General features: G+C 35.5%; 18 protein-coding genes, 12 long non-coding RNA genes, 1 other non-coding gene and 1 pseudogene across 47 annotated transcripts; 23 read left to right on the top strand and 9 right to left on the bottom strand.

Annotated features, from left to right (window-relative positions):
* Window positions 1-8,376: 8,376 nt before the first annotated feature.
* LOC138138185 (uncharacterized) lies at window positions 8,377-15,519 on the top strand. The gene is made up of 3 exons (XM_069057976.1): window positions 8,377-8,554; window positions 11,452-11,613; window positions 14,914-15,519. The coding sequence occupies exons 1-3, from the start codon at window positions 8,503-8,505 to the stop codon at window positions 15,132-15,134; spliced, it is 435 nt and encodes a 144-aa protein (XP_068914077.1). The 5' UTR covers window positions 8,377-8,502; the 3' UTR covers window positions 15,135-15,519.
* LOC138138186 (uncharacterized) lies at window positions 8,570-11,397 on the top strand. Its single transcript, XR_011161976.1, has 2 exons — window positions 8,570-9,053; window positions 9,128-11,397. It is a non-coding gene; the product is annotated as an uncharacterized lncRNA (long non-coding RNA).
* A 2,825-nt stretch (window positions 15,520-18,344) lies between the features above and the next one.
* LOC138139547 (5S ribosomal RNA) lies at window positions 18,345-18,463 on the bottom strand (annotated as a pseudogene).
* A 1,614-nt stretch (window positions 18,464-20,077) lies between these two features.
* Window positions 20,078-22,966, top strand: LOC138138597 (uncharacterized). Its single transcript, XR_011162055.1, has 3 exons — window positions 20,078-20,390; window positions 22,424-22,612; window positions 22,668-22,966. It is a non-coding gene; the product is annotated as an uncharacterized lncRNA (long non-coding RNA).
* Window positions 22,967-26,466: 3,500 nt separating this feature from the next.
* LOC138138596 (uncharacterized) lies at window positions 26,467-27,587 on the top strand. Its single transcript, XM_069058584.1, has 3 exons — window positions 26,467-26,968; window positions 27,019-27,189; window positions 27,241-27,587. Exons 1-3 carry the CDS (start codon window positions 26,917-26,919, stop codon window positions 27,465-27,467), a joined length of 450 nt encoding a protein of 149 aa, XP_068914685.1. The 5' UTR covers window positions 26,467-26,916; the 3' UTR covers window positions 27,468-27,587.
* Window positions 27,588-36,393: 8,806 nt separating this feature from the next.
* Window positions 36,394-37,808, top strand: LOC138138484 (uncharacterized). The gene is made up of 3 exons (XM_069058453.1): window positions 36,394-36,537; window positions 36,585-36,758; window positions 36,810-37,808. Exons 1-3 carry the CDS (start codon window positions 36,489-36,491, stop codon window positions 37,004-37,006), a joined length of 420 nt encoding a protein of 139 aa, XP_068914554.1. The 5' UTR covers window positions 36,394-36,488; the 3' UTR covers window positions 37,007-37,808.
* A 1,552-nt stretch (window positions 37,809-39,360) lies between these two features.
* Window positions 39,361-40,303, top strand: LOC138138737 (uncharacterized). The gene is made up of 3 exons (XR_011162089.1): window positions 39,361-39,655; window positions 39,705-39,893; window positions 39,950-40,303. It is a non-coding gene; the product is annotated as an uncharacterized lncRNA (long non-coding RNA).
* A 4,059-nt stretch (window positions 40,304-44,362) lies between these two features.
* LOC138139122 (uncharacterized) lies at window positions 44,363-45,776 on the top strand. Its single transcript, XM_069059293.1, has 3 exons — window positions 44,363-44,818; window positions 44,866-45,042; window positions 45,097-45,776. Exons 1-3 carry the CDS (start codon window positions 44,740-44,742, stop codon window positions 45,291-45,293), a joined length of 453 nt encoding a protein of 150 aa, XP_068915394.1. The 5' UTR covers window positions 44,363-44,739; the 3' UTR covers window positions 45,294-45,776.
* Window positions 45,777-49,676: 3,900 nt separating this feature from the next.
* Window positions 49,677-51,327, top strand: LOC138138660 (uncharacterized). The gene is made up of 3 exons (XM_069058661.1): window positions 49,677-49,862; window positions 49,940-50,068; window positions 50,130-51,327. Exons 1-3 carry the CDS (start codon window positions 49,811-49,813, stop codon window positions 50,357-50,359), a joined length of 411 nt encoding a protein of 136 aa, XP_068914762.1. The 5' UTR covers window positions 49,677-49,810; the 3' UTR covers window positions 50,360-51,327.
* A 3,781-nt stretch (window positions 51,328-55,108) lies between these two features.
* LOC138138505 (uncharacterized) lies at window positions 55,109-55,853 on the top strand. Its single transcript, XM_069058483.1, has 3 exons — window positions 55,109-55,324; window positions 55,429-55,554; window positions 55,609-55,853. The coding sequence occupies exons 1-3, from the start codon at window positions 55,273-55,275 to the stop codon at window positions 55,791-55,793; spliced, it is 363 nt and encodes a 120-aa protein (XP_068914584.1). The 5' UTR covers window positions 55,109-55,272; the 3' UTR covers window positions 55,794-55,853.
* Window positions 55,854-61,174: 5,321 nt separating this feature from the next.
* LOC138138679 (uncharacterized) lies at window positions 61,175-62,538 on the top strand. Its single transcript, XR_011162071.1, has 3 exons — window positions 61,175-61,327; window positions 61,383-61,568; window positions 61,626-62,538. It is a non-coding gene; the product is annotated as an uncharacterized lncRNA (long non-coding RNA).
* A 2,433-nt stretch (window positions 62,539-64,971) lies between these two features.
* LOC138138681 (uncharacterized) lies at window positions 64,972-66,055 on the top strand. Its single transcript, XR_011162072.1, has 3 exons — window positions 64,972-65,111; window positions 65,166-65,351; window positions 65,409-66,055. It is a non-coding gene; the product is annotated as an uncharacterized lncRNA (long non-coding RNA).
* Window positions 66,056-67,120: 1,065 nt separating this feature from the next.
* On the top strand, window positions 67,121-74,223 carry LOC138138142 (uncharacterized). Of its 3 annotated transcripts, none has more exons than XM_069057906.1 (6): window positions 67,121-67,319; window positions 67,369-67,533; window positions 67,583-67,874; window positions 67,925-68,052; window positions 68,103-68,341; window positions 72,330-72,355. In XM_069057906.1, the coding sequence occupies exons 1-5, from the start codon at window positions 67,268-67,270 to the stop codon at window positions 68,330-68,332; spliced, it is 867 nt and encodes a 288-aa protein (XP_068914007.1). In that variant the 5' UTR covers window positions 67,121-67,267; the 3' UTR covers window positions 68,333-68,341; window positions 72,330-72,355. The 3 variants fall into 3 exon arrangements, with proteins under 3 accessions (XP_068914007.1, XP_068914008.1, XP_068914009.1); XM_069057907.1 differs by having other exon boundaries at window positions 67,142-67,319; window positions 67,583-67,852; window positions 67,939-68,052; XM_069057908.1 differs by lacking the exons at window positions 67,121-67,319; window positions 67,369-67,533; window positions 67,583-67,874; window positions 67,925-68,052; window positions 68,103-68,341 and adding exons at window positions 72,135-72,287; window positions 72,579-72,770; window positions 73,770-73,895; window positions 73,952-74,223 and having other exon boundaries at window positions 72,330-72,518.
* LOC138138144 (uncharacterized) lies at window positions 74,221-78,003 on the bottom strand. Of its 3 annotated transcripts, none has more exons than XR_011161973.1 (3): window positions 77,167-78,003; window positions 76,498-77,112; window positions 74,221-76,434 (listed from the first exon to the last, which is right to left on the bottom strand). It is a non-coding gene; the product is annotated as an uncharacterized lncRNA (long non-coding RNA). The 3 variants fall into 3 exon arrangements; XR_011161972.1 differs by having other exon boundaries at window positions 74,221-76,898; window positions 76,953-77,112; XR_011161971.1 differs by having other exon boundaries at window positions 74,221-76,728; window positions 76,953-77,112.
* Window positions 78,004-78,141: 138 nt separating this feature from the next.
* On the top strand, window positions 78,142-78,999 carry LOC138138143 (uncharacterized). The gene is made up of 3 exons (XM_069057909.1): window positions 78,142-78,299; window positions 78,555-78,680; window positions 78,733-78,999. Exons 1-3 carry the CDS (start codon window positions 78,245-78,247, stop codon window positions 78,924-78,926), a joined length of 375 nt encoding a protein of 124 aa, XP_068914010.1. The 5' UTR covers window positions 78,142-78,244; the 3' UTR covers window positions 78,927-78,999.
* Window positions 79,000-80,483: 1,484 nt separating this feature from the next.
* On the top strand, window positions 80,484-84,747 carry LOC138137877 (uncharacterized). 3 transcript variants are annotated; one of them, XR_011161904.1, is made up of 4 exons: window positions 80,484-81,096; window positions 81,845-82,826; window positions 83,582-83,698; window positions 83,754-84,747. It is a non-coding gene; the product is annotated as an uncharacterized lncRNA (long non-coding RNA). The 3 variants fall into 3 exon arrangements; XR_011161905.1 differs by having other exon boundaries at window positions 80,808-80,822; window positions 82,325-82,826; XR_011161906.1 differs by lacking the exon at window positions 80,484-81,096 and having other exon boundaries at window positions 82,675-82,826; window positions 83,754-84,135; window positions 84,590-84,747.
* On the bottom strand, window positions 81,751-82,607 carry LOC138137878 (uncharacterized). The gene is made up of 2 exons (XR_011161907.1): window positions 82,477-82,607; window positions 81,751-82,006 (listed from the first exon to the last, which is right to left on the bottom strand). It is a non-coding gene; the product is annotated as an uncharacterized lncRNA (long non-coding RNA).
* Window positions 84,748-90,876: 6,129 nt separating the features above from the next.
* On the top strand, window positions 90,877-92,187 carry LOC138137875 (uncharacterized). Its single transcript, XM_069057454.1, has 2 exons — window positions 90,877-91,048; window positions 91,766-92,187. Exons 1-2 carry the CDS (start codon window positions 91,000-91,002, stop codon window positions 92,101-92,103), a joined length of 387 nt encoding a protein of 128 aa, XP_068913555.1. The 5' UTR covers window positions 90,877-90,999; the 3' UTR covers window positions 92,104-92,187.
* A 2,875-nt stretch (window positions 92,188-95,062) lies between these two features.
* On the top strand, window positions 95,063-95,853 carry LOC138137876 (uncharacterized). The gene is made up of 3 exons (XM_069057455.1): window positions 95,063-95,219; window positions 95,300-95,413; window positions 95,469-95,853. Exons 1-3 carry the CDS (start codon window positions 95,174-95,176, stop codon window positions 95,675-95,677), a joined length of 369 nt encoding a protein of 122 aa, XP_068913556.1. The 5' UTR covers window positions 95,063-95,173; the 3' UTR covers window positions 95,678-95,853.
* Window positions 95,854-104,010: 8,157 nt separating this feature from the next.
* On the top strand, window positions 104,011-105,310 carry LOC138138653 (UPAR/Ly6 domain-containing protein crok-like). The gene is made up of 3 exons (XM_069058654.1): window positions 104,011-104,171; window positions 104,620-104,838; window positions 104,889-105,310. The coding sequence occupies exons 1-3, from the start codon at window positions 104,120-104,122 to the stop codon at window positions 105,092-105,094; spliced, it is 477 nt and encodes a 158-aa protein (XP_068914755.1). The 5' UTR covers window positions 104,011-104,119; the 3' UTR covers window positions 105,095-105,310.
* An 8,027-nt stretch (window positions 105,311-113,337) lies between these two features.
* Window positions 113,338-114,828, top strand: crok (crooked). The gene is made up of 3 exons (XM_069059824.1): window positions 113,338-113,507; window positions 113,710-113,868; window positions 113,917-114,828. The coding sequence occupies exons 1-3, from the start codon at window positions 113,441-113,443 to the stop codon at window positions 114,141-114,143; spliced, it is 453 nt and encodes a 150-aa protein (XP_068915925.1). The 5' UTR covers window positions 113,338-113,440; the 3' UTR covers window positions 114,144-114,828.
* On the bottom strand, window positions 114,468-115,372 carry LOC138139520 (UPAR/Ly6 domain-containing protein crok). The gene is made up of 3 exons (XM_069059823.1): window positions 115,205-115,372; window positions 114,877-115,059; window positions 114,468-114,828 (listed from the first exon to the last, which is right to left on the bottom strand). Exons 1-3 carry the CDS (start codon window positions 115,272-115,274, stop codon window positions 114,611-114,613), a joined length of 471 nt encoding a protein of 156 aa, XP_068915924.1. The 5' UTR covers window positions 115,275-115,372; the 3' UTR covers window positions 114,468-114,610.
* A 59-nt stretch (window positions 115,373-115,431) lies between these two features.
* Window positions 115,432-175,970, bottom strand: LOC138139517 (probable G-protein coupled receptor CG31760). Of its 2 annotated transcripts, none has more exons than XM_069059819.1 (10): window positions 175,813-175,970; window positions 148,860-148,962; window positions 148,377-148,487; window positions 147,496-147,682; window positions 123,294-123,657; window positions 117,805-117,937; window positions 117,234-117,751; window positions 116,969-117,183; window positions 116,779-116,917; window positions 115,432-116,730 (listed from the first exon to the last, which is right to left on the bottom strand). In XM_069059819.1, the coding sequence occupies exons 3-10, from the start codon at window positions 148,467-148,469 to the stop codon at window positions 116,298-116,300; spliced, it is 2,082 nt and encodes a 693-aa protein (XP_068915920.1). In that variant the 5' UTR covers window positions 148,470-148,487; window positions 148,860-148,962; window positions 175,813-175,970; the 3' UTR covers window positions 115,432-116,297. The 2 variants fall into 2 exon arrangements, with proteins under 2 accessions (XP_068915920.1, XP_068915921.1); XM_069059820.1 differs by lacking the exon at window positions 175,813-175,970 and adding an exon at window positions 164,999-165,108.
* Window positions 121,862-123,273, top strand: LOC138139522 (uncharacterized). Its single transcript, XR_011162320.1, has 2 exons — window positions 121,862-122,112; window positions 122,158-123,273. It is a non-coding gene; the product is annotated as an uncharacterized lncRNA (long non-coding RNA).
* On the top strand, window positions 128,512-131,421 carry LOC138139519 (uncharacterized). Of its 2 annotated transcripts, none has more exons than XM_069059821.1 (3): window positions 128,512-128,671; window positions 129,279-129,624; window positions 129,674-131,421. In XM_069059821.1, exons 2-3 carry the CDS (start codon window positions 129,282-129,284, stop codon window positions 130,864-130,866), a joined length of 1,536 nt encoding a protein of 511 aa, XP_068915922.1. In that variant the 5' UTR covers window positions 128,512-128,671; window positions 129,279-129,281; the 3' UTR covers window positions 130,867-131,421. The 2 variants fall into 2 exon arrangements, with proteins under 2 accessions (XP_068915922.1, XP_068915923.1); XM_069059822.1 differs by lacking the exon at window positions 128,512-128,671 and adding an exon at window positions 128,798-129,078.
* LOC138139523 (uncharacterized) lies at window positions 131,912-132,708 on the top strand. Its single transcript, XR_011162321.1, has 2 exons — window positions 131,912-132,094; window positions 132,301-132,708. It is a non-coding gene; the product is annotated as an uncharacterized lncRNA (long non-coding RNA).
* A 3,559-nt stretch (window positions 175,971-179,529) lies between the features above and the next one.
* Window positions 179,530-181,559, bottom strand: LOC138138416 (trichohyalin-like). Its single transcript, XM_069058340.1, has 2 exons — window positions 181,419-181,559; window positions 179,530-181,345 (listed from the first exon to the last, which is right to left on the bottom strand). The coding sequence occupies exons 1-2, from the start codon at window positions 181,477-181,479 to the stop codon at window positions 179,610-179,612; spliced, it is 1,797 nt and encodes a 598-aa protein (XP_068914441.1). The 5' UTR covers window positions 181,480-181,559; the 3' UTR covers window positions 179,530-179,609.
* Window positions 181,560-183,199: 1,640 nt separating this feature from the next.
* LOC138139545 (5S ribosomal RNA) lies at window positions 183,200-183,318 on the bottom strand. Its single transcript, XR_011162329.1, has one exon. It is a non-coding gene; the product is annotated as a 5S ribosomal RNA (ribosomal RNA).
* A 1,033-nt stretch (window positions 183,319-184,351) lies between these two features.
* LOC138139217 (uncharacterized) lies at window positions 184,352-185,475 on the top strand. 2 transcript variants are annotated; one of them, XR_011162238.1, is made up of 5 exons: window positions 184,362-184,376; window positions 184,420-184,489; window positions 184,547-184,660; window positions 184,723-184,974; window positions 185,037-185,475. It is a non-coding gene; the product is annotated as an uncharacterized lncRNA (long non-coding RNA). The 2 variants fall into 2 exon arrangements; XR_011162237.1 differs by having other exon boundaries at window positions 184,352-184,489.
* A 1,157-nt stretch (window positions 185,476-186,632) lies between these two features.
* Window positions 186,633-281,546, bottom strand: Pde11 (Phosphodiesterase 11). 7 transcript variants are annotated; one of them, XM_069059395.1, is made up of 14 exons: window positions 281,395-281,546; window positions 257,359-257,439; window positions 217,338-217,539; window positions 212,058-212,388; window positions 208,816-209,130; window positions 200,835-200,942; window positions 199,143-199,391; window positions 196,165-196,326; window positions 195,776-196,111; window positions 195,636-195,722; window positions 195,411-195,578; window positions 190,542-191,144; window positions 187,776-187,859; window positions 186,633-187,721 (listed from the first exon to the last, which is right to left on the bottom strand). In XM_069059395.1, the coding sequence occupies exons 3-14, from the start codon at window positions 217,502-217,504 to the stop codon at window positions 187,533-187,535; spliced, it is 2,799 nt and encodes a 932-aa protein (XP_068915496.1). In that variant the 5' UTR covers window positions 217,505-217,539; window positions 257,359-257,439; window positions 281,395-281,546; the 3' UTR covers window positions 186,633-187,532. The 7 variants fall into 7 exon arrangements, with proteins under 7 accessions (XP_068915496.1, XP_068915492.1, XP_068915495.1 ...); XM_069059391.1 differs by lacking the exon at window positions 281,395-281,546 and adding an exon at window positions 268,786-268,910; XM_069059394.1 differs by lacking the exon at window positions 281,395-281,546 and adding an exon at window positions 268,786-268,906 and having other exon boundaries at window positions 190,542-191,054.
* On the top strand, window positions 266,244-268,792 carry LOC138139202 (uncharacterized). 2 transcript variants are annotated; one of them, XR_011162233.1, is made up of 3 exons: window positions 266,244-266,434; window positions 267,160-267,313; window positions 267,389-268,792. It is a non-coding gene; the product is annotated as an uncharacterized lncRNA (long non-coding RNA). The 2 variants fall into 2 exon arrangements; XR_011162234.1 differs by having other exon boundaries at window positions 266,246-266,434; window positions 267,197-267,313.
* A 116-nt stretch (window positions 281,547-281,662) lies between the features above and the next one.
* LOC138139201 (H/ACA ribonucleoprotein complex non-core subunit NAF1) lies at window positions 281,663-283,999 on the bottom strand. Its single transcript, XM_069059398.1, has 4 exons — window positions 283,463-283,999; window positions 282,948-283,409; window positions 282,495-282,738; window positions 281,663-282,441 (listed from the first exon to the last, which is right to left on the bottom strand). The coding sequence occupies exons 1-4, from the start codon at window positions 283,560-283,562 to the stop codon at window positions 281,889-281,891; spliced, it is 1,359 nt and encodes a 452-aa protein (XP_068915499.1). The 5' UTR covers window positions 283,563-283,999; the 3' UTR covers window positions 281,663-281,888.
* Window positions 284,000-288,358: the final 4,359 nt, after the last annotated feature.

The following is a 288,358-nucleotide window of genomic DNA, read 5'->3' as shown; positions in this document are numbered from 1 at the left end:
CATTGAACCCATTTTTTGCTGTGGGAGCCAAAAATATGAATTTTTTGGTTTTTTGCGTTTTTCTCTAAAATGAAAAAGTTAAGGTAATTTTTTTTCGACTCAGAAGAAGCGCCTGGACAAGGGCAATCCAACGGTGCAAAATTCATTGCCATATGTTGCTTAATAAGGGAGCTATGGGCGTTTAAATGATTTTCCGAAGTGAAAATTATATAGAAGGGGGGAGTACATGGTTTTTTTCGAAAAATTTGTTGGCGCCGATTCGAACCAAATTGCTGTCAGTTATAGTATAGGGACAGTTCAATTCAGGTATAGTAAAAGTTCCGGCCATTGAACCCATTTTTTGCTGTGGGAGCCAAAAATATGAATTTTTTGGTTTTTTGCGTTTTTCTCTAAAATGAAAAAAATCAGGTAATTTTTTTTCGACTCAGAAGAAGCGCCTTGACAAGGGCAATCCAACGGTGCAAAATTCATTGCCATATGTTGCTTAATAAGGGAGCTATGGGCGTTTAAATGATTTTCCGAAGTGAAAATTATATAGAAGGGGGGAGTACATGGTTTTTTTCGAAAAATTTGTTGTCGCCGATTCGAACCAAATTGCTGTCAGTTGTTGTATAGGGTCAGTTGAATTCAGGTATAGTAAAAGTTCCGGCCATTGAACCCATTTTTTGCTGTGGGAGCCAAAAATATGAATTTTTTAGTTTTTTGCGTTTTTCTCTAAAATGAAAAAAATCAGGTAATTTTTTTTCGACTCAGAAGAAGCGCCTTGACAAGGGCAATCCAACGGTGCAAAATTCATTGCCATATGTTGCTTAATAAGGGAGCTATGGGCGTTTAAATGATTTTCCGAAGTGAAAATTATATAGAAGGGGGGAGTACATGGTTTTTTTCGAAAAATTTGTTGTCGCCGATTCGAACCAAATTGCTGTCAGTTGTTGTATAGGGTCAGTTCAATTCAGGTATAGTAAAAGTTCCGGCCAATGAACCCATTTTTTGCTGTGGGAGCCAAAAATATGAATTTTTTAGTTTTTTGCGTTTTTCTCTAAAGTGAAAAAAATCAGGTAATTTTTTTTCGACTCAGAAGAAGCGCCTTGTCAAGGGCAATCCAACGGTGCAAAATTCATTGCCATATGTTGCTTAATAAGGGAGCTATGGGCGTTTAAATGATTTTCCGAAGTGAAAATTATATAGAAGGGGGGAGTACCTGGTTTTTTTCGAAAAATTTGTTGTCGCCGATTCGAACCAAATTGCTGTCAGTTGTTGTATAGGGTCAGTTGAATTCAGGTATAGTAAAAGTTTCGGCCATTGAACCTATTTTTTGCTGTGGGAGCCAAAAATATGGATTTTTTGGTTTTTTGCGATTTTCTCTAAAATGAAAAAATCCAGGTAATTTTTTTTCGACTCAGAAGAAGCGCCTTGACAAGGGCAATCCAACGGTGCAAAATTCATTGCCATATGTTGCTTAATAAGGGAGCTATGGGCGTTTAAATGATTTTCCGAAGTGAAAATTATATAGAAGGGTGGAGTACATGGTTTTTTTCGAAAAATTTGTTGTCGCCGATTCGAACCAAATTGCTGTCAGTTATAGTATAGGGACAGTTTAATTCAGGTATAGTAAAAGTTCGAGCCATTGAACCCATTTTTTGCTGTGGGAGCCAAAAATATGAATTTTTTGGTTTTTTGCGATTTTCTCTAAAATGAAAAAATTCAGGTAATTTTTTTTCGACTCAGAAGAAGCGCCTTGACAAGGGCAATCCAACGGTGCAAAATTCATTGCCATAGGTTGCTTAATAAGGGAGCTATGGGCGTTTAAATGATTTTCCGAAGTGAAAATTATATAGAAGGGGGGAGTACATGGTTTTTTTCGAAAAATTTGTTGTCGCCGATTCGAACCAAATTGCTGTCAGTTGTTGTATAGGGTCAGTTGAATTCAGGTATAGTAAAAGTTCCGGCCTTTGAACCCATTTTTTGCTGTGGGAGCCAAAAATATGAATTTTTTAGTTTTTTGCGTTTTTCTCTAAAATGAAAAACATCAGGTAATTTTTTTTCGACACAGAAGAAGCGCCTTGACAAGGGCAATCCAACGGTGCAAAATTCATTGCCATATGTTGCTTAATAAGGGAGCTATGGGCGTTTAAATGATTTTCCGAAGTGAAAATTATATAGAAAGGGGGAGTACATGGTTTTTTTCGAAAAATTTGTTGTCGCCGATTCGAACCAAAGTGCTGTCAGTTGTTGTATAGGGTCAGTTCAATTCAGGTATAGTAAAAGTTCCGGCCATTGAACCCATTTTTTGCTGTGGGAGCCAAAAATATGAATTTTTTGGTTTTTTGCGTTTTTCTCTAAAATGAAAAAGTTAAGGTAATTTTTTTTCGACTCAGAAGAAGCGCCTTGACAAGGGCAATCCAACGGTGCAAAATTCATTGCCATATGTTGCTTAATAAGGGAGCTATGGGCGTTTAAATGATTTTCCGAAGTGAAAATTATATAGAAGGGGGGAGTACATGGTTTTTTTCGAAAAATTTGTTGTCGCCGATTCGAACCAAATTGCTGTCAGTTATAGTATAGGGACAGTTCAATTCAGGTATAGTAAAAGTTCCGGCCATTGAACCCATTTTTTGCTGTGGGAGCCAAAAATATGAATTTTTTGGTTTTTTGCGTTTTTCTCTAAAATGAAAAAAATCAGGTAATTTTTTTTCGACTCAGAAGAAGCGCCTTGACAAGGGCAATCCAACGGTGCAAAATTCATTGCCATATGTTGCTTAATAAGGGAGCTATGGGCGTTTAAATGATTTTCCGAAGTGAAAATTATATAGAAAGGGGGAGTACATGGTTTTTTTCGAAAAATTTGTTGTCGCCGATTCGAACCAAATTGCTGTCAGTTGTTGTATAGGGTCAGTTGAATTCAGGTATAGTAAAAGTTCCGGCCATTGAACCCATTTTTTGCTGTGGGAGCCAAAAATATGAATTTTTTAGTTTTTTGCGTTTTTCTCTAAAATGAAAAACATCAGGTAATTTTTTTTCGACTCAGAAGAAGCGCCTTGACAAGGGCAATCCAACGGTGCAAAATTCATTGCCATATGTTGCTTAATAAGGGAGCTATGGGCGTTTAAATGATTTTCCGAAGTGAAAATTATATAGAAAGGGGGAGTACATGGTTTTTTTCGAAAAATTTGTTGTCGCCGATTCGAACCAAAGTGCTGTCAGTTGTTGTATAGGGTCAGTTCAATTCAGGTATAGTAAAAGTTCCGGCCATTGAACCCATTTTTTGCTGTGGGAGCCAAAAATATGAATTTTTTGGTTTTTTGCGTTTTTCTCTAAAATGAAAAAGTTAAGGTAATTTTTTTTCGACTCAGAAGAAGCGCCTTGACAAGGGCAATCCAACGGTGCAAAATTCATTGCCATATGTTGCTTAATAAGGGAGCTATGGGCGTTTAAATGATTTTCCGAAGTGAAAATTATATAGAAGGGGGGAGTACATGGTTTTTTTCGAAAAATTTGTTGTCGCCGATTCGAACCAAATTGCTGTCAGTTATAGTATAGGGACAGTTCAATTCAGGTATAGTAAAAGTTCCGGCCATTGAACCCATTTTTTGCTGTGGGAGCCAAAAATATGAATTTTTTGGTTTTTTGCGTTTTTCTCTAAAATGAAAAAAATCAGGTAATTTTTTTTCGACTCAGAAGAAGCGCCTTGACAAGGGCAATCCAACGGTGCAAAATTCATTGCCATATGTTGCTTAATAAGGGAGCTATGGGCGTTTAAATTATTTTCCGAAGTGAAAATTATATAGAAGGGGGGAGTACATGGTTTTTTTCGAAAAATTTGTTGTCGCCGATTCGAACCAAATTGCTGTCAGTTGTTGTATAGGGTCAGTTGAATTCAGGTATAGTAAAAGTTCCGGCCATTGAACCCATTTTTTGCTGTGGGAGCCAAAAATATGAATTTTTTAGTTTTTTGCGTTTTTCTCTAAAATGAAAAAAATCAGGTAATTTTTTTTCGACTCAGAAGAAGCGCCTTGACAAGGGCAATCCAACGGTGCAAAATTCATTGCCATATGTTGCTTAATAAGGGAGCTATGGGCGTTTAAATGATTTTCCGAAGTGAAAATTATATAGAAGGGGGGAGTACATGGTTTTTTTCGAAAAATTTGTTGTCGCCGATTCGAACCAAATTGCTGTCAGTTGTTGTATAGGGTCAGTTGAATTCAGGTATAGTAAAAGTTCCGGCCTTTGAACCCATTTTTTGCTGTGGGAGCCAAAAATATGAATTTTTTAGTTTTTTGCGTTTTTCTCTAAAATGAAAAACATCAGGTAATTTTTTTTCGACTCAGAAGAAGCGCCTTGACAAGGGCAATCCAACGGTGCAAAATTCATTGCCATATGTTGCTTAATAAGGGAGCTATGGGCGTTTAAATGATTTTCCGAAGTGAAAATTATATAGAAAGGGGGAGTACATGGTTTTTTTCGAAAAATTTGTTGTCGCCGATTCGAACCAAAGTGCTGTCAGTTGTTGTATAGGGTCAGTTCAATTCAGGTATAGTAAAAGTTCCGGCCATTGAACCCATTTTTTGCTGTGGGAGCCAAAAATATGAATTTTTTGGTTTTTTGCGTTTTTCTCTAAAATGAAAAAGTTAAGGTAATTTTTTTTCGACTCAGAAGAAGCGCCTTGACAAGGGCAATCCAACGGTGCAAAATTCATTGCCATATGTTGCTTAATAAGGGAGCTATGGGCGTTTAAATGATTTTCCGAAGTGAAAATTATATAGAAGGGGGGAGTACATGGTTTTTTTCGAAAAATTTGTTGTCGCCGATTCGAACCAAATTGCTGTCAGTTATAGTATAGGGACAGTTCAATTCAGGTATAGTAAAAGTTCCGGCCATTGAACCCATTTTTTGCTGTGGGAGCCAAAAATATGAATTTTTTGGTTTTTTGCGTTTTTCTCTAAAATGAAAAAAATCAGGTAATTTTTTTTCGACTCAGAAGAAGCGCCTTGACAAGGGCAATCCAACGGTGCAAAATTCATTGCCATATGTTGCTTAATAAGGGAGCTATGGGCGTTTAAATGATTTTCCGAAGTGAAAATTATATAGAAGGGGGGAGTACATGGTTTTTTTCGAAAAATTTGTTGTCGCCGATTCGAACCAAATTGCTGTCAGTTGTTGTATAGGGTCAGTTGAATTCAGGTATAGTAAAGGTTCCGGCCATTGAACCCATTTTTTGCTGTGGGAGCCAAAAATATGAATTTTTTAGTTTTTTGCGTTTTTCTCTAAAATGAAAAAAATCAGGTACTTTTTTTTCGACTCAGAAGAAGCGCCTTGACAAGGGCAATCCAACGGTGCAAAATTCATTGCCATATGTTGCTTAATAAGGGAGCTATGGGCGTTTAAATGATTTTCCGAAGTGAAAATTATATAGAAGGGGGGAGTACATGGTTTTTTTCGAAAAATTTGTTGTCGCCGATTCGAACCAAATTGCTGTCAGTTGTTGTATAGGGTCAGTTGAATTCAGGTATAGTAAAAGTTCCGGCCTTTGAACCCATTTTTTGCTGTGGGAGCCAAAAATATGAATTTTTTAGTTTTTTGCGTTTTTCTCTAAAATGAAAAACATCAGGTAATTTTTTTTCGACTCAGAAGAAGCGCCTTGACAAGGGCAATCCAACGGTGCAAAATTCATTGCCATATGTTGCTTAATAAGGGAGCTATGGGCGTTTAAATGATTTTCCGAAGTGAAAATTATATAGAAAGGGGGAGTACATGGTTTTTTTCGAAAAATTTGTTGTCGCCGATTCGAACCAAATTGCTGTCAGTTGTTGTATAGGGTCAGTTGAATTCAGGTATAGTAAAAGTTCCGGCCATTGAACCCATTTTTTGCTGTGGGAGCCAAAAATATGAATTTTTTGGTTTTTTGCGTTTTTCTCTAAAATGAAAAAGTTAAGGTAATTTTTTTTCGACTCAGAAGAAGCGCCTTGACAAGGGCAATCCAACGGTGCAAAATTCATTGCCATATGTTGCTTAATAAGGGAGCTCTGGGCGTTTAAATGATTTTCCGAAGTGAAAATTATATAGAAGGGGGGAACATGGTTTTTTTCGAAAAATTTGTTGTCGCCGATTCGAACCAAATTGCTGTCAGTTGTTGTATAGGGTCAGTTGAATTCAGGTATAGTAAAAGTTCCGGCCATTGAACCCATTTTTTGCTGTGGGAGCCAAAAATATGAATTTTTTAGTTTTTTGCGTTTTTCTCTAAAATGAAAAAAATCAGGTAATTTTTTTTCGACTCAGAAGAAGCGCCTTGACAAGGGCAATCCAACGGTGCAAAATTCATTGCCATATGTTGCTTAATAAGGGAGCTATGGGCGTTTAAATGATTTTCCGAAGTGAAAATTATATAGAAGGGGGGAGTGCATGGTTTTTTTCGAAAAATTTGTTGTCGCCGATTCGAACCAAATTGCTGTCAGTTGTTGTATAGGGTCAGTTGAATTCAGGTATAGTAAAAGTTCCGGCCATTGAACCCATTTTTTGCTGTGGGAGCCAAAAATATGAATTTTTTAGTTTTTTGCGTTTTTCTCTAAAGTGAAAAAAATCAGGTAATTTTTTTTCGACTCAGAAGAAGCGCCTTGACAAGGGCAATCCAACGGTGCAAAATTCATTGCCATATGTTACTTAATAAGGGAGCTATGGGCGTTTAAATGATTTTCCGAAGTGAAAATTATATAGAAGGGGGGAGTACATGGTTTTTTTCGAAAAATTTGTTGTCGCCGATTCGAACCAAATTGCTGTCAGTTATAGTATAGGGTCAGAAAAAGAACAAGTTTCCCTCAAAGGAAATGAGTGTTTTACAGATTATGTATCTGAAAAAATTGTAAAAGTTGACAAGTATGTTTTTTAGGTATAAATTTTTTTTCAAAATTTTAAAGTGTCAAATTAAAATCGTGACAACCACCCGGTAAATGATCTACAAGTTTGGAAATTTAAAATATACAGGGCTATTCACATAAGAGTTCGAGCTGTACTGGCCTAAAATGCAACCCAAATTACATTTACATTAGAAAAACTATAGTGTCGGTAGTGTAATGTGGGTTGCATGCATGTTAGGCTCGTACTCTTATATGTGAATAATCACTGTACCTATGTGTAGTTTATTTAATGAAATTAATTAACATTATTTAATTTCGAAATTATTGAAATAGAACAAATTTCTTCATTTAAATATTATTTATTAATTTTTTTTTAAATCAGCTCTCAAAGTGTCAAATTGGAATGAGGAATTGAAAGTACGGTGCGATCAATTAAAAAATAAATCGAGTTGGCGTTGGCAACCCATGCTATAGCATAGGCTCCAAAGCAAACTCGATTTTTTTTTTAAATGATCGCTCGGTAGCAAATTGTGCATTTCACAATGAAGGTTGGCAGCGTCGAGCCGTCAAGGTAATCGGCGCTGTCATTGCGCATAACTGTTTGCGTTGAAAAATTAACCCACAAAATTTGAAATGATGCCTTCGCGAAAAAAGGTGGGGGGCAGTCCCTCCCAAAGCGTGAAAATATGGCCCGGATTCGGTACTACGAAGAATTGAATTGAGTAAGAAACCACGTTGGGCATCTCAATTACGTTAGACAGACATAACCTCAATTTTGATATGGGGAAACTGTAATACAGTTGGTCGGTAAGTACAGGTTTTAGGGTAACACAATCTGTTTTTTTATAAAGTTTTGACACTGGCAGCTAATTTAAAAAAAAAGACAGTAGGTACAGTTGGATTATAAAAAAAAACGGGACATGAATCTTTTCCTAATGTAAATTTGGTTTTGTCCGTTTGTCTAGTAATTGTCTACTTGACAATACCTGTCAAATCATTTTTAAAAATGTCATTGAATTTTCTAACTCATCAGAAATACCCAGTTAACCATTTATTTGTCCAACGAGTGTTGATTATTTGTTATTTTTCCTCTTTATCTTTATACCTCGTCGCAATAACATAATCTCAGTTCCTCAGTAGACAAACAGCAACCGGTAAAACCCAAAATTCATTGTTTCAAATCTTCTTTCAAAATCTAATAAATAGCGGTCCACCTTGAAAATTTCCAAGAAACTCCACGACCCGTGAAGGTTGTTCAACCCCAACCCCGAGATGCTGCGCTATCGATCCCTGAATCGTAGAGATGTCCTTGACACTCCCTCCGTTATCCTGTCCGGCAGTTAAGCGCCAAAAAAACAACAAACCGTAGTGTCCTACGACTACTACGACCAAAAAATAACTCACCCCCCACTCACTCAGCATCCGCCCTTCTTGCGAGGCGTAAAAGCCCGCAAACGATACCGACAAGGATGGAAATATATTCTTGATTCAATTATGTACTACTCTCGCTCTCTTCTTGGTGGGGTGCAGTTGGCGGTTGGCTCGTTCGTTCTTCATTGTGAATTCGCTGGTCGAAAGTACTAGAGTTACACAGTGCAGTTGGTAGTTGTTTGGTCGATAATTCGGGTGGTGTTCCTCAATCTCATAAAAAATGTCCCCGAAAACGGTACAAATCCTTGCATCCTTGATGACCATTAGCACAGGTGAGACAGATCATTTGTCTTCGTCGTGTTCAAATGCGATTTGTAGCAACTTGCATTAACGATTTTTCCGACGGTACAATTTTCAAGAGCAAATTTTGGCAGATTAGTAATTAATTGTGACGTCATACTCGAATATTTCGTGACCCAAGAATCATCTTTCTTTGTTCTTTACTATTTAGGGTAAATCGGCGTCTTTTGACCCGCCATTCACATCACAAACATTTGCTCTACAATAAATGCTTTAATTTGTTAGCATTTTCTTGTTTCGAAATGTTTGCGATGCATACGCAATGTATTCAAATCAGGTTCATCCCGTGGTTCGCTGGTGCAAGTGTGGGGAAATTATTGCAATGTGTTATGTAGGATAAATAGGCTGGCGAGAAAATGTCTCTATTGTCATAAACAAATTAACTGAGGTTCATTAAAGTGCTGAAAACAATAAAAACATCTGCAAAATTCACTTTCGGAAGTGAAATTTTTTGTTCGCTTGGATGCAGAGGTAATTGTGTTTCTGACCCCATTTATATTCTCAATTTAAAAAAATACATTTTCACTATGTTTTATTTCTATTAGGTACGATAAAACTTATTCAAAAGTGATTGTAAAAAGGATGTAGGAGAAGATAAGTGTGTGACTCAATAATGTTATTTGCATGACAGCCGGACAAAAATAGAGGTGATGTAGTTTTCAACAAATAGAGTAAAACATTCAAATTTTCTTTTAAGCAAAATTGATACATTTTTGGGAGTAACTAATAATTCCATATTTTAATAAGTGCAAATGCTAGTTTGTGTTATAAATTTGTGCTAATTCGTCTATAAGTCCTGGAATGAATATGTCAAAGTGTTGGATTTTAGTGTTAACTCTTACAACGTCACTTAAAAATAATAAATCCTCTAATATTTGCGCTTACAATTTGAGGAAGATACAAAAGTGAAAAAAAGCATAACAGATATTTGCCTCAGGCGAGCACAGTATGGTGCTTAAATCTGTAGTTGATTCGTAATGTGCCATGATTAAAAATAATTTGCAATAAATAAAAAATCACCGGGAATAAAAATTACTGGAACAATTCTATTGGGTTTTCATTTAATTTCTCCTCAAAGTTGGCGTTGAAGAGTCGATTGTGAACGCACCACTCGTCAGTCTGCAGAGTAAAAAGACAAACAAAGCAAAAGTGAGGTTAGATTTAAACAGCTGATCCGTGGTGCGTTCACAATCGACTCTCAACGCCTACTTTGAAGATAAATTTAAATGAACACCCGATATTTGTAATACCAACATAATATATATTGAGAAGAATAATTTTTTTTTAGTTTGCCAAAACGAGATTGTACAGGATTCTGTTACGGCACATCAAAAGCAAATCTAAATTTTCCGAAATTTCTTCACATCTATTTTTTAAAGGAGAAAGAGTTGGAAACCTCGTTGTTAAAATAAATGAGAAATTTAAAACCCTAACTTGGTTGACAATTTATCGACGAAACTCTTTTTCACCAAGTGACAAACCACTACTTATGGATATTTAAAAGGATGCATCTAAGAGGTTGATTCCGTTTTCGCAGAACGTAATATCCTGCTTTCCTCACACCCCACGCATTCGGCATATCGATTTTAGGTCTTATCCCAACTGGGACATTCGAAAAGAACTAAATATAAAGCGAAATCTTACACCAATGTGGAAATCGCAAATCTCTGGATTTGGAAAAATAAGGAATAAGTTTGTTTCAAATTTATAAAGAGAAAGTTCCTGATTGTGTTCTGCATTTTGTTTCATCAGGGGTCTGCACAGTATTGATAAATCTGTATAATGCGGTGTAGTGAGCTCGCCTTGCGTCTTTCGTCAATTTTAAACTGGCGTGCGGTCATTGTATCTCAGGTCTTGCCTTTTTTACGTTACAATCCTAAATGTCGGAACTAAATTTAAGTTTCATTCTTTCTTCAGTGTCTGATTTTTAAAATTTACAATAGATAGTCATTTTTCGTTTTGAAACTCAAATAAAAATCCGGCATTATCATATTTCTTAATATAGACGAGTAAAATCAGACAAAAGCCCTGACATTACTGTTTTTCCCCGATGAAGGCATAAAATGCCCTTTGTAAATTGAAATTTAATTGAGGGAAATATTTACGGGATAAGTCAAAAGAAAAATAACTTTTAAAACAACGGATTGTAAAAGAAAGAATACTAAGACCGTTAGTTTGTCTCGTTAGGGAATTTGAAGGGATTTTTCCTTATTGCACAGTGCACAAATACTGAAAAGTACTCCGTTATCACATGGCAACAGTAAAAAATATGATTTTTTTATTGCTGCTCTAAAGGAGAACTCTCTGTCTTGATAAACATAGTAAATAGTCTAAATCCATTCTAAACAAACTTATCCAAATATTTGACAAAAGCTAGGAAAAAATTGGAAGTACCGAAATAAAATCATGTATTTACCTCAACGGAATTCAAGATTTTCCTCTTTTTTGGTGCTTCGAGAACAATTTGCAACGTTGCAAATGCATCATTTTTGAACACCTCTTTTATAGTTACGACTCCCATAAAGACGTTGTTTACAGGCGATACCCACTAAGTGCGATAAAAATTCCAGCCAGGTCAGATTGAGGTCAGATTTGCATTATTTTGTTTAACACTATCCCTGAGTCAGTTTTTTTCGTTACTCCATGATTAAAGCGTCAAGACCGCGATAAGGTTGCGGCACACTTTCGCTTCTAAAATTAATCATCGATCCTCACGTCAATCATCAAAAAACCACAAAACCCCGATTTATCGGGAGTTCAATCACCCATCGAATCGATACACCAATTTGACAAAAGTCGAATGAACCCATCGTGGGTATTTTGTTTGGTCTGAGTGATTTCCAATTTCAAGGTTCTATTTTTCTTGCAGCATTCGCATTGACGTGCTACAAGTGCGACTCCAGCCAAAGTAAATTGTGCAATTATGGAATCGGCAGCTTCACTTACGATACTGTCAACTGCGACGAAGAAGCAGGAGGTGGAGTGCTGACCAATTGGATTCCGAAGCAGTGCGTCAAGCTTGTTGCAAAAGGTGCGAAAAGGAGATTTGGTTTGTGGGGTTAAAAGGGGATTGTGCAAAAATGCAGATGCAGTGGACATACTGTTGTGCAGAAAATTGCTGTGCAATTCCCAAAACAAAATTAACAAATCGGCAAAAGAAAAAAACTAGAGTTAACGCATTAGTTTTAGTTTAAAACAAGTGCAAGATTTGTCAGATGAAATAGTTCTGGTTCCAACTCGAACAATGTTTTCCGTGTTTTATTTCTTATTAGAAACAGTTAAAAATATTTTCCAGGAAACTCAGAATGGTTTTCAACAAAGTAGATAACAGTTGTCGTGTAGATAAAATTTCATTCAAATTATTTCCAAGGTTGATAAATTAGGAACCTATTTTATTATTTATTTTTTTATTTATTATTTAAACTATCGCCCTTTCAAATGAAATCCTGGGCTGGGAAGGCGTTGGAAACCGTCAATTGTTGTGCTTTTTTAAAGCGTAGATTAATTGGAGTATGTTGACAGCTAACCTAAAATTTAAAGCCAAAAAAATCTTTCTTTTTTCTCTTTACAACGTTTTGCATTAAAAATAGAATAACTTAACGATTCCTATTCTCGAAGCAAATATCTAAGGGCACCCTTTGCTGAAAACAAACATATGTTCAATTATGTCCCGATTAAACATAAACAAATGTCTTTCGTATCAAACGGCGGGAAATTCAAACTTTACACTGTTCTGAACGGTTTAATTTTTCCAACGCCTACTCAGCCCAGGATTTCATTTGAACGCCCGATACATACCTGATTATTATTTGTTATTTATATTTTTATTATAAAGGGAAGTTATTTGTTCAAGTTCCTGTTAATAAGAATAACAATTAGGATTATTCTCCAAACCTGTTTTACTTCAGGTAAAAAGTGTAACGTGGTGATTCACGAGTTGGAAACTTTTTGCTCACCGTCACCCTGACATGATGAGGTAATGCTATTGAATTGCTACGTAGGAGAAGGGAGCAAGTTGTTACATTTCCCCATTTACATTTTTTTAATTGGTCTATGAGCAATGTAATTTATTACACCAAGCAGTAAATATAAAAGGATGATTTCTTAGTTTAATAATAATACCTAATTAAATATTAAAAATACCCACGAATGTCTAAATATAAACTGATCCAAATTGGAATAACTTGCTCAACTTACAATAGCATATTATTCAATGAGCGGATAATGATGACTATGGTTTTGTGTCACGAGCCGCAGGCGAGTGGCGATTGCATCCGAGCATGCAACAGCCATTATGCGCGAGTACAATACCATACTTTTTCTACGACTACGAAGACAAATTGATAAATAAGTTTCATTATTAGACAAACTGAAACTGACGTTTTAAAATTATTACTTTGCACACTTGATACCATTGGACTTCATAAACTAGTTGCTATGATATTAGCAGTGAGTTTTGAAATTATTATTCAACGGGCCGTGGCTAATGAATCCTGTTATCCCATGAAAAACACTTTAATAATTATAGTATTATCCAATAGGAGTAGAAAAATGAGTTTTTTTCACACCCCTTAAAAAGTAAATTAATCAATATTATGTGACGTTTCTTCGCAGTATACAATGAAACAGTTACAGTTCGGTATTTAGTGCACTTGCACTTTATGGAATTTTGCATAATTTGCTACAAAATTCTAGAAAAAAAAAAACTGTTGGTATACCTGATAATGCTTCACCATACTCGCTCATGTTACGGAAATAATCGCAAAAGAACTCTAATTGCGCAAACTTCAACACGGTGTCAGTTGTTTACTTTTAGCAGTTACCTAAGTTACACAATGACAATAGAAAATTAATGCTACCTGATTCATGGTTTGAAGTTTTCTTAAATTATTTTTTCGATTTTTTTCGTACAATCATCTTGCAAAAATTATGTATGCTACTTGTGCGGAATTTTTGCACGTTACTATAATAGTCATTGCGTTCGTGTGTGGAGACTTCCCACGTGTAGAAAGAAACTCGTGATTTATGTAAATGTTGAAAGAACTTCAAAAATGTGGTTTCTTTTTTTGTTGCTTCTAGCTAGTCTTTGTCGGTGTTCGAGGAATTACTTGACAACAAAGCATCGGTAGTCCTAAAATGCGGTGGCCCATCAATTAGCAAGTTACGACCAAGCTTTATTACCTTTGCTCTAAATTTTCAATTGGCAGTGAATTCGTTTCTAATGATGTTAACATCATTAACATCATATGTTGGCAATTCGAATTGACTTAATATCATATTCTGTGCAAATTATTTAGTTCAAGATAAATGAAGACATCCTACAGAAGAGACAAGGTTGAAACTATATTTATAGATATGAAAGCGTTTAGATAATAGCGTATCAGACATAACACGACTGAGGGACCAACTACATATGAGTAATCGACCAAGTGAATCACATTTTTTATGACCTGCTGATAAGTGTACTAAATTATAACTGGTGGGTGAAAAACGGGAACTGTCAGAATAAAATTGACACATTTTTACAATTTTTTCATAGAGTGAAACCGTCTTACGAGAGATAGGTTAGAATTAACGTCAAAATTCAATGACAAGTTTTTTTTATTATTTCGTAGGTATTGTCAAATTGACAAATGGACAAAATCAAATTTACATTAGGAAAATTTTCGTTTCCCGTTTTTTTTTTTGCAACCAACTGTACAAGAGAGTTTGTTTCCAGCCATTGAATCAGTGAAATGATTTTTGTCTTAGTTTATTTGCATTTTGCATTTAATAAATGTGGCACAAAATTTCTTAGTATGCGCTTTATTTACATAAGTAATTTGCCGTCTAGCTTACAGATTGATTCGTCATGAATCATCACTTCAGTTTATTTCACCCTTCTTGGACTAAACAATCAGTTAATTTTGCGAGAGTACTAATTTCAAGGTCAATATTTTTGACAACATGTATAAACATTAACAGTAGAATGAAATTTATTTTGAGAAAATGATTCATAATGTCTTTCATGTGATTTTAGAAACAATAAAAGGAAATAGTAGTTTATTTAACGAGTTCGTGTTTAAATTGGCCTTTTTTTGTCATGAGTGGGCCAATTTACACAAGAACGCGTTGAATACAACGTTTTTTTGTTCGACGAGCCCCTTAAAGCTCTAAATCGCTTAAAATATTTAAAATTAGCTTGACGTTTCGTTTTGACAAGTTGTCAAATTTATCAAAATCCGTTCACACAGGAGAAAATTCTCAAATTCTGACAGTGTCGAACAAAAAACATTTTTTTTCCACACACTACGTACTTTTTTTGCTCATCTAATTTTGGGTCTTTTTGCAGACAAGGACGGCAAGGAATACATAGCTCGAGGATGCATGCCAAGTGTGGGTTCGGCTTGCAGAGGCATCGCCAAAACGCTCAGCTTCTTCAGCAGTTTGGAAGGAGAAATCGAAGACATGGATTGTTTCCCTTGTGACGGCGACAAGTGCAACTCGGCGACCAAGTTTTCAGGATACACACTTCTAGGGGTGGTCCTTGCAGCCATCGCCTTCTTGTTTTAAAATATTTATGCATTCGTGATTCGTGTGATATAGGAATTAAAGTTTAGTTACCAACTTTCAAAACTTAAAATTTGTTGCTGTGTACTCATGCCTTTGAAATCGTTTATTTTTATGTTTTTCTGATAATAATAAACTATTTTTCTATGGAAATTGACAACTATTTACAATTCATATGTCACGTTGATTTTTGACGTTGTACACTACGTATGTAATTCGTAGAAGACGCTTTATGTGTGATGCGCCAATTCAAGACTATGCGCAGCAACGCTAAATTTTTGTTTAACTTATCTACATATTTTCAGCTGTTAGATATAGATTGTAGAATTTGTAGAGTTTTTCATTGTTTTCGAAATAAATTTTGATATTGTATATCATATTTTTGAAACAGGTGTTTATTTACATTTATCAAAACCAAGTAACATATTGTATACCCAGAGAAACGAAGAAAAAAATTGACGTTTTCAAATTGATGAATATTGATTTGTTAATGCGTCGGAGGTGTTATTTGGGAGGAATCTTTACATTGAAGCTAAACACAAAAACAACGAATAAGGAAAAAATTCACGAATTTAATTTCAAAGCAGCAAAAAATGGAGTTTTTTGACTTCAAATTCAAAATGTCATTTGAACAAGAAATATTCTTGGTGACAAAAACTTAAGATGAATAATATCCCCAAAAGACACTAACGCTCTGCGAGGATCACTCAAACTACAGTTTTGACAGAACGGTTGTCAATATTTGACTATTTAGCTGTTTGCAAGAAGAAATCTGTAATCTGTGAAAGCATTAGAACTGTGTAATAAACTGTAATGAGTGTTGCCTATCTTGTATTTTATACACAAAAATGAAAATATTCTCGTAACAAATATTTGTGATGTGAGGAATTTAATAACAGAGTTTAGGAAAGATATCGAGAAAATTTTCATCAGAACTGAAAACTGAATTTGTTTTGGAAAGAATCTGTATCATGATAAAATTAAATAACAATGTAATATACAGCTGAAATTTTCAAAAAGTACCAATGTCAAAGTTAAAAAAGTTGTTTAGCAAAATAAAAAAAAAGAGAAAACTGATGTGCATAGTGCAAGAAAATACATAAATATAAAAGTACCTACACAAGAAGTGAAAAAATTGAAAGATTGACAAGCAAGTTCGTTAAAATGCATCGTTTTTAACACAAGGAAATACATAATAGTTAATTAAATTTCTTGTTGAACTAATTGCAGGAACCAGCTTTGTTAGTCATCACTTGTATTTAATTTATATTTTTAAAAGTAAGTTTTTTTTCGATTTTAAGTTTTACATTCGGATTTTATTGAAAACTAATAATGGAAAAGTTAGGGGATTGTACAGTACAACTAAAAGACAGCGAAAAGATGCCAAGGCAAAAATTTTCGTTTTAGACGCTCCATAAGAATGAACAAGCAAAAAAATAAAATATACATACATTTTTGTCACAACCTCAAACCAAAGTAAGTTCTCCTTCCTTTATTTTAAAAGTAAAGTAAAATAATAGGACAATAGGAGAAACTCCCTAGGGCCCTAGGGAGTAAAAGTAAAGACGTCAGGTTGACATTTCTCCCAAATCTGTTGAAAAAAAGACAACATTCTCAGTAGGTAATAGCTATTTTCAATACAAGTGTGCAAAGTAGTGCATTTAATCACGAGGACGGCGAGGGTCCCTTCCTGACAACATTTGCTCATGCCTGTTGAATCTGAATTTTAGCCGAAGCTATTTCACGTTTTTTCGTCAATTGAAATCTAAATAACAGGCTAAAAATTTAAATAAGTCAAAAATAAGACAAGCTTTAGTTATTAATATTGAGAAAGTATTTTAAAAACAGATTAAAAAAACTTTCAGTACAACATATGTATTTGGCGCCCTCTATCAACAAACTCGCAAAACATTCACTTTGCTCAGTAATGAGAAAATATTTTTTCCTCACTAGTTATTTAATTACCATCACAATCATCAAAAAATGTTACTTGAATAAATCGTACAGAATTGTTAAAATTGATTCTAGATTCTTTCAATTACGGAATACAACCAGCAAGGACAAAATGAATTGTTTATAAAACGCAACCTTGACAATGGTAAATGTGCTTACTTAGATTATCTAATTTTGGGAAACTTTAATTTATATTTTAAGTGTTTTTTTTAATGAATGGAAAGAAAGAAGTGGGAAAATTTCTATGTTTATCTCTGATGTAAGTGTCATTTCCTCTGCGGGACGAAATGATACGACTGATATGAGCACACTATCTTTTGTCACGCACCACCGTTTGTTTTCTTTGTAAGTTTATTTTTCAAACAAATAATACTCGCTATTTGTTTGCTTTATGCAGTTTTGAAGTAATTTTTTTTATGTAAACAAACAAGACGCTAATGGTACCAAAGGCACATTATTGTTTTGAAAAGAAATTATGAACTTATATTTTTTATTTCTACATCTTTAGTTTTCAAGATATAGGTTCCAATGTTGTGCTTATGTTACATAATTCCCTCTTGAGGATGAATTATCCTGTCAAGTACAATTCTGACTGCTACTGAATTAAGTTTCATCTAATTTTGAACAGAACTGAACTAGAATACTAGAAATAATACCAGGAATAAAATAAAAATTTGTTACTATTTTCGATAGGTCGGTAATATGAGTATGTACTTTTGAAATATTGGTTTGGCAAAGCGGGTGTATAAATCAAAACACAAAATAATAAACGTATCTAAAAATGGTTTTTACTGTTGATCACAACATATTTGCTATAATGGTTTATTTCCGAAGCGATTTAATTAATGAAAACTATTATTGGAAATATTTAGGACAATGGAAATATCATCAGTTTCTTATTTTGTAACCAGAAGGAGAGATAGGTATGGAAGACATATATAATTTTTTTTTCTGATCAAGCTTGGTTTCACCTTTCTGGTTTTGTCAACTCTCAAAATTATAGAACTTGGTCAACATGTAATCTCCACAAGGTTATTGCGATCTGAGGTGCCACTCCAACCAATTAAAGTTAATGATTGCCCAATCTTCTTTAATTAACGGTCAAAGTTCCCAAGGACTCCTTGAACCAACGTTTTTAATAATTTTTAAAAATAAAAGTTCTTTTGTTTCTTTAGTAGTAACTGTCTAATCTCCTCTAATTGTTGTTAATAGTAAAATGTATTTGGAATTTAAATCAACGCAAACACACATTAAAAAAAAAAACAACAGCACGCGATGTTCCCATGTGGTTACCCATCATAGTACTGGTCGCGCCCAACATTGCTTGACTTCAGTGATCAAACGGGAACTGGTAGAACCAATGTGGTGTGGCTGTTGCGTGCAACAATAACATGTATCATGGATAATAAATAAAGTAACATAAGTAACATAATTTTCAAAGGTGTGAATAGAATTAATTACGAAAGTTTAAAACTAAAGGAAACACATTTTATTGAGAGGATATTTTGACATCGCCTAAACAAAATGTAACGAAAAAAAAAAAGAACCAACAAATTGAAACAACAAACAAGTGCAAAAATAGGATTATCTAGGAAATATTTATTTCACATCTAAAATGCATTCACGTTGTTTTGGCATAATGGGAGGTGATGGAAATTTTGGTTATGTTATTCTAAGTTTGAGGTTATAAATAGCGTCAATGTCTAGTGCGTTGTTGTCAGTTTTACTACTTTGCAATAGAAGAATACTCAGACATGGCGGGAAATTCAGCAACATGTTATGTTCATTGTGATAGGTCAGGTATTTTAGTGACGGAAATCAAACAGTGTGTCCAACGTTACAAAATAAATCATGGCCTCCCTTTATGCCAAAACAACGTGAACGAATTTGGACAAATAATTTTCGTTTGCTTGTTTATTTTATAAGCATAACATTTGCACAATCACTGACTAATTTATCAATGGCAATATTTAATCGCACCAGATACATATTTGGACAACAAAAGTTAATCAGAACGATTTTCAGAAATCACATTGATTCTATTTCTTAATCTAAATCCACACTTTGCTCAATAAGATTAATTAAATTGACACTTGAACAGAAATGTTCTACTCAAAATCTTTTTAATTAAGTTTATTGATCTACAAAATCACACAAATATTTTGTTGTTTCTTGATAAGTGTGTGTACTTGAGCTTGGAGCATAACATTGTTGCGATAAATAAACACAGTTGTCTTTTTGTCCGTACCGACATCGATTTTCCGTAGCAGAGCCGCCATGTTGCCAATATGGCGACACACCAATTATAAACACCAGACATTTTAATGGAATCGGCGTACACGGGTTAATTGTTCTAAATGACAAAATAACGAGGGAATAAAAAAGTTATTGCAAGTTTTGCACAGACAGCAATTTTTAATTGTTACCAATAAAATAATGGTTTGTGTGCTTTAGGCTCTAACAACAAATATCATAAATATTTCTTAATAAACATTATTGGAAATTGAACAAAATATGCACACTAAGCTTATAAATATAATTGATAACCTAGTTTATTTAAACAAACAAAAAATCCACACGTATTGTCAATCAATCAAATTTATCAGGAGAGTGATAGTAATATATTCAACGTATTTATCATATAATTAAAGCGAACATGTGTTCAAATCTTTTAATTGAGACCTGATAAGAGATAATTCAAGTAGGGTATTAATAATAACAAAATTTAGTAACAAAGCGCCGAATAATAATTAATCATGGAACTGTCAACCGACTAAATGGTCCAGATAAGTGACTTGCAACACAATATAGCACTTGTTGCGGCCGAACCGCACCAGGTGTGAACTCCTGAATTTCTTTTTACTTTGGTTAATTGATATTTTATTAACGTAAATTACCTACAATGTTTATTTTACTTTCTATTAATATACTTCACATAATTCCCCAGTGGATAATATTTTTCCCCCAACGCTGCTAGTCTCCTGAAAAGCTTAATGTGAGGAAGACAATATTCTGTAAAAATTTCAGAGCTGGCTTAGCTTTGAAGTGACTGAACACACCGCAATCAAATCAAATCATTTCGCATAGATTATTTTGTTTTATCGTTTACGAGCGGCGACAATCTGCGATTATTTTTATTAAATATGAAGAGCGCTTGAAAACAAACTTGCCATATGTACCTGATGGGTGTGTGTAATGACAAAATATTCAATCTAATCTCAGCTGTGCACAATCGTGGAGGCTAGGCAGTGAGGATGTCAAAGTGGGTGATCGTGGGCATCTTGTGCATCGCTTTTGGCGACAGTGGTAATTTTTTTCAACATTATTGGCTTTCAATGTTCTAATGTGTTTGTTTTGGTCGAACACCAGAAATAAAAATTCATGGGTTTATAATGGAACTGATGTAGTTATTCGGTTGGGTAATTTAGTGGCTAATGAATTTTTTAAGCTCTAAACAAGACATTTTTAAATTTGCAACAAGTGTTTTCTTTTTGCTAAGGGTAAAGCAATGGGAGGTATCAGACCAGATTGTTCCCGTTTGATTTTTTTGATTGTTTATTTGTACTGATTTTTAAACAATTTTTTTGGCAGAAAACGTTGCTGTGAAACTGATTTTTAATTTTTAAATTTATTCAAGAGAGGAAAATAAAAATGACGGAAATAGAGGAAAATACATCTTTCAAATCTTAGAAACTTTCTATAAATAAAGTGGAATTGAGGTCAAATTTATCTATAATTTTCTTTTACTTTGTAAAATGGTTTCCACAGCCATTTCACAAGTCTCTTATAAAATTCTCCATTTTTGGACCTCTTCCTAAGGTATTGCTAAATAGTAAAATTGTGTTTCTAAGCTAGTTTTTTAATAATTTGGATCCAATTTTACTCCGCCCTGTTCTTCGTCATCGAACTCTTCAAGTCTTTCCAGTCTAGACTAGCTTCAAACTCCTGTTTAAAACCAATCGTTGGTAGAAGTGTTGGATTCTCTCATGGGCTGTGACCTTGGAAATATCTGCACGAAGGCGGAGCGATAAACCAGTGAAAAAGACAAAGAGAGAAACGAAACTAAGGCAACGAGTGACGATGTTTTCCGGTCGGTTTGTAGCGCCTACGCAATAATAATAATAATAATATTCGTCGTTTGCGCAGATGACTCACAGCCCATGAGAAAATCCAACACCTCTACATATTTCATTGCTTTCGTTAATTGTTGGAAAATACATTTCTCTACTTCGAAAATTTGTTTTTCCTAATAAATATGGGAAACCCATCAATTTCAATTTTATCTAAATTAGGTAATGTTGTATATTTTTAAGCGATTCAGCTGTATCTGTTTCATATATTTTGAAGCGTTTATCTTTTATTAATTGGAAATACTGGCGAAAAAGCATTATTTTCTAAGTTATAAATAAAACCCAGAAGGTCAAGCATTAAAAATGCTTTTAATAGAAAAGCATTCAAACAATGAAAATGCCTACACCACCTAAATTATTTATTTTTCTAGTTACTAAAGTCGTATCTACGCAGGTGAACAGAAATAACTCTGACCAGTCATATTTGTTGCATTTTAATTTTCCATAAAGCATATTAAAAACATTTGACAAGACTGAATAATTATTATCAGAGTTATTCCCTGAACAAAATGACAGAAAATCGCCATTTTATCTTTTTGGCGTGTTTGCCATAGAAATTTGGCAATAAAGAATTAATTGTCCAGCAAGATTCTATTCCAATTCAAGATTAGATTCGTATAGAAATCATTTTCATAAATTGACCGGCCTCCATCTTTTCCTGATCTCAACCCGATAGATTCCATTGATCCTGGAGAGTTCAGAATGGCATATCGAAAGAAAAGTTGTTGTTGAACCGCTAACTACTAACATCTGACGGTTTTAAAATATTTTTAGTTAGTTTGTGCAACAATTGACGAACATACAGGGTGTTTTTTAAATGCTAGTAAAAAAAAGCCTGGTAATAGGTGAGGATGAGTAGAACTCACACACAAAAAAAATATCTAATAAGTCTTTTCGTTTTCGAGATAAAAATAAATTTTGGTTAAAATTGTCAGTACGCTACTGAGTTAAAAGTAATAAAGACGTAATTGGGGTTGTCAAGCAACAATAATAATTTTGTTGTATTTTTGTTCATGGCATTGTCGGGTTGCTACGGTTTAACTTATTGTTTACTATTGTTGTGTCTGTGGCGTAGAATATGCCTGGACAGGGTTAGTTTTACATTTAAAAAAATACTTTTCTGGACTCTTTGGAATCTCCAAATGACCCAGTTTTTTTTTACTAGCATTTAAAAAAACACCCTGTATAAAACATTGTTCACTGTTTCAGTTCTCTGTTTGACGTGCTACTCCACAGACATTGCAAGTTTAAGAAGAGGCGTCCCACAAAACTTCGAACATGACCTGCAAGATTGCTACGATTACATCTACTCAATAAGAGACGCGCTAAAGTTTCCAAAAAGTAAAATTCCACCAGATATGCCAATGCGATGTTTCAGTGTGTTCAATGAAGCAGATGGTAGGTATAACTCCACGTTGAATTTTCTTATAATTTTATTTGTGCTGATCGACAGATTCGCATAGCATCGTGATCAAAGGATGTTGGCCGCCCAAGGGCTGCACAGTATTGAAACGGATATTTGAAACAATCTTTCCAAAAAACGAAACTGTTAAATGTGTGGAGTGCGAGGGTGAAGCGTGCAATTCCAGATCAAGCACCAACACTGTCAGTATAGTTGGGTTTCTATTTGTTGTAATTTTCTTGAGATTTTGAGCCAAAGTACTGATTTATTGGTAGTATTGAGACAAGAGATTTTGCTTTATTTAAGTATTATTTTGGATTATTTTCAAAAATATAAAAACAGTTTTTGAATCAGTATTGATTATTTTCCTAAATCGTGTAAGAGTATATTATTATACGTCTTGTAAGACGCATTTTATAGCACCACGGGTTTAGGGCACGACGAGCTTGCGAGGAGGAATTTTATGGTGGCACAAATGTTACAGTGAAACATTTGAAAGTTCAATTTTAAGTTATTATTATATTGTTTATTTAGCGTGATTTAGCGTTTGACATTGAAAATTACCAACCTTGAAAATGTAAATTGTACTGGTCTATTACAGCACTCAAATCACCTATTAACGCACTCTTTTCAGTGCTGTAATAGCTTTGTTACAAACGCAAAATAGAAAATATATGTTTTCTTAGTTTTTAACAAGCAAAATCTAATGTGAGCGATGTTTATTTTAAAGTATAAAGTGTAATCCGAATTATTTTCTATTATAATACCATATGCCAGGTGTTAAAAAATTAGCAAAACAATTAAAATTAACGACTTGTTAGTTATGTCGAACAAAAAAAAAAGATCACTAAATCAAAATTGTTTTACAAATGGTTTCAAACAGTCTTTCATCGAATGATATCAACTTGAAATATGTATAAAAAATAGGTTTATACGAAGATGGTCCATCATTAATCTCTGACGTAGAAGATTTTGATTCACGACAAATAAAAAACGGTTTATTAATGAAAAAAAGACTTGTTTTTTAAAAAGGACTTTGTGCAAAAAGTCCATTAAGATATGATGTGCAAAGTCTAGAGAATTCAATTTCGACAGAAAATTTAGTAAATTTGAATGTCAAGACCCCTCTAAGAATTTTTTTTTGTCACCTACGTATCTAGGTCCAGTTTAACCTCAAATTTTGTATTTGCGTCAGTGTCATAGTTTTTCACTTTCTTCCTAAACTAAAATGGTTTACTCAACTGAGCACAAAACAGTTATGATACAAAGTTATTTTCAGCTTCAGCTTCCACAAGTTGTTGATTGCAAACAGTTTTAGGAGTGTTTAGATCATCATATGAAATTGTTACGGCAGAGTGGGAGCATAACAAAACAAGAAAAAAGGTAGCGAAAGGCGCACCAAACATATCCAAACGTGATTGATGCATCTGAAAAAATTATAAATATTAAAAAAGATTGACATTTTTATTACTTCTGTTTCCGAACTGCTGCTGATTTGGCACAAGAGCTTCAGTTTTGTGCTGCAACCCTAAATAAACCTTTTTTACTGATGAAGCTTGGTTGTATGAGACAAGATAGGTGAATGCAGAAAGCCTACACTAGGACGGTGAGAACTTTTTACTCCCGGAAAAACTTGGTGTGTGAGTAATAATCCACGTTGCAAGAAAACGAAATTAAGATGATGATTTTAGGTAACAACCGCCGCCGGAGAAAAGCATACAACCATTTTTTGAGGAATTGCTCGATGATGAGCTGTAAGAAGGATATTTTCAGCAAGATGGAGCAACACCTCATTGTACTCGAGACAGTTTGGATGCACTAAAACAATTTTTTGATGATCAATTAATCAATCGAGATAGATCAAACCCCCGCGTTCATGTGACTTAACTCATCATGATTTCTATCTCTGGCTTTACCTAAATAATACGCTTTAGTCTAGGTTGATTGATAATTTGGATGATTTAACACAACTGATAATATAAATGTCAGCAAGTTAATAACACTCATATACTGACTTTACATAATGTCATACATTAGTTTTTGTAAAATCATTTAAATCCACCTTACAGCTTTGAAAAATTAAATGACATGATTCGTTCTCAAAAATCAAGAGTTATATTGTTGGTTGCCAATGTGATGCAACAAATAAATTAGCTATTAAAACTAATTGTTGTTCTTTTAGGCCTTAGGGCGCAAAAGGCATTATTAACGCACGCAAATTACTGTATAAATGACTTCATTTTGATACGATTTTACAAAAACAACATTTTTTGCTTTAGTGTTCCAATTAAAAAAAAATCAAACAATTTTATTTTTAAAATGTTCTGAAAGGAATTATTTTCTTGCGATAAAACATCAATTAGAGCTTGCTGATTAAAATATAAATAGAAATCGGCATAAATATGTGCAAATCAAAACCACAACAGTGAGATAATCATTGGCAGACTAAAATAACTTTCGTTGTTTATGAAAGTATAGTCTGTTTCAATTCAAAATTTACACCACCTGTTGACGAAATAATAATATTTCTAAATTGGGGATTGTTATAAGCAAAGTTGGCAATACAATTATTTTATAAACATGATTCGCAAACAATGTAATTTACTTGAAAAATCCTCATTAAACAAGGTTTTCGTTCTTTTCTTTTCTTCTAACCTCACAAATATAACCTGACGCATTTTTCACCAAACAGTGTTGCCGGTTGTATTTCTAACGTGGAATGCAATGTTGGTGGAAAATTGAAAATTAATTCATGAAAAAATAATTATTATTGCATCTTTTACCATGTAAACTGTTTTCAAAATCACTTTTAAAATGAGGTTTACATCTGCTACATCCACAAATAAAGCTTAATTGGACACGACCTTGCCAATTGCCAGATCAATATCTTTGTTCGACTAGAATTATATGATGTTTGCGATTCATCCAACTTAAACAAAATAGTATTTCACTCATGTAGAACCACATTTACATTAGCTAACATTGAAAAATCGCATTAACATAAAAAACAAATCGTGTCTGAAATAAAGTTTTTTTTTAAACTGCTAGTAAAATATTTTTTCCATGATCATTCAGTTTCAGTAGTCTTTGCTCACTGAAAACAGTAAGCAAAGATGGCAATTGAATCACTAGTGAGGAAAAAATATTTTCTCACTAGTGAGCAAAATGTAATGTTTTGCGAGTTTGTCGATAGAGGGCGCTAAATATGTTGTACTGAAAGTTTTTTTTTCTCTTTTTAAAATACTTTCTGAATATTAAATAATTAAATTTTTAATTTGACTTATTTAAATTTTTAACCTGTTACATATTTCGATAACACATAACCTCTTTTGTTTGGAATTTTGTTGATCCACGTTTTGTTGTGAATTCCCTGTTGGGCTAATTTTAGATAATGATAGGATAGACATGTACAGTTTACGTTAATATAACCTCATTTTTACTCTTATCATGTTTTTGTCATTTTGATTTATTTACATTAAAAAATAGTGATTTGCGGCATAATATGGGGTAGGTAGCAGGTGAAAGCGATGATTTAATTACACTCACTGCAATTAACTCAAAATTCAAAAAGTGACCAAAAAATGGTGCCCGAAATTTCGATTCCGCGACTGTAATTTATGATCACGGAAGAAATCAGATTCAACACGCATGAGCAAATGTGCATTTGATCACTTGTCCGGTTGGGACCCTCGCCTACGGCTCGGACGCCCAACTTCCGTCCTCGTGATTAAATGCACTACTTTGCTCACTTGTATTGAAAATAGCTATTTTACATCTAAAACATTTTTACTATAGCTCATATTTCCAACAAATTGTATATTTACGTCTATTACTTGCTTTAAGAATTATAAAATTGTTGCTCTGTGAGAGGCCACATTGGAGACTTGTTTGAAAAAAGCAGAAAGAATTACCAAAGAGTCAAGGTTTTTGAAATAATGCACCCCTAATTACAAAATGACTATTTCTTTGTTATTAGAGACTTTTAAAGAATGGTCTCCATTGTGAAAACCAGCAACGTATTTTTCATCCCATTTTAAAACAAACGCGGTATAGATAGATTTTCCATTACGCATTCAGATCAACCATACCACATATCCACTACAAACAAGGTGTAATTGCACAAGCCTATCCCATCGCAGCGATCAATACCCATTATAGGCGAAAATGAATGACATTCGCAACTAATTAACCTTAACTTAAGCAACGCTGACCACATGCAATGCGTGCCACAAGTGTAAGATGAAAATTTTCCATTATTAACTTAGTAGTGCGCAGACTTCCCAGCTTGCAGCCCGCGAAAATGTGGAAACACCTATTTTTGTTGGTTCTGGTCGCTGTCACCATCCCACATGGTAAATCTCGCATCCGCACCGACGAAAACAATTTTCTTTGTCGTTTTTAGCCCTCGCCTCGTCCTGCTACGTCTCCGAAATCGGAGAAAGCCCTCGGAGCGGCCTGCTCAACAAGACCCACAAGGTGAAGAACTGCAACGACCAATTTACAAATACACTGCTCGTGCCGATTTCGTTACCAGAAGAGGGGCCGATCAGCTGCTTCAAAATAACGGGGACAGGTATATAGTTAAACAGTCTGTGTAAGCTCATTTTGACTCTCTGATCACAAGATCCCAAAGGCAACAGGCTCGAACTGAAAGGCTGCATCCCGGTGGGTTACTGCGAGGTGCTAAACAACGCTGTCAGAAATAGAACTAGATTGGGCGAGAGCGGAGGGTATCTGTTCGAGGATACGAAGTGTTACGAGTGCGAGGGGGATAACTGCAATTCGACAGGACGAGTCGACGTCAGAGCTTTGGGTGTTGTTGCCTTGGTCCTTGTTAGTATGCGAGCTTAGGCAGTTTTCACGGTCATTTGTGTCAAATCAACCACCATCATCACTGCAAGAAAAATCACAACAATTGTACTCTGTATTGTAATTTATTTTTGTTAATAAAGATTTTTTTAGAAAACCTGAGATTGGGTGGATTAAAATTTTAAACTTAGATTTGGAGTGAAGATGGACGGGAAGTGTTGAAAAGGATGATCGAGAAGAAGCAGATGAATGAAAAAAAAGAATATACAGGGTGTTTCTGAAATAGGTGCATTAATTTTAACTGGTAATAGAACTCGTCAAAAGGAACAACTTTTCTATCTACCATTTTGCCGAAAAACGATGTTTAATTCCAAAAAAAAATTGGAGAGATTTTTCACTAAAATAGCCCTACGCCACTAAATACTGCAATGGCTAATTGAGATCAGCGCTAATATGAAAAAAACATCCATTTTCATCCAGAAAACATGTTTTAACGTCGAAATCGAAATTCAAATAAATCTGCCGGTATAGCAAAAAATCCACTTCGTAAGAATCTGGTTGTTTCACGTTTTTAGGTAGCTTAGTTTTGGAGATATGAACGGTTTTAGGAAAATCTTTCCTAGTTTTTTAAGCCATTACGCAACGTTTTTCGCAAAAATGGCAAAGAGAAAAGTTGTTCCTTTTGATGAGTTCTATTACCAGTTAAAATTAATGCACCTATTTCAGAAACACCCTGTATTTAACTCATGTTTCATTCAGAAAATTAGGACAAATCTAACCAACGAAAGACATAAATATAAAAATGATTGCCATACCACTAATTCACGATTCGTTTCGATATTAAATTACATGTCTTTTTTTTTACTCGGGGAATTTGTGCACTCGCTTCACTCGTGCGGCAAATTTTCCTTCTCGTAAAAAAAGATTTACTTTACTAACTTGTTACATAAATAACTATTACATTGAGCAAAATATATTTTCATAATTAAATTTATTATCAGTTATTTTTATCTTATCCCTACACTAGTATACTCTACTTTGCTTTATTAAAAAAAGTGGGTTGTAATTTTATTCAAAATATGTACCTATTCAAGATTGCCTCGCCTTCCACACAAATTATATTGTTTCCCAAGTTAATGTTAATTTTATAACTTTCACTAATTTAATAGATACTCCTATTTATTTTATGTTTTTGCATCGTATAGATTTGAAATTTTAAAAGCTGTTTAAAAACAAGCATTTTGAGGTTCTGAAATAATTAATTATTCTCTAATTTATACACGAAAATGTAAATATATTTAAAACAATAGGTACTAAATGTAAAAAAAAGTTATTGTTATTCAACTGTGTTTTTAGTATTGGGGGTTCAAATGAAATCCTGGGCTGGGAAGGCGTTGGAAACCGTCAATTGTAAATTGACAGATGCAATTATAGCAGGTTGACAGCTAACCTAAAATTTATGAACAAAAAATCTTTCCGTTTTTTCTTTCTTTGCAATGTTTTACATTAAAAACAGAATAACTAGCGATTCCTATTCTCGAAGCAGATATCTAAGGACACCCTTTGTTAAAAACAAACATGTCATTAATATCATTCGTGTCAAACGGTGAGAAAGGCGGGAAATTCAAACTTTACACTGTTCCAAATGGTTTATTTTTTTCAACGCCCACTCAGCCCAGGTTTTCATTTGAACGCATAATACCTAGTATTTTATATAAAAAAATATATAAAATCAATAATACCTGTTTACATGTTATGTAGGTGTGTATGTGTGTATGTTAATTATTATTTCTTTCCAAAAATTAAAAACATGTTATACAAATTGTATTAATAAACTTTTAAAGTAATTTCTGAATCTTGTTATTGGAGCTTGACGAGTTTTAGGAGCAGTGGATAGGATTTGTTATTGGGATCGTAAAAGGGTGCGGTCATTTCCATAACGAAAATGACCTGCCAAGCCCAATTTGGGAGGTTCTAACTAATTAGGATTTCGTAAATTTTTAAAATTAGTGTTTGTGGTTAATGAATATGCAAATTTGGAACAAGCAAAGCTCGAGGATGTAAAAATGCTTGAAAAATTATTTTATAAAATGTATTTAGTGAGTATTGATTTTCCATCGAGTAAAGGTCCCCAGGTAGGTTAAGTATCACGTACTAAAGAGCAATATAATCAGATGTTTCAAACTAAGGGGAGGAAGGTATGCACTAAACTAATAAAACAATTCACATAATGACCAACGAATGTGCATTTAAACACGCATCCGGTGCTAAGGGTCAGGTGTCAAATGAGCTTCTCTTCATGTGCTTCTTTGAGAACATATTTTATCGTGGACTATGCAGCCACAACGGTTTTGCTATGTCACGCTATGAACAATGTCATATTTTATGTTTTTTTTTTAATCAAAGAACCACGATCTGTTGATTTAAATTTGCAATAATAAAATCTTACTAAATTTAGGGAATTTAATTATATCTATTGGCTACACCTGCCGACGCCTGTCATTTTTAATATCATTTATTAAACTCTCAAATTATATGCCATTCACGATGTTTTGGCATAAGGGGAGGCCATGGAAAAAGTGCATTTAAGTTGGCAGTAAAGCTGTCTGTTGAATTAGGTTATGTTTTTCTAAGTTTGAGGTTATAAACTGCGTCATTGTCTAGTGCATTGTTGTCAGTTTTACTAGTTTGCAATAGAACAATACTCACATATTTTTAATCCAATTTAACAAAACAGGAAACTGACTTGAACAGACTACAGAATAGAGGGACCGGGACCGGAACACGAAGTGGCTCCTGTTAATTTATGCACCACTTAGATAACCCACCTATACAGTGTCTTAACCAACCAGTTAGTAACTTCTCAATGTATTTTTCATTTTAACCAAAACATTCCTAGAACTAGATTGTATAAAATCTTGTACCTACTTATTAAGCTTTACTTTATTCGAATATTTCTGCAACATATTTACACAACCATCGTCCATGACAAGAAAGAACAAAACTATTCAACTTCCATAATTTCATTAGAAAATTCTGAATCATCATTACCTTCTCTTAATGAAATTATTAAAGGAAGAACGTTTTCAAATGAAAGATTTTCCATTAATTTTGCCCAATCTTCCGAAATAAATTTCAAATTTCAGGAGTACATTTCAAAATAGACTCAAGCCATAAATTCACAACTCTATCGCAAAGTAATAATAGGTCTTACAAAACCCCTGTGCCATTTCAATTGGGTCGTTGTTTCTTCCTTCACTATCCGTGCTACATATTTATCTTGTACTCACCTACGATTCAGTTTATACACAAAAAGAACTTGACTTCATTGTAACTTACTGAAAATATGTTCTGCAGTCTAATACAAACACCATCAATACGTTTTAAAGTCGCTTAATTATGATTACGGTAAATTCGGCAACATGTTACGTTCATTTTGATAGGTCCGCATGTCAGGCACTTTAGTGACAGCAGAGATGACAGAAATCAAACATGTATCCAACGTTAAAAAATGAAATCATAGCCTCCCCTTATGCCAAAACATCGTGAATGGTATATAGTTGTTATTAGTTGTTGTTAACATTATTAAAATGCTACGCTACTAATATCTCTACATAACCTCAATTTTTATGTTATGACAAGTGTACAATGTTGCCAGCTCTATTTTGAGTGTAAATTGCGGTATTGGTGTTTCTTCGATTAAAAAAAAATAACAGAAGCTTCTAGCTTCCTAAATTTTTGCGGTGTTGGTGGTTCTTCGATTAAAAAAAAACAACAGAAGCTTCTAGCTCCCTAAATTTATAAAAAGTAATACTTAAATCACCTATTGCTGGCCCTTGTTGTCTGTCATGTTAGTTTTCACATTTAGATTAACTTTTGTTCATAACCTCAGTAAAGAGAAAGTGTCATGATTAATCTTATTCGCCAAGCTACTTGGATTGCTAACTTATTTCGAATTAAACAAAATATCAAGTTCTAGGGGTTTCTTGTATTTTGGGTTGCATATAACGAAATTTTCATCGGAAGTCTCTCGTGAATAACCCGGTATAGAAACTGTTTAAATTTAGTCAAGTATATTAGTTCGTAAATGTAAGGTCAGAATCATCATTAATTTCATTTTAAAACAACATTATGTTTCACCGCCACATTCTACTGGTATAAATACCCACCTCATTCATTCCAGAAGCACAATTAGTAGAAACAATTGATGTATAAACAGTCAATAGCTAATAATCACCCACGTACTAGTGCTTAATAAACAATCAAACATCTAAACTCCCCGTGAAAAGAAGAAGAAGAACCTAACGAAGCAACGAACGAAACAAAACCCACCGACTGCAAACCAAACCCGAAGTACGAGTAGCAGAGATCCCAGATCATCTCTAACAGTTTTTTTTTCTTTGGTTCAAGTGAGTGAGTCGAGAGATTATTATTTTTCTCCACAAACCTAACTAACAAAATGCCTTCTTCATGTTTCATTAAAAAAACAGTTTTCCTTCTTTTACCAGGCTTTCTAAACGGTCGTTTTATTTAATTTTTTAAATTTACATTTGGCAACATCGCTTTACCTTACAATTTGCAGTGTATAGATCGTTACAGTACAACAAAATGGTTGCTCTGAGTGCTGCTGCTTATTATTATCAATTATCATCTTCTGTATAGAATGTTGCCACTTTTACAATAATCTAAACCCCTGCAAAACGATACAGACCCATAAAAAAGAAAGTTTGATTACGATTTCGGGTTAATATTGATATGGGAAATTGCTGTGTAACATTTTGTACTTTTGTATGTACAAAATATTGACTTCGTATCTTAGAAAAATGTTTTATTCTCAGATAATAATTAATGAGGAAAAAATTGTATCAAGGATCACTCCATAATATTGGAGCAGGATAGAAGGAACAAACATAATATTTACACAGCCTGCAAGAACGCATACGATTCAGTATCACATTCGTGGCTCATTAAAATATTGGAAATTCATAAAATTCATCCCATATGAATAATATTTTTAGAATATAGAATGAAAAGAAGACAAAATGTTTTCAATGTAAATGTTGAAAATAAAAATATGAAATCAAACCCAATTCCAAAAACAAGAGGGAATTTTCAAGGTGACTCTCTAAATTCTTTCTACGTAGTTTGTTTTGGCCATTAATCCATTATCAGATATACTTAATAGTTCTATGGATTATTGGATTTAACATTAAAATTTAAAAAAAAATCAAATTATCCCATTTAAAACTCAATCAACAACTCGTTATATTCAATTACAGTCAAATCATACATAATTGTTGCTTACAATTATTGTAAACGTCTGTAAATTTTCCCGAAATCGAAAAGTTGTTTTTTAGGTTAACACAGCGCACCATTGCTTTAAAATTGACGTTTCTTTGACATTTCAGGAAAAATCTGCTTACCAGTGGCGTCGAGTTTAGCAATAAACCTGATAAATCACACATTCTTACGAATGTAAAATGTCGCTCTTATTTATTTTATCCAAAGCGGCGTTTGAGACCACAAATTGTGTACGCCCATGCATTCAACACTGATTTGCATAGAATTCCTTTACGACGTGACCGATAATTTGCAACGCCTGCTCTGATTTGTTTTCTTTTTGATCACCTTGTAACAAAACCAAGCAAGAAAAAATTGCACAACTATAGGACTTTACCCAGGAAGTACTTTCTTGTACTTGAACAACTTGATTAACTGCACACGTTTGGCTCAAAAAGCAAATATACAGGTGTCCCACAGTTACGAAAAAGCTCCATAACTTGTTTGTTATTAAAGATATCAACTTTTACTTTTTTCTAGATGATAGCGACTCTTCTACTGCACATTCGGAAAATATTGCGGTATATATACAGCGTGTCTCAATATTTTAAAAACACTAAAGTTATGTTTTTTTAAGCGGAACCTACCCAGTTTGATTTTATTTTTGAATTCTATGCTAAATTATGTATCAAATTTATACAGGTCGTTTTTACGTATCTGCCATCGTTTTTGATCAGTGGCGCTTTTTTTTACCAGAATTTCGAATTGCAAGGGTCCCTTCGAAAATTCGTACCTTCCAAATCGTTCCACATAAATTAAAATGATTGTCGTTGTTTGATTTCTGAATGTTTGCAGCATCTGCTGAGTGTTTACTCAATAACCTGCTCAACCGCATATGCCTACTGCGATTTTTTAAACATCACGAACTAAAAATGTCAAAAACTCATTTTTTTTCAAATCGCACACCGTATTTATTATTGCACTGGTCGAAAGCTTTTTTGACAAGCTTTTGAAGAATATAAGTTTTGTATAGTCGAATCTGAAAATCTAGGGTGCTATTCTAAAATCCCTAAATTTGGTGCAATTTTTCTGTTAAAAAGACAATACAAAAATCTAGTAGGCCTAACAAAAGATAATCACACAATATGGTCACTCCATAAAGATGAATCAACCAACAAAACAGTGTTTAACAATTAAACATTTAATTATTTTAGTGACTTTTAGTGATATTAAGATAGCACCCTAGATTTTCATATTTGACTATACAAGCCCTACACCGTTGGAAAGCTTGTCAAAAAAGCTTTCGATCAGTGCAATAATAAATGCGGGGTACCATTTGAAAAAAATGAGTTTTTGACATTTTTAGTTTGTTATATTTAAAAAATCGCAGTAGGCATATGCGACTGAGCACGTTATTAAGTAAACATTTAACAGATGCGGCAAACATTCTGGAATCAAACAGCATCAATTATTTTAATTTATGTGCAACTATTTGGAAAGTACGAATTTTCGAAGGGATCCCTGCAATTCGGAATTCTGGTAAAAAAAGCGCCACTGATCAAAAACGACCTGTGTAGATTTGATTCACAATTTAGCATTGAATCCAAAAATGAAATCAAACTGGGTAGGTTCTATTTAATAAAACATAACTTTAGGTTTTTTAAAATATTGGGACTATACAGGGTGATTTACGAGGAATAATGAGCCCGATGGAATAGAAAATGCAACCCACAATACATTGGAACAAAAAGCCGGACATCGAAGCGGTAAATGTCCGGCTTTTTCTCCTGATGAATTGCGGGTTGCATTTTCTATTCAATCGGGCTCATTATTCCTCGTAAATCACCCTGTATACAGGGTGCGTCCTAAAAACCGCCGCAAGCCATATCTCCGTTATTTATGGCTCGATTTAAATAAAAACAAAAACTGGAATAAATCATTTTAAAAACACTATAGGCACGATGTAGATAATTTTTTTTTTCAAAAAGTCATTCAAGGTCAGATAATAGTCAACTTTGTTTTTTCAAAAAGCTTGGTATATTTTTTTATTCTGCTTTTGGAAGAGATTATTTTTCTGAATCCAACAATATGCCACATGTTAGAATAAATAAACAAATAAAATAGCATTATTGGAAATTTTTTGTTCGAAAAAAATCACGTATACTATGGAAAACAATCCTAAACGCAATACTTATTACATGTTCTGTCATATTATTATTTTTTTTTATCTTCAGAAAGTATTGTTATTGCATTTAGGATTGTTTTCCATAGTATATCTGATTTTTTTCGAAGAAAAAATTTCCAATAATGCTATTTTATTTATTTATTTTCGCGGTTACTGTTAAATGCATTCTAACATGTGGCATATCGTTGGATTCAGAAAAACAAACTCTTTCAAAATCGAAATAAAAAAATACAGAGTGATTCAAAACGAACGCACCAACTACTAGCAGTTGTACAGAATAGAGTGGATAGAACATAAAAAAATTTAAAACAATTTTTTAACAGCTTAATTTTCTTGGAAAAAATTCTTTTTTTGTTCCAATTATTTTAAACATAGTATTCATTCAATTGTTATAACATTCACTAATTAAATTATTTTTCTTTTAGTCCATTTGATTTTTTTAAATGCGAAATTTTAAATTTTTGTTACACAATTTTTGATTAAGTCTTAGTCAATTAATCATGTATGTACTTTAAATGTCAACAAAAGAAATCAAAACCTGGAAAAATAAGAAAAAACAAAAACGCATCAGGAAATTTTTTTTATTATTTTTTTCACGTTCCTCTAACTCTACTTTATACGGTTACAAGAAATTGGTGCGGTCGTTTTGATACACCCTGTATACTAAGCTATTTGAAAAAAAAAGTTGACATTCATCTTACCTTTAATGACTTTTTGAAAAAAAAAGAGTCTATATTGTGCTTATAGTGTTTTAAAATTAATTTATTACAGTTTTTGTTTTATTTAAATCGAGCCATAAATAACGGAGATATGGCTTGCGGCGTTTTTTAGGACGCACCCTGTATAAACCACAATATTTTCTGAATATGCAGTACTCGTAGAAGTGTAGTTATCATATAGAAGAAGTTGATATCTTTAATAACAAACAAGTTATGAAGCTTTTTTGCAACTCTGAGACACCTGTACATCCTAAAACTTGATAAATTAATCCGACCTGAATGCCGTGTCACCGGATGCGTCGTGGGTCGCAAGATAATAATTACTTGGTAGCAAAACCCATAATACCGAAGTTCAATGGATAATAATAATAAGTAAAGTAAAAAATAAAATAAACGCTATGAATTCTTTCCTATAAAATAAAGAGGACGCTGCTAAAAATTACTAAAACATCTGCCAGCAAAGATTTCACTGACCTATTTTTATCACCGTGTCTGGTCTTCCCGCCACATAATTTATTTAAAATTATTAATGGTAGTTTCCCAGACAAATAATCCTTAAGTGGCCCTCGTTACCGTCTTCGCAAAACAGCGATACAATTAATAATTTTTGAAGAAACCACCTAATTAATACGTAGGTGTCCACCTCTAAGGTTTTTATTGTCCATCACATCTGAGATGCGTATTACGTAACTCGTCGTCGTCATTGTCCACTTTTTGCAGACTAAACATGAAATTTTCGAAGAATTTTGCCTTGACTCGATCTGGGATTAACATATTATGGTCTGCGCACCGAAAACCACGATCCTGTTGATTTATGTTTTTGCGATTCTAGTCTTCACTTTTAGTTGCGCGACAGCTGTCGTCCCCACAAGCAGCAAAATGAGACACCTCGTCGTGGTCCTCCTCTGCCTCGTCTGCATCGAAAACGGTAAACCAACCCCCAATCGGGAAACTCCCCTCACTTCCTCTTTTCAGCCGTGGGGCTGCGATGCCATGCCACCGACATCAAGGCCATGCAGTCCGGCCACCTCGTCACCAACGTCGAGGAGTGCTCCACCAACATTCGAAACGTTATGGAGATGAACTCGCTCCCCAACCGGGTCTCCGGGGTTCCCAACTACCGCTGCTACAAAGTGGTCGCCACTGAAGGTACCCTCCCGCCGGTCTCTTTTCCCTTAATTCTATTGTTGTGACGGGCAGGTGACATGACGTCGGCGGTCAAGGGGTGCATCCCGGAGGGCGGCTGCGGCATTTTGAAGTCGCTTTTCAACGAGCTTCTCAAGAGCACGAAGACCGAGTGCTACGAATGCATGGATGATAAATGCAACTCGGCGCAGGGACTTAGCGTCTTCGGGGTGGTGGTGGGCGCTCTGGCAGGACTAGTCCTGCTGTTGTAATCTTCCCCAAAGGTTTGTCGACAATCACCCCGTTTGTCCATAAAAAAATGGACGACCATGGAATCTCCAATTAATTTTAACTGTCCTCCAAAGTATCAATTTAGACATGACACATCCTTAATTGAAGCGTAGTGGTATAGTGACCTCCAAATGGGCAAAGGCCGTGACATTATTACAGTTCCAGAGGCGGATCCAGTGGTGAGGTGTGAGCTTTAGTAGAGTAAAATCACTGTCGGAGTAGTGCTTTTTTGTTGAAGGTTTATTTTTGTGCCACAACGTACACTTTTTTCTCAATGCTAGTGGGTGTTTTAGGCTTTTATAAATAACTATCCTTGTAAAATTCTCACGTCCAAGAGGCCAGTTCTAAACTGGCTTACACTAATTTCAAAACAGGAGCAGGAATTGTAAAGTGCCTTTTATCGAGAATTAACTCGATGATCCTTGGAATTTATCTGCTTTTTGTGAACATTTTTACACCTGCTTAGATTTTTTACTTGAAGTTTATTTTGTTCAATTAAATAGCGATAAGTCCTAGTTTGCGTGACGAGCACAATTTTTTTCTTTTTCAAGATTGTAAAAAACACTAAACTCTCCCGTTTATTTTATGAAGTCTTTATGATTTGTTGTATTTATAGATTCTGTAAACTATACTAACGCCATGACGTAACACGTCGCATTATACATTGCGGACTGATCGCTTAAAATAATATTAGTCGGCAAAGTACAAATGTCTAGTTTCATAATTTAAATGTTACACTTGTCAATTGAATTTATTTTAAATAAAGTTGCTGTTAGATTCTAATATTTTTTTATTTATTGGGGTATTTTGTCTTACAATGTTTCCTTCCGAATAAAACTGCAAACAGACAACTGCATAATCTTTCATTGCGATAGTTCTGTATAAGTATACAGGGTGTTAGGTAAATGTCCTGCCAAACTTTAACCGCGAGCTACTGGCTTCATGTAGAACTCGGAAAAAATATTTAAAAAATTCTATGTCAAAAAATAAATTGACATTTAATTTTTGAGGTAAAATTTTTTTTAACTGCTTTTAGTCTTCTACGTTGTCCCACAACCTCGTAGGTAAAGTTTCGGCAAATTTTAAAAATACACCCTGTATATCATGTTTTATAAAATGTACGCCAATGCGAAGTAACCTCTAGGAAATATGCTTTAAAACAACAAAACCGCATTGGTGTACGTTTTATAAAATATGATATACAGGGTGTATTTTTAAAATGTGCCGAAATTTTACCTACGAAGTTGTGGGACAACGTAGAAGACTAAAAGTAATTAAAAAATTTTTTTACCTCAATTTGCTCCTAGTATTATTATGTTATTAGGAGCAAAAATGAAGTTTTATGTGCTGAGGCTGGTAGTTTGATTTACCTAGTTTACTTTATCTGCCGCTCGTCAGCGGAGATATAGTGGAACCAGAAATATAGTGTTTTTATGGACTCTTGTCGATAATTTCTTTTACAATTTTGGGGTCACTTTTATTACCAACTTGAAGAGAGTTATAAATCTTCTATGACAGATGTTTTTGAGCCGTCTGAAAATGGACCATCGGAGACAAGGGTAGGTAGAGCCCAGTCGCGCGACGAGTGCCAGAAGATTACTGCCCTGCCATAACTGACTCTCTCAAGTTAATGTACTCCATCCCTCATAAAAACACTATATTTCTGGTTCCACTATACATAATAACTTTAGATGCCGTGGCAATGAAGTGACACTTTAGTATTATCAATCCTGCAGTGTAATGTCATATTTTACTGACATCTGAAAAAAAACGATATTTGTCAGCAGGCATGTGATTTTTAATGTAAAACCTAAAGATTCACGCTATACAGGGTGTTATGGAAGTCCACGTAATAAATTTAATCGAAGATAAAATAACAAGACCTAATTTTTTTTTCGGATCAGTTTTTCAATTTTACGAAAACTTTTTGCTTTGACAATTTTACTTGCTGAATTTGGGCATTTTTATTATGGTTAGGCCCGAGAGCTTTAGCTCGAGGGTTTAACCTTTGAAGTTTATCAGATATAAAAAATTAGGTCGTATAATTTTTTGCAAGATTAATTTCAGAATACAAACTTTAATTATTTATTTATTAAAAACAGAATTATTAAAAACAATTTGAGAATCTGACCAGAGTAGCATGCGATTTTAATCACTTTTGACAGATGGCAGAGTAGTAGGATGTTTTTATAGCGATAAACATTTTTGATGGAATGAAACCACGCACTCTGATTGGCTGAACACGCACGTTTGATGTCCGTGGAAATTAATCACCAATAGAACTATACTGATATTTTTTGATCGAATATTTTTTGAATGAAGTACACGGCGATGAAGTCCAGCAAGGCTATTTCCAGCCAGATGGTGCAACTCCACATCGCAGAGAATAATTACATATCAATATGGCAAAACAGATTTCAGATAAATTCAAATTTTCACCTCTTACGTTTCAAAATTTACCCCGACGAGGGGGTATGAATCATCGACCCCACCTCCTCTTGCGCAGAAAGCTCGATCAGATGTTTTCAAATACTATCCTATCCTAGAATTAGTCGTTCTGCAGCTACCCTCAACGAAAATGTTTTACTACCCCACTTTGATGTTTTTGGGCCTCGCAACCCTCAAGAACGGTACAGACACCTCCAGTTAAAAGCAAGAATTTTCGAAAGCGTGTTTCAGTTGTCAGCTTGAATTGTTACACCACCAACCTGGCGAGTGTTGAAGAGGGTGACTTGAAAAATCTGAAACACAAGGTGGAAGATTGCACCCATTATATGAGCGAAATGACTAAACTTCGGAGTCATTCTGTGGATATTTCTTCACTGTCACATATAGAGACACATTGCTTTACCGTGTCAATACATGCAAGTAAGATTTTGGTAATGTTGATTTTGTTTGATTTGTTCTGAGTTGTTTTTTGGTAGATGCCACCGATGTTAAGATCAAGGGGTGTACGCCTAAGGGTGGGTGCGTTTTAATGAAAGAAGTTTTCAAAAGTATTGTACACAAGAGCCATAATAAGACGTTAGGGGTTTTGAAACATATAAAATGTGATGAATGCGGTGAAGATCGATGCAATTCGGCGCCGAGGTCCACTGTCGCCAGTTTGACGGTCTTTTTGTTGGTGTTTACTTCGTTTATGTAAGCTTCTAAAATCCAGTAAATACCACCGCATAGATTATAAATGTTTAATCTGTTAATAAAGTGATATCAATGTTTGGTACTTTTTATTTGTGGAAGAATAAAGCTGCGTGATCCACTGATGGTTTTTTAATCATCCAAACATAAACAGAGATTCTGCGAAACACCTCATAAAAATATGTTTATGTTTTAACAAAATAAATATCAAATAGGTAAACGTTTTTTGGTATTTTTCTGATGAGAGTTTACAACAAATGAATTCGGAAATTGTTTCTCTCAAGAATAAATGGAAACGTAAATGAAATTATTTTCTTTAAACAACGTAAACTTTTTAAAAAGATGTGCCAAACTTAGGACCCAAACGAAATTTACAACTTCTTTTTCCACTTACTTCAGTTTCTTATTCAATTCCCTCCTCAATTTTGTTTGAGGCAAAGTACGCGATATGGTCTGTAAGCATCACTTTTCAGCTGTTGGCATCTGCCACATAATTAGTAACCAAAAACAAAAACCCACCAGCATTTAGTAGATTTTCCAGTGAAATTATATTCAAATAATTCTCTTTTTCTAACACTAATATCTTATACTGTTTCCATGGTGCATTTGAGCTCACACCTTATGTTTCCCATAAAATACGCTTCTCTCTATAAGACACGTCGTCAATAGCAACGTATCTTATAGAGTCATAAAATACGCTCACACACATCATTCAAGTAACATTTTATTCATCATTTTTACAGTAATTATCACAAAATTGAAAAGTACAATTATTGAATTGGAACTGCCACATTAGCTTCGTGCTCTTGTTCCTAACATCTTCTTCTTTAACTTCTGCTGTTTCATCCAATGCACGTGCCCGGCCATCGAAAACTGGCAATCTTTACATTTTCTTCAAATGATTCTTGCCGTAGTGTGAATTAACTTTTAATGAAGTTCTACACGCTTACCCCATATCAAGAAAAGCCAAAATGACATCTTCCGTTACCTCCGTGATGCTTTTTTTATTGTTCCGGCCTTGAAACGAAACGTACACCTTTTCGTATGCACTTTTAGACTTCATTGGTAACAAATTGCCCCTTTTTTCTTACTTCTTCTGGAACGTTTTGGCACATTTCAACGACGAAAATTGTTTTTTTCCAAATTTGTTGATGTTATTACCATAGTACCCACGGCAACCTCCGCATTTTGTGTATTGTGACGCGCCTCGAATAATTTTTGAATTTATTAAAATTTCTGATAAGATGTTAGTGTTAGAAAAAATCTTGAAGACAACGCGTGTTTTATAGTTTAAAAATCTCGATCTATTAAATCCTCGCTCCCTGCGGTCGCTCTGATTTAAACTACGATCTCGATTTTTAAATCGTCTATAAAACCCTTGTTGTCTTAATAGCTATTTCGACAATCAATTCTCTTACAATTTTTGTAAACCACTCAAACACGACCTGGGCAATCGTCAGATCTTTGATAACTTCCAGTTCAATAAGATAATATATTACACGTGAAGTTTATTGCCAGAGGGCTGGTAGAGCCCAAGAGCCAATAATCACGTAAGGGATAAAATATCACTTTAGTCCAGAGGCATAGGTATACGCTATTTTTTGCACTTTCCACTAATATAAATTTAAATAATAATTATTTTGATGAGTTTGTTATATGAACATGGTGTTATTTGGATTACGCAGTAGGTAGCGTCATAGCAACGGTGTCAACAAAATTTTCAACCTACTGCCATTTTAAGTGTTGAAACGAATCGTCACTTCATAAAGTTTTATCGATAAGAAAATGTGTGAATCTACAAGTTTTGATATAGATAAGGCCGCTGCCATGATTACGGAAGAATTAATACCCAAAAAAATCCAGAAAAATTTACGAAAAGCAATATGAAAGTTTTGTGAATCTACAAGTTTTGATATAGATAAGGCCGCTGCCATGATTACGGAAGAATTAATACCCAAAAAAATCCAGAAAAATTTACGAAAAGCAATATGAAAGTTTTGTTAAGTGGTGTATGGAATGGAAAACTACAGTGAAAACGCTTTATTGGATTATTTTAACGAAACATCAAAAAAGTTTTGTGCTTCCACACTTTGGTCGTACTACTCAATGTTGAGAGCAATAATAATAATTAATATCAAGCACAACATAGACATCAGTAAATTTTCTAAACTTATATTTGAAATGTCACTATGTCTCTAGGGACTAAAAGAGACACTTTAGTCCTTGTTATAAGGGACTAAAGTTAGTACCGTAAGTGCAAAAAATTTCTTAAATGTCTTATTCTATGTTCTGTTTATTGGTGCAATGCACTTCTTTCTTTGAGAAAATTAAGACACTTAAAATATTAAGGCACTACATTTAATTCCTAATAGGTATTTGGATGTGGATATGGGGAAAGGGTGTCTGCAAGCTGGATGCCAAACACTCTGTCCTTTTTCTTAAAATAATTGGTCATGGTTAGTAAAACATAGATTGATTCTTATTCTCTAGAATTCAAAGAAGGATCGAAATAGAGGAACCGTGGAAAAAGGTAGAAGTATTATTAAGAGAAGAGTCAAAACATCAATTTTCTGCGACTCTTTGAATATTTCTCAAAGAATTTAGGTATTAGCTTTTAGACCTATTGGATGAGATGTACGATAAAGACCCAAAATGCTTGAGAAAAAAAGTTTTCCAAAAAGTGTTTCTACAAGTTCGTTCCACGTTTTGTCAGCTTTTCCTTGATGCATGTAATCAGTGAAAATGACCCCATCTTTATCCCAGGAAATGGAGGAAGAACTCTTCTGGTACACCTTCTACTCGCGAAACATTTTGGGTCGAGAATCAGCATGTTTCCATACTTTTGACATTTCTTTGGTCACTGAGCCATCACGATGAACTCAAGTTTCATCCGTTTCATCAAATTGACTGCAAATCTTTCAAAATGTTGTTACCCTCATTCGCAGTTGACCAGTATTCAGGCATTTGGGTATTCCTTTTGCTGATAATTTTCTCATGCACGAATCACTGTTAATGATGTGAACAACGAGTTCATATGAGATGTTCAAAGCCACAGATATTCGTTTCAAAACTATTCATCGACCCTCCAAAATCATATCATGAACAACATCGACATGTTCTGTTGTCGACGCAGAAATTGGTCTTCCAGCTCTTTCCTCGTCTTTAATTTTTTTTTTCGCGCCGTAACCCAATTTTTTTATCGTAAAACTAATGTTGTCAACATTTCTTTACAAGATAACCCCTTCAGCTCACTGAGTGGTACTCGATTTTGTCAAAATTCAAATTTCTATCCGACATTACTTTTACAGAAAAATTATAAATCAAAAAATATCCTTTTAACATCAAACTTTGCGCATGTTTATGCTTAATTTCCATGGTAATCATTTGATTTTGTTTATTAAAAATGACTAAGACTAACTTTTTTATCAAAACCCCCTCGTACTGTAAACATATGTTTCCCGCACTAAAATAGTGAAATATAGTACAGTTTCTTTAACAGCCCGTAAAAAAGGTCTTTTACGCAATTACGAAACAGTCATTACTGAAGAAACCAGACATCAAATTACATATTTTCTTACTAACTGCTTTATTAAAACCGTCTAGAACCTGGGTGGCGTGGGGACTCACCCTATTTCACCAGCGATCGTTGTCAAAAGGAGAAATTAAATGTCAGAAGGCGAGGCGACTACGTACACAACCTTAAGGCAAGCGCTCACTAACTTACATTGTACGCATCCTTGCAAAAACACATTTGAAACAATTTTTATGTCGTAAATTGGTTCGTCGTTCCTGAATTTAAAATCAACACAATTCGTACAAGCTCCTTTGTAAACTTTACTTCAGGGTTTTAGTATAATTAGGTTCAAAAATAAATCATACTTGTCATTAGAAAGAAATAAAGGCAAATTCAAATCAGTTTGTTTTAGCAACAGCTCCACAAAAACCAAAATTTAATTTTTTGACTTTGTTTTGACCAACCTGTCCCGTTCGGTGCGTACAAGTCCAACTAGTGAACGCCTACCCTTAGAGTCTACGTCACTAAAGTATAGTTAGAAGAATGTAAAACCCTAACTGCGCAATAAAAAAATTTGAAACTAAACTTGATTCCAGCGAAGTGTTTTTACGTCGTAGAGGTGTTGGATTTTCTCATGGGCTGTGACCTTGGAAATATCTGAGAGAAGGCAAATAGACGAGAGAGAGATGACACTAACGTAACAAATGACGATGTTTTCCAGTCGGTTTGTAGCGCCCACTTGAGACCGATATCTGTCGTTTGCGCAGATATGACTCATAGCCCATGAGAAAATCCAAGACCTCTGCCTACTTTGTATTTGTACAAATTGACATTTCAGCTTCGCATGAGTGTTTGCTGGTTCAAGCATCTTCGTAACACGTTCTACAGGTGATGCTGGGGCTTAAGACCTCTTCAGCAATCGATCGCCTCGCCCTGCGGCTCCGCTCTTCTGTTTAGTTGCGCAGAAGCTGTCGTCCCAGCAAGCCGCAGACATGAGATATCAGGCCGTGCATCCTTCAGCAATCGATCGCTGCTGCCCGTTCTTCACAGTCAGTTGCGCAGATGCTTTCATTCCTGCGAGTCGCAGGCATGAAATATCTGACTTTGTTTCTCACCATTTCTCTCCTCACCGTCGACCATGGTAAAACATTTCTATCAACAAACAATCTCCTCACGTCTTGTTTCCAGGTGACAGTTTGCACTGCTACGCAACCGACATCCAACAGATGCTCACCGGCCAGTTCTTCACCACCTTGGAGGATTGCGCAGCTGACATTCAAAATATCATGCGCTTGCAGACGGTACAACTGACGCAAGTGCCTAAAATCAGCGACTATCGGTGCTACAAGGTGATCGCCAGAAAAGGTAAGATTTCAAATTATTTTCTTCATTTGATTTATAGTTAGCGCGGTCTGACAGGTGACACTACTGTGTCGGTCAACGGATGCATCCCTCCAGGTGGATGCAGTGACATGAGGACCTTGCTCAACGAGCTTCTGCACACCGTAGACACCGAATGCTACGAATGCACCGAAGAAGGATGCAACTCCGCCCAGAAATTCGCCAGCTTTGGTTTCCTTGTTGGAGCTTTGGCGGCGCTTCTCTTCGTCTGTTAATATCATCCCCAGGAAAAGGCAAATGACATTATCACTGTTCCCGAATTTAGAGATGAGGTGTCACATCTCATTTTGTTAAAACCGTTGCTTTTATAAAGCTCACAGACTGTTTTTCTTTTATTCTGAATCAGAAATGTCAAATTATTTATCTACGATTTGTTGGTTAAATCGGTCTAGCTCCTTTGTTTTTGCTAAGATTTTTGCGACTTGATACCTTTAATGACCAAAGAACTGTTTATTATCATACTCTTTGATGTGATCGAAATTCCCTGATATGTGGTTACATTTAAAAAAATATAATACTATGTCGTTGTATGTGGATGTTGTCAACTATACCAACCCCATTACGTACAATGACGTTACGGAATAGTCGTTTAAAACAAGATGGAAGTATAATATATCTAAATGTCTAATTTTTATATAAATGTTGAATTTACTATGTAAATGTACAACTACCTCTAATAAAGTTGTGATTTATTCTTATTCGTTAGTCTGTTAGATCATCTAAATTTTTCCTCCAGAACTGAAACCCTTCAAATATCATCTTCACTTATTTTCACAAATTTATATGAAACAAACGGTTCAAGAAACATTTTTTAACACAGTGCGGTAAAATGTCAAATTACCGTACTAGTGTGGTAACGTATGTCATTACGACATTCAAGTCTCAATTTTACATTGTGTAACTATTGAAAATATTTATGTTGTATTTTGCAAGTTCTTTTAATAGAAGAGCTTATAATGTTAGCGATGTTGACATAAAGAGTGTCGAGAAAGATTTGAAAGGATATTCACTCTGAGATATTCGCTACATAAATAATTATGTATGTATTATTAAACTGTTGATTTATTTATTAGCTTCAAGGCAAAGGAGATGTTATGACAGAGTTGTATACTATCACAGATAATTAATTATTTAATCGGTTTAGATTAAACAAAGCTAAGTTAATTTTTAATAATGTTTACGTCATGTTCTTACCTTCAGAAAGCTTTTTTATGCACTTAATGTTGTCTACATGGCCTGAAATTTTAATTAAAGTCTAATCAGAGTTGGTCTTGAGGTTTGATGAGACCAAAATGCCTATGTTTACAAAGTAATTAACTTTAAAGCAAATCAGGTGACCTTGTAAAATTAAACATGGACTTTCCCCAAAAAAAAAAAGTTCTAATTGAAGCGTGAAATAGAAGAGTTCGCAACTGCATAAATTAAATTTAAGACGATTTGACTTCAAGGTGATTCTTAAAACTCAATTAACGTCGAACAAGTTGTTAAAAGTGAAGTTTGCTAAATTACTGCCGAAAAGTAACAACGTCAAAGTGTAATTTCTTCGATATACACTTTATACTGCTGAAACTTTCGCTTTCAGAAGTCTATAAATTAAAATGTTACATAATTTTTATGTAAAACTGAAAAGTAAACACCTCTGAAAAACCGATGATGAACCACAGGCACTATAGCCCTTGAAAAAACTGCAAAAGTGATTGAAACTGCATAATCAACTGTGTGGAGGGTTATCAAATCTGGACCGCAGTAAGAAATGCTTAAATAGGGCCCATTTCCGAACCTTCAATAATTTGGGTCATTTATGTCGCCCAACAGCAATGGGTTGTCCCAACCGTTCCAACCCTCATAAACGTAGTAGTATGTTCTACGCAGCTGGAAAAGCCTAAGCTGCACGGTCTCCTCTTGGACAGCATCCAACAGCAACAACACTCAATTGGGCTAGAGATAAATGTCTCAAATTAAAGGAATTGATGGGACCTAAGAGGATTCAATGGAAAAAAATATACAAAAGAAAAAAGAGAAATGAGAAAAAAATTACATACATGGTGATTCACGCAGCCCGTTCGTTAGAAACTTTCTGATTTTCCAAAATCGTATTAATATGAAAATTCGTAACCGACTATAATACACTGCTCCAAGTTGAAATAAAATATTTTTAAAATGGTGACGGAAATACCGGAAATCGACGCCATCTTTGTTTTTTAAACGGAAAGGCCCCATTTTGATTTCAAATTTCGATTCTACGTTAAATTCTGAGTTTAGAACGCCCTTTAGCCAACACTTATCTGTCATCGTTTTTGACCTGTCATCTTTTTCGCAAAAAAGCGGGGTTGCAGGGCTTCATTAAACACTTTATAACTCTTGAACCATTGGAAATAAATAATTGATTTTTTTTTATTAAATTCCTAAAAGTTTGGCCGATCTTTTGTGCCACTAGTGATATTTTTTTTTTTTAATGGCAACTACCATTTCTAACACTAGATATAAATGTAAAATTTAATTTTAAGGCCACTTTTGTTTACATAATGTATGCCCATTTTCAGCTGTTTTGGCGTGATTTCTATTTTTTGAATAATTTTTTTATCAAGCAATTGTTTTGTTTGAATTTTTATTCAAAAATCGCTTGCTAACTCAATATTTACCCCATTTGTTCCAGAGTGAAGAAATCGAAATTACCTCTGCTATTAAAATATGTACAGTCGGGGGACAAATAAAACTGGGACAAAAATATCAATCACATAAGTCAAAATTTACAAATTTGCATCGTTTAATTACGGCTTTGTCACAAATATGTTAACTTTGGTATGACATATTATATAGACACTGACAAATATATTGACAATTGAATGGTCTGATTTACACAGATTAAATTTTAAATGTCCCAGTTTTATTTGTCCACCGACCGTACATAAATTCCCATTGTAATAATAAAAAAAAATGTATTCATTTTGATTGTGACCACTCCCTAGTAACTTTTCAGTTGCTAGGTTATTGATAGGGAATTTTAGATAACACTAAATCCAGTCGCAGTTGGCAACGTTCGAAGGCGCCATTTTGACAGAAACGTCACGCTCACAGAAGACCACAGAACGGAGAACGACTTGCGCAAACGTTTTTCGACGTACATTGTGCGCATATCTATAAAATTGAGTTTTGGTACAAAATTTTACAATTCAAAAAGAAAATGCCACGTCGTCTTCTCAAAGTTGGGACCAAAAGGTTAATATTGACTTGTTTCGAGACATTTATTGAAGCCAACGGGAAAACAATTCACAAAGACGAACATCACCAATAAAGTTAACTCTATTTGTGCTTTTTTGTTGTACATTTTGTCTAGTAAGTGTTGTAGTTTGATACCTTCTGCCTTTTCATCCCCTGTAAATCATTTTTTTAAACTTTCTGTCTGATTAGTTTTTATCTGAAAATATTTGTATCAATCAATGCTAATTGAAATTTCTGATTACCTAACTTTAGTAATCCCAAGGCATTTTTCGCGTTTGTCTTACTGCCAAATGACCATTTCCTTCGTTCTTCATTAATATCGAGAATTGAATGAGGTGATTTCGAAGGTTTTACGTTAAATAATCTGTACCTGGATATAACCTCACTTTTCAACAGACGTGATCACAGAATCAGACAGATGTTTTTAGTTTCTCCTACTTCAAATATTGATTTCCATTATTAATATCGATAAATACATTAAAATCATTGCTTTACTACCATGGTCAAGTTTTGACAATTCTGACATTTTCACATCATGTTCACACCACACAAATATTTAGTGTAAAACAAAACGTATGCAGCACACAGCTAAACAGCGCCTACTATGTTTTTCGTGTGGTCACAATCAAAGTGAATAGATATTACAATATAAATTATTTGCTAGAAACTGGTTAGATCACTGATCACTTTATATACTGTCGCGAGCAAAAAATTCTGGTCAACATCATTTCAAAATTTGGTTAAATTGTCACAAATTAAAAAAATGTCCCTGCCTGATTATACCCATGTCAACAAAATGTCAAAAAATTGAGAAAAGTATGACAATTAGTGTCATACAACATGATGATAGGGTATGATATTTACGACCGTTTTACAATGGAGCATTTTCCATTGCGTCAAAGTATGATTTTGACGACCAGTTTTTTTTTGCTCCCGACAGTACCTTAGAGAGTTATGCTGAAGAAAGCTTAACGCGATTGGTTAATTTCAATCGTCTCTCATTTAAATACCTTACGACCCTTGACATTTTTTCTTTCAAATGTAGTTTTAATTTGCACTCCAGAATACGCTATTAAAAAATCATATGCCAGTTCTGGTACACCCTGTATAAAAAAATCCTGGAAATTAGAACTTACTCTAATAATATTTTTGTATAATTTTGTATTATTATTGTGATTTTGTGTTTATTAAATTTTTTTTTTTGAACTGCGACTGCAAGTAATGAAAACCAGTGTTTTTAGAGCACTTTCATTGGTTTTAATTGTTTAATATGTGACTGAAATCGAAGCGAATGATCCGGAAAGCATATTGCAAAATACCAACCCCATCCTATTTATTTTTACTCTGTAGCGACGTCATCCAGGAGAAGAATCGACCCTACGATCACATGACCTTCAGGCACTCCTACCATCGCCACAGCAAGATAATTTGTCGGATGATACCTTACTTGTTAAAAATACATCAAAGCGTGTAGTGTGAAAAGGCTCTGACAGAAATTCCCCGATCCAGGATGAGAAACTTCCTAATTCTAACCTTGATCAGTGTCCTGGTTGTGGAGAGAGGTGAGTAATTTTTTTTATTTGCTCAAACAAATTGGTCCTGTGCGATCGATCATTCCTAACACCGTGTTCAACCACAGTGACAGCAAACGACACATTGAAGTGCTACCAGTGCAACGTAGTGACCCAAGAATGCGACAAGAGCAAGATGCAAGGGATAATTTGTGGTAAAGTGGGCACGAGCAAATGCAGCAGACAAGTGAAGAAAGGTGTGTACAGTGAGATATTTGCATTTCCTGTTTCACCCCCGTTTTGGTTTGGACTTTGCAGACGCCGCCGATAAATCCAAGGCCATCCGGAAGTGTGTCATTCCGGATAATTCCGGAAACGTCCCGTGTCCAGCCGGATACGACTGCTTCGTTTGCGACACGGAGCTATGCAATGGGGACCCCATCCCATCGACTACTTCGACCACGACCACTTCGCCGAATTCGTCAACGATTTCGAAATTCGCTTGGTCTAGTTTAGTCGTCGTTATTTTCGTCGCTGTATATTTATAAAGCGATTGTGATTTATTTTTAATTTTGTTTCAAAGTCATATGTTAAAAAGCTGGATTTCCGCACAAACAGTCGGATTGCTTCTGTTGATCTGAACAAAATTTTACAAGAAGACAACATAACTTAGTAAAAAAACAACAACTGACAGGTTCTCATTTTTACTAGACGAAATTAGCAGGCGCCTATGATATTCGATACGTCAATTTATTACGGCTGGGTAACAATTTAATGATGATGTAAGTAATAAAAATTGAACGTTTTTAACTGTGGGAAAAATTGAAAGACCTGAAGCAAAGATTCTTCCAAAACTAGTTACGTTCATTTTTAAAAACTTTAATAGAAATGTCCACTTTCTGGATTATTTTTTATATAGAAGTGTAACTGAAGTGTAACACTATAATGATAAATGTTGCATTGTTTTTGTTCTTCTGTGTAAAATATTTTCCAAAAAATGTAAATCATGCTTAATACTCAGTCTGTCAAACGTCAGTCTTTTAAAAACTTTTGTGCTACTTGCAGTAACTATAATGTGTCAAATATTCTCTAATTAATTCAATTTTTTTGTTTTTTTTTTCGTTTTCATTCCATAGCATTATGTGCCCCTTGTGAAATTAATTTTTGCCAAATTTTTGAAAATATGACAGCACATTTTACATATCTATGTATTTCAAATATTTGTGAAGTTCTTGTTAAAAAAATTTAAATCCATTGCACAAAATTGTACCGTTTATCACTTACATTTTTTTCACAAAATGTCCGTTTTTAGTGCTTTTTGTACCAAGTGGTCACCGTAGCCATATTTAGTTGATTCAGAACCAGTAGTTTAGTGATATGCATCGTTCCTTATACGGTGCAGACATTTTAGAAAATACTCTAAATGTTACTATGTTTAAGCCAAAGTTTATTAGACGTTAAGATGCTTAAGATTAATTTATTTTATAAAAATCACATTAAAATGTAATAAAGAGATGCTTAGATATTTTACTGCCACTGTTATGTGGGCATGCCATAAAATTCTTCCGCAACGACCATGACATAATCCTATCTATTAATTTCATGGGTAACAAAAAAAAGTTAGAAGTGACTCAATACAAAGCATAATCTTAATTTATTCCATTTTATTCCTAATGGGATTATTAATTTACGTTATACCGTGAGATCGAGAAAAAGAATTAGAGTTGGCTGATTAAAAATTTCAGTTGGCAATTCGTTAAAACGTTGAAATCTTGATTTTCATAAAGGGGTGCATTATGTGTGACCTGTCGATTGTAAAAGAATCATGAGGAGCTCCAGTCGTATTTACGAAGTAGAGTAAATGTTCGAAATGTCTGCCTTCAGCTTCCAAACATAATGCTACTCCCTTCGCTTCATGTTTTCAAATGACCTTCGCAAAGTCGGGACATCAATTAAATTGCAGTTATCACTAATTACTTGCATTGATTCGGGAATTGTGCCAGGCCTGTTTTTGAACATGTTGTTTTTCAGGTATGGAAAAACAAAATAATCAAGGCAAGTTGTTGATAAGTGCCTTGAAAGTCCGGAATGACACTTACTATTGTAATTAATGACATCTGAATTAAATTCTTACGTGCTGCCAACTGAAGTGTATTAATCATGGCCATTTCGATTTTTTTTATTTTCAATCGCACGGTATTATACTGTGAAATCATTTAAAAAATTTGGGGAATTTCAAATTTATAACATTAAAGACACCAAACACCAAAAATAAACTCATTTGAAACACCCTGTAGATGTAATATACCAGGTCACGTCAAGTTATTACAGTAGTAGTAGTACAGTTTAGCCTTGAACCCTTTTGGGGCTATACTTGATTTTATTAACCCATTTTTGTAGCCTATTCACAACCATTTAATTTGGTGTATAGATAATTAAAATCCTCCGATAAAAGAGGGAGTTATGAGTTATGGATTCTATTGAGAAAATTAAAAAGCAAAGCACTCTTTTGTGCTTAAGCCCGATGAAACAGATGTTTGACAAAAAACAAAGAAGTTGAAACAAATTAACACATTATACATATGAGTTATACAGGGTGTCTCAGTTAAGACTTTCGAGCCTAATACATATCTCGGTTATTTTCCAACGGATTTTTGTGAAATTTAAAATGCAGATATTTTAGACGGTGAAGAATAAAATCCCATTAATGCAATCACCCAAGTCTTAAAAACGTAATTTTTACATGCCTTTTTAAAATGTTGAATCAATTAAAATTTACATAAAAAATTGATCGTCAATAAAAAATGCTGTAGGGAAAAACTCGTCCTTGAAAGACGTCTGGTTTGCAAGAAAAAAGCAAAAACTGTGTTAAACGTGGCTGCAAATGCAAAAACGTAGACGCGTATGAAACAAACGCGCAATTTTGCAGAATTTTGGTCATCCCTTTTCGCAGAAGCGCAGGTGACATATTTGACGTTTATCTTGCTAACCTTACAAACACTTACAAAGTTAAAGACAATATTTGGACGTAATTTATTATACTGGATGCTTTAATTCTTCCCTAAAGGACTAAAACATGATCGGGATATTTTAGCAAGGTAATTAAGTTCACGTAGGTACGCTTCCTGTGTCTTCAAATAAATTGACGACTCTCCTAACCTTACATTTTGTAAAGCCTACATTTGGAGAGTGTTCCACGAGAAAACGAACTGTGTCATTGAAGTTCTTACGACACTCTCCATAGGCAATTTTTTTTCCTTTTTCAACAATATTGAAATTTCTGCCGCTGTAGTCTATTTTTAGAGTATTTTCAATAAATTTTCACAATTTGACGTTTCTTATAAAGCGCGCCCAATTTTGACAGACTTTAAAGGGTGTACAAAATGTTGCTTGGCAATTAACCATCAATTGTTTCAAAAGGTAACTGCTCAAATACTTTCAAATTTTACATTAAATTTTTAACGACAAAATCTAATCTTTTCGTTGAATCAGACAAGAAATTTAGTTAATTGTTTGTGTAGACCCCTATTTTTTAATGTTTAACAATATAATAATAATCGCGCATAATTTTCGATAAAGGAAACATGTGTTAAAATTACATTTTTTAACTTGAGATAATTTTATTATTACTAATTGAACCTTCACGGTCTAAAATATCTGCATTTTAAATTTCATAAAAATTCGTTGGCAAATAACCGAGATATTAGGCGCGAAATTCTTAGCTGAGACACCCTGTATAATGAATTATGTATAACGAAAAAGTAAACATAAATATGCAGTAATTTTTAATACTTGCAAATGTACAGCGGTTTAATTTTTATAGAGAAATAAGTAGAAATATTTCAACAAAATTGCACATTGCATATAATAAAATTTAATTCCGATTTTATTGGAAACTACATAAACAAAGCTGTCGTCGCCAAACAATTTTAAACATATACTTAATGTGTGTTTATTATCGCTCCAAAGCGTAATATAATGAATAATCGCGCCTTTGTGTACCTCCATAGAAACGGTTAGTAGCATTTTTTTCCGAGCGGAGTAGAAGTAAGTACTTCAAGTCCTAGGAGTAGAGGTGTCCACAGGCGTCTCGACCGAGTCAAATGTAAGGTCATTTGAAGCATTTGCCATGATTTATTTACCAACTACACGAAATACTTAATAATTAAATTATCCCTATTAAAGAAAAGCCTCTAAAAAAGCGAAATAACGAATTTATTACCCAATATTTAACCGGTTCCACTATGGTCTATCACGAGTCGCCCGTTGTGGGCGTGTCCAAGGCATGGATATCGATGTCAGATGTCAAAATCAAAAATAACGCAAGATTACCGTTCAGTGTTAAAAAGTAAACAGTTGTAAGCTGTAATCGTTAGCTATTTACGTTTTAATATTTAGCGAATGTCTGATGCCATTGAAAACGAAATGCATACCACCAGAATTGACGCAGATCGCAGCAAACTGTCCCGAAAAGTGTATGATTGCTACATACTGCTCATGATGAAAAGTAGAGTTCCCTAGAGGAAGAATTATAAATTATTATTGTAGGTTATGTCTGACCGGCGCTCGTGAAGCGATGAATTCACCAATTTGACAATGAGAGATATCGAAGATTTGCTATCTTACAAGGGGAAAGGAAACGCTCGAATGTTCTTAAATTTCCGAGAAAAAAAATGGGCCAATAAAAATAAAATTTTTGAAAGTTTAATTTAATTTACAAAGTTTGCCTCCTGCAATTGATGAAGCTTTTCTTCAGCCATAGATCTTTGATGTTTTAGAACCCCCAAACACTCTGGTGATACCTTCAAAGGAGAAGTTCACTCACCCTGTATAGACATAGGTCAAATATGTAAAATATGACTAGAAAGAAGTCACTGATAACTCTAGTCAGTAATATTTTTAATCTTCAACCAAGCAGCGACGCCTGCCATAGCACCATTGCTAAATCCATGAATAAAAAATGTTGCCATACCGTGCAGTCTTGCTGAACATACTCCACATACTCTTATTTTGTTCACCACTCCCGCGTATTGCTGGTTGCGTTCTCCGACCCACCTACATTTCTTCAAAGTAATAATTTTGATCGCCTACATTACATCAACTTTGCTCTAAAAATAAGGACATGACATCATCGACAAATACACTTTACAGAACCGGACTCGGGAATCTTCCGATCACGCCTCGCCCAAATTAAAATCATGCCCTTCCCTTCGCGCTGCATTCCAAAGACACGATCTCGGTACGGCTCTGTAACGTTATAAATGTAAATAAACCGACGAGAGTTTCCGTTTTGTAAGCGGGCCAGTTGAAAGAAATAGACCCGACCATATGGTCACATGACCTTCTGGCACTAAGACTCCTACCATTATTATAGAACGAAGTAAACATTTCGGTCGCACAACAGCGCAGTTAAGAGTGCTAGACAGAAGGTTCTTGTGGGCGCTCGACTGACACGACAAAAATGAAGTTGGTTCTAATTTTGGCAGTAATCTGTCTGGCAATCAGCCAAACCTGTGAGTACAATCTTCCATATATTTCCAAACTGGACGGCCTAGTTTCTAGTTTCCTGACCCACATCCCAAAATAGCACTTTCAAGCAATTCTTCCGTTTTTGTAGTGGCCGACGACCAACTGGACTGCTACACCTGCAAGACTGTAACCACCGAATGTGAAGTCGACGATGCCACCCTCATCAAGTGCGGCAACCCCACAACCTCGCGGTGCAGCCGCCAGATCAAGAAAGGTACCACCCCCGGGCACCAGTACTTTCTCCTGGATTAATTTTTCTACTCTTTAGGGGCATCCGACACGACCAAAGCCATCAGAAAGTGTGTCATTCCCGACAAGAACGGACAAGTACCTTGCCCCACGGACTATGACTGTCAGATCTGCGATTCCGACGGATGCAACGCCGGCACGAGCGTGAAGTTCACCTGGTTCAGCCTTGTAGGAGTTTTCGTCGCCGTCCTCTTGATGAAGTGATGTGTTTTAATTTATTTTGTTGTTGAATCATTTCCTATAGAATAAAGTTTGTCTAAGTAAGTTTTTTCGTGTGCTGCAAGTGGAATTAATGTTAATTTTATAGATTACGGCAACCTTCGAGGTATGACTCATTCTGATTACCTAAATAACTAGTCAACATTGTGTCACTAGGTGATTATTAGTTGTTTTGTGTTAATTCGGTTGTGTTAATACAGAATATAATTTGTTGTTGCAAAACATGTTAAAAACAAAAATAAACATTATTAAAACTTGGGAAGAAAATGGAAATATTTTTGCTAGAGAGAATGTTTAAAAACCATAAAGTTAATAAGTGTTGTATTATTATTATAAATTAATAAGTGCGATGTAAAAATACTTGAGGCAATAAAAGCTATTTGTTGTCTTCAAAGGTTTTATCATTTTCTCGACGAAAAGCGGACGTTTTTAGAGTAACAACAAATGATCAAAAAATCAAATAATCCTCGATGCTCGATGCAGTCGATGTAGCTGTAAATCTAGGTGACCTTGACTTTGTAACACTTAAATAGAAGATCTTCATTGGTAACTTTAACAGTTACGAAAGTCTAAACTACCAAGAATAATCAAATTGTTTCTAATGAAGATGAAAGAAGAAATAAGATATATATCTTAAAGCAAAACAAAAATTCAAAAACAACATTGTAACAGTGTACTATTGAAAAGTTAAGTTCCTTTCTCTTATAAATTTTAATACACGACAATGTCATCATGTCTATTTTAGTGTGCAATGAATATAAATATCACCATGACCAGTATATCTAAAAAAATTAGGTTTACTATATTTAGAAAATCTGGTTTATTACTAAGTTGGAATAACATTTTTATTCTTATTGTTATATTTTTTGTATTCCTGGTCAGCACAATACTACTGGGAGCACGGAATTTCGGGCAGACTTGAAATTTGACTGATATAAAATGTGAAATAGGCTTTAGGTGCTAGACGTATTAATAACCTCATTTTAATATCTACTATTGCCTCATATCATTTTGCAAATTTCCTTCGTCAATTCTGAAAAACTGCAAGTGCTTAGATGTGATTTTCTGAAAACTAAACCGTCTTTTTTATTAAACTTTGGAAATCAATAACTAAAATGTAAAATAATTGTGCATAATTGTGACAGTTTATTTTGAAGTTCCCTCAAAATTAACTATTATGACATTTGTGACAATAAAGCTTAGACTACATTGGGTTTTTTTAATGACATGTAGGTAAATTGCTGCCCGAAATTCCATGCTCGCAATAGTACCTAATTATTTTGCACAATTAGTCGTTTCTGTGACAATAAAAAGATTATTAATTTAATTTATTGTTTTCAACTGTCATAAATTCTCATTTTCTCCTTTGTAAACTGCCTCTTAACTGCCCTAAAGCAAAATCAGCAGATAACGAACCGTTGCCCTAGACAACACATTCAACGTCACATTTCTGACAGGTCTTGAAAAATTTGTCAAAACTGTCAAAAGCAAATGCGAAACCATTTTAAAAAGATTTGGAAGTTTCAGAGACGTCGTTTCAAAGAATAAAATTTTGTATGCAACTCGTTTCTGGGAAAATGGGGCTTTTCTAATTGTCCCTCGGGCAATTAGAAAAGCCCAATTTACACAGAAACTCGTTGCATAAATAATTATTGAAAGCATTACAATTTAATTCGCTACGCTTGTGGTTTTTTAAGACTGTTTTTTGAGATCCGAGCAGTAAAACGAGTTTACCACTGGAAGAAATTGTCAAGGACAGGAATGAAATTGAACGAATCGGGTTACAACAAATCCAGGGAAATTGAGAGAGATTTTTTCCTTTTCTGTTATTACGCAGGTTTCAGGATACTGAACTCCTCGTATTTCTTAGGTCTACTTTTTTCGCACAGTTAGTAAAGCACCCTCGTGATGCTCATTTTGCGGACTACGAAGAAATGGTAAAGGAGATAACAAAAATAATTTTGTAAGAGCATCAAAACACTGCTTTGTTGCAGCAAATGTAATAATGCCTTAGGTGGCCGTGTTGACAAATAGGTTTCTTTGTCTCTTTAATTTACGCCGGAAATAGTAATGGATAGACCATCCTCGTATCTTCTGTACAAGGTATCGGGTGTTCATTTAAATGTATCCTCAAAGTTGGCGTTGAAGAAATGCAGAGTCGATTGTGAATGCACCACGGATTACAGATCACGGATCAGCTGTTTAAATCTAACCTCACTTTTTGCGTTGTTTTTACTCTGCATACTGACGAGTGGTGCGTTCACAATCGGCTCTTCAAGGCCAATATTGAGGATAAATTTAAATGAACACCCGATATGAGGATAAACTATGACTATATTGAATAACTAATAATATATCCTGATACACCTTATTATTATCAAAACTTTGACTAAACTAAACCTTTTAGAGGCACATGTGAGAAGAATACATTAAATTTTATCGTCAGACTGTACAATATATTGTGAAAATTACCGGAAAAGTATGATCTTAAACACTTTTATTGCGGATATAAATACCAAATGATGTAATATACGAAGTGAAGTACAACTTAAAAGAACAGTTGAAACGTTAATAAATTCATGGAATTAAAGTCACTCCATTGTTTAGATATGAGTGTGAAAAAATGTTTACTGGATTCTATCGAGAAACTTGAAGACAGAGAGAGGACAAACAGAGAATGTTTTAGTTTAGAGCAAGTCCCGAAAGACGAATGAAGATCATTTCGTTCGTTGTTGGTTCTAAGCTTATGATTTTTTATCCTATTCTTCATTTATTTATCATTAATTAACTCATTAATTGATGTTAATTTAGTAGATGATATTCTCGCAAGAATATTTGTTTTTTGAACTCAATAATCTCAAAATAACATTTTGCAAACGCAACAGTTAACCGCGAACGTAGATTTCGCGCACTAGTGCGTCAAAATCATCCAAAAAGCATTGACCTTTTTGAACATTCTGAAAATAATTTGACTTGATAATAATAAAATCTGGTTTACAAAACGTCATTTCTCCAATTTGGATGTTGCAAATTTCGAAAGAATGAAAATAAATCGCTATTAATTCGATTGACACTTGGGCAAGCGCCATCTATTCACTAAATTGGGAACTATTGTAAAAATGCTAATGTTCGTTTAAAAAAAAATGTACAACGAAGACGTTTCGGCACAAATGTAGCACTCGCTCCTTCGTCGCTTGTGCCTCAAATGCGCTCATGTGCGAAAAATGTCTTCTCGCACTCGGTTCGTAAATAACTATTTCTTCTTCTGTCAAAAAACTGTACTATATTTCACTATTTTTCCTACGCAAAACATCTGTTTTTGGTAATAGAGAAATAATTAGAAAGCATGGAAGAAGTACTGTAGCTTGTCACTTGTAATTATTTCACTCTGGCAATACATAGCAAATATGTAGATGCACCCAAATAGCCGAATCATAAGAGTACATTGAAAACAATCGAAGTTATCTTGGCTTTAGAGACGTCAAATTTTAGAATTGTGTTTTGATATTGATTGTCCTTCTAATTGCAAGGAGTCGTAGAAAAAATTGTATGGAGCTCATGCATAAAGGTTTTTTTTACGCACTCGTGCAGTTAAACTTCTCAATACTGAAAATAAGTACTACTTTATGAACTTGTCCCATAAATTACTGTTTTAATTGTTTTTAAAGTATCTAACATCTCTGTACCTAATATACGTATTGGTACTTCTTAAAAAAAAAACTTGAGAATCTTACTAGGTTTCGGTTTTCTTGTCAATTTTATAAGAAAACATCAGAGAAATATTCCTGTGCCCATTAAGAACACGGTGTTATTCAAGAGTCATGAAATGACTATTCGTCGTAACGTAATACATTTAGAATTTTGATTTTGAACAATGTACCCATTTCAAAAAAATGTAGACACCGCTTTAGTGTCACAAATCTATTACACATTAAATTGTTGTTTTGCGATTAACACCTAAAATAAATAACATCCACACTTATCTCATTCTCGTATGTTGCGTTACAATTTTTTCTGGACATAATTTCAAATTTGGATATAGGTTTTGGTAGATTTGATTTTTTTACTCTCATAATCGCTGCCCATTTTGACCCATTATCTGTTTCCCCGATTATTAGTCCAATAAAATCTGTTTTTCTTCAACAAATATTTTGAAGATAACCTTTTCCCACTTGGACCAAAACATATATAAACTCGCTGACCGTCTAGTATTTTTTGGTACACGAATAAAAATGTCGCGATACTTTGCTTTGCTCTTCCTGGGACTGTGTTCGATCAAATGCGGTAAAAACATGACTATTAGTAGAAATTATTTTTTTATTACATTTTCTCTTGCAGCGCTCGCAATAAACTGTTATGCATCAGACATTACCGCTTTACGAGCAGGTAATATCCAACAACTGAGACACGAATTGAAAGATTGCAACGTGTATATGAGCAACTTTCTGGACGCAGGATTTGGTAAAAGAACTTTATCAGAAGATTTTCGTTGTTATACTGTTGTTGTTGACACTGGTAGGTAGTGAAAAGAACGATGAATTTTTTAAACAAATAGCTTTTGGGACTTTACAGACAGATCTGATATAGTACTCAAAGGGTGCATTCCACCGGGTGGTTGTGGTGTAATGAAGGACGCTTTCAAAGATATGGTACAAAGCTCCCAAGGGTCAGATTCTTTTTCAATTCAAGGAGTCAAGTGCAAGGAGTGTGATAGAAGCGGATGTAACTCGGCAAATTCCTTGTAAACCTTTTCTTCTTCGAAAGGACAAAGAGAGGACAATTAGAAATTGTTTTAGTTCAGAGCAAATCTCGACAGGCGAATGAAAATCATTTCGTTCCAATTCTGAACGGTTACTATTGTTGGTTCTAAGCTTTTATCATTTTTACCGTATTCTTCATTTCCTTATTATTCACTCATTAATTAATGTTAATTTAATACAATATCGTTCACCTCAAAAAACGAAAAAAATTACAATTTTAATTCTTGCAAGAATATTATTAAACAATGCAGCTTACTGGCTTATGGAGACTCGTTTCTTACGTCACTCGTCCCGCAAGTGCCGCGCGCCCGTAAAGATTAATTTACTAAGCGCGTCACATAAATAACTATTAAGTTGTTGTTTTGTGATTATCACATAATTTGCTATACACTTTGTACCAAAATAAATAAATAACATCCATACTTGTCTCATTCTCATCTGTTGTGTTACAATTTTTTATACACTTAATTCTAATTTGGATGCAGAGCAAGTACAATTTGGTTTTTCCACTGTCATAATCACTGACCACTTTGACCCATTATCCGTTTCCCCAAATATTACCACTTTTTCGGGCTAATACAATCGCTTATTCCCACTAATCTTCAACAAACATTTTGAAGATAACCTTTTCCCACTTGGACCAAAACATATATAAACTCGCTGACCGTTTATTTGCAAGTCTTATATTTTTTGACACACGAACAAAAATGTCGCGATACTTTGCTTTGCTCTTCCTGGGACTGTGTTCGATCAAATGCGGTAAAAACATTAGTGTTGGAAGAAATAGAAATTTTTGTTACATTTTCTCTTGCAGCTCTCGCAATTAACTGCCATGCAACAAACCTTACCGCTTTACGAGCAGCTAATATGGAAGAACTGACACATGAATTGGAAGATTGCAATGTGTACATGACCAACATGTTGCGAGCCCAAGGATATGGCAACAGAAAGGTACCAACAAACATGGATCTTCGTTGTTATACTGTTGTTGTTGGCACTGGTAGGTAGTGGAAAAAACGATACATTTTTCAAATAAGTAACTTTTGGGATTTTGCAGGCAAATCTCATAATATAGTGATCAAGGGGTGCATTCCACCGGGTGGTTGTGGTTTAATGAAGGAAACTTTCAAATTTATGGCACAAAGATATCAAGGGGCACCTGCTAATTCGATTCAAGGAGTCGAGTGCAAGGAGTGTGGTAGTAGCGGATGTAACTCGGCAAATTCCCTATAAACTTTTTCTTCTCCGAAAGAGAGTCAAGGACGAATTACGTTTTTTGACCCCTTGATAATGAAGGTGATAACCTTTTGTAGAAATTAATCAGGTCTGTAACGTTGTGGTCTGCAACTGGACAAATACAGAATCAATTTAGCAATAAGTCAACTGTAATTAGACTAAAAAGTGCAATTTATAATGTGTTTTATTTTAAAAAACCAGTTATAATCTGTTTTTTCACGATCGGGAGTAGAAATCAACTTTTCGGATGTCAACATCGTGACTGAAGTAGAGCATTTTCTCCCTAGGGAGCAAATATTTGCAAATATTTGCTCCCTACGGAGTTTTCATTTTTTTGACAGTTGTGACAAAAATCTAATGGGAGTTTTCAATTTTTTTGACTGTTGTGACAAAAATCTAATTGTGTTGTCAAGGCAACTACTAATTCCATTAAATTCATCGAAAGATGACAACTCATTTGTCATCATTTTTTTATTCTTAAAATTTGAGATTTTTGTGCTGTTTGTACTCCCTACCGTGAAAAAAATAGTATATATACTTCTGGAGAGAATGCTCATTTTTCCCTCGGTGCTTTGTACAAACTGCACCTTAGGAAAAATCATGCATTTCTCTCCCTCAATATAACGGGTGACTATTAAAATTTTCACTTAGGGTTGGCTATGGATCATTTTTTGTTTTCCGATGCACCTTAGACACTGACAAGTTTGACATCTCAATAAATGTTTTTCTCTTAATTTGGTTATGTTTCAATTGTACTGACTGACATTTGAGGGATGTATGTTACTATCGATTTGCAATTTGCCAACAAACAAACGGTGGCCATTTTGAAAATTTTTTGCATTAAATAATGTTAAACTTATAAAATTGGTTTTTATTTTTTAGCACGTAGGCTTTGAAAATATCTAGGAAACAAATAGTGCGTTGTATTCCTTACAAATTGGCGGTTGTACACTTTCCAAAAAAAAAAACACAATAAACAAGTTATCCAAATTTGTGGATAAACTATTTATTTTAGATGCCAAACACCTTATATCTTTTGAACGCTCATTGAAAGAGCTATCCAACGATATATAGAAATACAGGGTGTTCCATTTAAAAAAATTGACTAAATAAAGAGTTTGCGTTTGAAGCGCCCTCTACGTAATTAAGTAAAAATATTAATGTTTTTCAACAAGGCAATAAAATTGACGATATTTACAATGTTTTAAAAAACCTAACCTAAATAATTATCATCTGTTATAATTTTTTACAAATTTTTAAAATTTGGTTTGTCCGGACACAAAAGAGCGAATAGTTTACTAACAGCAGAAGTTAGACCCATCAAATGTGGTATCTTCCTCTTTGTTTTGACGAGAGCTTTCCAAAAACGCAAAAAAATACTGGGTGTTCCATTTAAAAAAATATAAGTTTGTGTTGCCACCGATACACCAAACACCCTGTATAATCTAAAATATTTTTAAACCGTGCTCATAACTTGTATGTATAACAAGGAATAATAACATTTTTCAAAGAACTTATATTAACTTAGTAAATCTACTTTGCCAAACCGTTGGGACACACGGTATATAGAAAGGTTGTACTCGTAACTACCATATCGTACCTTTTGAGCGAAATAATAAAATGAAAATAAAAAAAACACGATGAACTACCACCAAAATGACGGTCAACAGTTTTCTTTTATAACCCCACTTTTTTCTGACACTTGTTCTGACACTTACAGACACACTAAAAACAAAACTTGGTGACGTTGTCGGTTGTATTTTCGAGGTAAAATGCATTGTTTGTGGATTTTTGATTTAGAAACAGATTATAAATATTTTAGCAGTGTTCTTTCTGAAGTAGGAGTGAAACAGTCACAAAAACTAAATCATTAATAAGCACAACAAAGGACTTGATCAATTCTTTACAAAAAAAAAAAATCTGAAGATAAAGAAGAAACACAAGCAGCAATAATTCACATTATTATTTCCTCTTGCTTCTTTCATCCGTTGAAGTTGATTTTTGACACTTTCTACTAAAAGAGTTGACACAAAAAAGCAAATAATTTGTGACCTTCCCTACAACCCCGACTTAGCTTCAAGTGATTTCGTTTGGAAAATAATCAGAAAGCGATCTCGGCAGTTTTGGACCTTTTTAAAAATAGAAATTCAAAATATGTTTAGTGAAGTTGCAGAATTAATTCTTCGGTATAAAAATGTGTTTAAATAAAGGGTGACAATATTTTTTAAATGATTTCAAGAAAATGTTAATAATTATGTAAAGACAGTTATTATAAATGTTTCTAAAATTATACTGTCGCAAACCTCCTTGTTCTTAGGCAACCAAGCAAACGCACAAGTTTATCTTTAGTACAGTAAGCTATAAACTATAGGCGGCAAATTTCAGAGCCATTATGTAAAAAACATTTATAAAAACTTCCGTTTTTTGAAATCTAAGAATAATAGCAAATAGCTTAGAAAATAAAAATAAAAATATATCTATTGTCAGTCAACATTTAAATTTATTATTTTTTGAGTTGATAAAAATTGCACCAAAATATTTTTTAACAGGTATTTAAACCCCATTAACATCCAAAAATTTTTTTTTCACTTTTAGTTTAAAATGTTCATAAATAAAAATAGTGTCCTCATATGAGGACGCTGAGAACATAATAAATATGGGATCAATTGTAACAAAATTGAAAGTAATTGAACAACGGAAACTTGGCAGAGAAATGTACCTATTGTTCAATGTAACCAATACAAAAAGAATGTAAAAAGAAACAATATAATATAAAGAGAAACAACATAATATAAAAATAAAAATTATGTCTAACGTGAAACTAGGGAAAACAGTCCGTTGACAATGTCTTAATTTCAAATAAGGAACGGTTAGTTGTCTCCTAAAATCTTTGATGGACATGACGTTTGGACCATGTATTTGTCTCTACAATACAATAGCGTTTACGATGGGCATATCAGTCATACGCGTCGCTAAACAGCAATACTAATTTCCCCTTAGAATGTTTTTCTAAGAGCCAGTCATGATGGCCCACGCCTCCCATGTATGTATGATAATTTTGTATTCATTTGCTTTTTCCAGTCATTTTGACCCGTTTCCCCGATTTTTACCACTTTTCAAGCTAACAAAATCACTTATTCTCACTAATCTTCAACAAACATTTTGAAGATAACCTTTTCCCTCTTAGACCAAAACATATATAAACTCGCTGACCGTTTATTTGCAAGTCTTATATTTTTTGATGCACCAACGAAAATGTCGCGGTACTTTGCTTTGCTGTTCCTGGGATTGTGCTCAATCAAATGCGGTAAAAACATTGGTACTGGAAGAAATTTAATCTTTGTTACATTTTCTCTTGCAGCTCTTGCAATAAACTGTCATGCAACAAACATTACTGCTTTACTAGCAGGTAATATCCAACAATCAAGACATGACTTGGTAGACTGCAATGTGTACATGACCAACATGATGGGAGCGCAAGGATCTGGCAATAAAAATGTATCAACAAACTTGGATTTTCGTTGTTATACTGTTGTTGTTGACACAGGTAGGTAGTGAAGATTACGATGAATTATTTAAACAAATAGCTTTTGGGATTTTACAGACACATCTGATGTAGTGGTCAAGGGGTGCATTCTAGGTGGTTGTGGTTTCATGAAGGAAGCTTTGAAATATATGGTACGAAGCTTTCAAGGGTCAAGGTCTAATTCGATTCAAGGAGTCGAGTGCAAGTTGTGTAATAGTAGCGGATGTAACTCGGCAAATTCCATATAAATCTTTTTTTCTTCGAAAAACAATCAAGAACAAATTGCATTTTTTGACCTCTTGATAATAATACAAGTGATAACCCCTGGATAGTCTTCTTTCTGAAGTAGCGATGAAACTTGCAGTCACAAAAAGTAAATTATTAATAAGCATCACAAAGGAATTTAATTAATTCTTTCCAAAAAAAAAAATCTGAGGAGCACAAGCAATCATTCAAGTGGTGATTTCCTTTTGCTTCTTTCATTCATTGAAAAAGTGTTGAATTACAGCACAAGCAAGTGTTACAAGACAGAAGGAAGCACGCATATAAGTTGCGAGCCTCCATACAACCCTGACTTAGCTCCAAGCGATTTCGTTTGGAAAATAATGATACAGCAGTATCAGCAGAGTTGAACCATTTTAAAAATAAAAAATCAAAATATGTTTAATGAAATTGCAGAATTAATTCTTCGTGTGTTTAAATAAAGGGTAGAATATTTTTTTAAATGCTTTCAAGAAAATCTTAATTATTATAAATATTTCTAAAATTATACTGTCGCAAACGTAGAGGGTCGCAAACCTCCTTGTTCTGAAGCAACCAAGCAATCACACAAGTTTACCTTTAGTGCATATAGTATACTTAGTACAGTACGCTATAAATTATAGGCGGCAAATTTCACAGTCACCATGTAAGAAATATTTATATTATAAATTTTATTGAAATTTAACAATAACAACAATCGCACTGGAAAATAAAAATAAAAACACACTGTTAGTCAACATTTTAAATTAATTATTTTTTGAGTTGATGAAAATTGCACCAAAACATTTTTTAAGATAACCTTTTCCCACTTGGACCAAAACATACACATATAACCTCGCTGACCGTTTATTTGCAAGTCTTATCCCTCGGGCAATTAGAAAAGCCCAATTTACACAGAAACTCGTTGCATAAATAACTATTATTCCACTTGTGCATTTTCCCAAAAACCAAAGAAGGTACAAAAATAGAACGGAAACTAAACTAAAGATAGTGAGGGGTCAACTAATTTTTCAAACATTTGCAGGACTTGACCTTCAATTCAACTTTTCTATCTTCAAAATATTTAGTTTAAAGCTTTGTTTATTTTTTTTACATAAATTTTATTACAGTAAAATATTGGCAAGATAGTAAAGTAAGCAAGAAGAAAAGTTATTGTTTTGTTATTGTTTTTTTCCAATAATGAACATATAAGGCGACCTGATATTCTTTTGTAAATATAAAACATTATCATTATTGTTTATAATTTATTATTCTCTTGCTATTTGATTCCTTATCAATAAATAAACAAATGGATCATTATTACCATTATAAAGGATATGGCAGGAAGTTGTATAAAACTATTGAATAATATGCACTAAAAGCAACAATTTTAGAATATCATTAAAACATGAAATAACAGGACTCACCAACTGGTTTTCAGTTATGATTTTGAAGGAACTTATTTATTTCTCTTTTACGTAAATAGATATAAACAAATAGGACAAGGTATGGTCATCATTTTATTACACAGCAGATTGTTTCACTCTACGAAGAAGCAAACCTCCAAGCATGTATTTAAAATATGTTAATATAAATAAGCTGAGCCGCATGTGCGCTACATAAGTGTGCAAGATCTGAAAAAAAATGGTGATTTTAGCTCAGTTTTCCAGAGAAGACGAACCCCAACGTTCGCAAAAATGTCAAAATGTATAGTTCTGTTGTATTTGTTTGTTTGTTTTGTCGAAAAAAGTAAAGAACACAAACACAACAACACAGATCTGATTGGTGTTGTTTGCAGCTTACAGCCTGATGTGTTACACGAGCGACGTCAACAGTTACTTGTCGAGCAACAACACGGAACATTTGAAACACAAATTGCAAAAGTGTAGTGATTACGTAATGGCCATGCACAGCAGCAAGACCCCGATGGATTCGGAACTGCACTGTTACACCATCAGCACAGGTAAAATGTTGTGAGGGAAATTTCAAGATTGATTCTTTGTTGTTGGTAGATTATCCAGAGATTGCGCTGAAAGGGTGCTTTCCGAAAGGCATTTGTGACAAGCTCAAGAAAACCTTTAAAGACATCATCGGAACAAAGAATATTGTCACGTTTGATATCGTCGGAGGTATTGAATGTAACGAGTGTGACAAGGACCAGTGTAATTGGGGAAGTGGGTTTATCCCTTCTTACAATTCCACAGCGAATTCAGCACTTCCTACCATTTTGGAAACGTTGTCAACAGCAGCCTCTGCTACTATCAACAGTACCCGCGATGACGGTATTGTAAAATTAAACAACTAGTAAATATTTATATGTGTCTGTTTTGACGTGAAACAATTTTTTCTCAAAGTAATCTCCTTCCAGATCCGACTTTGCTCAAATGCTACTTCTGTTCTGAACCCTGCGACACGTCGACAGCACTCAAAAGCTCGTGCGAACTGTCCGTCGAAGGCGTTTGTACCGTTGAAGTCCCCAAGGGTAGCAGTTGACCTATGTTTTCTCTTGAAACTTTCTTCTTGGAATTTCAGATAGCAAGATCTCGTCTTTGGCTCGACGGGGGTGTCAGATTGTTCCCGAAGGTGTGGAACCCTCTTGCATGCAAGGTTCGCGGTGCACGTTTTGTAGAAGTGACTTTTGCAATGCTTCTCCATCTAGTGGACTTAACAAAACGACTTCTTCGTCCAAAATTCCTTTACTAGATTCTATGGCCATTGGAATTTTTACTGCTCATTTCAGTATAAAAATTTTATTTCACTAAACAATCTAGGTAAGATAGTTTTCTCTTAAATAAATGATTTTGATTTGTGTCTTTTAACCCTAACATTTTCCTTTAAACTTTTCTCTGAAATCTTTCATCCAGAGATAAATTACAAAATATTTTTTTTATTTGGTTATAGGTTATGAGTATGACACTACCATCTGAAATATGCAATGCAATTGTCTTTCAAACAGTTGTAATAACTCATTTAACATGTTTTTATTTAACTTGGGATAAAATTGCAAGACTCCAGTAAATGTTTGTGAAAATTTTAACAGACTTACAGATTCCTTTTGTAAAATGTAGGCTCTAAAACAGAAGGTTACAGAACACTTGACCAAAACGAGACTCACTAAAATGTGACTGAGGAAACAGAATAGAAATATCACTAAAAGTATGAAAGTCAAGCTAGTCTAGCTTTTCAGGCAAAAATAAAACTAGCTAAATAACGTATGACGAAAATATCAAAATTATTTTATATCCCGCGTTCAAATGAAATCTTGGGCTAGGAAGGCGTCAATTGTTGCGCTTTTTTAAAGCGTAAATAAATTGGAGCATGTTGACAGCTAACCTAAAATTTAGAATCAAAATAATCTTTCTTTTTTTTTCCTTGCAATGTTTTACATTAAAAATAAAATAACTAACGATTCCTATTCTATCTAATATCTAAGAACACCCTTGCTGAAAACAAATATGTGCCGCTTAAACATAAACAAATGTCATTCGTGTCAAACGGCGGGAAATTCAAACGTTACACTGTTCTGAAGGGTTTACTTTTTCCAACGTCTACTCAGCCCTGCATTTCATTTGAACGCACGATAGTATAGTCCAATTTTTACCCTTTTGCGATGACGTCATTATCTAGTAACTTTACGTATGTTTGAGCTAGGATCAGAAACAAATTTGAATTGATCATAAATAACTACAAATGTGTCAAATTTGTTGACAATTCCTTCAAAAGGTTATGTTTGTAATCATATATAATATACCAAGGGACAGATATATTGCCGGAAATTTTTTCGAGCAGTCCTGACAGACGAGTGTTTGTCGCAAGAAAATTACACGAGGGCGTCAGCCCGAGGGTAATTTTGAGCGACAAACACGAGTGTTGGACTGCAAGAAAAAATTTCTGGCGATATATATCTGTCCCGAGGTATATTCGGAAGAGAATCGCCCGAAAATTTTTTCCCTAGGTCAATTATATCGGAAATTTTCCCTAGGGAAAATTTCCGCTTAATTAAATTGTGATTGGTTGCTATTCAAATAATTCGGAGTTGTGATTTGTCAATATAAATCATGTGACATTTGAGGACGATTCTCAATGTAATAATTGAAAGAAATGAAAAATTGTCAAATTGACAGGAGCATAAAATAACCTCAAAGTGACCATCAATAAATAAACGTGCCTTTTTTTTGTTTTCTTATGTTTCTGTCGTTTCAATAAAGAGAAAGCGAGGAAGGAAATCGTGACGTCACCTCAAAAGGGTAAAAATTGGAGTATAGTGATGGAAGATTGAAGAAGAAAGGAAATTACAAACCCTGTTTAATTGATACGACGCCTTCTGAAGCAATTTTTACCAATTTTTTCATATTAAAAAAATTACACAAGAGACCAAATGCAGTTTCAAAAAACAAAGAAAAAAGATATAGACGAGGTTAGGTTCTGTGTTCAAAATAGTGTAAAAGCAAGGACTAAGAAATATTTTTTATCAAAACTAGCAAATGTAATACATACTACAGTTTCTTCACTGACGAAAAAAAAATTCATTTTGTCAAGTTTTCAATTGATTGAAGATATACTCTTTCAAGCCGGAAATGTGTAAAGCTGCTATAAGAAAATTATTACTGCTGGAGAAATTGAAATTGAAGAAACATTTTTTTAAGTCTAGATGGGCTATACTTGTTCTGGCAACGAGGAAGAGTAAACGCCTAGTAATTAGACACTGGTTATATGCATTTCTGTGGCCCAGAGCGTTTCAACTAGCACCAATTGTAGACATGTTAAAAAAACCTGTGATGCACATACTTACCTAAGACTACTTTGAAGATCAAAATTTGGATTTTTATTAAAAAAAGGAGAAGGTAATCTCATCTGTTGATCATAATAGATCAAAATCTTGATCTCGATCTATCTTAATCCTGCTCTATTTCAGATATTCATTCAGTTCTATCTTGACCTTGATCTATTTCCGTCTATAGTTGGCGCGGCGAACCAGTGGAGTAGCCACGCCCACGAGGTGTCCACATGATAGTTCGTAGCGACGAATTGATTTGAGTTTTGTGCGGGAAATTTAAATCTTACTGCTTTAAGAATGAATGGAAATTTTGACTGCGTCTATTGAGCTACACTATACTTCTTAACGCGCTCTCTTTGACCAATAGGAAACCATTTCCCGAAAATCACGCCAGTTTATTACTCCATTAAGTCGCCGCGCCGACTGTAGATCTCGATCTTCGACAGTTCATAGCGCAAAACATAAAAAACTTCCAGATACTTAATGTTTTTAATACTTTTTATTGGAGTAAGATAGCGTATAAAGAAAGCAAAATAAGGCACAATTTGATTCAAGAGCAGTTGTTGTCGTTTCACTTGACTGAAAATAAAAAATTGAAACTTGTTCAAGAAGTTCATTCCACTGTGGGTTGAGGTTAAACAGATATTGCACATTTTTGTGGTTAATGTGGTTATTGTGGTAACAGTGGAGGTTCCAGTCCACCTTATATCAAAAGCGAGACCACAGTTAATATACACTCTGTCTCTGGACCTTTTCCCATGAGGTTAGGTAAAAGAAAAGTGTATAAAAGTCTTGGATTTTCTCATGGGCTATGACTCATATCTGCGCAAGCGTTGCGTTAGTGTCATCTCTCTCTCCCCCATTTATATTTGAATTTGAAAGTAGTCGACGTTTTCAGTTTTCGTTTACAGATTTTTCGCTGCCTTATCGCTCCGCCCTATCGCAGATATTTCCAAGGTCATAGCCTATGAGAGAATCCAACACCTCGAACTAATGCATTTTCGTATTGATCAATTACTACAAAAATAGTTATTTGTACAACTAGTTATGAAAGTCATACTTTTTTTCACGAATTTGCAGATTGATTAACGAGGGCGTAGCCCGAGTTAATCAAGCAAATAAGTGATTTATGATAAATTACAAAAAAAATTTGGTATGCTTTGACAATCATCTCCAAGGAGATGGAATAAAATGAGGCAAAAAAAGTACTACTTTCACTACGATTTTTCGTGTAAAAAAGTGCTACTTCACTACGATTTTGCGTGTAAAAAAGTGCCACTTTTCTAAGCGTTTCATATACGAGTTACGTAACGTTACAAAATAGATTCTCTGCTCTTGGCAAATAAAATTAAAGTATGTGAGAAAAGTAAAACATGTATACAATGATACATTTTAAAAATACTGTAAAACAAATTAGAACAAATCTGATCGAGATATCAAGGAGAATTATGCCAAAATTTGAACAAGACCTGTGTGCTATTTTTAGGCATTTTATTTAAGTTTTTAGGTTACATTGTTTAGTTTTTTTCCAGAATTGTTGGACTAAAAGGTTATAAAAAGCACGACCGTAAAATGCGGTTTGATTGCACCTTTCTTGAATTTTAATGGTTAATTTGCGGTATTCTTAGAAGTAGCACCAGTCCTAACAACAATCACAACTAGCTCAAGTCAAATAAAGTGTAGCCAATTGTAAAATCACAAAAAGTGTGACCTAAAAAAATAACGCAACAAAATAAACACTGCAAAAACAAAACAAACTATTATTAATAATCCAAGTATCATAAGGCGAGTATTTAAAGAAAGTCCGACACACATGCGTTAAGTGCGCGCCAAAATTTTGCCCAACCTAAATTTAGTGATCCAGAAACTTGTCTACCAATCGTCCACCAAGATGTGGACCCATCTCATGTTTTCACTTTTGTTGTGTCAATTTAGGAACGGTAAAACATATCAATTTGTATAAAACTTATCTTTGTTTTTAGTTCACAGCTTGATTTGTTACACGACCGATTTTGAAAAGGTGCTAGAAGGAAATGTGACTAGGTTGTCCAACAAATTACAAGACTGTGCTGGTTACAATGACAAAGTGAGACAAATCGATCCGGAGCTCCAAATACCCACAGATTTTACCTTGCACTCCATTCATTGTTACACTTTTGAGGTTGGTAGAGGTAATGATGCTTGAATAATCTATTGTTATTTACATGATGTCGTTTTGTAATGCTCAACAGATGTGGTTATCAAAGGGTGTGTTCGAAGCGGCGGCTGCGATGTTATAATGGATGTGTTGAAGAACACGGTGCAAAAAATTCAAACATTTGATGCTGGAAAGGTGGAATGTACAGAATGCAACCATGACAAGTGTAACATTGGCTATGATATCATTGAACCCACCGCTCCTGCTTCTCTGACAGCACCAAGAGGTGATTATTTGGTGTGGGCCACCCTAAACAAAAACAAGGTCTTGGATTTTCTCATGGGCTATGAGTCATATAAACCAACCGGAAAGTATCGTCATTCGTTACGTTAGTTTCGTCTCTCTCTCTCTCGTCTATCGCGTAGATATTTCCAAGGTCACAGCCCATGAGAGAATCCAACACCTCTAACGAGTTTACTCGAATTCAAACAATTTAATTTGTAAAAGTATTAACAATTTTTTAAATACTAATTGAACTTTAAACAGAAATTTCGATTTCTTTCTTGTTATTCACAAGCCAAAGATCGCAAAAACAAAATTATTTCAAAACTTTTTAAACCATATTTTTCATCCTGTCCTAATAGATCGTGTCAGCAAGATATTGCTGAATCTCATAGTGTCATAGTAAACAGTACTTAATTTTTTTTTGGTAAAAATACTTTGAAAAAACATTTTAAAGGTCTCTCAGAGTAGAGAACAACACTAACGTTGAAATTAATTCCAATTTTGTATTTTTTTCAATGAATTTGTTGCATTTTCAGAATGAATATTTTATTCCTCTCGCCAGCGATAAAATTTTTACTGCCTTGCATATTTGTGGAAACTATAATATTTACAGAATTTTTAATTTCATTAATTTTTTTTTCACAAACATTTCGCAATAAGTAAATATGTAGGTGTAGGATTATTTTAACAGCAGGTGAAATAATTAATCTTAATTAAAGAGCACATTTTAATGAAAATGTATACTTATGTAAAGATGAAACAAACCAAGAACAAAAATAAAACATGTTTACCTCAGTAAAGTTTTATTTTAAATTTGATTTACATTTAAAAAAATGTTTTCCATAAATCCTTTTTTTGTTCAATTCGTTAATAACAAAACTTTTACGGAAAATTCCAGAATTTTTATTCACCCAACTCGCCATTACCGTGGGTGATAATGAAACAAATACACAATACAGAGTGAGTCACGTTATGTTAATAAGTTTCGCGTATATTTCAGGTGAAACCTCCTTGAAATGTTATCACTGTGCGGAACCTTGTGAAATAGCAAAATCGCGCGAAAGGATCTGCGGAGGAAACATCGGAAAATCGTACGAAGCAGTGTGCACCACCGAAATACCAGAAAGTATTATAACACTAGTTGCATAATGAGAAACGTAATGCAATTCTGGAACGTTTCAGGTATCGAAACTTCAAATTTGGCCATTAGAAAGTGTCAAATCGTCCAAAAGGGGCAAGAACCTTCGTGTTCACTGAATTCGATCTGCACGTCCTGCAAAAGTGACTTGTGCAATACAATAGTTATTTCTGATGTAAGCGACGTGACCTCTGCAACTACCAGGGCCACGACTATTATCACACTTTGGGTCTGGCTGACAACATTTTTATTTTTGTAATCATGTGTGTTGATTAGTACGATATTAAGTATATTTAATAAAAGTTCCAGACGTTTGGTTCAGTCTTTCATTCGTTATAAAAGTTTTACCCTAGATTCTGTGTTAGCTACCTTGTAGTGTGGTATCTACGAAAAGAAATTTGCAAGTGAAATGTTGTCACGTTTGAACACTTAAAATAGAACTTTACCATTGCAAAAATATTTTACATACTTAATCCACCCAAAAAGAGACACATTTGAATCTAAAAATCCTCTCTTGAAAATTAAATCTTAAAACAATCTGCATTATCATCAGGTAAATTCTTTTAAAACAAGAACTTAACTCCGAGCCAAAAACGTGAAGCAAAAAACGTATTATGTACAATCATGAAGACGTGATTGGTCCTTGAGATTTATTGGTGCAAACCACGCCCAAAAGAAAACATTTCTTATAAAATAAAGAAAAACGTTGTCTTTAGTTCCGACGAATGAAATTGGCAAATACACAAAATTAGATTTTACTCACTACCACCAATGATTCATGCATTTCACTGACATGATTTCAATCATGATTGAATCACTCATTCACTCAGTCACCACTCGGAACGAATTTTCTAGAAAAAAATTTTAATTAGGAAAATAATTACGAAACAATTTCCAATAAACAACTTTCACCACACTGATAATAATTATTAATAATTCCACTTCACAAAATCTGACTCTTTTTTAAAATAACAATTACGGGATTAATCTCTACAGAGAATGCATGGGCAATGGTTTAGATGTAGCAGTAGGTTAAAAACGAAAATATATACAGTCGCGGACAGGAAAAAGTAGGACAATGTTTTTTCGCTAATGTAAGTCTGCATGCCCTTTCTATGGTTACTATGAAAATATTTATTTATTTATTACAGTAACCCCGGTTTACTCAACTCAATTTTGGTTAAATTTCTGAATAAGACATGCTACTTTTTTCTGTCCGCGACTGTATGTATTTCCGAAAGCATAGTTGAAACTTGCACATGCCACGCGCTCCATCATTCGATGTTTTATTTTTATTGTGAGTCAGCATGAAAACAGTGTTTTAATGCTAAACAAGCAGTGGCATAATTATTCTCTTAATGTTTTCTAAAAATACTCGTACCTTTACGTTGGCGTTTCTTCATTTACTGCCCCTGGTATGAAAACAAGAGACAAAAAAAAATTCTGAAAGTACTTACTAAGCACTAACACCCAATAGTACATTATTAAACGCATGTAAGATGCTATTTTTTACAATTTGCACCTTCTGACCCGTCAAAAGTAGTAATTTTTAAATTCTGGGGAATTTTATGGTGGTTGGCAAAAAACCCTTGAAACTTCGATATTCGCGCGTATTGGCTGACGCTGCCAGACGCCTCTAGACTTTAGAGAATTCTGGCAGGGGAGTCTGGCAGTACCAACATGATAACCGTAAATTATACTATCGCTGTTACAGAACCGCTTTCAGCCATTGTGAGCGCAAATTGTAAAAATCCTATTATTTGCAACTCGAATCATCGGGAAAATAGCTACCACATGATTGTCCTCTTTTAATTATGAAAGTAAAAAATAATCAGTGGGGAGAAGATCTGGCAAGGGAGTTCTATCACTATATTTTAGCCCAGTATCCAGTATTCCAGTATTCAAAAATGGAGCAATGAATATGTTGGTAGAAGCAACAAGAAAATATAATTTCTGCGAAGTTAAAAAAGCCAAATGTTGGGCAATTATCATGTTTATGATAATGACTTGATAAAAACTATACTGTATATCTTAGCTCTTAGATATACTGTAGAAAATTATTGTACAAATGTAAATTAACTTGACAAATTTCCTCCTTTTAATTAAAAAAAAAAAATCCCAAGAGTTTTTGAGCTGATGCTGAAGCACAGATACGAATCGAGTAAAAACGATGGAGAGTAACGTTTAAATCCTTTTGTCACCTCTTGAAGTGGGAGACTTCTCAGTCGGCAAACAATTCTTCAGTAACTTCAATAACTTCTTCATTTAAAACATTTCTTTGTAATTTTTGGTGAAAAAAGAAGCATGTCTGGGAAATGGATTGCTGGTGGTGACACTTCGTAGCAAAAATTTTGCCTAAGCAACTACTTTTTCTGACCTGACCTGACCTGACCATTTCTGTTCTTTCTTGACCAAAGACTTGAGCGATTTGACGTAGAACCTTCATTCGTATAGTTTTCTCGGTGACATATCATCAATCCTTATTATTCCTTTGAAATTCCAAAATACTTACTTAAACCCTATAACCCTTCCAAGAATAGAACTGTTTTAGCATGTTTTTCATTGGTGTAAAGCAATGATTTCACCTTACCCAGTGGTGATAAATCTTCTTAAAAATCTGTGATAATCTTCTTGAATGATAAAATTTGATACATCCTCAGGGTTAAGATCAGTATAATTGAAATAATTGTAACTCGACGTAAGTTATTTCCAGTGTTATTTTTAGTTTTTATTCTTCCTCCTAAATTGAATTTTGAAGAGAAATAAACTAAATTTTGATAACGTTGTAAGAAATAACAAGCAGGATAAACCATCCTTGTATCTAAAAAGTAGAATACACTAAAGAAACGACTCGAGCAAAAAACCAATATCCCTGGGTCATTGACAATCAAGTGCTGAATGATTTGATAACTCAAACTCTTTAATTGTCTATTATGAATAATGCGATGAAAAACATGCAGCCAATAATAATATGAACCAGCTGTCATTGCGCTTTAAGTGAAAGTTCTTTTTAGAATTATTTTTATCGAAAAATGTTCTACTTACAAATAATTACTTTGTGTAATGTTTGTTGTCACTTAAAAACTTCAATATACATTCTAAGTGACCACAATGCTTCTATTTCACTTTAACTATCCTGTCCCGAATTTAACAAAGTGTCTAAATTGTGGCACCCTGCCAAAAATTCTTCATTCAACGAAGCGAGCTGCAAACAGTTTCACTATTTGCATTCCTAGCAATTTATCACTGTATTCCTTACCAGGCTCTTTTTATAACAATTTCAAATCGCCAACAACAATTACATCCAAATTTAGTGATCATAAAAATTCTTTGCACCAAAGATGGTAGCTCTCAACTAAACAATTTACTCTGCATGCACTACATCATTCACTGTCTTAAATCCATTAAACTTTTGCGACCTCTCTTATCTAATACTCTCGGATGAACGATTTCCTTGTCTTGTCAGTCATAATGGACGATATCTCTTAATTTATTTGTATTTACAAACAAAAAACTTTCAGTAAATACGGATCCACGCTAGTTTCAAAATTATATGGTGTGATCAAAAAAATTTGACGTCGAGGCAACCTTGAAAGTGAAACCCTTCGACCTCAATCTGAGGGATCTGAGGGATTCAATACAGTTAATTTTGGTTGTAAAAAGTTCTGGAGAAATAGAAATCATCATCATCAGTCATGTTTTGATGTTAATTTAACTTGTTTGTCAGATTTTCTTCACTTGAACCACTCCTGTTGAAACGTCAACAAACCAGATCCTAACCTCACTTTCTCAGTTTCTCGCATTCGTCTTTTCTAGCGATGCAGTCAAACTTTGACCTATTTCTGGCATTCCTGCTTATTTATTATCCGCCAACGCTAGCCTTGCTCCTTGTCTCCCCCACCCAACTTTTTTTCTTGTGGTGTTGTCGCACAACGGCACAACAGTTGGAGCTCTCGGCTTTATCTCGTAATCAAAAAGCTCTTTGTGACACAAAAGCGGTACCCCATAAAACACAAACATTGATTAAAAACAGATCGTACAAACACGAGCTGTCATCTCTTTCCTCCAACAGAAAAACAGACTCCAGCTGTCATTACTTCATTAGGAGTGCAAGGGACACCTTTTGACAAATTGGACCGACACCGCAACGGCGTTATTTCAAATCCTGTGATAAAGATAAAGAGTGGAATTAAAATTAAGTACCAACATCGATATCCCTCCTTTTCCCCCCCGTTCGCTTTGGTAAACGTTCCGTTGGAGCGCTCGAATTTTATTTCAGTCGCGGATTATCTTGTGCGAAAGAAGTGTCCGCCGGAAAAATCAGCGAGTGTCAAAACATGGCCAAGATTCTGTTGTTGTCGTTCGTCGCCGTCGTCTTCCTCCTCCAGCACTGTGAGTACCGCGTTTAATTTGTTTGTTTTTGATATTTTAATGTGCAGTACACTTTTTACTGTTGTGTTTATTGGCGTTTTTACAATGTGTAAAGGCGACACACCCAGCCGGCGAAGAATCGCACTGGCTGTTGGACCTCTTCGCATTTGTGTCACATTCGGTCATCGCTGAAAAATTCCGTTACGTCAGGCGTACGATTTCATAATGGGACACCATTTGCAGCGCGAATTATTTTCAATGTTGATGCAATTACAGGTGAGGCCTCGCTCAAGTGCTACTATTGCTTGGAGGCCTGCGAGGTGTCCAAAGCGCAGGAGAAGGTGTGCGGACAGAACATTGGGGCTTCCCAGGAGGCGGTCTGCACGACGGATGTCGCCAAAGGTACGAACCGACTTGGGAAAGACAGGAAGTGACTGGTTTTTTGAAATTGCAGATTCGAAATCGACCAGTATGGCCGTCAGGAAGTGCCAGATTGTCACCAAGGACGGAAAGGCACCGTGTTCAGATCAATCAACTTGTACACAATGTAAGACCGAATTGTGTAACGCCGCCACCTCCGTCGCTCCCAATATGGCGGTAGTTGGCGCCGTCGCGGCCTACTTGGCGGCGAAGTTCTTGTTACACTAGATCACCAGCAATTTGTTTATTATACGTTTATGTAATAAGTTAATAGAATAAATTAACACACTGTGGAAGAGTTGATCGCCTTGTCCATCCGCCTCCGCGCTTCCTTCGACGGGTTCAAGGTGTGGGCGCCAGGTGGCGCAGGCGCGATAATAATAAGTACTACTAATTTGAAGTAATGGATGCGTAATCGTCATGTTTTTCACACCAACCATTTAATGTAAAAAGAAAACATTTCAGTTACACCGGTCGCAGTAACGTACACGTTAATCAATTGCTTTTTTCACAATAATAAAAAACTTAATAAATTACAGTACTAAGTTTGTAGTGTGCTTATTATAAGCAAATAATGACACTTTCGCTCCTCTTGATAAATATTTACATTTAACGGATCTATTTAAAGTCCAGATCCATTAAAAAAGGTGAATTATACAAATTGGCAGCATTTTTTATACAGAATGATTATCTTTAGAGTTTAGATAACCGTTGAAATAAAAATAGTGGGAATAAATGTTGTTAAATTTTTGTAACAAATACAAAAAACAAATAGATTTTGTATATTTTATAAGGAATAAAAAACTAGAATAGTAGTTTATTTAACGAGTTCGTGTGTAAATTGGGCCAAGAAGGCCCAATTAACACAAGAACGAGTTGAATACAAGGTTTTTTTGTTCGACGAGCCCCTTAAAATTAGCTTGACGTTTTGTTTTGACAAGTTGTAACATTTATCAAAACCCGCTCACACAGGCGAAATTCTCAAATTCTGACAGTGTTGAACAAAAAAAGAGATTTTTTTAATATTTGAATGTCTAAAAATATTGGGCCGTATGATTTCCTCTTCATTAAGACTTAAAGACGGTCGGTAAGGACTTTAATTTTTCCCTTTAATTAAGTTTTTAACGATTGTCCTTAGTGGTTATTTTTGAATAAAATGTTAAACAACGGCAAGTGATGTTTAATATTTCCATTAACTTGACAGTGTTTCCTTAAAAAGACAAACAAATGTCTTAAATAGAGGAAATCACAACCCTTTATTTAAATCATTTTTTAAAGAGTTGTTGACAGCTTGACCGACAGCCATCGCCACCTATAGGACAGTAGCTTAATTGATTACTCTTGTCCTCTGTGGTTAGTCTAGTCTCACACTCTGTTAATTGAGTGGTTCAAAAATTGTGGCGGTTGTTCACAAGAAATCGCATAATAATTTTGCATTCACTTATTAATATTTATAAATGAAATATTGTTCTATGGGCATCAAATCCAAATTAGCAGGGTACTAATTTTCGATATTTCAAATCAAATTTTTCCCACAACGAATGCATTAATTTCTTGAACATAATAGATTAGGCCTCGATTATATAAATGCGATAAGTAAATACAAGTGGATTGGTAATTCAAGTCAACCTACGCATATCGAGCCCCGATCTTTGATTGGTCAACATGTTTTGACTTTTCAGTACACCAATTACGCCAAGCTAATGAACATTGCTATTGACCAATAGAAATTTGGGGGTAAAGATTATGCAGCTTACAATGCACCAGTGAGAATGAAATAACAAAGCGATCAGTGTCAGTGTCACTTGTTTTTTATAACGTATGTCTGCAAACATTCTTACCAAAATCAATTTTGATACATTTTATATTCGTAAAAGTAGTACGTGGTAACTAGAATTTGTGTCTTATGAATTTTGAGGTTAACTTATTATTAATAATCCATGTTATTACTTATTACTCATAGGTCATAGATAAAATAAAATACTTGTTCTATGTTATTTCTCGAACGAGCGCTCCCTCTACGCGATTTTATAAGTACTACATACAAATGTGTCTGGGTGACGATGGCGGTTCTTTTGATATAAACATGATATTTGGCAGTTCGGGGCATGAAAAAACTAGATGGTGAGAATCTCACGAATATTGGAACAAAATGACTAACAGAAAGGGTGGAAACTCCAATAATATTGATATAATAAGTTCTTTTAAAAATCTTCCAACAGGTGGCGTTGTTAACTTGTCAAATGTTTGGCAGTTCATTGCTATTTTCGCAACTACAAAAGTAACAAATATCATTAACAATTAATTCATTTTTTTAAAACTTTGGAAGTTGTGTAGCACATTAGTTTAAGTTACTGCGGTTAGTTAAAGTTAGTGAGAATCTGAATACTCTAAAAAGGTATCGACTAGAATGAAACCAATGGCGGCTCGTGAAGTTTTCTCTAAGACCAACGCATCAACCTTATGTAAAGTCCATTCATTTTGTATTGAACTTTTCAAGGTCAAATAATTTATTTTTTGGCTCTATAATTATGTTTTGTAAATAGTGACATGCAGGTAAACACCGTTCACGTTGGCTTGAGCATTGCTAAATCGCATTATGTTGGTTAGCTGCATGTCACTATTTACAAAACATAATTACAGACCAAAAAATAAAATTATTTGACCTTGAAAAGTTCAATACAAAATGAATAGACTTTATACGAAAATTATGTTATTGCTTACATTTAATTTGAGAGCAGAAACTTACTACTGTATGGCAGTATCAATGGCGCACAGTTGATTGCAAAAAAAAACGGGAAATGAAAATGTTTCTAATGTCATTTGTCAATTAATTGTCTACGTGACAATATCTATCAATTATATATTTTTTTTAATTGTCTATGGAAGAATTGTAAAAATGTGTCAGTTTTATTCTGACAGTTGCCTTTTTTTTGTAACCGACTGTAGGTAAATATATGAAAGAAAATGAAAACATGTTTCATTTCGGGAGTTAATTTAGTTTTCCCACCAATCAAACACAATTAGCGATAAAAGACAAAACTGCTTCGTAGATTGAATCGTATCATTGTTTAATTGTTAAATTAAAATACATAATTACTCCTTAATGTGAGAAATTGACATTTTGTTTCTCGTTTTTAATTTAGCATTTTGGAGATTAGGAGATTGTTTTATTTGAAGACGGTTTCGTGGCTGCTTCTGGTTGGTTGATTTGTGATGAACGCCTGCGATCCATTATCGTTAATTGGTGCAGACAGTAGGCGTGGTTTTGCAAGGTGGGATTAACTCCAAGTATGTCACTAGGTTACCTATAATAATTGAGTGAAATGGGAGTGGACTAGAAGTTTCATACATCGAATTAAATGCAGTTTTCTGCTTACTAAACAACGATTTAATTATTATTAACATTATCTGATATTATTTTCTTCTTTGTTTATAAACCACAATTTGTCAGGTTGCAACATTGGTTTTAATTTTTTTTATAAGGAACGGTTTTAGATTTTTTTTAATGTTTGTTATAGGTATTTAGAATGAGATATAAAAAAGTCAAAGCCGATTGTGCATCACTGGGGATTGACACGTCTTTTTCTAAATTTAATTTTGTTATCTATTATGAAGAATTTCAGGAACATAATTGTAAGGAAAACTGTTGAATATTTAGAGAAAACGGAAGTGTTGAAAAAAAAACCGGTAGCGGAAAATTAAACAAAAGAACAGCCGAACAGTAGATAATGCCAAGGAAATTATGAAAGCAACTGTCAGACAAATAAAGATTTACCTAATTTAAAACATCTCTCCAGTCATTAGGTATTTTGTTTTCAGGATTTTTTCCCAAGAAGTTAAGTTTTCTGTCAAAATAGAAACAATCATTCATAACATTGGCACTCTCCCACACCATTGAAACGCCGCTGAACTCAATTAGTTTCTCTAAAATGGCCGTCGGGAAGAATTCCATAGAAATCTTATGTCCTTTTCTAATTCGATGGAAAAGATATATTCTGTCTCTGTTGTGTAGGTGAAAACTTGGTGTGGCACGTTTGACCGTTACAAATAACTCCCACATTTGATTCATTTTAAAGATGGAAAAGGTTGCACTAATTCTCCTACTTTGTACCGTCATTGGTACAGGTAAGTATTCTCTAGCTGGAGTAGTAACGTTAGCATTTCCTCTACCTCAGCCCTCATTCTATGGGAACTGTATTTGTAGAATCTGGATAACGTCTATCAAATAATTGCAGTGACTTCAAGAAAAAAAGAGATAGGTTTAAATTAAACAAATGAGTGTAAAGGAGAAAAAATTCGACCAGTAGAGCTTGCACCCAGTGACTATAAAAGGTTGTGACATTTTTTAATACGTTGGCATTGGAAATTGTTATCATTCCTTGTTTGACAATAAACAGAGGCGTACGCGCTTAGAAGGGGGGCGTGAAAAACGCGAACTCATTGAGTAGGTAATTGAAAAAAGAAAAATACCCTATGATTTAACAAACAAAAATGTATTTGTAGAAAATGTTATGTCCACCTTGCTGCAAACAAGATTGAATTCTTCTATTTGGAAACGTCATATCCCATTCCTATTTACCAAAGGAAAGCAATATTTCAAAAGTATTACCAACCTACGAAAAGTAGTTACAACCTGTTTGTGGGGTGTTTGATGCAGTAGTAAAACTGACAACAATGCACTAGAACTAGACATTGACGCTATTTGTAACCTCAAACTTAGAAAAACATAACCTAATTCAACAGACAGCTACTTGGATAGGATTTTTGATGACACTTAATCTACCAAACAAAAACCTCCTTATTCCTATTTTCTTGTATCACATCTTACCCAGCGGATAACATGTTACTTGGTGGTTGTATTAATTTTGTTCGTTTTCTAGGTCTGGCCTTGAAGTGCAAGAAATGTAAGGACCTCACGTGCGACACTTTGGAGGAAGAAACTTGTGCGGTGGATGCAGGCACTAAGGAAGCTGCCTGTCTGACCCACATCTATCAGGGTGTCGCTAATGAATCTCTTACTCGAAATTTGGACTGACCAGGGATTTTTTTCAGACTCTAGCAACGACAAAAAAGTTGTAAAGAAATGTGTCAGCTCTGAAAGGAATGTCCCATTTGTATGCAATAAAACGGCAGTGAAAGAAATTACTTGCGATACCTGCAAAGAAAATTTCTGTAACTCAGAAAGACAGATTGATGCCAACGTTCTACTCGTTTTTGCTGTCCTTCCGCTCATTTTAAAGCTTATACAGTAAAGGAATTGCAGTGGTCACATCTCTTTATTCAACATCACTGCTAATGCCCCCCAGTTAATTCGTGTCCTAAATGTGTTGTCTAAACATTTTAACTCCGTTACTTCGTTTCGTTGGTGATAATTCAGTAACAGCACGTCAAGAACTAATTTTGGTATAAAGTGAAAAATAAACGACCAATCCAGGTACAGAAGAAATTATCTTGATTTAATTGCCAAATGGCGTTGTTGTCTAAACTGATTTACACGAGATTCAGTGATTTCTGTTCAAAAACAAATTTGGAATTGAGGTTTATTCTTAGTTCTTGTAAGAAAAAGTTATGTCGGCGTGATACAACTTTTCAGGGCATTTGACATATTTCTGTGCATTCAGAAATTCAGAGATGTGTTGGTGAGAAATTGTTTACGTTGGTAGGTGTCGGGGAGAGGCAGAAGAGAAAGAAGTTACTTCAGAATCTAGAATATGAGAAAACGTAAAACAAAAAGAACGTACTGAACCTCGTGGTCTGCTAAGTTGCATGCTAGTCAAGAATAACAGCAGAACTGCAACAGCTGAATGGATGTTCTGTACAGCAATGTTTCAAAGATTAATTGTGATAGATGTAAAACCGACCTTCTTAATCGTGCATTTTTGTTTCAGAATTTAGCAGACTTCTGCCAGGACTGCACTCTTTGTTAAATTAGCTTTAATTGAATCCTGTTAATTTTGAAATATTCACTTATTGAATGTTACGATTTTATCGACTACAAATATGACAGCGCTTACATCTATTATTAAAAACCTGTTGTACTACTTCAGAGTGATATATCATTAATTTTTTTATTGTTATGAAATTTCTTTTAAAGCAGCTAAAGATTTCATTGGGAGTGGGAGTCCTATCACGGTACTTACATGTCACCAATAAATTTTGACATTTACCTACGTTATAGTTATTTAATAAACTAGTTTGTTAATGAAGGCGATTAATAATCGAAACTGTTTAAAGCACGAACGAGTGTAGCGAGTGAGTGTCTTTAATAGTTGAGATTATTAATCACCCATTAACAAAAGAGTTGATTACAAAATTTTTTCGTTGACCGCAAACTTTTTTTTTTGGTGACAAATTTTGAAATTAAAGCCAAATCAAAACCAATTTCATCTTTTTCCATAAAGATGAGACCTTATAAATACCTTCATTCTTTTTTTGTCCTCAGGGTAGGCCATTTTTAAATTTTTCAACACTTTCTATTCACTTTTCCACAAAGAGTGTCAGAAGACGTCAACTCCATTCACATTCAATTTCACGTAAAAATCACGATTGCTACGGAAACCTAGTTACCTTTGAAAAATATGACATGCGAATTATAACCAAAAGCAAATCCTTAGTTCTTTATGCACCTATTTTTTTTTTTCAAAACTTAATTATGATAGATGAAATTAGGTTAGAATTAGCTTTAAATATGTGTAGTTGTAATATGTAATAAGTTATTGCAGTTATATTTCATATATGCTATAATTTGATTTCACTAATCCAGAAATAATATAAAATAGGGAAACAAAATTCGTTTTTCGTTTCGGTCTGTTTCCGACCAACATGTTCACCAAAGCAGAACGATTGTAACAGTTGTTGGCGAACAACGGCATTTCCGTTTTTTTTTTTCACCAACAAAATAAATTTAGACAAGTTGTGAAAAAAAGTTTGCTTTTCAAGCTTCAAAGGGTAAAATCTATGACAAAGGAATTTATTTTTGAGAGAAAAACGTTACTAAAGCTGCATTATGCAACCAGCTGTGCTTGGATACATGAAGCTCTCGAGAGACTGGGAATCTACACGCACAACACCAGTTTTATACTGCTGTGGTGACTAACTCTGTGGTCCTGTGATCTTTTTAGGTCCAAAAACACTTAGGTACATTCCGATGAGCAACGGTTGGAGAAAGCAGCTCCACGCTTTATCTTTCTACTAATTCTACTTCAAATTGCTGAATACCTATTGTCGCGAGCAAAAAAACTGGTAGTTAAAATCATGCTTTGAGACAATAATTTTTTTGACACTTTGTTGACGTGGCCATAATCAAGCAGGGATTTTTTTTTATTTTTAACAACCTAACCTAATTTTGAAATGACATTGACGACCAGAATTTTTTGCTCACGACAATACTTCAGTAAACTTGTACTCTTGTACTCCACTTTGAAGTACATATAAGTTACAGATAAGAAAATAACTTAGAATGACATCATTTTCAACTAACAATAGTAAACTCGTCTCGTTACTTTTTTCTTTAATTGACAAAACAACAGTGTAAATAAGTATTTGATATAGTTTGTCCAGTTTGGTTGACATAAAAATCATTAAATTCTACGTAGAGAAGGCATTACAATATATCTTTCAAGCAGTAACATGTTTGCCCTGAAATTATGCTCTAATTAATGTATTGTAGTGCATTTTGTAGTGTTGGGTTAATTTAATACAATTTAAAATCTCCCTATCTTTCGCTGGACGAAGTTTAAAAATTTCTGGAACAAATTATTATCGGTCTAGTTCAAGATTTTCCTCGAGAGGAAAAGTTAAATTAAAAACGAGAATGTAAAGAAATGTATAAAGAGACGGTTTTCATTTTATTGTTTTTGTAATCTCTTCTGCGTAACTTGGGTCTTGGGTGGTGTTGTCTAATTTAAAACTTGTTTTTTGTAGTCAACAGATGTTAAACATCTTCACACAATCTGTCTGGTTATAGCAGTTACTTATATTACTCATATTAAAATGAAAATGTGACGGTTAAAATAAAAATTTAGTCATGCAAAAATGACTTAATTCGTGATACAAAACCGATATTGTTATCAGTAGGGAAAACCACATGTTAGGATATAGGTTTCACGACCGATAGTATGAGATATCACTAGTATTATTATAGTAAACATAACTATGTACAGTGCATTCACTTTTGTTTTAGACCAGAGTATGCTATGGAAATTTGGCGAATTGTATGGTAGGACTGTGGCTGAATGACAATATACGTCATGTATAATATTTGAGGTTACACTTTCTTGTCAAAATTTATTATCATTATCATTTTCCAATTAACTACATAGTTTCGAGGACTCAATAATGTGTGTATTTAGTGATAAATGTAAATATTGCACAAATTTAAAACTAATTTACCTTAAAACTTAATAATAATGTCAAATTTGACACTGGCAGTTCGAACAATTTTGATTTTGTTATTTGACATAACCCCGATACCAACATTTAAAAAAATTAAAATAGCCTACTCTGGTCTAAAACAAAAATGAATGAATTATATATAGATATTTCTTGTTCTCACAACCTGAAAGGGTAATAAACAATAAACTGACATATGTGAATACAGAAATACGTAATGACTAACTGTCATAACCAAATATTTTAACAACATTTAATATTCTTTACATAATATTAGTGAGAACACAGAATGAATAACTACATGTACATGTTTATGTAGGCAACGCTTTCATCGTATTTTTGTCATTCAATGAACCCACCTAACGCCCCCTCCTAAAGTTACCAGTTCCAACGAGCAGGGGGCCTCTTGGTGTTTTAGGTGGGATAAAATTAGAAAGAGAATCGTCAGGTTCACACCCAGATTGTTTATTTGAATCGCGTAATTTAAGAAAAAAGGAATTGTACATACATTTTTAATAGTTCAATGAGAAATGCAAAAAGAGGAAAATACAAAAATGGGAACAAACATATTACGGAATTGCTGAAAAGGATAATAAAAGGTACACAACGCTGAGTGGTCCACTAGAAATAATGTATTCAGATCAAGTGCTGCAGGGTCATGACTTTTAATAGTAGGTACAGTTGCGGACAATAAAAAATAGTACAACTCTTGCTCAAAATTCGCCAAATATTTAGCTGCTTAAATGAGGCTCTATTTTGTCAACTAATGCCATCATTAATCATTAGTGTCATTCGTCTATCAACTAACCTATTTCTAGACGTAAAATAAGTGTACGGTTTTTTATTGTCCGCAACTGTACATACATGTTTTGGTATCACTGGCTCCTCAAAAAAAAAAGGAGAAAAGGTCTTCCACCTTGCCAAATCACATGTTTAAGTGTTTTTGCAAATTTGCAATTTGTGGGTTTGAGTTTTTTGTATTCTTTTTTTATAAATGTACAGTCGATTGCAAAAAAGTCAACAATCAAGATCACTGAATTTTCCTATTTTTAAAACATGTAAACCAGTCTTTTCTGACTGTTAATGGCATGCTTTTTCAAATAGGTTAGGATTCTAACACAAGAAACGTCATTATGTCTGACGTAAGAAATGAAAAGTTTTGACATTTTGTTTGTCTCGGTAACATCAAAATTGACAACAAGAAGGATGAATTAAACTATAGAAAATTTGATGTAATCGATTTTTTTGCAATCGACTGTAGAAAAATCTAGAATAATTAGGTTAATCAAAGTTGGTATATTTATTGTAAATCCGATAAAGTTGGCAGTGCTGCTTTCTCTGCACACGGAACATTTCTTACAACATAAAAACCGCGGTAAATTTAAAATTTGCAGAAGGAAAACGCAACATAAAATTTATTTCTAAGTTTTTGGTGCCTGTTTGGATAGAAATTAATCCAAACTTGTCATATAACGTAACAATTATTTTTTTGGGTGAATAAATGTTTTAAATTTTATTACTCTAGAGATAAAAATAAATAACAAGATTTTACCAGGCACCAACTCAGTTAAAAATAAGTTAAAACATATTAAATATTTCAAAGTACAAAAGAACTATCTCACTGACATTTTTAAAACGAGATGTGAATTTGGCACAACATTTTGAATCAATAGTTGAGTCCTTAACATCACAAAACGAGCAAACATGTTGGCACCATCGGGTCTAGTCCAAGGAAAATGATCAATATAGCTTGGCGCCTACTTTTAGTGTAGAAAATATAATCAGATAATCTAAGATGTCTCTTGCTTTTTTTTAAACAACATACTTTATTTTTTACTTTGTTAATTCAGTTAATATCAGAATCATTTCTGGAACGTTAGCTTTACATTTTCATTATGTAAATGTACTGATAACAATCGATTCCAAAGGGTGGAGTTGCTAAACACGCAGACCCACCCAGTTAAAATTTATTATCTACTCTAGCGCATCAATTAATTATACATTTTCAAATTAATATTGTTCTAAAAGAATAACCGCAAATGTTCAAGAGTGGAATCACGTCTAACGTCAATGAGAAAACATTAGAAAGAATTCATTAATCAACAGAATTATGAATAAGAGTATGAATCAATTTGCGACTCGACATTTGTTTTGCAATGCAAGTTGGCAAATAAGTAAATACGAAATAACAGGATATCACGTATCTTATAAGTGTAGGTACATCCTGTATAACATTCAGTTGCCAGTTTTAATCCTTGTTAAGAATGATAACTGTTAAGACGAATATTACATAACTGTTAAACGCAGAAATACTTTTTAAAAAAGTGTCAAGGATTGTAGTCCTGTTAACCGACATTTTTCAAACTGCGTAGACATTTTTTATTGACATTTAAATTCTATTTCTCTTCGTGTGCGTGAACCTAGGCCTTATGCACCCAATAAATTAAGGTTAGCGACAGTAATGGTTACGCGCGATAAACCGCGCAAATTTAAATTTAAAAACCTTGAGATATGAGGTGTGACACTTGTTATCAATACCAGACTATTTCAATGCTTTTTGATAATAATTTTGTTGTTGTTTGTGCGTATTACAATAGAAGCGTCAGTCATTTGAGGGAAAGAAAATAATAGTACATACATACATAAATATTAATGTTTTGATTGTTCTTAGAAATTATCAAAAACTTCAAAATGTTACTGTCGTACAGCGAAATTGAATAATTTTTAGATGAATGATAAAATAAAAGTATAAGTAGGAATAGTGCATTGAAACATTGCGGGATATTAATGACAATAAGATTTTCAAGGACAACAAAATTAGCTTCAATATAGAGTAATTATTAGTGTACATTAGATATCTATAAAAAGTAGTTACAAAATGCTTACTGTGACACCGAAGTAGAAAAAAAATAATGATTATTAAATACATATGGGAAAAATTATTATTGTAACAACATTTGGGCGACAATTTTTTAATTTTTAATGACATGACATTGGTTCATCAATACCAACCCAATTCAATTAAAATAAAAGTCACTAGATAATAATTTTATATTTAAAAAAATCAAGGACAGTAAAATCCAGAGAACATTGTATGCCATAAAACATTTACTGTGAAATTGTTTATAACAAGTTATTTATATAAAAATCTTCAACAATAAAATAAAGAAAATATTTTCAAAAATTATTGTCTTTTTTCGATACCACTTTCCATTTCATCGGTTGAAAGACAAAAAATATTACAATTTAAAAAAATTGAGACACCAGGAGCCATTTCAAAATTTACTAAAAAATGGAAATTAAAATTGTATGTTTTACGGCGCGTTAAAAATTGAATAAAATGATTCTAATTGGCATTGAAATTTTCTTTACAGTATCTTTACAGAATCTGTAAGTCACGCGAAACGGGGAGATTTCGGGGTGTGCTTTTGAAGCTTTCTCAGCTACAATATAAAAAAAAAGAGATACGGGGCAGCTATTGAGAAGTAGGAAATTTTGTGCCCTACAAAAGAAATCAATACAAGCAAAGTTTTAATTTGACTAGACTTTTAGTTCTCAGGGGAAGTAAAAAACGTAAAATACTGGTTCTAGAAGATCGGCCATTCAAACCGTTATTCGCAACAAGCGGCGCTAGCAAAATTCGAGCTTATCTGTCTACAGCAGCCTGCAAAAATGCCGCTTTGTTGCTTTTGTGAATATTATAATTTTATAACTCGAACCCTCAGAGTCAGACGAAAGCACTATAGGTTGAAAACTCGCAGCTCACAGTTCGAAAGTACATGAATCAACCAATGGTGGCGCCACTGCATTCTTCCGTTTTACTGTTCTAGTTTTAAAAGTTGTTCGCTCGCGAACGGTGCAAGATCTCAATTGGTAAATGTTAACATCAGCAATCAAGTGAACAGAAATGGCACGATTAGTTGGAATTTTTTTAGTTTTGGCTCTTATTCAAGCAAGTAAGTAATTTTTTAAATCATATTTAAAAAAAAGTAATAACAAAAACGGCGAATAGTGTAAAAAACACAAGTTTAATACTATTTTATTGAATCGACGCAACTCTCATAATTAAGTAGGAGCGAAGGTCATAAGAGGCCAAGTCATCATTCATTCTTGTAATATTAATATGTTTTTTACTTCGTACAAATCCACTGAGACCATGACTTTTTTCAATAATCATACAATTTCATTGTTTTTTAAATCTCATCTTCTTCATTTTTAACAAGTTTTTTCCCACATGAAAAACGCAACAGAATTCTTCGTTCAACTCGACACCTTTTTTCCCTCCGCTTGTTGCCAACAGGCCAACACCCAAAGCCATATTTACGCCGCACGTTCATCTACATCAGTCTAAATCTATTTTAATAAAAATACATCGATGTGAGCGAGTCTGTGCCACTTTTGATTCCCTATCACCTAGCTCCTATCTTCCACCGCTGACTCCCAAATCAAAAATCTTTATCATCGACATATTTTTGAAGCATGTAGATTCAGAAAAAAAAATAGCTTTGCTTGTAAAGTGTTGGGCGATGGCAATAAAACATGCTACGTTGAAATTGCTTTGCACGATTTCCTATTAAGGCAACTAAAACAAATCACGAAGTCATCCGGGAAATTCCAAACCAACCCAAAAGATAAGTAACTGTATAAGATTACCGCTTGTTTTGTTCTTTCAGGTCTGGCCTTGAAATGCAAACGTTGCAAAGATGCCGACTGCACCAGTTTAGAAGACGAGACGTGCATATCGAGCCCTGCAGGTAAAGAAGCCGCGTGCTTAACCCACATCTTCGAAGACGGCGGCACCAAGAAGAAGATGACCGAGAAAAAGTGCGTGAATCGAGGCAAAGATGGGAAATACGATTGTATTAAAATGCAAACAGGTGAAGTTGAACTGACGTGTAAAACTTGCGCTGAAGATTTCTGCAACGAAAAGAGTGCCGCGTCGAGGATCAGTTGGAGTTCGTTGAGCGTCCTCAGCGTCGTCGTTGCGCTTCTCACTAGAAAGTTAATGTGAATGTAAATTGTAACACCGAGATATTTGTGATTTCACTGTAATATTAAGTTGTAATATATGTTATGTAATATAATATTATGTGGTCGTGGTGTATTACCCCATTGTATGTGAAGTCTTATAGTTTTTTTAGTAGGTAGGCAGTGGCAGCTGCTCTCCAGCTGGAGCTCCGTTTAGACCAGTGGTTCCCAATTGGCGGGCCGCACACCCTCCTGGGTTCGTAGTACCATTCAAATAAAATCTTTTCTTCTTCTGGAGTCTCCTGATAAAAAAAAACCACAAATATTTCCTGATTATCAGGGTGGAAAAGCTTTGAAATATGTAATTCTGTTTTATGCGCACCTCTGTGAAATTTTTTCGACAATTTGTTTGGGTTTACTGTTGTTACGTCAAAACTTCTAATTGAAGTTAGTAAAATAAAATATGTCATTTTGGTACGGTTTGGTTTGCAGACCTTGGCAAAGTGGGAACCACTGGGCTAGGCAGTAAATGTTGCAAAGTTTCTAAAATTGTAGAAGGTTATCAAAGTCCATAATGTTAATTAATAAGTAGCACCTGGAGGAGGTATTAACGTAACAAGCTTTAAAGCATTTGAAATATTTACTTACTCAAAATATTTGCACTTACAGAAAGATATGTTATTATATAATTATTAACCATTCAGCAGATGTACATTTTTTGTGGGTGGAGAATTAAATTTTTTAATGTCAAACAAACAATTATTATTACAGTTCCAAAGAAAGCCCTATAAAAACGATATTGTGTAACGTTTGATTGAATCAAAACTTCCCAGAAATATAATAAAGAATTGTAGAAACAACTTTGACAAATGCATCATAGATGAAACACGAAAAAATCCGTTTTAGTCAACAAAATACTAATTTTTCAAGCAGCAGCGACTGATTTAACGAATGAGCCAATCAAATATGTATTGATATTTTTCGAGAAAACGGAGCTAAAAGTTTTTCAAAAAAAGTTTGGTAGCCACTGAATTTTATGAAAAGATGGGTCAAAAAAAAAAATCATAGTAAACTTTTTGTTGTCATTTGGCCGCTAACGAGAAGATTGCATTTTAGATGCCACGAACAAGTACTCGGCGTCTTGCAACTCGCCCCTCAGAAAATTCGTCAAAACAGAGGCATCTGAATCGAATTCGGCTTTCTTGAGCACGTGGTGCTGAAGCTTGCATTGCAAACTTCTCTGATTTTATATTTTTGTTCACAATTACAATCCTTTTACTTTGTTGTTTTCTGAATAAGTTGCAGGCACTATTTTACAAATTTTATCAAAATTTCACGATGAAGCTCAAAAAACTTTAACGATAAAAACCAAACATAACATCGAATGACAGAAAAAATTACATTTTAGGTTGGTCGTACGTCAAAACTGCCCGCCAAACTTGAAATTTTTCAGCGTGTCCCAAACAAAGTGATTCCTTTGATTTTCTTGTAAACCATTAACATTTGTATAAGGCAAGTTGGGCTATTTTACCTTCTTTTAACACGTACTACATCGGGTTAAAATATCTGCACAACTTTCAAAGTCACACTGTATATGCGAATTTTCTAGGGAACTTTTATCATCATATTAGCGTTAATTAACGAAATTTGAAAAATAATTCTGGGTATTCTGTTTACTACAACAACAATAATTAATCTGCAATGTTATCTTATGTTGTGATATTGAAGCTGGTACAGTTTTGCTCCATTTATGTTGCAACAATTATTGCCAACTAGTGTGACTCAAAGCGGTTTGATGGTTTTCCAAAAACAAATCAATAAATTTGGATTTTTTAATACACGGTTACTGGAGGAACCATAATTTTACAAATGTACCCACAATTAACCCAAAATTAAAATTTCCAAAAATTGAACGTCATATTTTTTAAATCTGGAAGTTACGTGAAAATTAATGAAAAAATTATCTTACCGTTTATTTATTTGGGATCATATCGATTTAAACTTATTACAAATAGTCGGGAGTCGTTGCCGCTCAGATTCTAACCTCAATCGGTTGTCACGTGGAAGTTTGGCAACATCGCTTTCAAAGTCTAGACTAGATGCACGAAAATATTTTCTTTTTTTCTTTAATTAATTTATGTTGACATTCCATTCCATTTCTACAGTTTTTTGTTTTGCAAATCTGCTATCATTGCTCCACACATCTTTATTAACATTTTACGATTTGACACCAAATGCCAACTACGGCGTTTATTCGCTGTCATGCAATGCTGCAATATCTACTTCGTGTAAATGTCAACTCTCAAATTTTCAATAATTTAAATATTTAGACATCCACCCATGCATACCTGTTGCAATTAAATAAAAATAAGTCAAGTCCACTTGATTAATATCCATCTACTAGATAAAGTATAAGGTCTCTCTCAAATGATCTTTTGGATATTTGACACTTTGACATATTTCGCCTAAACCATAGAGTTTTGCAAAATATTCGCTATGGAGTAATGCCCTAGATATGGATCTACATTAATTACTTACTATGGTACAGTTGTTTGAATTTTTCAAGATTTTTATTTTTGTCTGGAACAATAAATGGAGAAACACCCTCGTATTTTTTGAGTTAAATCACATTTATTTTTAGTCAACGATAAAATAAATATTGAGTTGAAGAAAATTTGTGTATACAGAGTTTAAACCAAATATTATTATTATGACAGATGAGTCAGTGACTTACTGTCAATAAAACATTTTTTTCCCAGAACAGATTATTTTTGGAAATGTATTTGTCCAAATGTCCATGAATTTTATTGGCAGTATAAAAAATATTATTGTTACCATTTTAGTGTGAAACAACAAATGCAATAGGAACTCAATGTCTACATTTTTGCTGTTGATGCAATATAAAAGCAATGCTCAGGTAAAATTCCTTTCTGTAACCTTTTATGCAACTGCGTCAAATAAAAGTGGGAAAATCCCATGACTCACAAATGCAGCCACGTATTTGCTTGTTCTCTTATTCAGACACGAAGCCGGTCCTGCATGATTTATTTTTGTAAATAATCGTGGGTCGTCAATGGGTCGTTCAGTTAGCAACCGCCAACAATCAATACAAGATGTTTCTGACGAAAGCAATCTTCTTAATCGTTATTCTGGGAACAAGTGAGTCAATAGTTCCGAGAACAACACCCCGATCGATGTTCGGGGTGGGTTTGAGGGGTGCTAACATCGATTGTTTCCAGGCTTGGGACTCGTCTGTAAAGAGTGTAACATAGACTGTGACGAACCGATAGATGAGACTTGTCCCGAACCGGGGAAAAGTCAACAGGTGTCCTGTTTGACGGAGACTTTCAAAGGTTTGATTGTATTTTGGAAAAACCACGACATTGTGAATAATCTTTTTCCTTCTAGACAAGCACAACAGTACTTTGTACCAGAGAAAATGTGTGCTTTACGAAGAAGACACGAAATTTGAATGTGCAGATTACCCAGGGTACACGTCGATTTCGTGCGATACCTGTAATGCCGACCGATGTAACGCTGCGCCGACGGCGATCTCTGTTGGTGGTGCTGGAGGGAGGACCGCTGTGAATGGGAGCTCTACCAACTCCACCTCTTGAGGATCCAGAGACATTTCACTTAATAATGATTTGTGATGCATTCAGGCTCATTTAATTGGCATTTATGCACATTTACGATGCTGACTATACTAATGATTTGACTTCGCTGATTATAAATGACTTTTGACTAAACAATAGATTAAAAAATAAGAATAAATATCTTCTGTCGCTGGCTAGACTATTGTGCTTTCAGTGTTCTGAATGGTCTTTATCAAACTTGAAGGATGTAGTGTCGTCAGTTGTGCAAGATGCGTCTGTGTTTGAATAATAACAAACATTATCACTGACCTGAATGACTGCATGTTCGTCAAAAACGATAAAGAGACAGACTCCTTTGTTAAATATAAAGCAGATACTTTATGCTTATCTGGGAGAAAATGAGAAGCAACATTCCGACTCAAAAGAGTTTTTATTATTTTAAATCTCTCCTACTACATATAATAATATTTTTTTATAACAACAAATTCAAGAAATATTATTAATTATTCACTGATTGTGGAATGACCAACTAGTTGACAGTATGTAGGCAACACATTATACAATTAATATTTGCGATCTCCATTATATAGCCCAATTTTTACCCTTTTGAGGTGACGTCACGATTTTCTTCCTTGCTTTCTCTTTAGTGAAACGACAGAAACAGAAAAAAACAAAAAAAATAGGCACGTTTATTTATTGATGGTCACTTTGAGGTTATTTTATGCTCCTGTCAATTTGACAATTTTTAATTTCTTTCACTTATTACATTGATTACAAACATAACCTTTCGAAGCAATTGTCAACAAATTTGACACATTTATAGTTATTTATGATCAATTCAAATTTGTTTCTGATCCTAGCTCAAACATACGTAAAGTTACTAGAAAATGACGTCATCGCAAAAGGGTAAAAATTGGACTATACCCTTGAAAAATTTAAACTGCTGTCATTTAATTCAATAGAACATCACTTCAAGTGTTTCTTTTGAAAAGTGACAAAAATCTTGTTGTTTCAAAGAGAGTTAAGACAAAGAAATGATTCGTTTGAAAAATGATAGAATATAAACTATTTGATACTACACACCAAGGGCGGAAATGTTTGATTCCATTAAATAACACATTTGATGAGTTGCAGAAAAGTATAAAAATACGAATGATCTATGAGAAGATAATGATCACCTATAGCGTTGCTCTCATGAGGCCGCCCCGTTCTGAAAACGGCAGCCCCCCACGAGGGGCCCCTTACTGTGCCCCCATCTCTCACAACTGCCCCCGCGTCGACAACCTAACCTCCCTCACACGTTGGTTGAGGACTCTACGACCGAGGTTACCGTCATGAGGCCGCCTCATTCAAAATTAAAGTATCTAGAGTATGCAACCAACTTTGCAGAATCTTATTTATGCGACAAGAGAAATTAGAGAAAACCGAGGAATGTTATGGAAAATTCAGCAATTCGCCGCACGTCGTGCACGAAAATGAATTAGAAAAGGATGTGTTCACATTGAGCATTTAATATCTATGAAATTTCGTAATAAATACTTGTCCTTTCTATATTAAAATAAATTTTGGCATAAATTTTAGGTAGCATTTTTTGTTCTAGATTCAGGCAGCTGAATTCCTAATTTGATACGCTAAAACTACAGTGGATCGATTTTAACTTTTACTTTTTGTTGTACTTTTTGTTAGTTTGCTTTTAAGGTCAAAGGCATTATTAGATTGTAGCCGTTTTTTTTAACTTGTAAACGCTCAAGCGATCAAATTAATGAGTCAATACAACACATCTACGCCATGAAAATTCTGTAAAAAAATTTATAAAAATTTTCTGGCCGCTTATCACGTTCGAGTCACTGATTTTGAGGTATTTGAATTTTGGAAAAGGCGCCGACAGATGCACCACAAAATAAACGACGCAAAAGCATCACCTGGTCGCTTCAAGGTGAACAACACCACCAACATCAAAACATAAATGTTATCTTTGCCATTTTTAAAATGCAAAATGGCGCCCCCTTCCTGCGACACCTCATTTCCTCATGAGCGAACAGGTGTCCACCCAAGTGGTACGTCGCGGGTCACTTCACATAACAAACCACAGAAAACAGTACCAACGCCAAATCGCCAGGTGAACGACTCGTTCAGCCTCTGAAAAAGTGGTACCCGAGATCCACCGGAACGCACGATTCAGCTGGTACCTACAGCTGAAAGCGTGTGTTTGTGACGCTCCATCACCGTACCATGTGACCTTGTACCCGCGTTCGAAGTAGTACTCCCGCGAGGTACTCTCGAGAACCAGGAAGCGCCGCGCAGTCTTTGTCCGTTTTCCCGCAAGAAAACCGCCGAACAATGAAAATCCTCCTTTTCGTCGCGTGTCTTTCCGTCCTGCACCTAGGTACGTAGATGTGTTGTTGCTTAAGACTAACCGCATTGTTATGTAACGAAACTAGTTCCTTGACTTCCTTGTTGACATAACGAGTCGGCACCATTTTTAAATCGCCATTTTGTCCGTCAATTTGTCTCATAAATTTGCACACATTTCAAGGACACTCGCTGAAATGTTACAAATGTAACGGCTGCGAAACCACCTCCGCTGTGACGGAAACCTGCCAAAACGTCAATCCAGAGTTGCAGATCAGCGCCTGCTTGACACAAAAAGTTGACGGTGAGTACTAAGTACTATCTGCAAATCGACACAAGAGATTTGTTGTTTATTTTTCAGACAGAGACAACAGCCAAAGCATAACCATCAAAAAGTGCGTTACCTATGGTAAAAACGAACCGTTCAAATGCTTGGAATTGCCTAATTCCAACACGATCTTTTGTCACAAATGTCAAGGTGATTTCTGTAACACCCAAACAAGAATAACGACGAATTTTTATCTTAGTCTAGCGAGCTGTTCGCTCATTTTCTTGTCCAAATTGCTCTACTAAGTACTAGAAAGAGTGTTGGAGTGTTAGCGAAATAGAATAGCAACTAGGGATGTTTTTATATTATTTTGTAAATAAAGGTTGTTGCACAATGCGATAATTTGTTTATCCCAGCTAAACGGAGTGATTCATCCGGGCGATTAAATGATGAAGGGTCGCTGGTTTAATTGTTGTTAGGTCATGGATTGATTAACACCACACCACTCGGTGTCATTACGGAAGATGAAATCAGAGAGGTGGGAGAAAATTAGGCAGACATGCGTTGTGTTTCTTTCATTGTACACCGAAAATAAACGTAAGAAGGCTATGTAAAGGAAAAACGTTCGCTATTTCTTCAGACTCCGGAAATGAAGTGCCGGAGAATAGAGGTCTTCTCCCACTTAGGTTGGGAGTTTTGTCTTCCTCATCGCAGAGTCTACAAGAGGGATTGTCTGTCACGCCATGCAGAATTTCTTCCGTTTTCTTCTTAGACAAGTTTTCAATTAATTGGATAAGTGATAGATCTGTTCGGAGAATGTTGAAACAAGACTTAGAACTGAAACGACGGAATGTGGTTAGCAGATCCTTCAAAACCTTCTGTTATTGCTAACTTACGAAAAATCCTCAGTCTTTTATAATATGAGGTGGAATGTATGCAACAAGCAGAACGCCATTGATTTTCACCGAAAAGGAGTCCAGATCAATAATAGTTTTTACCTGCAGAATATTTTGGAGGTATTGCTCCCTTCAGATTGGGATTAGGAAGGTGGATATTTAAGTTTTCGATCGATAGATATATTTTTCTGATTGTATCAATGCAGCAAAATAGCCTGCACACTCACCAGATCTGAACCCAACAGACGATAGCATAAAGTCAATTTTGGAGAGCAGAGCGCAATTAGAAACACCAAAAAAACAAAACAAAATAGTTTTCAGTTTGTTCAAGGACATTGTAGAAGAGATTGCTTGAAGTAAAACATTGTTTAAAAGCCAAAAATAGGTTGAGAGAAAATATTTTCGCCAGCCTTGCATTCGTACAATTTTAAACTGGAGACTTGAGGAATAGAAGAGAATATTATTTGGCGATGAGACTCGTTACAAAATCTTTAATTGTGATGTAATGAGGCGTGTGAGGAAGCCAATCAACACAAGATTAAATTCTAGGTACGTCACACCTACACTAATACATCGTGTTTGTGTAGGTTGTCTCTTATGGAGTAGTGAGGCTCTTTATACTCCATTGATGGCACCTATGAATGACCTAAAATTTTCTTGCGTTAAAATGCTCCATTGTAAAACAGTCGTAAATATCATAACCATGTTGTATGACATTAACTGTCATTTTTTTTCTCATTTTTTTGACACTTTGTTGACATGGGCATAATCAGGCAGGGAATTTTTGTTAATTTGTGACAATCTAACCAAATTTTGAAATGACATTGACGACCAAAATTTATTGCTCGCGACAGTATATATTTTGCAGATTTTAATAAAATAAGAAATAACAAACGTCAAATTATTTGACGTTTGACACGTAATTTCTATGAAGGCTTTGTAGATGCAAACTTTTACACTACAGGGTGTTTTCGAAGTTGAGGTGTTCCTTGTAACAGGAGGTACCATACATTATTCTTAAGAATTTCAGCCTAAATCGTCTTAGTAAAATGTTTGTATTAACGGAGATAATTGATTGCATATTTTTATAGTTTTCTAAAATTTTGAGTCCGGTCATGTCTATTTCTCCGCTGTACTAGACTAATAAACTGACGTGGCCCAGGATGGAATCTTTCCGAAAATCGCTTTGCGTACTCTCTGGACGCCGCAGCTATATTCTGATAGCATTGCCCATACTTTAGCAACATATCTGTGAGCTCGTTATTTTCGTAATGATAACCCATTCCGACTAATTAGATGACAATTCTGACAGCATTTTTGATTAACGTCCATGCTCATTTGATTTTTTTTTGTCAATTTTAGTTGCTAACAAATCAGCTCAAAATTAAACAGGACCGGTTTCAAAAATTTCAAAAGAATTAACTTATTGTATCTGCATTGCCGTACACATTTTACTAAGGTGATTTTGGCTAAAACTCTTTAGAACAACGTATACTATCACATGTTAAAAGAAACGCCTCAACTTCGAAAACACCCTGTATAGAAACGTTCAAGCATGGTGAGCTTGCTCTTCACTTCCTTTACCTATTTTTGGAAAAAAAATCTTTGGTAGGTGATATTTGAAAGTTAATTACTTGCAGATCCGCATCTTTGGATTCAGCACCGAAAAATGTGCTGGATCCAGCTGGATTGTTGGATGAGGGATGCAGCAGTTGCAATCCCTAAGGGTATTTCATGATAATGAGTCCGATGGAATTGAAAATGCAGCCACAATACCCTTGCAAAGTTAATGTGGATATTTGATTGATTTTGATAAAAAAAATAAAACATAGTTAGCTGTGGAGTTTCATAAATTTTGACATAAACGTCATTCACTTGGTCAAATGAAATTGTGAAAAAACGAAGAGTTTTTGGGAAAATGTTTATTGTCTGCATAAACGCTCAACGGCAGAAGCATTTGTATCGCATTCGTCATCAATCAGGATCATGTCTGTTTTCTCACATTTTAATCGTCGTATTTTTCGTAAATGTCAGTTGTGACAAATAAAATTATGGGAAGCAAAGCCATCATGGATTCATCATTTCATTTTATAACAATACGATATTTACAACAGCCACGTTAATTTTGTAAGTGTATTGCGGGTTGCATTTTCAATTCCGTCGGGCTCTTTGTCGTGAAATACCCTGTATAAAAAATATTCTATTAATTAGAAACATAATACTCGATGTAATTATAATTTTTAAATGTTTCTTCTTTTGTTTCTTGTGTTACGTAAAATAAAATCATTTTTTACGAAAGTATTGCTTTACTTTTGTGGCACAGATTTTCGCTTTGTCCTGTCAATGTCAAATTGTTTTGAAATAAATTTGCATAAAAAGAATTAACATTTTGAGATATATTACTGAAATTGGGAGGACAGTATTGAGTATTCCACTGTTCAGCTAACTATAACATCTTCTAAACGTCCAATGAGTAAATCGATTTTGACATATCGGCAACCAACATCACTGAGAAATATACGCTCGTGCTCGTCGAACATTATTACTCTTAGCAGCAGTGTTCATTGCTGACTGAGATGACCTTTATTTCTAATTTAATTAGAAAGTTTTTACAAGAGTTGTAAAATGGGAGGAATAAACAAACGTAAAATGAGAACTTGCTCTTTCCTAAAGTACTTTTTTTTTTAATATCGAAACGTCAAGACAGGAAACTCCTCAGGAAAAACTACTGAGTTTCTACAAGAAACGAATGTGAATACATATTATAAAAATAACAACATACAAAAAATAGAAAACCCAAAGCTTTATTGTTACTAATTCGAGCATATTTCTGAAACAAATTTCCCTTTTGCAAAAGGTTTTGGAATACATAGTCTCAAAATCGAAAATTTGTAGAGAAATTGTACAATTGTAATTAACATCCAATAGAAGGCTTACATTTCCGGAAATTTTGGACCGTTTCAAAAAAATAATAAATGGAAGTGTTTTTCGTACTGACCAAAACTTTTTTTTTGTTGCCACAAAACCTCAAACAATGCAGACTTGACATTTAAAATAAATACATCTCAAGTAATTATTGTAAAAACGTTTTAGATGTGGATTGTCCAACTCAAGGTCGTTTAAAACTTATGATACGTTGGTGAGAAATCTGTCATAAATTCTAAATACCCTATAAGCGCGCCTACTGTCGAAACGTTAAAGATGTGAATTGGGGACTTGTCATTAGGTTGGCACTACCAGCAAAACTAACTAGGCGCGCCAATAAGGTATTTGGAATTTATGACAGATCTCACTGGAGCACAATTCATTTGCCTGTGATTTAGTTTCCATGTTTTTCTTCACTTTTCACTCATGATTTTGTTGTTGTTGACCACAAAGGCACCGTCTCCATTTCCATTCCTGAGCCCGGAAAAATTATCACGTGGGAAGATATAACAGAAAACCGAAATATTTATTTTTGAGAGTTAGTCTTGTCTCTCACATGCTTGAATTCTCAGTGGGAACAATTTACTAAAAAAATTGCATAATAGAATAGAAATAATAATAAACATAATAAAATTCTAGAGCAATTCAGAATTTCGTACTCTCTGGATTGTGACTCATCCTTTACAAAGAAAGTCATTTACTTAAAAAAATTATTACTAATTGTCTTACGCAAGCATTTTTTATCAAGTTAATTGATGATAATTCAAATTCCGGATGTGGTTATTCGTCGACCGAATTTTCGTTAAAATCATTTAAACGCTTTTTAAATACAAAACATGTCAGGAAATGCTTAAGTACTAACACAAAATTACATAAACTAATGGTTTATTAGCCTTTGGTACACGAATAAGTTGACTGAATTCAACAAAACTTGAAGCTCCATAAAAGACGATAAGAAAATATTATTGACGGATATTTACCAACGTCACAAATTCTCACGCAAATTTTTACGTCCCTTTATTTATTCTTTACAGTTCTGTCAGTGTCCAGGTGTTTTCATGACGACACATCTATTTATAAAAAGTAACACTTTAGAAAGTGGATAATGTAGGAACAAATTCGGATTTAAAGATCACGCATTACCTGGACCTTGAAACAGTTACATCCCATCAAATAATTCCAAGTTGTCTCTGAAGAACCAGACGGTAGACGTAGTTAACTAAAGGTCAATTATTTAATCAGCAATTAGGGGGAGTAAGTTAACCGAATTAACCCACGAATTACACAGAGCGCAGTAATTAACATAATTTAATTAATGTGGAAAGTGTGAAAAGAAATCTGGAACCGGTCTAGACAAGAAATCAATAGGATTTAATGGACCCTCATCTCTACAATGGAATTAATTGACCCAAAAAGACGTATTTTTTATTATTACAAAGGACAGTGTGATTTATGCTACACGTGTTTTGAGTTATTGTATTGCGTTACTACGTGTTGACATTGTTCTATATTTGCTAAAGGAAAAAATGGAAACCGCAAACAAACGCGGCCACACACAAAAATGTGCGAAAGAATAGATTCAAAAAAACCAAAATGGAATAATTTCGAAGGTTACAAATCCACATACGTCGAACAAACAATAAATTAATATGTACATTAAGTATATTCATCATTAGACCAAGACACATGCGATGTAACAATGACATTGTAGAAAGCTCCTCGCGCTCGGAGCTCGTTTCCGTCATTTATTACAAATAATGAAATCATTTCCATGTCGGTTTATGACTTTTAACAAAATTCTCCCACGTCCTTTTCGAATTTTCATCACCGTCGACACGAACCGTCACGTCCTACCAGCATAATAATAGTCCGACTCTGGACTCAGGTCTGGGGGGGACATTAATCCGGGGGGGCGCCTTAAAACCCGCCATCCTGCGCCTTTCGAATATTTGTCGGCCGCGTTCTGAACCGTACGCAACTCCCAAAAATCCGTCCCATCGCGTGTGCTTGTTCAGTGCTACCATGGCCCATTTGGGACTCTTTTTGACCATCCTGCTGGCCTACGTCCAGAACGGTGAGTGCGCCGCAAGGGTCCGTCTCGCGACCCACGCTTCTCCCCATAATATTGTCATTCGATTGTGCCGATTACTCTCATTAAACCAATCACGCGGTATTTGTGCGCCATTAGGAATCCCAAGGATGCGGCTCGTTAGATGTGCAGTGTTCGCGAAAAAGCCACTCGACGACCCAGATTTGGGACCGGTTGAAGGAGCGTGGATTGGGTTTAGAGCGCGTACGCACCTACAACCGTAAAACAGGATGTCTTGAAAACGTGAGAGCTGTTGGTCATGTTTATAAACAACAAGTTACGTAACACGTTAAAATACCCGTGTAAAAGGACGAGACAGGAGACTGTTGGTCTCTCTCTTGTTGTATAATTTGTAGGTGTGGACCGGTAAACAATCCTGCGTCTCTCTCGCTCTCTCTTCATTCTAGAAGCTTCCTAATTGGGACATTTTCAGGATGGGCTTTGCGATGCTGGTCCTGCTCTTCGGATCTGGACCCATCCTGCATGGACCCTTTCAACGCGACCCAAATGTTGCAGTACCGCAACCGGTACCAACAGGTCAACCCCAACAACCAGTACAGCCGCAACGACATGCCCGTTCTTAGGGACTGCATCAACAATCTAGGCGACATCTACAACCAGAAGCAAGTGTGCGTCAAGAGGATCCTGAATGGTGAGTGAGAGCCGAAAGCGCGAACCCTGGTCATCTTTGTTGATCTGTAGTACCCTACGGGAAGAAGATCGTCTCCAGAGAGTGCAAAGGAGTGTCTGCCAATCAGGCCGCCGGGACTTGTCCAGATAGAAGCAGCAACGTGGAGTTCTGCGAGTACTGTGATTACGACGGCTGCAACGGCGCCACCGGATTGAAAGGAAGTCTTCTGGCGGCGATGGCAGTACCGTGCGTGTTGTTCTTTTCTCTTCGCAGATAATTGTGTGCTTAATACTTAGATGTAGAAGTAATGTACAAAATAGTTTTTGTTACGTGAAGAGAAACCGCGGTCCACCTAGAGGTACCACCTATCCACCTTTTTTGTTAAGTAAATAGTCTAGTAAGGTCACGTGTGTAATAAGGAGGTAACATGTCAATACTTCTGTTATTAGCAGCATTAATCTAGGTTTAACAATAAAAAATACTTGTTTTTTAAGTGTGTTTTTGTTTTTTTTCGCACGAATTAAGGTCGGTTCGCACCGGAGTGCTTCAAGGTTATGGCAATTAAGGCGGTAGAGTCACCGGAGTTGTTGTCGTGAAACCGTAATTAAAAGTGGAATTACTTAAGAGTGAGAAAGCACATGCCCACAGATGATATCATTGGTGGACAGGTGTGGTAAGAGAGCACCTGGACTGTGAAACTATTTAAATTGTACCAAGCACCGGTACTTATTATGTTAAAAAGGACAAATAGAAATTTTTTCAGCAGAAAATTGAACATCGAGGTATTATAAAGAGGAGAGTTTAAAATTTGCAATTGCAAAGATATCTTATTTGCATTATTATTAGTTTTGATTTTAAAAACAATTCAGTCTTGGAGCGACATTTTGCAATGTGGGTCAGGCTTTAAGTTCAAGCCATCTGATACCTTAATGATTGCTATTACGAACCCAGCATGTGTTCTCTTTAATACCCATAAATGTGCTAACTAGAACAAAGAATTATGATTTGCAAAAATATTCAGGTTAGAGGAGTCGCCTTTAGCTAAGATACTTTTTCATTAAAGTAATAAGTACCAAATTTTTAATCGTTCTTAATTTCTTTTCTAATTAAATTAGAGACGTGAAAAGTTTTCTGAGTCATTTCTCGTTTGATGAAAGAACGTGCTTGATTCATATTCTACTCAAATAATCAACATTAAGCAAATATGAAATAAAAACCGTAAAATATTTAGCTTGACAACTACAAATTGAAATGCATCCTTTCAGAGGTGTTCTCTGCGCGAAATCGTTAACCTCGTGGAGAGCCTTACTAGGAGATGTTAATTTTATAGTAGAGCCAGATAATAGTATATTATGATACGAGTTTTATAAGAAGCACTTTGTAGTACGCACGGGTTTAGGGCACGGCGAGCTTGCGAGGAGTACCATGAAGAAGCAAGTGCTACAAGATGTCTTACAAACGACATACATTATTTTTTCTACTTTGCACCTTGTAAGTGAAAATTAACAATTTTCAAATTTGGGGAATTTTGTCGTGGTTGGCAACAGATGTCATATTGTTTGGAGCGAAGACAATTTTGTATGTTTTAATGTTTACAACAATTGTATATTCCCCGGAAATAACAAATTAAAATTCGTTTTGTTTTGGTGTTTATTTTGACATTTCATTTTTCTCATCTCAGGGTCAGGAATGTCAACCTTGAAGAAGTAAATTGCACTAGTTTGTTTCCAAACGGGAATTTCTATTACAGCACCTACTTTTGATTTTTGCAGCTGTCAAAATAAAAGGAGAATCTCAAAACACGTAGAACAGTTTCAAAAATTAAAAAAAAAAAATTGGTCAGGGTATTTGATTCGACTCTTGTTACTAAAAGTGTAATTTCCCCAATTATGCTTTTTCAGATCAAAGTTGGAAACTTTTTGAACATTTTGTTCGCAGTCGCATCAACTTTGATCTCTTGCGCATAGACTTGCCAGCTCTCCCAAAATTCAGGAATTCTCGTGGAATTTGTAACGTTTTTTCAGATAATTCTTCTTTTTTCTATAAAATATATGCTTGGTTTTCTAATTTCCAATAGTATATTATATGACACAGGGCTAAAGTGCATCTTCTCATCTCGCCTGTAAGTTTATTCCACGAACGCAGCGAGAGCAATAATTACAGGAGGGACGAAAAGAGTCTTTAATCCCGTGATGTAGATGTTATTTTTGACCTTGAAATTGAAATTGTGAAACACGGTAAAATAACTGGAAATAATGCTATCATAAATCGAAGTACAATGCAGCGATTATGATTTATAAATTATTGCCTATGCACTTATCAAAGCAATTGTTACCAACATATTTTTATGAAAAGAAATAGCTTCAGTATCGACCAAAAATTGTGAATGTTTACTTTTGCATGATATTTCGCACGCATTTTAATGATGATTAATTCCCACGTACAGTTGCGGACATGGAATTTTAGATGTCAAATTTATGTCAATTCAATTGTCATTATGATTGACGTTTGAAACTATTTGACATTTGAAAGTTTATTTTTGGCATGTCAGTATGATAAAAATTACAATAATCGAAAATGCGGTTAGTTGCACCTAAAGCCAGTTTTACATTTTTATGTCAATCGAATGACAAATCGGCCAAGATTCCGTGTCCGGAATAGTACATCAAACGTGGGCGTTCAGCCAATCAGAGCGCTTGTTTTTATCCAATCAAAAATGTTTATCGCAATAAAAATGTCCTACTACTCTGTCATCTGTCAAAAGTGATTAAAATTGCATGCTACCTACTCCTGTCAGATTCTCAAATTGTTTTTAATAATTGTGTTTTTAATAGCTGTGTTATAAATAAATAATTACCTAACGTATGTATTCTGGAGTTAATCTTGCCAAAAATAACATGACCTAATTTTTAATATCTGATAAATTTCCCAATTTTCACTTAAATATTTTTGCTTTAGACAATTTTACTCGTTGATATTTGGGCATTTTTATTCAAAGATCAAACCCTCGAGCTAAAGCTCTCGGGCCTAACCAGAATAAAAATGCCCAAATTCAACTCGTAAAATTGTCAAAGCAAAAAGTTTTCGTAAAATTGAAAAATTTATCCGATTATCTTGTGATTTTACCGATTAAAAAACAAGGTCTTGTTATACAAATTATTATCGATTAATGATTTAGTGAATGAAGACAACACCACAGTATCTAGAAGAATTTTTAGACAGTAATTGGTTGTTTTTTAATTTTGTAAAAAAAGTAAAGGCCGTCAACTCTACCAAAAAAAAAATAACACTCAATTTCCCATTCAGATCTTCTAAATTCTGAGAAAAAGATTCATCTTTGGATCTACACATTATTATTTGGTGATTATTTATCAAATTAAAACAAGAAATAAAAATGACCAGATCACTGTCGTTTCATCAAAAATAGGTGAGTATGCGTTGGACTACAACACTCGCTGCACTTATGTATGTAAACTTCCCACTTGTAAAAAAGAAGTGCTTTTTGCACATGTTCGATGAATACTATTTTCTAATTATGTACAAAATTTTGTTTATGATTAGTTAAGTTCTGGTTATGTGATATTTCTTCGACAACTTACCACATGTTATCGCATTTTTTTAAATAAGCAGGTTGTTCGATAATTAGTCTGGGAATGTATTATAATTAAAATTTCCTCCACAGAAACCTTGTTCACGCTGGTGGGTACTGTATTGTTTGCAAATCAAAAAGTTTCTAAAGTTTTGTACAAAGATTATTTTCAAAAAGTTGTTTACTGCAAGGCATCGACTTAAACACTGCAAATATTTTTCAAGAAACATTTAAAAAAAAGTATAACATTCATCCCGAATTAAGATGAGATCAGCAGTCATATTTTTTTTTCTAATACAAAGTATTATTTTTTCGAATACTCTACTTTCTACAAAAATGTTGTGAACTTCGAAAAAGATTACAATAACTGGTGTAATATCAAGAAAATGATGGTGATGAGGTATGACCTCTCTAGTGCAAAACAATGTCATTACAAAGTGGGGTGACACCTGTTTCCTATTGAGTCATTTTTAACCTTTTTATAATAACTAATACGTACGAGTATGTGTTCAGTGCGTTTCAGATAATTAAGAAAACTTGAAAACTCAAGAAGATTCTTGTTATGAAGCCAACATTTGCATCATTTTTGAAATTTTTTTGACACGTTTTAATCATTGTCATTCAAAAAGTCCTCTTTTATACTGAATCACCTTGATACAAACCTTATATAATTTATTCCATCTTTGTCAATATACGGAGTAAAGTCCCAAAGTTTCTGACCCGATCATCATCGAAGTCCTTGCTTGAATTACCTTGAGGTAGTGCTTACATAATTTATTATGCCATAATTGTCATTGCTCAGTTGGCAGCGCTAATTATTTGCATTTGACAAACGTCAAGAGCACTATTAGAGGTTAGGGGATTAGGTTAGGGGATTTAAATATTTCAACTAGGGTTGCCAACTGAACCATGGTAGTGAAAAACTGATCGCTTACTTGATTTTTGACCACACAGTATCTCTGGCAATATACGCAGTACTGTCTAAAAGTTTCATCAAAAACTTGAAAATTTTGAAAATGTGCTTTTGAGTTTCATTTTGTCAATCAATACGTATTGCTTTATAATTGTTTGGTTCCTAATTTGTAATAGTTATTTTGATCCATCGGTGAAAATATTTGCTACCTCTGTTCAAAAATAACTTTGCCGTAATTTTCATCCGAATCTAAAACATCCAGGAATTTCTTGTGTTATGGTCTGTTGTTTGTGCATCTGTTTTTCACGACGTGTTTAAGTTATTCAAAACTTACACCTCATTCATTACAAAACTTGGATCACATTTCATAACACCATTCTTGTAATATGTACCTACAGTTAATTTGCATGCGCCGACAGACCGGATAATGCGGTTTTTTCAATAATTATCTACCTTGTTAAAAATAATCATAACAATTAAGAGAGTCGTTATAAAATAAGCAAACAATATTAATTTAATTAGCGCCGTTAAAAACCCAAGGAGAATTGGAACAAATAGTATAACAATTTTAGGGGAAATCTATTTTTACACGTTCCCAGCGATGTATCATCGATTTAATTGAACAACAGCGTTAAAAATAGTGTGTTTATGAGTTTTAAAATTTTTGTTTAGTTTAAGGGAGTGTCCACCTAGGAGCTCGTTACAAGAGGTGGGACAGATCGACCGGAAAGTTACAGTAAAGTAATGAGGTCGCCATTTTCCGCGGGCCTGGCTTTTCTCGTTAAAAGACTCTTTGAAAGTTCTAAAAAAAGATGAGATTAAGTTAGCTAAGATCCAATCTCAGTTGGGACAACGAATCGCCAAACATATTTTATTTTTTTGAAGATTATATTTAGCAATAGTTGTCTTCATCTTCACCATTTATCAGTGGGTGTTACTATTTGTCTTGCACGTTTTCAAATTTTCCCAAACTAAATGTTTTGAAAGTTGTTTTCAAACAGCTAAACTACGAAGTAATTTCTTGATCTGAAAAAAAATCTGGATATAAATAAATAAAAAAAAATCATATTGTTAATCTAATTACTTTTCAAGCGAATTAATAAAAACTGAACCGCGTTGTTTTGTTTGGTGTTCATATTAATAATAAATAAATAATGCGGCAGAAAAAGACGTAAACGTATGAAATAATCGGCGTCACCTTGAAACCGATTTGTCTGAACGACAAAGAAGAAAATAATTACCGCACGTATTTTACATTATCTCCTAATCACTTCTCTCTGCATAAGATCAATTTAATTAAATCTGATTAGTTTGCATTGACTTACAAGCGTGGGTAAATAAACAATGGTGACCTTAAAATGTTTGGTGGTTTTATGATTCACTTATTCAGATGTTTTGGACATAGATAAGATTGACTGTCTTGTCGAACGTCTTTTCTAGTGTTGTTGCCGCAAGTGGAGACACTGGCTTTGTGAAGTATTTAACTAAATAAAAAATAAGTGGGTTATGGTCTCAAGAAGCAAAAAGTACAATTTCTACTGCAACTGTGAAATGTGACCTAGAAATGGAAAAGTTGATTCAGTAAACACAAACTTTTAGAGATTAGAAAATGACTGAATGTACGGAGGTTCAAGGTTTTGCGATCCAATGAAATAAATTTGTTACAAAATATTTTTATTTATTTATTCCGAAACACGAAAGTGCTAACTTAGAACGTCTCTTAAAACACACTCAATTTGTTTTCCTCTACACCCTTTTTTGGATCAAGGAGCCCGGAAAGACTCAAAGCTTCAACAGTGGCACCACTTCACCTAGTTTAGCAACATAATCTTAAGTGAATAAATGTATTTCATTCACTCAATTTTACGAGTTCAATTTGGGCATTTTTATTGTGGTTAGGCCCGAGAGCTTTAGCTCGAGGGTTTAACCTTAGAATAAAAAGACCCAAATATTGACGCGTAAAATTGTCTAAAGCAAAAATGTTTAAGTGAAAATTGGAAAATTTATTTGATATAAAAAATTAGGTTGTGTTATTTTTGGCAAGATTAATTCCAGAATACAAACTTTTAACGTTAATTGTTTATTTATAATACCTAGAGTTATTAAAAACACAATTATTAAAAATAATTTGAGAATCTGACAGGAGTAGCATGCAATTTTTATTACTTTTGACAGATGACAGTGTAGTAGGATGTTTTTACCGCGATAAACAATTTTCATTGGATGGACGCAAGCGCTCTGATTGGATGAACACGCACGTTTGATGTACGTGTAAACTAATCAAAGTAATTATTGGTAAAATGTTAAAAACTGTTACTTTATTCAAAATCTTTCGTAGAAAATTTCTATAGTGGATTTTTTTTGCAATGACTGCTAAAGGGAAGGTCATATTGTGAAATACCAATAACTATGATTGTGTCTTGATTAGTACCCCCCTATAAAAATGTTCAGCTTCACTAGTCTCATACATTAATTTTTTATGGGTTGATAAAAATACAAAGAAACCAATAAAGAACCTGATTGCAGCAGGTTATGAATTTTTTTCCGCATCAAATACATGTGTAAAAAAATTGTCAGTTCGATGAAATTCTTCAAAGTTGTTAGAATTGTATTTCTTCAATACTGATTGGCACCGCCTCGGCATCAACTTTTATTTTCCAAAGGAAGGATTTGTCTTCAGACGGTAACATTTTCGAGTAAGTAAACTGTAGAACTGGCAATTTGTCAAATATTTTTCAATCAAGGACATGCGACCAAAAGTTCATAGGCTACTGCGATCAGGTTCTTCATAGATCTTTACAATGTTTAAAATAGCCAGTTCACAATGTTTCTTCTAGAATGCAATAAACGTAAATTGTTGACTGGAATTAAGATAATAGTTATTTTTGTGTGATTGTTGATTGTAACATTATATGAAAACGTACCTGAACTGCAACGTTTATCATTACGGATGTTATTATTAAAGTACCTATGGTAAATTTTACAGTTATGCAACCACATTTGCAAGGTCATCAGGTTCATTATTATGTAAACATCATGATTTTTTATAATGACATTTTTTAACTGAACATTTGACAAGATAGCTATTCATTGGTGCAAAATCTATACAACTGACAAGACTAAAGATAAACATGAGTGCTGAAGCACAGGTCATAAGAGGGCTACATCCAAAAGTCATTTTTATGGCTTTTCTAATAATAATTCTGAACTACGAAAACAGCATTCCTTTGTTGGATCTGTGTCTGCAAAATGTGTTAGCAGAAAGATCTTATTTCAAGGTGCTGATCACCATTTTAGGTGTCAAATTCATCATTTACTCTACCATTTACATATTTGTAATTATCAATCAACAATGATGTTGATTTAAAAACCTGTGAGTAATTCATCACTCAACATCTATCGACAAGTTTTCCACCATGACTTAATTATGTGTTGATAATTTATGAAAACAAATTATAACTTTATGTAGGTCATAAAGTATATAGAGAAATAATTATTATGTCTTAAATATACGAGGATCCAGCTAAATCATCCTTGCTCATGTCGTAGACACAAATTTAGTGGTAGGACAGTATCAAAAGAGAGAAAAAATGTTTCAAAGTTTGATTTCTCGTTTAAAAATATTTATTGTTTTCAACTGTCTGTCATAAATTCTCATTTTTCTCCTTTGTAAACTGCCTCTTAACTGCCCTAAAGCAAAATGAGCAAATAACGAACCGTTGCCCTAGACAACACATTCAACGTTAGGTACATTTCTGACAGGTCTTCAAAAATTTGTCAAAACTGTCAAAAACAAATGTTCATACTTAATTGCCATGGAATCGGCATTATTTGCCTTTGTCTTGGATACCAGAAATGGCCAATTTTTTATCAATGTTCCCTCGTAAATTGCTCCTATTTACTTTTTCTTCAGTAATCTTATACTATCCAATATTTTGCTATTGTTTAAAACAGTCTTCCAGTCTTCCATTTTGTTCAATTTTAAACGTGCCGTTTATAAATGCCCCTAGAGGGCGCTTCAACATTTTAAATTCCTGGTGATGTCACAAACATAAACACACCTGTAGCTCAACAAACGTTGAATAAAAAATCCGTTAAATAGGCCGAAATACCCAAACAATATGAAATTAGCAATACAAGTCCCGTGCCTTTTTTTCGCCTTAATTTTATTCATATCCGTACACCAAGGTAAGTTTTCGTTTAATTAAGTTGTTTACATTTGAAGAACCTCGCCCTTTTTTCTTATTCACCCCCAACGATTCCATCTTGACCCCTGTTGACACGATAATCAACTCACTAAATGCGACATCAACAAGAACGAACAGTTTTTTGTGGATTTGGACTCCAAGTCGACAATTTTAAATGGAATTTTGAGGTTATGTTGTTGTAGGGTGGGCCATCAAGTGCTGGGACTGCCGTTCGGATGCCGACCCCAAATGCGCCGATCCTTTCGACAATACCACATTCGCAATAACCGATTGCAAACAGCAACATTTGGAATTCCTGCCGGGAGTTAAATCGACGATGTGCAGAAAAATTCGGCAAAAATGTAAGACCACTCGATCCTTGTAAAATTGATAAAAACACGTGATTACAGTACATGGGGTCTGGAAGTACATAAGGAGCTGTGCTTATCTTGGAGAGCCAGGGATTCAGGGGGATGAAAGGTTCTGCTTGTTGCGAACAGGAACATACAACATTTTCATGGAATATTGCACTTGCAACACTAAAGATGGATGCAATGGTGGTAGCAAAGTGTCGCTGTCGCCGTTTCTTATTCTTTCCACGGTTGCGACACTTGTTATGTTGAAAATTATGCGATAGAGGCATTGATGGGTTTTCATCAAGTGTTCATTATTTTTTAAGATCTGATTTTTGTAAATATCACGTCGTTTTTATGATGCATTTTTGCATAGTACAATTATGTAGGGTCACGCTTTTTGCGCGGTTTGAGTCTTGACTCAAAACCGGCAAATGTGCAACAGTGTTGCCAACATGACATTATTTCCAGGTGTAATACTGACTTAAAATTGAGATTAATAGTCCGTCCTTTTATGCCTTTTAATATTTTTGTAATTATTTTTATGATTGTTTTAATAAATATCTTATTTTACAGTTCTTATAGCGTCCCACTCTATTAAAAGTCGATTTCGTGTTTTTATTTTTATTATCCAAATTTTTTGTATAATATAACATTCCAAAATTGTTTTGGGAAGGTCATAATAAAATAAAAAAATATAAAAAACAAATTGTACATTATGGACGGCTGAGAGTCTTATGCAAGGCAGATCTTAGTAGAAAAACATCTTAACGCTAAAAATAACAAATGCAACTGATATCAGTCCTAAAGGACCTTTAAGTCTGGTGGAACTGTTGCACTCATCGCCTGAACAGTAACACTCCTCCCAATAGACCCCATTTTCATATACCCCCCAATTGCAGACCCCTGTCACTCCTGTATCAGCAACTGAAGCACACCTCCTGATGACCTGCCTCCACCGCCCATCCCCTGCAACGCCACATTAATAAAAAAAATAACTTCAAGATCAACACATACAAATAAATCCTTTGGGGCTCTGTTGGGTCAGTTTCATACAGAAAGAGCCCGGCATGTGACTCTCTTCACTATTGCATTCGATTGCAATGTGATGGGTCTTGTCAAAAGTTCTGTAGGCCCCACAATTATCCTCACCCTTGGGGTCAGCATCCGAACTACATTGGTAACACCGGACGGCCCCAACTACAAATTGAGATTTAATCGACACACCCATGGAATAGTCGACCTGTTGAGTGGTCATTACGTGGTCAAGGCGTGCACGGTTGACAAACGTCTTGGCCGACTGTTATTTAACCTATTTATCAAAACAAAGGAGCGTTTGACGTACCTGTTACGAGATTTGTTGCAAGAATTAGGCAGATTACCGCCTGGATTGTATTTCGATTAATCGTTGTCATGTTTCTGTGAAGGCACTATAGATTTAATTTAAAATATCAACAAAACAATAATATGACTCAATCTGTCATTTTGATTGGTTGAAGCGCCACCTAGAGGCGAAGACGCGACGGTAACGGGTGTGTTTGACGTGGGGCGGTAAATTTGAAAGTTGCAGCGTTTTATAAACACATTTATTGTTTTAATACAAATATATAGTACATTTGAGAGTAAATCAACAATTTTCTGAATGAAACAACGCCAATACCTCATCCTATCGCAGAATTCGCCAACAGTTCCATTTTAAATATTTCGAAGTCGTGCTAAATAGTGGCCAGTCTGCAGTACAAAAATTTTACGTGAAATTTATAAATTCCTTATAAATTTCGTAAGTGAGGGCTCATTTTGTTGACGATTTTTGTACCACAGACATTCAACATTAATGAACATCAATTTTAAACATCAAGTTACAACGAATACTACCTCTTATGACAAATATTTAAATTTGAATTATTGGCGCAAATTTTGATTCTCTTTTTCAAACTTGATCAAGTATTAGCATTAATTGTTCAAGTTGAGTAATTGATATAATTGTATTGTCGTTCACCGACTACATATCTATCACAAATAATTTCCGGTTTTTGTCTTTTTTTGATTTTTTAAACAACCCTAAACATCTAAAAATTAATTAACAAAAATGTCACGTTACAATTTTCAACATTGATTTAAATTCTTGACATATATCAACATTAATTCACATCAAACATGTTTTTGTTGTTGTAGTAAATACTCTTCTACGAACCTACTTCAGCGCCTAACGTCTTTTTCCTATGTATCACACAAGAGAAGCGTCTCTATATCTATTATCAAAATCAGTCATCGTTCAGCAATTTTGTAATAAGAAGTATTCGAAACCAAGAAAGTTTTCAGGAATCTAATTTTGAGTAATTGAGCACCGGAAGGAGCGAAATCAAAGCTGGAAGACCCTTCTTCCTAGAACCTGTTCATACAAAGACCGGCCAATCCCCACAACTCCCTCTCGTAGGTCACAGCTCCTCTGGGGGCCTACTCAGCAAGCACCCCTGTCTCGACAGAGGACTGTGCACCACGGTCGGGGCGTTCAGAGTTGTAAAATACCCCCCACTCTTCGGCTTGACATGTCTGTTGTTGATTTCCATGTGGACAATCTTCATGAACTCGATCTGCGCGGCCAACTTCTGGATTTCTTCTTTGAGTTCTTCGTTCTCTTGGTACAGATCGGGGGCCTCCTCTGGTACCAATCCAATCCCGTTCAGGGAAAACGACGCTGTCACGCCCCTCGATCTGGCGCGGTTGTCCCATTGGTCGCCTTGACCCCGAAGTACTCGGATTATTTTGGGCCCAAATACCAAAGCTACAGTTACACTGGTCGAAAGTTGGGTTCTGATGAAGCCCAACAAGTATTTGATATCAGGACCGGCTCGTGGGAAGATGAACAAGCTGAAATTTGAACCTCAAGCGAGAAGGTTTACGCGTGATGGTACTCACTGGAAAGCGATCATCAAGATGTTTACTATGGCGATGTTGTAGATGGCGTAACTGATTAGTCTCGCCTCGTTGAAGAGAGACTCGGCGTTTCGAACGTTGTAGCAAACGCGGATCCCCCAAGCCAAGAACAGAACTTCTCCTGAGAGAAGATAGAAGAAGTTGAGGGTTTTTGGGAAGGAATGAGATTTACCGATTGCTAGACTGTGGTCCCACCAGTTGTAGACGCACTGTTTGAATCTTAGATCTTCATTGTCGACTATTTCTTCGGCAGTGGGAGTATCCGAAAGGGTCCAGGTCCCCAAGTAGATTAGCATGACCAAGAGGATAGGTACCATCCATTGCAGGAGTTGCTTGTCAGTGAGTTTTACTTTGTGAGCAGATTTGACTCGATAAGTCAAGGAAACTCTGGAAGAGAAGTTTCGATGTTTGTTCTTTTTCTTGGGTTCAGAGCTTACCTCCAGGTCTTCATGAGCAAGGCTGTGTAGGTGACACAAAAGCCAAGATGTCGGGACCATTTGGTCGCAATGCAGGAGTACCTATCCAAAACCGGGAAAATCGCCGCCATCTCCAAATACATGGTAGCACAGCCAAACAGAGTAATACTGAGGAAAATCGGACTAGCCACTTTGAATACTTTCAGCTTCCGGTGTTTGAACATGTAGGCGTTGATGATCATGGTGCAAAGGGCACAACTAATACTGAAAACGAGCAGAGTGATCCTGAAGGGCCAGTGATATGTGGCCAGACAGGGCGAAGGGTCCGTGCAGAAGTGGCACCCAGGTGCGCACTGCTTGCACTGGAACACCGTCCTCCAGGTGTCCGTGTTGTTCTCCTCCTGGTCCTGCCAAGAGACCTCGACCAGAGTCCCGTTGAAGACGCCGTCGTAGTGGGGGGAGTAAAATCCCGGCCTGCACAAGCACTGGTACTTCCCCCTGGACCAATTAGAGGATGTCGCTTGCGCTCGATACAAGCACTGGAATTGAAAAGGACTAATTAAAGCGGCGACGAATCGAGCCGGCGGCGCACCTGAGAGGTGGTGTTGTGGCATTTGTGCGTGCCGTGGAAGATTGATATTTCGTTGGCGGCGGGGGCGGCCGGCTCGCACTGGTTCACCTCGAGGTGCGACACGTCCACGTCCAAACTCAGGAACCCCTTCAGTCTGTAATTGAGAATGATGGATGAAAGTCCGGAATCAACAGGAATCGAAAGTTTGCCGGGTTTATTAAGAATCGATAGGGGCGGCATCGGCTCGAGTAATCTCTATTTTCTCCGTTCCGCGGGAGTTGTGATTTCGATTCCGAATAAATATTTCAGGATTTGCTTGTGCGATTTTTATGGTACCTTGTTCAAGTTTCCAGCTTTCGGGGCGCCGCGAAAACAACATTTTTTCCTGTTTGCTGTTCCGCCAGATTCATAAATTATTTTGTGGCGGCTCTCGCTTCTATTAACAATTCCTTTGTTTTTATTCGGTGGGAAACTGCGATCATCGCGCCATTGTTGGCCGACGTGATCTACGAACCAGACCCTGCCCCAGGAAACGAAACTATGCGCATTTACAACTTTATTCTAGTTCGACGAGCCGAGCTCTGACAGGAATTCACGCTCAAACCGCAGCCGAAATTTGCAAATTTGTCGGGGCAGTGTAAAGCAGGCTTTTCACGAACTATCACGTGAACACCTCGTGACTACTCCACTGGTTCGCCGCTCCAACTATAGATACTTGAGAGTTACCACGAATCGCAGCCCAAGCAACTCTGAAAGTTGCTCGTCGTACGAATCAAAGTCGTCTAACCTCGAAAATCGACAAAATAGAGGAGGATGACAAGGCAAAAGATGTATTTTCTGTGAGGCTAACGGAGAAAAATGGCACAGAATTCGTAACAAAGTAAGCGGATAGATGAGGAAATTGGAATGAAGTATTACAGGACGAAATACAAGAGAGTTAGTTGATTTGATCTTACGAGGGTTGTCCTGCATTTTCCAACTTACATTACGTTCTCAATTCGCTCCTATTTTAGCAACAAATATATCGCCAAATTTTAATTTGTTCAACTGTTATCATTATCTGGCATAACTCCACTTGTATAAATTTCAAGTGCTACATTATTGCAATACGTAAATCTCTGACAATGCTGAAATAAAAATGTCGTTTTATGATAGATTAACAATAGGTAAATATGAGGAACATACAAATCCCCACACAATGCTATAAATCTCCTGTTCTAATAATACATAGGTAGGTACAATTATTGTATTAGTTCCAGAGGAGGGAGTTTACATTTACAAATAGGTTTTTATGGAGTGAAAGACATAATAATTTCTTTAAGTATTGTTTCATTTAAGTCACAATAACTCACAAAAGATTTAAGTACTCAAGATGCTCAAATGATTCAACTTCCTTGGTCATAACCACATAATTATTGTCACTAAATCATTAACAGCTCTATCAAATCACTTTTAATTCTTTATTTATCATCCTTTTGTATAATCTCTTTTTTATCAAAGAACCACCAACACCGCAATTTATACCCAAAATTGGGTGAAAAGTGTCATAATATAAAAATTGAGGTTATGGAGAAATATTAGTAGCGCAGCATGAATAACAACTAATAACAACAAATTTGAGGGTTTAATAAATGTCTCACTTTGCGAAGCATTTTTAATAACACGTTCAAATTTTAAATGCGAGTTTGCGTACTTTCAAGGACATTCAAAATGACAGGTGTTGGCAGGTGCAGCCAATAGATATCATTAAATTCCCTAAGTTTAGTAAAATTTTATTATTCCAAACCTAAATTAACAGGTCGTGGTAATTTTTTGTCAACTTTCAACTTACTAATAACCTTTCATGTGGACATCTTCAGGATCAGTTTATTCAGAAAAATACTCGGAATCAAAATTTTACACTAAGTGAGAGCTTGAAGAAATACGTAAGGAACGTAAGAACCTGTTGCTTGAGAAAGAAAATTGAAGAGAAGATGTGACTCTTGTTCAAAGACAATAAATACAACGATAAGACATCCTTCTTAATTGCAAGAAACGTATTTGAAATATTTCAGTTATTCACAATTGTAGCAAAATATGGATTATAAAGAAATCGTGATTTGTGATTTAAATTGAGGTTAAGATTCAAGTTCTTGTCAAAGTGACATAATTTTGAATTAAATAACAACAAAAAAACTCCATTTCAATTGAATTGGCATAGTCTGAGTCTGTTACCAATGAAACAATTGAAAAATATTGGTGTTTTTTTGTCTCGGATGTTTTTACTTGATATGACATCAAAAAATATAGGTTATGTCGATTATGTTTATGCTATTATAAAAATGAAAATGTGATGGAAAATATCAAATTTGCCTGATGACATTTGTTTAAATTGCGTTTAAATAATGCGTGATCAATAATGACTGAGTCTGTTGCCAATGAAACAATTGAAAAATATTGGTGTTTTTTTGTCTCGGATGTTTTTATTTGGTACGACATAAAAAAATATAGGTTATGTTGGTTATGTTTATGGTACACGTGATCAAGAATGACTGAATCTGTTGGTAATAATGAAAATTTGAATGATTTTGGTACCACTGTAATGTAAACGCATTTCCGGTTGTCAACTTTGACGTTTACCATCAAAAGATCATTTTTGTAATAGCTTAAACATACCCGACATAACCTAATTTTTTTTAATGTCGTATCAAGTTAAAACATCCGGTCAGTGCCAATTACGAAACAGAAAAACACCAATATTTTTCAATTGTGTCATTGCCAACAGACTCAGTCATTGTTGATCACGCTGTATTACAAAAATGAAAATTTGATGGAAAATTTAAAATTTGCCTGTCAACACTGTCAAAGCTGACAACCGGAATGCGTTTAGTGATACCAAAATCATTAACATTTTCATTATTACCAAGAGATTCAGTCATTCTTGATCACCCGGTATGTGTAATTTACAAGTTTGATTCTTAACCTCACTATTTGTCAGTAAAATATGGTGACAAATCTAGTTACTTTTTTGTGTAAAGTACATTTTACATCTAAAGCGCTGTTTACATGGTCATGGCTTACTCTTATGCCAATTTCATTGAAGAGGGGTTTACTATGATTTTTTTTTTGACCCATTTTTTCATCAAATGCAGTGGCTCCCAAACTTTTTGTGAAAAACCTTCAGCCCCTTTTCTGGAAAAATATCAACATTATTGGCTCAATCATTACCTACTGTGGAGTTCTATCACTGGTTAAAATTTCTGCACAACTTTCAAAGCTTTCCAAGATTATATGACATTATGAGTTAAAGTCGGGAAATGTCAAGTGTTATGGCAATAAGTGTTAAGTTACTAAAGGGGTAATTTTTGTAATAAGCAGCTGTAAGATTTTATCACCTGATAACCCTCATTAAGTTATGCAATCATGGAACAGATAATTGTAATAGGATGAAGCAATTACATCATTAAATGCAGCAAAAGAGCATAACAAGTTGACGATCTCCCATAGAGATTAGGTTTTATTGTTGTGTGACAAACATTCGAAAGCGTTGTCTTCGATATGCATTTGGTGCAATATGCAGCGAAAGAAAGCGAGACCCTTCGCATGGTCGGGATCGTCAGAAACGACGTCATCATCGAGTGCATCTCTGGAACCCTTGTAGAGCTGGTAAATGAAGAGAACGGATTCGAAACCCTCACCAGGTCATCGAATAATAAGAAATGTTTTTAAACGAGTTATCCTGTGTAATTAAAAGCTATAATATTTTATCAGTTGATAATAAATATTTACTGAGTTGTATAATCATGATGTACTGTAGTTTCAATTTGGTTGTAGGTCGTAAAATTTTATTGGATATTATGAGCGATTAACGGGCACAATGGCTGGGTTTGAAAAGGTTGGGAAGCGGCGCGTGCCGTTTGCCGTACAATGCAAATATACCAAATGTACAATACAACCCTGCTTAAAATATTACCTGCTAGTGGTAAACTAGGATTTATAAGCCCCGCAAGATCTTTAACTTAAACTACCATAAAATTTTACGACCTACAACCAATTTGAAACTACAGTAGATAATTATTAAATGAGAAGATGGATTAAATACAGCAGAAGAGCAAAACAAGTAGACTATCTCTCGTAGAGATTACGCTTTATCGTCGTACAGCAAAGTCAACAAAGCAAACAGTTCCGCAAGTGCTGTCATCGCCATGCGTCTAGTGCAATACGTAGCGAAAGAAATCAGCACCCTCTTCCGAGGGTCGGCATCCTCAAAGACGACGTCGTTACCGAGTGCACCTCCGGAACCCTCGTAGATCTCCTAAATCGAGAGAACGGCTTCGAAACCCTCATCAGGTAACCAAGTAATAAAAATAAACGCCTTCAATAAAGCTCCCAAAGCTCAGCTAAAAACTCCACCAAGACTCATCCATTGTCGAGCGTCAAATTACCACCACCCATCACCCAGCCCGGCAAAGTCCTCTGCATCGGAATGAACTATCAGGAGCATTGCGACGAACTGAAAATCCCCCACCCGGTGCACCCCATTGTTTTCAATAAATTCGCATCGACCCCTTCGATAACATCACCAAACCGACTTAGCGTGAAAAATTCGATTGGACTGTCGAGATTTCAATCGCCACTCGATCATGCACTGTCAGATTTTGAAAGCAATAATCGCAGGCGCTGGATTGGGAGATGGAGCTGGTCGCTGTCGTCGGTAAAAGAGCCAAACAAGTGTGGGTCGAAGAGGCCTACGACTACGTGTTGGGCTACAGTGTAGGTCAAGATCTGACCGCGAGGGACTGGGTCACGGGGGTCAGTTCTTGTTGGGTCAGAAGGTAGAGCGTCCCGCAGAGTTCTACTCGTGACCCTGTCTTATTTCTGTCTGGGCTGGGAAGGCGTTGAAAACCGTCAATTGTTGTGCTTTTTTACAGCGTGGATTAATTGGAGCATCTTGACAGCTAACCTAAAATTTAGAGCCAAAAAAAGTTTTCTTTTTTTCTTTCTTAGCATGTTTTAGATTAAAAATAGAATAACTTAACGATTCCCATTCTCGAAGCAAATATCTAAGGGCACCATTTGCTGAAAACAAACATGTCCCGATTAAACATAAATAAATGTCATTCGTGTCAAACGGCGGGAAATTCAAACTTTACACGATAGGAAAAGCTATGGACACTGTGCCCTTTGGGTCCTTGCGTCGTCCCCAAAGACGCAATAGCCGACCTCCACTCCCTCCAACTGAAGAAGCAAAACGGAGTCACGTCTCGGATGGTTCACAGAATTGATAAGCTCATCACGCACTTGTCGAGGCGAGAGATCGCGATAACGATTAATTGATCTGATTGGAGAGTTTCGTGGAATTTCAGCTTCATGACGCTGTACCCCGGCGACGTCACCATGAGTGGTACTCCCAGTGGGGTCGGATTTTTTCGCATGAAGCCTTGCACTCAGGAGATCTACTCGAGAGCGAAATCGACGGCATTGGGAGAGCAATAAAAAACACACTCTAGTTTTGGTCTAGTTTCACTCACCCTCCCCTTCCAGGTATGGGTACGCTGTAGGAGATCAGCCACCTCCTGGATTTGCAGGAGTAGTAAGGATAGGTCCACCAGCCCTTGTAGGACACGTTGGGCAGGCTCTCCATGAACTTGGGGGAGCGCAAGCCCGGGCTGGATTCGGCGTCCTCGTACCATGGGTACTCGGTTCCTGGGCGGTGGCCTGAATCGAGGAAGTCTTCACAGCGTAATTTGCGCGGCTCGCCCACCTCCAGAGCTTGACGTTGCCACCAGACGCAGTTGAGTAAAGTACCGGTGGTGGCGTTCAACGTCAGTACTCTGGCCGAGAGGATGGTGTGGTCGCATACCAGCAGGTTCTTCGGGATAGAGGCTTGCAGACCTAAACATAATCATGATCCTTAAATACCTATATTTTATTTAAACTTTTTAAGACAAAGTTACAGACTCACTTTCTAAGGAGCTATCGAACAAAACCAGACACAGCAGTCGAGAGTAAGACCGCTTTCGTTCACTTGAATTGCATTGTCCGCAATTCGCGTGAACGAAAGTTTTACCTTCCTCTCTCGTACTGTAAATAACTATTTTTAATTCCTTGCAACATTTTATTCATTGTAGATTTTGTACACGCCACTTGAGAGTGTATTTGAGCAAAAAACAATTTTTCTAGTCACTGCTGACGATTGTATTTAAAAATTATCTTCTTGAGAGCATCTATTAATAATCCGAAATAAAAATGTTTAGATGAAAATTTGATACCCACGAGTGTTGTATCAATGTTGATGATCTTCTAACAACATTTTTCGCTAATTAATAAATAAATACTTTTCTTATTAAATTATCTTCACTCTACTACAATAAAAAAGTACTGATTTAATCTGCAAATTTTGACGAAATTGAGTAGCCGAGATCTATGTTTTGATAATTTTTTTTTAATCTTAAGTAACTATCATTTTTGCAAATAGCGCAAATTGTTCAGCATGACAATTAAAAAATACAACGCAAAATAAAACTTGCCCGGAGCTAGATTACTAACATCAAAACTAGCACAGAATTAACGACAATAGAAATTATTTTGTAATTTGATTTTGATAGCATTAAACTGCCAACACGTAATCATTTTTCACGTTTGCTGAATTTATAGTTGGCTTAAATTAATGCTTGTTGATTGATTATCTTGACATGATCTATTCCTCCACAGCCACACATTTGTAAATAATATCACTTTGGCGTACGATCAGATTAATTCGGAGCGCCTTTTGACCATGAAGAATGTCGATTTGTGAATTGATTCGTTCCCGTGTTAATTGTTATCGATTACCGAGAAAAAATGAGTTGTATCTGTCAATAACATTTAAGCGATTGATTTATGAAAAAGTGGTTTCGGTACACTTTCCTTTTGAGGTTTTAATAGCTCTGTTGAAAGAGTTTTGTCGATTTGTTGTTAGAAATTGTAAAGTAATTGTAAACTTTGACGATGATTCATCATGATAGTTCTTGGCGCTGAAGAATTGTCAACAAGTGGTTATTTGTTTTGCAATTACGAATTTACCACTTCATTGCGCAGTGAAATCTCTCTTTAATTTAAGATGAAGAAGACTGAGTAGCGAAGAGGAGCAAGATACTTTTGCAAAAACAGATAATTGCCCTAAGAAAATCATGAATGAACAAAATCCACTTTGTCGTTGAAGACTGAAATGTTAACAAGATCAGAAGAATATTTGACATTTGACACTTGACCTCCTTAAAATTTGTCTAAACTGATTATAAAGTCCGAATCAAGAAGTCGACATGATCTGCGTCTGATTTTGACATTTGACAGCAGTGCATGGTGCTAGCAATATTTGTATGTTGGCAATTTGAGACAGATGTCGTTACAAATTTTAATTTTTGAGATTTTGAGTTACGTTCTTTCGTGCTTTTTTGGTTTTTCTGCAAATTCATTCCTCCGTTTTCATTTTATTTTTCAAAAAAACAGTTCTTTTCAGAACTCTTTTGAATAATAACTATTTACCAACTAATAGGTAAGATACAGCGTGATCAACAATGACTGAGTCTGTTGGCAATGAAACAATTGAAAAATATTGTTGTTTTTTTTTGTTTCGTAATTGGCACTGACCGGATGTTTTAACTTGACACGACATTAAAAAAAATAGGTTATGTCGGTTATGTTTATGATGTTACAAAAATGACCCTCTGATGGTAAACGTCAAATTCGCCTGCAAACTCTGTCAAAGCTGACAACCGGAAATGCGTTTAGATTACAATGATACCAAAATCATTCAAATGTTCATTGTTACCAACAGATTCAGTCATTCTTGATCACGTTGTATATTAAACGTTGTTGGAAATAACAATAAACAACCAGATCTGGATTGTTTTTCTTTCTTCCTAAATTTTGTTTCGGTAATTTGAAGAATTAGTTCTGCCAGTGGTTGCTGTTCAAGAAAGAGTTGCAGAAGGGTTGGATGTTAGCATGGAAACAGTTTACTTACAGGACAGGGCAGATATTTATGAACAAGTGGTATTATTTTTGCAATCACGAATTTTGCAAATGAATCTGTTATACTTGCTGCATATCTTTTCGTTAATACCATACGGTGGAAATTTCAAGCAAAATTAAACAAAATCTTCACAAATGTGGTTAAAACATAACCTAAAAATTTGACGTCGCTAATGTAATAACTAATAAACGTACAACTCGCGTCTTGCTCTAATCGTACATGCTAAAGCGAGATGCATAGTGGGATGGGCTTACTACAATAGAAAAGAGACCGCACTATAACAGTTGTTCTGCTTATTAATTGATAGATAGATAATGTTATGGCAAGATTTTTTTGATATTCTATTGGAGTATATTTGACTGTCTATTTCCCCCGTGGACTGGTAAAGATAATTTACAAAGCTGTCATGAAAAATGAAGAAGAGATAAATTGGGACAAGATGTGCGATCCACTAGGACACTACTGCAGCCAATAAAAATTGTGTAAGTCTACGATCTAATGTTTTCAGTACGATCTTACTTCACTGTGATGAAACATGACATTCTTTCTGTAGTTTTTGCTTAGATGTCACAAACAATAAATGATGAGATCTCATTTGATGGAATTCTGACTTCTAGTTTATGCTGTTGACGATTTCCCATCGTTAAAAATGCTTATTCTAGTTTGAGTTCAATATCTGTTTAAATTTTCTGTGACACACTGTATACAGGCTGTCCCAAAAGTAGCGCCTTTCATTGAAGGAACGTCATTTAGGGATGTGGTAGAGTGCTGGAAAAATATTTTAAAAAAATCCTGACCTTCCATTTAGGTAATATACGCAATTTTAAAATATAAAAAAGGTAACGCTGTAACCTGCGAATTACCTCCAGCTAGAAATACGTAACAGCATTGTATTATTGAATACCTAGGCAACCATTTTGATGAGCTTGAGAGGTAACACAACAATCAAACACTTCAACAAAAATTATTTTCTTAAAATAAATGTTAAAAATTTTGCCCATTTGCGTCTAAACATGCGTTGGTTCTTTTAATGATGTTGCCGTGAACGCGCTCAAATATTTCAGGAGTCACCGTAGAAGTAGATATAGAATGTTTTAAACTATTTTTCAGTACTCTTTAACACTTCTAGATGATGCACCTTCAAGGAAAGGCCGTACTTTTGGGACACTCTGTATTTACCTGTATTTATTTAACCTCTTTTCTGTCTGAAATTTTACAAATAGATAAGCGCTTTAAAATACAAACATTTTGCAAACGTAAAGATGTTTAGAATTTTTGCTCCATTTAATTTACACAATGAAACAGCGATAAAGCTTCTGCAATACGTTAAAACATACAAGAGCAAATATTTATCATAACAGCAACGTTAATTCTATCGTGCGTTCAAATAAAATCGTGAGCTGGGGAGGCGTTGGAAACCGTCAATTGTTGTGCTTTTTTAAAGCGTAGATTAATTGGAGCATGTTGACAGCTAACCTAAAAATCTTTCTTTTTTTCTTTCTTTGCAATGTTTTACATTAAAAAGAGAATAACTTAACGATTCCTATTCTTGAAGCAAGTATCTAAGGGTACACTTTGCAGAAAACAAACATGTTCAATTACGCCCCGATTAAGCATAAACATAATCAAATGTCATTCGTGTCAAACGGCGGGAAATTCAAACTTTACACTGTTCTAATTCTAAACGGTTTAATTTTTCCAACGCCTACTCATCCCAGGTAAAATTTAAACCAAGAGTTTTAAAAAATATATTACAAGAATTGTGAGCGCAATTTGTTCATTTAAAAAAAGTTTCTTAAACTGACCCTAGATTTGAGACGTCTTTTAAGGTGGGCGCTCACTACTCTGCATCGTATGCACTGTCAATATCAGATCACAATATGTACTTTAATTTGTTGAATTGTACCACAAATACCCAACATGTATGACGCCATTTTAATTGCACTATGATCGTATACCTGATTTAAGCCTAAGCAAATATTTAATTTAATAGATACAAATGATTTAAAAATACCCACTCCTAATTGGTAATTCGGAGCATCAAAGTTACTGAAGGCCACATAATCGTATCAGATTATTTCAGAGCTTTGGTCAAGTTTTCTAAGCCCGCCGCACTCATTGGTCGAAATCTGTCACATTCCGAAGGTGAAACCGCTTATATCTGGTCGCGTGGCCTTGACTTATTGCGCGTACGTGCAAATCTGTACGTACCTTTACACATATTACAATTAAACAAATCAGAAAAAGAACTTTTATTTTATGCGTAATAGTAGTAGACCATTCTAGGACTCTTGACAAATCCGAATAATTCAACGTAATCGTTGTTTAAATATTGCTAATCTACTATTTCAACTGCATGAAAGTGTTTATCCGTTTCAAAATAATTCCATTGAACTGAACTGATTTAAAAATTCCTTTCGTTGCCAAATTTGACCGTTCCTCACCTATCACTTGTTTTGTAGAACTAAAAATGGATGAGTCACTTTCTATTTTCTCTGATAGAGACAATCATGAAAAAATTCGAAACATTCCTACCTATAATACAAAAGATAAAATATCTGATTAGAGGACTAGAATTATGTAAAAATCTCCAGTTTCATTTATGTCACGATAAATTACCTGCGTGGATCCTGTCCTTCAGCACGGACTGTGATTTGCTTGATAAACCCAAAAAAAAAACAAAGGGCCTTAATCACTCAATCGAAAACGTCTCGATATGGTGGTGACTCTCAGATATCGTGATAACAGTTATCTCTTATCAGTATGATTATGTTGCTGTTGTTCTCTGGAGAGCTTATTTCGTGATATGCCGTAACACAGTAAAGTACATCTAAAAGTGTAATGATGTTCTCCGTCAAACAGCTCGACTGATTTCCTGGAAAACCCAAAAATGTGAGTATTTCCGATCGTTTTTCTTAATAATTAATCGCCGATTAGGCCGGCGAAGGTGATTCCCAATCGATACACTCATTTGGTGTGGTCCACACAACTTGGATCAGTCCTGGCACCCCTTCTTCAACAAATCAAACCCGACAAGTTTAATCCGGATGTTATACAACACTTTTATTTCTGCGGGATTATCCGTGTCTAAAATCAATAGCGATATTCTTGAAATCGTGATGTACTCACATTCCATTGTGATGATAATGAAGCGCCGAGTTTATCAGAAAATAATCTACCTGTCAAGTTCGCGGCAGAAGTAGATTACCGCAGGGAACAGTTCGGGGTCACACTTTTTACGCAGTCCTTGTCGTGTTTGCTGACACTTGATGAATTTGCATTAATTAGAACAAACGAAGGTGAGGTCTTAACCGCTCTTAGACCATGTGCGACGTGTTTACCTAAATGTTTGAATAGATAAGGTTTCGCAATTTGAATGATAAAGTATTCAATTGTGTTTTCAGTAATGAGAACGACGAAACTGTGTCCATCAAAAATTAATTTCTGGAGATCAATGGCCCTGATGTAGACCCTTGCGTGAGACAGTTTTGTGTTGCAGATAATGAGACCTCCCTTGCCTATATCCGTTCTGAAAAATCTAAGATGTGGGCACTGCAGAAAATTCGTAACTTGTGGTCCAGTTTTCGTGACTCCTGACAGCAGCATCTTGTGTGGTCGTTGCGTCCGCTTCGCCAAAAAATCCTACAGGAACTTCCCTTTCGAAGCTTTGGCCTCGATCTACCGCTACCCTTGCTTCTACTGGCCAAAGCACTGCAACAAGCAACTGGCCTGGAACGAAGCTTTGGAACATGAGAGGAAATGCTTGTTTCAAAGCAGCTGCAACGTCTTCTGTTCCAGACCTGGAACCTTCTTCAAATCGGATCGCAAATTTGTCCAAAACCCAGGTAACTCCTCGGACTTTACTGATCTCGTGAATTGACCCATTCCTTGCAGAATTCAACCTCGAGCATGTACCTGACGAGCTGTTGGACAGCCTGAAATGCGTGGCTTGTGAGAGTTACATCTCGCACAAACCTGTTTTCCTCGTGGTCGATGGCAAAAGCATCTGCCATCGTTGCAGTCATTCCAATGGAGTACCCAAAGGTGCCATACGAAACTTGGCATACGAAACAATCGCCTCCACTATTATTTTCCCTTGCATCTATCGGTACCGAGGGTGTACCATTCGCCAGAAGTTCGGGAGAGAGATGTGGGGTCATGAGAGTCAATGTCCATACGGTCAGGTCGCGCAAAGGTTGTCCAAAAAGCCCTCCAAAGGTGTAAAAGAAGGAAAGGAGAGAGGAGTGATCGAGACGCATTCTGGCCACATCTGGGGTACCATCACACCACACTCTGCGCTCTTCGCTCCGCCTAAGACCAAAAACAACGATGGCCAAATAGTGACCCAGGAGCTGACCGAAGTCATGAAGAAGAAGCAGGACGACAAGGGTTTCGACGATTCGCAGTCTATGGATTCGGTGATGAGCAGAGCGAGTACTTTTGACAGTTCCATGGGGGACAATCTGTCGAGGACCACGGGTGACAACACATCCCGAGACAACATTTCAAGATCGACTGTTGACAACATTTCCCGAGACAACATCTCGAGGTCTTCGTCGACAGTACCCGGGTACGATCCTCGCTACTACAACAACGCACCACCAATGGAGGACTATAGAGCGTCGCAACAGGGATATCCAGGACCGTCCAACTTCAAGATTCCAAGACCATACGAAGAAGCGACCCAGTACTCACCATACCCTGAAGAAGTACACCCCGTGCCCACTCCCACAGGTTACAACAAGATATCTTTCAACGGGTACTACCAAGAGAACCTGACCAGATACGCACGCCCGTCACAGCTAGACCAGTTCCCGCCGTTGTTCCACTTCCCCCCGGTATACCAAGACGGCAACTCCCCTTTGAACCACTCCAACAGTTTCAATTTCACCCCAACACACTCTCAGGGTGGGCCGAAGAGGACGGAGAGCTTGAGAGTGGGCAACCAGGATATCATCGACGAAATCAAAAGCAGGAATTTGAGAAAACAAAACTCGGTTACGACCCAGAAGGAGGCCAATCCGTACGGGGAGTGCAACAATTTGCAAGACATAGTTCAGAAACATGAAGAAGTGTTTAAGAAGTAAATTTGTCACATAACAATACAATAAAGTGATAAAATTTATGATCATATCAAGCGCTATTGTGACGTCACGTAAGAAGCCATTTAAAGATAATACTGTGATCAATCAATCGATTGTTTTTCTCGGAAAGGTGAAATCTGGGAGGTCGCCATTGCGGACTAGTCGTTTCAGGTGGTTTAATTGCATTGCAGTAATCTCGTTAATGGGCCCTGAAGGATGATTGTGAAGTTGCGAGGTTATAATGATGGGGTTCGAATTATCTTTAAGTGGCTTCGTCGCTGCCGATAAAAATATTTAATTATGCTCCACAGGTGTTTGCAGATAAAAATTATCTTTTTTAATAATTGTTTTGTTTTATTTCGGTTAGCTTACACAGTTAATGAAGTCGATATTTACTACCTCTAAATATATCTGATACTCAAACGTATCTATTAGTTTGTTGTCAGAATTATAAGTATTACATTTATAAGGCCGCAGATCTTCTACACATGTTATCAGGATGTCTAGTTTTAGATAAGGAAAATGAGATAAATAAAAATTTACCAAATGAGATCACAATTTTATTCGAATTATTTCAAACTTCCCTTGTAACCAGCTTTTGAGTAAAAACAATAAATGCATAGGAAAAATAGTAAATGTTAAGTAAAATAACAGTTATTGACATTTGAGTACGGTAGGGGTATTTTACAGCGCGAAAACGAGGCGAAGCCGAGTGCTTGATTAGTTGGAGCGCTGTAAAATACCTACCGCACGACATTTGTATCAGACTTTTCGCCAAGACCAGTTCCTCTACATTACATTCGCAATAAGGTCAACAATGGCTCCAATTCGTGGTAGTCCAGGTCGGGATCTGGACGTCCCCGAAGGACCACGCGTATACAAAATCTTTGCATAAGAGTTATGGGTCTAAGAACAGATTTGTCACAACGAGAACTATTGACAATGACTGGAGCAAGGTCATGGGACGTGGGATTCAGTGTCGTTGATATATCGTAGGATAAGATTATTTCATTATTATTTTATCTTCCAATGTTAATCCTCCCACTGATACGTAGACTGTAACGATGCAACCAGCACAGTGACTGGGTGCAAAGATGGCGCCAGATGGTGTTCAGTGTTGAATCCCTTTTCCAGACGGCCGAAGAAAAATGAAGGGATTTGCAGTTCGTTCTGGAACACCACAGTGCCCTCACCCAGGAAGTCATGGCTTGGGGAGCTCTATGCCGTAGCAGTATGTCCCTTTGCTTATTTATTTCTGGCAATTTAAATACTGATTGCTACATAGTACCAGGTACTGAAGTGAGTGAGTGAAGGTTTCTCTTTCGTTCACTTCACTTTCGCTCATCGTTTTTCGCTCACTGTCTTTCACTCACTGGTTTTCATTCGCTCGTAAATTTTTCCAATTCTTTCTGATAACCTAATTTTCATTTTTTAAAGAACATTTGGCACCTCGCGGCCCTTGCCTCTTCCAGGACATCATCAAGAACATATAACTCTTCATTTCCAGAATTTCCGCAACGTGCCAAGTTACTGACTCACTTTCTCAGGAGGTATCGAACAAAACCAAATACAGCACTCGAGAGTAAGGCCGCTTTCGCTCACTTGAATTGCAATTCGCGTGAACGAAAGCTTTGCCTTCCACACTCTTACTACTATTGTTTTAATGAACTTCCATAATTCGTTTATCGCAAAACAAAACAGCCTTGGTGAAGATTTTAATAAAATTGGTCAACAGCTTTTAGGGGTTTCGATTTGGATCAAAACTAGAATGATTTATGAAGATGCAGAGTTCATACACGTGTTATCGAAATCTATTTTCAGATAATCCAAAAGAGATAAACAAGAGTTTTTTTTTTATTAAAACGCAATAATGTTTGTAACTGGATCATTGTCATGATAATTTCTGTGGATTTTTTTTAAACTTCCTGAAATTCGTCCCTGCTTTGGTAGAGCTTTGGTGAGCTGCTGAAACCGCTTAGATTTTGTTTGATGTCTCCATTAATCCCGTACTAGTGAACAGCGATCCGGGGATAATTTGATACGACTAACACTTTTACAATACATGACCCATAAAGGACAACCTCCGCGTCACCCGGATCTGGGGCATTTGATAAAAACTTCCGCCTAACTTTCAACAACTACACGAAAATTTGATTATTCCCAATAAAAGAGTAATTTGTCAGCGATCAATTTAATTTCGGCTGATTATGGGCAATTTGCTGCTAAAACATCGTAATTATGCAGAAATTTAATTCGGAGCCCTTTTCTGCTAATTGGAAATAAAGCGCTTACTCTTTCGGTTGGGAAAATATATTTTTTTATCGGAAAGATTGCCGACTTTAAAAAGCGCTTTCATTTCTCGAAACCATTACGTCCTAATACCTTAATTGCTGTCGTTCGTGTTCCATTAAAAGAATTAGTAGGATGCAAAGCTACCCTTTTATACCCCGTCAATGTAGAATTGAATTTTATGAAATCGTCGAATCGAATTCATTTTAAATTGCGCAGTTGGGACTGCTAAATATTAAACAAAATTGTCGAGACATGTCAGTTAACAGGACGTTGAGGTAAATATAATAAGCACCTTGTGGCAAGGTAATGATAGGTAATTTATCCAAGTCATTAGTTATATTCGGGAATAGCTGTCTGTTAACGGTTCAGTATTTTCAATGATCGATTTCTGACTGCCAAAATTAAGTGAATATAAGAAGAAAATAAAACACATGTACATACATCTAAAAATCGAACGTATGATGTACAAAAATATACAGGGTGTTATTGAAAGTTGTGCAGATATTTTAACCACGAGCTACTGACTGCATGTAGAACTCGGAAAAAATATCTAAAAAATTGTATGTCAAAAAATAAAATGACATTTATTTTTGAGCTACAATTTTTTAAAATTTCTTTTAATCTTCTACGTTGTGAAACAACCTCGTAGGTAAAATTTCGGCACTTTTTAAAAATACACCCTGTATATCATCTTTTATTTTTTGTAACCATGAGAATTCATAGTTGTACCTAATTGATTATTTTAAGCACAAAATTAAGGCATATTAATTTTATTGACGGGACCAGGTACACGCGAGTTATAAAACTTATTAGCTATGCAAGCCTCATATTTGAGGCAGCAAAATTACCTTGACTGGAATAGAAGTTCAACGCTTTTCAAAATAGAACGACCTATTGAGTGATGTTGTAATCGCATTACTTGAGTATTCTGCACCGAAATTGTTGTTATTAATGCCCATTAGGGGAATTACAAAGGATGTAATACCCCTTTCACCAGCTGGTTTTACAACATTTTCTACCTTCACCACGCAAGGGAAAATACTGCTTGATTGAAGACACAGGACTAGAGGGCCTCTTAAAATATATTTAGAAGACAGTAATTATGTTTCAAGGAGTCGATAAATTGTTACTTATTTATACAGGGTGTCGCAAAATTAACGTATTCCAAGTCAGGGGTTTTGCAGGGAAAAATCTCAGGAATCTCGAAAAAATAAAATAAAAAATATAGGGAGGGTCTTTACAAAGATATATGGGTCGGAAGGTTCAAACTTTTCATCATGTTTTCTTCAAATAAAAAATATAAATGGTTGACATTCATTTTGAAATATGGTGAGGATGATTATGTAAAATATTACAATAAAAATGAAAAGACATTTTTTGAAAAAACAGCTTTATCTCGAAAAAATAAAATTTTTATTTTTCCAATTTTTGTTCAAAAGGGAAGTACAACATAGCTAGAATATTAATCAGGTACTTTTGAACAAATATTGGCATCTTTGATATTTTTTTCAAAGTGACAGCAATTTTTTTTAAACATTTTTACTTGGTCAACAGGATGTCCCCTACTGAGCCCCGAACTCGGAAAACGATAATTTTAAGACACCCTGTATTTATATTACCAACTAGCTTGTAATTTTATTTCCTTCATTTTGTTTTTTCTTTTATCTTGTAATATTGCTCTAGATTTCTCCAAAACAGTAGTATTTTTACTAATTAGTAGTAATAGTAGTAGTAATCATTAAGAGTAGAATTGAGTCTTTTTGTGGTAAGCCCAGAGATTGAAGACCGAGACGAAGTTGAGGTTGGCAACTGGGTGAAGCACAAAAAGACCTTCTCCTTTGAATGATATACACTATTTTATCTTCAAGCGGATCCAAAAAAAAATCTGACATGAATTTATTTATTTTCTTTTGCTGTAATTCGAAGATAAAAATTATTTTGTTATTCTATTCTCCAAGGAGCGCACATCAGAATTCCGCGAGCAATAGCAAAAGTTCCGGAAGAATAAAAATTGTAAATTAAATAAGTTGGAGTCGTGCTGCCATTTTCTCTTCTCTGATATCGATATTGTCATAGCAACAATTTGTTATCTCAAAGTTGGATTTTAACTTTCCTTTTTTGCTCCATGAATGCATCGACTATCGATTGTGTCGGGGAGACTTCAAATAATGGTCACTTGTCGTTGAAATAAATATAAAAAATTGTTGGCAGTTAGTGGACAGTCACGCCACCATCTTGGAGCCTGTTGCATCCACAACTTCTCAAGAATTATTATTATCTTGTTTGTGCGTTCTTCACCATTGAAACTGTTAATTGCTGGAGACAAAGATAAAAGGATTCTAATATAATTATTCTAATATACTTAAAGGTAACAGTATTTTCACGAAAAGTTTAACTTTACGGGAACACTTTATTAAATTAAAGAGAAAATCGTGACGCTGCTTCCAAAGCAATTTAACAAACTTCTAAACAAATGGAAAATATCCAGTGGAAATTTTGTACTGGACGTGTTTTATTTTATGGCTTGACAAAATAAAAAATATAGTAATCTCATTTGGTTGTTGCAAAATGAACTGTTGTCTGGTCGCCATTGTTTCACACTGTGTTAACTTTACGGGCAATAATGCAGTTTTATGGAGATGTAAAATAAAATCTGTCATAAGTCGCATAACTGACAAGTTTACAATTTACGATTACTTTGAAAGGCTCCAAGATGACATTTACACCAAAAAAAAGTTGTTTTCTGAGGTAAAATCACTCATCATAAAATATTCATAACATGTTGCAGAAAGGACTAGAATATTGTGGAAGAAAAAGCTTACAAGGTTCGCCTGATAGGATTCGCTACTCAGCAAGTTAATGTGGACGGCAACAGGTTTAAATAAAGCAGAGGTCAGAAAAAATCCAGACCTGAATCCACTGAAGCGTGTGTGTTAAGTGAAGAGCTGAAAGCTGTTCAATCACCATGACAACCTTAATGAAGTAAAACGACGATTAGTTCAAATTTATAACAACGTCGATCAATGCCGGATGAGGGTTCTAATTTTGAATCTAGCCGTTGTCAAGTTACGTTTATCAGTGATCTGGTATTAAAGTTTCTGGAACAATTTTTAGCTCTGCGAATAGATATCAACAACTGTAACAAGCTACAGTTAATTTGAATATTGCGAAAATGAAAGCACAGGCAAAACTAATATTAAAATTTTATTTTACCAGATAAATAAAAAATACTAATGATGAAATAGTACATTATTCAACGAGTGTGTAATAATGTGTATTATTCATGAGGTGAAGTTATAATCATCTCACAGAGTAATAGTCACTCGATAACTTTTTAATCTTACTGTTCTTCCTAACGTGATATCAGTGGCGTACCCAATTTTTGTGCTTAAACTGTACATGGCATTTCTGCCCTCATGCGGAGCTCTAGCGCAAAACTGAATGCACGTGATTGTCACAAATGCTCTGAAGATCCTGGGGTTTTAATATTCTCATGTATTTCGATTTCACCCTGTATACAATTTTTTCTATGATCTTAATAAAAAAGCAATAAAAAACAATATCACAATTAGAGTTTATTACTATTATAATATTCAGCAGCGTGTACATTATTTTAGTATGACGAATTCCATGACAATAGACAAAACTTGTGTAAACAAGTTTGATTTTCGAGATGGATGTTGAAGAAGTTTCAAATTTATTACCATTGTACGACAATGGGTATAATAAGTAGGTAAGTTATTGAAATTTCTTATAAAAAATTGTTGCATGATTGGGGAATTTTTTGTCACAATTCTTGTAGGTAATCTAGATTCGCGCTCCCAGTCGTAAAAAAAAAACTATTTCAATATTGGAATAGCGATATCGCCTTGAAAGACTGATTGCTTTTTTGGGGTTTCTTTAACGAACAATATCTTTCTCATAAACATTTCTATACACCCTTTCCAATTACACCAATTACAAATTAAATAGTGCCATAATAACGTTATAAAACACCTAAAGTGGGCCATCTAAATATCGGGTGTTCATTTAAATGTATCCTCGAAAGTCGACGTTGAAGAGTCGATTGTGAACGCACCACGGATTACAGATCACGGATCAGCTGTTAACTCTAACCTCACGTTATGCGTTGTTTGTGTTTTTACTCTGCAGACTGACGAGTGGTGCGTTCACAATCGACTCTTCAACGCCAACTTTGAGGATAAATTTGAATGAACACATTTACATTTTTTCAGATAATTCGCGGATGTGTGACATTTCTATAGGTACCGAAATAATTATTTTCAGCGCTCTGTTATTACTCTTACCTTTTTGAATTCTATTCTTATTTGTTTTATAATAAAAATTATTTATTAATTTTACAATTGCAAATGTGACGAAACGTCCATTTTGTTTAAAGCGAATTGACGTTTCCGACTGTCTACGTCTTTAAATACCAACATTACAATACAATTTTCCCTAGTTTGGTAAACGCCAAGGTATGAAATGGCGATGCAAGACTTATAAGTCATAACTCCTCAGCAAAAATCACGTCAACAGGAAAAGTTATGGCAACGGTGTTAATGATTCTGAAATCGGGAGGAGTATTGTGTTAAATTAATTTCCAAAATATACAATGTTTTCAATGAAAAAAAAACGAGAAATGTGAGAATAAGTTTGTTGTTCTTGCATTTCTACCTATAATCCTGGTTTCCAAAGATTAGAACAACCTCCTACGTTTGGCAACAACCCCCAATGGTAAACTATTTGTTCCTAAAAGTAAAGTAACCAAGAAGGAGTGCTAATAACAAACTCGAGGCACAAACAAAAATTGTTTTTCTAGGACGACAAAGCACTTCAGCATCGTCAGGGTCTTGGTGATTGTGTTGTGAAATAAAATTGTTTTTCTCAAGAGGATTTAAAAAATATTGTGGTTAAGTGGCTTGATGAACTTGTTTTTGTTCCGTACTTCGTAGCTTCATCAGCTGTCAAATGATAGATGTCAAACGTCATTTATACAACAACAGCACTTCTCAAGCAGTTCTTTAGCAAAAAACTATTTTTACAAATAATGCCACATAGTGCCACAACTTGTTTTAACACGATTTATAACGGGTGTTCATTTAAATTTATTCTTAAAGTTGGCGTTGAAGAGTCGATTGTGAACGCACCACTCGCCAGAGAGGATACATTTAAACAGCTGTTCCGTAATCTGTAATCCGTGGTCCGTTCACAATCGACTCTTCAACGCCTACTTTGAGGATACATTTAAATGAACACCCGATATTTTGAAAGTATGGTATTCTCTCCATAAGGAGTAAAAAAATACAAAATTTATCACAATTTAGTTATCAATGCAATATTGTCAAAACTGATTCCAGATATTTTCCTTAATTGACAGCGTTATTCTTAAGATGGAATACGATTTTCGCGTTTTTTTTTTCTTGAAAAACAAGGCAAAAAGACATCTTTCGATTGGGCATTTCTTCCAGAATTTTGAATAAACTATCTTCCATATCACACTTCTCCCTAAATGTTTTTGCTAATAAATTCAATTATGCCGTTTTAGTCTTTTTGAAAATATCTTAGGGAATCTCCAGAATCCCCATCAATATGCATTGTTCAACATTTCATAAGATAAGAACGAGACACAACCAATGGGTATAAAATAAAATGCTTATTAAAAGCTTTGATAACGGCAAGTGTGCTTACTCCAATGTTCTAATTTTGATAAAGTTCTAGGTAAGTTTTAAGTTTTTTTTTTTTTTAAGAAGATACCAGAAAAAATGTTTCTAGGTATATCCATGGTGAAATTTCATTCAAATAATTGTTAAATCGTCATAGGTAAAGTACTTGTTCTATCTGTCATGTTTTTTAAAAGTACTTAGCAAAATCGGTTTGGAACAGCTTTAATAATTTTATGCACCATCAAACAAGAAAAGTTGTTGAAGCATAATAAACTCGAATATTGCGGACCTTAAGCTAATACATTCTAAATTCAAATCCGTCCAAAGTCCATTAATTTCGTTATTTTAATTAAGAGAGTTTGTAAAATTAAGTCCACGATGTACAAAGGGCCGCCCCGTCCCACTAATTCTTTTAATGTAATACAAACGGCATTAATGAAGTCGAGAACACCATTAGACGAGTTCGGTACCTCGTCCGGGCATTTCACAAATTCACAGCTGACAACCCTCAGCGACGAAACAACTTCACAACCACCCCTGTCCCTGAAAAAACCCACTAACAGGTGTCCCAACAGGCAACTATGTGCCTCCACTCTAACTTACATAAACGAGCGGTCATCACGAGTGACTCCACAATGCTATCGATTCTGTTTTGTTTTTATCAAAATGGCCGCCGATCTGACAGCTCGTTCATTTTTCAAACGTCTCGGCGACAATAATTTACCTGCAAACACACTTTCGGTATCGAATTCTTCTCGGTCTCACCTTGGTGGCGGCGACATCGAGAGCCATTCATCACCGGACGGTTATTTCCACCCCGGACCTGAGGTCCATCTAATAAAAGTCATATCTCGGGAGTTTGGATGAGGAGAGTGATTTAACCAAAAATTGAGCAGTCCCCGATGTTTCCTGTATCGTAAAAGTGGCGCCGGAATCGAATTATCAGCTGGTCCCCGTGCTATGTATTACCAGATCAATGGCGGCGCGAAACAAAATCTAATCAAGTTCACCGCGTTTCCTGATTCGAATTGTGAACTGATAGGGCAGGACCGGATTTCGACGAACGCGTTTGGCGGAAGATATTTTATCAGGTTTGAGTGAGTTCATCATTTGAGTGAGTAAACACGTGAAGTCATTCAGGAAAAATTGAAAAAGATTTCAGAAATAATACAGGCTCTAAAATTGAAGACTAAATAATGTAAATCGTGTTGGGTGCAAAACCCAATTTAATTGTTTTCTTCAAAATGCGACAGAACGTTTAAAAAAAAGTGTCATATTTCTCAGTACGGAAAAGTGGATTAAATTAAAAAGTATTATTCTTATCATTATTGTAGGCTTCAAACAATGTAAATCTCGTTATCGGACAAATTCAGTAGTTAGTCATGTACTAATTCTAAATATTTTTTAGATTAATTTTACAAACAAATCGATGAAACGTTTTAAAATTGGATTAAAGGAACTTTGAGTGCGACAAAACTGTAAATAAGCGTGTCAAAACTGTCAAAACATATGGTCAAAACAGCACCCTAGGTGTAAGCTTCAAAAGTTACTGCTAGATGGCGCTGTACGTAACTGTCATTAAGTGTCATTTATGAGTTTTGAATAAGGAAATATCCTTATTTACAAGTTTTATATCGCGCCTTCAAATGAAGTCCTGGGCTGAGTAGGCGTTGGAAAAATTAAACCGTTTATAACAGTGTAAAGTTTGAATTTCCCACCGTTTGACACGAATGACAAGACAATTGTTTATGTTTAATCGCGACATAATTGAACATGTTTGTTTTCAGCAAAGGATGCCCTTGGATATTTGCTTCGAGAATAAGAATCGTAAGTTATTCTATTTTTAATGTAAAACATTGTAAAGAAAGAAAAAAAGGAAAGATTTTTTGGCTCTAAATTTTAGGTTAGCTGTCAACATGGTCCAATTAATCTACGCTTTAAAAAAGCACAACAATTGACGGTTTCCACCCCCAGGATTTCATTTGAACGTGTGATATTACCACAAAGCACACACTTTTTCATTTTTAGCAAAAATCAAAATAGTCAAATATTTGAAACTTTGAAATTTCAGTAAGAATATAGGATATTTCATTGAAAATGCAACCCACAATACATTTAACGTGGTTATTTTAAATATCGTATTGTTTTAAAATGAAATTATCAATCCGTGATGGCTTTGCTTCCAATAATTTTGTTTGTCACAACTGACATAGATATATGAAAATGTTAAAATACGAGGATTAAAATGTATTCGAACAATGAGGAAACAGACATAATATGGCGAATCTAATAAAAATGCTTCTGCCGTTACGCGTTTTTGCAGACAACAATCGTTTTTCCAAAAACTCTTCGTTTTTTCACAATTTCATTTAACCAAGCGAATGACGTTCATGTCAAAATTTACAAAACTGCACAGCTAACTACGTTTTATGTGTTTAAATCAAAAAACAAATATCCACGTTAACTTTGCAAATGTATTGTGGGTTGCATTTTCAATTCCGTCGGGTTCTTTATCACTCATGAAATACCCTGTATATTCAAACGATTTTATTTTTATCCAGTCACGTAAGACAGCAAAACAGTAATTACTAGATCTCGGTTATTTCAATATTTTTAAATTGGTATGTAGATAGCAGGTGTGAAATTGGAGCTTTTGTGAGCTTTAAGGAAAAGAACACCTCATCTCAAGTTTCTCTTTTTTGCTTTGCTGTCATCGGGCAGGTATTGCGAAAATCAATTTAGTGTAATGTTTGTTAAAAAAAGTTAAAAAGTAAAAATTTTTACTACGATTTAATTACATCACTGTTTTCTGTTCTGGGGTGTTCAGCCCCTAGTGTGTGTTCATAATATAAGATTTTCTGCCACGTTAAGAATCTCTGGACGAGTTCTTAACCACTCTTTATGAAGGTGTAGATTTGCCTAATAGGTACTTCGATCATATCTTGAAAGTAACTAGACATTTTCTTTCTCGTTTTATTGATGAAAGTATTACATTATCTTCCTTGGAGTGAAAGTAATAACATTTGGCTATCTTTGGATAATTTGCAAAAAAACATTTAAGTATACATTATTAAAATTGATTACAGATATATATTTTCATTAGTCGCCAGAGTTGTTCTTAACGTGAAATCTTTGGGACAAAATGACTGGCTTGAAAAATTAGCCAAAATGATATCTTCCATCACTTTTTCGACATTTCTTTTCGTCATTTTATAAAAAATCTTACACCGTTTTTTTTCACCTATATTTTTTTTAAACATAGATCCAATTATGCCACTTCGAAGTCCTCAAGTTTGATTATCCCTAGCGGAATCCATTCTTCAAGAATTCAAGCGAAAGTAAAAATTGATTTTATTATTGCTCAGCTGCTCTGAATAACCGATTGACAAATTCTTGGATGTAAAAAGAGACACCAACCTGTCACATGTGTCAATAAATGATCCATGAGTTGATGAACAGTTTATTACTTATCACGTCGAGGACAATAAACGATGAGCCACTATTTGCTCCATGTCTTCAAAAAGAGATTCTTTATTAGAAGAATCTGAGTGATTTTATTTTGTATCGGGTGTCAAAGTTGGCGTTGAAGAGTCGATTGTGAACGCACCACAGATTTCAAACTCTGAGCAGCTGTTTAAACCTAACCTCACTTTTTGCATTGTTTGTCTTTTTAATCTGTCGACTGGTGCGTTCACAATCAACTCTTCAACGCCAACTTTGACGGAAAACTTAAATGAACACCCGATATATGTCTTATCTTGTTATATACTCTATAGTTGCTCCAATAATTATTAGTTGATATTAATACACTTTTATGGCATGACACAAATTAGGATAAAAAAGTACGTAAGTGAAGTATTTGGTAACTGTGATCAAGTGATAATAGAATCTATGTTTTTTTATTCAGTTTGGAGGGTTAGATTCAGAATTGTATAATCCTGAAAATCCTAAGTAAAAAAATCCACTCTGACAAATCTTAATCTCATAAATCAGTTTAGTTGAATTATCTGACAGCAGCAGATAAGGTGTCGAATTACAATATACATACAGGGTTATTATAAATGATTATCCCATCGCAGTTGGATGTGCCGCTAGCCTCGCAACGTTAGACAGACTATAGTATATTTTTTTCTATTGGTTACTTTGAATAGAGTAATCAGTCCTATTGGTTACTTGGAATAGTGTAACCAATAGAGAGGTCGTATTTCGTTGGACGATTTTGTAAATGCGCGCGCAACCGCCTACCAGGGAAAAACAGACTATAGTAGACAGATTTCCAGTATCGCCACTTATCGGCGATACTAGTCTCACTCATGTTATGAGGCTTGCGGCAGATTCAACTACGTCACTAACGCCAACTGTGATAGGACAATCATTTATAATAATTAATAACCCTGTATAATTGACAAGGTATGATAATATTATAATTATTTTTACTCCCATCTAAATGTTGATGGCGTTCAGCGTTGCTTAACTTAATTCAATTGATTAAAATAACCCGCTTTGAAATATTTAAAATTTATTCGGTACTTCAAACGATAAAAGCTAATAAATTTTATATTGCGTAATTTGCTGATGATGTTTTAATAACGGATTGTACAATACCTGAAGTATCATTTGATTACTACTCTGGTTATTAATTGTTTCTTCCATAACAATTAATTTTTTACGAACTCATAAAAGGATATCACTTAAATTTTGTCTAATCGTTAAACGTATCTGAAAAATGTATGTCATAAATTACTATGCGAAGATTAATATCATAATCATTTTTTATAAGGTGATAGTGACTGTCATTTTCTATGCCTTAATTCAAGGAAACAAAATAAAACAAAACGATAAGGCTGGTGGTTGAAAATAATGGTGTACTCGTACTTGCAATAAATATATTTTTTATAATTGTGACAAGTAATTTGCCAGTGACTGTAGTTTTGAAACGTCACTCATTTCGCAACTGTTAGGAAATGAAAAATTGATGATGAGAAGTACCTTTTTTGTCCGAATTAGAAAAATACGTTAGGAAATGTCATTTTATGTAACTTGTGTGATTTTACGAAAACTCGCTTTACCCGTCCTGTAAACACATACAAAACAAGGTATTTCGCAACTTGTTACATAAGTAGCGGTTACACACAATGGAAAAAAGTTACTAGTTACAGTAACTTTAATCTTCTTAATATGTTCACCTGACTCTTACTTTCATGAAACTCTTATAGAAAATAATCCCCTAGACTGAAATCTAGAAATTTCTATGTTGTCTACAGCAGCTTTGTTGTGTAAAACTTTATGTAGATAACGGCCTACCTGTAGTGGCAAATGTGGTAAGTTTAAATTGTGACAAATACCTCGGTCTTATCTTTTCTACTAAAGTTTCTCAGGATGTTGAGTGAAAATTTCCTTATTTTGTGACAACCCACAGTGGTTTATTGTGGTCAGTTTAAATTTAAATAACTCCAATTAAGAATCACCACTTCCAGAGGAAGCATCATAAAATCTATATTCTTATTTTCATAAAAATTACTTAATTTATATCCAAACAAAATCCACGTAATTAATATGTCTAGAACATCTCTCTTCTGCATTTATTGCATCTACGCTTTTGCATCGTAGAAGAAATAACGAACATCTGCTCCAGAATGGATTTTCTATCAAATTACCTGTCGGTACATAAGCTCAATTAGCAATAATTCATCTTTTATGGGTAATAGTTTTTCAGCTCTTAGAGATTTTTACGTCAAAATGTAAATAGGGACATGAGTTGTGTTGGTATCTACTGTGGCGGTAATGTGAAGACATAAATGAAGATATAAAACTGTCATTTAAAAGGTTTGAGGATTTGCAGCATTTATACCACTGTATTTCTATTTTTATTCGATCAAGATAACAAGATGGAACTGCAGCCAACAATTAGTGTTTTATTTGTCATGGGCCAGGATTTCCACTCAAGTTCTAAGGCTAAGAAAATAGAAATCTTTTCGGGCGAGGTGTTATCTGAAACACCTAAGTCACGCAATGTGGGCTCATAAAAATGAGCTTAATTTATAAACCAAAAAAATGAAAAATTAATCTGTCTGGGGAGTTTTTCCTGAATTTATTTCCCGGTTAGATTCTTTGTTGAAAAGCAAATAATGAGTGTCTGCTCCAGACCGGATTTTCTGTCAAATTACTCAATTTGCAATAATTCATGGATAACAATTTTTCGATGATGACGGATTTTTCGTATTTAAATACAGGGTGTCTCAGCTAAGACTTTCGAGCCTAAAACTCCATTATTTTCCAGCGGATTTTTGTGAAATTTAAAATGCAGATATTTTAGACGGTGAAGAATAAAATCCCATTAATGCAATCACCCAAGTCTTAAAAACGTAATTTTTACATGCCTTTTTAAAATGTTGAATCAATTAAGATTTACATAAAAAATTGATCGCCAATAAAAAATGCTGTAGGGAAAAACTCGTCCTTGAAAGACGTCTGGTTTGCAAGAAAAAAGCAAAAAACTGTGTTAAACGTATGAAACAAACGCGCAATTTTGCAGAATTTTGGTCATCCCTTTTCGCAGAAGCACAGGTGACATATTTGACATTTATCTTGCTAACCTTACAAACACTTACAAAGTTAAAGACAACATTTGGACGTAATTTACTATACCGGATGCTTTAATTCTTCCATAAAGGACTAAAACACGATCGGGATATTTTAGCAAGGTAATTTAGTTCACGTACGCTTCCTGTGTCTTCAAATAAATTGACGACTCTCTTAACCTTACATTTTATAAAGCCTACATTTTGATAGTGTTCCACGAGAAAACGAACTGTGTCATTGAAGTTCTTACGACACTCTCCATAGGCAACATTTTTTTCCTTTTTCAACAATATTGAAATTTCTGCCGCTGTAGTCTATTTTTAGAGTATTTTCAATAAATTTTCACAATTTGACGTTTCTAATAAAGCGCGCCCAATTTTGACAGACTTTAAAGGGTGTACAAAATGTTGCTTGGCAATTAATCATCAATTGTTTCAAAAGGTAACTTCTCAAATACCTTCAAATTTTACATTAAATTTTTTACGACAAAATCTAATCTTTTCGTTGAATCAGACAAGTGATTTACTTAATTGTTTGTGTAGACCCCTATTTTTTAATGTTTAACAATCTAATAATAATAGCGCATAATTTTCGATAAAGGAAACATGTGTTAAAATTACATTTTTTAACTTGAGGTAATTTTATTATTACTAATTGAACCTTCACGGTTTAAAATATCTGCATTTTAAATTTCATAAAAATCCGTTGGCAAATAACCGAGATATTAGGCTCGAAAATCTTAGCTGAGACACCTTGTATAAATAGAAATGTGAGTTGTGCTTGCATTATTTCACGCGTTCAAATGAAATACTGGGCTGGGAAGGCGTTGGAAAGCGTCAATTGTTGTGCTTTTTTAAAGCGTAGATTAATTGGAGCATGTTGACAGCTAACCTAAAATTTAGAGCCAAAAAATCTTTCTTTTTTTCTTTCTTTGCAATGTTTTACATCAAAAATAGAATAACGTAACGATTCCTATTCTCGAAGCAAATATCTAAGGGCACCCTTTGCTCAAAACAAACATGTGCAATTATGTCCCGATTAAACACAAACAAATGTAATTCGTGTCAAACGGCGGGAAATTCAAACTTTACACTGTTCTAAACGGTTTAATTTTCCAGCCCAGGATTTCATTTGAACGCGCGAAAGCTCCAACCGACGGAATAAAAAACTGATAAATCTGCTAATCAAAGTATTTCAATTGCAAATCATGAAAAATTCATCCCGACCTGTTCCTCAACTTTTATTAGATTCATTAATTTCGCTTCTGGGGGAAAGGGTTCCCGAATAGTAACCCTATTATCGTCTGTATACGGATTTATCCTAACCCTACTAAAGGGCAATCTTTAGCGAGTACACGGCGAAGTAACTTTTAAGAGCCCTTACAAAGCTGTCACTAATCACGGAGACCCTTAACCGTCCCCGCAAATTTTCTGCATTCCGACCCTTCATTTCTAAATTCGTTCCCTCTTAAAGTTATAATTGCAAAAATAAATTTTGATTAATTATCCCCCATTCCTCCACTTTGACTATTCCCATTAGGAAATCGTTTCCGTGGAGATATTAATTAAGGCCCAGAAAAGTGAAATAATTGGGCTTCGAGTTGCCCAAAATCGAGCGTAATTGTATTCTGACGTAATTAATTTTCTTATTCGTTATTTACGGATGCGTTTTAATCCCCACTATCGCCGAGGTGTTCTCCACACAATTATTATTCATTGGGGCCCTCGAATTTATTCGGATCCTTATTATTGTGATCACAAAATCCCGTTAACAATTTTACATATTCATAGAGTTTATTTGCTTTACTCTCGCAAAGTGATTAAATTATTCACGGGAAACAGGGAGCTTCAGGTTCGCTACATCTGTGTTGCTCGAAGCTATCCCATTTTAAGCGTGTTGATTCATTTTTCTTAAACAATTCTATCCAGATTTAAAAAAATGTCTTCAAGAGACCTGGTCCTGGCTTTTGTAACTTATTGCTAGTTACAATAATCGTGTGCACAAAAAGACAGAAGAAGCAATTTTATTTTTTTCCGGGAAACATTTTAAAGTTAGGACTAAAAATTCGATGTGGTGGGTTAGAGGCACTTACCATTGTGGTGGGCGACCCCCAGATCTTGCAGAAGGGTGGCGGCGAGGTCTGCTTTTTGTCTTGCCGACTCGAAGCGCGCCGTTGCTAAAGGTACGCTTAACGATCGGAATTTCTCGGTGACACAGAGCAACCCCAGACTTTTCGTCGCTACGTCGTCGATGGCTTTCAGGCTTTCCTCCAAGTCCTCCTGGAAAAACACCCGCTAGGTCAAGACAGGAAACACCAGGAAATTCTACTCGATCCAAATGAAATAACGTAAACATTACAAAGCAAATTTCTCCAATTTTAACTTTTATACAGGGTGTTTTCGAAAAGCATGTCCAAAAAAAAAACGGTAGTTGGTGACGATGAGTAGAAGTTAAATACAAAATTTTTCTAAGACAAGTCTTTTTGTTTTTGAGAAATACAGCATTGAACATTTGCTCGAATTAATAGCCATTTATTTTCACTCTTTCGAAATTTTCATTATCCAAATTGGAGAAATGACGTTCTGTAAACCAGAGTTTATTATTATCACGTCAAATTATTTTCAGAATGCTCAAAAAGGCGAAAAGGCTGTAGTGCGCGAAATCGAAGTTCGCGCACTAGTGCTTCAAAAAGCATTGGCGCCAGTGTGCGAATCTCGATTTCGCAATATTGCAATTTTAAGTAAAATTATATCCCGGCACCTCCGCCATTTTTCGAAATTTATATTTTTTTGAACTACTTTGTGTTTTCGATTTCAATTAAATTTTTTTTTACAAAAATCCAAAATCTATATAACATTTTTTGTAATTTGATTTGAGATGATTTGCAGCAAAACTATAACCAACAGAAGGATTCAAAACCTGTATCAAGATTAGATTTTCTGCTGGGCTAAGTAATCCGTGACTTCCACTTACTTTTCTCACGTGCTCGCTTCCTCCGACAGGTGCCAAAACGATCGCAATTCCCATGACCAACGTCAGAGTCGTCCAGAGACACCCTTCCTCCATTACGCATCCTCATCGGTACTGAAACAAATCGATCTCGTGATTGGTCCTTCGAGCCGGATCGCGGCGACCGTGACCCAGCCTGGCATTTTCGTGTTTTTAAAAGAAGGAGAGAGCCCGTGCGAAGGTCAATTCGCGCATCAGCCCTGAAATAGATGGTGGTAGGGTGTGGGGAATTGATGGAGCAGTGTTGTGCGGTCGGATGTTCTCTCCTCGCTCGCTTTCACACTCGGTTTATCTGAAACAGGGAATGTGTGTGTCTGTGTAGGTAAGCTCGGAGGGCACACGCAGGGAAATTGCCCGAGAGGATCACACGCTCCGCCAGGCAAAGCCACGGCCTTCCTTTATGGCGGCTGCCGTCTGTTATGACAGCTGCCAATCATCGTGGCTTACTTATGAAGGCAGATGCCTTGCTGGGTGGTTCCGGGTGTTGCGGGCGACACCATTAATGATTCTTTAGTCGGTGTGGAAACGGGGCCGGTTCATTCTTGCCATCCTGGAAACGAATAAGGACGTTAATTGATCGACAAGAGCGAGGACCAAGTTTCTGACAGGGAACCGTGGGAACAACACCAGAACTGTTTAGACGCCAGAACAATTGTTACAAACAATACAATATGTACTTAATATGGAAACGTATATACAGGGTGTTATTGAAATGCGCGGAAAAATTTTAACCACGAGCTACTGGCTTCATGTAGAACTCGGAAAAAATATTAAAAAAATTCTGTCAAAAAATAAAATGACATTTAATTTTTGAGATACATTTTTTTTTAATCGCTTTTAGTCTTCTACGTTGTCCCACAACCTCGTAGGTAAAATTTCGGCACATTTTAAAAATACACCCTGTATATCATATTTTATAAAACGTACACCAATGCGGTTTCCTAGAGGTTAGTTCGCATCACAGACTAATCAATATTATATCTAATTTTAATTTTTTAATATTGCAAAAAGGAAGATCTGCGATAATTTCTTCGCGTTGTCTCATTGTTGCAGTAATTCTTAACTTGCCAATTTCTCGCCCAGGGTCGTAAAAGATTCAAGCTCCAACTTAGCCAAGTTATAAGTTTTGGATTTTACTTTTCGCCCAGAACTGATCTAGAGAATTTAATTCCCACGGAAAATCTATACCGAGAAATCCACTTGGGTATTGCAGTCAATTATCTTGAAATACCAGGCTGCGAAGTGGTTTGTTGCTCAGATAACAATCAAATTTATCGAACGATCACTTAGTAGATTTCTGCTAAACCGAAAACCGTAATTATTGTGCTATTAATTCTTTCGACAGTATTTTTTCAAAGGAAAAAGTGAATTGGCTTTAAATTAAAAATAACAGTTGGAGTGAAAGTTTGCTCATCTTCCCTTCCTGTAGCTTTTGCATAGGGTCTTGACACCCCTGGATCGATATTATTCAAATTAAATGTCAAAAAAAGAAAATTTGCCCTCTCAGGGCGGTGCCCTATATCATATATTCTTCTTACACGGGCTTACCTAAAATTCATCATAAACGTGTCCTGAATTTTAATGGCGTCCATAAAAAAGTTGCAACTCGACATTCGTTCTTGTTTGTCAAATACACATACGGCAAAATTGTAATTCCAATTAATCTTCTTTGGGTAGGAGGTCGAAGAGAAAATAATTTAATAAAATTGCCGTCGTCGGCCAGAAGGAAAAACATCAAAGGGCTCAGCCACATATAAAAACAACCCCTGAGGGTAAAAATTCTAATTTTAAATCAACATAGATGGAGAAGGTGAAGGGAGTGACCGGGAAATGTACTTGCAGAAGCTGCGAAATGGTCCACTGACACAGCTTTCAATGAATTTTAAATGCGTGTAGTCATTTAGAGAGGTTTTTAAATTTTTATTCACTTTGCGCGGAATATCTACCATTTTAGGCAAACAAAACTAACATAGCAGTTACCAATTTTAATTTACTTTAGAAGGGTTTTAAGGGCAAAAAGGTCGGCTAGACTGATAAATTAATGTAAAATTTGTCTTATAAAAAATACTAAATTAACTGGACAAAAATTTAAATGAGAACCACTCATCTCATAGACGTGAAATTTTTGTTTCTTTAAAGATTATTTACATATTTTTTCCTTCTTTAATTCCTTTCCATTTGACTGTCTCGTATCCATTGTGTTATTTAATTCATTGTGCGACCGAGGGTACAGGATAATTAGGTAGAAGGAAATGGGCTGTTATATTCAGTTGACATAAAAAGTTCTTTGTGCTCTGCAGAGACTTAGATGGTAATTTCCGCCGAAATTTTCCCCCAGGGGTAAATGTAAATGAATGATGATGTAAATCATTATAGTATTCAAAAAAATGGGGTCAAGTGGCCTGGGATTAGCTCCTGTTTCTATAAACGTATGTCGTAGCTTCATCAGCTGTCAAACCATAGATGTTAAACGTTATTTATTTAGGGAACAAGCACTGGTGCAAATTATTTTGCAAAAAAGAGAGATTTCCAGTTGTTACATGATAGTTTCTACTTTAAAATGAGGTTATGTATCTGAAGGATATATCACAGCATATCATATTTACAAAGAGAAAAACACGACTTGATAAAATACAAATATTTTAGAAGACCTTTTAGAATTATATCGTGTTTCAGCAATAACATAATATTTGAAAACTTATGGCATCATTTGGATTATCCAATAGTGAAGTACCTAATTATTATTATGACAGTTGTCGTAAAGTAACGAATAAAGTTGGACACGTGTTTCGACATCTGACGGTGTAGAATATAATCTCCTGTTTCTCTTTATCTATGGAATGCCAATTCGGAACGCGATCAAAGGTTTGTGTTCTGTGATCAAAGTTAGGTTATGTGTAATAATATAAAACTGCAGCACACGTTTAACTTTTTAGATTTATCACATCTTTCATATAACATCGTTCAATGTATTTCTCTCAAAATGACATAAACAGCCTAACGAAAACAGTACCTACATAATATTGCAAATATACATTATTGTAAATATTTGCAAATGATGAATTATTTATTCATATGAAAGTCAAATGCTTATTTGCGTGAACAAAAATGAAAGCTGAAGGTAAGTCAGAAAATGGAAAACGTTAAAACAGGAAGACGGCAGTGTTGAATAAAAAATTGCTTGTCAGATCAATTGTTTTCCTCCTATGCGACGCTCCCCAGCGATCCAATTTTTAGCAATGTCCCACAGGGTTATCTGTTTTATATTTCAAATTCCTATTTTTTCTCTCGCTGTTACTTTAATACAGAGGAGCAATCTCTACAATCGTGTACCCACTTGTAGATGTATCAATCTGAATTTCTCTTGTTTTGAAAAATCTTCCAATGAGATGTGACTCAAATGTGAATAAATTGTAGGGAGGGCACAAATCCAGAAATTTAGAATAAGTTAAGAAGATGTGTTTTCTGTTAAGATTTTATAAGTTTTCGTTCAGAAATATCATCTACTGCTTGACTCTATGCAAGAGAATAGCTATTTATTATACAAGTGTGTTATAAAGCAAATAACTCACGAAAGAAATGTTTAGCCACAAGAGCTTGCTCGAGTGGGCTAATGTTTCTTGAGTGACTTATTTGCTGTTAAGGCACGAGTGTAATACATAGTTTTATCAACAACTCCGTCTGTAACAGTTCTTATTGTTTTCAATAAACTGTTCAATTCTCTCTAAACTCATTAATTATAAAAACAGTTTTATTATGGCTTCATAAGTCTACTAGTGTTTTACAGACCTCATAATATATTCAAAATCGGCATCATTATGACTTCATAATAAACAGGTGTTGGATAAATGTATTAAGAAAATTGGGGGGAAAATTAAATCATGAGGGTATTAATAAAAGGGTTTCAGAAATTTCTAATCGTATATTCATATCACGTAGTTTGCGGGTGTCATATGAGTAGTGTAAAAAACTTTCAGAACAAACACCATCTGTCCACATTTATGACGACATCTATAAATAAATAATTGTTTTGTCACACAAAATTATTTCATTTATTTTGTCTTGACATAACATTTGGGTGGAAAGTTGTTTAAGCAAGATCTAATTACTGAGGGATCATAAAGGGAAGTAGCTAATAGTTAATTTTTTCCTTCTGTCCTTTTATGGGTAGTAAAATACTGTTTTTACTCAGATCTAGAAGAATTTAACAGTAAGAAATACCCAAGAAGAACAACAGTATTAGCATTAGCTAGATGTCAATAAAAAGAAACATTTTGAAAGCGGTTTCTTACGTTCGAAGCTCCACACATGAAGCCCTAAAAACATTAACATAATAATCATTAACGGTACCTTATGATGTTGACAACCCAACAACTAATTGAAATGATTTCCCTCTTGTATCGTAACCAAGTAGGACATAATTGTTCATATTACTTGGAACATGTTCTAAACATCTTAATTAGCTTGTATTTTAATAAGACTTGTAACAGATGATCCTCTCAACTAATCCCAGTATTGTCTGCGTAAAGTACTACTTCACTGTGAAATGCAGTAAATTATTATTAATGTAGACTTAGGGATCGACTTGATCCTAAATTAAACCACATAGATGTTTCAATAAGACAATCTGAACTCTGTTGACTGGATCAATTGATCAAACAAGAAACAATAAGGAGGTGAGAGTAATGAAACGGCAGTCTTCGTAATTACATTTTAGGTGTGTTATCAGTTATAATTATTGATGGAAGGTAAACCTTGCTTCTTGTCATTTATGTATATTTTAATCTACAGTAAAAACGTTCTAGAGGTGGATTGTCAAACTCAAGGCCGCTTAAAACTTATGATTGAACTGTACTTTAGTGATTTCTTTGTCATAAATTCCAAATACCTTAGAAGCGCGCCTAGTTACTTTTCCCGGTAGTGCCAACATAACGACAAGTCCCCAATCCACATCTATAACGTCCCCACTATATCTATTTGTTCTTATTCTTAAAACTGGTGAACCAATTCAATAAAATTTTTGTAACCTATTATGGAATTGCTATTGCATAATTTAAAATTGGTCTTTAGGTTGTAATGTCCTGAAAGCAAATTATTGGCTCAATATTTTTTGATAAAACGATTAAAGATACCAATCCTTCTTGAATCATTTATAAATCAACTAGATCATGTAGAAATAATAAACGGCTATTTACAACAAGATTTGGCTATTGCTCGCACGGCAGGAACAAGAATTAATTATTCCAAATCGACTCATAAGATTCGGGCCAAGCCGATCACCTGATTTGGTTCCTCTTGAAATCCCTTTGTTTGCCTAATTTTTTTTTTCAATTTTCTGTTTTTAAAAATTTTATTTATCAATCTATGTTGAGTTAGAAATTTATTTAGAAGTTTGGAAATTATTTCAAAATAAGATCTACCTTTCAGAAAATTTACAGATACATTTTTCCTTTCACTTCTTTCACACATCCCCCTAATTTATGTTTTTTTAAATATTTTCTTCCGCCTATTTAGTTTATATAATTTTCCAAGATAATTTATGATTGGGATTTTTCTTTTCAACCCTTTCTCCCGTCCGAATTTCGTGAAATGCCTTATCCCTTCATTTCACCCTTTTTCTCTAATTTCCATTGTATTCTTTGTTTTCTCACAATCGTATTTCATTATTTATTACCATTCCCTCTAATTTCGTCCTCTTTATTGCACTCCTTAATTACTTTCATCTCGTTAAATTACACTTTTATTGCATTAACTTTTGCCCTTCTCCGTTTTATCCATCCATTTTTTGTCGCATCTCTTATGTTATTTTAAAGCACATCTGCATCGTTTTCTCTAAATACACTTGAACCGCTTTCACAAAGCTCCTGCTTTTATAATTCCCCGAAAATTTGCGCATTACAAAAATTTCTAAGTCCCGATCAAAACGCCAGAAAAATAAAAAATGTTTTCTGAAACCGGAGCCTCGTTTGATTAGATTTCAGCTACTCATTTCGTAAATATTATTTGCTTATTTAAATCAAGCGCATTTCGCTTTGACAGTTCAACCTTCCGCCGGTCTAATATTAAATTTCGCGTCTATAATCATCCCTTAATTGGTGGCGGCGCAACAACGTCGACACCACTTGTTGAGTGCCGCTGTATGTACACAACGTGGAATCGATGTCTCCTCCCACGCCGCGGCGACAAGGGTAGCTAGGTGGAGGGGTGGCAGAAACATTGAACTCCGGGACTGCTGGCCCGGAGGGTGCCTGGAATATCATCTGCCCGGAGAGCGCCTTACTCACTGTTTTCCCACTGACGTCTCGACACTATGCGCGATTTAGAGGCTTAAGGTATGCCGATTCCTTCCGTTTTTCACGGACGCGACTGGAAGTATCTTTTCTTTAAGGACGACGGCTGGAATTCGAACGGAATTATCTGCGCTGAAGGGTACTTAAGGGTGCCGGATGAAAAGATAAATGGACTCGGGAGAAATACGTTTGTGTTGATCAGATGTGTTGAGTAATGTGGATGGGAATTTGTTTGATTTGGGCGAGAAAGGATTCCGGAACGAATCAAATGAAAATCGCAGGATTGGGTTTTTTGACAAAGGGCTGGTGAAGGGCACTATAGCCGCAGACGGTTTCCAGTAAGAGCCTTCTCGATAACTGCTCCGGTTCTATGACGGTTTTATCATTTTCATCAAATTCAAAATGAAATTCTTTCATGAAGTACTCCAAGAGTTTCATTTGCCATGAAAAATAGCTATTTTCAATATAACTGAGCAAACTAGTGCATTTAATGACGAGTAGGGAAGTTGGGCGTCTGAGCCGAAGGCGAGGGCCCCAACCGTACGAGTGAGAAAATATTTTTTCCTCACTAGTGATTCAATTACAATTTTTGCTCACTATTTTCAGTGAGCAAAGACCACTGAAATTTAATGAAATTTGCTCAGTACGGAAATCATATTTTAACACACGCGAAGCTGTACATCACAAACATTTTTTGCCGGAATATGCTTTTCTTGTCTTAAAAATTCGTTTTCAATAAAAAAATACGCCTTCCGACCTGACTACAATGTACAGGTTGCAGAATACTCATTATTTATATTTTGTGGGAGTCGGGTTTTATTTAAATTTAACATAAAGAAAGTTTAATGAGGAATGATAAATTTCGGACCGAGTAGTAAAGAAGGGAATATCATCAAGAGAGGAAAAGCTTTGTCCTCGGTGACAAACGCAGTCTTTACTTTAAGCTCAACTTGTCAATGTACACAATTCCTGAATGATTAAGAAGCACTTCACAATTTCACGAGTTTGTGAAGTGATATTAACTTCGACGTGTACACACAGAAGGCGCTAAAATAAGCAAATGAGGTACGAAACGTCAATTTAATAAATGTTAAAGTGATAAAAGATGTGGAAGCTTGGGATGAAAAAGGTAAATGATAAATTTCGGAATTGTATTGACACAAAACATCCATCAACATTTTTAAATGTTTTTATTTCTTAGATGTTATCAAGAAGGTATCTTACATTACAAAATATGAAGGAAACAGTTTCTTAAATATACTTTAATAGTCAAGTATTTGTGTATCAAGGCCAAAAAGTGCATCTTTTTCGTCTGGGTCTGAGTTTTCTGGCCGAGGCGCAGCCGAGGCTTGAAAACAGGCGAGGACAAAAGGCACTCGATCCATTCAATTAATTTTATATTTTCTGTGAGAAAATTAAACACTTCTCAGTGAAATCGGTCAAAATTAATAAAACGTATTAACAAAAAGAAAAAAATTCATTTCGAGGAGAGAATGTTTCGGATCTGTTACTAAATTTACCTTATTACAAACGAATTGTGTTCCATTAAGACTGAATTAACTCTGTTGAGTTGAAATTAATTTATTCAGGAAAATTACAAGCACCAAAACAACCTTGTTTATATTTACATGTTAAAAAACAATAACGCCATGAAGATTTGGGTCTACTTTCATCTAAACAAAAGATGACAGAATGGAGTCATGTAGCGCCAGCGGCTAGATGACGAACGAATGTTGTTGACGTAGTGTACCTATGTATGTAGTTGGCTCGTTGGCTGCGTTCAAATATAATTAAACAATTTCTGCGATTTTAATTGTTATACAACAATTATACAAGGAATAAAATATATTGGGTAGGTATTCATCTAAACTTATCCTCAAAGTAGGCGTTGAAAAGTCGATTGTGAACGCACTACGGATTGCAGATCACGGGTCAGCTGTTTAAATCTAACCTCACTTTTCGCGTTATTTGTGTTTTTACTCTGCAGACTGACGAGTGGGGCGTCATAATCGACATTTCAACGCCAATCGCCAACTTCCCAACTTTGAGACAGATGACAGAAGTACGATTTAACAACCGGTTGCATTACACTGCCCCTGACGAATTTTAGAGATCACTTGTGCAGTCTCCCACATCACAATTCCTCCAGTAATTGTTGTATGTCGTTCTAGGCTCTTTCTAATTCGTCTTTCATTCCGGAAACTTGAACGCTTGACTCTTCTACAGCGAACATAACCTCTCAAGAAAAGTCTGACATTTAAATCTTATCACTAAAATAAGTAGAATTCCGGTTCGAGTCTAGCTTGACACTATTTAAACCGACGAGCCTTGTGACGTACAGTAAGTGGTAGTATTCAAGAGGGACGATAAGGATGCAGCAAATTGCAAGCAAATTACGATTTACAATCATCCTGGAGATTACACGTCCTGCAGCTATAACGAAAGCATCACGAATTTGTCGAATGTTTTCATGCTTATTTTGTCAGCAAGAAGTCGCAGATGCTGCCAGTCAGTATCCTCTTTGGATAGTTCTAACAGGACAAGAACCTGCCTGGCGCATATGAGTATTGAGTATGTTTATAAGACCTGCCCCTCAATGCTCTTGAAGCAGGTAGTTCAGAAGTATAGTGGGTTGCCTAATAATAGAATTTTATCCGTTTTGTTGAAACTCGTGTTTATTTTTTTCTTCTAGTCTAATTTGTTTTTCCAAAAACTGAGCCAGCCGAATCATGAAATATGCTCTTCTGAATTCAGTGCACATTTTAGATTGACTTAAAATGAACAATTGGACAAAAATAACGAAAGTTAGTGAAAGAGGAAACTTCAGCAACCATAAAATCAAGGGTGACAATGGAAAAATTTTAATTATTGGACAAATTAAAAGTAAACAATTAATGTAGAAACATTCAAAGTAAATAGTTCACAACAGTAGCAACAACTGAAAACGGTGTATGAAATGTAAAACAATAATGTTTTTTTTTGGTGGAGGTATAATTTTTAAATAAAATTTCAATCTCATCATATAAAAATTGAGGTTATTAGAGATATTAGTAGCACAGCATTTTTAATAAAGTTAATAACAACTAATTTGAAAGTTTAACAAATGTCTCACTTTGAGAGGCATTTTTAATAACACGTTCAAATTTTAAATGCGAGTTTGCGTACTTTCAAGGACATAAAAAATGACAGGTCAGGTCAGGTCAGGTTGCTATAGCCAATAGATATCATTAAATTCCCTAAATTTAGTAAAATTTTATATTTGCGAACCTAAATCAACAGCTCGTGGTTCTTTGATTAAAAAACAGACTATGTTTATGCAATTGTTTAATGACAACAAATCATCTTCTAATTAGTCGATAATCATGACTTTTCTTCTGATAATTCTTCGCTTTCCCGTGATAATCATGCATCTAATTATCACGAATTAAAAGACCAATCAAGAGAACCACAAGCCAACACGTTATTCCTTCCTGCGATAAATGTCCTTTTCCTGTTTTGTCACTTATCAACAATACAACTATCTACACTAATTAATGTTAAAAAAAATCCTATTACATATTTTGCGTATTTTGCTGTAGTCAAAGAAAATACATAGTTATTTACGTGGACATTTTTGGCGCATGAGCGCATTATTTGAGGCACTCGCTCCTTCGTCGCTCGTGCTTCATTTGCGCGAATGTACCGAATACGTCTTCTTGCATTGAAGTTCATACAACGAACATTATGTCTGATTTGTCGTATACCCTTTGTGAATAGGCGAATGTTTTTTGAATGATTTTGGAGCACTAGTGCGCGAAATCGACGTTCGCGCACTAGTGCTTCAAATGGCTTGCGACCGAATAGTAGTGCGCGAACATCGATTTCGCGCACTACTGTGCGGTATTTAAATCCCCTAACCTTTAATAAAGACTTGCTATTGCTGCATTTGACAAGCAATGCTGCCAACTGAGCGACGATTATCGTGGCTTACTTGATTTATTTTCGATCGTCTGGTATCCTATCCAGTGTAAAATGGTAAATTAGCGATTCTACGAAACAAATTATTTGTGCTCCAGTACGCTACCCTCATTAACTAGACGCCCCACCATGCAGCTCCAGCTCAGCCCTGTCTCACCCTTCACCAAAACAATAATTTGAAATTCGTGACGCGTCTGATTGTTCTCGTCTCGAGCATGATTTTGAACGTGATTCACCCTCGATGAGAGCTTCCGCGCTCTCGTTCTTTCATCCCCATTCTCAAGGACGCCCGCCCAAAACATGACAGATTCTAAAAGCAAACAAATTAGTTTGTTTCGGAAAAATTCACCAGAACACTGCGAATAATCGAATTGCGGACTTTAAAAGGGACCCCGAGAGAGACCTCCTGTGTTAATGTTGTCCGCTGAGCCTTTTGTCTGGTTTTAGTTCTCCCCATTTAACTCATCCCTTGTTTGGAAAATAAGTTCAGCCCCGGATTTACCGGCGGAGTCGTAAGGGATGGCGGTTGCTTTTTTAATTACCGAGCGTTATCGGAAAGGTAGGTCCCGGAGCTTTCCGGCAAGGTCGATCGAATTTAAGGATATGAGTAAATACGGCGATCGGGTTTCGTTTCGATGTTGACATTAGTGGGGGCGGGACTGATAGATATACTTTTGTTACTTAATGAGCTGTCAACGGGTTTGCTTAAGCGATTTCCAATTCCCAATTGCATTCACACAGATTATCTGGTTTACGCCAAGTATGAAACTGACAGGACAATTAACGGACCAATAATAAAGAGATATTCCCTCCGAGGGAGCAGCCGTGTAAACACACTGCGGGAGCCTGAAAACGCTGAAGTCTCTAATTAACGGATTGCCTGGGTGGCTGTCTTCAACCGTAAAATGTAGCAGTCCCGAAATAACTCGTTTTCAGTTCAAAATTTTGACAGATTGACGTCTGAATTAGATCCAATTAGGCGAACGGCTGTAAACAAGCGCATAAATTCAGGAGCGCTGCACGCTAAATGGAAAAATTGATATTTTTACAAATCCATATTTTCGTCGCGCAGCGAAATGCAAACATCTCATAAACATAAACTGATTTAACTTCATTTGTTGCAATGGTACAGAGTGTTAAATCAGACTAAAAATGTTTCTGAGATGAGAATAATACGATGTGTCTATAAAAGAATGTAGGTATGTATATCAAGAGTCCCGTGGAACTGTGCGCTCTATGATTTTATTGTGTGGAACTATGAGAGCTGTTAAAGCTGTCAAAGCAGATGTCAACAGTCAAATGTCAAAGTATTATAAATAAAAATAAGTTTTATAAATTAGTTCACGCTTTGAGTTGTGGTGCTCTTCTCTTTGCATCTTGGACACTTCGCTCCGGAAGACGCTTGTTATAAGAACACCGAATTATCAGATCGCCTTCCATGATAGCAAAAAAGAAATTGAATACTTGACAACTGAGTCGTAATTGAAAAATTATTTTTCAAGAATCCATCGTGCTAAAATTGTTAAAATATATTATGTTGTGATCTAATAGGTTCCATAAAATATAATATTTCTCTCGTAATAAGAAAAGAACAAGTGGGAGATGAAAATGCTTTAAGAGTGTTCTCAAATAGCTGAGTGGAGAAGCTTTCAGAGATATTAAAAAAGGGTCAAAATTTCATATCACGCCTATTATGTTTCAGAAATTGCAGTTTAAACATTGTAAGGTTTTTGAAAGTATAAAAATTGTTGTTAATGTTAACAGTTACAATAATTTTATAAAGATATGACCAGTATATAACAAAATAACTGCTTCACACGAAGAAAGACAGATATCGAGGATATAATTTTGAGAACGGAGAAATCAGAATCAGAATACAAAAATGTTATTGCCAATAATTCATCTTGCTCTTTAGTTTTACCGCACTAGTGCCTTAAATATGTAATTATGACAATCAAATGAGTGTCACAAGTTTGATATTACATATGTGTTGATACTAAACACATATTATGTTTTTACCTTAGATTAAAAAAAATCCCTTCAGGTTTAGATTCTCTCTCAAAACAGAAATCGAGTAAAACGCGAAAAATGGAAATATTTTTGTTTTTAATTTAGGTAAAACCTGACGACTGAGAAAGATTAATTAATAGTTAATTGTGTACCAAGGCCAAAAAGTGCGTCTTTTTCGTCTGAGTTTGAGTTTTCTGGCCGAGGCGCAGCCGAGGTAATTTATAAATACATATTCACAATTTCTTATAGTATTTTTTACCAGCTTGCCAACAAAACGATACAATTACTTATTTTTCAAACTTTTTTTTCATTCAGGATTGCAATATAATTGTGTTTTTGTGACTAGAGTTCGTGGTTCGATCGGTTTTTAGTTGGAAAATTAATCCATAGATAGATATAACGTTACAAATTGTTAAGAGTGTCCTGTTTCCCGGATATTTCATTTCGAACGTAATAGAATGCAGCACTGACGCTTCATGCGTCACCGTTGCTATAGCAATGAGATGTGCAATTAAATATTGTTGTTTTCTGCGTGCCAATTCGTGTTAATGTATTTTCTTCATGAATGACGCACAAATCCCAAAAAATACCAATTTCCAAACAAATTGCCTGCGTGATTGTATAAAAATATTTCACAAAAAATATTAATTATGTTACATTTAGTTGAGTGACGAACCACCCACTCTTGTTCTTGCAGCCTTTTGTTCTGTTGAATAAACCGTTTTGGAATTCTGGACAGTTAGTTTAAAGAAAAAACTGTTTTTAATAAAAATAAAGCACAGAATGGAAAACAAAAACCCTTTCACAAATTAAAGGTTAAACTTGACAACAGTGACAGCTACAAGGTTTCGTGAGCTGCGAGAAACAGAAGATAAACAGAACTTGTGACAAAGCATTCTTGATCGGATTTTCATTTCGACACCCCATACTTTGGAACAACAGAACTGAGAAAGAAATAAAATGTTTTATTTTTTAACACCACATAACGGGCCTTCAAATAAATTTATATTTAGAGCGACCTATGGAAATTCAATTGTTTGCAACATTTTTCCAGCGTAGAAAATGACACAAGAATCGTCTGACATTTAACGAAATAAAATTATGTTAGAAAATATTTTTAATTTTTGTAGTGCATTCTCCCTATTCTCCCTCCACGGAATATGACAATATTAAATTGGGAAAAAGCTTACTATGCAACCTGTGTAACTCCAGAGAATAATTGGTTACCTACAAAAATTATCTTTACACTGTTAACAGAATTAGAATGTCACCTACGCCTACTCTAAATATATATTTATTTGAAGGCCCGATATTTTAAAATAATGGAATTAACTCAAATTAATTCTAGACAAATTTGTAATTAAAAATTTATTTCCAAGTTGACATTCTAATTAAATTATTTTAGTTTTTTTTTTTGCATTTATGTAGATAGGATTTATTCTCTATTCCGTTCCCTTGGCATAAACCACATAAACAACTCTTTTCATAGAACAAGACAAATGTTCTTTTCAGGACTTTTCTATTGGGGCATAAAATACTCGTATAATGTTTCAATTGAATTACTTCACGAGATACACGAATTTCAAAACTTCTATCTTAATCTATAGATAAAAAGACATAAAATAAAATATAACGAACAAACAAGAAATGTCTGAACAAGTTGACAGTAGACAAAAGATAAAGGAATTTGTAGATGGCCACAATGAAATATTCCTGTCTACTCTAATTATTTACTATTAATTAATTGAACTGTCTGATGTGCATGAATTCTAATAATAGTACATTCTTCATTGAGCGTATAATGACGGCTATTATACAAGAGGATGAAAATTCCAAGACGAGCCGTAGGCGAGTGGTGAAATACGAAATAAATTTAAATTGTCTGTGATTAAATTACTTCCGCCGATAAAATAATTATTCGATGGAACATTTTAAATTTAAATTGCGTTGCTGACGTCAAAAAAGAAAAACTTCCAACTGGTTTTGACAGCAACTGGCACCCGTATGCGTCAATCAACGAGTCGCTTCTTTCTTATTTTCCACCATAAAAAAAATACGCGAAATGTCTTCTTTGTTTTTGTGTAGTAAAAGTGCATAAATTAATAATTCGGTCGCCATCTTGCACTGGTCGTCTCCTTTACTCAAATCAAATCGATCTCAATCGAGTCCACCTGACGCACAAAAACAGAAAAGAGGCAAAGAAGAACATTTCCACCGTAACGAAGTTAGCAACGGTGATAAACAATAATACATGTCAAGGTCACGGCGGTCACGTGCCACACGTGTGGGCGGGGCGTTGCCGTAAAAATGTTTGACAAGCAATCAATTTGCTATTTCCGTTTATTATTCGGCCTCACTATCGATTTGGCATTAGTTTAATTTTCGTGTAAAGACGGAGTGAATCCTCGGGACGGATATAAAAAAAAACATAACGATCATCTCTTCGGCGGAGCTGTCAGAACAGCTTTGAATAGACGATCGCTGCTTCCTTTTGCTTGACTGACTCTGTCCGATACCAGTTGAAAAATTGCTTCTCTTTTTACCTGTTTCGAGGGTCGCGACACTTCATCAGGGGATGATGGGGGCGCGCTTAATTATCAATCAAACGGTTTCAGCTGCGACGTCTGAATGCGAAATGATGACGGTGAATGAATGAAAGGGGGCGAGGGTTTGTTATGAAAAAGTTGATGGACATTCCAGTGTCAATACACAAGCGTTTATCGATCCGGTTCGACGGGTTCTTGTTTTGATTACGGGCTGCGAGCTCATCCTGAAAATCGTCTCAAGTTTTTCAGCGGATTGTTCATTTCAGACGGAATTGAAAAATACTGTCATGACTAGGCGGTTACTACAATTTCACTTCCACGTGTTATGTTTCTTTTATCAGGAGGAAGCTTACGCAGATAAAGCGCCCGCCGGAACGAGATAAGGTTTTCCTTCAACGCAAAATCATAAAGCTCTACATCAAAGTTTTAATTAACAGTCAAGAACGAATGCAATTTCTTTTTAAGTCTGTTGAAAAATTAAACTTCCAGTCTAGCTTTCGTTTTTTGTTGGCTTTTGCCAAGCGTCATCTAATATTTATTTCAACTTGTTGCAAATCTTTGGAATTAGTGGCAGTTAAGAAAGTTTGACGTGGTTAACGGGGTTAGAGTGGGTTGTTCAAGTTTTAATATGTTAAAAGATGGCAACAATTTCAAGTAAACGTTTTCATTTAATTTAATATGGTTTAGGTTGCTAAAAATTAAATTTGTTTAGGTAAGTGGGTTTGACGTTTTTAATTTAAACCGCAGATGGGGGAATACTGGAATGTAACGTCCGTTCAAATAAATAATAAAAACGAATGATAGAAAATCAAATATACAGATCAAAATCCCAAAAAATATCTAAAACCTATACTGTCGAATTAACAAATACTGCGTCTACACAATAATTGCAAAAAATAATTCAATTCTGTGAGTGGACACATAAAACAAAATATAAACACTATATTGTGACTACAAACATTTTCAGCAAATAACAGCATTAGGCATAATTAAATGTTTTTATTTGTTTAAAATGTAAATCCAAATATCTGGACGATTATAATTGAAATTGGAGTATCAAGTTTTAGAACTGGATTATACAGGGTGTATTAAAAATGGCGCATAATATTTGTGTCAATCGAATCTACGTTGATTACCAAACAAAAAACTCTAATTCGAATTTGGTCGTGGACGAATATTTTTCAAATTATTATTATATATTGTCAAAAATGACATTAATGACAATCCTTGTTACTTTCTGACTTTAGTCACGATCAAAAAATCACTCTAGCTTAGTTGCAATAGATTAAACATTTATGAACACCATTTTTAAAAATGATTTTTTTTAATGATTTCTCCATTACAATCGAAGCAAATTTCCAACTTTGACTGTTAATAACTCCATTACTAGAGCGTTGACAGTAAATTGGTACTAGAGTTTTTTTGCTTGTATTTCAATATAGAATCACGTGATGTAAATATTATGCGTCATTTTTATTACACCCTGTATATTTGGATAATACAGTTTACATTTTTTCATCGGTTTTTCTCTGTGTTAACTTATTGATAGATTTTTTCCAAACAAACTTTGCACTATGTGACGTCAAGGAGCTGCACAGTAACGATAAATTTGTCCGATGCATTTTGCGGTGTAGTGAGCTCGCCGCGCATTTATCTCTGCTTCGCCGATTTTAATCTCAGTGGCGTGCGGTTGTGTTGCCATGTCTTAGATTTCTTACTCGTGTGTTGCACATTTCAACTTATTTTCAACGTTTTTTAATTTTCGCTTAAATTTTAGACTTACTGTGGCTGCGTAATTTCTGTCACAATGCTTCAGTAGAGGAGACACTTCCAGTCGAGATTTAGACGAACCTTCGGAGAAACTTGCAAACAACAATTCAACTTGTTGTTGACGTTACATTCCTTAAATAGGCGAGGAAAGCCCCAAGCAAAATTTCGCAATAAAATGAATAAAATATACTCATTGACATTTATGTCACCTTCTTAATTACCCAAAGGCCGTTTGAGATTAACCTTTGACCGTCCGAGAAATTTGCGATTCCCCTTGGCATCACTTTCTATCGAAACTTTACTCCATTTATGCATGACTACATTAACCCTGCTCTTATCCCACAAAGTTGTCTCCTTCGTCTGATAATTTTATCGATAATTGTTAAACAGGATCTTTAGTATTTTTTATCACACTCTAACATGTTTCATTCTTTAATGCGTGTTTTAATCCAACACTGAAACGTTTTGCAAATGTCTTTTTATCCATGTTGTCTTCTTCAAAAATTTGAAATGTAACAATGCTTGTTTAAATTAAACTTTCCTAATACATTTTTAACTCCTCAAGTCCTCAAAATGTTACATTGGACCCTTCAAAATATCTTTCTGTGGAATCGTTATCTGGTAATGCGGCACAAAAACTTTAGTGGTTTTTATAACGATACCCGAAACATTTTTTTTTTTTTTTTTAATGATGAGGCGTGGTTTTATAATGTAACAGAGGACATGTGAATTCACAAAATATGCGAACAGGGAGTGCTGAAAAGCCACACTAGTACGTTGAGTTCTGCTTACGCCCGAAGAAACTCGGTGTGTGGGTAGCATACTAATAGAACCAATTTTCTGAAGATAATAATCGACGGCGATGAAAGGAAACGACATTGAGATTGTAATAATTTAGGTAACATAACTGCAGCTCGGAACAAAAATATAGAAAATTCGGTCCGGTTCGAAGGACCCATTTCTTTAAATGACAGATCAAAATCTGCATCAATCGGTTTGGGACCAGATTTATTATCGGAGTAATACTGTAAACCAACTTCAAGTTGAGAGGTCGTCCTTCGGGAGAGCTTTCCGACATTATCCCCTTAGCTTCTTTTATTACCGTCCCTCTCCGGACAATATTGGATTGTGACGATATTTTAATATAATTTCGTTTCGTCAGTATTTACATAAAAAACACCGATCCAGGCGGCGAATTCGAATTTTCCTATTTTAAAGTGAAATGAAAAGCTCCAACCTTACATTTTCACGCTTGTCACTTCCAATTATTTAAAATACATTTTCAATAATGCACCCGGATATACGGAAAATTTCCATAATCAATAACGACTAAAAAATAAACCTTTACAGATAGTGTGTTTTCAACAATATGACAATGCACAGAAATTAGAAAATTTTCAGTTTTGGTCAAACTGTTGAAAGTGACAGAATTTGGGAGGTTTGAATAAATACCATTGTGTTAAATTGTTTACTTTATAAACATGTGAGGCGTGCAGAGCAAATTCAGGCCAGAAAACAAAATATAGACTTTGTGGCAGTAATTCCCGCAAAGAAGAGTTGGCAGGTGTTTCCCTCGAACTTTGACAAACCACTCGTATTTTTTTTTTTTGCATCACGTAATGAACTATTCGAGAGGTTAGAGAGAGAATGATGTTCCAGTTTTGCCCTGCAAATTGTTCAAACAAAATGTCACAGTGACGCTAAAAATACACGAGAAAAAACACAGTTGACATATTTTTTTTTTAACTTTATTTTAAGAGCATGAATGACACCCACGAGTTCGCTTTTACAATCTTGTCTACGTCTCATTCGCTGTTGGTGTCCAATAGAATATGTCCTATTCGAAACAGCCACAAAAATGCGTCAATAGAGTTCCCTACGGCGGCGGCGTCCTCTTTCATAATATTCGTCACAAGCGTAATGTCTTTTTTTACACTTCTGCTTTTTTCAGAATCCCATTTGGTTGTCTAAAAGCATACCCAATGGGATTTCAATTTATAAAATATTCTCATCTTGTTTGTACATCCGGGTTATTTTGCGTATCGGGTGTTTTAATAATAAACAAAGCTCCAGAATTCGATTAAAAATTTAAAAACTTGAAAAACTAAAATATTAAAAATGATAAACACTTATTTCCTTAAGTATAGAGCGTTCAAAAAAATTTGGAGCCAAAAGGCCTGATGCTTTTGTATGCGTTACCCTGTCATTATTTCCTTATGTATCGAGCGTTCAAAAAAATGTGAGGCCAAGTGGCCTGGTGGTTTTTTTTACGTTAACGTATGACGTAGCCTGTCAACTGTCAACTTATAGATGACAAACGTCATGTAGGAGAAAAGAGCGGAAGTGGACGACCATAAATACGTGCTCCAGAAACCATTGAAAGAGTTAAGGATATTTCAGAAAATGTGCTGAAGACTTCTAATCATCGTTGGCCACAACAAATGGAGATATCTTCAGGAACGTTTCGTGCATTGTTACACAAGAATTTGTGTTTTCCTTGACCTGCCCCAACGTTTACGCTTCTATTTTTTTACAGATGAGGCATGGTTTTATAGAACAGAATTTATTAATTCTCCGAATATAAGAATATTGTAATGGCTATTACTCACTCGGATGAATTACGTCACTCGCCTTCGGCTCGTGACACAAAATCATCCTCATAGCCATCACAACTCGCTCGTTGAATAATATACATACTATTATTTTGTGCCAACTTTGTCTCTAGACACTACATTAGGATTATAGGGATATTTATTGTTTAACATACATCAACAGGTGGTGGATCATTAATATGTGAACAGGCGCGAGGATATCATTTATATTTGATAATGTATCGTGAGTTTGATAATTACAAAATATTATTTTTATTATACAGGGTGTTTTTTAATTGCTAGTACAAAAAAAACCTGGGTCATATGGAGATTCTAAAGAGTCAAGAAAACATTCTTTTTTTCAGCTAAACAATAAGTTAAACCATGGCAACCCGACAATGCTATTGACAAAAATACAACAAAATTATTATTGTTGCTTGACAACCTCAATTACGTTTTAATTCAACAGAGTACTGACAATAGATCTACTCATCCTCACCTCACCAGTTTTTTTTTTTGTACTACCATTTAAAAAACACCCTGTATGTACATTTACAAAACAAATACTACTCCGAGTAAGTAATTTTTTGTTGACAAGTATCAAATAATAATATCTAACCTAAAATTACAGCTTGATAAGCTATAATTTTGCTTATTTCATTTATTTGTCACTTTTTTCCAATACCCGAGCCACGATTGGATTAAAACTTTGGTGCTACTTTGTTTTACAAAATAGATAATCTTCTAAATTAAATTTAAAATTAAGAAAATTAAATTAAAAGCAATTAGACGTTAAATTATACAGGGTGTTATTGAAAGTTGTACAGATATTTTAACCACGAGCTACTGGCTTCATCTAGAACTCGGAAAAAATATCTAAAAAATTCAATGTCAAAAAATAAAATGACATTTATTTTTTGAGCTATAATTTTTTTTAATTGCTTTTAGTCTTCTACGTTGTCAAAGAACCTCGTAGGTAAAATTTCGGCACATTTTAAAAAAACACCTTGTATATCATGTTTTAAAAAATGTACGCCAATGCGGTTTCCTTGTTTTAAAGCATATTTCCAATAGGTTACTTTTACTGTATATATAAAAAAAAAATATGTAACAAATCAAAATGAAACAGGATGCGTAAAATTCTTCATCTCAATTCTGTTTATTTTGTTTTTTGTGTTTTTTATTTTTCTCTATGGGCTAGATTCAATCAGACGATTGGAGAAACTAAGACTATCAAGGTAACACTGTTATGATAAAATGTGCAATGTAAGTGAGATCTCTCGAGTGAGTAAAGCTCGTTAATGCGAAAAAAATTCATACCCCGCAAAATGGCGACAGCGCGTTGCGCCGCCGTCATTAAGGCCAACACGGAACTACTTAAGCTCCGCAAGTGGAGAAGCCTCCAATAAAGCGAGGAGCAAACAAATTTGACGTCTGACAGGCACGTCTCTTATCGAAAAGTACCAACTTAAAAGGAGGTCTTTTGTGATGGAAGGATTGCGAAAGCAATATATGATCAGACACGTATTCGCATCGATTCCAACACTTTATAATAAGATAAACGATACGAAGGGTTTTTCTGGTGGAAGGGGAGGAAATGACACGACAATGTAGAAGTGTCGATGACAGCGATCGTGAATCGAGATGGATGATGGGACGTTAATAACTTTTGAATTTCAAAGGGTTTAGTTAATGAGGAAGGTTTCTGAGGGAATCGCGTGTTATACACCCCGGTCCAGAATCCTATGAATTTTTTAGCAGGGTTGGAGGCGGAAGTTTTGCATAACTCGCCACGGCGGACCACACTTTTAATTACTTGCTTTTCCCACCTGAATTACTCGATCTCTGTACGTTTAACGAAATCGGTCCTTCGAGCCGGATAATAAACTAAATAGTCGGAATGAGTTTTAGAGAGTAATCATACCGCGCAACAAATACTTTTCGAAGGTACTTTAAAGTGAATTATTAGATCTTCCTCGTCATTGCCCTGACCTGACACTTTGTGATTTCTTTTGGTCGAGCGATTCAAGTCCCTGCAAAATTCTTAGCCTAGCTCAATCGAAAAGATAAACGTATTAAGCTGAACCGTAGACTTTAGAAAACCAAATACAAATATTACATAGAGAAATTGCCAATTCTGTTTTTTTCAACAGACGCAATGCACCAGTTTTCATGGATGCTACTTTTATTAAACATATTTTCCTAACTGTACTGAGCTCCTCGAAATGTTGGAGTTCTTGTAGACCTCACCGTCGGAGGATTTCAGATTTTTTCTTTCCAATATCGCACACTGCAAATTCCTCTCGACTGTTTCGAAACAATGGAGAAATATTTCATGGGTTATGAAAGACAATATTGCGTCGCGACTCTCCACATACCTCACTAAATAATTTGCTAGTGGGTAAACTACCTGTTTAGGCAATTAATCCAAGCACACGATATCGTTTAAAAACTCGTTTTTAAATTTTATGTGACATTTACGATGCTTTAAAAATAAATTGGCTATCAACCCCCGCCTAAATTATGCCCCAAAAACAAGCCCAAGTGTAATCTTTTTTGCTGCTTATTTCGTCCTATGAAATTGATCTTTTGCAATTCTAACTTTTTGGTTGATGGAAATCCAGTCTGTTCGAATTTTGCATAAACAATCTCTTAGCCCACGTCTCAATTTCGAGAGCTTTAAGCGCGCCCGCCGGGAATTTTTACACGAAAATGATAGGCACGTTTGAAAGTTTGAAAAGCTCGAGTTCCCTCAAGTTAACAAACTTTTCTGTTGATTCTCTTCGACTCTTCGAATCAGGTTTTTAATTACGTGTATGGTGTATTGCACTGCTCGCTGCTAATTAAATGCGAAGCGTTGTTCGTTGTGTCGTATGTTAATAAACAGTTTTTGAAAGAAGTCGAAAACGGATGAAATTAAAATGTTAATCTCGTTGAAGATTTATTGCCGTCGGCGACTCTCCCAAGTGGAACGCTTCAGACGAGGTAAGAAGTTAATTGAAGTTGGTCTGATTATTGCCATCATGGTTCTAAGGAAAGTTTCGGATCATTTGTTTTAATTTATTTATTGTTAGCAAGAAAAATCATTTGCCAGGACGACGCCGCCATAAATCAGAAGCTTCAGTTTTTGTATTAACGAGTTTATAAACATTTTTCTTTTGTTTTAAACGTCTGGAACTAATTATGCTTATGCCTACGGCTAGAAATATTGTCGAATTGTAAAATTCTTATTCATAACATAATTTGCTGCAAATGTTTTTGGACAGGACAGTTTTGTCGGTTTCGTTGCTAACTTGCTAAACAGACCAACAGATGGTCAGCGTCCGAAAAAGTGCGTCCGAAAAAGTGCGTCCAAAAAAGTGCGTCCGAAAAAATGCGTCCAAAAAAGTGCGTCCGAAAAAGTGCGTCCGAAAAAAATTAACTTTTCGTCCGCTTATGAGTACGTAAAATTACCGTTTTGATTGAGGGTGTCTAAAAAATAATGTGCTAAACTATTAAAGGCCTCAATTATCTTTTATTCAAGTTATGAATTTGTTAATTTGTTTGACCTGTTTGGCTCGAATATAAATATAAAATTCTCAACTTGATAACTGAATGTCCTGGACATCTTCATTTATCTCGTACAGAAAAGCTGCCATTACTGGGACATAATAGCGACTAAGAAATCTTTCAAATATCTCAAAGAATTGATTTCACTCTTCAGTAAACGTCACATTTATCAGAAAAACGTCTCAGATACAATATGTGTACATCCGAGATTTACGATACCTCGAAGTGGAGCATTTCGAGCCAATTTAATTGATTATGTAGAAAAAAGATTTGTGACAAAGCCTGAAATTGAATTTTTATTTTCAAACAATTTAGTGAGATTGTCCTCAGTTGTAAGTCGTCGTAATCTTCCTTGAAGATGTGAAAAGATTTCGACAGTATTGATTGACAACTGGTTTCTGTAGATTCATTTCATTTATTATGTGAGCAATAAGTTCAAATACGATTCGGAAATGAAATTAATTGCTGAAACATACGATCCCGCTGAAACGGACAGTTTTCAATTCAATTATCATCACGGAACGCCTCAATTAATACAAAATTACACGGCATATAGCGTGCGCTTTATTGTTCGTATTGTATTTTCATAATTACGCCACACACAATACACCAACACTTTTTTTAGCTTGCTAAATCCATGTCATAATTTTAAACCTTGCCTTGCTTTATTCTTCTTTGATTAAACATTAATCTGATCAAATTTGCACTTTTATGCCACACTAAGCGATGACATTTATGTAACATCTGCTACACTGTTTTATTAATCAAACGTGACTAATGCTATGTGGTCAATAAATTAAGTGCTCTGTAATGTCGGAACAACGTTTATATTCCAGCTTATGAAACGTATCGTTGCAAATAAATTTTAAAATTCATCCAACACTCACGCTAATGTGTACATTTATCATTTATATTGTACAGCTGAGATTATAGTTGAAAATTTAACTTTCAGTTAATTGCGACCGTACGTTGTTTTATTACGTTATTAAGTAACTGTCAACTGGAGGAAAACGGAACAAAAACGGACAAACGTCATTGGACTATTGTAAAGTTTATTTTGTAAATTCTTATTCCATCCATTTTGCGTAAGATAAGAACTTCATCGCACGCATTTTCATTACCGCACGCTTTTTTATAATAACAACCAATTAATCAATATTGTACATCATAACACACTTGTGCGATTACACAACTCGGCTTCGCCTCGTTGTGCAAATTTCGCACGCGTTTGTTAATAATGCTCTTATCCCACTTGTATTGTAAATATTTCTTATACAGGGTGTCTCAGCTAAGATTCGAGCCTAATATCTCGGTTATTTGCCAACGGATTTTTATGAAATTTAAAATGCAGATATTTTAGACCGTGAAGGTTCAATTAGTAATAATAAAATTACCTCAAGTTAAAAACTGTAATTTTAACACATGTTTCCTTTATCGAAAATTACGCGCGATTATTATTAGATTGTTAAACATTAAAAAATAGGGGTCTACACAAACAATTAAGTAAATTACTTCTCTGATTCAACGAAAAGATTAGATTTTGTCGTTAAAAATTTAATGTAAAATTTGAAGGTATTTGAGCAGTTACCTTTTGAAACAATTGATGATTAATTGCCAAGCAACATTTTGTACGCTCTTTAAAGTCTGTCAAAATTGGGTGCGCTTTATTAGAAACGTCAAATTGTGAAAATTTATTGAAAATAATCTAAAAATAGACTACAGCGGCAGAAATTTCAATATTGTTGAAAAAGGAAAAAAAATTTGCCTATGGAAAGTGTCGTGAGAACTTCAATGACAGTTCGTTTTCTTGTGGAACACTATCCAAATGTAGGCTTTACAAAATGTAAGGTTATGAGAGTCGTCAATTTATTCGAAGACGCAGGAAGCGTACGTGCACTAAATTACCTTGCTAAAATATCTCGATCGTGTTTTAGTCCTTTATGGAAGAATTAAAGCATCCAGGATAATAAATTACGTCCAAATGTTGTCTTTAACTTTGTAAGTGTTTGTAAGGTTAGCAAGATAAACGTCAAATATGTCACCTGCGCTTCTGCGAAAAGGGATGACCAAAATTCTGCAAAATTGCGCGTTTGTTTCATACGCGTCTACGTTTTTACATTTGCAGCCACGTTTAACACAGTTTTTTGCTTTTTTCTTGGCAAACCAGACGTCTTTCAAGGACGAGGTTTTCCCTACAGCATTTTTTATTGAAGATCAATTTTTTATGTAAATCTTAATTGATTCAACATTTTAAAAAGGCGTGTAAAAATTACGTTTTTAAGACTTGGGTGATTGCATTAATGGGATTTTATTCTTCACCGTCTAAAATATCTGCATTTTAAATTTCACAAAAATCCGCTGGAAAATAACTGAGTTATTAGGCTCGAAACTCTTAGCTGAGACACCCTGTATTCTTTAACTGAATTATGCATCTTATTAACTCTATGGAATAACTATAATTTGCATCGTATGACCAAAAAGGGACTGGTGGGTCATTAACGAGGAAACTCTACTCCTAGCTTGATTCGTACGCATTTTAATGCAAGCTGCGTTCATAATTGTTGACATGTTGAGTCAATCTAAGACATGACTTATTTCTGAATTGACATCAATTATATTATTCACGGTTAGATAATCTTGCAGATCTGTTATTTATTTTTATTTTTATCTGTTACTTCTGAGATACTGTAAACATGCGCTTATAAGATATCTCTTGGTTTTTTTTGTCTTCTTGTTGGAAGCCTGCAGAAAATTAATTAAATAAATGATGTCCCTATTTAAATCCTGATCCTAAAGCTTCCCTAATAATGTTTTCCACTCATTCCGTGTACTTTTGTTTCACATAAATAAGCCGAAATCCTTGTAAAAGATTTTTTAAAGGTGAAACGATAAAAACAAATAAGAGACGTTTCCTCGTCTTTAACAAAACTTTATGTTTACTGGAAAATTATTATAAAATGTTTTTAAAATAAATTGTTATCTTAGAAATGTGTACTTTCGACAGCCTTTCCTTAACGCCTTTCCTAAAATAGCCCCAGAAGTTCAACTTTGGGGATTCATGTAGTACAGTTGGGTTTTGTATTAAGTTACACAAGTCTATGTTTTCCTATCCCAAAACAGTTTCAACAACGTTTGTTGGAAATCATATCAAATACATTGAAATTCTTGGAGCGTCCACATAATGGACTCAACACCTTTAAGCACTATTGTTTTTTATAAGTGGGAAGTTGACACACACGAGCGCAACGGCTGTAATAATACGAGATTAATTTTTTAATTGTGAATTGATGAGAACCATTCATTGTGGAAATACCGAGTGACTATAAAATGATTGAAGCAAAATAGTGGATTGGCAACACTGATGCAGTTGGTAGTGCAAATCTTCTCGTGCATCATCTGTCAATCATTTCTATTTATGTTAGGTTAAGTCACGAAGTAGATTGGCGTTGAAAAAAAAATTAGATTTTTTTGACGTTTCTTTCAATCTTGAAAATTGCGTGTATCATGCCAATGATGTTGCCAACTAAAGATTTCAAATGTGTTACCAACATAACAAAATAATTTTCAATCATTGATAATCACTCGGTAGATGCAAATATCAGATGTTCTTAAAAATGTCCCGTCAAAGTTGGCGTCGATTGTGAACGCACCACGAATTCCAACTCTGACAAAACCGTTTAAATCTAACCTCACTTTTTGCGTTGTTTGTGTTTTTACTGTGCAGACTGACGAGTGGTGCGTTCACAATTGACTCTTCAACGCCAACTTTGACCGATATACCGGGTGTTCATTAAAATTTCCCATTTTGCCAATAAGAGCAGAATAAAAATATTGCCGTAAGTTCGCACTTTTGTGGCCATTTCGGCGCTAATAGAAGCAACAGTTTGTCAATATTTTCCACATGTTCTTAGATGGAAGTGATGTTGCTGCCAAGATTTTCAGTAGGGGCGGCAGTCGCAGATTCTCACAGCTTTCATCTAATTTCAGTCATTCTTCCGCGAAAAACCAATAAAGTGTCGAAGTTGTAGGCAACAATATGCTTGGTAATTACCTTTCGGTATTAAATTTCCGCTCCTCGATAAGATTTCGAGATTCGACGGCCACCACGATAACGAGGTACAGAACGGTTCAAGAACAATGCAGCCGTGACAGCAATAAGCAGGACCCCCTTCCATCAAGTCTTATCACGGAAACATTGCAAAGTACCCGCGAAAAATCGATCAGCGTGTTAAGTTTTTAACTGAATTAGAATCCCGCGGATGGGTTCCAATATGTTTCTTGGCGGCTGGATATTTTCTAATTACTTTCGGGTGAAATTACCAATCGATAACGAAATTAATGGGCAATTTCGCACTTCAGTCGCTTCATTTTTATTAATTCACCGCGAACTCACCGAACATTAATCAAACAAATCTCGGGTATCAAACGGCGATAAATAAAGAAACAAAGCGGGGACGGCGACCCAACCGCCAATTAAAACCATCTGTTGACTGGATTAAGAAATCCAACTTTTAACCTTTCGAATTTGACCCAATTGGCGATATGGCGCGAACAAGATGCCAAAACGATCTAATAACTAGAGAGATCGGTGGCAAACTTATCTCCAATTAAAAGGGGGCGGCCAAAAATTTGACAACTGGGACCGGAAACAAGTCCCGAACTCGCACACAACTCTTTTTCTTCTTACCTTTGCGTTTCCGGGTTGAGGCGTCGAGGCGGGTTCATCCACTTATCACCGGACTTGTGTCCATGCTTGGGGCGCGCTTTTTCATTCGAAACGGTGAGCTTTAAACTCCGGACCTGAAACGCGTACTGAAATTTCAGTTTTCCCCGGCTAGTGCTTGCAGGAGGCGCTTGCGCAGTGCTTTTATTGTGTTGTGCGGGCACGGTGTTTTTGCTGATTGCACGGTTCCGGTGATCTAATTATTTTCTTTTTTTTTTCGCTCTTCCAGTCGAAGGGGAAAAATTGGAGAGCGCGTTAAGGTTTTATTGGAGTTTAATGGGGGGAGGGAAGTGGCGGGAAAAATCTCGCTTGGAGGAACGACTGCTTGACCTATTTATAGTGGTGGCAATTGCGGCGCCATCTGGTGTTTGTTTCTGAGCTGCAGGAAAGATTTCCTTAATGCATGGGATGCTAATGGGCGAAAGGGCTCTGATAAATTTGGTGGAGGCGACGAACTAAAAATATTTTTTATTATACCTGAATCATAATCCCTGTTTTTCACACTAAAATGCGTGCGAAAAAGGGCCTTTAAAACACTAAAGCTTTAAGGGTTGCTTAGGTAACAACAAATTCACCTACATTTTGAACAATGATAAATAGACATTATACACAATTTATGATAGCAACGAAACAACAACAATTGACCATTTCTATATCAACGATTAATGACACAGATTACTTCGCAAAAGGTATTTCAATTTACTTTTTTTGTTATAATTTTCAGATTTTAGTGCAGGTATAATAAAAAATAGCGTATGATATACGTTTATAAGGGCCTTTAAAGCACTTGCGACGTTAAAAGCACTCCGCTACGCGTCGTGCTCTTAAACTCGTCGCGCGTGCTTTAAAGGCTTTCTTATAAACTTGTATCATAATATACTATTATTTCTTTTCTATATTATATGAAAATTTTTAATTCATTATCGAGTGTTTACTTTTACAAACAATACCTAATAGGTACCAGAACAATTTAGTTGCTTATTTTGTTAAGGTCTAACTTTGAATCTAAAATAAAATAAAGTAAAGCGATGATACACAATCTGACAAGGATGTTTTACAATGTAAAATTATTTTAAAATTATACACACTTGTGCGATTACACAACTCGGCTTCGCCTCGTTGTGCAAATTTCGCACGCGTTTATTAATAATGCTCTTATCCCACTTGTATTGTAAATATGTCTTATACAGGTGTCTCAGCTAAGACTTTCGAGCCTAATATCTCGGTTATTTGCCAACGGATTTTTATGAAATTTAAAATGCAGATATTTTAGACCTTGAAGGTTCAATTAGTAATAATAAAATTACCTCAAGTTAAAAAATGTAATTTTAACACATGTTTCCTTTATCGAAAAGTATGCGCGATTATTATTAGATTGTTAAACATTAAAAAATAGGGATCTACACAAACAATTAAGTAAATTACTTCTCTGATTCAACGAAACGATTAGATTTTGTCGTTAAAAATTTAATGTAAAATTAGAAGGTATTTGAGCAGTTACCTTTTGAAACAATTGATGATTAATTGCCAAGCAACATTTTGTACACCCTTTAAAGTCTGTCAAAATTGGGCGCGCTTTATTAGAAACGTCAAATTGTGAAAATTTATTGAAAATACTCTAAAAATAGACTACAGCGGCAGAAATTTTAATATTGTTGAAAAAGGAAAGAAAAATTGCCAATGGAGAGTGTCGTAAGAACTTCAATGACACAGTTCGTTTTCTCGTGGAACACTATCCAAATGTAGGCTTTACAAAATGTAAGGTTAAGAGAGTCGTCAATTGATTTGAAGACACAGGAAGCGTACGTGAACTAAATTACCTTACTAAAATATCCCGATCGTGTTTTAGTCCTTTATGGAAGAATTAAAGCATCCAGTATAATAAATTATGTCCAAATGTTGTCTTTAACTTTGTAAGTGTTTGTAAGGTTAGCAAGATAAACGTCAAATATGTCACCTGCACTTCTGCGAAAAGGGATGACCAAAATTCTGCAAAATTGCGCGTTTGTTTCATACGCGTCTACGTTTTTGTATTTGCAGCCACGTTTAACACAGTTTTTTGCTTTTTTCGGTAATTGTTCACTTTAACTACTTCTGGAATTTTCGCGTTTTTTCTGGCTAGACAGCCTCAGGGCGTCCTACTAGATCGTGTCCCACCATTCAAACCTTGTGCAAATGCTTTTTTTTTCTCTCTTGTTGTGTTTCAAGGTCGCGTCAAGGTCGCGCCGAGTCTTAGTATAACTAAAGGGTAAGGAAAATTTTCATTTGCACAAGGTTTGAGTGGTGGGAAACGATGTAGGAGGACGCCCTGAGGCTGTCTAGCCAGAAAAAACGGGAAAATTCCAGAAGTAGTTAAAGTGAACAATGACCCTTTTTTCTTGCAAACCAGACGTCTTTCAAGGACGAGTTTTTCCCTACAGCATTTTTTATTGACGATCAATTTTTTATGTGAATCTTAATTGATTCAACATTTTAAAAAGGCATGTAAAAATTACGTTTTTAAGACTTGGGTGATTGCATTAATGGGATTTTATTCTTCACCGTCTAAAATATCTGCATTTTAAATTTCACAAAAATCCGCTAGAAAATAACTGAGTTATTAGGCTCGAAAATCTTAACTGAGACATCCTGTATAAGAGACGTTATGGCATCTAGGCTGGATTTATAAATAAAAAAATAAAAGAATATACACCAATGCGGTTTCCTTGTTTTAAAGCATATTTCCTAGAGGTCACTTCGCATTGGCGTACATTTTATAAAATATAATATACAGGGTGGAAGCACTAGGAGCAAAATCTATTATATTTAAACTAGTCTCGATGCATCGAAATGCTCCGTTCTGCTTTTGGCAATGAAGCACCTTCTGAAAGAACTGTGTACAATTGGTACAAAAAATGTCCGTTTGAAAGAGTGAAGGAAGTCAATTTCTCTCATAATTGAAGATAACCAAGTTACTTATGGAATTATAAGAAGTACCTTCTTCTTGACTGTCTTGGAGTCGGGAACATCGGCTGTTGGATGTTCCAAGATTTGACAGTTGCTCAAAAGCAACATTGCGTCTCGAACGGTGTAAAGAAACTCTAAAAAATACAAAAAAGGTACTACTAAAGCATGATGAAACCTAGATATACAGGGTGATTTTGAAAGTTGTGCAGAAATTTTAACCACGAGCTACTGGCTTCATGTAGAACTCGGAAAAAATATTAAAAAAAAATTATGTCAAAAAATAAAATGACTTTTTGAGCTACAATTTTTTTAAATTGCTTTTAGTCTTCTACGTTGTTCCACAACCTCGTAGGTAAAATTTCGGCACATTTTAAAAATACACCTTGTATATCATATTTTATAAAACGTACATCAACGCGGTTTCCTTGTTTTAAAGCATATTTCCTAGAGGTTACTTCGCATTGACGTACATTTTATAAAATATGATATACAGGGTGTATTTTTAAAATGTGCCTAAATTTTACCTACGAGGTTGTGGGACAACGTAGAAGACTAAAATCAATTTAAAAAAATTGTAGTTCAAAAAATAAATGTCATTTTATTTTTTGACAGAATTTTTTCATATTTTTTCCGAGTTTTATATGAAGCCAGTAGCTCGTGGTCAAAATTTGTCCACGCATTTCAATAACACCCTGTATAAAAAAAAAGAAATAATATATTAGTTACAAAAAAAAATGTTATTCGTAATCTACAAGTTTATTTTAAAACGCTTTCAAATTTTACAGGTCTGTAACAGGATAAACTGACCGGTGCCGTTAATTTTTTTCAGGTTCAGGAATACTTTTAGACCTAAAATTTTCACTAGTTTCAGTCCTACGATTTCCAAAATGCTGGCTCGAGCTTCTATCGTCCTTTCTACCAGCTTCAAATCCAGATTTAGGTTCTTGCTCCTGATTTCTAGAAGAACGATAAGGTCTAGCCCATGCTTGTGATCTTAGATGTTCATCTTCAGATCCAGATCTACTAGTTCCCTCCGAATTATTTGCTTTCGATGGAACACGTTCATTTTCTTCAGGTCTAGATCTGCCTAAACCTTCCTGTAGTCGAGATGGATGAGATCGTACAAATTTTTTTTCTCTTGATTGAAGGAGTTCTTCTTCTACTTTGTCTTCTCCTTCTTCAAATCTAGCTCCACGTAACCTCTCTTTTGGATGAAGACGTTCATCTTTTTGACGTCTAGATCTACTCACTCTGTCAGTTTTGCTTACTCTGGATTGAAGCTGTTCTTTTGCTTCAGGTCTAGATCTGTGTAAGCTTTCTTGATGTCGAGATGGATGAGATCGTACAATATTTCTTTCTTTCGATTGAAGGCGTTCTTCTTGTTCTTCTTCTTCTTCTCTAGATTTCTCAGAATTGCTTTCTCTGGATTTAAGAAGTTCATCTTCAGATCCAGATCTACTAGTTCTCTCCGAATTATTTGCTTTCGCTTTCGATGGAAGACGTTCATTTTTTCCAGGTCTGGAGCTGCCTAAATCTTCCTGTCGTCGAGGTGGATGAGATCGTACAGAATTTCTTGATTGAAGGAGTTCTTCTTCTACTTCCTCTTCTTCAGGTCTAAATCCACGTAATCTCTCTTGTCGGTGAGGGCGTTGATCTTTTTGATGTCTAGATCTACTCACTCTGTCAGATCTGCTTACTCTGGATTGAAGCTGTTCATTTTCTTCAGGTCTAGATCTATGCAAGCTTTCCTGGTGTCGAGATGAATGTGATGGTACAAAATGTCTTTCCCGTGATTGAAGGCGTTCTTCTTGTTCATCTTCTTCTTCTTCAGATTCCTCAGAACTACTTTCTCTGGATTCATCTTCTTGAAATCTGAATCCTGTCACTCTTTCAGAATGATTTTCTTTTGATCTAAATCGTTCATTTTCTTGAGATCCAAATCTACTCAATCTTTCGAGGTTGTCATCTCTAGATCCAAAACGTTTATTTTCTGGAGACGTAGATCTGTCCAAACTTTCCAATTTAAATCGCTTTGATCGAAAATGTTCTTTTTCTTGATTTTCTTTTGGTTGGAAACGTTGACTTTCTTGCGGTCCAGATCTAGTCAGCCTTTTAAAATTGCTGAAACCTAATCGAACACCTTCATTTTCTTGAGATTTAGATTCATGCAATCTTTCAGAATCGCTGTCTTTAGATCGAACACGTTCATTTTCTGACGGTCTATGCGTTGGAAATCTTACAAAATTTGACTCATTATCACGACTGGGACGTGATCTTAGTTGACCAAATGACAACTCTTCGTCAGCATCGTGAAGTATTCTACCAAAGGAAAATCTTTGACGTCTGTCACGTCCGTTCTGCTCTTCTTCAGGTCTGGATCTATCAAACTTTTCTTCTCCAAGACCAAGACGTGAACTACTAAATTCTTTAGGTTGATCAAACCGACCAACTCTAGCTCTGTCGCCAGGGCCTTTTTCATGCAAATTTTCTGAAGTACTAAGTTCTGGATGTTCTACAAGTGGAGAGTTATCGGGGTTGACAGATTTTATTCCTGAAAAATACAAAGAAGTACGTTTAAAGAAACAGAAATTAATGATCTAAAAAACTGAAATAATAATACTTACTTTCAGCTTTGACACTGAGAATAAAAGCCCCATAAAGCACGAACACTTTTATGAAATGCATGTTTTCATAATCACTGCACCAAATGTTGTTATTTTTTTACAATCTAACACTTCCAAGTCGTCCGCCGACTTTTATATCAACCAAATGTTTTCAGAACTAATCTCTGATTTGATGTCGATAACAATCTCAGATTTTGAGCAGCGAATAGAACAAGTTTTCGTGGCTTAATTACTATTTTCAATATTTTTGTTACATCAGCCATGTCGATTTGTTCAGATGGCCAAAATGTCGCTATTTTGTGCAATAAGAAAATATTTCAAGAGTTTGGATCTTAAACAATATTACAGTGTGTCTTTAGGTGTCGCTAAATTTCATCTATTTAAATCTTTGTTTTTTTAAGCCCAAACAAAAAATTATCAAAAACAAGACAATTATCTCATTTTGTTATTTTTTTGAGATTATTTGAGATTTCCATAATAAGTTCTGTTAGAATGATTAATGGCATTTTCAAAAACGACTTAAAAACTGTGGCTGACTAAAATTATTTCAAAATATGTATACCTATTTAAAAAATGTACAAAAAAAAAATAAACATTTGAATTTATTGACGTGGCTTAAATTTTTAAAGTAGGAAACGTACCGTATTTCTTGAAAATAATAGTGATAAGGAATAGACAATTATATCTTCGGTCACGTAGTTTGCGATTTTACGTAGATAAATATCGAAATGCCAAATGCGAGCATTTACTAAACATGTGACTATCACCATTGTTATCAGAGACCTTTAATTAGTCGAATATGTGATCGAAACCAAAATAGAGCTGCTGCAATAAAGACACCTTTACGGCCACGTGTGCAGTGAAACTATCGGGTGTTCATTTAAATTTCCCATCAAAGTTGGCGTTGAAGAGTCGATTGTGAACGCACCACTTGTCAGTCTGCGGAGTAAAAATACAAACAACGCAAAAGTGAGGTTAGATTTAAACAGCTGATCCGTAATCAGGAATCCGTGGGACGTTCACAATCGACTCTTCTACTTTGACAGGAAATTTAAATGAACACCCAATACTTTTTTCCAGATAATTATTTTTTCCCCATCTCTTATAATTAGCTCCCCTGATTAAAAATGTTCACAATTATTATCATATTAAATACATTGCATTTGCTTCATTTTTTTTAATATTCATAATTATCTTCACGATGGAAAAATATTTCAAAATTGGTTTTTAACATTAATTCACCTAGCTAAATAACAGCAGATTCGAACGATTTATCTACCATATTTTCCCGGCGCATCCACCATTTGTGATTGCAATTACTAAAAACCATTTATTTTTCACTTTAGTAATTATACTAAATTTGCATGATAACTCCTAGGATATGAAATACGTAAACATGTCCATAACAACCGGGGAATAAAACAGGGCGTAATAAGAATAAGCGGGCGTAATGAATTCATAACGCCCTCATCAATTCGTAATTGCAAAGATGCCAATTTTTTTTTTAAAGAACACGTATAGTGAAAAATAAAATCTTGTATGCACCACGGCGTCACCGAATGATTACGCCCATCGAACGATATCCATCTCTCGGGCTAAAGCCCTCGAGTTGGATTTATCGTTCTCCGGGCGTAATCATCGTTGTAACGCCCTTGGTGCATAAATAGCTATTTCACCTCAAATTGCCCCTTAATGCATGACGTTTGTGGCAATCTAAATTTCAATAATTAAAAGAATAAAATCAGCAGGAAAATGGTGAAATTATGATAGTAAAAAAATAAAAACAACAGCACGCGATGTTCCTATGAGGTCACCCATCACAGTACTGGTCGCGCCCGACATTGCTTGACTGCAGTGATCAAACGGGAACTGGTATAACCAATGTGGTATGGCTGTTGCTTATGTGAATTATGTATCTTATTGATAATAAACAATGTTTTTATAATGCACTGTCTAAATAAGATCATTGAAAACACATCAAGAGAAAGAAACTGTGATAATTCCAAGTCAAGACTCAGAATTTTCATTTAAAAAAATCACAACAACGATAATGTTATTTAACACAGCTACGTTTTGTAATTTTTCCTTATTTCACTTCTTACATGAATATTTTAAGCCTTTTAGAAATACCTGTGGCTAAGAAGACTGCCGTGAGCAAAAAAAACTTGTCGTTAAAATCATGCTTTGACGTAATGGAAAATGCTCTTTTGTAAAACCGTCTTAAATATCATAACTTATCATCATGTTGTATGACATTAATTGACAACGATTAATTAATTTTTGACACTTTGTTGACGTAGGCATAATCAGTCAGGGAAATTTTTTAATTTTTGACAATCTAACCAAATTTTGAAATGACATTGACGACCAGAATTTTTTGCTCGCGACAGTACATGATCGAGTTTTGGAAAGTGTTACTGACATCGGAGCTAAATCAAAAAGGCTTCTAAAGCTTTCTTTTTAAAGGATGTCATTAAAATATTCACAACGACTGAAAAGAACGGAGTGTCGAAAGGAGCAGTTGTGTTAGAATTGTAAAATTGACCATGAAGATTGTAATATTTTCAGGCAAAGCACTTTACTACAAGAACATTGAAAATTGGTGTTTCTTGTCGTGAGAAAATAATGGACGGATATTTTTTATTGATTTAAGTTTTTTATAAAAACAATAATGATGAAATCAAAACTGACCGATTCCAAGTCATCAGTCATATGGGGGACGTGTATTGTTGGTTGCATCACAAATTTTGTTAGGCTCATTATTATAGTCTATTTTTTCCTGGTAGGCGCGTGCGTGCGCATTTACAAAATCCTGCAACGAAATGCGACTTTCCTATTGGTTACTTTATTTTTCTACTTACACTAGAGAAATGTGCAATAGTACAGTGTTCTGTACTGTCAATCAGGTCCAAGCTGCCATTTTTGTTTTATCGTGTCTTAGTTTTCCTTTCATGTTTTGTATGTATTTTGTGTTGTGTCCGTTTATTTATTAAAAAAACAGTTCTTAGTTCTTAGAGTTTAAGAAGTTTTTATATGTCAACAAGATGTCTTAATTTCGATCACCAAACGGCGTAAGTTGGATTTATGCTAACATCAAGTAACAGTTTTTTATTAATGCATATTTATAGCAAATTTCTCACAAGCCGAGAAAGAAATGATCGTTAAAGTATTTCGAGGGATCTCCAAGGATTTTGCCGAGTTAACCAAGACGGCTCAAATGGAAAAAACTGCAGATTATACTGGTATTGATTTCTGAGTTTTTTTTTTTGTTGTATCACTTGTGTTGTATTACTTTGTGTTGAAGGTTGTGGATTTAGAACCATTCAATGATACTTGGCGGAAGAAAAGAAGTGTGGGCAATTACAGGCACCGAAGAAACCTGATAGGAAATTGATGAACATCAAAAATATCTCATTCGAAAAACAGTGCACTCATTTTTCTCTGCAAACAGAATTCCTACAATTGATGCTGTGTACAGGGAAGTGCAAAACAATGAAGAAATTCCAAACATCAGTCGTTCTAAGCTTTATAATGTTTTACATGAATTAAAATTCAAGTAAGTGCATACATTGTTTTCAATTAACTGTAAACATTGAAATCTATGTTTATTTCAAATAGCACAAATAACGAAACAGAAAAAGCCTGTTAATAGAAAGAGAAGACATATCTTGGCGAAGAAGATATTTACGGGAAATAAAAAAAATACGCCAAGAAGGGAGACCTTTTCTCTTGCAAGATACATGGTTATTAGAAATGATTGTAGTCGAAGCAGGCCTTGTCCATGTTATGAAATTTTTGCCGCTTTCATGTGAACTGACAATTATTGTCGATGTCACTGTAATTTTTTTTAGGTGAAAAGTGCGGTGTTGATTATTTTATTTTTTTTAAATTAACGATTGAATCCAAAAGTATCGAGTTGTTTTGTACCCAATTTAACTCCTGTGTATAAAATAAAAAATGTTGTACATACTTATAATATTTGTTATCAATTTTTCCACGAGTTGATTCATAAACTTTTTTGTTTACATTTTACAAATTATACAAAAATTAAATCAAACATGAGTTTTAATCTGCAACCACAAATACTGATCCCCCTAGATAATATGCAACCAAAAATACTAACAATTCCTGCATCCTGCTAAAAATCTTAGCTATGTGATTCTACCTTTCGGAGATGCGCACGCACGCGCCTACCAGGAAAAAATAGACTTTAGTACACGTGAAACACTTTGAATGCACTATTCTTTATCTTGATGCGATCAAGCAAGCCATGGGTAGTTTTGTAACTTTTACTTTTTCCACCAAATTTTTGTGCATTCATGTCCAAATCTCGCAATTTTATGTCGCAAAATATAAATAAATACAATAAGCCGGACATACCGATTCTTAAATTTAAGTTTGGGTTTGAGAAATTAACCTGATTCTTAAACCATAAACCATATTTTCAATACTCGACGCAGCATTTTCTTCTTTATTTTGAATTCAATTTTTATCAAATTCACAATCTTGAGTCGACGCAGTAACAACTAAATGACAAATGCGCGTGAACACTACCAACACACTTTTCCATGGGAAATTTCAAAAATCCCTAAATTTAACTTGACAACTGAAAATTCCCCAAAGACCACTGACCAAGATAAAGAACATTGCAGAAACTGAGGGGCCTGTATTGCCCTGAAACTAAAGTTCTTTTGAAATGTTTTTAAGGTGGGTGTTTGGAAATAAAAGAGTAGGTAAGATATAATCGGATTTATTAACAACAGAGCAATCGGTTGAAAAAAAAAAACATACAGAAAAACGTCTTTTTTGGAGACAACGGGACGAGAGAAAACTGAATGACTTGCAAACGTTCACTGTTTCAAATCACGCTCACTTTGTATTGGTTTTAAGAGTGAAATTTTCTTTGTTAAACACATTAGAATAGAATCGTAATTTTGAAAAAGTAAAAATATCAAAGCATTTCATTGTCGCATCGTAAAAAACTAATAAAAATCTGGTGGTTATTCCATAACTGTATAGACATTTCTTTATTCTCGATATGTAACAATATTCAGAACATTTTCCATTTATCACAACTTAACACTGTCATCTGACAAACTGATTGTTTCCTATAATTTTTTTATATACAAAAATTCTATTCTAGCTGGCCCTTTAAAGATTATTTTTAACGACAAACAAACACAGTTTGGGGTCGTGGGTAAGAAAACACAAACACTTGTTAGTTTTCTTTTTAATCATTCAACCTAATCTCTACACGACAATTACACTTCCTGAGGCAATTGTTTATTTACAAGTAAAACCAATAAATGGGTATAAATGTGTGTAAAGCCTTCCTTGGTTCTCAAAGGTACTTTTTCGTCGAGTACAAAGTTGTTATGAAACATTATCAATGCAGTTCTGTGCGCAACAATTATCACCTAAAACCCTCCTCATTTCTGGTCCTTTCATCCTCATTCAGATCCTTAATTCAGGCGACACATAAAACTCTCATTCTTTGATAAATATATATTATATTAATATTATTATTGTAATTTTTTACATTGAATGTACACTTATTAAACCTTATTACGAAACCAAAAATTTCAAAATAAATCCACGGAATACAGAGAAAAATAAAAGTTTGACAAACACACGAAAACATAATTGCTCAACTTAATTAGTAAAATCTGATTAAAAAATACACTTTGGCATAAATAGTTTTTCTCATTTAGTGTAATACCATATTAAAATACGGCTCTCTACCTCACACTACTTTCACAGAGCCCACTAAAATATCACAAGAAGTGACTACTAGAAACTTAACCTAGAAACTTATAAAAAGAGAGCTCTCTTAACAACTAAACAAACAATACTCGCAAATAAATTAAAAAAATGACTCAACTGAGATTTTCACGGGAATAAATAAATTATTAACCACTATCGTATCGAATACAAGGGAGGGATGGTTTAGAGCCATTGAAGAATTCTTTGACAATACTTTAAAAAAATAACACTCTTTTCAACGGCGTAGCTCTAAATGTTGTGGTCGTCAGTGTCATTTAAGTCTTTCAAATTATATACTAGGACAATAAATAGTCTTCAGGAATTATTTACAAATAACTACATTTCCATATACTAGTCGGTAATTTGGGACGCGTTCGGATTCGACTCCGGAGTGTTCGGTTTGGAGAGGTTGTCGTTCGAATCGCGCTCCTCTTCGGGGGGTATCAGACTCTGTGCCGCCGCTATCTCCAGCCACTTCGCCCTGTTCTTTTTGACGCCGTCGACCAGCGGTTCCAGCTGGGGTGAGAGTCGCGAGAACGCCTGAAACGACATTTCAATGAGTCACGAACGACGGCGACTCGCCAGTCCACTCACCTCGTAAATCGGTAAACAAATCGAATCGATGAATCCTACTTGCATTAAAGGTAATTGGTCCTCTTTTTCCCTGTTCATTAGATCCTGCAAATCGAAAAAAGGTCTCGTTAACGACGTCACCACAACCATTTCGCAGACAATTCGACGTGAACGTTATTAAGTAATAAGCTAAACTAAATATGTATAGAAAAAAAAAAAACAACTTTTGGAACGGAGTCTGACCTAAGAAATCGTAATAACTGCTCTTGTGATTTTAAAAGAATCTTACGAAACATTTCTTGGACTGCGTTTTCACAATCAATTCAACAAATAAATACCGTTTTTTTTTCTACGAACGAAAACTAATGAATTCATTTCTAATAAGTTTTTATCTTATCATCAAAATCAATGCATGTTTTATATTCTTTTGACATTCCCTGGCTAACAAAAGCGTTCCATCCATAACAGCAACAGCACGATTCCAAGGGATGATGGGTTTGACAGGTCCAAAATTGAAAAAAAAAATTAAAATAAAAATTGTATCGCAAATTAAAGTCCTTTAAAAAACAATTGTCAATGTGAAAATTCCCTCAAAGACCAGACTATACCACCGTAAAACCTTCCGTTTCGGAACGGCGTACCATAATATTTCCCTCAATCAGGTTTGAGGTTATGTCATTAATTTTCTTTCATTACCATGGTCGGTTTTTCTGTCTGGACTTCGTCACATAATCTAATCATAGCCAATTTTTCTCGTTGTATTAAGGGCCCTCCAGATCCTTGTTTTCGGAAACTCATTTTACTTTTTATTTTAAATTCAAAAATAATTGCGGCTTCAGTAGCGCAAGCGCCTTCACATCAAAATGGCTAACACACAATTGACATTTTACGTTGCCAACCTGATAACCATCAAATAACTAGTGGATAACCAACATGACAACACTTGACAACTGTTTAAAATTGATTTTTTAATTATTTTCAATTTCTGTTTTTTAAAGGTCCATTAGCGTTTGTTTTTTAATGTTTTACCCGGCTGTTATAAATTTTGACTTAAAATTATATTTTGTGATCTGTTATTAAAAAGCACTGCATTTTTTTACATATACGCTTTTGTTTTTCATTCTAAACAAACAGATTTTTTATACAGGTTATGATAAAATAACGCACAAAATTAGATTATTTGATAGAGCTTATTTTACTGGATTATAAAAATCTGGTTTAAGTAGGGATTACATAAAAAAAATAAGCAAATTAATAAAAAACGAAATAAACTTCTAATAAATAAATTAAACAATATTTTAAGGCAAGAATTTACTCTAAAAACATGTCTATTCTTGTTATTTGTTTGCATGATCGCGGAAAATCGCACCACAGGTTGGGTCAGAGAGACCCAAAAACTGATCTGACAAAAAATGGCTTTCGATTGACGTTAACTAATTGGTGTAGACTAAAATTAACTAAAAGATAGGAGCTTCATAAACCACGACCTTTTGTTTGAAAGTGAATAAACAAATTGAAGATTTTTAGAAAATTATCTTATCTAGAATTTTCAGATGTTGCATGTCCAACTTTTAACACAACACAAACAATCTATCGAATTTCCTTCCCAGATGTACAAACCGTACTCAAATTCATGGAAACTATGCCAAAAATGACTAATACACTATACATTTCTTCATCGGGTCGAAAACTTTTCGGAGGACCCTCGTAGCTAATATTGGCTAGATAAATATTGTTTGAATGATGCAACTCACTACTGAAACTGTTCATTTTTGCAACAATTGCAAACATCTCATTTATTTACTCCAATTGAGAGTAAAATTATCGAAGGCACACCTGTTGATCACCTCTCCGATGTCAGGAGGTAAAAAATTAAAACTGGCGATTTTAATTTGGAAAAAAATCGGAAAGAATGACGATAGCGGAATTAATGGGAGAGCGAAATCGCTTTTAATCTGTTCGAATTTTACCTCTCTCCAAAATTTATTCATGATATTTTTTACGTCAAAAAAAATCAATGCACGTTTGAAAATAAACAGGTAAATTAAAAAACTTTTTCCGCAAATTCCTGTTCCAATTTTTTAATCAGGCAAATATTAAAACAAACAACTAAGAGACTATTATTAATTTTTACACATCGGTAACACTCTATACAGGGTGTCGGTAAAAAGTATGGATACAGCTAAATATTTTCAGAACGGTTTAGCAGAGCTCGTTGAAATCAAATAATTTTTAGACGACGAACAAATGATTTCCTAGTGGACACCCTGTACAGTTGGTTGCAAAAAAAAACGGGAACTGTCAGAATAAAATTGACACATTTTTACAATTTTTCCATAGTGTGAAACATTCGTACGGGAGATAGGTTAGAAATAACGTCAAAATTCAATGACATTTTGTAAAATTATTTGATAGGTATTGTCAAGTAGACAATTAATTGACAAACGGACAAAATCAAATTTACTGTCGCGAGCAATAAATTTTGGTCGTAAATGTAATTTCAAAATTTGGTTAGATTGTCATAGATTTAAAAAATTTCCCAGCCTAATTATGCCCATGTCAACAAAGTGTCAAAAAAATGAGAAAAAAAATGACAATTGATGTCATACAACATGATGATAGGTTATGATCTTTACGACTGTTTTACAATGGAGCATTTTCGATTGCGTCAAAGAATGACCTTGACGACCAAAATTTATTGCTCGCGACTGTACATTAGGAAAATTTTAGTTTCCCGATTTTTTTTGCAACCAACTGTACTTCGTCTGTCACATTTTTGCCACTTACAATGGGAGTAATGTTGAGTTCCTCCCGTTCTATATCACCCTGTTCGAAGAATTCCGACGAGACCAGCTCGGCCACCCTCTTCTCCACCTCCCACGGTTTCGTGATGGCCGCTAAATCACAAACTGTCATCAACATGGCCCTCAACAGTTCTCGATGCTCGTCGTGTTTCCAGCACGCCCCCTCACGTATCACGTTGAAAAACGCCCCCCTCTTCCTGAAGTAGACAGCCAGATCGGTCGACAGGATCGCCTCCTCCAACACCCTGAGCACGCGCGAGTACTCTTCCGACGATATATTCGACAGGAGTTGATTGCCGGGCGAGTTCAGGATCATCAGGCACTGATCGAAATGGTGGTGTTCCATCGTGGACGTCGAGTACAGTTGGGCGAGAGGCGACGACGCTTTGATCTGGAACGAATTGTTGGTACCTCTGTGGTCCAGGTCGTGACAGAGACAGGCGATCATCAACGCCAGACACTCGATCTCGCCGAAGACGTTCCACCATTGCGTCGCCTGGACCAAGGACAAGGTTAGATTACATCCGATTCGAGAGTTTTCGCATACGAAAGCGTCAGTTTTGGGCATGTAGTGTTTGTTACGAAACTGTCAACAACAACGACAACTTGAATCGGGAACGAACGGACAATTTGGAAATGAGGAAATGCACAAAGCTGGTCTAACATTCATTCAACGCAGGCAAACCACTCGCTCGTGTCAAAGCAGTACCGTATTCGTTCTTGTGGAAGCGCTAGGAGCAAAATCTATGATATGTTATGATTTTTAAACTAGTCTCGATGCATCGAAAGGCTCCGTTCTGCTTTTGCCAATGGAGCACCTTCTGATAGAGCTGTTTACAATTGGTACAAAAAAATGTCCGTTTGAAAGAGTGAAGGAAGTCAATTTCTTTCATAATTGAAGATAACCAAGTTACTTATGGAATTATAAGAAGTACCTTCTATTGACTGTCTTGGAGTCGGGAACATCGGCTGTTGGATGTTCCAAGATTTGACAGTTGCTCAAAAGCAACAATGCGTCTCGAACGGTGTAAAGAAACTCTAAAAAATACAAAGAAGGTACTTCTAAAGCATAATGAAACCTAGATATACAGGGTGATTTTGAAAGTTGTGCAGAAATTTTAACCACGAGCTACTGGCTTCATGAAGAACTCGGAAAAAATATTTAAAAAAATTTATGTCAAAAAATAAAATGACATTTATTTTTTGAGCTACAATTTTTTTTTAATTGCTTTTAGTCTTCTACGTTGTTCCACAACCTCGTAGGTAAAATTTCCGCGCATTTTAAAAATACTCCTTGTATATCATATTTTATAAAACGTACACCAATGCGGTTTCCTTGTTTTAAAGCATATTTCCTAGAGGTTACTTCGCATTGGCGTACATTTTATAAAACATGATATACAAGGGAGTATTTTTAAAATGTGCCGAAATTTTACCTACGAGGTTGTAGGACAACGTAGAAGACTAAAAGCAATTAAAATCAAAAAATAACTGTCATTTTATTTTTTGACATAGAATTTTTTAAATATTTTTTCCGAGTTCTACATGAAGCCAGTAGCTCGTGGTTACAATTTCTGCACAACTTTCAAAAACACCCTGTACATATTATGTACCCTTGAGTCAGACCTACTATATTTTGTGTATTTGCTCTAGTAGCTTTACACCAGTAATTAGTAGGTGCGGCCATTTTGTATTTACTTTTCCAGAAGATTCTTTCAACAAAGAAAAATTATTATTTTTCAACAAAAGAATTTAGATAAAAAGAGACTGTCATTAATCATTATCGTTGAAAATATAAAGAAAATTCAAAATAAAAAATAAGAACCATGACAATACATGACAGAAGAAACCTTGGAACCATTTAGGGAACTGTTATTCAACACATATTTTATAATGATATAAAAACTCCCTTTGTTTACCGCAGTAGGTGACAAAAAAAGAACCACCTTAAGCACTTGATATTTAAGAGTTTTTCTACGCAATTTACAATTTTGAAAGAATTATAAATAGTAAACATCAACATTGTTTTCGAATATTTGTGCAAACACTCGATCCTATTGATTTTAATCATAAAACGATTAGCAATCTACAATCCCCATCTCACATTACTATTGTTGGATAGTAAATTTATCTGTTGAGCACGTAACACGCGACGAATTCCTTCACACGAATTTCGAAAACACTAAAAAGTTTACGAGTATGATGGTAGATTAATAGTGCCAAGTGTTTTTACAACAAATTCGAGATTAGGGATCATAAATAAGCACTTTCGCTTTGTGCAAAAAAATGTGAGAAATAAAATATTCGACTGTGATCTTTTCGTCTTTTCTTGCTCCTGTTGCGCTCAATTACAAATACGGCACTGCATCAAGCAAAATCAATACAAATAACAACCTGTTGAGGCTAGCATTTATGCGCTCTGAAAACTATCTTTAAAAAATGAATAAAATATGAAAAGCGTGATGAAAATAAACTACAATTTGCTCCAAACGCAACCAACATTACAACACATCTGATCCCATGAAATTTTACAACTTTCGAGCCGTCGTAAATAAATAATTACATGATGTGTAGGGTGCAAAATGTTCAGAGCGATTTCAAATACAATTCGCAACACCACTACGATATTTCTTGAAAAGTATAACCGAAAAAAATGCACTTCAAGTTCAATCATGTTGGATTTTCCTCGTCAAGGTCAAATTATTTAATTTTTTGGCAGTGTAATTTTTACTTCAATAATATTTTAAAGTCTGTCCCAATTCTAAATTTCCACCAACACTGCATTCTACGTTGGAAATACAACCGGCAACACTGTTTGGTGAAAAATGCGTCAGATTGTATTTGTTAGGTTATATGTCAATTTTCGTTTTTACAACTCAAAATTTTAGAATAAAGCAAAAGAACGAAAACCTTTTTTAAAATGCAGCAAGTAAGTAGGTAGAAAATCAAATTCTAAAAGCAAAATAACTTTATGAAGAAATTTTAATGTTTTCGAATCATATTTATAAAATAATTATATTGCCAACTTTGGTTATAAGAATCCCCAATTTAGAAATATTTTTATTTTGCCAACATAATTCAACAGGTAGTGGAAATTTAGAATTGAGACAAACTATAGCTGTGTATGTTGTCAATGCGGGCTGATAAAGTAACCAAAACCATGTCATGCATAGACTGTAGAGGTTATGTTATTCGCTGTCAACAACTCAACTTAATAGAGTTTTTTCAGTTCTTGGCTACATTTAATTAACGCAATTTTCAAATTAAATAAATAATAAAACCTTCTTTTTTCTTTCCGCCATGGCAAAATTACCCAGGAATAGGACAGGAACAAAATTTTATTAAAAAACCTGTGACTTTATTTCACACGTCAAACTAACACCCAAAATTAAAGATGTCAAATCGCTCTAACACGATAATGTGAAAAAATGAACTTTTTTGTTCGACACTGTCAGAATTTGAGAATTTTCTCCTGTGTGAACGGATTTTTATAAATTTGACAACTTGTCAAAACGAAACGTCAAGCTAATTTTAAAGATTTTTAGCGATTTGGAGCCTTTAAGAGGCTCGTCGAACAAAAAAACCTTGTATTCAACTCGTTCTTGTGTAATTTGGGCTTTTTTTGGGATGAGTGGACCAGTTTAAAACTCGAGTGAAACGAGAGTTTTAAAGGTCCACAAAATTACACACGAACTCGTTAAATAAATAACTATTATAATCTGTTTCAAAATTAAAAGCCACCACCCGTTGAATTATGTTGGCAAAAAATGAAATCCCTAGAATAAGTTTCATTTTTTTGGGTTGGTCCAACCTTCCGCAAAATTTTGACACTGAACTGTTGAGTTTATTTACGTAACACAGAATAATTATTACGTAAAAAAAGGTGGTAGCTACCGTGTCACTCAAAAAGTTGAGTGAAATAATAAAATGGGAGAAAAAAACACGATGAACTACGACTGAAACGACTGTGTCGAGCCGCTGAAACTGTCAAGCACAGAACACCTCTGTCAAGTCAAATCAGATGTCAATAGTGAAATGTCAAATTAAAAATTATTAAATCTTAGCGTCAATTGTGAGTTGGACGTATTAGTTGTTTTGCTTGTGATTTTCTTCAGTTTTTCTATATTCTAATTGCTTTTCATCTTACAACAGTCATTATAAAAAAACCTGTCATTCATGCACTTACATAACCTCTGTTTTTCTATTTGTTACGTGACCTGAATCTTTTTTAATCTTCAGACACAAATAATGATTAATTTCGAGATTTTTTTGAATTACTTTCAATTCAATCTTTGATCGAATCTCCGATTGTGTTTCTAATGTGCCTCTTCAGTCCTTTTCGACGATTTCATACAGTAGCAACACATTTTGTCTCAATTTTTATCTTTACAACCCATCCGAGCGCTCTAATTCCGGTACTGTTCCCGGAATCTGGCCCTGACCCGTGCAATTTAACTTGAAACGAACCCTCAGAATGATATGAACTTGCAATTCCCAAACATCTTGCTCCATGTGACGATCATCACCGAGAGCAACTAATTCACTTACGGTTAACAAGTTTCGCATAGCTCAACTTAATATCCTGGAGGAGGCTCCCATTAAAGCGAAATTGCATAAACAAAATAACATGTTAATGTTTTCTCTTCACACTCTTGTGACGTCCATTCAAAATGGAGCACAAATCACGAAATTCCTAGTAACGTGTATTTTTAGGCAACCCACAATGCGCCATATACAAGTTTTCTCTCGGATAAATGCCAGCCTCGAGGTAAAGCGATAGCAGGAAAACAAGTTTTTCCAGGAGGACAACACTCCGCATGCACAAACAATAGAAACCACTTGAATAACTCACCGTCAATATCGAGAACATCATTTGTGCGACGTTGAAAGCGTGCCGCCAATTGTGGTATGTGACGTTTCTGTAATTCTTCTTCACCGATAACAACCACCTACACAAGACTTCGTAATCCATGTGGAAACGTTCGACTAGATCCAAATCGAGGAACATTCTGATGCAGGCCTGTACAAAAGAAAAGTGAATTGTTAAAGTGTCCGGAACCACCGGAAGGACTCTTACAGTGAGAGTTTCATCGTCGTCCATGTGGATGTCGTCGAAGGAGAAATCGTGCAGCCGGAAGTGTGCGGCTGACGGTACCCGTAAGCTCTGAAAAAGCATCTCTTTCAGCGGACGCTCGTTTCGCACCGTTGCCTTCTTACCCTTAGCCTTTGCGCGTCTTCAATGGTGGCCGTGGCGTGGTACGACAGCACTTCCAGAGTGACGCTCTGCTTGGCTATCGCCACCACCGCCTTCTCGTACATGTGCGTGTTGTGAATGCCCATTCCGCAGAAGATCGCGAACGCCTCGACGAAGTTCTCGTCGTTCTTGGTGAAAGGAAGATCGTTGAACTTGTTTATCAACTGGATGACGCCGATTATCTGTCCCGACGAGTTCTTGATGGCCATGCACAGTATCGTCTTGTGCTTGAACGACGTCCCCTGGTCCACGCTGGGGTCGAACCGCTCGTCTTCCTCGGCGATCGGTATGTTAACCGTCTGCAAACACACTCCGTATCGATCTGGACGCGAATGGAGAAACGAACCAGTACCTCGCCGGTCGTCGCCACGTATCCGGTGATCCCCACGTTGATGGGGAAGCGGCTCTCGAAGGGACTCGTCCTCGATTCGCCCTCCTCCCCGCTCAGATCGTTCGCCTCGAAGTCGAACACTCTCGAGAAGCTTATCTTCGATCCCTGATGCACCAGGAGGACCTGCGACAAACGACCGATATCAATCACGGAGGCGGTGCCAAGTCGACCGGAAAAAGGATCCGCTTATTTACATCGCAAACAAATTGATTTCGTAATTAATGCAAGAGCACCATCCGAGGGTCAGCCCGACCGGTATAGCTTATCTCGGAATCCGCCAGAGACGACGAGAAGTCCGCATTGGAGAAGTGTGCTCCGTTGGTGACAAAACTTTCGAAGTTTCTGCAGCCCCAATTGGATCTGCATAAATAAAAGTGCCCAAGCTTTCGATTAGTTAATTGTCCCCGACAAAGCTTTTCGTAAATTTTTAATTCAATTGAATTACTTTCACGGAAAAACAGTTGCATTAATTCCACACCAAAATTGAAAAAAAAAAAAATGACGGCTAGACAACAAAACAATGAATTACAATTAACACTTGTTTGAATTTAATTTATTGAACCTTGTTTATTTTCCTTTTTCATTTTATCGATTGTTGTCTTCGACAAAAGGTTTGTTCAATTTTTAATTCAACTGAATCACTTACAGAAAAACAATTGTTTTCTTTTCCCAACTAAATTCGAAAAAAAAAGAAAAAAACCTGTTTAACAACATACCAAGACCATCAATCCAAATAAATATGTCCATCCCATCCATTTTTTTATGTGATATTTATACAGGGTGTCTCAAAATTCGCGAATTCCGAATTCGGAGCGTCGTAGGGGATTACTTCAGTAGTCTAAATATGTAAATAAAAAAAAAATCGGGACTCCCCCCACAAAGATACATTGCTCTGAAGATGCACTCTTTGAAGTGCTTATATCTTCTTCAGGAAGAGCGAATTTTTTTTTCTAAGTATTTTTCGAACTCCACTTAGTCCTTCCCTACCACGCTGTGAATTCGGAATTCGCGAATTTTCAGACACCCTGTACAACATTTTTTACTTTCCTATTTCACTAGAATCGTATCGATTTGTGATTATTTGTGCAGCATGTGTACAAAGTACAAATTTGTTGCACAAGTGGGAAGTTTATGTGGACGAGAGCAGCGTGTTGTAATTCCTCGTATAACACACAAGTTGCATTACATAATTTTTTATAACCTTATTGTCTCTGTCCTTTGGATTTCTTTTACAATTATTTCCACAATACGATGGCAAAAGTAACAATGACATTGATTAAAAAACCCCTCGTTTTTTAACGATGTTGCAAAGAAAACTTACAACACTTCCGCATTTTCAACATTATTTTATATTAATGTGCTCGTTTCACGTTAAATTTCTCGTAATCTTCAATTAATTAAACGCCATATACGACAAAGCCTGTGAGTTATATTGTTTTTATTATGTCATTGGAGTGATCGACTGGTTTCATGTCACCTGATATTTTCTAACCAATAACGTAATTAATTTTTTTGTTGACAACCAATCAGTGTAGATTAGAGTGCAAAATGCACAGTAAGGGGAAATTATGTGCTTTTAACGACAAACAAGATATCCGTATTAACGTTAAACCAAGTGAATCGGTAATCTGTTTTTTTGCACAAATATTTTCGTTTGCATTCTCAATTTCAGCTGAACATTGTGTGCACCAGCTCGTTTGTGATGTCATGTTTAGGTAAAAACAAACATCGGAAATATGTCAGTTGCTATTTTTAGGTCGACACTGTATATAGTAATTCCCTGGAATTTTGTGGGAAATAAAACAATTTTTCAACTGCATCAATTACAACATCTTAAAAGCACAAATCTACAAAAAACAAGAATCTTCTTGCACGAACCTCCCTCACAGGAATTTAATCAAATGATAAGATACAAATAGGGAGTTTAGAGCAAAGTGGAGGACACTGCGAGCCATTTCTTTAATTTTCATTGTTACTTTTTTAACTGAGCCACTGATGTAATGAGACATTTTTTTTTCTTTGTAAAGCACCAATTTTGTCGAGCTAGGCAACCAGTAAAACCAATTTGTTATGAGGGTTGTATATCGTAGATCACACTAACATTATTGGATTTCTAGTGAAAGAGTCGGCAAACTTTCAACGCCTACTAGGATCCCACATTCATTTATAGACGCTACAATTTGATTTATCTATTTATAATTAATTTTTCCCGATGTTTCAGTTGCACCGGATTACTATAACAAGCTTTTTCTTTATTGCCAACAATTTTTTGTAGGAATAAACATGAAAGAAACGTTGAAATACAAAAAGGAAACAACACTTTGACATAAATCTTGTTTTGAAACGACAGAAAGTAAAAAGCGGTGTCCAACTGCTAGTTGGACTCGTTGAAAAACTTTTAGAAACTTATACAAATCACAAAACTTTCAATATCGCCTGCTGGTGACATAATATTATGTAATTTTAACTCGTTTTTCTTTGTCAATTGTATCGTATTTTATTTTGAAAAGAGACAAATTAAAATTTGTTGCGCGGTGTCAAAAGCAAACCTGCGATTTAAAAAAACTAATCAAAAACAAAATTAAAAGCTTGAGGGGACAACCTATGAAGGTCAGCGTCCCTTGAAAATCCCTCAAAGAACATCAAAAGATCAGAGCTGGGACTTTAAGAGCAAAAAACTGCGACTGTCATTGACATTAAACGGTCGCGCAAACTGGCCCGTTAATAATTCAACTAATATCACTTTAAATAGACCCACCCCCGTTCCGACTGTCGATTAATCGTCGGCGGCGTGGTGGCGACGTAATTGATAGCGGTTCTCAAGGGAGATATTATGTTTGTACACGCGGCGGCATCGCGAGATAATGCAATTATGGCCCCCCCCGACCATACATCACGGCCCCGCTGTTTGTCTAAAATAATTAACCCTTCTCACCCACCTGAACCCTCTGGCACTGTATCAGGCTCTGCGTGTGCGTCAGTATCCTGAAAACGACGTGCTCGATGGTGCTCTGCTCCTCGAATATCATCCGGGCCAGGTCGAGCAGCACCTGGTTCCTCTTCACCTCCAACTGGGACTTCTCGTAGAGGTGGGCGTTGCGGAGGCCGATGCCGCAGAACTGGAGGTAGCTGGCGAACACCTCCTCGTCCTGCTTGGTGAAGGGGTGGTCGCTTACTTTATTTATCACCTGAGGACAAAAAAAAACACCTATTTCAAAATTTCGATCGAGGAGGAGGTTTCTCGTTAGCCCATTCCAAAACAATTGACAGTCGGCCAAGAGTGACGACGCTCTTTCGCCCACTTGGCGTCGTCACGCCAAGGCAAAAAAATATATTTAACTCGGCGGGTTACTTGCATCGAGAAAGATGCACTTTATAGGAAACAACAGAAACAACTGAAAAAGCTTCAGTTCGTTTTATTTTCTCGAACTATAATTTTGCAAGGATCGTTCAAGGATCAGACAAGAAAATAGCAGAAGAAAATTAAAATATTAAATAGAAAATATCAAAAAAACTAGGTTTTCAATGGAAACTAAAATAAATAAAGATCTTTTTTAACTGGTTCCCAAATATACAGGGTGAAATCGATATTCATCAGAATATTAAAACCCCAGGATCTTCAGAGTGCAACGCAAAAAAGGTGCAAACAGTTTTTGGTTTTCATTCATAGTATTCTTACGCGTGTATTTAAAGTGTTTTTCGGCTATTCAAGTTTCGATTTATTAGAGCTTCCAGAAGCGTATCGTTCAGGAATTAAAAATTTTTAACCACATTTTCGGTTTATTCACTTATTGAAGATACTATGGTTTAAATATTATGACACATTTCAATTTCACCCTGTATATGTACAAACATATACAGGGTGTTTCAAAACAAACACACCAACTACTAGCAGTTGTACAGAAGAACATAAAAAAATTGAAAAAACATTTTTTCTCAGCTTCAATTAAAAGTTACAGAGTGTTAAAGTTAGAAATTTTTAATCAAAAATGTTCTTGAAAAAATTTTTTTTTTGTTCCAATTATGTTAGACAGAGTATTCATTCAATTGCGATAAGAAAAAAAACGAAAAAGCATCAGGAAAATGTTTGTATTATTTTTTTCACGTTCCTCCAACTCTACTTTATACGATTACAAGTACATAGTTGTGCGGTCGGTTTGATACACCCTGTATATTTTCTAAAACTGATGATTTCTGTTTATCGACTTGTTAGGAATTTGTTGATTTAATTATTTAATCATGACAAGATAATATCAGATCGGTATCAGTATACAAATATCTGAAAAAAACCGAACATGTCCCATTCATACTGCAATTAATGCTGTCAATCTCCTTTCAGGAATGGGGTTAAGCCATGATAACCATCAAGATTATAGATAACGCTTCGACTCTTATCATGATAATCATGTTTGTTGGTGTTGTTCTTTTTAATAAATCAGTAACCGTGTTTTCAGCATTAACAGTACGATTTAATCTGACAAAACAAGATAATTACATTTTACGGTCAAAAGGAAAGTGACAGACAGTACAATCCGCATTTTGATAAATTGTCCTTTTATCACGGTTGCAACATGATAATTGAAATTTCCACAAAGCAATGTTCGTTTCAATTTTTTGTCGTATGTACTCACTTGCGCCACTCCTATGACATCGCCGTTGGTGTCCTTGATGGGCATGCAGAGCAGCGTCTTCGTCCTGTAGCCCGTCAAGGCGTCGATGTCATGGTTGAATCGATCGTCCTGGAAACAAGAAAAAAAATGGTTTGAACGCCTCGGACCGCATAAAATCCACTTAGACTCAACGGGTAAATGTTTAGATTATAAAGAGGAGCTCCCCCTCTGGCATTATTCTTGCTTCGATGTAAATCCGTCGGATTTAAGATTCGCATCGTATAAATAGAAATCCGTCTTGCGTACACATATTTCTGTGTTTGAACGGCGTCCGCGTATATAGATCTGGATTAGGGAATGGGGCCGGGGGAGACCACCCAGCGACCCGGCCCCCCATCGAGCCCCAATAAAACGCCGATTTAATACAGGCTCGAAGTCGTTAATTGCACGTGATCGATGAGACACGTCCCGACAATTTATATCTTAATGGCTATATTACAAGAATTCTTTCGACATAAACGGAGACAATATTGCCCATAAGAACGGCGATAATGGCGTCGTTTGTTCGCCGATCGGATAGTGCAATTAAGCCGCGATTACATAAGTTGTAAACAAAATGCGCCTCTGAAATAAAAGCCGAGAAATTAAAACGTGGACGGCGGCGGCGGCGGCGGCGCGAAGAGTGAATATGTAGTTGTGTGCCGACGCGGTATTTTTATTAACGGCCCCAGGAAACGACCATGCCCTGGGATTTTGCCAAATAACCGACGTACTTTTTCGTTAATTTATCTCTTCTTTGTTATTTTAGACCCGCTTTATATCGGGAACGATGAAATCAGACTGGTGAGGAGCAAAGAAAAACACGCATAAAGACGCCGTTCTGTTTCGTCCCGGAGCGATGTTGCACTTCGATTTGAATAAAATCGTCGTTTTGGCGCTGTCAAGTACAAAATGAAAGAGGCGACAAGGACCCCCGGTCCTGGTCGGCGAAAAATCGGTGTCGAACGCCCATAAAAAATAACGAACGACGCCGAGCGGAACCGCTTCCTAAAAGGACACATTCGGAAAATATGGGACGGGCGCCGCGGGGGAAAACTTCAATGGGTAATGCGGCAGTCGAGTGCAAAAACGGCGATCTTTCCAGTTTACAAAGCCGCCAGCTCGATTATTTTAACAAAATCGAGTCGGAAGTCGAGGAAACGAGTTGCTGAAATAGGAGGCGATTGCCCCGTATTAATAAAAGCCCCCACAGACCCTCGAAGGAGCCCGATCGAGTTTGGCCAATTCGGGAAAGCCATCAAACTGAAACAACTCAAAAAGTGGGTCATCGAAAATTCTTTCAACTTTCCTCCTTTCGGACAGTTGATATGGTGGCTCCGATAAGACTTACCACCCACGTACTAAAAAAGTATAAAGTGCAATTTATTCTAGAAAAAAGAGTGGGAAATCTCTGTACAAAAATGCACAAGTATCTTTGAGAACTTTTTGCGACTGTAAAGCTTAATGAAAATGAAACTTGTTCACGGGAACAATAAATTTTTCAAGAGTACAGAACTATACTAAAAGCTTCAATAACAAGAGCTTATGATTGTTGCTAGTTTGACAAATTGTATGAAAACTGGAAAACAAAAATCACATTTGTAATATGTCAGTTCCGAGATCGGGTCCAAATGGACCCCAAAATTTCGTTTTTCTATTAGGTATCTACAAATGGAAAATGTCCCGGTTTGCTAACTTCGCACGATGTCGTGTCATATCTGGCACAATTAGCTGTCCACAACAAGTACCAAATATATCCAATGTGATTGTGTTGGGCCTTCTCTACTTGCCGTTACCATTATTATTATTATTATTATTATTGTTATTACCGACACCTGGACATCTAGGGTATTATAATTGTCATAAATAAAAAAATCATCATGTTTCCTTATCGGGGTCCGAATGGACCCCACATTGTTATTTGAGGTTTGTGAGGTTTGGAGACTGCGATCCAAATTCCTTCACCGTTCTAGAATTTTTATTCACAATACATTTAATTGTTGTTTAAAATTATTTTAAATTCAAATCAAATTCTTCTTTTGAAATCGCAGAAAATCGTAATTTTGTCAAAGCTCTTCACTCTTTTACATTTTTTTTTTGGAAAATGTTTGACCCTTAAATAAATTGTAATAAGAATAATTGTAATAAGAATATTTTTCGCAAAAAATTAATTTTCTTATCACAGAGGCTCAAAATATTCCAAACTGAAGGTGCCTTTGGTGGCAGAAGAATAAAAGAAATAAAACATAAGTTGCATCTCAAAAACAAAATGGAATTTGTCATTCTCTTATTGAAAGTTTTTCATTATTTATTTATAGCAGTGATTCGAGTCCTTTATAATAAGTATGCAAGAAATATGGCATTTTTGTCACTCTGACGTCTATAAAAACGTACATTCCTTTTTGAGAGCCATAAATACAACTGTTGAACATTTCTTATAGCAACAATATTTTTTCATCGAGTGAAGCAATAAATAGTGTTAACCAAAACTAATATTTTGTGTTTTTAACCTTAAGTCACAAAATTATCTCATCGAATTAATCTTTTCTCTTTTTCTCCAGACAATTTTTTATTTTAACAACACGAAGGGCCTGATTTCAAGTTGACTTGCGACGGTCGCACTTGTCATGGTAACGTCGCAAGAGAGAAAGATGACGCATAGTGGTAATTAATGTGTAGGACAAAGATACCCTCGTGGTATTGCCATTTTGTCTTGACAGTTTTCCTCATCAAATCAAATTAGACAACAAGCTTGTGTTGAAAACAGAAAACTACAAAGTGATCACAAACAAAAGAAATCAGAGCAGGCGTTGCAAATTATTGATCGTGTCGTAGCGAAATTCTATGTAAATCAGCGTAGATAATTTGTAGTCTCAAACGCTACTTTATAATAAGTCATATCTCGGGAATTTTATTGATAATGGAGAGAATTTATAAAATAGACAAGAGCAACATTTTACATTCGTAAGAATGGGAAATATACCAGCTTTATTGTTACAAGCGAGGCCACTGTCAAGCAGATTTTGCACTGAACTGTCAAAGAAACGTCAATTTTAAAGCAACGGTGTTGTCGTTAACCTTGAAAAAAAGTTCGTCAATTCAATTTTTTTTGTTTTGCAGATATAAAATATTGAAAATTTGTTCAAAATTTCTAGAGTAAAGGAGAAAAAAAAAGATACTGGAAATTTCGAGCAAATTTTGAATGCTTTATCTCTCAAAAACAAAAAGACTTTTACTACAAACAATTATTGTATTTAAGTTCTATTCATCGTCACCAACTATGTACGGTCGGTGGACAAATAAAACTGGGACACTTAAAATTTAATCTATGTAAATCAGACCATTGAATTGTCAGTGTCTATATAATATGTCATACCAAAGTTAACCTATTTGCGATAAAGCCGTAATTAAATGATGCAAATTTGTAAATTTTGACTTATGTGATTGTCATTTTTGTCCCAGTTTTATTTGTCCATCGACTGTACCTATTTTTTTTTTGCCATGCATTTCGAGGACACCTGTATAGCAAGTATACATATGTGTACGACCAAGTTAAGACAGACGTTTTGATAAAACAATAGATGAGGTAGCACTCTTGATTTGTTTTCTTGTTGATCACCTTGTATTGGATAAAGAATCACAGTCGAAGAAAAAATTTAAAAATCCCGAGCTTAAATAACCGACGAGGTTTTTTCAGCAATTTAACTAGTTTCCAAATGTCATTGTTTAAATAAAACTTACACATTTTTATGGATATTACCATTAAAATACTTAGTTAAAAATGGGAAATAAGTAGATAAAAGACAAAAAAATTATTATCTCAGAGGACAATACACAAATAAAATTAAAAACATATTTTAATAATAGTATAACAAGGAATTTTAATGTATTTAACAAATTAAAGAATGCCGAAAGATTTAGATAAAGATTTTGAAAAAATATGAGTATGTAATTGATTTTGTCGCTAAACAATAGCAAAGGATAAAAAGCGATTGTTCGTTGTCCTTTATAGTACAAAAGTACTCTTAATAAACACAATAGCTGACGTAGTTTGAATAATCTCATGATTCATTAATTTGTATCCGAAATCATCCAAAACTTACAGAATAAAACATCAAATGACAAATTTAATCTCGAGATGTAAATTGAGATTTATTTCACATTATTTATATTTTCGAATTACGTTTGTCATAATGTTTTCTCCAATCACCCATAAGAAATTTTATTACCACCGGTTATAGCTCATTTTAATGAAATGCACCATAAAAATTAGCAGCCATTTAAAATTCATTAGTACCAGTATGAGCAGCACTAAACAATTATCAAGAAAAAATATGAAACGTTCCTAACGTAAGAGGAAAATTCTACACTTACATGACGACTTGCTAATATTTTACCAAAAGACACAAAAAAAAAACACGAACAATTTTTGTGCACCATTATATTTATCCGTCGTACTCGCAGAAAATGACCGCTCCTGGTAAAATGCTTTTACGATATCGATCAGTAAAAAAAAGTCCATTTAGATTATTTAATTTAGTTGATTGATGTACGAGTTCCCAGTCATTTTGTTAATTAAATTCCATTTGGTTACCCTGACAGGTAAAAAAAAGCAGTCTCATTTTTACTGCACCTCCACGTAGTTTGCTTCTGCAAAGAGCGTCGTTTTAACTCTCTTAAAGGTTGAACGAGTGCGGAAAAACAGCACCATTTTGCCACGATAAAGTGACGGAATTTTTTTGCCTCGTTGACACATCAATCAAATTTAGCAACCTGATCGATTGTTCGAAACATCAGGAAACGTCAGCTTTATTGATCCTCATCAATCTTGTCAAATCGCCTCTCTTAATCCACGATAAACATTCAACATCTTTTCGGTGATGCTCTTGACAACAACAACCACTCCGAAAACTCCAAAGCATCGATCACGATTTGCGTATGAAAAACAACCACGAGTTCACGTGAATCCCTTATTGTGTTTGGATCTTCGCCGGAGAAACCAAATCAATCGTCCCATTACCTCCCCTGGTAACGCGACAATTATCTAATAATTCCTCGCCCCGCCGCCGGTTTTTTCCAATTTTCACCCATTACGTTTTAATTAACCGTTCGAGATGCGTGGTCGTCGTTGGAATTAATGAACGAGCCGCATCGAAATTTATTACTTTGCTCCGTGATCGGCCTGTTGATGACACCACACCGATCGACTCGATATTTCTGTTAACAAATTTCATCGGAGAGCCAAAGGGGACATGTTAACGACGTTTACGTGACCTCAACTCGGATAATCTATCGTCGCGATTGTCGACCGGAACGGAAGTCGGGGGTTGACGAGTCTCATCATCGCTATATATACTGGACGATGGGTGAAGTGGAAGGAGCGACCCACAACCCGAAGAGCATCCAAATCGGATCAACAACAGGAGAGATATGGAGCAATGACGGACTTCGGTAGTGGAATTTCACTTCTGTCTTTATTCTTAATTGAGTATTAACAAGTGGTCACGGAATTGATAAACAACACGATAATCACGCTGAATATCTGAATACAGTACACAATTATCAAATATGTAATAAGATTGTTCTAAGACTTTTGACTTTTTGAATGGCGTATCGCAAAGACAATCCAGAGTAGATTAAACTCCTTATATTCAAATGTTTCCATTAACGTATTTTGAAAATCAATACAAACATTCTATTTTATTTCATAATTGAAATATCTCCTTTGATCTAGATATCCAGAGCGTTCTATTAAGAACAGTCTGCTTTACTTTATATACAGGGTGTTATTGAAAGTTGTACAGATATTTTAACCACGAGCTACTGACTTCATGTAGAAGTCGGAAAAAATATCTAAAAAATTCTGTCAAAAAATAAAATGACATTTTAAAAATACACCCTGTATATCATATTTTATAAAACGTACACCAATGCGGTTTCCTTGTTTTAAAGCATATTTACTATAGTTTACTTCACATTGGCGTACATTTTATAAAACATGATATACAGGGTGTATTTTTAAAATGTGCCGAAATTTTACCTACGAGGTTGTAGGACAACGTAGAAGACTAAAAGCAAGTAAAAAAAATTGTACCTCAAAAATTAAATGTCATTTTATTTTTTGACACAGAATTTTTGAATATTTTTTCCGAGTTAAATTATGCTGGTTCATTCTGGGACAGCCTGTGTAGAAAGAAAATCGACCAAGCAAATATTTTTCAATAGAAAACAATCTGTTATACACTTATAGTTGTCACAACCAGATATTGTTAAAGATTTTTTTTTCTTTAAGGAAATGTCAAAAAGTTGTCGACATGTCGATAATCTCCAGTACGTATCGAAAAATCGCACTTTCGATTATCATGTAAAGAAATCTCTAACCAACATTCTTTAAATCTCGTCTGGAAAATTTACACTGTTTGAAAATCAAGCATTCTCAGTTCTTTTCCGCGGATAGTTCAAAGCGAATTCCACAAATTTTGTATTATTGTAATGTGAACCACTCTGATTAGATATCATTAGATACAATCAGCCATTCATGCAACGATCTGTCAGATTTTTTTTAGAGCTGAAACTCGACAAACACCAAACAAGTCTTCCAAAACTCGCAAAGACGGTTAGCAACTGTCAAGCAGTCGATTAATGAGAAACGTTCTGGTTAGGGTTTGAAATTAACGAGCCTCAAATTAATTTGTTTTATGAAACTTTCTTTAGAATATTGCGAAACATTACAGAAACAATAACTTGAAAAAAGTTCTCTTGGAAACTAATTAAAATGTAGATTGCAGTCGAGAAACTAAAAAGGGCTGTTACATTGGCGATACAAAAGAGAAAAAAGTTTTGATTGGACTACAATATGCGCTACCATGTCACAAAGAACTTTTACAAAAAGTAAACCAGTTCTCTTGCAGCGGCATTATTAAAATTTTTCAAAGTACGTCTTTCTTTGTTTTTCTCTCTTTAGTGCTCTTTCATTCGCCAACCCTTTCAAATGGAAAACAGAAAAAAATTGTTAAATATACTTATCAGGGAAAATGAAACACCCAGAAATAGTGAATATATGTATTTTGATGAAACTTGGTACAGTAATTAGGTGTTAACTAAAGATAAAATGGTCACAATTTGAAAGAAATACCTGAAGAAAATACCCATATCTTTTAGATTATTCTTATCCGAACTAGCATTATTTTTTACTCTTGACAATCAGTAATCAATAATCATCAATAACTGCAGTATATCGCAGCATTTAAAGCTATACTATGCCTCCAGTACGAAGACAAGCCCTCTAGCAGCACATAACTTAATTTTGAAAGAGGCTGCATTATCGCAATGGGAGAAGCAGGTCTTTCCTATATCGTGTGGGACGAAATGTGGACACCGTGTTCCGGTGTTGTCGTGCCTGGTTTGAAGACCAATGTTACTGAAATTTTCGCCGTTTTATCTTAGTTATGGCCCAATTATTGTACAAAGTGCTAAATTGTGCTGTACCAAAGACGGCTTTTTTGGTAATCAGTTAATTTCGTTTCGGGATTCCATTTACAGATAAAAATTCTAATTCAAAGTGGTTGTAACCACTTAATTAAAATGTCAAAGCGATAGATAAGCAACCGTGAAAAAAGTTTTGATGTTATCCAAATGTACAATCGTCTACAATGCGTACACATGACATTTGTATCTAACTGATCTAATTCTATTGTCTGGGAATAAAAATAGAAAACAATCTCGGACTGTCATATCGAATATTTTTCTAATTATTTGACATTCGACACGTTCGCCAAAAATACAACCAACTGATTGCTTTTAGTCGTTCACGATTTACTCGTGTTGTCGAGAAACGTGTCTTGGACAAGCCGCCGCCATTCCTCCACATCGACACCACCGGCTGTCCAAACATCGAATATTGTTGTCGACAAAACAAACCCAAGATGTGTATTTCTCAAACAAACACTCAAAAAAATCTAACCTGGTAGGCGTCCGGTATGTTGACAGGTTCGCCGCTCTCGGCGACGTACCCCACGATGCCCGTCCCCCACGGTATCCTGATCTCCTCCTTTTTCTCCATCTCGGTGAGGGTGCTCCTCGAGCAGACGTCGAACAGCTTGGAGACGAGACAGCGGCCGCGGGGCGTCTGTCCGGGAGGCAGGGGCGTGCATCCGCCACCTTTCTCGCCTTGGACGAGAAACAGGGAGCCCCGGTCGGCGTGCAACAACGTCGACACGTTCTGGAGGATCTTGTGGCACAACGAACGCACCTCCAACTCGTTACAGATGTCCTTCACCTGTCGGGAACGACGGAAGTTGAGAAAAAATATTAGACGGGGAGAGGAAGGATCTGGGTCGGTCACGTTCTTTATTTTATCTTCCGGCGTTTAGCGAAAATCACGCGATTGCATATGAATTCCGGAAGGGGGATGGTTAGTGGGGGTGGGCGGTCGAGGTCGGGGCCTTAACTACGACCCACACGCGTCTCCGCCGAAATGATCAATTGCCATCAGGAAATTTCGTAATGCAGCGCGTCACGAATGCAAGGAAAAAATAGATGCGGGCTGAGGGCCTGAAGAATTGAAGATCGACGCAAAGATTTTTTAGATAGACGTTTTTTAAATATCTCGAAAACGTTTTTTAGCGAACCCACTTTGCAATGCCGACTGACATATTTTTTTTTTTTTGTAATCGAGTTAGCCTTGAGGGATGTCTTCTCCGACTGATATGATTAATTATGGCACCTAAAATTATATCCCTTGCAGACTTTAACACAATTTACTTTCGTTGCTAAAAATTGTAAATGTAAAATGCATTCACTTTGTTTCCAAGTTTGAGGTTATGAATAGCGTCAATGTCTAGTACATTGTTGTCAGTTTTACTAGTATGATAGGTCACTTCCTGACGGAAATCAAACAGTGTTTCCAACGTTAAAAAATAAATCATGGCCTCCCATTATACCAAAACAACGTGAACGGTGTTTACTTAATGTTTTAAACATCTACAGCCTTCGCAACTTACTTTTTACGTTCATTTCAATTTCTCGTCGGATTCCTGATTTGTTGTAACTTGAGCCACAGCTGCACATGTTTTCATAAAACGTCAACAAACAACTTGCTAACCTTACTTTCTAGCATTTATGTTTCTGGATACCGTTTATGCAATGCATATTTACATTGATACAATTAATTAAATAAATGTCCCCGTATTTTTTTTTTTTTGAACACTTGATATATTTTGAATAGTAAAGTTTTATTTAAAAATTATCACCTCCGCCAATGTTTCCCTTTTTTCATTTCGTTTTATTTGACAATCATTTGTACAGTTCAATTAATTAAAGTTGACTCGATTGCAATTTTTTTTATTATACAAGGTGATTCACGAATAGTGTCTGATTTAGCGGCTTTATTCCTGCACCACAAATTTCTTTCTCACAGAATACTTCACTGTTTTTCAATTTGAATAAAATTTAAATAAATCAGACACTATTCATGAATCACCCTGTATTGTTAAAAAATTGTCAAGAGCTTTAACAAAAATTCAAAAATTTGCATACACTCCTTCCATCAAAAAATCGAAAGCTCATCATTTTTAGAAAAAGAAAGTGCAAGGCGGCAGTTACGTGTGCACAAAAATTATCAAATAAAATTTAAAATTATTTTGTGATAAGCAAAGATAAAAAAGAATATTTGAAAATTAGAGAATAAGTATCATGGCCTGATCTTTGGGAGGTTAAATATTAAATGTGAACCTTAACGAACTTCGTAATTTCCTTATACTTATCAGTAATTAGATAACAGTAATAATGCTCAATTAGCAACAAAAAAGTTCCAGAAAATATAATAAAGACTCAATTGTTCATTTGAACCAGTTTCGTCGTCAGATAGCGGTTAAATTGCAAAAAACAATTCCGCCAATAAATGAGCAGTGATACTGTTGGAGAACAATTTTCCACAAACCAACCGGTTGGCGTTGAAGAGTCGATTGTGAATGAACCACTCGTTTTAAAAACACTGATTTTTAGTGCAGATTAGAAACACAGGCAACGCACAAAGTGAGGTTAGATTTAAACAGCTGATCAGAGTTGTAATCCGGTGGTGCGTTCACAATCGACTTTTCAACGCCAACTTCGACCCCACATTTAAAAAAACTTGCCATGATTACTTATTAAAAAAAAAGAAAACAAGTTTCTTAATAGGTGTGCCTATAGTCAGCACCAAAAAGAAAAAACACTTAATTTTTTTTTTTGTCTCGAAATACTCGTATTTCGTACGTTTATGAAATTATCGATACATGTATCACACGAGCTTTGACTTGTAACGAGTCAAATTACCCCTGTACAATTCGTCATTATTCCGCAATTCGAACACGAATAAATTGACATTTGATAAATCAACTCGGGCTCTGCACTCGCTGATCTATCAATGTCAATTTATTCTCATTAAATTGTTGCCAGGCAATGACTCATGTCAAGAATAAATTTGGCCGGTCAATTCCGACCACTTATAGTATTACCCCCGATTATTTTGTATGCAATTTGGAAGTATTAGTGCCGATTAAATTCCGCTTCGGCTTTCGCACAGGAACACAAAATATTTAGCGATACCAGATATGCAAATGAATTTCATGTTTCAAGTGTAATTCGAATGAGTTGTTTTGAATCTCATCTGGAAAATATTCGAAAAACTTGATTCGGCACAGCTGTCAAATGTTAAATTCCACTGCGAGTGCTCCGGGCGCACTACAATTATTTTGTTATTCACTTTATTAACAAATTATTTGCGTCGGATTTACATTAAATTGTTGACACAAGCGAGCAGTCTCCAGATTCCAAAAAATAATTACGCACAATTTCCCATAAAACGTAGTTATTTACGAAATGAGTGCGGGAAGACATTTTTCGCGCATGAGCGCATTATTTGAGGCACGAGCGACGAAGGAGCGAGTGCTACATTTGCGCGAATATGCCGAATACGTCTTGTCGCATCGAAATGTCATTTTGAACGTGATAAATAGATAATCTGCAATGCAGATTTCGACAATTTTTGGTATTATGTGTGAAAGCACAACAACAACGCAATTTTGATCCTAATCCGTAACTCGTTGTACAGCTTTGATATCCGTTATACGCTCGGATTGGCGAACCTTTCGGTCCTTCACAGTTTACAAATCACGAAAATCACAACCCTTTCGGAATTAGCGGAGCGATTCACCCCGTACTCACCAGTTCGAAAATCAGCTCCTTCTCGTCTAAATGCCTCAGCTCGTGCCTGGACCTCCTCTGCCTCCTCCCGGGTGTGGGACTGTTGGGTCCCCCGCTGACCTGATTCTCCGCCGAGCCGGTCAGAAACGTCGGTTGTCCGTCTATCGTGCTTATCATCGGCTTGAGGAGGCCGCCCCTTTCGAACTCGTGGGCCGATATCTTCCTGACGGGCGTGGTGGCGCCCGATCCGGCCCTGGACTGGTTGTGTGTGGGCGACGCCAGTTCGACGCTCGACGACGTCGGCGTCGCGTGCGAGACCAACCACGAATCCACCACTTGCCTGGTGGCCTTCCTGCAGGAACGATAAAAAAAAATTCTCCTCCGGACAACCCAATTAACATTATTCGAGGTGGCGGATCTTAATAACGTATGTATGGGGCGGCGGAACGCCAGACACTCTTCTGAATTCTGAACGTTCTCATTTCCGCCGCCCCAACTTGGAATTCCGGGTATACGCGGCCGGCATATTTGCCTAGCGCCCTCGACGGGGACGGGCATCCCCTCGACGGCGGTTTTTTCTTTTATCGCGCGGTTCCCACCGTCGGGAGGCGGCGATCGATCGATCGTCGCGGGCGAAAAATGCACGGACAAGTGTAGAAATTAACGAGAGGGTCGGGGGTGGTGGTGCGGGAACAATTCGATTAATAACGGCGTGTGATGCGGAATTTAAATTCGATATTTCACGTGAAAATTTCCCGGCGACAGACAAAATCCAATGTAAATAATATGCAAATTGATTGGGTGTTATTGAAACGTGCACGGCACTGATTGAGGACGTCGACCCTTGGACGACGTCCCTTCCGACAGATCAAAATTCTTTTAATAAGAAAACGCCACCAAAAACGACACATTTTAATTCTAATCACCGGATGACATAAATGCGTTAACATCTTTACATAACAGTATCCAGTGGCGTCTCCTGTCATTTTTAGATGAGGGGCACAGGAAGTTATCTGGCTGGTGTCGGGAAATCAGGACAGCATAGCTATCTATGTAAATGAATTTTTTACGGTTTTTATATGTTTTATATTTGGTAAATAACAATTTACACCTGGTGCGATCCACGGCGGAGAGATAAAATAAAACACTTTTTTTTTACTTCCTCACATCAACGAAAATTTGCTGTATCTAATAAAATATCTAATAAATTCTCTGTTTTACCACTGACAGTTTCCTTGGGCTTTCCTAGTGCCTTGGCAATTACTGTATCTACGACAATGGTCGCTCATATTGGAACAAAATTACTAAAACTCCACAAATATTTATTGAAATTAACATTACTCAACTGTCACATTCGTTTGAAAAAAAAGAGTCCCGACCTCCAGTGGTTCGTTGATAAGGGTTATGCAGGTAAAGAAGTGACCGCCGAGAGGAACTTGGATACGCCCGTCTAACATGGACACTTACACAAGTGACCGAATGCCGCGTAATTTGACTGTCGTTGTCACAGCAATACTGTGAAACATTTTGTTTATGACGGCGCCTTGTGTCTCCTACTTGTCACGTGTAGAATGATTACGTCACAAAGAAAAATAATTTTGAATATGACAAAAGAAAGCCAGGTTCGAGATACAAACAGCATGAAATAAATGCAAAAATGTTTAGAAACTTCAAGAACTTATATTTTAGCAAAAAACATCGATAATGATAGACGATAAAAATACTCCTTTCTTTGACAAATTTCAAAAGAAAATCATTGTTTGGTCGGTCGTTTCATATAAAGGTTATTCGAAATGAATGTCAAGGATTCTATAAGTTTAGTTGTTACGACCAAAAAAATATTGAAAGGACGTCCACCTAATCTTAAAAGAAAATATAATTCCAGTGAAAATTACCCATTTTGAGCTGCTTGGTTTCCATTATGTTGATTGCACAATACGTGAGTTCAATAAAAAAATGTAAGTTCTCTTAAAAATGTTCCAAAAAAATTTTTGGACAATTTTGTTGCATATACAGCCTGTTCCAAAACTACCACCAAAAAATGTTACACAGCAATTTCCCATATCATAATCAAGCGTTTTTTTATTTATTACTAAAAAAGTAGCATGATCTCTTTGTTCCAGCCTTTGCAACCCTTTGTCTTCTGGAGACACACAAAATCTATTTTTGTTAAATGATTTATTTTCAGTACAGGATATTTTATCATGCTCTGTAAAGTTTTGGCAGCAGTTTTGAAACACCCTGTATAATTATGGACGGAAAATAAAGGAGGTAAAAGTTGATGTCCATGTTGTCTCTGACTTGATAACACAAGAAAAAAGAATATCTTGGCACTTTTGTATTTTAAAATAATTCTACGAATCTTTTCACGAATATAAATACCTATTCAACAAAAATATTTACTTTTTATTTTTTGTCAAAGCTTTCTTTTATTCTGTACTTTTTTCTAATTCTTTGCTATCGCTCTAGATTTGGTCTTATTCAAATTTTGATTGATCTTAGTATTTCGTCATCACACTTTTTTTGTTGTTTCTGTAATCTCTTCGTATCATTATTCCCTAGACTCTTTGATCTTTTTTTAAATGGTCGCGTCTAGGCGTTCTTTCATCTCTTAACAAAATCTCGACTCACTCGATATTTCTGTTCATCAGAAATTATTCTGCACCGTCACACTTTTCTCCTGGTGACAACTTCTTCCCCATTTTGAATTAACCGTTAACTCGTTACAGCCTCATTAGAGCAACTTAGTCACCAACCTGTGTTGTGCAAGAGTAATTTTTCGACGTTTCCGTTTCGTGCGCATTCAGAATATTAACTTTCTCACGAAAAGATTTGCAAGTTTCAACCAAACGAGGTAATTCGCAAACTGAAGAAATTACAAACTTTGCGAGGGGCGAAAGCCGCTTGTAAAGCAATTGTAGCGTAAATGTCATTAATCTGAGTTACGACTCGGATGACAATTACTTAAAGCAACGTAATTATGCCGCGCCTTTAATAAATTTAATTACATAAATAAATATTCATATACGACCACGTAAAACTCACCGTTGTGAATAACAGAAGGAAAAAATCAATCAGGTGGGTATTTGTTTAATTATTGCAATTTTTAATTATCTATTCCCATTGACAAGTTTTTTAAGTGAGTCAACAAGACAATTACATTTACAAAGATTCCAGTTGAATTGCATCGAAATTTTACGTAATTGCTTTCAGTCTTAGGTGTGATTATCCAACGTAATAAACTGCAACATAAAAATAAATATTTCATGATGTAGTGCGCGAGTTTTCTTGTAGAAAATTAAAGGAAATTGCTTGAATTTAAAAGTAGTCGGGATTGTGCACGTGGAACTTTTTTTCAAAAGAAAATCTCAGTTTTATTCCAATATCGTCAGATCCCGTTTTGATCCAGTTCGTTCCAAAGTTGCTTTCGTATCTTATTTCCTACCTCGAATGGATGTATCGAACGTGAAGATATACAGGGTGTCTCAGCTAAGACTTTCGAGCTTAATATCTCGGTTATTTGCCAACGGATTTTTATGAAATTTAAAATGCAGATATTTTAGACCGTGAAGGTTCAATTAGTAATAATAAAATTACCTCAAGTTAAAAAATGTAATTTCAACACATGTTTCCTTTATCGAAAATTATGCGCGATTATTATTAGATTGTTAAACATTAAAAAATAGGGGTCTACACAAACAATTAAGTAAATGACTTGTCTGATTCAACGAAAAGATTAGATTTTGTCGTTAAAAATTTATTGTAAAATTTGAAGGTATTTGAGCAGTTACCTTTTGAAACAATTGATGATTAATTGCCAAGCAACATTTTGTACACCCTTTAAAGTCTGTCAAAATTGGGCGCGCTTCATTAGAAACGTCAAATTGTGAACATTTATTGAAAATACTCTAAAAATATACTACAGCGGCAGAAATTTCAATATTGTTGAAAAAGGAAAAAAATTTTGCCTATGGAGAGTGTCGTAAGAACTTCAATGACACAGTTCGTTTTCTCGTGGAACACTATCAAAATGTAGGCTTTACAAAATGTAAGGTTAAGAGAGTCGTCAATTTATTTGAAGACACAGGAAGCGTACGTGAACTAAATTACCTTGCTAAAATATCCCGATTGTGTTTTAGTCCTTTATGGAAGAATTAAAACATCCAGTATAATAAATTACGTCCAAATATTGTCTTTCACTTTGTAAGTGTTTGTAAGGTTAGCAAGATAAACGTCAAATATGTCACCTGCGCTTCTGCGAAAAGGGATGATCAAAATTCTGCAAAATTGGGGGTTTGTTTCATACGCATCTAGGTTTTTGCATTTGCAGCCACGATTAACACAGTTTTTTTCTTTTTTCTTGCAAACCAGGCGTCTTTCAAGGACGAGTTTTTCCTTACAGCATTTTTTATTGGCCATCAATTTTTTATGTAAATCTTAATTGATTCAACATTTTAAAAAGGCATGTAAAAATTACGTTTTTAAGACTTGGGTGATTGCATTAATGGGATTTTATTCTTCACCGTCTAAAATATCTGCATTTTAAATTTCACAAAAATCCGCTGGAAAATAACTGAGTTATTAGGCTGAGACACCCTGTATGTGACAAAAACTTTAAATGCAAACTGTCCTAAAACGACAAAATCTCTTTTCTAATTTCCCTAATTACATCTTTTTCATCTTTCAACTCTCTGCTTTATTACGACTTCAGCCGACCCTCAACAGCCCTTCGGTCCTCCCAGGACGGCTCTCTGTTTTATCAAGTTCACAATTAACGTCAACTGTTCCAAGATATTTTCTTAACATCGTACTTTCACCTTGTTTTAACCTAATACCTTTACGCATTAAAACCATTAATTTAATTTTTCTTTTAATCCCTGAACAAAGAACGCTATTATCCTTTATAGCTGACATTTTAAAACGCGACCGAGTTTCATTAAATTTAATACACTCGAAACTTTTCATTTCGATTCCTCGACCCTCTCATAAATTTGCACACAAAAGAAAAAATTACCTGCCCCTTGACGTCCAAAAAATGACAATTAAGCCGCCCCCACCCTCCGTTTTTCTCCGAGCGATAGTTTATCAACTTTGTCCGACCATAAATTCGCGTTGTTTTTTTCTTAAACCGTTTCCGGTGATGCGGAACCGGAAAAAGCCCAGCAGCTCGGATGAATTCACATTCAATTTATCAACCTGCTCCTTAAACGGAACCCTCCGCGGATCGTGCCGGATCTGGGGGTGGCAACGGGACGCATTGAGATTCGCCACCTCTCGACGTCGCAACATTCCGTCATGTACCTGAGAAAATAGTCTTGGACGAAATCGGGATGTTCGTCGAGCCAGGCTTCCATCCGGGCGTACTCCGGGTCGTAGTAGGAGCTGCCGTGTCCGGCATGGTTGTTGTGCTTCTGGAGTCGTTCTCGGTGTGCAGACTCCGAGCTGGGGACGCCCCCCTCTGCCGGCATCCGACAGTCGTCGCCACTACTGCGCAAGTGCAAGCCTGCAACAAAAGAAAAAATAACATTAAAAAAATAAAAAACAAGTCAGTCTTGAAATTAAGAATATTTTGTCGAAAAAAAAAGAGGAAGTTCCGCTCGTTGCACCATACTACAGTAATGCTACATGTGTTGCAAATATGACACAACCTCAAATAAAATAAATTCCATCTGAGAATTTTCCACAAACGTCATAAAATAAACATGTGTTAATCGAAAACATTATTATTATTGTCTAAAATTATTGCGTGGAAAAAATACTTTGTTAAAATTGAATAACAAACAATGCTTACTTCACCAATTTGCCAAAGAGATAATAATGTAAATTCCGAACACGGTTCAAATATGTATTTTAGATTTCAAAAAAAGTCATTAATGTAGACATGAGTGTGGTTCAACAGTCGCTTAAAATGTTTGCGTTAGAAGTCATAAAAATCAACAAATATCAACATTTATTCATATCGTGATGTTGAAAATTTCCCTTCCTGTCTGTTTACAAGGTATGGAACACGTATTTACATTCTCGAAATAGTCATTTACATTACGTATGCGGTAGGCTACATTTTACAGCGCGAGGTTTTTAGTTTGAAACACGACCGCGAAGCGGCAGTGTTTTAACAAAAACCGAGCGGTGTAAAATGCCTACCGCATTCGTAGTGTATTACACGTCTTCTCAATAATTTTGCAAAACGTCTCCACAGATTGACACAGAAAGTGATTGTATTATACCGATAGATTACGCTTACGATTTAAAATTGTCGTATTAGTTTGCACACTCCGTGCGGTAAAGTGACAGATGGTGTGTAAAAATCAAGATCCCGTAGCTGTACAAAATATGTAAACATGTCAATTAGAGACGAGGAGGTCTAAAAGTTTGTTGCACATCGACCACACAAATTCATTTGGTTTGGAAAATTTTACATTAAACTGTGTTAAATTTAGAAATTCCTTCCGACCTTATTACAATCCCACACGAAAACTTTTGACCTGAAAATTACTAGAACAAATATTGTCACAAATTTCGTATCTATATATAAATTCTGTTATTATCCGATGTGTCATCTACAACACTGGTCGATTAAATTACGCTTTGCATGTTCCATATTAATTATCGTTTGTTTCCATTAGATACCTTTCACAAATTGCTTGCTTTGGGACAAGTTATGCATAAAAAATATTTGAAACAATATTAGACCTAAAATTATACAAACGACCTCACTAACACCTGGAGGGTCTTCTGGTAAATGAGTTTCAGTTTCAAAAAAATTATTGAAACAGACGGTGTCAAAAAAAGAAAACCAAAATTACTGAGTAAAAGAGGAAGACCGGGGAGGGCCCGAAAGACCAGAAAATACAAAAAATGTATTAGATAATCTGCAAATAAGATAATTTGCCACGTCATATCATTGATTTAATGTTTAATCTAGGCCGCAAAATTGGATTTCGCGGCCTGTTTTAAGTACGCGAAGTACTCGTTTCGCGTACGGTTCCACAAAAATATTTTTCTAGGACCAAATAAATTTACTTTTTTATTAAAATAAATTTTTTCAAAAATGCAATTATCTTTTTTTATCTTCAATAATCCTCTAATGAGTATAATCTCAGTTTTAGCGAAAAACGTAATCTCATGTAAATGTAAAGGGTGTTTTTTAAAATTTGGCGTCGAAGTAGGCGTTGGGGAGTCGATTGAGATCGCACCACTTGTGTAAAAGCGTAAGATTTAAACAGCTGATCCGTGATCCTTTACCTGTATAGTGCGTTCACAATCGACAGTTCAACGCCTACTTCGACGCCAAATTTAAAAAAACACCCGTTATTTAATCTCGTGTACTCAAATGTAATTTATGAAAATCCCAATATCTCCAAGGAAATCTTGTTTTGTTTATAAAATACTATTCCAAGTTCGTAAATGTATTATTTTTGTAAAACCTTAATGTACATCAGCTGCTTTTACAACATTCACTTCTAGGTAAGAGATCAGCGTGAGCGTACAATTAAATTTAAATTTGCTCAACTACCGTACTGTCCATTAAGCTAAATTAATACCTTTGACATAATCATTTCTGTAACGGTCTAAACTTCGGTAAAATCTTTATTTAGAAAGCGCCGCTAAAAACCTGGCTCTGTTGGCCAATTGTTTCGTTCCAATCGAGATCAGTCCAACATTAAAAACCCGTGACAAGATCTCGAGTTGATAGAAAATTCCAACAACTAGAAAACCAGCAATTTCCGCTTTTCAAAAACGCAACTCACTCTGGTACATACCTTCGATTTGTTTAGATTCGGAATTAAATTTAGCCCCACGATCTTTCGTTAATTTTATCGAATAACCCAAACAAACGAAACAGTACGGCGAGTTTTCGCAGAAAAGTGAACAACACTTTGTGTAAATTTCAAACTCGAAGAGACAAAACTGTATTTTGGTTGACAGGACGGAGCGCGTGTATTTTGTGTTGCATACTTGTGTGGTTAGAATTACGGCAAGAACAAACTCCATCGAGCGTGAAGCGAGTTTATTAAAGTGGAAAAACGTCAGAGAGAACCACCCCACACTCTTGGGACATAAAAATCCATGTGATTCCTCGTAATTCTTCCTTAATCCTCGCTTCGCGTCCATCTCGGATCAATTAATGCCCGCTGCGGTCCATCGGGATTTATTAGAAAATTTCTCTTTTATGATGCGGTCCGATGTTATTAATGTCGTTCATCAACGTCAGTTGGAACAATCGTGGGTGCCGTACACATCCCCATCCGATAAATTGAGCGATTGTCCGCCCCGACCCCGGGACAAGGACAAGACAGCGTCTCCGTTCGTTACCCTGTCCTAAAAAGGAAGCAAACCCTAGGGGCGAGAACCGCCCCGGCCCCCGAAGAAAAAGCGAACTTCTCGCCAGCTATAAATAGAACGGAAAACATCACAAAAAGAAAAAGTTTCCGATCTAAAAATAGGCGCGGGGGTTAAAGCCCTCCACAGTCGAAACTGGGTCGGGTTCTCCACCGCGAAAGAAATCTCGGTGGATGTGAACGAGGCCAGCGAAAGAAACGGGAAGAGAACGGGATCGGTCGAGGAATCGGGACGCCCACCGATCTACGCCACGGTTAAAAATAATCGAGGCCCCCTCATTCATGAAAACGACGTTCCTGGGAAAAATCCAGATCGGCATGCGGAAAATTACGGATACCCGACGACTTTGAATCTCATTCCAACTGGGAACTGGTTACGTGAAATAATGGGGACGTGGAAAAAACGGGTCTCTTGTGCAATTCGGAGCTGTCACGATCCGATATTGCACATTTCTAACAAACGATTCCGTTTTGTCAAAATTACAACGATCAAAATGTTACGAGGATCCTCATCTGAAGCTGACTTCCGTTTCAGTTCTGTCATTTTCCATTAGCAAATAACGAATCACTCAGAAATCATTATCCTGTATTTGTGCCGCAACGAACACATGCAAACACTCCGATTTCCTCCGAAACTTCAAATTCAACACATCTGATGGAGGGTGGCAGTAACGTTGGAGAATCACCACACCAAAATAAACATCTAAATGGTGTATTTGGAAAAGATCTTGACGGTTTTGTACCATTTATTTTTATACGAAGGCTGGCACGATCGAATTTTGGGACATTCGGCCATAGCGCAAGAACTTTTAATAACAAGATCTGATTTTTTTTTTACTTCCAATTGACGCTCTTCTAAATGTGATCTTATCGAATTGATTGGGAATATTTCCTTTATTGGTGGGTAATACCCACCTGCTAACACGTTATCATCAGAAAAAGTGAGTTATATTTCGTGATCCACTGCAAGAGATTTATTTCTGTTCAAATAGTGGTGACATCGCAATGATCTTTCTACTTTTTTTTTAACATTTGGAATCTTTTTTTTCTTTTTAATATACATACTTTTTCGAAAAGATTTCCCGTGCTATTCAACGTGGAAACGCTGCAAGCATTCGGGGCACTTCCAGATTCCGCATTATTATCGGAAATTTTTGCATTGTAAATCAAAAATGTTATGTAATTATGTTATCAATACAATTTTCTTTATGTAATCTTTCACAAATAAAGTTACACATTTTTTGCAATGAAAATTTCTAGTTGTGCAATCTAGAAGTGTAGAACACTTCTTCCTTTTTCTATTGCATTGAAAACGCGGAAAATGGTACCCATCAACATGTCTTTGAAGAACTTTTGAAAATTGCATTTTCCAAGCGAATTGTTTCGTTAAATTTCGGTGGTCCACCTGTTAGTTGACAGTTATCGATATGAACAGTTGTTAGTCCAGAAAGTTTATGTGCTGCTTTCGGTTCAATTTGTTTAAAAGTCCTTCGGATGTTCTCATTTCAAATTGGACTAGAGCCACCAATTTCCTTAAGAAATAATTCTCAAAGGCATTGTTATTAATTTGTTCGAATAAGTTTCACTTTTAAAGGTCCCAAAATAAGTTTTGTCTGGTAAAAAAAACTTGAAGTATTGATCTTTTAGATTGCACCAAATACTTAGTTCTTATGAAATTTTCATTGACTATTTTGTTCCAAAAAAATTTAGCCACAAAATCAATCTCATTTAAACTGATTTATGCATTACGGATGAGCTTAAAAACAATTTTCCATTATGTATTTAAAAAAAAAAATAGTTTTTCCAAAACATAAGATGACACAATGCTACGAATTTTTTTCCACAAATATCAACGAGCAATTTTCTTTTCTCGGTTGTTGCTTTATAATGTTATTTATACAACAGGAGGGGTGCTTTATTTAAAACTAAAATGGCCATTGCTCCTGATATACACATATGTATTATATATTCGTATGAAGAAAAATACAATTAAAATTCGAAATTCACAAAATAATGATGGTATATTATGTTTTTAATTTGTTGTAGCCAATTTAGGGCGTCTTCGGTAAGTAGATGTAGTTTGGAGAAACCTTGCTGTAATTTAGTAAGGGGACATTCTCCACAATGTGTTGGATGGTTTCTTTTTCTGCACCGCATTCACAAGAAGGGTTTTCACGAATGTTCCAGTGAAACATCATAATATTATTGCATTTGCCATGGCCGGTTCTAAAACGATTTAATTTACACCAGATTTTCCTGGATAGGTCAAATCCCGGATTTTTTTACTCCTGATATTCCTGATAGAAGCGCTGGCTCTAGCGAATAAGACGTCTGGAATTTTGAAACTGTCCACCCATGGAAATGCAGCTCAACTAATTTTTCTCCTGCTTGTTTTTCTAATTAATTTAATTGACCATTACTTTTCCTGCCGAGATTGCTGCACGAAATTTTCGACAAGATCGTACACCTATACTCCGTTCACCTAAGCAATATAATAATCACGGGCACAACTCTCCGCCTGTCGGTGACAGTAGAGGCATGAATTTTGATTTATTGATGGTCAGTAAACGCGTTTGAAAATGTCTTCTTTTCATCAATTGTGCAACTTTCCCACAGTCTTTGGGATTAATTTCCTTCCAACTCAATCAGCCATGAAACTAATGTAGTACACGACACTAGCATCCAACATTCCACTGAAAAGAACATGCCACAGCCTTGTTTGCATGAGCTATCTCTCTGCAAGTCTCCTCCAATACCCGCCAAGCAGGTGAAAATCACGTGACTTTATCACTGTCGCTCAAGTGAACCGAGTATAGTGTCTCCACTCCGTACATACCGGTTTGACCGTGAATCAACGTAATGCATCCAACTTTCATTGACGTTAATAAATCTTACAAAAAAGTCACCCAGCTTCCGGATAATGATTGCTAAATTTGCCACAAATGCTAGTTTCTTCAAACTTTTTAAGCTCAATTCATCGAAAGTCACAATCCTGTTACAAATAATCTTAAAAATACATTCATTCTAGCCCAACAAGGTAAAATGAAGTTCCTTTCAAATTGGGGGAAATTTGTATTGTGCAATAATTTCACTTTACATGACAAGTCCCTTTTCTGACCCCTTTTGTAATGATCATTCGTTGATAAGAATTTCGTCGACGGCTTTTAGGCGAGGCACAATCAGAAACCACCCGAAAACTCTTTTATATAATTTTTATTGTCATCTACCATCAACAACTTCTCGATTGGCGACTTTGTATTTTGTTACTTTGAATATAGCAATGTCACTTTGATCTTGATAAGCTGTACACAATCTTGAATTCTCCTTTTTTAGCAAAACAGGAAATTGCTTCAAATTTGTTCCTCTTTGCAACACAAATGCATCTTAATTAGCAAAATAAAATGATTTCTTAACGGAAAATTGTGAAGCGGGATTACAAAAGTAATATTTTCGATATTTCGTATCTACTTTTTATCTATGATTTACCCATTAATAATATAATCCACCTGGAAGTCATGTCTCGTCGTAATATTTGACAATCAGCAACTAATTATGTAATTTTGTAATTTTCGATGACAAAAATAAAACGAAAAAATTTCATCAACACATTTCGTCCCTGCTGTAAAAATGAACATCCGTGTTTTGAGCCGGACCTAATTAAAAACCCAGGTGTAAAAAATTTGATTACAATTTTACTCCGGCACACCGAAACGTAATTTCATCGAATGTGTCATTCACTGTGTGCGTTCATAACCCGGAATAAATAAATATTTATTCCTGTTCAAACAATCGCTTTAAATCTGTCAAAATTAGCGCAGACAATACAATGAAAAAATCACACAGAATGAATCAACGCAGAGCATGCAACTTCTCGAAAACAAATCTGATCGAAAGTTCAATCCTGTTTGTTGGTGTCGTTCCAGTTGCATTGATTTCTTTCGGAAACTTTTCGTGTTGACACTTTATATTTAGCTTCCCGACAGTTTCCATAAATTGTTTATCGCAATCTAAAAGAAATCTATTTTTCGTGATCTCGAAATAAAGTTCAGATATTGCACCACGTCCTGAATTACACCGAATGAAATATTTTTCTGCAACACAAAATCGAACAAATGATGGATGAGCCAGCAAAAATTAATTCAGTTGAATTTTTAAAATAAACCACCAAATATTCTCCGTAACAGTTAGACGAGGAGTGGGTGCTTAATTATGAATTCTTCGACTACCAAACTAAATATTTTACCAAGAGAGCTATTTGGGAAATTCAATCGAAAACAATCGTCACGCATCTATTCACGGATTCGTTACATATTCAGATTTAAATTATGCGAAGGAAAACCTGGGACGGGTTGATTTCCGTTACCAATACGATTCTTGCAACTTGACGCAATCTCCTAACTGAATTTTCAACGTTTTCTTGTGAACATGCAATCTAATCTTTTAGCAAGAACCGATGAAAAAATGCATTACAAAAGCGGAAGAGACTCAACGCAATACTCCCAGACATTAAAACATCTTTGCTTCGTTACCACTCGCAGAAATAAAAACCGAGAGAAACTAACCTGATTAGTACCAAAACACATCGTACAGGTCGATTTTGCAACAATTAAATTTCCGCCAGTCTACCAGTTATTATGTGCTAAGTGCCATCGCCCAAGTCTCCAGCTTTTCACGATAATGGCCAATTAAAACTTCCACATAGTTACTCGCAATTTCAAGATAAATTTAAATCATCTTGACAAAACGAATCGGCTACAAATATTCCAACAAGATCTTCACAGATCTGATCTGTTTACTGATCTTAATTTGTAAAAAGCAAATTCAAATCGACTCGAGAGACATTTTTAGATAACAGATAAAGTTTGTATTGTTGATTGAATGAAAAAATCCAAAGTTCCATTAATTTCTCTCAGGAGAGCGTCGTCAAGATGTTGTTTGGAAAAAAATATGTGCTACTTAATTAATTAATTGATGCTTTTACTCATCCTACCAATGTCCAGTTAAAAAACTGCCGTTTACTTCCGATTTTCTTTTTCAAGTTTTTAGCTTTCTCACATCCGTCAATGACTCTCAGTAATTAATTAGGACACTGTTACTGGCTCTGTTTGTTGTTTATGAAAAATTTTATTCGACATGACTGTGATTTCCCAGAGCAATTTTCCGAGATGTAGAGATTGCGCAACAAGCGAAGGAAAACAACGTGTTTATTGCTTGGTCACATTGTCCATGTTTGCAACATTTTACAATGAATTCTTCTCGGCCATAATTGTCCCATTAATCATACTTCGGAGTTTTTACAAATTTTCCGTCGTCTATATTTGCTGGGAAATATGCTCGACTATTTATTTGTAGGCGTATAAAAAAATGTAGATACAATTTTCGCCGACCCAGATTCGATCGGGCAATGTTAACAACCCGTGACGGAAATAGCGGTGGAAAAGTCGTAAGTTTTTCCGAGACTAGGTCGGGATGGACAATCGAAATGCACGTCCATTACCTAGAAGTGTGAAATTTACGAGCCGCTCTAAAAATAGTGATCGTTAAATTGCAATCGATCGACTTCTGGTAATCTGACGTCAAAAGGACAAATCAAGCAAGCAATCACCCTCGCCATCATATCACCACGTGACTTACTTTTCTTGTGTCGGCAATGATTCAGCTTACACATGCTGAAAGACTGTCCCATGGATCGGTTAGACCCCCTCTTTGTGTGACAGCAGCGATGCCTCGCGGCGAGGGGGCCGCCTACCGCCGAGGGGGCCGCCCTGGGGCACAGCCCCACATCGCGCCACCACTGTTTCAACGTCACCGCTACGCCACTGACTTTCCCCAGTACGCCGTCCCTCTTGCGCTGCTTGTTCAGCGTCCAGTGGTCCTTCTGGAAAGCGTCGCCTCCGCCTCCGCCGCCGTTTGCCCGGAACAGCTGCAGCTTCAGCTTCTTCCGGTTCTTCTTCTGGACGAAGTTTGAGGACGCCGTCTTGAGCGCGACCGGGCCGATTGCCCTTCCTCCACTTCTCCTTTCTCCGACTTACTACTGCAACGATCGCACACTGGCCAGGCACTACTCTCCTGGTTCATCTCCTCGTGGAATCTGCCACCAAACAGAGAGGCGGCTTTTGAACGTGATCGGCGACGATTCGTGAGCGGCGGGACGCGGGGGCCGCAAATGAATTATTCAAAACGGACCTTCGCCACCGTAAGGACGTGTCCGATCACATGTCCCATTAGAAATCGTTCTGTTATATACGCAATCAATTCTTATCGCCTCGATTGGAGGACAACGGCCGCGCCGCGACAATATTGGCACCGTTCGACCGCCACGGACTCCGGATTAAGGCTAGCATTCCCACAACCGGAAAACCGAAAATAAACTCTATCTTGAACGCTTCAAAAATTACACGATAGCAAAATGGGCATTTATGCAACGTGGATACATAGCACTACTTTTTTTACCAGTGGGACGTGTACAAACGCGAGGGCAATGAGTGCTGCACCCCGCGCGTAAAAATAGTACCCACTATTGACACAATATTGCTTAAAAATGGCTCTTTCGAACGCTTTGGTGAAGGAAATTTTAAAATATATTTAATTTTAGATTTTTTCTTTAGGTTTTTTTTTAACATTATCTCTAACGGTCAAAACATGTTTACAAGTTCATTTATTTACTGATTTGAAAATTTACCAAATCCTGAAAAAATCGTAAAATCGTGATTGAATCATTTACAAAATCCGCGACCAACGTTACAACGAAAAAGTTCCATCTTCGACGCTGAACTTTCCATTTTGGAACAAAAAATTGTTTTCCAACGTTAAGAGCCATTTTTACCAAAAATTTACAAAAAAGAATAATCATGATAATTTTACTAATACAGATGTATCTTATACAGTTTACAAACATTTTTTTTAAATGTTGATAAAATTTATCTAAGTTTGTTGGTTTTATCTTTTCTTTCTTGGAAATTTCGGTTGAAGCTTCTCCCACGAGCGTTTGAATTTTTGACGACATTGTGAAATATGTCTTAGAAGATCAATGACAAAAGTAAGGTTAGGACCAGGTTATGAAGTGACATTTTTGACTAAATTTATTACGTAAACGTTACACTCGCAAAACACAACTCACATCTGTCAAAGAAGGCATCATCCCTTTTTCGCTATATCTTATTTCCTCAAAAAGTCACAGCCGATGAACTTTTCATTTGAACACCCGTTATATTGAATATTTTTATGAAGATTTGAAACGAGCAAACGCATTTTTAAATTTCAAATTGTAAATCTTCCAAAGAACACATTTGCTTAGAAAAATTACTTCTCGGTTTCTTGTTTTGCATTTTTCTTTCAGTATTTTCGAATTATGGAACAAATATTTATTAAAATTTAAAATTTGTTTACATTTCAAATCTGCAATATGCATTCAAAGTGTCTTTTTATCTCTAAAAGGTGTCGATTTCAGTTAGACAACAATAGCTATATGTACTTATAAGAATATTGCTAAAATATTTTTCTTAAAAATTGTCAACTGTAATGAACATCTCCAAATTGATTTCTAAATTCAATTTTTGACTGTCCGAGGCCAATTAAGAAATCTGTGTCCATCTTTCAAATATGTACTTTTAGACCTCAAAAAGCGTCAACTTTGAAAAAGATAAAGTTAAAAGTCACTACAACACTGATAAAAATTATCTGAGTTTGTAACTTTAATTTTTTTTTCTTCATGGAGAGCTTTGATTAAAGTTTATCGTCAACGACAACAACATTCTTAAATTTATATTTTAGAATGTATCGGGTGTTCACTTTCTCCTCGAAGTTGGCGTTGAACAGTCGATTGTGAACGCACCACTCGTCAGTCGCAGAATAAAAACACAAACAACGCAAAATGTGAGGTTGGATTTAAACAGCTGATCCGTGATCTGTAACCCGTGGTGCGTTCACAATCGACTCTCCAACGCCTACTTTTAGAATTCAGTTTTCGTTCTCGTAAAAAGCATTTTCAAGCCCCCTCACATTCCTAAATTACGACTTAAAAAATACACGAAAACGTCTAAATTTGAAAACGGAAATCATCACATCAGATTTTAAAAATAGGTAATTCGATTTTATTTTCAATGAATACCTATTCCGATATATTTTCTATATTCTGTGACAAAATCATTTGTTTCCAAAATTCCAACCCCCAAAAACAAAACAATTTTTTTCCTTCTGGAATTTACAAACTACCACAACTTTTAATGATAATCAATTGGCCTTGAACTTGATTCCTGATTCATATTTTATCACTGTAATTCCTAATTTATCATTAATTAACATTAAACATCCATTTGTGTTTTAGCAAATAGTGTTTGCAGAATGTCTTAGATCTTGGGAGTTGTTCAATTACATTTTCGTTTATAACAAGATGATCCGACGAGACTGCCATAATCGGATATCACCTATAAAAATTCCACATTCTTGAGCTTTCGATCTTGTTGTACTAGGTATCTTTAAATTCCTGAATGGCAATTGATTCATTTTCATTCTCGTATCTAGATGTCAGACCTTTCGACTTTTAATTTACAAATTCCGTCAAAATTGTACACAATAATTTGGAACCCGAGTCTTGAACTTGAATTTTAACTTTCCACTTTCATTGAATAAATTTAAATAAATAATCCCTGGAACTTGACAGGTAGACCTATTATTTGCAAAAAAAAAGACGAAAATCGGAGTGACCGGAATATAAATTACTTGGTTCTTTCCAGACTGACTTTTAACAGTGCGAAGGTGATGATAAAAGAATCATTTTGAAAATGGCACCTTAATAAAAATCTTTGAATAAACGCTAGCCTTAATTTGATGCGCGACGACCAGATGTGCTCCTCTCGTTTCGTGAATTCCCATCGATTAACACTTTGACACGATGCCGATGACATTTACAGATAATTCAATGTCATCCGGTCCCCTCGAACAAAAAAAAACCCGGAGACAATTCAATAAATTTCTCTAATGAAATTCTTCGGACGCGCCTCGTCCAATTACAAGAGGATAAGACCTTTAAAAAGTCTCAACCTTTGCTACCTGAGACTCTTTTTTTCATAATTTTCCGCCCCAGTCCTGGCCTGGATGGCGTCCAACTCCCAATGTCAATGGCGAGGTCGCTGAATTTCGAAAAGCGCCCGGCGGAAAATTCGTCCGGCCAATCCGCGACGCGGTTGCCAAGCGACGTGACGTCACGACGACCGAAAATCGGTCGAACGCGCTATACCCGCGACTTGGAACCGTATCAAAAACCGTGGCCTTTCTTTCCTATTTACTTCTTTTTCGGTCGCCCGTCGAAACACGAACCGCTTTGATAAAGGCACGTTAACATTGCGCAAACGATAAACGAGGCGCCAACCGTATTATCGCCAACGAAAAAACGGCGATTTTCCCGATTTTTCGACCTCGAGATCAAAGTTCGGACGGCGAAAAAAACAGCTGACTAATCGACGCAACATGCAAATTTCCAGCTGACTGTCGCCGAGCGGGAAAACTGTCACGTGCGCTGATCCGGTTGCGGTCGCCGAAAATCCGGGGAAGTTTCCCGTCCCGGTGGCCAAACAAAAGACACTCGAACGGTGCAATAAAAATCCACGAGCCGGTCGGGTGCGATAAGCGTTATCGGTCGATAAGCGCGCGTGTATGTGGGACTTTAGCTACCGAATCTCGGGACGAATCGTCGCCGCGATCACAGAACAGAAAGCAGATTTACCATCCACAAGGTCTCCTCGTTTCCCAAAGAGTTCCAGACACAGGAGTGAAAAACACTGGCGGGAAAAAAACGCCGAAAAAAACAAAACAGGAAAATTTTCGAACACCACCGGAAATCACATTTTCCGCTGCGAAACTTTCCACACGAAAACGGCTACTCGGTGTGTGTGTGTTAGTGCTGCGATTCGAATCAAACCATGGCCTGCTTCGCGTTCACGAACGTCGTCGTGGCCTACTCGACTGCGCCGCGCTTTCAAAACAACTGAAAATAAATATCTCGCAGCACCGCGCGGTGTGCGCGCCCAACACAGTACTCTCTCCCCCGACACACACACGCACGCACACACACACACTCCAACTTGTTACGAACATTGCCGACGACTCCTGCGAGAAGTTGATAAGTTTTCATGTGCACCAGGTCGGATGCGACGTTGGAGTGGCGCGGAATTTTTCCGCGCGCCTCGATGAATCACGCCGGTTTTCGATCCTGCACAGCCGACTCGATTAATTCGATTACGACGGATTGATCTGATTACGAGGTGATTTCGAGGGTCAAAGACTATTGCATCAGTGTTATTATTTTTACGGTGAGCGCAGTTCCATCATTCAATTTACAACAAACATGAATGGGGAATTGTTCCGGGTCATAATGCGACACAATGGACATGGTCGATGGACTGTTTCGGTGGAGACGTCCCAATCGAAATTCGGCAACGTGATACGAGGACGGCGCGGATAGAGCCTCCGCTGGACACAATGCGAATCGTTTTTTCCGCAAACGCACGTTACATTTGACGTTGACGGCGACATTACAACGTGAAAAAAATCGTGCGATTACTTGGAAAACAGAGAAATGGTCTTGTCCTTAACTGTTCGCGGTATTGCTCTTCCTGGCAGCAACTCATTTCATCAGCAATACAAACAATACAAAAAAGATTATGTACCGAAACACAATTCAAATTTCAATTTCAAACTGTTTCAAAACGTCCAACGCATTTTTAACATTTCACACGACGCTGCCGAGTGTGGAGCTTTTATTCAGTTTTCAGTATCGCGACGTGAATTGAGTTTGCATTATATCGAGTTGTCATTATCTATAACGAACTTCATTTGTCACTTTTTCTTTTTTTCACAGTTTGTCGAGTATTAAAACTACAAAAATGTTTACTTGATGTATTATCGTACAATGCTCATTATCTGTAACATAAATCTGATCTTTGGATGAATTTTTATCATAAACAACCATTCAAAAGTGTTTACAACAGATTGAAGTTTTTTTTTTAAGAACACACTTTTTTATTTGTCGTAATATAAATTAAAAAAGTAGTAAGCTCAACAGTAACAATAACACAACAAAAGCAATAACAGTAACAATAATATTGCGCAGTTTTATTAATGCGATATCAGATTAAACGTTTTAGCAATTTTCGATAAAACCATATGTAAATCTAAAGACTCAAAAACAGATCTATTACGCAGTAAATCCATAGTTATTTACAGTACGAGTGAGGAAGGCAAAGCTTTCGTTCACGCGAATTGCGTGTTCGTCGACGATGCAATTCAAGTGAACGAAAGTGGCCTTACTCTCGAGTGCTGTATTTGGTTTTGTTCGACATCCAGAAAGCGAGCTTGTCACAAATTTTAAAAAAATAAATAAACAAACACATTTTTCGGAGGGATCTGTTGCTTTGGAAAAAAACAAAATACAAAATAAAAGTTCAGCAGTTCAGCCGAAAAAAATCACTTTTTCCAAGAAATGATGTTTGCAAGTTTTTACTGGAAGTGGCGGACTAAGATTAGATCCTTCAGAAAATTGTACTTACTAATGATGAGCATATTCAGTCACTGTCATGATAAATTGTTATATTTATTTATTATTAATTATTATTTGCAATATACAAATTCTTCTCATTAAATTGAATTTCAATTATGCGTGAATGAAAACCAGTGAGCGAAAAACGATGAGCGAAAGTGAAGTGAACGAAAAATAACCTTCACCCGCTGGTAACTATGGATACAGACTTACTTTCCAGGGAGGTATCGAACAAAAATCTTTTGCCTATTTTTAACACAACCTCCGGCAAACACATTTGTGCAGATATGTTAAATAAATTGAAGAATCAATGTCCTTCCCACGTGGATTTTAAGCGTGGAAGAACGGGGGGTCATGCTGGCACTTAGTCTGTGCCCACTCTAGAATGCATAGATTCTGTACATGACGTGATTTTGAAAGATCGACCAATTGGGCTGATGCTTACATTGAACATTTTGTATGACCGTGTTTTTCATATCGTGATTCGTGATTTGGTTATCTGAAATGTGGATTCTCACATGTCGGAACGCTGACCAAGAAGGAAGAACAGTCAGAGGGACACAACGGTTCCCTTCGCTCAAAAAAGTATCGCGTTTACTCTGTTTTTTGGAACAAAGACGACTCGATCCATGACGTACTTAGTCCCGTCAAAAAATTGTGGAGAAACGTGACGGTAAAGATTCCAAAGGTGTGGTCGTCTCCTTGTAGAAGACTCGACTTCCTGATTACATTGAAAAAATGCATTAATTAGAATTTGAAAGGATTAACCATCCCCATTACCCGCCGGATTCGGCACCTTCAGATTATCTCCAAAATTCAAAATATGTATATTTAAAAAAAAGTTCTTTTCTTCAAAAAAGAAATGGTAATGAACGCTGTGAAAGGTTGTCTTGCAGACCAAGACGAAGAATTTCTTAAAAGAAATACTTTATGACACATGGCACCTACTAAATGCATAAAATTCAGATGGAAAGTAACTTTTCCTGCATAAGACAGTTTCTCGTACATCTGAACACTAAACTTCTGTTGAATTCCGTCTCCAAGAAATGCAAGAGAAAAATGTTAATACAACAATAATTCCAACTTTTCAACTCCACCATCTAAAAAGATGAGATATGAATAGTTTTAAAGACTGTACAAATGACAGTCGTTTGCAACGGCGTCATGAAGTCTGCCGACTTTATATTATAGTTTTTTAAGTTTTAAAGCTTTCCTTTATGGCTGAAGCGACCATGCAATTTATGGCTGCGTTTGTAACTAACAAAAAAAATTCATGACACTTTATGACAAACCGACTAATTACATAGTATACAGGCAACGTATAGCACTTGAATTATGTCCGAGGTGTTACACGTCACTGTCTTCAGCTTCCTGTCAAAAAGAAAAAGAAAACAAAACGGCATTTTCACACGCTGTTCCTCTCAACTTCATTAAGAATATGACTCAAGAGAAGTTAGTTTTGTAAGGCACTTTAAGTATTAAATCTAATATAATACCGAGAACGGCTTCAGTGAGAAAAGTGTCACACCACTGGAGCTTAATAAGAAGAGAACAAATAAAAAATGCCTGAAGGTTAGCGCTCATCGTTATTTCTTGCTGGAACGTATGTCGTAATGGACAAATGCAATCAGACACCGTTTTTCTCGTTGACTTCAGAATTTATTAATAACAAATTATTTAATTTATCGTGTCTGTTCTTGTAACATTTAAACCGAACTGTTGTTATTTACTGCTGTTAAAAGTTGACAAGCAAAATGTCAATATGGCCAACTTGACCAAATCAAATAATCAAAAAAGCAGTTCACAACACGCAAGCTATCCGTGTGATGTAATACCTCCTAGCGTCAAGCCACACGAAAGTAGGGCTATGCTTACACTGACGTCACATCTCCTTTAATGCCTTCAAATATCTTCTAATATTTTTAAGGTTCTAGATTATTGCTACGATCCTTCAAATTTCAATATCAATAATAAACGTAATATGAATTTAGTGCAGTTCAAGAAAATATCTTATACAAAATGGTTCAAATTAATTTTCCAAAACAAAAAAATTAATTTGTTCGATACCTCTCTAGAAAGTGAGTCCTGTATCCATAGTTACCAGTGGGTGAAGATTTCTCTTTCGTTAACTTCACTTTCGCTCACTGTCTTTCACTCACTCGTAAATTTTTTCAATTCTTTCTGATAACGGAATTTTGATTTTTTAGGCAACATTTGGTACCTCGCGGCACTTGGTTCCTCCAGGACATCATAACTCTTCATCATCCATTTCCACAATTTCCACAACGTGCACACAACCACATTATTGACGTTACAGAACTTTTGTTTATTTTGTATTTTTTTCCATAGCAACAAATCTGTCCAAAAATGTGATTTATTTGAAATTTTTAATACAAAGTTACAGACTCACTTTCTAAGGAGGTGTGTCAGGTATCGAACAAAACCAAATACAGCACTCGAGAGTAAGGCCGCTTTCGTTCACTTGAATTGCATCATCCATTCAGCTCCGCAATTCGCGTGAACGAAAGCTTTGCCTTCTCAGATCTTAAAAATTGATTGATGTGCATCTAATGCTTAGAACTGAGCAAAAATTGAGTTTGTAAATTATAACCTAGAAAAATTAACGTGTTATCCAAGACACACTTTCAGAAGTTCCATTGTCTCATCTGTCCTGTTTTTATTTGATCACACGGTACTTTGCTTTAACAAGTGGTAGTTCCGCGATTTCAGAAACATAAAAAAACAACAAAGCCGTCACATTTTGAGCTTTTGCGGATTACGCAGTTACTCGAGTAGATCTGGGTTTCTTTTTCTCTAAATTGCCACCCAATACATGCCATAATTCCGAGCAGCGTTTTTTTTTGTCCCACGTTATTAACGCTCCTTGCGAGAAAAAAAAAACGCCCCAATATAGGATTTCATCAAAGTTTCGTGTGATAAACGAATGGAAGTCTCTTCGGATCATGTTGCCTCCTTTTTGACTAACCTTATTATCTGTTACAGGGAACAATTCACCGCGCAATAAATTCGCAGTCGAACAACGCCGACGATATTGAAGGACGGAATTATTGACTTTGTTAAAGTCTATGCGAACAAACATGATTTTCTGGATGGTAATTTTGAAACTTTATCTGTCTTTATGATCATCTGAGCCCACTCCGGCAGACCGAATGACACGCGTCGAGTTTTTACAGATGCACAAATTGAACGGAATCAGTCGAGCAAAAATTCTGACGCATAATTTTTTATTTAATCGACGTGTGGGGAGCTGCGTATTTAGTGGTGAGATTATTTGGAAAAAAATCCCCCGAGGGACATCTCTTCGAAACACGCGAACAGGCCAGCCCAGCACACCTCTGTAAATGCACCACAAATGTAAAAACTGTCAAGATGTCGGCATTTTTTTTCCTGAAAGTGAAATGATTTTACCAATTGCATAAATAATGTGTACGGTTTGGTTCCGCGCAACGAAACTTCAAATATTGAGACCGTGGTCTTTGGAATTTATTGATAACACACTTTTTCAAAACATTACTACGCCTCTGGAAAAAATTCTACAATTACGCCACTTTATCTCACTCGTGATAGATTTCTATGACGATACTTTCCATATCTAGTGATTAAAGTTTCATCAATTTATCTCTGAAGATATATGAGATGAGATAAAAAGATCGATTTGTGCAAATCTACAATAATGACCCTATCTCTTTGTTTTTATTGAAAATATTTATTTAAGTCTTTTGATAAACTTCAGATGTTCAGGATTACATCAGAAACTGATTTAACTCGTTTGCATTGTTTGGAAACATAATTCTTAAGATTCTATCACTGGATAGGTAAAGTGAAACCAAATATTGTTTCAAAATATACTGTTCTAAGTTATGCGGAATGTCTTAAGAGCATCTGCAGAGAATCTCTGCATTCAATTTTCTTCAATTCCAATTACACATTGTTTGATAAACTTCCTTCAGATCTCTGGCGGATGCTGAATACCAAAAAACGTAGCGAACTGGATTCAACAATCATTTCTTCTTTAATGTAATGAAGTGTACTATTTAAACTTGAAAAAAAAATTGAAGTACCAAACATGTGACCAACAGATCCGGCCTGAATACTGTGTCGCTAATGTCCTGAACAAACACACCACAAGTACTGTAACAAGATATTTCGATACATACAATATTGCAATGTTGTACAACACACATTGTGAGATTAGTCGTCAGCAACACAACTTGAAATTTACATTTGCAACAACAAGCAATTATACACACAGTTGACCACATGACGGTTTAGAAATTGTGAAAACAGAAACCCAAACGCTCTCTGCTGCATCAAGCAGCGACAAAACATTTTTTCACCGCGTTGCGGTAATATTCAAACCAAATCTCTTGGATGTTGCCCAACTTCTTGCAACACATCGCCGAAGCGTTTAATCGGAATGACGTGTCATCATGGTGTAGCAATCGCGCACGTCGCCATTATTCCGACATGTCATGGAATTATTTTTCCTGTTTTTTCGTGTTCGCGTAGTGAGCCTAGGAAACGACGTTCGAACGTTTATCGCCACCGACTTATCGACAACTACCAAAACAAAAGATAATCCAAGGCCGACAGTACGACTCGATCACAATAGTAAATAAACATATTCCGTTCAGGACCGGACTGTCGATTGAACTTTTTTTTACCCTCCGGCAGACCAATCGAAATGTGGCCCATTGGCGGCGTTATTGGAAACGTGTACGTGTCCGGCGGTGTGAGATTTATTCGGTGCAGGACCGGGCTCAGGAGCGAAACAGACTGACTGCAATGTCGAATCGAGACTATCGTAAGAAATTGGAAAAATTTAGAAAAATATACAGGGTGTGTCTGGAATACGTGTGTTAATTTTAACCAGTGAAAGAACTCGCCAATTTATGAAACTTTTCTCTTTAACATTTTTACGAAAAAGCATTACAAATGGATTTAAAATTTGGAATTAATTAATTAAAAAGTGTATACCCGCCTATGGGTAAGGGCGAACATTTTCTATTGTGATAGAAACGGAGCCTTACATTCTCACAGAAAAAATTAAATAGTTTAAGTTAAAATTCTCATGGTTACAAAAAAAATAGAGACTAGTTAATCACACAAAATGACTCGGTCATTGTTCACTTTAACTACTTCTGGAATTTTCCCGTTTTTTCTGGCTAGACAGCCTCAGGGCGTCCTCCTGCATCATTTTCCACCACTCAAACCTTGTGCAAATGAATTTTCCTTACCCTTTAGTTATACTAAGACATTGGCGCGACCTTGAAACATAACGGGAGAGAAAAAAAAGGCATTTGCACAAGGTTTCAATGGTGGAAAACGATCTAGGAGGACGCCCCGAGGCTGTCTAGCCAGAAAAAACGCGAAAATTCCAGAAGTAGTTAAAGTGAACAATTACCAATGACTCGTTTGGTAAAAATTGGGGGGCAAAAAATCTTGGAATACTTTTGCGAATTCTAAAAAGTTGCATAAATTGGCGAGTTCTTCAACTGGTTAAAATTAACACATACACCCTGTATACATTCTCTTCGTATTTTCATTCATTGTTTTTTACCAATCGGTATGTTTTGCAGTAATGTTTTTCCCCGAAATTGCACTTCATGAATAAAAAGGTTTCACTTTCGTTTGTTTTTTGTTACCTCCTTGTTTTGTTTCTTTATTAAATGCAGTTAGATTAAAATCGTTCCATAGGCGGGTAAGCAAATCTTTGGTAAATTTAGATTAATTTTTAAAACCCTTCAAAATTTGTTTTCGGAAAAAAAATTATTTAGAAAAGTAGTTGCAGTAGATGAGTCCTATTACCAGTTAAAATAAATTCACTTTTTTCTGTTACACCCTGTATGTATAGATTCATTTGTAATGAAAAATCAAAAATTATCCGTGGACTTTAGAACAACATTCTTTTGTTTCTCTTTAATGATCATTGACAACAACATTGCCGTTTCTAGCCCCGCTTAGTAGGTTATCAGCCAAAACCCTCTTGCGCACTCCCTCCTCGAGGCGGCCCTGATTCGCGACCTCGCCTTCGCAGGACCGTAATGATCCGCACGTTGCGTCTCTTCCTTGAGACCGCTAATTAGGTGCGAATGCCCCACCGGGTGAAGTCATCACCGGCGGAGCCCTTGCCAAAAATCGCAGCAACGTACGTGCGTGTGCCAATACGTGCGTGGAGCCCCCCTGACCGTTTCTGAGCCGGTATTAATTACAGTATCGGTTACGACGACGGTAATTGGAGTGTGCGGTTACGAAATCCGCATAACTTGCCCGCAGACTCTCTCGTGGTAATATCGTGCTGGTGCCTGCGCCACGGACGGCGTTTACAGTTCGTTGTGGCGCCACGAACCTGACCTTGCCGACGGCAAACACCGCAACACGTTTGTCTCTCTCTTCGGCGATGTGATCTCGATCGGAACGCATTCGAATATTCCTCCAGCCAGGAAGACGACAAAGGAAAATCGACACCTGGGGGACCATCCCCGAAGGTCACACCACAGCTCAGATTTCCCTAAACATGGACACAAACGCACAAATGAGCACCTGGGGGACTCCACCAGACAACGAAAAGTCCTGTTTTTAATGCTGCTCGATGGAAAGTTAGGACATTTGCTCGACCATCACCTGCTCAAGAATCAAGACCCCACTACTGTCTTATCTTCTTGGTAATAATACCAAGACCACAATTCAAATCAAAATCTTTTTGTAAACGTTGTGAGTGAGCGAATGAATGGATTTAATGTTTATCTATCAGAAGACGTAGAACTGACCTCTGCAAGGCCACGTTAATTTATGAAAATATTTGCCGTATTCAGATTTCAACATCATTAAAGCAGCTATGATAATGATATTGCGGCAAATTTCATTTGTCTGGCTTGGCCGTGTTTATTAATCATTAAAATTAAAATGAATTGCTACCATTTTTAGAAGACAGAATGAATTAAAAAAAAATACAACTAGTGAAAACTATTTCTTTGAAATTAGATTAAACCAAAAGACAATATTTTTACAATTTAAACAACAATTTTGGGTTTTCATTTAATATTTGGCCTTGTAAATCCATATCTACCTTTTAATTAAATTACTCAAGAACAAAAATAAAATAACACAATACATAACTAGGTATATAATTATTGTGATGAAATGCAAATTTTTGAAGGTCACGATTTACTATAGCAAGTAAAATTTTTTTGAAAAAACTGGTTTTCTTCTACCAAATTCTGAACCAAGTCCTCCAATTGCAATTTCTTGTTTTTGCAGAAGATAAAAATTAAGAATTGAAGAATTCAAAAAAATTACGTGGTATGCCCAATTAAGATTCATTTTAAGCACATTTATTTATGTAGTGTTTGATCTTCTTTAGATTCTCTAATGCAAAATCCCCAAGGCAATTTTTAGTTTTATCTCTTAAAAATAATGGCCCCCGACAAGGTGCTGCTTGTGCATTCACAAATTATACCGACAGGTGCATGGAAAGCTGGGGCAAATTATTCTCAGCAACGTTTGTAAAAAGAAGGAAGTAACATATAGGTTCGATACATCTGCAGAGTGCAGACAGCATAATTTCAAGAAATTTTAGAACACCTGAAGGAAGTAGGGAGAAAATGTATTTAAATTTTGAAATTTTACTGAGTCAAGAGCCTAACTTTTCTTTTGGTATAGGTCATCCAGTTTGCGGAGAAAGTTTCATTCTTTAGAGATTAATTGTACAGCGTGTAACAGAAAAAAGTGCACATATTTTAACTGGTAATAGGACTATCTACTACAACAACTTTTCTAAATAATTTTGTTTCGAAAACAAATTCTGTAGGGTTTTAAAAATTAATCTAAATTTACTAAAGATTTGCTACCCGCCTATGGAGCGATTTTAATGTAACTACATTTAAAAAAGAAACAAAACAAGGAGGTAACAAAAAAGAAACGAAAGTGAAACCTTTTTATTCATGAAGCGCAATTTCGGGAAAAAACATACTCATTGGTAAAAAACAATGAATGAAAAGTGCAGTACGAAGGGAATAGAAACATTGAATTTTTACGATTCCTGTTTAAAAAAGTTTTCAGAACGGCACGTCAAAATAAAGGAGGGACAAATAGCAACTCAGTTTTGCAAATTCCAAGAAATTTTATTTAGAAACACTGTTGTAATTGATGAGTACTATTACCAGTTAAAATAAATGCACTTTTTTCTGGTACACCCTGTATTTCTAGATTTTTACTTAATAGGAATTTTGATGAATTGTTGATACTAAACAAACAACAAAATGAAATGAAATTACATATTCACTTTTAGTGAAAGTAAAATAAAAATAAATATCTTTTTGGAATCCTGTAACAAAAAATCAAAAGAAAATGCAATCGTTGAGCACCAGTTAAATCGCATTGTTGAAAATGCAATAGAAACATTTCTCAAAAATAAAAATATGTGTAACTCAAATTTTGAAAAATACATATTCCAAAATATGTACATAATAAAAAAAGAAATTAATTACACAACAATTGCAAATTGTAAGTTCCTGTGGCTTATTTTTGTAGAATTCAATTATTTCGTGACAAAGCACAATAAAAACCAGATTAAAGTGATCAAAGGTAAATTACTGTTTTATCTATTTGACTTCTTACTAACGCAGGTGCTATATAGAATGCGGACATTGAACGATTTTTGTTAGGTCCTGTAACTTTAGCTTTTAACCCGTGGACCTGAATGATGGATTGAATCAATCATTCTTAATTTATCAATAAAGAATGCATCGCTTTTACACATCGCCACTTTACCTTATGTGGGTTGCGCTTAAAGTTTTGGCAGTATGTATAATGATAATGAAACAAGTCTGATCTTGCAAAAGATATTTTTATTTTCCAAAGTATTTACCATTCAGTTCAACATATTAAACAAAAATTACACTCTTTTACAGCACAAGAAATGTTGTAGAACTCGTTCCTTTACAGCACTTCTCGCTAGGCTCGTCGTGCTCTAAACCATCTCGTTCGACAATAAACTGTCTTGTGCAACTCGTATAACAATATACATACTATTATAACATATTAAATATTAAAGATTTTGCAACTGTAAAATGTTGGAAAATAGAATTTTACCGTTTTCATAAATTTATTAGTAATAAGTAGTAGGCAAAATATTTCGTGTTTTTTCAATAACATACAGCGATTGAGCTAATAATGCCTTATACAAATGTTGATATTTTTCGAGAAAAAGGGCCTAAAAATTTTTCAAAAAAAGGTTGGGAACCACTGAATTTTATGAAAAAATGGGTCAAAAACAATCATAGTAGAATCAAGTCACTTTGACAAGAAACTCAATCTTAACCTCAATTTAAATCACAAATGTCTTTCACCAATCTGTGTAAAATTAGCGGGTAATTGTTCACTTTAACTACTTCCGGAATTTTCGCGTTTTTTCTGAATAGACAGCCTCAAAACGTCCTCCTACATCGTTTCCCACCAGTCAAGCCTTGTGCAAATGATAATTTTCCTTACCCTTTAGTTATACTAAGACTTGGCGCGACCTTGACGTGACCTTGAAACACAACAAGAGAAAAAAGGCGGCATTTGCACAAGGTTTGAATGGTGGGACACGATCTAGGAGGACGCCCTGAGGGTGTCTAGCCAGAAAAAACGCGAAAATTCCAGAAGTAGTTAAAGTGAACAATTACCAATTAGCGAAATTCTCGTAAATATTACATAGTGGAATCGCAAAAACTTTTCTTCTCTATTCTAGACACACCGCTATTCCATATTAAGAACTTATTCCACCCCCACCAATAATAATGTGCTGTATAATTTTTGATGGATTGACTCCCCCTCGCAGTACGCAACACATCGTCAACTGTTTCTGTCAACACAAAGACTCAACGAAAAAACTTTGCTTGGTATTTGTTTACAACAGTATCAGTTCGGAAGTTACTCTGGAAAGTTCTACAAATTTTTATCGGAAGTTTAACCGGTTGCATCCACATTTTTGGCCAAAACTTTCTACATTATAAAAAAAAAAAACAAAACTTTACTACAGTCAGTTTGGTTATTGATGTACTTTTAATGAACTCCGCAGAAAATGTGTCACATATTTCTTGCAACTAACACATTAACAAACTGCCAGAAACACAAACAAGTTGCAAAAATAAACAACATCACCGCTGACAAATACTAGGTATCGTGCGTTCATTTCAATTTATCCTCAAAGTCGGCGTTGAAGAGTCGATTGTGAACGCACCACTCGTGTAAAAACGTACGATTTAGACAGCTGATTCGTGATTCGTAATCCGTATAATGCGTTCACAATCGACTCTTCAAAGCCAACTTTGAGGACAAATTTAAATGAACGCACGATACTTGAAATGAAGAGCGTTAGTCATTATGATCCACCTGTATTTAAGTAAATTGCTGCTGTCAAAAGCGAGTTTTTTCACCAATATTAACGATACAGTGTAACAGCTGATGTTTATCTCCTTGGCAATAAAAGGACAAAACTGTTATTATCTTTTTAAAGTCACAATTAAATTTACATAGTTAATCCTAATAACAGCCTGGACCAGTTTTAACAGTTCACCTTACAATTCGCAACTGTTGGAAATTTTTAAATAAACTAATCGCACAACTCTACGTGTACTTTACCGATTGGGATGTATTTTTCTTGAAATTCAACTAGTCCGGCCTTGATTCCAATTCCGTTTACACTTCAAGGTGATTCTGATAATGTGCATTCAAAATTGATTCTGCATTTTGTTCCACTTGTACTACGTTTTTTGTATTGACTAGATAGAATAGATAATGACAACAACTATCAGCCGCACAATGACAATTGATGATTACGATATTTTGACATTTACACTCTACGGAATGACAGTGCAAATACGATGACCCTTCGGGCGTCATTTTTACCATAAAATACAACGCAAATTTTTCCATTGACGAGAAATATCGAAACCCGCCATTCAAAAGTCGGTCTGTTCAAACATTCGTCCGGCAAAAAAATAAATAAATACTTTTATCACATCGTAGCGCGCGATATTTTTTTTATTAAAACAGCCACCCAATCTGCGATGTGCATGTGAGTATTTTTCTCATTTTTCCTCGCCATCCCGACATCAAAATATTATTGTAGCTCTGCTAATTCGATTAGATAAACATTCGTGCGTTATTTGCTTTCGTTCCATTTTTATCTATTTGGTTTTTCGCAGTACGTTGGAAAAAAAGAACGCTTCGGTTTTATCGCGACCGTGCCCTAATGGCGCCAATTTATTAAAATACACACAGAGGAGGCAAAGGGGATGAAAAATGACAGTGCGGGTGGAGGACCGCGTCCGTTCTAAGTAAAGAAAGGATTAGGGATGATCCCGAGCCGACTGACCCAGTTCTGTGCGATACACCCGACAAAAAACACCACCACCACAGTGCAAAACGTTAATTATTAACGACCCCGCTTTGGGGTCGCACTTTTTTGTCAAGAGGGGACGATCCTGTTGAATAAAAAATTGGAAATTACGCGTTCGGGTCTGTTTACCCGCAATTAAAAAGCTATTTGTGTAAAAGTGTTGAGAGAGGTGTAATTACGATCGATGTAAAATTATTCGGAAATGTCAAGGTTTAAGGGTGCGAAGGGGCTCAAGAAAATACGATTTTCGCACAAAGAAAATGTGGTTTTTGCATGTCGCGGGTCAACGTTTATCGGACGGATCTCTAGCGAAATACCATTAATCATTTTTGATGTGATTAACTGATTAGGTAAATGAAAATAATTCCTGGTTTGCGCAAGGTAAAGTTCACCCAAACATATTTTTGAGGTTGACCACCAAAAGCCTCACAAATCCTAAATAACAGTAGATTATAGCATTAAGAGTAGAAGTGAGACTTTTTGTGCTAAGCCCAGAGACTGAAAACCGAGACGAAGTTATTGGTTAAGGAATGGCACCACTCAGATTTTTTGGTTCTCTCTATTTTACAATCCCTTTCACGCACATAAATACAAAAATAACAAAAAATATTAGGTTTACTATCTAGTCTGTGGATTTAGAAATTGTGAAAGTGTTGTTACCGTTGGTAACGCGATTGGGTATTTTTACGGTGGTAATGTAGAGCAGCACTGACAGTAAGCAGCAAGAGAGAGGGCATCATTATTATTGACATGTCAAATGTCATTCGTGAGTGATATAAAGTGCCATTCAGATAAAATAATTTATACTGACTCATGATTCAACCGTAATTGTGTCCTGTACTTATAACGGATGTCCCATCGTAATGAAAACATGTGTCAATACCATCAGAAAACAATTTTTACGATTTCAATCAGCGCACAAAGGTCCATAACACTTCGGACAAAAATTACATCTCGAAGAGCTAATGATGCAGATCTCAGAGGCAATGAAAAAATGGGAAAATCTTTATTTTTAAATATAGATAATTATTGAAGAGTCGATTGTGAACGCACCACGGATTACAGATCACGGATCAGCTGTTTAAATCTAACCTCACTTTTGCGTTGTTTGTGTTTTTGCTCTGCAGACTAACGCGTGGTGCGTTCACAATCAACTTCGAGGAGAAATTTAAATGAACACCCGATACTTGCAATTTTTATATAATGTCATTGAAACATAGTTTAGAAACAACACTTATGGTTAGATATTGCCCAGTAATGTCGAATACCTGAGCTATAACTGTCACCTGTGACAGTGACCGAATTTTGTAGCGATTGTCGCGTGTCAAAATACACATTTTTTTTTTAACGAGCGACCTTTCTCACCCAATTGCAAGGATTTTGGCCGCGTAAAATTTTTAAATCAAGGTCGATTTTCGTCCACAACAAAATCCGTTGCCAACAGCTTGTAAACACTCGAGTACACCGTTAGATAAAAAAGAAAAAAACGCCAAATTAGCATCGCCGTATCGCGGCGTAACGCTCCGAGACCCTCTTTTTTTATTGACCCTTCTGACGGGTGTCCTCGTCGCGATAAGGAGCGATAATAAGCATCTTGTGTGTATAATAAAATCTCTCCAGTACGCTTCTGGGCTTAATTGCGAACTCTATTGTAAAAGCCTCAAGTACATACATAAATAATAGCGACGTTGTAACATGGCCGGGTATTTGCAGCCGTTTCATTGTGTTTGCTGTGGCGTAGGCGCCACAATTTTTTCCACCATCATCGTCGTCATCTTCAGGAAGAGAAATCGGGCCGGGGCTTTGAACACCCAATTTGGAAGATTTCGGCGACCTTCATTGCCAAAAGATTTTCTTCCTTCCTCTTTCACGATTTACTTTCTAATCATCCGCGGAATCGCTCCGATCGGAGATAATTACGCGAAACCCTTGACCTCCTCTGGATACTTACAAGACATCCACGACAGCCTGGACCATCCCTTTCGCATCGCAAACGAAACCGCCCCCGAGGGTTGTGCACAATCGAACTGAAATAGTCGCCCCTTGTCCGAACCTTAATTATCTTTATAAGGATCGCTCCTTAATTAGCTTTTATCTCTTATTAATTATCTATATAGAAGGGGAGGTCCACGCGATCGAGGTGGTCGTCGATTCGCTCCCTCCAATTCGTAGCTTTTTTTAGAATTGTTTGCGGTCTTCTCCTTGCGAACAATGGACGAAGACGGCATTGTCTTTACCGATTCATTTATCAAAGAGTACCTTCGTGTCATATTCAAAGACACGCGAATGGTGTTTGCGGTTCTAATAATAACGGACGTGGCATGAAGACGGTGAGCTATTAATTATTTGTGTTATGAGAAAATAGAAATGTTCGTGTGCATCAGACCGGTCTCCTGTTTGTTTAACTAAATGCAGAAAAATTCGCCTCGAGGAGTCTTTCTGACATCTCCAAGGATCAATTCGTTCGGGAATCACTGGCGTTGGATTCTTGTGTTATCAAAGTTTTTTGCTACAATCTCTCAAGCCAAAGCATAAATTATGGCCACACTTGATTCAACCGAATGTTGCAACATCGTTTGATTCCCACTGATTCGGGATAACGAGTCGATGCCTGCGAAAGGATGCATCACTGACAAAAAACATGAGATAAGATTTCGCAATGTTTCGGTAATAATAACAATAAAGAATGAATTAGTTGATAATGTTATCAAGTTCATCAAATCAAACAAAACAAAAAATAAAAATTTCGTAATTTTCGATTTGACCTCGTTTTACAAAAAATGAATAAACATAATAAAAATCGTTCACAAAATAAGACCGATTTATATGCTTTTTGGGAAAAAAGCAATAAAAAATTATGTCACCATCAGCAATGGATTAAGGTAAGACAACGATTTTTTCCGGTAAATCCATAGTTATTAAAATAATGGAAAAAATGGCAAAAGGATTAAACTTTAATAATAATAGTAACGAGCCTTCAAATAAATTTATATTTAGACAACCTATGGAAATTCAATTGTTTGCAGCATTTTTCCAGCGTAGAAAATGACACAAGAAACGTCTGACATTTTAACGAAATAAAATTAGGTTAGAAAAATTTTTAATTTTTGTAGTGCATTCTCCCTATTCCCCCTCCACGGAATATGACAATAAGAAATTGGGGAAAAGCTTACTATGTAACCTGTGTAACTTCGGAGAATAATTGGTTACCTACAAAAATTACTTTACACTGTTAACAGAATTAAAATGTCGCCTACGCCTACTCTAAATATATATTTATTTGAAGGCCCGATAGATTATATCATTAAGAGTAGAAGTGAGTCTTTTTGTGCTAAGCTCAGAGATTGAAGACCGATGAGACGAAGTTGAGGTCGGCAACTAGGCTAAACACAAAAAGACCTTCTACTCGTACTCCGAATTAATTCATTTTAAAATATTTCCTTAAATAACTTAATAATTATTTTAATTAAGTTCATCCAATTACATAATTATCATTCTAGTTGTTTACATCTTACCTAAAATGGTTGGAATTATTTGTATTTTCTCATCTAATAAGATGTAACGAATTCGTTAGTACTAGAATGCTTTGTCCATAGTACCGCATTAGCGCCACCGCAAATGATCCCCTTGTGTCCCCTAAACTCACGTTCTGCTTCCCCGAGGAACTAGTATTGCAGAGTAACAAGTGAAATCCTAATTTTCTTTACTCCGTTAATGTCGTGTGTGCTTTCACCTAAACCACTGCTCCACAGGGTACTTAATAACTCAAACATGATTTATACAGGGTGTCTTAAAATTATCGTATTCCGAGTTCGGGGCTTAGTAGGGGACATCCTGTTGACCAAGTAAAAATGTTTAAAAAAAAATAAAACTTTTATATTTTCGAGATAAAGCTGTTTTTTCAAGAAATGTCTTTTCATTTATATTTTAATATTTTACATAATCATCCTCACCATATTTCAAAATGAATTTATATTTTTTATTTGAAGAAAACATGATGAAAAGTTTGAACCTTTCGACTCATATATCTTTGTAAAGACCCCCCCTGTATTTTTTATTTTATTTTTTCGAGATTCCTGAGTTTTTTTCCTACAAGACCCCCGACTTGGAATACGTTAATTTTGCGACACCCTGTATAAAGTTTTTGCTTTAATAATTAAAACTGCAAAACTTTGTTGGCTGGAGTTGCACAAATCCAGATTCATAAAGTAATAACAATGACCTAATTCAAATGATTTTACAAGAAGTGTTGTACTAACTTGAAATTACAAAAGCTAGTTCAAGCAAGTTTTAACTAGAAAATGACTGGAAGCGATACTTTTACTTACATAACTCTTCAAGGAAAATTTAGGTAAGTTTAAAATGAGCTTTTTAACTAATATAAGATGGAAAAGTTAGCTCAATGTACAATGGAAAATTTCATTGGCATTTTAATTACCAAAAATGAAACTTTGCCTTAGTGGAGAATATTTTTGAAAAGGGACTGCTGTACATCTAAGATTTCAACCATATTAGCCAATTTGTTTTACGTTAAATTACAACTGAATTATGTATGAGCAGAAAGTTTTAAATCAATTAATTAATGGGCGGTCCACTCCACTAATTACCTATCGGAGCTTAATCTGTTACAATTTTGTGTTTTCTATATCAACGTAACTTTTTGACAAGGTGACAAGGCTTCGTTTCTATCACAACAGAAAATGTTCGCCCTTACTTATAGTTAAAAATTCCAATTGAAAAAACGTTTCTTTTAACAAGCTCTGTTACGTGTTAAAATTAACACATGCGTTTTAGATACACCCTGTATATTCCAATTTTTCAAAAAAAAATTCTTCCACGCAATAAACTGTACGATGATTCATTCATCTCGTCAATTCCAGTATAATCCCAATTTTACTAATTCCATGAAAAAAAAATTGCTGGCGAAATACATGATGCAAAATATCACGTAAGATTTCTGAGAAAGAAACGGTTAGTGTATTTTCACTGCACCATTCAATGTCCTTAGAAGTGTAATTTCCAAACTTATCAAATTACAGAAAAATATTCATCAGTTATTAACAATGTTCAAAATTGTATCGAGTTATCTAGTGCGACCTTGAATCAGTTCTTGACTCGATGGGTCATGCGAATACGAAAACACTCTGTAGATACCAAACAATTAAACAGTACTTGTTTCGTCAGCCGCGTCGACATCATCAGAATCATAATAATCCAATGATGACGCCAAGTTATTGTTTCATTATTCATAATTTCGAAAAAGCTTCATTGTAACGAGAAGATATAATTAATACGGTGAAGCAATAAAATAACAAATCAACCGATCAATAATATTAATACGTACTTCATTTCATTAATTCCATGAAAATAAAAATCACTTAGACAATAGCAATTCAGTTGAAGGTTTTCTATGAAAATGTGTACCACAGTGAATTTTCTATTTACTCTAGCAATTTGATAAAATTAAATTTTTAATTTTCAAGAGTCTGAATCATCTCCTGCGAATTATCAACTCCAACAATGGAACAATGTAAAAGCTCGCAGATCAAATTGAATCGGGTTGATAGTTCAATAAAATATGCAATAAATGTCTGCGCGTCGTCGTACACGTCTTTCCATGTGGATATTTGAATCGAACCGAATTTCCCCGTTCATTTTCTCAGGGTAAATGTTTGGAATGACATAAAAACGTGAACTTCCCGAACGCCTATTGAAACCGATATGAATATCCTTGAACTTGGCAACGGCCAAACTTGGAGTGAAGTTATAAAACGGCCAATTGAGCATCAATTGTCCTCTTCACAATCAAAACAAATACTTTTGTGTTCGAACAATCAGCTAAGATGTCTGAGATGAAGTCTGCTACATTTCTGGTAATTGTCCGGATCGGATAACTCAAAGTCTACACTGGGAAATTTTTATTCGTTCAAAAATATTTCAACCCTTGATGATGTACTCCAAAAAACTGTCGACGTGCCCATCCTCCGAAAACCGCAGTACCTCATAATCGTACAGCACCACACCGACGTCTCCCTCGACGGGTTCCATATGGGCGTAGAGCGAGTTGTGTCCGAAAGGTTCCGAAATCTGTGCCAGATTCGTCTCTTCACTCGAAATCCTCGTCTTCTGGAAGCTGTCGCAAAAACTGGACAAACTCCACCGGACCCCTTGATAGTGCGACCAGCGCCACTCCTCCTGCGACCGATCTCGGTACTCGTCCATGGTCACCAAATTCTGGTACCCTCGGACCACGTTCTGGTACTTGTCGTTGAAGTAGTCCTTCTCGGTGTCGATCTTCGGGTGGAAATTCGTCCTGGCGGTGCTGCAACTGGTCCCTTTGATCTCGCCCGTGAAAATCCTCGCCTGCTCGTGGCACTTCTTCACGTACTTTCTGTAATCGGTTTTCGATGGGAAATGTCTGGGCATAACGTCATCCACCCGGGGATTTGTCTGACATTCGAAACTTCACAATTAATGCCGCTGTGTGTGTGTGCATGGAAACGGGTGATTTATCATCGGGGAAAAAGAATATTTCCCTTTTGATTTATCACCGACGCTCTGCCTCACAGCGTTCCCTATTAAAATGGAAGAAAAATTGTTTCGATTCGTGTGGCACTTTGTTGAAAACCGCGAGAACTCCACGACAACTTATCTTCTTTGACCCAGTTGGCGACGCCCAAAAATCATGCACCAACTGTTTTTTTCTTATAATACAGTCAGTGCAGTCGAAAAGGCGCCCCAGTTAGGAAATCTTTTCCAACCAGATGAAATTTGATATACAGAGTTATAAATGATTAGTAAAAGTACTCATTAATTCATCGTTGTGGCAAAAATTTACATCGCATATGAATTGTTAAAAATGAATGTGCCGCTTTATATATACAGGGTGTCGCAAAATTATCGTATTTCGAGTTCGGGGCTTACTAGGGGACACCTGTTGACCAAGTAAAAATGTAAAAAAAAAAATGGAAAAATAAAACTTTTATTTCTTCGAGATAAAGCTGTTTTTTCAAGAAATGTCTTTTCATTGATATTTTAATATTTTACATAATCATCCTCACCATATTTCAAAATGAATTTATATTTTTTACTTGAAGAAAACATGATGAAAAGTTTGAACCTTCAGACCCATATATCTTTGTAAAGACCTCCCCTATATTTTTTATTTTATTTTTTCGAGATTCCTGAGATTTCTCCCTACAAGACCCCCGACTTGGAATACGGTAATTTTGCGACACCCTGTATACACTACATGACAGTAGCGGGTTCCGGCGGTAAAACTACCGCGAGTAGCGCCACCTATCTACAATACTAGTCCGTTACTGTTACGAGGCTAGCGGCACATCCAAATTTGTGTGGTTTTCTGAGCAATTTGTGTCCGCCACCACAGGAATAAGACGCAAAAATTGCTCGAGATGGAGCTTTCGAGCTTTTGGATGCCCCCGAGGTCCTCGCCTGTTTGCCCACTTCTTCGTTTTTTTCTTGTCGTGTGGTTGTTGAAGGAGCGTGCATGTTTAATGTTCCCACGACCGGAGGCGCGCCTATGACCCGGAAGGTGCCCACGACATCCGGTGGCGGCGCGCCGGTTCGCCATCTGGGAGCAGTTTCAGAATTTTCGGCGGTCCGACACGTAAACATCGCGAACGAACCACACCGGAAGCGGAAGGATGACGAAAAAAAGCGCGCCACTGGAATAAAAACGTGTGCGGTGCAGAGCGGCGAAGAAGTGTTGCCGAAATCGATCGAGAATGTGGCAACAGTCGTCGAACTTTCTCCTGACGGAAGGTTACGTAAAGCTGGTGATTTCTGTGAAAATCAACAACAAACCGACGCGAAAAACAAGACGATCCGGACAGATCCGGATGGTTGAGGCGCAATCGAAAATGTTGACATTTCTTTGGAAAAACACGATCCCGACAGATAGATATTTGAAGTCGGTTGCCAAACGCAACCGGCAGAAAATAACGGAAAATTCAAATTACTAATTTCATAAACAAGCACTTTCGATGGATATAAATATTGTCAAATGTAAACACTTCCTAAATTATCCAGCGGAATTTTTCTCGGGAAGTCGATTTTAAATATGCTTCACGTGATCAAACCTAATAACAGTCACATGATCAAATATTAATTTTATAGATAACGTTCACAATGAAAAATGAGCTTCGTGTAAATAAGAAGTGTACCATTCGTTTGTTCATGAAATTTGTTTGCTCGGAAAACAATTTAGAAAAATTCAACACGACTCAGACGTAAAAAATCTTCACTTTTAATATCAAAATCCTGATTCTGTCATGTGAAAATTTTTAAATAATACCGGAATTAAACCGTAAGCTCGTTTATCACCAAAAGTGTGACTTCACTTTTATTAAAAGTGCAAAAAAGTCGACGTTGAGAACGTTTTTAAGCCGAAAAATCTGTCGGACATCTGCAAATTAAAATTGAGCTTTCGGCTGGAGATTAATACGTCGATAACATCGACCGACTGGGTTTTCTGATAATTTCGAATAAAGTTGGGCCAAGTCCAAGGTTTGCAGATCGGACAGATAGGAAAGTCTGCGTCTGCGTTTTTAAAAATCGTGTGGGATTCTGCGACTTCTCGAGCACGAGACACAAATTTCCACTTTTTAATCTCTCAAAGCGGTACTCTGCTTCGATCCGACAATTTGTCACAGATAACGATTGAAATTTCCCAAAAATTATAATAACATACACTATTTTTTCTTCAAACCTTCATAACAAATTATTTAAGGTAGGAATTTCAAATGATTTAGCTAGTTTACTTTACAGCCGCTCATCAGCGGAGATAATAACTTCACGGACGCCCTCAGCGGAGATAATAACTTCACGGACGCTCCTCAGAGGAGATAATAACTTCACGGACGCTGGTCAGCTCGTTATATGCCCTGACAATGAAGTGACACTTTAGCATTATCAATGCAGCAGTGCAATGTCACATTTTACGGACGTTTGAAAAAAAACAAATTTATTATAAAAAAAAATACTTGTTTGGGCGATTCTTATCGCAATTACAACACAAACAAATATTAAATCAAATGACAGCTCCAAAACATTCGTTCGTTGGAAAGAGGACACCGGAGCGAAAGAACAAGTGTTTTTGACAGATTATCTTCATCTTATCGAGACGCGCCAATTGTGATTTTGTTCTTGTCGAAAAATACCTGAGAACAATGCCAGTTGATACGTTATCTGCGAGTTCCGGTGAAACTAGATTTTTCGAATTGAAAAGGGCAACGTCGATAACACCACCTGATCCGTCGATGACATCAACGAAATTTCCTGGACGATCCAGGGAAAATCGCTGCAGGAAACCGCGTTTCCTAATGGCTAGAGGATTTCGAAACCGAGAGAACACGACCGAGTCTATTAAAGTAATTCGTCGTTCCGGGAGGGAATCAACAGGAAATAAATTCGCACACGATAATAAATAATGTACAACAGGAAAAATTGTTCTTTCAACAAGGTTATTCGAGATAAATTTCATGTAGAGAGCGAGGGCGCCTGGTGGCAACGATTTTTTCTCTTTCGGTTAACACACTGCTCTGTTTGCGTCAGAGGATGCAATATTTTTTCCGCGTTGCAATCGCGAAGTAATTGCAACTGAATTGACTTGTAATTGCATCGATTACAAGACCCCATCGAAAAATTGCTTGCATATGTAACGTGTCATTCAGACAATTTAAATAATAATTGGACAACGCGACACTTTCACCTAGACGAAATCAAAGCCAAATATTAATTAATTATTAAATAAAAAAACTGTCAAAAAATCACAAATCAAAACACCGGAGAAACCAGTCGAAGCGAATTAGTTGGTCACTTAGTCATCATAACCTTGTTTTTGCAGGAAATTATTCCAAACAATTATTCGCCGATTTCTGAATAATACCGGTCACGTATCTCATAACTTCCTTATTTCGACTGGACATTACTTTCTTTGAAATTATTTTATTAACAAACCCGTTTCTGCCGTCGACATTAGGTGAGGAAGACATAAAATGTTATACCGTGGGATCAAAATAAACATACACCGAGTGCGGCGACAGTGATCGTTGGAACTTTTACGAGATGTTATCAATTGAAAAGTAGGTCAGATGTGGCAAAGCGATTGCGGCGACCAAAGTGCATTTTCTTAATTGCATTTAGTCATTTTTTCCTTGGAAAAAGACAAAAAACAGCTATTTATGAAATAAGTTGGGAAGCACGCGACGTGCAATTGAGCAACGAGGCGAATGCCGAGTTGGTCAACACGTCAAGTGCCTAAACCCTACACATACAAACAAAAGGATCTGGTTCTCGATATCACACTGTACATATTTCAAGGCAAGAGAGATTACTGAAAAATAAGAATTAATTAATCATCTTAAGTCATTTAGATAGGCTGCATATTTTCCCTTTTTGATCGATAAGCCGCAGAACAGAAGGATTACTTCTAACAGAATTATGCTTCCATCAAAAAGAAGATATGTAATTACAAAATTGAAGTTAATCAACCAATTAATCAGTTAATCTTAAGCTGTTGAGTGCGTGTATTTTTTATGTTTTAATACGTACCTACGTATATTCAAAAACTATTTATTTACCTAATCCACAGAAAAAATCTAACACTAATCTTATCTGCTATGAGTATATAATGTAAACAAATTGTTTATACTTTTTCGATGTAAACACAAATTTTCATGTACATACTTAAACTTGAAAAGTTTTTCACACAATTTAACCACATTGTGCAATTTATTAAATTTCCTCTAGATAACGATTACATTACACCGGATTAATTAATTTCAATACACCAAGAAAAAACAAGTTAAAATCTCGAGTATATACAGGGTGTCTCACAGAGTGTGCTATATATTTAAACCTGTAGTTGGTCCGGAAGTGAAGGTTCTTCAAAAAAAATTTCAGCCTCCTAAGTTTAACCGTGTGGGTACAAGAGCAATTTGAAAATATTGCTAAAACCGTTTGGGAACCGCTGGAAACGGTCAGCGTCAATGACGTCATATTTTTTTCTCATTAATTTTTGTTTTAAATACGCTTAAAGATAGGTTCAGGGTTTGCATAATGTAGGGTTTGAATATGTACCATACTCTGCGAGACACCCTGTATGTAACAGATAAAACTTTGGGGATCCAAAAACTTGTACGAGGGTAAAATAAGGAATAAAATTTCTTGGATTTGTATCGTTGATTTTTGGAAAAATCCTCGAGCGGGTCAATTTGTATTTCAAAATTGCTCTCTTTTGACTTTTCTATTCTACCCAGTGGCGGTGCAAGTCAAAAATTCTAAATAGCAACAGGGATAATCGTGGGATATTTTAATTTATACTAAAATTTTCAAAACCTTTAAAAAATATAACATTCAATCTTTGTGGCCATTCAAAATTTTGAAAAAACCTTGATAAATCTCTTATCATGTCCAACAACAAAATTCATCAATTTTGGTGTATTTTCCGTTCATTGTTGTTTGAATATCTTTATAATTTTCTCGTATTTTTAACTGACTAAACAAATTGTCCCTAAGTATGTACGTATTTTGAAATTCAGAATGGCAGTCTAATTACAATCCATATCCATATCCTCAAACCAAATTTTACGTAAACTGCTCTCGTAAAAACTCAGCGGCAATCGTACCATGTGACTTTGTTTTGGCGCGGTGACTCGTCTCGATGTACAGACTATAGTCTACATTTACAAGTGGTGAAAAGAATGTTGGTTCCAATCTGTGCAATGCGTAAATACGACGCGGTCTAGTGGACGCCTACCTTTAAATTAAATACTGTTTACATTTGATCAAGGATTTTTTTTCTAAAGCAATGCGAAGAAATTCGTTGTAACTTGTAAATGACAAAAAGTTGCAAGGTTTAAATTCTGCTATGCGCTAAAGCGAACCTTACTGCGTCAAACGGGCCAAATTCCCTGGAATTTCTCAAGTCTAGACAAATAGTGGACGGAAAGATTAATTTAGAAGCAAGCCATCCGGTCGAGAAACCGGCCTTTGTACAGTTTCCTACAATGATGGCATAAACGGCGCCCCCGCATGTTTACATTTCAACAATTTGTGTGTAATTCGCCTCGATTACAGTTACGTCACGGATGTTTTTAATTGCAGATCCGGCCGGCGGGCCGTTCCGTTTCCTTTTTAGCAAACGTCCAGTGCACGCACCCACTGTACAGGGTGGGCCATGGAACAGTCGGACCACCCACCGGACCCATTCATACACCGTGTCACTTCCATCTGTTCCGCATTCCGCCCACGCTCGCATTTATGAATGAACGCCCCCGGTCGGAGTCGACGATAACCACGCTGCTTTCCGATTAAGACAAAATCGGCTTCGCCTCCGTCGATGACCACAAAATGGGTCGGAATTGCGCATTTTGCCCCCTTCCGGGGGAGGGGGGCCAAAAATCTTACAAAAGCTGACTTAAGCTTCAAAGCTCTAAATTTTTTCCTCGATTGTGTAACATGTTTTCTCAATTTTCATCAATTCATCATTTCCAAGTCAACATTTTGTTAATACGTTGGATTAACCTCCGAGTTCGTATTCGCATTTAAAAAAGCCGTGTTATTGGCAAATGGTCGACGAACAACATGTTTTCAATTAGACATAGATCTGGAAAACGCGCCAATCACGTCATGGCAATCTCACTAGAAGCTTGTTGTAGAAACGCTAGAATGGACCGACACATTTGCTTGTTGCTTATTTTACGACAAATCAATTCCAGGTCAGCAATTCATTATACTTTATGATTCCTCCGGCAGAGTTCTTTGTTCTGGGAAAAAAAAAGAAAAACTTTCCCAAAATCCAATCCATCACCATCACCATTAAATTAAAGTAATGTTTAAATACAACCCATTTCTTCCATAATTTGAGTCACTTATGACGGCCGACAGCAATGGACTGTCCCAACCGTTCCAACCCTCATAAAAGTATTAGTACGTTATAAAAACATGCATAAGTCGTTCCAAATATCGTTTCCTACTATTATATCCGGATCATAAGAGTGCATTGAAAACAAGTTGTCTCGCATCCTGGCTTTAGAAACGTCAAATTTTATACTTGTGTATTGATGTTGATTATTTTTCTAATTACAGACAGTGGTAAAAAATATTGCATGCAACTGAGTGTCTTCCTTTACTCATGCGATTGCCGCACTCGCCTTCGATCGCATGACATTCATGAAAAACAAGTACAATTATCACACTTGTTGTATAAGTTACTATTACAGAACATCGATAACTGCATAAAAATGAATGTAAGATCATAGTTACTTGAAGTCAACAGTTACGAATTAAGAATGAAAGTTATTTATACTTTTCGTCAAACGAAATAACGTTATATTGCGCGGTAAAATTTTCCCCGGCGTAATTGCCAATTTACTCACAAAGGAACAGGAGGATTGTCATAATAATATCATAAATCAGCAAGTATTGGCGAATATAACTTCTTCCTTGGGACGACTTGCAAAGTCCATTAATGTGAATCACAAACAACAGCAAAAAAGCTGGGGTTTTTCGATTAAATCAAATGGAAAATTCGTTAAGAGATGATGAAGAGATTTCATTGAATCAAAAGGTATTAAAAAACGAGTAAAACAGTAATGTACAATCGAGGGAAGAAAAGAGGATGGATGGTGTAAGTAGTTCTGTCAACAGTTGGGTTGCGTCTGCGGAAGTGCAGAAATAGACCCTCTTCTGGGACTACCCCAACAGCCGGAAGAGCTCAGCAATCTCCCAGCCGGAGAACTTTGATTAAATGTTATGTTTTCCACTTTCTTTGCTTAACCACTAACCCAAACTTTACATAAATTGTTACAACGCTCTTCTAAACAATCGAGAAAACGTGTAATAGTATACATTTTTTCGTTTTTTTTTTTGGTAAAAACTTGGAAAATCTAATTTAGCTCTCCCTTTGACCGTGACCGTCGTCGGGAGGAGGCCGAAAAAAAAATTGGCTGACTTTCTAATTTCGGACGTCAGAAGCAGTGACCGTGAGGTTATTTTCCAATTGAGACTCACCTGTTTTGCGACGCGAAGCCCACAGGACAGGGGGCGAAGCACTACCACTCGGGAGAGCCAGTTTGCTTGTAATGTCCGGCTCTGGAACAACAAACAGAATAAAATTTAATCGGCGAAAACGTGACAGGTCGGATGTTTTTTTTTTTAAATATACGCCCGACGCCGTCATTTTCCCAGACAAATATTTATCTTATAAATTGCTTTCAATTGAATTCATAAATCTCTAAAACGGTTTCTTAAACAGACCAGATGTTACACGAGAAAAAACTGCTCTTAATGGGGCTCTGTTAAAAAACTTTCCGATGAACGATTTACATCGGATTTTACACGATCACGAAAAAATTGTGTGGACGTAGCGTACAGCGAGGCTTCAGGGTCACATCTTGCACCTACTGTGGTAGATTCCGCTCGCGACGTTGGAATATACGAGGCAGTGATTCCTGGGGGAGCAATAATCCCGTAAAAATTGATTTTTAAATATTTTACAGCGGACCCGGTTCCCACAGGAAATGTTTAATCGACGAATCGGAGAACTTCGCTCCGAATTAAACACATAAATTAAAAATGGAGTCGTATCAGATTCAGACACATAAATATTGTCAAACGCCAGATATACATTTAAATTGCTCTTTCAATCTTGATAGTGAACGCTGCCCTCGCATGAACAAAATACAAAAAGCTTTTTTGCTAACGCTATTACATCCCATGAATAATAGCGAGAGCAAAATTAAACCTAGCACGTACAATTGTACAGTGCGTTTAAATTATGAAGAAATGCTACGTAAAATGATAAATTGAAGCAATGAAAGAACACTACGGAGAGCTTCAGATCTGTCCGGTCTCTATCCTGCAACAAAGCACACAAGCTCGACCGCATTCAACCTGTTTCTCGACCAAAAGCTTTAAACTCTGACATTTTATTGGCTCAACTTACAACTTTACTCAACTCTTCATTGCATTATATCATACTGCGTTACATTAATTGCAATATTTAGTAGACACTAATTAGTGACATTCACACAACATGCAATAGGGTCAAGAGTCAAGACTTGTTTGAAAACATGACCAGAATGAGCTTTCAGTAATGAAAATTTTGCATTAATAAATGACAATTGTCTATATTTTCAACTTTTGTGTTTCGTTCGCTCAAAGCAATTGGATAACACGCAGTAGTAAATCTTGACAAAACTAAGTAGTATTATGTCTCTCAAGTTGGCAACCACAGCTTTGGGTGATATTTATAAGCACGATGTCAGTAAATTTAGAGATGGCAAAAAATTGCTCCATCATCTGTAGTTTTAAAAAAGCGACGAGGACGTTTTTGTACCCTTATCTAGTAGATTCTGCCAACAAAGTTTTGCGACTTTGTTTTGAGCAAATCAGAGGTCGTCTAAGTCGTTTCGAGTGATTAGATGAAGATGCAACAGGAGCTGCTAAAAAATCATTGCACTCCCTCGTGCTTAATTCTGCTGTTGAAAAGATTCCTTTTGATTATAAATGCCAGTTTAAGCTATAATCTTCTAATGAGATTCGGCTCTCAGACTTCTTCTTTCTTTACGTCTTGGTCTCCAACATTGTAGGCAAAATTCAATTGGTCTTTAACTGCATGAATCAGAAATCATGCTTCGACATTAGTAAGTTGCAGAAAACAAGCAGAAAGGGAAATTAAGAAGAGGTTGAAAAGTTTGTCAAATGGTGATCACATGAGACAAGTAAATTCACATTGCCGTAGATCCTAGTCCTAGTTATAGTAGTGGATGTAAGTTTGTGGATTGTGCTATTAAAGCACCTAAATTACCTTCACCTTTCTTGGGGGGATCAAGAAAATTGAAAAAAGAATGTCAGAAGATTTAAAATGACAAGAGAAAATTAAAATAGATAAGAAAATAATTACAAAAAAACTATTTAATGCTGTGGAGGATGCAGCAGGCGAGGAAGACAATCACTTTGATGAGTAAAATAAGGAACTGAATGAAAAATTCTAAACAGTAAACAAGAGTGAAAAATTGTTGATTTTGACAGTTTTGCCAGAAAGCTGATCATGTTAGATTAAAGAATTGAAAATAAATTGGAATTTTATAAATACATTGTAAAAAGGCAGACATTGGTAAAGGATAAAAGAATCCTGTTCGCACTAGCTCTCAGAGCAGGTAAACACTTGACAGGAAAGACAATTATGGTACCTCAGCCCATTTCCAAGAAATTTACTTTAAAATCCAATCAAACAAAAAACCCATTAGAGAATAAATGAAAACTAATTATGAAGACCGACAAATTGTGTAATAACAGGAGTTAATGGCACTATACGAGTAGCAGGTATTGCATTGTTTGCACAACACATGAAAATGTTAAACTTATGATTGTTAATAGTATATTATTATACGAGTTGCAGAAGACAGTCTATTGCCGAATGAGAGGGTTTAGGGCACGACGAGCGCAGCGAGGAGTGCTCTAAAGCAGCGAGTTCGAAAAAATGTCTCGTGAAAGGAGTGTAACATGCTATTTCAGCATAAAATGCTCATTGTGACACCGAAATAGAAAAAGTTAATTTAAACAAAGTAACATTGCAGGATGATAATCTTTTGAAGATTTGTCAAGTCCAAAAAAAATATATGTATTGTAGATGGATAGTTTAACAGATTTATTGTGTTTATTATCGATTGACTGTTAATGAAAAATTATAAGTATCTTTAATTTAATAAATAAAAAAAAACAAGAAAAAACTACAGGTCTACTTAATTTCCTGTGCCGAAAAAAAAAATTTATATGATACAGTCCAGCAATGTAAATATTATTAGAAGAAAAAAAAAATGAAAGTCCCACTCAAAAGGTTTGAAATGACATCTGACTCAGATCTGAGCAATCACAGATATTTAGTACATACATACAATATAAAATATGGCCCACAATTCTCAGTAAATTTTGACCATTTCGGAAAAAATATCAAAAACATTAATTAAACTAGTAATTTGCCTACAATACACCGAATTTGTGAATTGTTTTTCATTGGTTGAATTTATTGAAATGGCCCTTTCGCTCCGAATCTATCAATAATTTTATCGATGTATCGGGTGTTCATTTAAATTTATTCTAAAAGTTGGCGTTGAAGAGCCGATTGTGAACGCACCACTCGTCTGGACGATAAAAACACAAACAACGCAAAAAGTGAGGTTGGACTGAAACAGCACAATCGACTTTTCAACGCCTACTTTGAAAATACATTTAAATTGACACCCGATATTTTCTTACACAACTGAAACTAATGCCGACCACTGTTATTTAAATACCGGAAAGATCATCTGAACCAACCAAATATGGAAAATTAAATTAAGTAATACTGCAAGTCCTGGTAACTGCTTTTAAGTAATGTCTACATATACAGGGGTATCTAATAAATGATTGTCGGGTCACGCCAGCTTTGGAAAAAAATATTATTATGCCGCCTTTTTGAAACCCAATTGATTTGATGCCAAATTTTAATTTATTATTAACCGTCACTTCTGACATTAATGGGGTTTATTTATTTAAATAAAATAAACAGACTGTAGCAACGAAACTTCAGTATTTTCGGCAATATTCACAACAAATCTTCCGAGAAAACTTGGTTATCAAACTTTATTAAATAAAGAGCAATAAATACGTAAAAAAAATTGAGACGATTTAAAGTTCTTCGAAATTACGAAATTAATTTATTTATTTATTATCGATATTCCGAAAAATTCACAGCTTAAAATGAATCTAACTGCGCACACAAGGACATTAGCATAAATGAAAATTTATGAAATACAGGTTGGATTTAGATCAAGACGCTCGTTATTTTATACTTATCGAGTTTAAAAAAAAACTGTCAACAATAAATTATTTCCGTAGTGACATATAACGCTAATAAAATGTCTCGTACTGGGAAATTTCTAAAAAGAATTAGATAAATTTTGTAATCAGAGTGAGCCAAAACTTCTGTTATGTAGCAGGACTGAATTTGTGTCATTCATTGTCGAAGCAGATAATTACTATCTAGTCAGGAAGCCATTATTTTTATAACTCTGTTAAAAATCCAACCAATAAAATACTGTTCCACATTGTTTACTTTTTCAAATCTAACTCAAATCAAACAATTAATATTTACACCAAAATTATTAAACCAAAATTTCAATATACTTACAACAGAAATTATAAAGTATTTTGTTCCAACTACCGACCAATTATTTGCTTTCATGTACACACTAAAGTATAATTTACTAATTTAATTGCTTAGCAAACTACGGTCTGTGTCCAACCAATGACGGCGTTTGTATATTTATTAAATTAATAAGCACAATTCCATACAGATTCGAATGGAGGCACCACTACTTGGAAATCTGACTACAAAACTCTATCAGTGCGGTAACAAACCACAATTTGCGGTTTTACCGCACATGTTTCGTCAGAATTTGTGCGAAAATTTTGAGTGTAGATGGAAACTGCGGCAGCGATAGTTCGGACAAAATCAAATCGTTTTTCGGAATCGACGGAACTGCTGGCCTAACAACGAGAGAGCTTTCGTCCTACTTTGAATCATTTTTTAACGAATCGGAGATTCACCATTGTTATCTGTCATTCCCGTATTAATTAACAAGCAACAGGAGCTGGCGCTATAAATCAGGGCCGTAGCAAGATTTCGTTGAATTATGGCCGAGATTAATTGCTAATTAATGTTAATTAAAAACAACTATAATTAACTCCTCAGTTTGCTAAGCCGTCTCATTTTACACCCAATTAATCGCAACATCCTCTCTTTGTAATTTTACCACAACAGAAAAAACCCACCCTTCTGGCCGCCTCCCTTATCAGCTTTTAAAATCAGATTGCGGCCCATATCCCAGAGGGATACGCTCTCTTTCAACTCGAACAATGGACCTTCTATCATATTGTGAGCGAACCTCTTGACTCGTCTCATAAAAGCAGAACTGTTAAAATTGTCGCTTTCATTGAATTATCGGGCCGGGTTTATCAGAGCTGCAATTCTTCATTCGTCCTAATTCAATTAAAACCTCAAATGAATCGTGGACTTTGTAGCACAATCGGCTCAATTTAAGGAAAAGTTAAGTTCGTTAGTCGTCCCTTTTGCGACGGTCACGTCCTAGACGAAGGACCCTCTAACAAACCGCAGCCGAAGAGGAGGACACGCGTCTCGACATCTGGCAACAGGCCAAATGCACCCGGAGATTGCCAAGTCCGAGAACGTTCAAGGTCGTATGTTATGCACAGGGACGGCTCCGGGAGAAACGTCAGCTTCTCGGCGCCGTCGTCGTACAACACCAGACGAGTTCTTGCGTGCAAAATATTAAAACTAGGTTTTTGGTGGGCATTCGCTAGACGGTATCGTACGCAATAGACGAATCGAAAAAAAAAATCGTTGCATCGAAGACATCGAAAAGCTGGCAATAAATCCGGTCAGGTTGCTCTGGAGGGCAATTTCTATTGTCAAGATGGTGGACAGTGCACAAAAGACTTTCCAATAGGTCCGACTCAAAGAAGAAAATCCATTAGATAGGAAAACATCGAGGGCCATTTACGATAACTTTGCTAATTATTCCAAACACGTGTGGCCTGTTCACATATCAAAGATCCATGACCTGTTGACTTGTGTTGGTTAAACAATAAATATCCCTATGTATAATAACTGAAGACGGTACAAGTTGGCACAACTGAAACGACACAGAATGACTGAATCTGTTGGCATTGAAATAACTGAAAAATATTGGTGATTTTTTGTCTCGTAATTGGCACTGACCGGATGTTTTAACTTGACACGACATTTAGGTTATGTCGCTTATGTTTATGCTATTACAAAAATGAACCTTTGATGGTAAATGTCAAATTTGCCTGTCAACACTGTCAAAGCTGACAACCGGCAATGCGTTTAGATTACAGTGGTACCAAAATCATTCAAATTTTCATTGTTACCAACAGCTTCAGTAATTCTTGATCACCCGGTGTAATGTTGCTGCATTCTCACTGTAGAATGCTGTCTTGTTGGATCTTTGATGTGTGAGCAGGATATAAATGCTCTATTTTAAAAAAGTGACAAATATGTATCCGCTAGCGAACAGCGTTTGCTAGTGAATGCCTACCCTTAGCAACCTTATTCTGGAATTTTGTTTAAATTTGAAATTAGCAAATAGATTTAATTCAATGACAACACTTCTATTTATTTTTGAACCATAAAGCAATCGACTCAACGGTTAAATAACTTGTGAACATACTAGAGACGGCAGAGGTAACGTAATATTTTCACACAAGTGATGCATTGTGCAAATTATTTGAACACTTTCTACTTTGTACTTTTCATTTCGCCTGTAATGCAACCGATTTCTTGTCCTTTCATTAATTGCAATGATTTTTACAAAGTTCTAGCCTAGTGCCACAAAAGAAACTGTAGATGTTAGAAACATCTTAAAATCTAAGAAATTGTTAAACAAAAAAGAAAACACAATTGTTGACATTTTATTGACACTAGAAACTCTTAAACATCAACATAAAATTCCCGAGTTTCTTGAAAAGTAAAAATTTAATAGTGTTAAAAACAGGTACGAAATAAAATTTTGATAGCCAATTATGCACTCTTGTGAGAAAATATCTTGCTCCATGCTGTACTTAAAAAAAACAAAATTGTTTACGCAAGTCGAGAAACAAACACAACATCTTCAAAGGGAGAGCTTTTAGTCAGATTTAACAGAAATCTTTGGAAAATTCTTAAAAAATGTCCAGTAACGAAGAGTTTTGTCAAGTCATCAATGGGAAATACTTTCAGTCTGATGTAACGTTTACCATATCTTATCAAAAGCAAAAAATAACAATGACTTTGTCAAGTAATTAATGGTAAACACTCATGTAACTGTTATTGAAACCATAAAACAATGTAAATAACGTAAGCTTTATAAAAAGTAGAAACTGGTTATAGTATCTGCAAATGAAAAGTCGAAAATAAGGTTTCGAGTGTTTTAGCTTATCGCATTCTTCGTAAAAGTAAAATTGGGAGTATAATCCAGTCCTTCCTTCTAATTAAAGTTTAGTTTAACAAAACTAGAATTTTTAGCAATTTCACTAATCACATTTCCGACTGTAAACAAGTAAATTGGTATGTCAGGTCATGGTTTGTTTAACTTTAGCCATGGCATGGCAGGAATAAAGCACTAAATTCCTTTGTTTCATCATTGATGATAACCATGTGCTTCGAAATGTAGAAAAAAATCGTACATACTTCTTTCTGCATTGAAGCTTGTAGAAGAGTCAGTTTGTTTTCTGTCCAAAAATGTAGGTTTCATTGCCTCGACATGCAAACAATTTTTTTCTGTTTAATAATAACTATTACACAAACAATCTAGGTTAATGTTTTCGTTTGCGTTTTCGCATTATAGGTCGTAATCTACCGTTATGTCGTCCAGAGAATTAAATCTAAAAGCTTTGGCAAATAAAGTTGTCGGTAAATGCGGCTCTCTTCCGGGCGCATACATTCCTAGAGGCGGCCCTGATCGTACACTTGGCTTGCGTCCCGGAGGGTTGGGGCCCGTACAGATTTTACAACCGTGAATATATTTTACCCCGCGTTAGCGTCTGCCAGTCTGATGGGTTTTTTCGTTCGTTCTTTAATCAATCATCGTTTGATGACAGCTTTGAGGAAGTTGGTAGATGCGTCCGATCTAGACGAGCCGATCGGAACGTGCAGGTGAAATAGGATGCCGACGGTGTTGGTGAGTGAGGTCGGGTTCTTGTAACCGGTATGCAACGGTCGTCGACTTCGCCACGACCAAACAAACAAAAACGACACCTCTACACGACCATTGTCCGATTTCGAGGCTCTCCTATTTCGTCCGTTGATCTTTCGGTCTCGATTCGCGGCGGGGGCACGTCGGCGGGCCTGCCACCCCTGACTGTGCGATGCTCACCCGAAAGAATCACCATCCATTACGACGGACAAAGGAAATGAACACTCCGACGTCGTCCTCACCATAATCCACAGTCCATAGCACGGGAATCGTGTCTGTTCATCAAAAAGGCAGCCGTACGTAGGGCGATAAAATACTAGAAATATTTAATAAACACTCGAATTTTAAGTAACATGCGCTATTTAGATAACGACCACACTAACGAGACATATCTAATTGTCGTTGATAACGTTATCGGCGCGTTTTCAAGGCCACGGGTTAAGTCAACAGTCATGTGTCCAACGTCACATTTGAATTTGGCGCCTCCTGTCAACTCAAAATTACCGGTAAGGCAGTTCGACGCGTTACCAGTCAATCACAAATTTTAATTGATTTGAAATCACAAGTCACGTCGATGTTAAGGAGAAGTGTTTTGACGGCACACCGCACAACATAACCTCAAAAACATCCCGGAAGCGTTTCTGACACAAGCACACGGGAAACTAGAACACTGCCGTATCTCACAAGGGGTGCGAAGCAAACGTTCAATCTTTCAATCATGCATGTTTAAACACATTAAAACGTGTGTTTGAGGCACTGCGCGCACGCGTCTTCGATAAATGATTATTTTTGGCGTTGACAGTCTGTCAAAAAATGAAAACAAACGAAACGCGGCCGACCTGATTACGCCTCAGAACTCCGTCACACACGATTATTTAAGATAATTGTGTTATCGTGTGGTAATGGGTCAAAGGGTTAATTAAATTTTGCCCGTTCGAGGGCAATAAATTAATCTCGAGACAACAGACCGCTCCGTGATTTATTTCTTCACAGATCGCGCCATCTCCCGATTAGTTACGCAGCTTTCGACAGAAATCTGCACTAGCAACTCGATTTAAAATCAATCTTCGACGTACATAACTCCAATTAAAGATGATTCAATCAGACAAATCAATACCTAAATCAATTGGTAATTTTTGCTGTTAATGATGAGTTTCATAGACTATAATTGCAGTTGTATGTTAACGATATCTGCATTACCGACCTATTAATAATAAAGTCAAAGAAAGTTGAATTTTGCAAGTTTTTACATTTCTTGGGCAAAAATTATTTTTACTCTGTGAATTGTCATCTATTCCCCCTATTTGTAAGGGCTGTTGCGTGTAGGGGTGAGTGCTTCAATTTATTGGAACTTTTACGGTAGTAACAACAGAACTCCGCTAACTTTTTTAGAAGTTTTCTCTGAAACTCGCTTTTAGATCAGAGTAAAACTTTCATCAGTTTGGACTAATTTATTTTTTTCTATATTATACCGCTAACTGAATGTTGAATTCCTGAAATAAATATTTCTGGTATGCACTTTGTCCCATACATTTCGAACACAGTTTGATCTGTTACATAACTTATTATTTCATCTTTTGTGGAAAAATGAATTGTGGATTTGTGGTAAAGGTAAATAAAACTGATTTTACATAAATTCTTGCTACAAAAATAACACAATCAATGCAGTTTTATTTCTGAAAGAGTATAAAAAAGGGATGCTTATGTAAGGATTAAAAAAATAAATTTTCCTCAACTATTTTCATGTTAAATTTATAATGCTCACAAGCTTGTTAATAAACAAATCGAGGATTCATTTATTGCACTTCTTAAAAGTTCCGCTTTTGGCTAACATTAAATTTATGTCACTGTCCGATAAAAAGAAAGAATGTTGTGTTATTAAATTTAAAGTGCTGTCAGTAAACAGGTGGACTCAGTCATGTATTTGCATATGTTGTTATAATAATAAAGTACCTAGTTTATTTTGGGAAAACTCGATCACTCATTTAATTATTGCACGCTAAGAAATGCGCTGAAAGATTTTGCGAAGTTCTGCGAAGTGAATCTGTTACAGAGAAGAATTAATATGAGACAGTTTCTGATTTGCCTAGGAATCAATACGAGCAAAGCCTGCATAATTCGATTTTTTATTAAGACGCCACATTTGCCGCCTCTTCTGAATTGATAAATGTGATATTTGACAGCTGTCACTTTGCACCTCACAATAGGTATATGAACATTTTCTTACTTTAGGAACAATGAAAATGATTTGTTCCCTGAAACAGAATATTTTTTTTTGCTAGGAAGAAAGCCTTACAAAATATCCCAATTCTCTAAATCAGGAAATGTTTTTGGTAGCGCATATTAGAGATGAAATCAACAGGTCTGTTCACACTGGAAGCGTAAATAAAGGAAAATCACTGGAAGGCTTCCAGAATCTGAGAATGCTATTATGGATTAAACGACAAGAGCACAATTCACAAATATTTTGCAATATTTGGATATTTTAAAGACCAAGTGTTTCAGTATTGAAAGACTATAGAAAGAAATTACACGTTCACGTGACTGGCGCAACATTGATGTGGTTAAAACAGTTTTAAAAATATGTGAAGATCATTAATCAAAATCAAGTAGGTATTTTTTATTTTCAAGAAAATTTTGTTCAATTGATTTGTTTTAGTTAAAGCCCCTTATTTTTAGGCAACCAAGCAATCAGATCAAGTGATAAAATGTGCTTTACATTGTAGCGGCAAATTTCACAACCAACTACAATGCAAGAAACATTTATAAAAAATCTGTAACAATACTCGCTTTACACTCCCAACTTGGAACTTTACCATTTCTTTTAAATTAAAATTAATTTCCTATTGAATTCTTGGCTTGCGATTTTAAAGCTTTGAGCGAGCCGTTGACAGTTACAAAACCCTTATTTCTGAACTAACTTGGGAAGAATCGAATTTTTGTTGTGACATCAAAAAAATAAATAAAAAATTTTTTTTTTAGTGAACCATGTGCGATGCATTTTATTTTAAAATTTGTTGTCGCAAAAAAATGTGCAAGTGTATGACACACAGTAAATTTAGGAATTACCAATCAAGTCACCACTGAGGAAACCTATCAGCAGGTACGCGTTTATCCACGAGCTTTGATTGCTTCGTGTCGCAACGCAACTGAATGATATCATCAAACACTTACGTTGTACGATCGTCGGACCGTTTTGTTTTAATTCTGATAGTGCACGGAAATATTCTGAACAAATATTTGAGGTACCGGCAAAAGCGAAACCAGGAAAAATGCACTCTTCGTGTGGAGGCAAGTGTTTGGCATGTAAACAAAGTTTGTGGCGCGTTTCCTCCGCGTACGCGTTGCGTTTCGCGTTATGTATTAGGTAAATAAAGAAAACTCTCCGGTCTAATGTTCGCTTCGATAGAAAAACAAACCGTCGTGGCATTTTCAATATTTACACGAGAGAACAATCCGACCAAACAATAATAGACTGCGTGTCCGTTTGACAACGGTAACATTTCATTGTTAGTGCATGTCGGAAACGCGGAAACGCCGTCGTTGTGGTGTACGACGCCGTATACAAGCCCGTTGCCTCAGCAACCATCGTTTCCTACGTCACCGTCGAAGCAAAAGACCGGAAATAATCACCGAAGATTCACCCCGGACTAGTTAACAAAAAGAAGAGTCAACTCACCCAGGATAAGAGGCGCAATCTTGCCGTCTTTCTTGCGTCGCATCATTTCTCCAACTGGTGCGAAAAATGTTAATCCTGATTTTTTCTAGCCCGTCGATAATTATTGTGTCACGAAAATTGGTAAAAATGCACCGCACTTAGGTGAGTGCGGGTTGCGTACGAAAAACAAAGAGCCGAGATAAGATAAATTAGAAAATTCAATAATGGGCGAGAAGATTAAATTGATGCGCATTTGCTCCCAGGAAATCACACGCCGTGTGCGTAATGGTTGTTGTCCCACCTGAAACGGTCCTAATTGACGCAGCGCAGTCAAATAAGTAGTCTCTTTCGCGTCCCTTTTTCGTCAGCGGTGTCCTGCGTTGGGTGTCCCACGTAGTTCGTAGCCTTGCCGAGTTTTTGCACGTTCGCCAGAGGTCAGTCCTCTTGGCAAAATCGCGATTTACCTACATGATTAGAATTCTTCGAGACGGTCGGCTTTGTTAGGACGAATAATCACCCCACCACTGGATAGAAAATGTCAATAGATCAGTGGCGGTACGTCCACCTGGAACGGGTTTATTAGTCAGGCAGGTGTCAGGAGAAAGCTCCGCCTACGATGATTCACACCCACGAAACTGGTACTTGTTTGTAAATAAAAATGATGGCAAGGTGAGCCGAATCAACTTCCTGTCATTGCGCTGGAACGGTCAACTTTGAGTGGTACTTGTCGTACGCGTTTTTCGTAGGTGTGAAAGGATTTGTAAGTTTACGGACCGGCTTCAATGAACCGTTTATTAAATGTTGATGTCGTTAAAGAATGCAGCGCTGCATGTTGTGGTAATGATGCTTCCTCGGAAGAGCGAAGGATTTTTCTCGGCTGCATCAAAAGTGACAGAAACGTGAAACGTCTTTCATCGAAATACCGATGACCCTATCATGACAAATAAACTAAGCGTTAAACCCTTTGATAAAGATATCGCGTATTCAAATGAAATCCTGGGCTGGGAAGACGTTGGAAACCGTCAATTGTTGTGCTTTTTTAAAGCGTAGGTTAATTGGAGCATGTTGACAGCTAACCTAAAATTTAGAGTCAAAAAACTCTTTCCTTTTTTCTTTCTTTACAATGTTTTACATTAAAAATAGAATAACTTAGCGATTCTTATTCTTGAAGCAAATATCTAAGGGTACCCTTTGCTGAAAACAAACATGTTCAATTATGTCCCCATTCGTGTCAAACGGCGGGAAATTCAAACTTTACACTGTTCTAAACGGTTTAATTTTTCCAACGCCTACTCAGCCCAGGATTTCATTTGAACACGCGATACATTGTACAACTGTTGAAAAGGATTTTGCTTTTTCTCATTAATATTGCACCTAAATATGGAATTATTATTATTAACACATGTTAATAACTTCTTATATGCCTTTTAAAGATGTCAAAGTGACTTAGGCTGCTGACGTTTTAACATTTAAACATGTTTATTTACAATTCAATTTGGTATTTAGGTATTTATTATTTCTGTTAAATATCTCATAGATTATAGGTTACCATACAATGAAGGTATTTCAATAGACGATTACTCGTTTTGTGGTAAATATTTATTTTTTTTATCTTCGCGAAAGTAACAGAAAAATAGACTGACTATTCATAGCGATGACGATTTTGACATGGTGTTAATTAATGAGTTGAATCAAAGCAAGATCTAATGAAATGAGTAACTTGGTAATCAAATGACAGGGGAGAGAGAAAAGTAAGTAGAACTTGGATGAAACTTGCACATTAACAAGTTTGCAGTTTCTCCAACTATAAAGAAATTTGTGAGGCCCCAACCAAGTAGTGCTCAACAAGATGACGAAAAATCAAACACCGATTAAATGAGGTGAGTTCACTTTCATTCAAATTCGATCACTGTACCATCAAGTGTTTGTCATTGGCTGAAATTCAAATTTGGCAGGAATCTGATTGGATTATATTAAAAAAAAAGAAATTTAAGTGATAAATTGTTTGTATGAAATAATCTCCCAAAATATCCCTCATGCATGTCGGACTGTAGATAATTTCCTTGACAACTTAACAGATTATCGACAACAACATGCACTTGGCATATTACTGCTGATAATTTTCTTAGCTAAACCCAGTAGAAAATAAATTTATAATAACCCTGTATATCGGGTGTTCATTTAAATTTCCCGTCAAAGTTGGCATTGACGAGTCGATTGTGAACGCACCACTCGTCAGACTGCAGAGTAAAAACACAAACAACGCAAAAAGTGAGGTTGGATTTAAACAGGTGATCCGTGATTTGTAATCCGTGGTGCGTTCACAATCGACTCTTCAACGCCAAGCCTTCTTTGATGTCTTTGGAATTTTGTCATTAGACGATATGCGAGGTTACGATAATTATTTCATGATTGAATTTCATGATTCAGTTCCTGAAAGTTACTTGTATAATACATAATTAAAAAGGAACTTATGTCCAAGCAATTTACAAAACCTTCTAAAGCTTTCCTTTCCAAAGTAATTGTATAATGACAAAGAGTGGTATTGAGATTAAAGGTCGTTTAAGAAATTTTTGAATTCTTTTAAAACTTTTGAATACAGGAATAAAAAGCTGACTAATGTGACATTAAACTAAATTAAGAAACTGTCGCTTATCCAGTCATGCTGGGAACTCCATTCCTTGCAACAGAAACATTTTTTTATCTGCATATTGACTGATTCATTAATAACAACTTCACAAACGTCTACGAGCTGAATTCTCTCAGACACGGTTGTTACTTTTAGAACTTCAAAATCAAAAATGCTGGAGTTACGTTCTCCAAATGAGATCTTTAGCAACGTATGTGCCATCCATGGTTTAACTAAACGACGAATAACGGTTTAAATGAACTCACTGAAGGAGAGAATGCTTTTGTTGTTGTTTTTTATTTTATGTATTGTAACATTTTTATCCGTACTTGGTTTTTAATCGTCCATATTTTTTCTACGACTACGTTAATAAAGAAATCAATATCTTGTTCATAGATTGTAAATAAAACAAACCCCACAAATTTGTTTCTTGTTTTATTTGTATTTGTCTTTTTCCTTCCTGTTTGGTTTTCCTCATTAGGAACATCTTAAAACAATGTCATTTTAATGGATCAAAAAGGGTGGAAATAGAGAATTGCGTACTAGGTACAGTCGCGAGTATTAAATCTTGGTCGTCAAGGTCATTTTGAAATTTCTCCTTACTGTCACAAATTAAAAATTTTGCCTGCTTAATTAGGGCCAATGTCAATAAAACGTCAATAAAAAAAATTGTCACAGTTTTATTCTAAACATTCAAAATTATGGCCCCAATGTCGTATTTTAACAGAGTAAAAATGATTTTACTGATAGAGATGGATGTGTCAGAAGCTAGGGTGGCAACCTAGTTGGGATTTCCAAAAAGTTGACAAGATCTTGACAGGACAAGACAAATAGAATTAATTAGAGGTTATGCCCGTTTCACATTAGAGCACTTTCCGTTGCGTCAAAGAGTGACCTTGACGACCAAAATTTATTGCTCTCGACTGTACATTAAAACAACTAATGAAAATTTCCGTCTATTTTTTGATGAAAAAACAGCTATAATGCGTGTCTTGCTCTGGTTAGTGGTTTTTACTATTGTCGAAAACTGTATAATAAATTCCAGTTTTAGATTACATTACACATAATGTATAATAATATTTTTATATTTAGTGACAGTAAAATGGTTTATTAATATAGTAAAAAAGTATCGTAAATTGTGTTTCATTCCATCATATTTTAATAAATAATATCTAAAATTATTATTAATGAAGACAATGGGATGATAATTTCTTTTACGTTCCAATTTTTTAGATTCAGTCTTTCTATTCTTACACCTAGGTAAGGCTCTGGCAGTGGCACTTACGCACTGAATTATAATTATTATTGATTGGTTAATTGGCCTTCATTATTTACATCGGCGTATTAAAAATGTCAACGTATCCTTTTCACTTGTAACAACGTGTCATCAAGAAGTTTCTAAAAAATTATCTTGAACGATTGATATGCTAACTTATGGCATCTAAAGTTACGTCAATTAAACACCATAATAAAAAGTTTGACATACTGACATACATACATAAGTGTTTAGACAGATGGGTACTTATACCTATACTGTAGCATTTGCAACTTACTTTATTGACCTCACAAAATTTTTCGTCGGATTCTTGGTAGGCATTGTAACTAGGACCATGGCTGTGCAGATGTATTCCTGAAACGTCAACAACTGACTTCCTAACCTAACCTTACTTTCTCCCATCTGTGTTTTCTGACTATTTTAGTTGTTTACATCTAACTGGACTTATTGTTTATTGATAGAAAAGTCCTAATCACAATCCCATCAAAATGTTCTTTACGGATACATCATAAAAATGTTTCTAATCCCGAAAAATCAAAATCATGTTTTTGATTGAAAAATATTTGACCCTTCTCTATTTTTAGTTTCACTATATTTTTAAGTAAATGATAACGTCGAACTGACAACTTGACAAATATTTGTCAATTAAAGACATGCGGGAAAATGTTCATAGGCCGTTGCGATGTTCTTTATCGATATCTCTGTAATAATGTAAATGTATTCTATTAAATAAAATATGTAAGTGGTGCCTTTGATACACAGATAACTTGTTTACATCAATGTGCTGGATGTTATGTTTTTTGAAGTTACCTGACGCAATAATAATTATCACTGATAAGATAAACGTAAACTCATTATTGAGCTTAGAGCCAAATAAAAATGTAATTACTACAACGATAAAATCTACGATCATGGCATCCCTTCAACAATATCGTCGATCAACCCCGGACATGCAATAATTACATTTTTATTGGATTACGCAGGCATGATGGGAATGTTTTTGTAATAATTTTCCCATTTTTCTTTTTTATGGGGTATCTGAAAAATGTCGTTTAAAAATTCCAACTACGGTGCGGTATGTTTTCTTGGAAATATTTTGCTCAAGAGTAGTCGAAACAGCTGGTTCCTGAACCATAAATTGAAATATTGACAGGTGCGATGTTCCTTGAGAGTTTAAAAACATCTCATGAATGACGTCACCTACACTAAATAAGTTAAGTAATATGTGTCGATTGTGAACGCCCCGTTACAGAATAAAAACACAAACAATGCAAAAAGTGAGGTTAGATTTACACGTCTGATCCGTGGTGCGTTCACAACAAACTCTTCAACGCCAACTTTGGGGAGAAATTCAATGAACACCAGATAAAAAATACCCCAAAAATCATTCGATAAAATAAAGACATGTCACATTTTAGGAAATAAGCTGAAAGACTTCAAAATTTTGTATTAATTTTTTAATGTTATTTTAGTGTTTTTCATAACAATAACATATTGTTTCCAATTTTTAACGGCCAAGATGAAGCATGATAAAATGTATGAATTCATTCGTATTTTCCAACAAAGCTCTCACAATCTGATCAGCGCTCGCAGTAGAGGGTGCAAAGTCCTGCGAATAACCATTCCCACCCTTTTTGCCCCCATTTAGCAAATATTAAGAGAAAGTTTGCAGTTCGAGTGTTGGCAGGATTATTTTTAAGGCTCAAGTTGGGAGTTTTGTAAATCCTTGGCAACACAGAGAAAAACAGTCATCCGTACGCCTCTGCAAAAACTACAGCCCCACAGGTGACGTCATTTATTGGATAAAATTCCTGTTCCGAAGCAATTTCGGTTAAAACCGCAAAGAATGTGGAATTAAAAATGAAATTAAAAAACATACTTAAAACGTGTATGTCGTTTAAATAAATTATTGTAATTAATGCATTAAAAGGAGACCAATAAAACATGATTATACACTCGAGTGACTTGATTATGTGGCGCTTAAAGTATACATTACCAACACCGAATGCGTAATTACGATATTATTTTTTGTGGTGTCATAAATGTAGTACTTTGTGCAATTTGTCGTATATAATGTAATATGGGACAAGGAAACCAATAAATAACGTCGTTTTCGATTTATTTATCGGCGTCGTGGGGGGCGGCAGGGACCGCAACGGGGGGGGAGCAATAAAATTAATGATTAGAAGAGCCACACACCGGACAACAATCACTTTAATTGGGGTAGCAGGTCAGGTTCTGAATTTAATCCAGAGCCGGACAATAGCGCAATTTAATTGGAAACAATAATTAATAAACAAAGTTGTTTACACGAAGACCCTTTTCAAATACTGGCTCTATTTCGAGTATATTGATCACGCAATAAACCCATTCGTTTTCCCGCACGTTGGATAAAGCGCCGGTTTTTCCACCAATTTTCGCGCTTCCAGCCTCACACAGTGCGATCGTAAATTTCCAGACACTTCCAAACAATATCCTCATAACCGGCGTTATTCATAAAAATGGGTTTCACCGAGAAATTGGCGATTTTTTCAACAGCGACCCACTTGTTATAGGGGCGAGTGTTTGCTGCGAGAAACGGCACCACTCTGATAATACGGTTTTGTTCGGGAAACTTTGTGAACTCCAAGAGCGGAGTTTCCAGATCAGCGTCTCTTGTTTGTCCGTCTGATAGCGCACAGCAAGGCGGAATGGGAAGTGGCTTTGAGGAAACTAACGGGCCTTCAAATAAATTTATATTTAGAGCAACTTATGGAAATTCAATTGTTTGCAGCATTTTTCCAGCGTAGAAAATGACACAAGAAACGTCTGACATTTGAACGAAATAAAATTAGGTTAGAAAATATTTTTAATTTTTGTAGTGCATTCTCCCTATTCTCCCTCCACGGAATATGACAATATGAAATTGGGAAAAAGCTTACTATGTAACCTATGCAACTCCGGGGAATAATTGTTGGCTCCTTTTATGTCTGTGTCTTTATGGCCTGGTTTTATCAAAAATATTGTTATCTCTAACTCCAAGCTGACGTGATATATTATTTTAACTTGTTCTGTTAATTCTATGTTAAGTACATGTGTCCAAATGTTTGTATGTCTTTTATCAAAAAAGTAATGTATTTGGAAAAAAATTATCGCATGTCTGTCGTAAAATTATATGAAAATGTTTTGCAAGTGCTCGCACTAACCGCCTCGGCTGGCGCCTCTGCTCCAGAAACCGTGCTTGCACTTGCAAAATAGCATTTTCTAGCCTTGTGATACAAATAACTAGTGTGTTACATGGTTATTATTACAGGCCGCTTCTTTTAAAGAAAAATTTGCCAAAGCATCCCACGTCGCAGAAAACGAAACAGTGGCCATACTTGCTGACACCCTGTCTAACATGGAAAAGTCAATTCAAGACTCGATCAATCGCCTCGAGAGTAGGTTCAAAAAAGACCTTCGCACGATTATACGCGAGGAAATAGCAGGTGTTGTAAAAAACGAAATTCAAAAAGAACTGAAAAATCTCGAAATTGTTTATAAGCAAAATTAATGTTGTGTTAACTTGTTGTTGTATATAATTAATATAATAAATAATAATGATTTTTATAACAAATCTTCAGTTAGTAATATCGAAAGTGTTTAGAAATTTTAGTAAAGATCTATCTGTCCAGTTCCTGATTCTTGTCCAAGTTGGCAATATAAATAGTTGAAGAACAGTTGTCAGGGATAATTCCTCAGGACTCTTGATATACGTTCTTTTATAGACACTACTTTGTAACGTGCGATCAATTTAAAAAAAAAATCGAGTTACCTGGATTGTGCTATTCTGATGCTTTGATTGGTTCAAACCACCATTTTCGCCTACTCTGATGTTTTTTTTATTGATCGCACGGTATTTGTTCCTTAATTCCAGTGTAACCAAACACTGTTTCTGTTATAAAATAAATTGAAAAGTTTTTCTTTGTCTGTTTCAATACTTTTTTTAACAGTTGATTTTTTCCACGGTGAAATAAACAATTGATGTGATCAATAATAGTTGACGAAATTAAAATAAAATATATATATAAATATATGATTCATATTCATTAATCTAAAATTAATCTACATTCATTTTTTATTAAGTAAAGTTTCGTAGGTATCGGAATATATTGACTCTACTGTTGAGATATTTTCATACCTTCATCAGTGGTACCTACCAATTTTTTAAATTAAGCGTTATATCATGGAGGATGGTAGGTAATCAAATGAATACTTTTTTTTTATAAATCATTTATTCAGACATAAATGAACACAATGTATCACAAATGAAGAACACATAAAATACACACGGAAAACTTCTAACTTCTAAGAGCTGAAAGAATTTTCTAAAATATTGATAGTTTGAAAAGGTTTTCAATTTGTCACAATTCAATTTCTTAATCAATGTCCAACAAAATCTTCAGAATTTCACATTTTATAATTCCATAATATAAATATGTTTTTCATAAAATTTCATTTTACGTTGAATTTCTCTCAATGTACAAATTACATATATTAAATCTCTGACATTTTAATGAATTAGTTAATCAAACTCTTCCTAAAATGTTCAGAAATTCAAATAATATTTACAACTATGTTTTACCAAAACCAAATTTAATATTTGAAATACTTTGGAATAATTTTGTGAAATGTTTATAATGCTCTCAAAATATTCTTCACAATTTAGAGTTTTCAAGACATTTATCAGCTCTTACGAGCGTTCAAAATATTTGGCAGTCAAGTAGGCCGTGCCTTTCCTTCTCTTTTACAAACGCAGGTTGTCGTTTTTGTTGGTACGCTTTAGCAGAAAACTAAAAAAATTCTTGTGTATTGGTTCTAAAAAGAACTATTAAAAAAATTACACTACTGCTTGTTGCGAAATAAATAATGTTTGACAGCGTGGAAACAAAAGCAAGCAACAGACCATCGGACCGCAGATTTTCTTGAACGCTCGTTATACTGTATTTTAGATTTGATCAAATTTTTCATTAAAATTTCCAAAATTTCAATCTTTACAAATGGCAAAGGTCATTAATTCATTGTAATTATTGTAGTCTTAGATGGCTTGAAAACTAAATGTAAAATTTATGGTTGCCGCTCCATATCAAAATGATCAGAATTATGTGAATAAGTGAAAACATACCGTTCGCACAATTCACACTATTGACAGTTCACGCCACATTAGAGTTATGTTTGTATAGAGCGGCAAAAATTTCATGACTTGCTTGGACTACAATAATTTATAATGACCCTGTATAGGATCTAGAGAAATTTACAAAATTCTTGTTGTTGACGTTTCATTTTTTACTACATATTTTGCCAATGACTTGTTAATGTAAATTTTATTCAAGAAAATTAAAATTAAATTATCTGTTTTACGATAAACTTTTATTAGTTTAAAATCTTCTTTCTTCAAAATGTTATTTTCTACAGTCATTGCCACAAAGCACAATCACGATTATATCTTTGCTGTGAACGATCTCCTCCTGATGCAACGAGAAAAGAACTGCTTTTGCATTTATTTTGAAAGTATGCAGTGTAAAACAAAAAACGTATTCTTCTATTCTTCGGCGATATAAACAAAGTAGACAAAAGTTTTTATTTTTTAAATTCCCTGATATCAATTTTAAAAAATAAAGAAGCTCTCTCGGAGACAATGCAAAATAATTTACAACATCAAATACATAAAAATCTGATCTTTTATTAGGAAGCATGAGGAATAGATTGAAGTTTAGATTACTCAGATTAGCACGTCTGCAAACCTGTCGTAAAGTATAGATATTTTGGGTGTTTTATGTTGTTTAGTTTTTCGGTTGAGAAATAATGTAAAACGTGGCGTACCTTACCTTCACGAATGGAGTAGATTAATTAATCTCAATTACTTGACTAAATCCTACAGGATTTTTATGGCAAACTTTCAGATAACTTCGCTTCGGATTAGCGTTGCTAAGGAACAATATCTCGCGAGAATAACTCGAAGGTAAAATCGTAAATAATAAAGACACAGGCGATTAGTGTTAACCCCCTTGAAAATGTGTCCTTGTTGTTTGATTAAAATACCCAATTAGTTGAAAAGTTCAACTTAGATTTTTCTTTTCTACGAAACACAAAAGGTCACAAGGCAGGTTCGCAAATTATTCCCATAAAGAACAGGCTCAACGAGAGCGTAGAAAGAAGATTTGTTTTACCTGTTAGATCAAATATTACAGTAAAAACACTTTGTGTTAACAGCCACCCACATTTAAAAGTTTAATTAGCACACCTACGCCCGGATAAAATACGGTAAAATTTAAAATCAACTGCGAACACCGTACATTAGCATTTTTTAAAACTTATTTTCAATTACATTTAAAAAATATTCTGTTAAAAATTAAAACATTTGACATTTGACATAAATTTCACAGAAATGCCACCATAACTCATGCCACACAAAAGTCCCTAGATTATTTTATAATTAGATTTTTGAGTTTTTATGAAATTAATGCGACCACAGTAGAAAATATACTTTGTCTCAAAATAAACTGCTACACACTACACACTCACAATAGAATTATGTACCTAAGTAATTTCCTGCATTTTTTCAATAATTCGTAAATACCTTGTTTTAATTTTTTTTTTGTCATGTGCCTACTCATTTCGATCTGCATTACATATATGTATTATTAATCTCCCTCACAATACAATATTGTTTCACAATCCGTGTTTTACAGCTTAAATACAACGTCATTAGTACGGCTTTGCTTGGGATAGTCTCAGTTTACAGTTGTTGTACCGTCCGGCTTAACATTTCTCCTCGATTTATTTATTATTGCTGTATATAATAGTCGTATCAGAATAATCCGATTTGTACTATTAGTTTCTGTACACTCCCGTCTCATGGCTAAACAAGTTCTCTAAATTCTGGTCGCATCTTGCTCAAAGTGTTCCTCGAATGGGGTGCGTCAAAGTTTCAATTGTGAAGGTTTCACAGTTTTAATTATCGAACAGAAAGTTTGCAGTCAAGACTTGGGAATTAATTAAGGCAACGAAAAATTGTTTACCACAAAATTTCCACTATCAAAGTAATAATTAAGAAAGTGAGCAAGAAGTAATGATAAAGACAGGGATTTTTTAAAGAATTTTATTTGAGATATAGCATTACGTCATCTACATGAGTAAGTTTCTTTTTTATAACGTAATCAAATACGGTGACTTTGAATTTTGAATTCAAAGGTTATTTTCTTTAATTCGGGGTGGAAACTAACTCGATCTTTTATCCCAAGTTCGATAAAAAATTTCTCAGAACTTTTAATGTTTCACGGAATGCTGGTTAAGGACCATTGTTCCATAGAAAAGATTCGATCGAACAAGTCAACAATTTCAAAATCATTAAACAGAAACACTTTTATTAACGCCGTTCAAGGCAACAGAATCACACAGAGAAAATATTTTTGAGAAAATACATTAGAGAAATAGAGCGAAAAGCTGGTTAAAATCCGTAAATACATGCCAAGAATTTTCACACATTAAATATTACGAGTTTCACTTTAGTAGCGGTAGCGATTTTCTAGCAGAACTGTTTTATGAGTTGGCCAACCTGGGAAAACTAATTTGTCGGCCAATAAATAAATATGTCAAAAAAATTATATAATTCCAATTATTTTTGGCGCCCCCTTTCACTCTCGAGTGTCTCGGTTTGGGCGATAAGTTATTTGATCACTTTACCTATTAGTTGTCGAAGAAACCAACACGTTGAATTTCTATTTTATCAAAAAACAATAAAATTTAAATATAAAAATAATTTAATAAAAATTAATGCTCGAAAGACTGTTGCTTTTGTGATTATGTAACGTAATAACATTAATTTTAATTAAAATGGAGCAAGGATCTCGTAGAGAATACAGATTTAATGAATTAACGTCCAGCTCGGACACGAACGCTGATAGTCAAACGTTACATAATGGTTTATTTAATATTGACAAAGTAATAAATTTGCGATAATTAATTTTTATGTAAAATTTATCGGTGGTGATAGAAGCGTTATCGGTGGTTAAATGGACACTTAGAACAAGATATAAGAATTTGAAAAACGATGTAGCGGTCGTTAAATTACAATCTTTTGGAAAACCGGTAAAGAGACGAAACGGACTAGAAAATACAGTTTTTTACATCAGCCGATGTTGTTCTTTGGGCATAGGAAGTCGTAAATTAGCATAACTAGCCACGAAAACGTCGTCTTCGAAAAGCGATGGGTTGGTGTACTGTTAGAAGCTCCCATTCAGGAATCAAATAGACTTGTAAATAAGGTTCTAAAAATATTTTTCGGCGCGTTGTGTTTTAATTAAAATGGTTGGAATAAGTGAGAACATCGAGGGAAGCATCGAAAGAAGCGTTCGCACGCAGGAGTGTACCTACTAGTTCATTGAAAATTATTTAAATTTAGACGTCGTGACGAAAACCGCATTCATACGCAATTTTGACCAGACAGAAGACAATGAGGAAGGTCAAAGCGCACAAAGGCGTCGGCCTTCATTATGTAACCGCTGCAATTCAAAATCGATTTTTGAAATTGAAAATTAGCGTTTTCCGATAAAGGTCAGCGCGGTTTCCGTGTCCGGGCTGACCTCACAAAAATCAAGGTTTCCGGAGCCATCCTCCGTAAAGGTGGCCGAACAACAAAAACACCTCCGGGAACAAGAGAAAATCGGCGGCAGTAAAATGTGTACACTCAAAAAAATTGACTCACGTCTCCTAGCAACTGAACGGCTCACGTGGTGGCTGGAAAAAAACTGGGCGAGAAGTGTTCAAGACCGATCCTCGACTTCACTTCACTAATCTAAGACAGAACAGCTGATCCGTCACGGTTGCCTTGCGATAATAGAACTAGAATGCGGGACATTTCGTCGCGATCGCAGTTAGCCGTGTGCGTATAGCATCGTAGTTGGCGTACGATTCGCGACTTGGAGAAAGTTTCGCGCTGTACACAATGCGGAAGGGATGCCAACACAAAGCTGTGAACTTTGAATGTTTATTAAAAAAAATAAACAACTATTTTCCATAAATGCAAAAACATCGAGGTGAACGCAGAAGTATGAATGACCGTATAAACCAAATTTAAACCCAAATAAACTGCTCCAACATTCTAAAATATGTAACGTTCATTATTATAGTATGGATAAAACAACAACAGTCTTGTACATGGCATGAATTTACAGTGAAACTTAAAAAACAACAAAATCCCTATTCGTGCGACGGCCCCGGGTGGTTGTTCCCGGCGTGGTTGGTGAAGTAGTTGGCGGAATTTGTTTGGCTCAGGTTGGCAACGAAATTGTTCATGAACAGGTTGGGCGCGTAACCTTGACTCTGACTCGTCCCGCTGTTGTTGTTCTCGCCGCCGCTGCCCGCGTCGTAGTACACCCCCATCAGCTCTTGGGGCACGTAGTGGTGGTAGTACCCCAAATGGGGTACCATGTTGGGCGGCGGGATCGACGGGTCGAACGCCGGCACCGACGTGTTGATGTGGGGTGCCGGGGGGCGCTTCGCTTTCGCCCTGTTCAGCCTCGCTTGCTTGTACGAATCCATGTATTTGTTGAATTTGGTGTTGAGAAGGTTCTTGCGGTTCATGGTCGACTCGAATTTCTTGTAGTTGTCGCTGCTGTGGGTGCGCTTCACGTGGGGGCTCAGCTTCTTGGTGCCGAAGCGCTGGTACGCTTCGTTTTCGTCGTCCGAAAAGTCGGCGAATTCAGGTGGGACTTCCGCGTCGTCCATCCACGATGCGTCAGTACCTTTCATCCTGAAACAGGTTCCTGCATTACCGACATACATGATTTGGGCAAAATTCATTACTTGAGCAACTGTTGGAGGAAAACGTATTGAGTGTGTTTACTCGTCGGTGCGGAGTAGACTTTGGTGCCAACTTGAATTTGTAAATTTTTAATATCATCAACGGAATTGAACCGGATGGCGTAAATTGGTGACGTGACTTGTCCCAGAACGTCGAACACAAATCCCAACGGTCTTTTCCCATTATCCAGGAACAGGAGAGTGTCCAGGTCGTACGCTGGAGTATTCGGCAGTGCCGCTATCGTAACTACAAAACAAAAACTCTCGATCAACGAATTTTTCATTACTTTTTTAACAACTAAACTACAAGCACAACTGTTGACTCTTACTTTCTGCATTTACTTTTGAACAATTTACAAAACAATCCAAAAGAAATTCAACCAAAAAAAAAGTCCTCAAGGTCACAGGCATTATGAAGAAGATTCACCAAAAAACTATTTTTTTTTCATGATTTACCTAACTTGTCGACGATCCCTAGAACGTTGCCCATGTGGACGAAGCTCTCGTTCTCGACGTTGATGTTCAAGTTGGCGAGATCCGGAACAGGGGGCAACCGATCCAATGACAGTTCTCCATCATCCGTAGCATTCACCTTTTTCCTGATAGCGCCCCGATTTTGGGACGGATTGGAGATGGCAGGGCTCGGCTCGTCGTCCTCGGTTGTCGTGTCACTGTCGTCGTCGTCGTCGTCGCTCGACGAGGACGACGACGTCGAAGAAGACTCATCCGAATCATTCCTAACCTGCCAGTTGAGGTTAAGTTTCATCATTTCCGAGGACGAGCTGGAATCGCTGTCGTACACTAGAAGACTGTTCAACGACGCGGATTCGATGTTTTTTATCACAACGCCCGTGTTCTTCTCGCTTGTCTGGAGCTTATCCGAGGTGGTGGTTTCGCACATCTTTGGATCTCGATTTTCTGAAATTGGGGTTAGGAGAGCGATCGTGGTTTGGTTTGTGGGGGGCACTTACCGCTATCAGTAGTGAATTTTTCTGGTTTCGTAGTGGGTGAAGTGGTTGGTTTTTCCGGTTGTTGGTTGTCCATGTTTTCGCGGTTATTTTCGTTTGACATGTTGTAAGGCGATGAGAATTGATCGGAATTTATCGTATACTAACAATTAATCACTATTACGGTAAAAAATACTGCAAACATTTGATGGGAATTGTTAATTTTACTAACATGTGCTCATGTTTGGGATGGGTGTTTTAAGCCGCCATTTGCCGTTGGAGATTTTCCACACGTGACGGAATGAGGTGGTGTGATTGGTTGATTTTCAGACAATGTGAATCGATACAAATGTCCCCCTCTTTTGATTTAGCACCTTCCAAAATTTTGCAAATTTAACAACTAATATAAAACATTCGCCACAAGGACCGATGAAAAGCACATTTCCGTGTATTTTATGTGAAAAAACCCTTATCAAGCTGGCGCTTCCCGTAATAGGTGCAATTAACAAATTTTAAGAAATAGTAAGCACTCTGCACTTCCTATTACCTACTGATACTGACGAAGTGATGACATTATCGTTACCTACGTTTCTTGTACATACTTAAATATGATTCATAATTTCGTAATTCTAGATATAGATTAAAGTACATTATTTTCATTACGCTACTGACACTCAGAACATAATGATAGTGAGGTAACGGGTGACTATTAAAATTTTCACTTGGAGTTGGCTTTGAACGAGTTTTTATTTTTTCTGTTAGTTTAGACACACGCAAGAACGAACGACAAATGACAGTCAGTACAATTGAAACATAACCAAATTCAGAGAAAAACATTTATTGAAATGTCAAATTTGTCAGTGTCTAAGGTGCAACGGAAAACAAAGAATGATCCATAGCCAACCCTAAGTGAAAATTTTAATAGTCACCCGTTAGATAGAACTGTAATTAGCAATTCTCAGGGATATTTGTACTACAACCCAAAGTGATGTAAGGGGCATTTAGACAACTTCAGCGGAGCGCGTAATTTTGAAAAATGGAGATGAGTAATTAATACTATAGGTAGAAACTCTTACTGTCAGATTTTAATTTCTATAAAAACAAAATTATCGATTTGAAAAATTATTCTGCTATTGCTAAGTTTCCATTGCGATTATAACTATTTTATTGAAACTCTATGATGGGTATTTTAATTTAACAAATAACCTCGAGTTTTTTAAATTTTACCAACCTAAAACAACAGGTTTTTTGATTTTTGAATGGACTTTATAAAATATCACAATTGACAATAATTTCTGAATTTTGAATTCTCTTTTTATTGAACATTTCAATTAAAAAAGAATGTAATATAAACAAAGCTAAAGGAGAATCATAAAAAGGACAAAACTTGACTGTTCTAAAGGCATTGCCACGGACCTGACTCTGTTACGTTAATCCTAGCCTTATAGTCGAGTCAAGGAAGCCGAAAAATCCCTAAAACTTCTTAATCCTCAAGAACAGAAAAAAACAATTTCAAATAGGTGTTTTTGTACAGGGTGATTTTTAAAATTTCCGAAACGCTATAACATCTTAATTTATTGTTCAATTTCAATAAATAAAGTATCAAATTAAATGGATTCTAAAAGACTATAAATTGGCTTCTAAAAGACTAAGTATAAATTGTCATATGATTATACGAATGTGTATATTTTTTTAAATAGTAAATTTTGGGCGACATTCTATTTTCTTAATTCAAATTGTGATACAAAAAACGGCCCAAGCTATAACCAATAGTCGTTTTCAATGACATCCGTTCTGTCAATATGACAGTATGTTGGCATCACTGGCTGTTTCAGTTTAGTAATTTTGAATTTCCTAATTTGGCAATTTACCTTAACGGGACAAATTGATAAATTCAAATTATTTCCGACAAATCAAAGACAATAATTATGTGGTCTGATTCGGATTCACACCATATGTTGAAGATTGAGTTTTATTGTTTGTTGTTGATGTTTCATGAAATATAAATTTTCTTTTACCATAACCTAGATTTCTTGTTTGACATTTTTTTATATGTATTGACAATGGTATTGCTTATATGTACTCTGAATTCTGGTTATGAATTTGTGTACAATCTGCAACACCATATTAAAAATGACACTGACAGCACGGATATCGTTGAAAACAACTATAGCTATTGATGACCCAAATCAAAAAAATTATACAGGAAACGAAATGACCCTAAAAACACACACGAAATGACGCTAAATAATCACAGTAAAATAAAGTGTCTGACCTTTGGGGCTTCTACTTCTGTCGCAATTTGCGACGAGTCCCCTCTTCTTCGAAGTAACGGACCTACTGTAACAAAAGAAAAACATATTGTAGCTTACATTTTTTCTGCTTGTTTGAAAGATTCAAGAATTATTAAATTAATATAAATTAAAATAAATTCTCTGAGAGTAATAAATATTGAAAGAAACTTAAAAAAAAAAGAGTGAAAATTAAATTACCCTTTAAATCCAGTCCACAGGCGATCCGCGCCGACCCCCACCAGTTGACGAAACCTAGACCTGTTGGAAAGAAAAAAACAACCTCCTTTTGGGAAATTGATTGCTGACATCATTTTTGTGTCAGATCACTGATCAAAAAGAAAACTTTAAATATCTGAAGAATTTTTTCATATTGTAATTAAATAATTTCTAAAGGTCTCCGTCAATATATATTATTATTATTATTAAAATATATGTATTTACAACAGCAGTTACAAGTAGTTGCTAGTTCAAATGGCAACGGTGCCTTATTAGCTCACATCTGATACGTGAAACGCGAGATGGAAACTGTTGATAAATCAATTATTAAATGATTTGTTTAAAAGCAGCTGTGTTAAGTCCTTAACTGCTTCGAAAATTTTGTAACGCGGTTTTTTCTCACCCCAGAAACATTGTTTCTCAATTGCGGGGGTGAAAATTTTGTTAAATAAATAATCACAGTAAAATAAAGTGTCTGACCTTTGGGGCTTCTACTTCTGTCGCAATTTGCGACGAGTCCCCTCTTCTTCGAAGTAACGGACCTACTGTAACAAAAGAAAAACATATTGTAGCTTACATTTTTCTGCTTGTTTGAAAGATTCAAGAATTATTAAATTAATATAAATTAAAATAAATTCTCTGAGAGTAATAAATATTGAAAGAAACTTAAAAAAAAAACAAAGAGTGAAAATTAAATTACCCTTTAAATCCAGTCCACAGGCGATCCGCGCCGACCCCCACCAGTTGACGAAACCTAGTCCTGTTAAAAAAAAAAAAAAAAAACAACCTCCTCTTGGGAAATTGATTGCTGACATCATTTTTGTGTCAGATCACTGATCAAAAAGAAAACTTTAAATATCTGAAGAATTTTTTCATATTGTAATTAAATAATTTCTAAAGGTCTCCGTCAATATATATTATTATTATTAAAATATATGTATTTACAACAGCAGTTACAAGTAGTTGCTAGTTCAAATGGCAACGGTGCCTTATTAGCTCACATCTGATACGTGAAACGCGAGATGGAAACTGTTGATAAATCAATTATTAAATGATTTGTTTAAAAGCAGCTGTGTTAAGTCCTTAACTGCTTCGAAAATTTTGTAACGCGGTTTTTTCTCACCCCAGAAACATTGTTTCTCAATTGCGGGGGTGAAAATTTTGTTAAATAAATAATCACAGTAAAATAAAGTGTCTGACCTTTGGGGCTTCTACTTCTGTCGCAATTTGCGACGAGTCCCCTCTTCTTCGAAGTAACGGACCTACTGTAACAAAAGAAAAACATATTGTAGTTTACATTTTTTCTGCTTGTTTGAAAGATTCAAGAATTATTAAATTAATATAAATTAAAATAAATTCTCTGAGAGTAATAAATATTGAAAGAAACTTAAAAAAAAAAACAAAGAGTGAAAATTAAATTACCCTTTAAATCCAGTCCACAGGCGATCCGCGCCGACCCCCACCAGTTGACGAAACCTAGTCCTGTTAAAAAAAAAAAAAAACAACCTCCTCTTGGGAAATTGATTGCTGACATCATTTTTGTGTCAGATCACTGATCAAAAAGAAAACTTTAAATATCTGAAGAATTTTTTCATATTGTAATTAAATAATTTCTAAAGGTCTCCGTCAATATATATTATTATTATTAAAATATATGTATTTACAACAGCAGTTACAAGTAGTTGCTAGTTCAAATGGCAACGGTGCCTTATTAGCTCACATCTGATACGTGAAACGCGAGATGGAAACTGTTGATAAATCAATTATTAAATGATTTGTTTAAAAGCAGCTGTGTTAAGTCCTTAACTGCTTCGAAAATTTTGTAACGCGGTTTTTTCTCACCCCAGAAACATTGTTTCTCAATTGCGGGGGTGAAAATTTTGTTAAATAAATAATCACAGTAAAATAAAGTGTCTGACCTTTGGGGCTTCTACTTCTGTCGCAATTTGCGACGAGTCCCCTCTTCTTCGAAGTAACGGACCTACTGTAACAAAAGAAAAACATATTGTAGTTTACATTTTTTCTGCTTGTTTGAAAGATTCAAGAATTATTAAATTAATATAAATTAAAATAAATTCTCTGAGAGTAATAAATATTGAAAGAAACTTAAAAAAAAAACAAAGAGTGAAAATTAAATTACCCTTTAAATCCAGTCCACAGGCGATCCGCGCCGACCCCCACCAGTTGACGAAACCTAGTCCTGTTAAAAAAAAAAAAAACAACCTCCTCTTGGGAAATTGATTGCTGACATCATTTTTGTGTCAGATCACTGATCAAAAAGAAAACTTTAAATATCTGAAGAATTTTTTCATATTGTAATTAAATAATTTCTAAAGGTCTCCGTCAATATATATTATTATTATTAAAATATATGTATTTACAACAGCAGTTACAAGTAGTTGCTAGTTCA

The sequence above is a fragment of the Tenebrio molitor genome, chromosome 9, assembly GCF_963966145.1.
Source record: "Tenebrio molitor chromosome 9, icTenMoli1.1, whole genome shotgun sequence".
Taxonomy (NCBI): Eukaryota; Metazoa; Arthropoda; class Insecta; order Coleoptera; family Tenebrionidae; genus Tenebrio; species Tenebrio molitor.
The sequence above is the reverse complement of the archived record's forward strand: the minus strand, read 5'-3'. Positions and strand labels throughout refer to the sequence as shown.

Excerpts from the sequence above, each read along its gene's own strand:
- LOC138138185 (XM_069057976.1), top strand. The coding sequence starts at position 8,503 with ATGTCCCCGAAAACGGTACAAATCCTTGCATCCTTGATGACCATTAGC. Across the intron at positions 8,555-11,451 it reads CTTGATGACCATTAGCACAG|CATTCGCATTGACGTGCTAC; the intron begins GTGAGACAGATC and ends TTTTTCTTGCAG. Across the intron at positions 11,614-14,913 it reads CGTCAAGCTTGTTGCAAAAG|ACAAGGACGGCAAGGAATAC; the intron begins GTGCGAAAAGGA and ends GTCTTTTTGCAG.
- LOC138138596 (XM_069058584.1), top strand. The coding sequence starts at position 26,917 with ATGTGGAAACACCTATTTTTGTTGGTTCTGGTCGCTGTCACCATCCCA. Across the intron at positions 26,969-27,018 it reads CGCTGTCACCATCCCACATG|CCCTCGCCTCGTCCTGCTAC; the intron begins GTAAATCTCGCA and ends TGTCGTTTTTAG. Across the intron at positions 27,190-27,240 it reads CTTCAAAATAACGGGGACAG|ATCCCAAAGGCAACAGGCTC; the intron begins GTATATAGTTAA and ends TCTGATCACAAG.
- LOC138138484 (XM_069058453.1), top strand. The coding sequence starts at position 36,489 with ATGAGACACCTCGTCGTGGTCCTCCTCTGCCTCGTCTGCATCGAAAAC. Across the intron at positions 36,538-36,584 it reads CCTCGTCTGCATCGAAAACG|CCGTGGGGCTGCGATGCCAT; the intron begins GTAAACCAACCC and ends TCCTCTTTTCAG. Across the intron at positions 36,759-36,809 it reads CAAAGTGGTCGCCACTGAAG|GTGACATGACGTCGGCGGTC; the intron begins GTACCCTCCCGC and ends TGTGACGGGCAG.
- LOC138139122 (XM_069059293.1), top strand. The coding sequence starts at position 44,740 with ATGCTTTCATTCCTGCGAGTCGCAGGCATGAAATATCTGACTTTGTTT. Across the intron at positions 44,819-44,865 it reads TCTCCTCACCGTCGACCATG|GTGACAGTTTGCACTGCTAC; the intron begins GTAAAACATTTC and ends TCTTGTTTCCAG. Across the intron at positions 45,043-45,096 it reads CAAGGTGATCGCCAGAAAAG|GTGACACTACTGTGTCGGTC; the intron begins GTAAGATTTCAA and ends GCGGTCTGACAG.
- LOC138138660 (XM_069058661.1), top strand. The coding sequence starts at position 49,811 with ATGAGAAACTTCCTAATTCTAACCTTGATCAGTGTCCTGGTTGTGGAG. Across the intron at positions 49,863-49,939 it reads TGTCCTGGTTGTGGAGAGAG|TGACAGCAAACGACACATTG; the intron begins GTGAGTAATTTT and ends GTTCAACCACAG. Across the intron at positions 50,069-50,129 it reads CAGCAGACAAGTGAAGAAAG|ACGCCGCCGATAAATCCAAG; the intron begins GTGTGTACAGTG and ends TGGACTTTGCAG.
- LOC138138505 (XM_069058483.1), top strand. The coding sequence starts at position 55,273 with ATGAAGTTGGTTCTAATTTTGGCAGTAATCTGTCTGGCAATCAGCCAA. Across the intron at positions 55,325-55,428 it reads TCTGGCAATCAGCCAAACCT|TGGCCGACGACCAACTGGAC; the intron begins GTGAGTACAATC and ends CCGTTTTTGTAG. Across the intron at positions 55,555-55,608 it reads CAGCCGCCAGATCAAGAAAG|GGGCATCCGACACGACCAAA; the intron begins GTACCACCCCCG and ends TCTACTCTTTAG.
- LOC138138142 (XM_069057906.1), top strand. The coding sequence starts at position 67,268 with ATGTCAAAATGTATAGTTCTGTTGTATTTGTTTGTTTGTTTTGTCGAA. Across the intron at positions 67,875-67,924 it reads ATTGTAAAATTAAACAACTA|TAATCTCCTTCCAGATCCGA; the intron begins GTAAATATTTAT and ends TTTTTCTCAAAG. Across the intron at positions 68,053-68,102 it reads TACCGTTGAAGTCCCCAAGG|ATAGCAAGATCTCGTCTTTG; the intron begins GTAGCAGTTGAC and ends TTGGAATTTCAG.
- LOC138138143 (XM_069057909.1), top strand. The coding sequence starts at position 78,245 with ATGGCCAAGATTCTGTTGTTGTCGTTCGTCGCCGTCGTCTTCCTCCTC. Across the intron at positions 78,300-78,554 it reads CGTCTTCCTCCTCCAGCACT|GTGAGGCCTCGCTCAAGTGC; the intron begins GTGAGTACCGCG and ends ATGCAATTACAG. Across the intron at positions 78,681-78,732 it reads CACGACGGATGTCGCCAAAG|ATTCGAAATCGACCAGTATG; the intron begins GTACGAACCGAC and ends TTGAAATTGCAG.
- LOC138137875 (XM_069057454.1), top strand. The coding sequence starts at position 91,000 with ATGGCACGATTAGTTGGAATTTTTTTAGTTTTGGCTCTTATTCAAGCA. Across the intron at positions 91,049-91,765 it reads TTTGGCTCTTATTCAAGCAA|GTCTGGCCTTGAAATGCAAA; the intron begins GTAAGTAATTTT and ends TTGTTCTTTCAG.
- LOC138137876 (XM_069057455.1), top strand. The coding sequence starts at position 95,174 with ATGTTTCTGACGAAAGCAATCTTCTTAATCGTTATTCTGGGAACAA. Across the intron at positions 95,220-95,299 it reads AATCGTTATTCTGGGAACAA|GCTTGGGACTCGTCTGTAAA; the intron begins GTGAGTCAATAG and ends GATTGTTTCCAG. Across the intron at positions 95,414-95,468 it reads TTTGACGGAGACTTTCAAAG|ACAAGCACAACAGTACTTTG; the intron begins GTTTGATTGTAT and ends TTTTCCTTCTAG.
- LOC138138653 (XM_069058654.1), top strand. The coding sequence starts at position 104,120 with ATGGCCCATTTGGGACTCTTTTTGACCATCCTGCTGGCCTACGTCCAG. Across the intron at positions 104,172-104,619 it reads GCTGGCCTACGTCCAGAACG|GATGGGCTTTGCGATGCTGG; the intron begins GTGAGTGCGCCG and ends GGACATTTTCAG. Across the intron at positions 104,839-104,888 it reads CGTCAAGAGGATCCTGAATG|TACCCTACGGGAAGAAGATC; the intron begins GTGAGTGAGAGC and ends GTTGATCTGTAG.
- crok (XM_069059824.1), top strand. The coding sequence starts at position 113,441 with ATGAAATTAGCAATACAAGTCCCGTGCCTTTTTTTCGCCTTAATTTTA. Across the intron at positions 113,508-113,709 it reads ATTCATATCCGTACACCAAG|GGTGGGCCATCAAGTGCTGG; the intron begins GTAAGTTTTCGT and ends ATGTTGTTGTAG. Across the intron at positions 113,869-113,916 it reads CAGAAAAATTCGGCAAAAAT|TACATGGGGTCTGGAAGTAC; the intron begins GTAAGACCACTC and ends ACGTGATTACAG.
- LOC138139520 (XM_069059823.1), bottom strand. The coding sequence starts at position 115,274 with ATGACAACGATTAATCGAAATACAATCCAGGCGGTAATCTGCCTAATT. Across the intron at positions 115,060-115,204 it reads TGCAACAAATCTCGTAACAG|TTGGGGCCGTCCGGTGTTAC; the intron begins GTACGTCAAACG and ends CTCAATTTGTAG. Across the intron at positions 114,829-114,876 it reads GAGCCCCAAAGGATTTATTT|GGGATGGGCGGTGGAGGCAG; the intron begins GTATGTGTTGAT and ends GTGGCGTTGCAG.
- LOC138139519 (XM_069059821.1), top strand. The coding sequence starts at position 129,282 with ATGAGACCTCCCTTGCCTATATCCGTTCTGAAAAATCTAAGATGTGGG. Across the intron at positions 129,625-129,673 it reads CAAATTTGTCCAAAACCCAG|AATTCAACCTCGAGCATGTA; the intron begins GTAACTCCTCGG and ends CATTCCTTGCAG.
- LOC138139517 (XM_069059819.1), bottom strand. The coding sequence starts at position 148,469 with ATGGAGGAAGGGTGTCTCTGGACGACTCTGACGTTGGTCATGGGAATT. Across the intron at positions 117,938-123,293 it reads CCCATACCTGGAAGGGGAGG|ACTGAAGGGGTTCCTGAGTT; the intron begins GTGAGTGAAACT and ends TCTCAATTACAG. Across the intron at positions 117,184-117,233 it reads TTGCTCATGAAGACCTGGAG|AGTTTCCTTGACTTATCGAG; the intron begins GTAAGCTCTGAA and ends CTTCTCTTCCAG.
- LOC138138416 (XM_069058340.1), bottom strand. The coding sequence starts at position 181,479 with ATGCATTTCATAAAAGTGTTCGTGCTTTATGGGGCTTTTATTCTCAGT. Across the intron at positions 181,346-181,418 it reads TCTCAGTGTCAAAGCTGAAA|GAATAAAATCTGTCAACCCC; the intron begins GTAAGTATTATT and ends TGTATTTTTCAG.
- Pde11 (XM_069059391.1), bottom strand. The coding sequence starts at position 268,831 with ATGATGCGACGCAAGAAAGACGGCAAGATTGCGCCTCTTATCCTGG. Across the intron at positions 209,131-212,057 it reads AGGAGCTGATTTTCGAACTG|GTGAAGGACATCTGTAACGA; the intron begins GTGAGTACGGGG and ends CGTTCCCGACAG. Across the intron at positions 196,327-199,142 it reads TACAGTGCCAGAGGGTTCAG|GTCCTCCTGGTGCATCAGGG; the intron begins GTGGGTGAGAAG and ends CGTTTGTCGCAG.
- LOC138139201 (XM_069059398.1), bottom strand. The coding sequence starts at position 283,562 with ATGTCAAACGAAAATAACCGCGAAAACATGGACAACCAACAACCGGAA. Across the intron at positions 283,410-283,462 it reads AAAATTCACTACTGATAGCG|AAAATCGAGATCCAAAGATG; the intron begins GTAAGTGCCCCC and ends CCCCAATTTCAG. Across the intron at positions 282,739-282,947 it reads AGGGATCGTCGACAAGTTAG|TTACGATAGCGGCACTGCCG; the intron begins GTAAATCATGAA and ends TTTGTTTTGTAG.